This window comes from Embiotoca jacksoni, unplaced genomic scaffold (assembly GCF_022577435.1).
Source record: "Embiotoca jacksoni isolate LCO1_2020_lvr unplaced genomic scaffold, fEmbJac1.0.p SCAF_3, whole genome shotgun sequence".
NCBI classification, from domain to species: domain Eukaryota; kingdom Metazoa; phylum Chordata; class Actinopteri; family Embiotocidae; genus Embiotoca; species Embiotoca jacksoni.
The window spans coordinates 15,901,038-16,112,267 of NW_027185381.1; the positions used below are offsets into that span (position 1 = coordinate 15,901,038).

The window sequence follows — 211,230 nt, forward strand, 5'->3', positions numbered from 1 at the left end:
ATGTTTTGTCTGATTGCATGATCTTGTTGTGATATTCTATTCAGTGAGTGTAATTTGTTCTGAGGTTTCTGTTGTTCTTTTTTTTTTTTTTTCTTCTTTTTTTTTCAACAATTAAAGCGTAATTAGCCTCAGACATAAATGTCCAGAGGTCAAAAAGAGGGATTTCTTACATGTCATCTTAGAATGTGTCACAAAAACGAATTAAACAACATTTACTGCTCGTAAATATTTTTGCCATAAGATAGTGGATACCACAGTTCATATTTCTATACATCTCAAACAAAGGTTATGTCGAGCTCCTTCCTGCTAAGCACATCCCCCCCCCCCCCCCAAGCCCTCTCTCTGCCTCGGTCTCACCCTTCCTTCTGTACAGTATCTCTGGAACCTCAAGGTGAACTAGGCGGGGCCGGAACCTGATCTCTGTGTTGCTGCAGAAACCACATCCTAAGTTTCTAAATCAGGCAACATCATCTATACATAGACAATATGAGACAGTTCTGCAGCTACTGCCAGATGTACAGATGCATGCACGCACACGCGCACACACACACACACACACACACACACACACACACACACACAGAGCTGTCCATGCTGAATGTAAATGTCCTCTATTGCTGAACTCTCAGTATGCTAACGAGCTTTTAAAAAGCCATGTCACTACACTGATGAATATGCATCAGTGGCCTGGTGAGGGTGACCTGTAGGAGTGGGACAGAGGTCACAAGAGGTGGGGTGTCAGGAATAAGGACCGGGGCTCCCGTGAGACCTGAATGGACAGAAAATAACACATTCACACAAACACATAACACACACACACACACACACACACACACACACACACACACACACACACACACACACACACACACACACACACATAGAGGGAAGCAACACAAGATGACGGAGCTGCAATTTCACCAACTCCAACCCTATCTTGTCCAACCCACTCTCTCTCCTTCTCACTCGATCCAACTTTCACACACCTGCACTGCCATCCTTGATGTCCAAGACACCCCCCCCCCACACACACACACACACAGCGACGTGCTGATACTTACCTCACTGTTTCTCTCTGCCTCTGGTTCTGTGATCTTCTCCTCCTCCTCGACTTCTCTGTAAGGAAAAGGAATATTTGTGAGTCTGAAAACCACCACTGGGACAACTGAATACAGGTATGCCTCTGATTCCTATTATTTTTCATCGTTGTTTCATCAATCCAAATGACTATGATCTACTTATATCTCACCTGTGGTAGTAACTATGTCTAAACTCACGTAAGCACAGAAGATTACAAAAACTATTAATTAGATCTGAGCAGGTCATTTTATTTTTTGCCGGATAAAGACCTTGGTAGAACAACACCATTACAATGAATAATGTAGCTAATTTGTGATTTCATTTTAATAATTTTCTTTTGATTCCACAAAAGAATTAAGGTTGAGAACATTATCAGCGTCCAGCGTCCCCCCCCCCCACCTCCCTCCCATTAGTGTCTTAAACTTGAAATTTTAGCGACACAGAGTCTCCATCTCAGTGGTAGAATATGTTATACTGTATAATGTTATGTACTGGCAGCATTGTTGGATCAGGTGTGAAAAGAGTTGCAACTGCATTAACAGGAGAGACCGAGACCATATGGTGTGAATCCCGAATCATTCATTATATACTACGGTAGCAAAATTTTTACATTTAGGGCAATTTATATCATATATACGGTATATGCACGACATGACTATATAAAAAATGTGAATTATTTATGAATACTTTGACAAAAGTACATCAGAATCAGAGATATTTCTTAAAATACATAATGATCAGTATTAAAGCTGTTTGGCATCACTAACGGTTCCTCTGGATGTTCTTTAACTTATGTTTGCTTCTGCTACTGTTAGTGTATCAGTGGTGGTTTCTGTTTGTCTTTTCAGACAAAACCTGTGTATAACCCTGAAAATGCAGACATAAACTCAGATCAGTGTCTGCTTGGGTGTGATCCTATCTGCTGATTCAGCCCCAGATATTCAATAACTGTGATGCCCACGGAATAGAAAATAACATGACAAAACATTTTCGCACTCGGGGGTCACGTTTTTGGCAATGGGACTTTCCTCTCATTTAGTTTGTTTGCCTGGGCAAAGCATGACCTTGTCACGCGATTCTCACCTCTGGCGGCTCAATGTGGAGCAGCAGAGGTCCACGCATGACGCTTCAACCCACACCTCCGTGTCATCAGGTTTCAGATCCCGTGTTCAAGTGTTATTGCCAGGCCAGCAGAAACAGAAGTTATTTGACACTGATGGTCATACAGTGCGGCACATTATTGTTTCAAATATCTGCTCGACAGTAGTTATGGAAACTCTGCTCCAGCGTGTACGTGTGCTTATATTGTTTGTTTAGATGTTCTTCAGATTACGTTTTTTTCTTTCTGTAACTCTTTGTGTTTTGTTGGAGTGTAAAGTTCTTTAAATTTATGTTTCTCTGACAGTTAAATTCTGGATCCACTGTCACTACTCCGATAATGACTGGGAACCTTCGAGCTGCCCTGAGCACCTCATCTACGCCGACCCATTTGCCAAATGTAACAACCACACCAAGCCAAAAACAATCAGGGGTTCACAGTCCCAACAAGTTTGTGAATGAACTACGCAGCATCCACAGTGAGTTACACACCTGACTTAATCTTCGTAGTCGCAGATATAAGTCTTGACATGTATTTGGGACACAAGTCCAAGCACAATAAACAGTGAATAATTTAAGTATAATTAGGTAGATTTCTGGCACATGAGGGAGTTAAATGTTATGTCTACCACATGAGAAATGGAGGCAGAACTTCAGGATAGCTTTGTCGTGTTTACTGAATATGAATGGAATAACAACTTGGCAACTCGCTCACTGTCAAGACGTGCAAGTTTAATATTTCAAATCTCCAATATTTGAGTTTTAAATAATTCTTTATGGTAAAATGTTGAAAACACACACTAACATTCTAAATATCTAGAAGGGCACTCAAGAAGCATAAACCTCTGCCAAAGCCAACAGTCCACTCTTCTATTATAAGCACATCTGCAAACGCAACCACAATATATGTCTGGATATCCTTTGTGTGAAAATATTCCATTTAATGATTTCTATTTTTTTTGGTGGGGAGGGGTGAGGGGGGTAGCTAGTAGTTCAGACTACTTAGAGTTGTATATGCCACTGCTTGTAAATTAATGTACAGTTTATTGGAACATCAAAATTGCAAGTCATGAAAAATGTCATCACATCACACCCCTTGATAGCAAAGTCAGATATCACTTCAATGACACATTAGATCAAGCAGGATACAAGGACCTGATACCAGCGCAACACCAACCCAAAACATGGCCTTAAAATGACCACAGATAGCTTGAACTGCTCTGCATTTCCCAGCGTAACCGACTTTTTGTTCACTCTGTGTTGATATAATTCGAAGAGTTGTATTTTACTGTTAACCCTTAATTATGTCACAACACACTGATGATATAGAATTTGCCTATCCCCACATTAACTATATGTTAACAATTTAAGGTTAACACTATGTAAACACTAATTTCAAGTGGCTGACTGAAAAAGTGTGTAAAATATTTAAGTTTCATCAATATGTGTGTCTTGTGGATTTGCAGTGCCGCCATGGGCTGCTGCGGCCCTTTGGTTTGTGAGTTTGTGCATGGTGCTGTCGTGTGCTGTGTGTGTGTGGAAGAAGTGCTTGAAAAAGAAGGACAAGGACAGAGGAAAGGACAAGAAAAAGGGAAAAGAGAAGGGCAAGGGAGACTTTGACACCGAAATGGATGGAGGTTACAATGAGGTAAGCACACACACACACACACACACACACACACACACACACACACACACACACACACACACACACACACACACACACACACACACACACACACACACACACACAGCAGATGCATTGTCCTTGCAGTGTATCATAGTCCTGACATCCAGGTCGCCCAGGACTAGTAAAACTGTCAGTGCTTGTTAAGACTAATGGATGTTTTGTACATCCCTCATGTTGTGGTAAAAGTTGGGGTGAGGTGGGAGCTAACTTATTTTGGTGTGTTGGACTGTCTTTAAGGATGCATGTTACATTTAAACACACTGATGATACAGAATTTGCCTGTCCCCTTTAATCAACACACAAATCTTTGACAGTAACATTATCCTCAACTGTGTCTGGCAGCGGAGTGCCTCATAAAACTTTTACAGCCATGTTTTTTTCCTGCATGTGATGTGTGTCTGCGTGCGTGCAGCCCCTGAAAGACGAACTTCACAAAGAAACAGAGCTTTCCGATAATGAGCCCAAGGAGGACGAGAAGCTGGGCAGACTACATTTCACATTAGACTACAACTTCACAGATAATACGGTGAGTTGCTGCTAGCCAGAATGACATGTTTTGCTCACCATCTGCCAACTCTGAAATCTCCCTGTCAATTAGCCAACGTCTCTTTACTCTCTTCTACCATCCTCTGCTATCACACTGTAGCTGGTGGTGGGCATCGTGCAGGCTGCAGAACTGCCTGCGATGGATGTGGGAGGCAGCTCTGACCCTTATGTTAAACTCTATCTGCTCCCGGACAAAAAGAAAAAGTTTGAAACCAAAGTCCATAGAAAGACTCTGGAACCCAACTTCAATGAGACTTTCACATTTAAGGTACAGTTAACAAATTGATTTAAACAAAAATTAAAAAATTAAATAAAAAGGAGATACACGATACATTTCAAATTGTTGTTTCTATTTGTGTTTTTGTGTTGTTGCTGTAGGTACCGTACACTGAGCTTGGCGGGAAGACTCTGGTGATGACTGTGTACGACTTTGACCGCTTCTCAAAACACGATGCCATTGGAGCCGTGAAGATACCGATGAGCAGCATGGACTTCAGCCAGTCTCTGCAGGAGTGGAGGGATCTGCAGAAGGCAGAGAAGGAGGAGGTGGGAGCACACTGTGAGAGGGAAAGTTGAACTTGATAAAAGGCCCATAAAAGTCAAATACTTTGAAGCTGTTAATCAGTGGGAAACACAATCTTTTTTAAAATGTTTTCATAAGTGTTTCTTTATATTCAGGGAACAAGGTTTCTTAATGTTTCTTTGTTTGAGTAAAATCAAATGTTTTTTTCCCTTATATTTACATTTGATTGTAAAGCCAAGAATACTGTACATTTCTGAAGGATGCTGTCTCTGAGATAAATCACAGTCTCGTGAACATTTATTTTAAGTCATGATTAAAATAGTCAAGTTATTAGACATTTTTCCAACAATATAGTCTCTTTTTTTTGTGTATCAGAGCGAGCGGCTTGGAGACATATGCTTGTCCTTGAGGTATGTGCCTACTGCAGGGAAGCTGACAGTGGTGATTCTGGAGGCCAAAAACCTGAAGAAAATGGATGTGGGTGGATTATCTGGTGAGTTAAGCAGAAAAACATCTGGATTCACATAAGATTTAAGTTCCATGTCAAATTTATTGATACAAAAATGATGGGAGATTTTTTTTTTGTGTGCAAATATTTCTGTGCCAGTCCAGTTCAATAAGGTTTTTAAAATAAATTTAAACAGCTCTAGTAATAAAAAAAAAATGTAATAATATATTCGTATTCTTTGTGATATGACTAGGTGTACTCTAAATACCACAGACTTGCTGGCTCTAGCTGAGCATTAAGTTCTTATCATCACCTTTATAGTGGTGTGTCCACTTTCAAGCAGTTTCTATTTAAGGAAAATCAGGAACTACTACAATAGATGTTGTGTTCCACTGATGGAGTTACTGCCTCGGTGCCAGGCTGTTGGTCTGCTGCTCTGACATAAAACCTCCCTGTTCTCACTCCCAGACCCTTATGTGAAGATCCACTTAATGCAGAATGGGAAAAGACTCAAGAAAAAGAAAACAACGATAAAGAAGCACACTTTGAACCCTTACTACAACGAGTCTTTCAGCTTTGAAGTGCCATGTGAACAGATAGAGGTATACATATTTGTACATGCTCATGCTGCACATACACACAAATACAACCATGAGAAATGCATGTTTTTTGTGTGGTTTTTTTTGTTTCGTAGAAGGTGCAGGTAGCAGTGACGGTGTTGGACTATGATAAGATTGGGAAGAATGATGCCATCGGGAAGGTGCTGCTGGGTAGTAACAGTACTGGGACTGAGCAATGCCACTGGTCAGACATGCTGGCTAACCCCCGTCGGCCAATAGCCCAATGGCATAGCCTCAAAGCAGAGGATGAAGTCAACGTGCTTATTTCCAACAAGAAATAAAACTGTCACCCCAGTCGGCAATGAAACCCAGGACTTACCTCAGCTTCTTACAATTTATGTTCCTACCTCTCCCCTAATTGCCCTTTAAAAAAAAAAAAGTTAAGCTACTTAACTGGGTAAATCTACCCAGTGATACCCTGCTTTAGCCTTGACACTATCAGACTCACTATTACACACTGAAAGCTCTGATTCTCCAGTAATACCCTTCTACTGCTTCTACCCAAGATGTTCTTTTAAACACAGATGTATCACTATGTACAGTGCTATTAAACCAAATGAGATTTTTTTACTTGTGAGAGTCATCTGTTCTGCGTTGCTTGACATGCCAGCTAAACGGATATGACCAAGATTAACCTGCAGAGGGAGACAATCCAAAGCCCTGAAATGAAAAGAGATTCTCATATGACTGCTAGTATGTCTCTACTTTCAATATTACTTCAATAATTGCTTGTTATCATTTATTATGAATGTAAATGATCTACAATAAATTAAAATGTTATACCACTGCGACAAATTTCAACAAAAATAACACATATTGAAGCGAAGAAAGTGCACTAATTACGGTGTTGGCATTCAGCCTAGAATGAGAGAAAATCCAAGATAATGTCTTGGCATCATACTTTATAGACGGCCTATAAGCAGCATCACAGTGGACAGAGAACAAGCCAGAATCTCAGAGTTTTCTAGGTCTTGATCTTTAGTGAGCTTGCCATGAAAGCGCACTACATAAAAAGGACTTTGTATTAGTCAAGTGATCCAGCATGTGCAATACAAGCAATTAAACCCCCTAATATAAGTTGTGTCCAACGTAATGCTTTATTTAAAAATGTTAAATAGTGGAAGATAACGCTTGTAAATTAATCCTACTTCAGAAATAAGCAGTGGAGTAACTTACATCCTTTCTAATTTATCGGGAGACATGTGTCCTCACACCTCATGACATCTTATTCTGCTGCTTTGATAAACAAAATAGATGTGAAGAGCAAATGGACACATAACAGAAATGAGAACAAGATAAAGTTGTGCCCTCCCCTGTACATATGTTGAACAACAGGACTGCCTTCCCATCATATGGAGGCTGAGAGTTTATTCCTTTTTTTGACACATAGCACATGCAGTATAAGCGTCACAACAGTAGTTTTATTGGGGTACAATACACTGGGCTCTCCTAGCTATATTGTACAGCTTTTCTTGTGTCAGCACCATATATGTGGTTATACAAAATTTAGCAGTCACATCTGCTGAGGTACTGCACTTCAGGTATATGGAAGATGTTCTAAATTCAGACAAAACGGAAGTTATTGTACTTGGTCCTAAACACCTCAGAAACTCTTTCTGTGATCACTTAGTTACTCTAGGTAACGTTGTCTTGGCCTCCAGCAAAACTGTGAGGAACCTTGGAGTCATATTTGATGAGGATTTGTCCTTTAGACACCATATAAAGCAAATCTCCAGAACTGCCTTCTTTCATCTACGTAATATTAATAAAATCAGGAAAATCCTTCCTCAGCGTGAGGCAGAAAAACTCATTCATGCGTTTGTTACTTCTGGGCTTCTTCTTTCTTTTGCAGATGTCCCGTCATGGAGATGCATGTCTCTGCCCTGCGCTTGTCGTCTCCACCAACAGTTCTTCTCTTCTATCTCTATGCTGTCCTTTTCTCTCTCTGCTCTCCTCTCACCCCAACCGGTCGAGGCAGATGGCCGTCCACCTCTGAGCCTGGTTCTGTCAGAGGTTTCTTCCTGTTAAGAGGGAGTTTTTCCTTCCCTCTGTTGGAGGTTTTTCTCCCTTAAAGAGGTTGTTTGTTTTCCCCCTCCCAGCTTATGTGGGAATTGTTGGGTTTCTCTGCATAATATTGTAAAGTCTTGTTGTAAGGACTTTAATGTGTTAAGTGCCATGAAATAACCTATGTTGTGACTTGGCGCTATATAAATAAAGTTGAATTGAAGTTGAATTGAATCTCTCTAGCTCTAGCTTTGTAAACTGCCTGTCTACTCGTGTCTCCTAAAGCTCCCCACCCCATGTGCATGTGAGCAGCCAGAAATTTGACATATAACTTTTGAGGTGAAAACTTCCGTGATGGAGTGATATACCTGCGGGCTCACTCAGAGAAATCCCAGAGGCGAGTGGCTGAATTCTGTCTGCTTGGGTTGAGGATATTGGCGTGACGGAGAGCCGCGCAGGTTTACCTGCCCACAACAGGTGGAGGCGACTCGTCATCTGCTGAGGGGGGGCTGTCGACACCAGGTAGGTTTTCCAGGTACGAAGAGGCATCGTCCCGGTGCTACCAAACATCCTGAACCTTTTCCTCTCGGGACAGTGGAGATGCACCGTTAACGTTTCGGCGGGACTTCCTTTCGGACTCTGAGATGAACTTAAAGTGGACAGTGAAACGATTTCTTCTTATGTCGTTTTCAGTCTCCCACTTGCTGTTTCTTGAGGGTGAGTCACACCGTTTTACTTCCTCAGAATCCTACTATAACAGCCCTGTATTAAATTTTGCCGCTAAAATACGAGTGTTAACTTTAATGACATGGAAGTACATGAATTGATCTACCACAAGTCGTAGATATTCTTTACACAAACGAGTCACGACATCCATAAAGTATTTAAGAACATGTTCTTTTGAAATATGTTTTGGAATAACCTGCATTTTTCTGTTTATCAGTACTCCGTGCCACAGATAATTGACGTTTATAAATATCATAGAATATCAGACTGCTCCCTCTTCCTGCTGCCTCATATCCTCGTGTCCTACCATGGCATCTAGCTGTTAAATCATTACAAATAATACAGATGTGGATCAAAAAAAGGATTCTGACTGGACACCCCTGGATCCACCTTTTGCTGTAGATGATTTTACATTAGATAAGTAACCAATATCTATTTTGACAGGTTAAAAGTTGAGTGGTAACTGTATAACTTTGAATTTAGGAGCTCAGAGTCGACTTTCAGTGGCAGAAGGAAGACCACAGAGGTAAATATATATATATATATAAAAATGTCTTTGCTATCAATATCAGTCCAATGTTAATTAATGTTGTGTAAGAAGTATTCACTATGATTTTTCACAGGTTGCTCGCTGTTCGTTGACCATGCTAAATGCATTTATTTACACTTTCTGTTTCTGTCTACAGTGTGTGACAGAGACAGCATACATGAGTGTGTGTGTGTGTGTACTTGCACTTGTGTGTGTGAGGGTTCAGTAAAGAGTAGTTTGGAGTCTGAATTCAAGTGGTGTAAAGTGCACTTAAGTCTCCCCTCTGACTGTTTCTTCCCACTAATGTGCATGTTTGTGTGTGTGTGCAGAAGGGCTAATGCACTCCGGAGGAAACGGGATCTCCTCGGGGAGGAGGTTTGTACACTACACCTAAGAGAACCAGAGGAGGTCAGGGCACCCACATGCGCACAACACCCTAACCGGCACAAAGCTGTCTTTGTAAAGAATGAGACACACTCACCAACACATACACTTTCTCCCACTCAACCTGACGCAACATTTAACATACAGCAGCAGGTACACCAGTGTTACAGTACTCTGTCAGTGATGCTATTATAGCCTGAGAATTATTTCAGGAACTACTCTAAGTGTCTATTGTTAATTGTTTTCCAAGACATACAGACCACTGCTGTCGGAGGGTACTCTGTCACGCAGCATTTTGCACAACTACACTGCCAGAGATGTCTCTTCAGGTAAATAAGCTGCCTTTGAAGTGTTCCCAAATGCATTTACAGAAACTTAAAACTCGTTACCCGGGCAGACTGGGATGAGCGAACTTGACTTTGTTCGTGTCTTTCCCAGAATATTGCGGCTGCCTCAATGGTGGCTGGTGTCAGGAGGGCGGTGTGTGCGACTGTGCTCAGTTCCAGGCACTGGGAGACCGCTGCCAGATCAGTGAGTAATTCACACACATACTGTACATGTCTTCCTTTTGTGCCCACTCAGGATCATCTCATCCACATAACTGCCTTTCCTGGTATGCAACAGACCAGCTGGTTAGCATGGCTAATAACAATAACTTTTTAATAACAGAATACAGTTACGCACTCCATAATACAAGCATGAGGGTACGTACGAGACTCTTCAATCATTCAACAAACCTTAATTACGTGCACACACTGCAGCATTGATTATCAGATTTCCCCAGAACTCTCTCTGTCTCTCTTTGTTGATACAAATCCACCACCCGCCATCTCAATTAAAACCACACACACACACACACACATGTACACACATAGATATAGACCTTACTCCCTAGAGAAGCAGATATGAAGTCACTTGAACTAAAGTAATAGGGTAAGGGCTGAGTGATGGAGTTTCTGGTTTCTATATTTTCAACAGGCTCCTTATACAGTATATCAGGAGATCTGAGGTCACAGTAAAGAAATTTTTCATTTCAATGAATTAATTAAGTGTTGACATGCATGATAGAAACAATATAGTTGTGTGGAGCCCTGTGACTGAACTGAGACTTGAAATGAAATGCTGAAATACACCATTGAAAAGATAAAGAATACGCTTTTTGTAAAGATCTAACTCAAGGAAACAGATAGGATGAAAGTGGGTCATAATAGCAGGTTTCTTAAAAAGCTTAGCTGTAACACAGATTAATTAAAGATCAGGGCAACAGAGCTGATGCAACAGAGGACAAATATTGAATAGGAGTGGGAAATGATGTTAATTAAAACGGATATCTTGTAATTAAGATTTCTCAAATTTAAAAAAATTTCCCATTTCAGATTACCATCAGTAAGATAAGACTAATAAGATTAGATATGACTCACTATCACCGCCACCCACCTCCTTAGATTTTGGAAATGGTCTTGGGCAGCATCTTGGCAAAGCCAGCTACGGGGATTTCCTATAACAAAGGGCTTTTAGAAAATTCAAGTGTTCATTTTCTGTTGATAAGTTCAATGAAATAGAAGATGATGAAAGATGTAAAGATAATAAAAGAGATGGGATGTATGACTGGCCTTCTCAGTTCAGTAAAGTGTCCATTTCTGCTGAAATATATTCGTGTCACCACGTGAAAATTGAGCCACTTCATCATGACAAGAATCTTGTCTGGGTGAATTGCCTTTTTTCCTCTCAGTACCTAACCAGGGCCAGGATAGAGACGGGATCTGCAGGTCGTGGGGTCAGCACCACTACGAGACATTTGATGGAATCTACTTCTATTTCCCGGGAACCTGCTCCTACATCCTGGCCCAGGACTGCCACTCGTCTACACCACAGTACACCGTGTGGGTAAGGCCAGCATTCAGCCTTCATTTATACATGCTAGCGCTGCTTCCAAATACATTGCCATGTTTACTGTTGAACAACAATAAACAATAAAAGTTGTGTAAACAAACTGAAATGTAGCTGCATTTAACTGCTTATGCCAGCAAAAAAGAAACAAGAAATATGTGAGAATAGTAGGTTACATGCCAATCAGCAGTTATTGTCAATCTTCTATAAGCTGTAATTGGCATGTTATTTTGGTTATTTTTAAATTGTCTGTGCTGGGCTTGAATTAATTTGGAAACAGAGCACTTTGACCCATTTGAGTTCTCTCAATTATCTTAAATTGCATTTAAAATTCATATTAAACAGCAGATCTCTCTAGATTAAATTGAAAGAAAAACTCTGCTGGTACTTTTTTATCTTCTGCCAACCCCATGAAGACCGAAACTAACAATAAATCCATCCTGCTAACAAGTTTTGCCTGTTCAGCCAAAGCCTTATGGAACTTATTCTTCCATTTTTTTCAGAAAACGTTTGACATGTTGATGCGTTACCCATCAATATGGTCACTGTACTGTAGTTTATTTTTCACCCCTAATAAATGTATTATTTTCTTCCATTTGAGTAATATTTTATAATAACTACACCACAAATTAAATTAAACTAGATTTTTGTGTCCTATTTTTTAACAATTTACATCTTCAATTGAAACAAATAGGCTTTGGGCTGAGGGCCACCAAGAGGCTGGAAAATTCCAAGAGTTTCATTAGATGGATCAATGCTTCGTTAACACTTGTTATTTGTTGACAATGACAAAAACAAAGGGTATCCCTGCCTTGTTCTTTAAATGAACAAATAATGCTAATTGCAGTCACCCTTGACTTTTGTCATCTACTATATGATAGTAATAGTGTACCTATAGTAATTCGAGTTATTGCTGCAATTTAGTGGGCATACCACATCAGGTATTTGTGGCCATAGATGTCAGCATCATAATCAGACAGGTGACTGAGTGTTTTTTTTTTTTAAATTTATGCGAGCTCAGGTTACAGTCAGTGGCTAATACTTGTTTGTAAATTTCCGCACTTTTCCCTCTGTGACCCTTACTTTGATTCCTTACCATTGCCTTTCTTCTCAGGTTCACAACAGCAGAGTGTGTGAGGGGAGTGTGTATTCATGTCCAAGAGCTCTCAGTCTGTTCTTCCCAAATGAGGAGGAAATCCACATCTCTGGATATCGGGTCCACCAGGGAGGTCGCAGGTATGTGTGTGTGTGTGTGTGTGTGTTTCATCTGCAATGATGTAGAAACAAGAGAACATTTATATAATCTCCCCCCCCCCCAAAAAAAAATAAATACAAATAAAAATAATAAAAATAAATAAATGTTACGACACAAAATGTAAACTTAAAGTCACAATACAGAATTATGAGCATGATTTTCAAAGACTTCATCTCTCCCTATCTTGTTCTGCCTCTCTGAAATGTCAGGCTAAGTCTGCCTCAGACTGTAGGTGGTGTGTTTATCGAGCGACTGGCCGATTACCTGCTGGTGAAGAGTGTGTTTGGCTTCTCTTTGGCCTGGGATGGAGGCTCAGGTGTCTATCTGAAGATGAGTGAGGAGCACCAGGGTGCCCCCTGTGGCCTGTGTGGGAACTTCAACCACATTGCTGGTGATGACCTCACCACTGCTCGTGGTAAGACCGGCCTGACTGGCCCCTCATTCTCTTATCCCTTCTCTCAGCACCCACTCACTGCAATTATTGCTATTATACACTCAACACTGATTCTGTCCAATTATACCAGCGGTGGGACCTGGAGAGACCAGAGTAGAAGGATAGTGGGGGACTGGTAGTTTGGGTTTGAATAGCTGGAAGAAGCAAGACTCTTTCCTCAGATGACCAGTAACATGAACTATGTTCCCCTGCTTGTTTGGGCAGAGCGCTGTCCAGTGTACTGAGGATGAGCTCCGGGAAGGAGAGTAAACAAAAAAGGCTCTGGCTGTAAAGCTTCTGTGGACTAGTTTTTCACAGTGCATTTATGAACACATATATTTAATCTTAATGACCACTTTTATTTCATCAGACCTATTTATTTGTAATAATAAATAATAGTAATACATTTTATTTATATAGCTTTTTTCAAGATAGTCACAGACGTTTTACAGGTTAGAATGATCAACAAATTAAAAGCAGCTAATAACAGTTATCCACTTTTATCCTGTAGCTTTTGTGTGTGGATACTTGCTGGGTGTACGTGCATATAATGTACATGTGCAATGTCTTTTAGGCATTCGGACAGATGAGCCTGCGGTGTTTGCTAACAGCTGGGCAGTGGACCTGCCTCATGAGCGAGCCTGTCCCTCAGTAGATCTCGACTTCAACGGGCCCTGCCAGTCTGAGTCAGACATGGATGTAAGAACCACAGAAAATTTCTACTCACTGTTAACATTTGCGAAAGCAAATCAGGCCGCCAAGGTGCACCATATAAACAGTTTTACTGCTCATGTGATAACTTGCGGAAAAAAAAAAAAAAAGCATCTTGCTGAGGTTTTACCTCATGAAGAACCATCATGGTCCTTGTATGTTTAATGACAGTGTATGCTTTGTTGCGCCTCTCTGTTATAAATGTTGGGCTATATTGCTAACTATGTTATTTTTGTTGTGCAGGATGCAATAGAGAAATGCAGTGCGCTTCTCTTCTTCCCCTTTCTGTCCTGTCATGAAAACATTGACCCAAATCCCTTCGTTGCCAGCTGTGTCTCTGACCTCTGTGTGTAAGTAAAAAAAAACAAGCACATTGACGATTGGATAAACCTCCTTTTTCTTTCTCTCAAGTATAGATTTATTGTGTAGAAACCAAGTCCCCAAAATCATTTCCTCCTTTTATGTCAGTTCTGATGATGAGGAGACGTTTTGTCGAGCCTTGGTTGAGTACACCCGAGCCTGCTCACATGTCGGATATCCAGTAAGGGAGTGGAGAGACAGCTTCCCTTCTTGTAGTAAGTCACCACTGCAGCTCTACATTGTTAGTGAAAACACAGGTTCAGTCCATACGAAATGGTTTAGTGTAAACCTATACTCAGACAACTTTAATCCATGCTCAGGTTTTCTCCTTGCTGTTAAACTCGACTGTCTGTCTTTGTATGTAGATGACGGCTGTGAAGACAGCTTTGTGTACAGAGACTGTATCAGTTGCTGTCCACCCACCTGTACATTTGAGAAAGAGTGTCTGGGAACCAACCTGCATTGTCTGGATGGCTGCTACTGTCCTGATGGTATTTAACAAATTCCTCCTTACTTCACTTAAACCACAGTATGTGAAGGGTAATAAACTCCTCTCCTCTTTCCATGCAGGTCTTATCCTACAGAACGGAACATGTATCGCTGTTTCTCAGTGTCCATGTGTTTACCATGGAACATCATATGTACAAGGACACGTGCTTCAACAGGGCTGCAGTGTTTGGTGAGTGTGGGCCTGTATTTCCTCGTGAGCATACAGCGTGGCCAATGTGCTGCTGATTTACTTTGACTTTTCTTTTTTTAGTGTGTGCATGGGAGGAGTGTGGAACTGCACTGAGAATAACTGCACAGGTGAGAATCCCCTTTAAGAGCATTCAGAAAGCAAAGGGGAAGCACTGAACTCGGCCTCAAAACTTCTCCCCTTCCCCCTGTCTCGTCTTAGCGGAGTGTTCGGTGGTTGGGGATGTGTTCGTGACGACATTTGACGGTAGGATGTTTCTCCAGCCGGGGGCGTGTCAGTACGTCCTGGCAAAGAGCCGCAGCAGCAGCAGATTCACCATAACACTGCAGTATACCACCTGTTCAGAGGTAACACACACACAGTTACATGCGCACACACCTACCAATCCTGCAGTCTCGTTTCTTTGTAGATGTAACTGGCTCTCCTGTATTTGCGTGTGTGTTAACAGCAGCAGGTGTGTATTCAGTCAGTGACAGTGGTGTTGGATGAAGACGTGAGTCGTCAAATCACTTTGACAAAAGAGGGCGAGGTGATAATTGGTGTCAACCCAGCGCCTGCCCTGCCCTATGTTGATGGTAGGAATCACAAAAGCTGTGACTGATACATCACGGGTTTATATTACATGTTGACAGATCAAATTACAATAATCGTTTTTGCCTCAAATTTTAAACAATTGTGTGATTCTGTGACATTATGTTCCTGGATCTGTAGATGCCGTCGAGGTGCGGAAGCTGACATCTGTGTTCACACAGCTGAAGGCAGGGATTGGTTTGAAGCTGCATTACGATGGTCGAGGGGGGCGGGCCTACGTGCATCTGGACAGTCAGTGGCGTGGACAGACGTTGGGCCTCTGTGGAACCTTCAATGGAAATCTACGAGATGATTTTCTGTGAGCCATGACTTCCCTCTAACAGGTCAATGCTGAAAATGTCACTGTCGTTGACTATATTTGTGTGTCCAGGTCTCCAGCAGGCATGATAGAGGGCACTCCTCAGCTTCATGCCAATGCTTGGAAGGTGTCGTCTGCTTGTGTTGCTCCGGTTAACCTGCCCATTATAGACCCATGTGAGATGAACCAGCACAATGGTAATAATTTTGTATCCCTCTGGATATACTTGATCATTTTTTCCTAATCAAATAAATGATTTCATGTAGCGTGTAATTGTGCCATGCCTCACATGAGGGTAAACTTCATGGGTTTAAATGCTAGCTGCTCCTCAGTCTGTACTATACATTCTAACATTATTGATTTCTGTCTTGCACTGTGAGTTTTACCAGATTTAGCTGCAGGCTATCTTAGCTCGTTCAGATCAGAATTGCAAATGTGTTAAGTACTGTGTGTGTATTTATGTTGTAGTTTTCTACGCATCCTACTGCGATGTGCTTTTGGGGAGCGTGTTTGCTCCATGCCACAGCTACATCAGTCCAAACATCTACCAGCAGCAGTGCCGTTATCAGGCCTGTCGCTGCGGGAGCAGCTGTCTGTGCACGGCACTGGCTCACTACACTTACCTCTGTTCCAAACATGGAGTCAACATTAATTTCAGATCACATGTCTCAGACTGTGGTAAGTCTCTGTCTTCTGGGTTGCGTTTTTTAATATGAATTTTTGCCTCAATGCCCTTTAGACTCGTTGTATTTAAATGTGCATCACTCAAAATAGCCATAGATTAAAATCGTGGGGCTGTATGTGTAAACTGAACTACCTTTGCTGAAAAATATATTTTTATTATTTTCTGTGTGGGATTTACAGGAGTGGTGTGTCTCGGAGGTATGCTGTACCACTCGTGTGTGTCGTCCTGCGGCCGGTCCTGTCGTGCTCTGTCTAGCACTGAGACGTGTAACCCTGGTGACTGTGCCGAAGGGTGTGGCTGTGCCGAAGGCAATTACTATGATGATGTGCGCCAGCGCTGTGTGCAACTGTAAGACTTACCCACCTCGTACATCATTCTTACGATGGTCGTTATAGTTGCTTTTTGGCTGAAAAGACACGCACAAGCACACAGCACATCAACACCGGAAGCATCATCATTAATTCATGTAATCAAATTAATGTCACGAGTCTCTCCTCAGGTCACAGTGTCACTGTTACTCCATGGGTGGTGTGTCACAGCCAGGGGAGGTGACCTTCAGTGCCTCTGGCCCCTGGTGAGTCACAGCTGGTCTTAACCTGCACTGAGAACTGAACTCACTTTAGCTGCCCTCCCCAACTACACACAGAGTAACACACTTGCACACACTGTCTGATGCATTTGAGAAAGCAGTCAAAGCTTGAGTGGTTGTCAAATGAGACGTAGAGCACTTAAACTAACCTTGTGTTTGATAACAATATTCTCTTTCCCAAACACTCACCCCTTTTTCCTCTCCCTTCCTGTCCCCTCCATCAGCCTGTGCAGAAATGGGAAGATGGAGTGCGTGCCAGAGGAAAAAGGTAACCTCTCCGCACTCCCCCCTCCCTCCAGTTCCTTCTCTCGTTCGTTCCAACAACAAAGTGGTGTTTCAGGCTATGTCCCTCTTGCTGAAATCAAGAGCCTTATGTCTGTAGTTGTAGCTTGTTTCCCATGACTGGCTGTTGCCGTTGACGTTTAAGGCGACTGAGGCATTGATTTTCCTGTGTGCGTGTGTGTGTGTGTGTGTGTGTGTGTGCGCGCGCGCGCGCGTGTGTGTGTGTGTGTGCGTGTGTGTGTGTGCGTGTGCGTGTGCGCTTGCGTGTGCGTGTGCATTGTAGAGCCTGATAGTGTAGAAGTCGGGGAATGTCCAGAGGGGAAAGTGTACCACAGCTGCACTGAGCAGAGAGGAGGAGTCGCTTGTGCAACAACCTGCCGTAACCTCATGTTGAACCTCACCTGTCCACCCAACACACCGTGCATACCTGGCTGTGTCTGCCCTCCTGGGTAATATAAGCTCCTTGCTCCCTTACACTGTTGTGTATTGTTTTTAATAGACCATGAGATAATTTTTTTCAGACAATTTAGCAAAACATACCATGACATCATGAGGGAGGTCCCACCTTCGAGGCAGCCACGTCTTTCAGTTCATTAGATAATCCACTTGTGGATGCTCCAAAGAATTCAGGGGATTAGTGCTTTGTTTGGGTAAACATTTATTTTCCTGTAGTCTCTGCTTGCAACTGCTTTACCATTAGACGACTTAGGAAAGCTAAGTGTTCATTCTAATGAATCTTCCACTGTATATCAAAATAAAAAAAATCACATCTCTGCAAGTGGATTTTCATACTGTTGTGAAACCAACTTATCATTCTGGTATAGGGAGGGGGGGGCACTGGCTTGTTTGTATTTCTTTAAAACATTCACAGACATCTTGAGTGGTGCTAAACTGAGGATGCAGCAATGGTGCCCTTGCAAAATAGTGTTAAGGGGGGCTTGTCATGGTGGAGCATTTGCATGTGGGAGGCGAGCCCTGGCATAAAATGGCTAAAAATCCCCACTAAAGACTGAAAAAACAAGCAGGCTTGCCTAATTTTATGATCCAAATCACAAGTTACCATTTTTCAGGGCGTAGGTTGTTGTTGCAAAGGGGATTTTGAAAAAGTAGCACATAGACAGCAGAAAGGAAGGAAAAGGTCGACTGACATAGTCGGCCAATCACAGGTTTATACCAACATTCTTCATCTGGTGAGTCAGACTACTGGCATTTAGAAGGCATCAGCATATCTGTGTCTTCATTTAGGCCTTGTTATTTCAGCTTCCAAGAACGTCTTTTATTGAGTTTATAGCTAATAACCACAACATCAGATCACAGAAAAGATTAGCTTTGAAAGTTCCTCATACCAACTCCAACCTTGGGAAGACTGGTTTCCAGTGCTATGCACCTTAAACTAGAATGAGCTGCAACACAACTTGAAGTTAGAAACATTCCTCTGAGACTTCAAAGCTTTACTATCTTGTATTTCTAATAATATTTATGATTCTTTTAATTAGTGGGGTTATGTATGTGTGCATGCATGAATTATTGTTTTGTGGGAATGATTTAATTTTTTGAATCTTGTGTATATGTAATTTATTGTTAGGTCTCACAAAAAGATTTTTAATCTCACTGAGATTTCCTGAATTAATAAAGCTTAACTGACTATCTGACAGTGGCTGCCTGGAAGCTGGAGTGTTAGTCAGTTGTAATTAATGGGTAAAACCGCAGGTATGGTCTCAAGTCAAATGTTTGCATGCTCTGTACCTCCTACCTATGTTTTATCTATAAAGGCTGGTCCTACACCAGGGAGAGTGTTACTATCCAGAGAATTGTCCCTGTGCCTGGCTCGGACTTGAATACCTGCCTGGAGAAACTGTCGAAACACCATGCTACAAATGGTATATGCCTTGACTCAACTCACTATCTGTATTTTCCTATAGACTCAGTAGAAATACAATCATGTCTATCCATATAGGATTGTAATACATCTCTAATCAACTGAATCTGAAAGCAGCTATCGAAGTAAACTTATCATTAATATGTGTGGCATGAATTAGAAATTTTGTCTCATCTCTGTTCTCTCTTTGCTCCTGTCATGTGCTCCTGTCCATCCCCTCAGTCTGTGTCACCGTGGTTACTTTAACTGCAGCTACTCCCCATGTCCAGCTGTGTGTACCATTTACAGCGACAGACACTACCACACCTTTGACGGTCTCGAGTACGACTACCACTCTGACTGTCAGGTCTACCTGCTTAAAGTGAGTGGAGCCTGTCTGTATGGATCTGTTCAAGTACTTTCTGTTGTGCACAATGAAGTGCAAATAAAGGCGTAAAATGACATAATTGACTTTCAGTGACAAATGGATTTAGTTGTGGCACTGAAATGCTAATCAGGTTAGTGTCTTGAGAGCTTGTGCTAGACTGTGTCAGAAAGCTGCATGTGTGTGATTGATGGTATGCGTTTAAGGGCAAAGGAGGAGCATCCTCAACATTTCCTGGCCAACACTGATTTGGATCTGGGAAAGAAGATCCAAGCTCGTTTCTAATCTTGGAAGAGAGAGTGGGTTTTAATTAGAGCAGATTAAGGCGTGTATGTGTGTGTGCGCAGGTGGGTTTGCACCCCGGTAATGCTAGCAGACGTTGTGCAAAGCGGTGGCAACACAAAGAGACCAGTGTTCACTTCAAACCCCATGGCTCCTGCGCTCCCAGGGATATAGAATTAGAATTAGCAGAACAGACATTCTGATTCAGACCCAGCAGACTGCCGGCCACTGCGCAGACCTGAAAAGAATGGGGAAGCAGGTCAAAGCTGTCCTAATTGCCTAGATTTGCTTCCTCTTCTTGTCACCCTCTGATGTATCCAGAATGACAGTGTTTCCTGAACTGCTAGAATCATCTTTTCAATTTAAATCAGCCATGTGTTGTTCAGATATTACAGTTCTGACTGCTATGGATTTAGTAAAAGGAAAATTTTGAACAAACAAAACCATGTGTTTATTGGACAGAGATGAGAGGAGCTGATAAGACCTCCTCTCCTCACAACAGTAAAATTTTTGTCTTCCCCTTTCACCAGAGTGCAGGAGAAACCGAGGTGTCCATTGTTGCCCAAAACAAGGACTGCTATGAGAGCGGCATTGTCTGCATGAAAATACTGGTTATTCACGTGGGACTTACCAAGATCTACTTCACTGACAACTCTGGCAACCCTGTACAGGCTATAAACGCACAGTCACACTCTCTAAATACCAATCAAGCCATGTGCCTATGTCTGTTGCCCTTTGAAAATATATGAACTAAATCGATGTTGTTTTTCCTGTTTTAGAGCCCCTCCACTGTTGTGGGTCGAGGGTCTGAGTTTGAACTGTGGAAAGCGGGCTACTACATTGTGATCCACTTCCCCAATCAGGATCTGACCCTCCTCTGGGACCGCAAGACAACTGTACACATCAGAGCTGGACCTCAGTGGAAGGTCTGTATGAGATATACATATTAAAAGTGAATGAGTTATATTGAATGGAATCTAAAATTATTACTCACTGCCCATTGTTTTCCTGTAGGGCCTTCTCAGCGGGTTATGTGGAAATTTTGACAGCGTGACAGTGAACGACATGACCACCTCCAGCCACATGGAAGTCAATAACGCACAAAACTTTGGAGATAGCTGGGCCCTGGGACAGGTATGACTCAGCTCATCGCCTCTCCTCCATTGATTCTCCCTTTACCCTTTCCTCTTTCTGTCATTGTCTATCTCACTCACTCACTGCTCTCCTGTAATTTATGTGCTTTTCTCCCCCGAGTCCGCCGTGATATTTAAGAGTAATCAGACACTTGATCGCCTTCTGTGTGTGTGTTTTGTACATTTTAGTGTGAAAGTGACTATTTAGTTGAGCGACCGTGTGAAGGGGACTTGGGGAGACAGCCGTACGCCAAAAGGGAGTGTGCTCTCCTCTACAGCGATGTCTTTGCGCCCTGTCACAACGTGGTGAGTGCCAATGAACTGATGCTCACACACACACACACACACACACACACACACACACACACACACACACACACACACACACACACACACACACACACGTCCCTGCAGACTGAATGCAGCCGCAGAAAGGTTATCTTGCTTGGAACAGAGGAGGAAGGGTTGGTAAGGGGTCATGGGAACAACTCTCAATTGATCTCAGAAAATACAGTGTTTCTCTGAGATAAATACAAAATACCACAGTAGATTCTTGGTTGCTCAAATGCACAGATACACATCTCAATGTTTTATTACAGTATAGTGTTTATATCCACCAGTAGATGGAGCCAAATTTATATGTAGACAGTCTTTGGGACATCGACCTCCATAACATGTGGAGCGTGTGGACATGTGGTCATAATTTATTACATATAAATAACCGACAGGTTTTGTGGAGGTTATCTTCTTCATATTCCTCAAAGTGGCAACTGTACTGATCTTGCTCATTTTCAGACAGAGTTATTTTCTCTGGCTGCATCAATGAAGACAAGACGGTTTCACACAAATAAGCAAATCCAGGGCCTCAGTGTATCAGACGATGGTTAGAGGACACAAACAAAGTTTTTCTTTCTAATGACTAACAAGAAGCTTTGCTTTTTCTTATGCTTTCAGACAGTTTAAAAACAATAAAATATTAAACCCCCGGAAAGTTAGTCATATATTTCTATTATTGTAGTTTTCTCTACGTTCTAATCAGAGAGACAGAAATGAGATGGAATCCATCACTGTACATTTCCACTTTTAAAGCTCTCCTTCCTAAAGAAAAACAACTCTATTTATACTCAGATGTACTTGTCATTGTTCTGAAAATGCAAATTGTTGTCTAGTTAGTGCTTTGTACTGTCTGCACAGTACAGAGGGACAGCTTTGGAAGCCGGTGCCTGTTCTCAAACTCAGAGACATTGACGATAAACCGTTCAGACAGGTATTTGTAAGAGTGATACACTTACAGTAACTATTGCTTTTTTAGTAAAATATGTATAAGGAGGATACATATCATAGATTGATCTCATTTTACTTTCCTGATACTCTCCCCATCTCACAGGCTTCATCAACACATATTCTTTAGGGATTCATCATAACTAATAAAAGTTTGGCATAACTGAGTATTATTTTAGTAAAATGACTCTAATATTGAAATGCAACCCTGTTTCTCCAACCAAGATGCAGCATATTATTTAATCAATGTCTACTTGTCACATCTTCTGAAAGGATATTAATACAGATTGCAGGGATGAAGTTTACTGTTTCTGTGCATTGCAGTAGCCAGTGACAAAAAATGAAGACCCTGTTAGGCTTGCCTCTGGACAGAGCAACTCATTGCTGATGCATTTTGTGTGTTTGTCATAGAGCTAATCTGATACCCTCTGCTCCAGAGGTTGACCCACATTTCTTTGTCCTGAAATCTCCTCACTCCTTCCTGTCTGAATTATTGAGAACTGCTCACCCACTAAACAAGACCTAACTCAGTTACTCCCAGCGAGATTTGGCCTGGTTCACTTTATGATTATCTGTGTGTTTGTGTGTGCGTGTGCGTGTGCCTATATATATGTGTGTGTGTGTGTGTGTGTTTGTATGTGACCACGTATACGTGTTGTGTGTACCTTCCAGGTTGATGTGGCCTGGTTCTATAGGAACTGCCTGACAGACACTTGCAATTGTAACCGTGGGGGAGACTGTGAGTGTCTTTGTACATCCATCGCTGCATATGCTCACAAATGCTGTCAACAGGGAGTCACGATACACTGGAGATCACCCTCTGTCTGTCGTGAGTATGCACACACAGACAGATGCACACGTAAAGTACTCATAGTATGTTGATCTCCTCTGTTGGTCAGGCATGTAAACCCTGCTCACCTCTCTGACCCACTTTAATTCATGTCTGTTAGATATTGCATGTCATTTTTTTTGTGCAATTAAAATGCTTTAAACTTCTGATCTTTTTTTCAGCCTATGACTGTGAATATTATAATCAAGGTATGTATGAGTGAATATATTCTATGAACTATTTTTTGACCTGTTATTTGTGTATTTACAGACCTTACACCGATTTCCTGCAAGCTTGTCATCACACTCATTTCCTCTCTCACTTTCCCACAGAGCTTGGTGATGGCCCATTTTCCTTGGTGAGTGCTATCTATAATGACACCATGTTTGGAGTGAATCGCACCAGCAGCTCAGTGTTTCCACTGGTGAGAGAAAGACCAGGCCAGTTGCCTGCCCCCGGCCTACTGTTCAACTTCATGATCATAGCGGGCCTGCAGAAGGACAGAATATCTCGTGAGCATCCACATTCACACCCTTAGGCACTGGCACTCTTTGTTTTTGGCTAAATTAACCCAAACTTGCTTATTTTCCCAGGTGTCCCTGTGGTGTCACTGGAGTCTGCAGAGAGACCAAATTATTTCCTTGTAGTGTCAGGGCGCAGTCGCCTTCAGTTGGAGCTCTGGAGTCGAGGGGCCGAGTTCACTCGAAGAGCAACCTTTATCCAGCACCATGGGCTGTTTCTGCCAGGTCACACCTCATTCGAGCTCATCGGCCAACCTGGAATATTTCTGACCCTGACGCGCACTGCTGCAAGGGCTCAAAAATACGACACCTCAGAGAGCTTCAAAGCCAGCAGCAGCTTCACACTGGAGGGTCAGAGACACAAGCATGTACCCAACACACATACAATGGCACTAAGACGTATTTGAAAAATATAACTCAGCAAATGTTCATGAAGTTCATAGTGTTATTTCACAAAATGTTAGATAAACTGGTATATGATCCATAACAAAACATTTAGGACAATTCTAAGGATTTTTTTCCCCTGTAGATATATAAATAACACAACCCATTTAAATAGCACCAAACTGACCAAGTTCTCATTGTCTAACTATTGCTGTGTTTCAACTTGCGTACTTCCCTTTTTTACAATGACATGTAATACACTTGCATGTGGTGCACGTACTTGTGCAGTGCATGTATTTCGACAAAGTAGTGTTGTCTGAAATCACACACTACCACTCTGTCCTGACCAAAAATTATCGTAACATTTGAATGCATTTGTGCCTAGTGTTTCGCAAGCTCAATAAATATACTGATGGCTTCTGACCAACAGTGGTACTTAGCGATAAATAACCACTTTCGTGTGGACGTGTACAACTTGCTGCAACAGCAGCAGTTTCTTCAGCCACGGCAGTTTGAAAAGGTGGTCCTGTCCTTTCTGCTTCATAGCCATGATGGCGACCGTTAAAGTTGTTAAGTATCCAGCATTTCACGCTCAATTGATTGACTGTTTTGAGTACACTTTCCGGATACCCATAGTGCACTGCAATTTGCATAACTTGTCAGTGTGAGTACACTTAAGCATTCAAAATAGCAATTGTAAGTATGAGAGTTGAGACACAGCATTAATGAAGCGTGCCCATCGTTAATGTGATCAACTACAACTGTGGTTATTCCGCTGGGGCCACCTGTGAACTGAAGGGCAGTTTAATTTATACAGCCACTAAATTGCTAAAATACCTTGAAACTTGTTGTTGAAAAGCAGATGCAAAAACGTCAAGAAAAGGTCAGGCAGAATTTGTTTGTAAAAAGGACACTCTAAAAACCTGCTTCAATCCCTTACAGTTTGGTAAATAGTCGAACATTTAAAAATAGAGGACCTGTTAGGTGAGCAGAAGGTGCTCAGGCAGATACAGAAAGATATATATATATATATAATATCACTTTACCACAAAGTGCACAGGAAGATCAGACTATTACTTGTGCATATTTCATTAAATTAATGTATTATTAGATGTGTATGATGTGTATGAACGTTTTAGTCTTATCATTTCACCTGCAGCCCCGGAGGATTCAAATGGACTAAGGAGCAGATAAGAAATAAATATAAGATCATAATTCAAAGCGGTACGTAGGCTTACTGTCAGATCTTATAAGTAGGCAACAAGTGCAATGCTTTAGTGCATCAATCAGTCCCTGTTGTAGAATGATATCAGTAAAAAAAACCACTGAAATTAATCTATACCTCATAAAAATCACCGGGGAAGGACCCAGAGGTTTGTCGGTAACACTCTGCCTCCCCCAGAGGACTCTCACTCTGCGTACCAATTGGTGATGAAAATCAATTGACAATTGATTGGTCAGTAGGCGGTACTTTCCTACATTTTGATCCGGTATCTCCAACATAACCTGCTCCGGACAAGGTTAAGTTTGCAGCATAAGTAACCATGGTGATCTAGCCAGTTTAAATGAGAGACACCTTCGTGACACTGACAACCCTGGCTGATATGATTTAGTCTCAAAATACCTCGCTAAACCACTAACCTCGCTTCGTGGAGGTGCTGTCCCTCACAGCACCTCGTAATTTGTAATCTTGAGATAATGGCACTAAAACAAAGTTCTCAGCTTCCATACAAATACTTTTTGTGGACATTGTACACCTATACACGCACATTATACGCACAGTAGGTATGCACAGATGTTATCTAATCAGGTGTTTTTCCTCTCCTCCTGCAGAGAGTGCTTTTGTAATACCTTACCGCATGATGTGCGAGTGGCGCTACCAGGCCTGTGCAAGCCCTTGTGTCCACACATGCAGTGACCTAGATGCCACACGTTGCCAGTTCCTGCCTCCGTAAGAGACATGCCTAATTTACAACATTCAATATACAAACAACATAATCAATGCTCAACTCAATCACTGAAATAGTTTCGATATGTTACAGCGTGGAAGGCTGCTTCCCACGTTGTCCCAAGAACATGGTCCTCGATGAAGTCACTAGAAGGTGTGTCTACACAGAAGACTGTGAGTACAGTGAGGTTTTTTGTCTTAAAATGCTATGAAATATAATACTTAAATTATTTACTTTTTAAATCAATACAAAATATGTGCTTATAATATTAATCGTCTCTTGTAGGTGTGTCCCTTCCCCCAACTCCAACACCCTTTGCATATGTGACACGGTCCAACAGAACTACAACACCGCCACCACCAACTTCAACAACCACTACAACTACTACAACTGCCACACGGCCGACAACAACAACCGCCACGACCATTACCACCACCGCTAGAGCCACAACTACCTCCTCCACGACTGTCAGGCCCACAACAACCACAGCCACCACCACCACCACCACCACCACTCCCACTACTCCCAGCACAACATTAGCCACTGAGCGTGTCACCATGGTGCTCACTCCATCCACATCTCCTCCTCCTCTAACTACTACTGCTCCTACCACCGTCACTCCCTCAACCCCACCGGAGATGACCACTCTCAGCACAACTGAAATAATCCCCACTCAAACCACCGTAACCACAAAGGTCACAACACTGGTCACCTCAGCAACACTCTCCACTGCACCCACTGAGGCCACTGCAGTCCCGTCCACTTCTCCTCCACCGTCCCCTACTACTCTGGCTTCCGCCACCTCACCCTCGACTCCTACCCCGACCAGGGTTGCCGGACCGTCAACACCAGCGCCAACATCCGCTGTAACTTCCACCCCACCTCCTCTAACGTCCCCCACCATGCTGCCACCAAACACCACAGTCTTCACAACTGCCCCCACCTCTGTACCCGAAACCACAACCAAATCCATGAGCACTTCTCAACCTATACCAGCAGATACGACCGTCACCATGGAGGCCACCACCCCAACTGTAGCTGTGACCACCACATCACTGCTTCCTACAACCATCGAGCCCACGACTGAGTCTACAACTACAGAAGGAGTCACAAGCCCTGACACCTCTCCTGTAACAGAGGAAACATCAACCACACACCCATTCCTACTGCCAACTACTCCCTGCACAGTAAGTGTTGCTGTTATACAGTTCAATACACCGCCATAAACACACTGTTCATGAACACACTCGCGCACAAACACTTGGAATAAAAGATCTGAATTAAATTTGAGAAACTGAGACAGTTAGGTGTTCAATGTAATTGTCTACTTACATGACCGAATTCACTTACATTGGTTTGAAGTGTTTATTTCAGCAACAATAGGCCTTTTTATCAGCAGACATCATAGTAAGAAGTGCACAGGTGTTACTAATGACATTAATGATGCCTCTGTTGTATTCAAATGTCCCAATGAGCCGTGAAAGTATGACAGTGAGCCATCATGCATAATATCAAGAACTCTGAACCAAAACAGTTCAATGGCATTTTTATGAATAAAGCAAAACTTAGGAAATGTTTGAAGTACAACTTGTATAAAGACTGCAATGTATTTTTTAAATCATCAGTATGCTATCATTAGGTACTTTTGTAATTGTAGGTAATAATTGGGGAATACAGAGACTGGAAAAAGAGCAGATAAATCAGTGAATAAATAATTATTAGTTTAATTATAGTTTATTAATACAAAAAAAAGCTGCAGACAGTTGTGAGTTTTTTGGCTTGTAAAAATGCTTTTTAAAACAAAATGTGTATATTTGTGTCCACAGCCACCATTCTCTTATCGCATTGATGAATGTGCTGAGCTGATCTGTTTCAATGGCGAGCTGCTGCTTCACAACTCCTCTCTCCACTGTCGCTACAACACCATCCCACCCCAGTGCAGTCTGCTGGGCCTGCCTATCCTCATCAACACAGACGCCTGCTGCCCACAGTGGCAGTGCCCATGTAAGTTTCATTATGTGCATTAAAGAAAGACTTTACAAATGACTGAGTTATACTTTGCTTCAACAATCTGTTTGTTTTTGCCAGGTCGCTGCACTGTGATGTCAGACCTGCGTGTGATCACATTTGATGGTAATAACGTGGCCCTGTATGACAATGGTTCTTACATCTTGGTTAACCTGCCCAGAGAGACTATTATTGGCACTGTGGAGAAATGTCCAACCAGTCAGGTAACATACAAATTAAATAATGTGAACTGTATCTTAAAATGCCCCCCAAAAAATTGGTGGTTGCTTTCAGGGAAATGTTTTGTTTTCTTTGTAGAGTGTAAACTCCATCAGACGAACTGTGAGTACAGTCTCTTCTCTTTCCCGTCATTCACTATAGTTGTGTTTTTGTATAATGGTCAATAACTGTTGTATTCATTCAGTTAATTGCAGTCTCTAATGTCTGTTCCGTGCAGAGTCCTACAGGTGGAACATCTGGTCTTTGTTTTAAGAAGCTGAACATCACTACCTCCTCCTCCAGAATCATTATCCACCGACTTGATCGCAAGGTGACAGTCTTCCCCTTCTGTAATGTCGTACCAAATATTCAGCTTAACCCATGTAAGTAATGTGGTTCTTTTCTGTCTATGTGTCTCCAGGTGACGGTAAATTACAGACCTGCTAAACTTCCATTCTCACGTCACTCCCTTTATGTGGAAGACACAGGCAGCATGTATCTGATCCACACACCTGGTGGGGTCAGCATACAGTGGTATCATAGTACGGGCATCATGGTGCTGCAGTACATTGCTCCCAATAATTTGTCTGTACCCACTCGTGGTCTGTGTGGTAAGTACACACACACACACACACACACACACACACACACACACACACACACACAAGCTTTGACGACATCAGCACCAGTCTCATTTATCTAAGTGCCATCGTTCAGCACCTAAAGGCTTAATGTCTAAACTGCAGCTTCACTTTGACTTGAGTCATTATGGGATATGACAATTTGAGAGGTTGAGAACCATTTGGTTTAATTAGGCAGTTTTACACAGACATTATCCCACTCCACGTTTATATTGTTTACTGTTAATGCAGCAGTATAACTCGTGTATAGAGCTGCAAAAAAAAAAAAAAAAAAAAAAAAAACGTTTACCCATGATGCCAGGTTGTTGTGATGGGAACCCAGAAGATGACCTGAAGCTCCCCAACGGCACAGTGGTCAGAGAGGTGGGAGACATGATGCTCTTCCTGCAGGCGTGGAGAGTCCACACCACCGACGAGACCGAACACATGCGCAGGGTCGGCGACAACTGCACCACCGGGGACTGCACCACCTGCCTCTCTATGCTCCATCAAAGAGCCTTCACACCATGCCACAGCAAGGTACAGAAGGGTATTCACATAGCTTGATTGTAGTAAAACACAAGTGGATTAATGACCTAAAACAATAATCAGATTAACTGAATATAACAATAATCACTAGTTGAAGCTCTTCATGGCCTGGTTGTGTGTTTGCAGGTGCCTCCCGAGCAGTTCTGTGACATCATGTGGGCGGGGGATCTGCATTACAAGGACCACCAGTGTGACTTTCTGGCGGCGTATGTGGCGGTCTGCTACACACATCAGGTCTGCATCAGCTGGAGACGACACAATTTCTGCCGTAAGGAGACACAGGCAAAACAGTGACATACACGTAGGCAGATTAATGCACTCGCGTTCCCCGTTTGCTGATGCGTTGCTAAGAGACGTGTCATCTTGTAGCGTTGCGATGTCCCCCTGGTAAGGAGTATCAGCCATGTGTGAGCACCTGCACCAGCCGCACCTGTCTGAACCGAGAGTACTACGAGGAGGCCACCTGCTCCTTCATCCGGGAGGAGTGTGTGTGCCGTGGTGGAACCATCCTGCATCGTGCCGACTCCCCTTACTGTGTAACTGAGGACCGCTGCGGTGAGAGAACATTTCATGTTTTTGTTATGAACATTGTACTGTCTGAAATTCTGCATAGGTTTTTTGACTGTGCTTTATATTACTTTTCAACTCACATGTACCTGTATCAGTGTATTTACCTTTTTCTGGTGTACACAGTGTGCACAGATAATGATGGGAACCCCCGGGGCCCTGGCGAGGTGTGGAATGGCTCCGCTCGTGGCTGCTGTCTGTACAAGTGTATGGAGAATGGCTCTGTGGTGGCAGTCGAACCAGACTGCAACTCTGTCCCGACGCCACAGTGTGAGAGAGAGGGAGAGTATGTGCTGGATGTACTGGAGGAAGGAGTCTGCTGCCCAAAGAAGATCTGCGGTGAGGTTACAAGTTATCATCTTTGGAAAGAAAATCATTCGTCCCTAAAAGAAACCTCTGGAGACCGATTTCGTGAGATGGTGTTTAATCTTTTCTTCCCCTGTACTTTTTGTTTTTCACTTCTGGTCAGAGTGCAACATGACCATCTGCAACAGTGATGCTCCACCTTGTGATAATGGGAACAGGCTTGTGATTGGTTACAGCACTCTGTCCTGCTGTCCAGAGTACCGATGCGGTCAGAACAAACCTCTATTTTTCATTTCTTTGCTGCAGTTGCCAGACATTTTGTAAACTTTCAGGGAAATATGACATTTGGGTTGAAATTTAATGTACACTAAATGTTTTTTCCTCAGAGTGTGACCCCATGGCGTGCCCTCCTGTCTCTGCCCCTGACTGCAGGGAAGATCAGTTCCTTGTCGAGGTCAGGGGGCAGAAATCCTGCTGCTACTCTTACCTGTGTGGTAAGTTTTAACTGTCATTCACAGGTCAGTCTGAAACCATTTGTCTGTGGATTGAGGTTGGCCATCTGCTATGGCTCCTTCTTTCACACTTCCATCAATTACAGCAGTAAAATAGTCAATTTGTTTGTTTGTTTTCCGTCCGAGCAGTGTGTGAGTCATGCATTGAGCCCATTCCAACTTGCTCACATGGAGAAATTCTGGCTGTGGATCTTAACACCACCAACAGCTGCTGTCCGCAGTACTATTGTGGTAAGCTGTGTGTGTTGGTTTGCGCTGGTCTGTTTGTATCTTTGTCTTCAAAGTCATATTTGTACTCCTTTGTACTGTAGTGTGTGATGCCAATCTGTGCCCCGAATCATCTGTGAGCTGTGCACCTGGTCTCTCATTGGTTCAAACTGCTGTCCCAGGGCATTGCTGCCCCCAGCATCACTGTGGTACACATTCACATTCATTTTCACACACATATGCACACTCGTATATAGTATTTGTCACTCGAGTCAATTCACTGCTGTGTTGATGATTGCAGTCATCTCCAAAGTTGTTATGCCTGCCACATACTTCCATAAACTTCACTCTACCTCTCCATTTAACTTTCTGTCTGTCATGCCCAGAATGCCAATGTGAGGACAGCTCTCTCCCCATCTGTCAGGTGGTAAGTCAGCAAAAAGCTGCACCAGAAGTTACTGTCTAATCAGGTTTTTGCCAGAGGAAAGAGAAAGTAAGCAAATTAAGTTAAGTCAGCGCTCTGTTTTCTCTCAGGGGGAGGTGCTGGTTGAGGTTCCAGACAGCAGCACCAACTGTGGCTGTCCTCAGCACACATGCCGTATGTGTAATACATGCTTGAAAGCACACAGACACCTCATAATAGTGTAGACATTATTTATCTTCATACTACTGAATTTCCTCACTGCCTGATGCTTTCATAGTTACCATGAAAAAACGTTTTGACACGTAAATAGAATCATTTACTCCATGTCTATGTGTGTGCATGTGTAGAGAAGGCAGAGGTGTGTCTGTTCCAAGGGGTGACAGTGCTGGGCCCAGGCCATTCTCTGGTCCAGTATTTTGAGGGAGAACTGTGCTACACTGTGCAGTGCCTGCATCACAGAGATCCAGACTCTGGCTTCTATGCCATGGAAATCACCTCTGTTAACTGCTCCCAAAAATGTGGACCAGTAAGTATCCGTCACATTTCAATGGCTCACACATCAATGTGAGAAGCATTCTGGTGATTTTAATCTCAACTGAAGCTTTTATACCGCTTCCCCTTATATTTCCTCATGCATGCAGTTATTCCTTAACCTGTGCATTCACTTCATCTTTTTAGCACCAGATGTACGTATCATCCATGGACCCTCAGGTGTGCTGTGGCTCCTGCAAAAATATCTCCTGTACTTTCAGTAACGAAAACGGGACTACAGAGCTTTTCACCGTAAGAACAAGCCGATCTACATTCACATGTGCTCGATCCTTCCTCTTTCAAGCACTGCTAACTCTGCTTGTGTGTGCAGGCAGGGAGTTCCTGGGTGGAGAACTGTACGCGCTACGACTGCATAGAAACAGCAGTGGGAGCGATGATACTTGCCTCTGGGGTGGTTTGCCCACCTTTCAATGATACAGAATGTATTCAGGTCAGGACATCTGAATGAAAACACTTTTAATTTCAGTTATTCAGTCATTCAGGCAGTTGATAAATGTTTAATAACCTTTTTAACTTTCAAACTTGATCTCTCACCTCTGACTGGTGACTCATCGATTGGTACACCCACATGATGTATTAAACTGTTAGATTTGGACTTTTAGGTTACCTTTAAATTGTTTTTCCCTTTAACTGCTTCCTTATCTTGCTGTCCTCTTGCAGAATGGTGGTGTTGTTCAGAGCTACGTGGACGGTTGCTGCAGGACATGTGAGTCCTCAAATTTATTCGGGGCTTCTGTTAATGCTTTGAGCAGTTGATTAGAGGGGTGAGCGCCTTGTTGCCTGGCAGTGGCTGGGCTTATTGGCTGAATGGTTGGGGGTGTGGCCTTTTGTAGAGGGTGGAGATAAGTCCTGCTGGCCTATGACTACATTTTGAAATCCCTAGGTGTCCCCCAAATCTTCTGTTGACATATTCAAGAGCCAGCACAGCTCAAACAGAAGTCATATTTGGTGGAAATGTTAAGGAAATAAAAGATTAAATACAGTGATATACACTACATTTGTCATTTGATAGTGATCAGCTAACTTTCTGAACTTGTACTCTGTGGACTGTTCCTCATGACTGCTTCACGATATTGAGTGACTTTTTTAACTTGTGTGGATTAAACCCTTCGTAAACATGCAGTGGTGATATTCTCTCTCTCTTTGGATTCAGCATTGCACCCTTACCCGCTTGCCTGCTTTCGCGGTTTGGCCAATCAGGGTGTTCCACAGTGAGTGTTTTACCAATGAGGATGTGAGATGGTGCAGGGGTTAGAGATTTGCCCTGCTGAGCTTTATAGTACATCAAATGACTGCGTTCCTTGGCTGGCTGCCTGGACCGACCAAAAAGGAAGTGAAATCCATGTGCATGCCGGCTGCACTGATTCCGTTCTCTGTGTGTTTGTGTGTGACATGAAACTGTGTTTTCTGAACAAAACATAACCTTGTGTTCTCCCGACGTTCTTTGGACCGGACGGCTGTGGTCCCGACGATGCTCCCAGGTTCTGGAGTGGGTGTTTTACCATTTACCGTTAATCCTGTAACGCCCACTGGTAGTACTAACTGTGACACAGGTACCACCACCTTGCACTATTCCCACTTACAGTAATTATTTGGCATCCTGACTCTCAGTGACTCATTCACTTGCACTTTCAAACTGTGTGTGAGTGTGTACGATGTGTGAGGTCTATTTTTGTGTTTGCCTTTTCATCTCTTTTCTCCATTTTTGGTTAATCCTTTAAACACAGTTTTTATAACATAAAAAACAGGCTTGATCAAATCAAAATATTAGCCCTTGTGATACAATATGAGCTCCAGTGTGTAATTCACAGTCATTCAAGAAGCAGAGATCATCTACTCTTCATAGATTCCAGGCCTGCACTGAATTCATTTGACAAACTTGTCTGGTTTTAAAAAGAGGGTTACGTTTAGGTCAGTTGCCACTCGGTGGGTTTCTGCTGTGAGACCTGTGCCTCCCCCCTTCATCACCCAGCTGTCAATCAAAGCAAGCTCCTACTGCTGGGCAACAAAGAGCCCTGTTCAATAGCCATTTTAGGGTGTGTGAGGTCTCTGTGGTAAAATGATCCGCGTGTATTTGAGTGTGAACCAGTGTGTGCATGCACATTTCTTTGTGTATATTTGAACTTGTTAGAAGGTGTGGTGTGGTGTGTTAGTGATGCCATGTCATCACTCTGAGGGTCCAATATTTCCGGATATGTTTCTGAGTGTTATTCTGTGTGTGTATCTTATTTCTGGGTGAACATATGTGTAGGTAAAGAGGATGGCAAGACGTGTAAGCGTGTGGCAATTCGGACCACCATTAGAAAAGATGACTGCAGGAGCAATGCACCGGTGAGCGACAAAAGAGACAAACAAGTGTAAAATGAGGAGGCTTAGTTGATGGAAACAAAATTTGAAATATGTTTTAAAGAGTTACAATTATGTGTTGTCTAATATCTTCTATCATTACCCTGTTTCCTTCCTCTTACAGGTCACGGTGTATTCCTGCGATGGTAAATGTCCATCTGCCACCATATTCAACTTCAACATCAACAGTCACGCCAGGTTCTGTAAGTGCTGCCGTGAGAGTGGACTACAAACCCGCTCCGTCACACTCTACTGCTCTCGCAACGCCACAGTCGTGGAGTACAACTTCCAAGAGCCTCTGGACTGTTCCTGCCAGTGGAACTAAAAACAGGGTCCAGGTAGAAATTAGAATAAGAGTGTGACAAATGAAGAGAATGTATAAATATAGGAAAGGAAGGGTGGGGTGGGAAGAGCATCTGTATTTTACTGTACCTGAAAACCAGCCATGTTTCATTTTGTCGTAATAGTACCCTTTACAACACTGACTTGGAGTCATAGTTGTAACTAAGAGATATTGAAAATAACCGATGTAAGAAGGAGATTGTTTTCAAGTAGTTTTATTAGAAAATAGAAAATTTGTAGAAAATAAAGACTAAAGTGCAGACTTTAGTCTTTATTTTGTTCAAGACCTGCTGTGCCAACCCAGTCAGCTTTGTAGTGCTTTCAGCATTAGCCTTTTATCCTACTCTGTATGAATTATCAGTTGATACAGCAGTTGTTGCATTTTTTTTTTATAGCTGTTGTATTCAAACACAAACACATTTTGGTTTGTCTTAGGTGATCATTTCAGCCTTTGTGCTTTGTTTCTTTCGAAAAGTTTAATTGCTTTCTAAAGTGTGATTTTTGCTCTCTTTTTAGTTTTTTGAAGAAAAATAGCTTAATAAAATATTTAATAGTGTCATTGTCTAAATTATTACGAAACTGTCTGTGTCCCCATGACCTATAGTGTGCCCTTCTCACACACCCTTCCAATTACTCTTCCTCAAACCCTTATTTCACACACATACTGGTCCTGATGCAGCATCATTCGTGCTGACGTGTGTTTGTTTCACCTCTGAGTGGTTATTGCTGAGTGGGAGTCGACCCTTCCCACAACAGAACCCCTCAGTGGACTCAGCTCTTTGTCAGTCAATCATTTCTCCCTTTCACATTCCTGTCATTCCACATGGGCCAGTGCTTCCACCACACCCCTCTTCTGAGCCAAACCCTTCTCACCACTGAAATGCTCCAAACAATTTGAAGCACATGATTATTTTAGAGGTTAAATGAAGTCATGAAAACAAAACCTTGGACCTGTCTGCTGTGAGTGAGAGGCTGTCCATTGCTCACACAGAGCGTTGACCAGTGAGCACATCTCAATTGCCCCCCAAACTCCACCACATCCCTCATCCCTCTCTGCTTCCCCTCAGTGTGCCCCACATCTCCACCTCCCCACCTCTCCTCTCCTCAGGAGCCCAGAACTGGAGTGGCCATGTGCCCGTGGTTGTCATGGTGAACAAAGAGATAGAACAAATTGGGTTGAACTAATGCATGCATAATCTCTCTCTCTCTCTCTCTCTCTCTCTCTCTCTCTCTCTCTCTCTCTCTCTCGCTCTCTCTCTCCCCTCCCATGCACACAGGGAGCCTGCCTCCTCATAAGGCTTGCTTCTCAGGGGGGAAACAGCCATTAGACGTTGGACTTTGAGTTTGCGCTAAATTCAAAGTCCAGGCTCTGCGTGAAAGTCAAGTAAAACCTGGAAGAGATTTCCCCTCAACTTAAGAAAGCTTGTTGCTTGTAATTCACTTTTAAAACCTTTTAAATTCTTAAAAAAAAAAAAAAAAGGAAATGTAAGAGGTAAACATACTGTTAACTTTTGTTGATGTCCAGCTGTGCGTCAGCAACCCAAATAGCCCGGGACTTTCCACAACCAATGTTTACGCACAGCTGTTTTGGGTTTTCTTAGAAGGCTACGATTTGCTGAGCGCAGTTAGGATCTGTTGTTACTCTCCGTGGAAGTGACTGTGTATGCAGGTGGATCAGTAACAGCTGGATGTGCTTGACGGCATGGATTGACATTTCCAATGGGTGGAACAGAGCGTCTGTGGCTACTTGCTTGTTTATGTCAGGTAAGAGAGGCTTGTATCATTTTAATTCCTCTGTACAGCAGTTCATGTGCTGTGTCTTTTATACTCAGTGACTTCCCCTGTTGCATCAATACACTATTTAATGGGCATGAAACTTCATTTTGTAGTCACTTTGTACTAATAATTATGTTCAACAAAAAATTATCTTCCCCTTCCACAGGTGGTCTTGCTGACCTGTGACCAGCATTCACACCCTGTTGAGGTTGATGTTGTATTTCAGTCCTTCCCCTCCACTCACTATCCAGACAGCTACACAGTCACCTGCAGGCCTGCCAGTAACCATCTGGTAAGAACATGAGTAAAGGTGGGACATGGCAATCTTGTTCAGTTTTATCTGGTTTTGTGTAGGGTTTTCTTCTGAGAAGTAAACACTTCTCACTTTTTGTTCTAACGTCTCTGCAGGTGTATGTGAAGCATGTTAATCACTCAGCATGCTCTCCTGACTGCAAGATATCATTGCAAATGGTTGAGGACCAAAGAGGGTATAACATCACGCTGAGAGGCAGCAGGAGTTCCACCATACTTCAGGCAAAGACCTTTCATTTTTGTGAGTGCCTGCAAACTCTGATTGTGTATACTTTAGCAAGTTCTTGTGGTATTATTACATTTATGGTCGATAACGTAATCATCTCACCTCTTGTTCTGTCTCCTCAGTTCCAGTGTCCCTGTCCTCCTTTCATGTGTACAGCACAACCACTACTGTCCTCCTGACATGGAAACTTCACAGGCAGCAGAGCCTATCCAGCCTGACTTTATACAACACGCACACACAATCTGTCACACACTTCATCAGCATAAACTCCTCAGAAATAAAGTCCCAGTACAGAATGAAAGGTCTCCAGCCGGGCACACGCTTCAAGGCCGAAGTCGTCGTGGCTACATTCCTCAAACAGCTGCATGTGACCTTGAGGCACAGAGTTAGCGTTGTTATGGAAACAGGTATTGTACATATTTTTTGCAGCTTGATTATTAACCTCCAAACTGAGTGCAGGCAGGATTGTGTGGACTAAGTTGATAATTATGTTTCCAGCTCAGTGCCCACCTGGCTGGTTGGCCAATGAGAGAAGCTGCTACACTGTGAGAAGAAGAGGTTTGACCTGGAGTGATGCCAAGCACAGCTGCTCAGCCCTGGCAGCTGGAAGTCACCTGCCTGACCTGAAGACCCTGGAAGATCTGCAATTTGTTTCTTCTTACCTCCTGACCCACGACAACCTGCTGCTGCTATGGACTGGACTTAATGACCAGAAGGTACCTTTAGTACAGAAAAAATATATTTTTATCCTTTTCATCTTGTCAATAAGAGACTAAATTGACTGGAACTTTTTTTTTTAATCATGCATTTGATTCTTTTTTCCTTCTACATTATCAGAGTAGCTGATGTTTCTTTGTTTATATATTTAATGTTTTTTAAGGGTCACTGGAGAATTGTCATGAATAAATAAACATTTAGTAATTTAAAGAGTGATTTGTCAGAAAAACCTTTTGATAAAATATTTAAAACAAAGTAAATAACTTCTTTATTGTGTAGGGTTTGAGTAGTTCTGGAAAATGCACTGCAGGATGCTAAGAAGAACAATTCCTGCATTGTAATTAAACTTTCCTCAACAACAATCCCTGCAGGAAACTTTCAACACCACTCCTAAAGGATTTTTCTTAAGTGTGTACATCATAAAACAAATAAACATGTGAGAAAAAAGCTATGATTTTTCTTGTAGGGAAGTGTTTTTGGGAAAACAGTTTTTATATTTATAATGAAAAGGAGGTGCAAAATTATCCTTGTAGGATGTTTTTGAAAAAAAAAAGAAGCATTTGTTAAAATACGTTTAAGAGTTAACAGAGTTTTAATTGACTTTAGGCAGTGCTGAAGTAAAAAAGTCTAAGCTGTCACTGAAGTTCGGCTAAGCAGGACATAACTGGAAGAGGTTCTTCACAAAAAGGACTTTACTTTGTAAACCGAAAAATCTTCCTGCCAGCAGTTCCTCCTTAAAAAGGAGGTTTGTTTTTGATACTTTAATGACAGTGAGCTGGTGACGTCTGTCATGCAGTGGATAATGTCTCTCTTATCCTCACCCTACAGGAGGAGGGCCAACCTCTCTGGTCTGATGGCTCCTCATACAACCGAACAAACACAGAGATGTCTCTACTGCCAGCCAATCAGACGGACTGCTTTGCCTTTCAGAAGAATGCCACAGGATCAGGACACTTTCTTACTCCATTCTTCTGTAACATCGCCTTACCCTTCATCTGCCAATACCAGAGTAAATCACTCGTGCAATACACCTACATTGTGATACACTGAGATCATCTACTGCACAAAAATGATCATATAATAATGAGTTATGATTAAAAATCCCTTTTTAAAAGGATTAATAAATTATATGTTTTTTATCATTTGGAAGTGTGTCATTTTACAAATAATAGTGGTCAGTTTAAGGGCTTATAGCTTATGCAAAACCTCAAATGGGTCACCCAAACTATATAATTTATGAGCAATTCTGTCCATTATTTACTTTTCAAATTGCCAAGACATGAACCTATTTCTCCCTCTTTCACAGTCCCTTCAGCCCCTGCCTCCCTTGACCTGGTTCAGGTGACAGAGCAACAGGTAGCGCTTCGCTGGAGTGACCTCTCAACCTTTAACTCACATAATCTTTCATCTTTTGAGATATTCCTCCGGTACCAAGAGACAGAAAATGGAGAGTCGGGTCAAGGTGAAGAAGATAGAAGCAGGGAACCAGAGGACAAAAAGGGGACAAAGATCCAGCGTGGTATTAAAAAGATGGCCAGGGTCCCTATTTCTCTCTCCTCTAGAGGGGTAACTGTGGCGGGTTTATCTCCAGGGAGCATCTACTCTTTCACCCTTCAAGCCTCTCACCCTGCTGGCTTCACCTGGAGCTTGGGGCAAACGCGAACTGCGTATACCAGTGAGTCTGCTGACAAACTGTCACACACACAGGTTATACAAGCAATATCTTGACTTAAACCAGTAGATGCTGACTTAAATGTTTATGATGTCTTTTTTACAGGACCTCTTCCTGCTCAAAATATCACAGTTGGCGCCATTACAGACAGTCAGATTAGTGTCCACTGGATGCTGCCACACACACAGTATGGGACTGGATGGACATTTGTTGTACGCTATGAGGACATGTCTTTAAGACAGGACAGGGTAGTTGGAGTGACCAATGTCTCCGGGGTACCTGAGACTGGTGCTTGGCCGTTCTACACTGCTATGATTGGAGGGCTGGAGTCATACAGGAAATACAGGGTCGAAGTTCACACTGTCACCCCAGAGGGGCTAGTGAGCTGTGGACAGGAACCTCTGACTGTACTGACCGGTAAGCATGTTGTGATATTGTATATGTATCTTGTTTTATTTGAACAATTTATGTAGTTTATTTGTAATTGCTGAAAATGCTACAAAGGTTGGTTTTAAAAAATAAGGCAAAGTGAGACAATGCAAACATGATTTGATTATCAGTGGTCCTTGTGGATAATCTTATTTAGTGCCATCAGTAAATTTGCCTGATATGCCGGATTCTTGCTGTGAAGTTGAACACACTAAGCTGTGTGGTGCCAACGTGAAACATTCAACTAGATTACAATGTTGTTAAAACCATCTCAGTCACATGGTGCCAAAAGTGATGACGTAAACCCAAAGTATTTACTAGATGATCAACAAAACATTACAGCCAAGTGGGGCAGTTTGAGATCACTGTCAAGTTACCTGACAGTTTTGAATTGTTCTAATCTACTCACTGGTATGTAACATTGGAACATTTCCTGTTTCTGTCTCAGAGCACATTCCTGTTGGAAGTCACATGTTTAGAAACAAAAGCATTGTAAAAACTATTCCTTTAAAAACAACTTTATGAATGAAACAGTATGTATTTGTGTATGTAATTGTTTCTCAGTGCTTCTATTGTAAATAATGTAAGCAATAATGATGGGAATTTCTGATCTATTTTGCAAACCAAAATAATAGGTCATAAACATAGTCATAGATGTGGTTATAGATGAACTAAAATGGTTCTACTATATAATGCATGAGTAATTGCAGGTCATTCAGCTACTAAATAACACTTGTTTGAACCTCTTAGCGGTGAGGGCTCCTCATGGTCTGGTGGTGTTGAGCATGAAGGAGAACCTGACAGTCTGCTGGACTTATTCACCTGAAGATCATCCAGATGGTTATAATATCACATCCCACCCACCCAATCATCCCACTGCTTCTTCATTGTGGGTAAATGAGTCCAGCACTGGAGCACTCTGGGTAAATCAATCCATGTGTGTTTACTTGGGCACATTTACTCCTGGTCAGACATATGAAGTTGGAGTCGTCGCTTTGAGGGGAAATGACAGAAGCAAGAGGTCCAGCGTCATACACACCACAGGTAAGAGAAAACAAGAACACTGCCTCTGTAGATGTTTGTAATATCTCAGCCATTTTGGAGTTTATCTTTATCTCTTTTTGTCTTTGTGTGTGTGCAGCTCCGATGCCAGTGCAGGTAGCAGTCCCTCTTTCAGTAGGCACAGACCATGCCCAACTGTACATTCAGCATCCACGGCTGGGTCTGATTGATGGAGTCAAAGTGTGTGCATGTCCTGGAGTTTGTGACACTGTGTGTAAAGGATTATGCAGGTATACGTGTGACTGGCACTCCCTCCCTGCTGACGTTCATGTCGTAACCCTTAACAACCTCAGTCCGGGATCGCAGTACCAGCTCGGCGTGTACAGCACCAGCCGAGAGCAGACGGGACCACCATACTACACCCGCCCCATCAGAACAAGTGAGTTATCTCTGGTGGTACTAGCATGTAGCTACTAATGCATGTACTCGTCAGAGTGCCGGTGACGGCGAGCATATTTGAACTGTGTTGGCTTTGGAGGTGTCAGCACAAACATTAAGGTTCCCGGCCACCTTTGTGAATTCATAGCATAGCAGCACCATTTACAGCCACCCATTTGCTCATATCATCCGTAAATCCAGAATTTGTCTTTTTTTTATGTAACTAATAACACATACACTCCAAACAGTAACTATTTTACAGGTATGCATTTTTTGTAATTTAGCCAACACATTAAAATATAAATAAAAAATGAACTGCATTAAGCGCCAAGTCAAAGCTTTAATTTAAGTTTACATTAATATAAATAGAGCTGTGTGATATGTTCAAACTAATTGGAGACTTGGCTAATAACGTTTGATCCACATTAATTTACAAAAGAGTTCACGTGTTGCCTTATAAATTGAAGTGAAGTTGCCTGTCAATATGAGTAAAGAGACGACCATGCAAGTGAGGACAGAAGTAATAAGGATCAAACAAACATCTACCAGAGAGATATCAAATTGTGTTTATCCTAAAAACATACAGGACAACTAGAAAATGGCAAACAACATGGAGCACAAGTCTTTTGGATGAGCTAAAAATCATTTGCATGGTAAAGAAAAAAACCTTTATGACTGTGCAGCAAGTCAAGAACATTCTTCTTGATCCTTGTTAAGGATCAAGAAAAGAAACTTAAAAGATTTAACACTAGAGGCAAAGCCCTATCAAGTCTCTAAGAAAGAAAGGCCAGGGTGCAAAAACATATAAACAGAAACTGGTAGAGTTGTGGAACAAAGTTTCAGTATATGGACCGATGAAACAAAATCAACCTCCATGAAAATGATGGAAAAAGAAGTATGGAGGAAAAAGGGAACAGCTGCTGACTTCATCTGTCAAACATAGTTATGGTTTTGTTATAATTTGTGGGTTTATGAATGCCAATGAAATGCAGATTTATAAAGAAGCTACATTGGTGCTCATATTCAGTCAAATGCATCAAAACTCATTGGATGACATCTAATGATTCAGCAGAACAATACCCATAAACATACAACCAATGCATCCAAAAGGGGTGAAGAGGTATATATCCTCAAGTGGTCAGTCTATGTCCTGATCTTAATCCATTCGAGTTGCATTCCACTTGCTGAAGATCAGACTAAAGGCAGAGACTTCACAACAAGCAAGAACTGAAGTTGGTTGCAGTGAAGACTTGGGAGAGCCTGCAAAGCAAATTCCACAAAATATTAAATATAATTTAGTTTAGTATGTATATCTGTCCAATTTGAACCCCTATACTGTGAACACTGTGTGTTAAAAGCTTTTCATCTCTGAGTGCTTTCTATATTGGTGCAAACCTTAAGCTGAGACATGGCACTTTAATAAAGTATTTATTATTTCATGTCAAATTGAAGGTAAAGAAGCCCCGAGGCTTATTTGTCTTATTTGAAGTATCTAGCCTCTGTGACTGTGTGCAAGTCAAATAAATGGTTTGATATCATATTTTTGTTTGTATACAAAAGAATAAACCAGATGTAACATTGTCTGTTGTTTGAATTTGACTGACAGAACAGATTGAAATCAGCGAGCCAGAAATTCCTGATGTTGAAACGAGTATAATGTAGTTATGTGACTCTCAGCTGTGATGTATTCTCAAATTTAAATCTTCTAGCTTGTTTATTGTTTGTGCTTTACTGTAATCTAAAGAAGGCTAATCTTTTCTCCACACTGTACGCATCCTCATTTGGCTTCAGTTAAAAGTAGTTTTCACATCATCATCTCATGCAGATTACAGAAGTTAGATTTAAAATCCAATCCAACCGAATATTGGCACTTCTTCACTGCTTCTTCTTTTTGAAGATTTTTGGTGATAACTCTACATCTAGTGATCATAAAAATCTGCATCATTTAGGTCAATGCTCCAAACTTTAAGACTAATATTATTTTGTACAACAGATATTGTATCTTGTTATGAGCCAGTGTGCATCTTAAGGCATCACATCCCTTTCATGGTGTAACTGATGTGGCTGAGCTTCTTTTCTGTTCCTGAATTCAAAGACAAACTGCCTGGAGAGCTTAGATTTAGCTATCACTCATCTTGTATTACTATTACTTACTATAGTTTATGATAACTTTTAATGAATGTGATGTATGCACTCTTTTGTGAAATTACATTACATTAAATTACATTATCCCCAGCTCTTCATAATTGCCCCAACCAAAGATAATTTGTATTTTCAGTATGTTAGGGGAATAATTACAGTATAGGTATATGGTTTATGATTTTAGGTCTGGCTCCTCCGAGCAGAGTGAGGGAGAGTGTGGTGACGGATTCATCCATTGAGCTGCTTTGGGATCCAGCACGAGGACAGGCTAACGGCTACGAGGTCATCTGCCTCAACTGTGACCACTCTCTCAGGGTAAACAAGAACCCCACTTAAAAATACAGCACGTTTTCACCTGTTTAAGAAGCAGGTCTGCTGAGAGTCATACAAATAATAATTTTCAATATCTGGGTGAATAATTAAATGAGAAAAGTTCACACCCACTGAAATGACTGATGACTTGCCTTCAGCAAGGCTCTAATCAGCAGTTGAAGACTCATGATGACCAGAAGTTGGCGTGCTTTTTGTATGAAACATGAATGTATGCATGAGTGTAATCTCCCTTTGCCTCGAGTTAATGGTGTTGCTGCTGTATAATAAGGCTTTGCTTATTTGATTTGTGTGCTACAGGTGCAGAAGGTGTTCGGCCAGAGTGCAGTGTTTTCTAGTCTGACTCCAGGCGTGCTCTACCACTTTGCAGTGCGGACAGAGAAGGAGTCCTTTACCGACAGTTCGCCTGTCAGCATCAATGTCACTGCAGGTAAACACATACATTCTAGCACTTCTCCATCTTTCTTTTCGAATAATTATGTGTAATATTTGTTTATTTATGTGGCAGCTCCCAGCCCAGTGGAGGTCACTCTTGTCAATAAAACCACATCATCCATATGCATCAGTTGGAGTGTGGCCAGGGGATTGATGAGCACACTTATCCTGTCAATCAAAAACAGAACATCCATCCAAGAGCTGATCCTTTCTTATCAGGAGCCCAGGTCAGTCTCATTCCTGTCAGCTAGTGCACACATTATTACTGTTTAATGAGCTTGGAGTGACAATCGCCAGATCGAAGCTTGTGCTTCAAAACACTGACTTCTAGAGCTGTGTGTGTTCACAGACTGTACGGCTTCGAGGGCCTCGCTCCTGGAAGCCATTACACAATTGAAGTAATAACCACCAGCGGGGGAAGAAGAAGTCAACCTGCTACTATGATCCTCTATACGGGTAACTTAAGACATAGGCAGTACACTATGGTCATCAATACTGGTTGTATGGGTGCCCACGTGTGCATGTGTGCAGGAAAGAAAGAAAAACGACTTTGATTACAAAGTTAATGTAGCAGGAAGTATTATAGTCACAGGATAGCAGAAATATACAAATTCTACTTGTAAATATTATCAGAATAAGTATATGATAGTATATATATTTATGTGTATGTATGTGTATGTATATATATATATATATATATATATATATATATATATACATATATATATATATAGATATAGATATATATATATAGATATATATATATATATATATATACTCCTCGGAAACCATGAGACAAAAAGGAAATTATTTTTACCCGTACATGGTTTCACTCTTCTTTCAAGAGACTGATAACATATTATTTCAATATTGTGTTTGAGTGGGAGGGTGGTGTTAAATAAATTATTTTTAAAATAGAAATTAGAACACAATCTTTGAAGCGTAGACGGCACAGCCAAGCAAGGAAATTACTTTTGCTCTTACAGTGATAGGGCTGACTTTTTTAATTCAATTTAAATTTAATTTTACATGTAGAAATGTGATTTAAAAAATGATTTAAATGAAAGTAAAAAGCAAATAATGAAATTGTTTTGGTGAAATGAAACAAAATACTTCCACAATTTAGAGGGATATAATGTACTTTTTAATTGCACTACATTTGAGAGCTTTAGTTACCTCACAGATTAGAACTTTACATTTTTTTTTATTTTACAACAATACAGATGATCAATTTTTAAAAGATGCACTGTTATGGATTAAATTAGCAACCCTATATTTTATATAACAAATAGCTCCAACTTCAACAGATACACAAACATTAAAGCTTAAGTAATAATATTCCAATATTATGTCATATAATAATGTACCAGAAATACTCACAATCTCAACTCTCAATACTTCCTCCAACACAGTTCAGTTTGTATCTCAGTGCTTAGTCATTGCCACTATCTCTTCCTGTTCACTCAAAGTGAAATAATGACGCATAGAAAAAGTTAACTCTATGTCGTGACTGATGACAATCATTAGGTGTCTGCAGTTTCACATACTAATGAGCGCCTTGTCTCCAGTCCCAGAGGTGCCACAGGAAGTGGCTCTTTTGGAGCAGGTCGTGACGTCTGTGTTTGTCACCTGGAGACCACCACCAGGACAGGTGGAGGAGTACAAGGTGAATCATGCATACCACTGTCGGTTCCACTGAAATAGAGACAAGCCTGCCATCAAAACTTCCATTCCGATGTGCCAACTTGCGTTGGTTCTTGTCATTTGTCTTACAAACACATAACTCAAAAGGATGACAAAAGGATGTCACTTGTGTCAGGTTCTGCACTCACATGTTGGTTACTTAGCAACTGCTATTGGCACACCACAGATTCGATTACCAACCCTTTAAAGATATATGACCTCTGTAGAGCCATGGCCAGGAAGAATGCCCAAGCACATTACAGGCACGCACAACAAAAGTCCACATTTAGTTATCTTTATTTATTTATTTACAGTAGAAATAAATGAAAGACATTTGATTTGTATATAACAGTATATAAAGGAAAGGCCAAACTTAAATCTGTCACATTTACTGTCAAGATTTAGGATTTTGTTTTGTATTTCTCAGCTTCTTTTTGGCCTGCTTTCCATGGACAAGACGTCATGGATTGAGGTGCTTATACGGGGCACAAGTTATGAGATCAGGGATTTGATCCCGGGGTCAGACTACGGTATCAGCATTCAGAGTGTGCTGGGCTCAGACACCAGTCAGGCAGCCCACAGAGAGTTCAGCACATGTAAGAGATACAAATACATAGAATCTTCAACTGTAAGAAATAATAAAAATTTTGACTAAATTACAAAAGCTACACTTGTAAAATTGCAAACATTTTCTTCCAGGCCCTGCAGGGTTATGCGCCCTCCATTTAGTTAATGTGAACTCGTCATCTGTCTCTGTGAGCTGGGACAGCGCACCTGGGCAGTTTGACTTCCACAGAGTCACTGTGGCCAACACTTCGGTCACAAACACACTCACCATACCCAAAGAGGAGCGGGTTGCCGTGGTTACAGGGCTGCTGGACGGGTGCAGCTACAACGTGAGCGCTGAGAGAGTGAGAGGAGTGACAGCGGGAAACGCTGCCTTTCTGACTGTAACCACAGGTAGATTTTATTACAGGGGCTACACTGGTCAACACCACATTTTTATCACCTGCCCTGATCATGGCTTCTTTAAGTTACAGAAACTTTCTCCACCTCTCTGACTCAGTTTCTCCCTTTCCTGTCCTTCATGAGTGCCAGCCCGTGTACAGGGATTGCGTGTCGTGAAAGTATCTGCACGTGCATTCTCGCTACGTTGGGAGCAGGCGGCAGTGGGGTGTGTGGATCATTACCATGTGGACCTGCTACCAAACCAGGGAAAAATCACACTTCACCCTGCACGAGATGGATACATTCAGGTACACATTTAGTGAAACATAATGTTTATATAAAGTAACAACTTGGACAACATCACAGTACAGTTCACCTTAATAACATCAATGTTATCAGTGTGAGTGAAAGAGAAAAACTTAGAGCTATAGATTTATATTTGAGCTGTAATTCTGAAAATGTACAGCACACACACACACACACTTACAGGACATACATAGATGATCTCTCCTCCCATTCAACCAAATCCCGCCCCATAGCGGCTCTTCCCAGCTGCCAGGTGTCAGATACCCCCCAAAATGTAACCTTACACACCACACACTGCACGCACACATAAAGAGCACACAGAGCAGAGAGTTGAGTAATAGATCTCATTATTTATTAAGTTGCCCTCATGAGCTCTACCCTGAATCATTCATTTGCTTAAGCAGCTCTCCCAAGAGAGGCAGAGAGAGCAGAGGGAGAGCATTAGCTTCGGGCTAATGAAAGGACCCATTGCCCTCCTTTGCTAAGCACTAAAATTTTGGAATACCTCAAGACCAAGATCCGTTTCTATCCAACGCCTGGACGACTAACCGTGTAACCGTTGTGCATGCCACTAACCAGCTTACATACTTGGAGTCCCCCCTTGTTCAGCTCAGTGGATTACTTGTAGAGCAGTGCTTTTGGCTGTACAGTAATACTGGATACAACATTACTGGTGAGGCCTCTAGCCTTCTATAACTAAACCAAAGCTAACTCTGCTACCCAGCATGGCCTTCTTCTCAATCATCCTGCTGCTCACACTCTGCCAGGAACAGGTGCACTCACAGGTAAGAATTCAACACTGGATGTTACCATTCATACACGTAACATTAATACTCTAATCACTCGGACTTTTGTTGTATTTTAGCTGTATGAATAAGTGCACATAAAGCCTGATGAGCTGTTGAGGGCAAATGCAGGAAATGTGTTGCCAAATTCTTTGGCGTTAAGGTATGAGTGTGCCAGCATCCTGTCAACCAAAACACTGATGTCACAGGTGCTACTGTTGGCTGTAACATGCACCCATGTATTAACGCTGCAACACCGGAGACACTGCTCGGATCTGTCTCACAGACATAAAGATACAGACAACAGCAACCACAAGCTGTCATCCACTCACTACCACCCACTTTCATATTAATACAGATGGCTGAGCAGGGTTGTGCTAATTCTTTCATAGGCTACATAATGAAATAAAATAACAGAAGGCTGAGTGTCTTTAGGGTTATTGCAGAGGTAAATTGGATGTATTTATTCATTGAGATGGAGTGTTTGTATTTCTTTCTGCTGTAATTGAGGACATTATTGAATAAACTTGTTTGGAGAGAAAAGCAGTTGGACTGCATCACTGTAGGTTTTAGGAAATTATGATTTGGCAATTATCCATTCTTTTGTGCTCAACTAAACAAATGACTAATCCAGAAAATACTTTGTAGATCCCTTAAGAGTGAAAATGATTAGCTGCCGTCACAAATGTGAATGCTTTTACAAACTGCTGTGAAGCTTTTTACATTTTTTGTTTAAATTACACATGGCCGATTTAACACAACACACCTCCTACTAACATGTGCTACCATGTACTATGATTGAGAATTTATTTTCTCCACTCCAAACTTACTGAAACTTTCTGAAAGAAATTGACCAAAGACATTACTAGGGTTACAATGTCTTATAAAACAGTATATTCAAAAAAATATACATCACTGTCAAACCAAATCCATTTTAAAAGATACACATTTGGAAAATAATGGGTGGTGTTGATGAAGAGGAACTTCAGCTTATGAGCGTGCTGGTCTTGTGCATGTGTGTGTGTGTGTGTGTGTGTGTACAAGTGTATGTTGTCACCAGGTGTGTTTCTCTTTTTCCACAGGTCGATGTGGTGAATGTCAGTCCAGGGACAGAGTACACTGTAACAGTCACAGCTGCCTCCTCTTCCAACATCAGTCCTGGAGTCAGCCGCATGATCAATACTAATCAGAGTGGTGAGACGTGCACATACCCACACTGTTTGTTGATGTTTGTGTCCGTTTTGTTTTCGGGTGTTAAAGTACCGTCAAGCTCTCGTCTGCACTCCGCTCTGCTGTTTCAGTCACTGTACTGTAAACGAACAGTACACCACAGAGGAAAAGGAATTCGCACAGTAGGGGTGTGTGTGTGTGTGTGTGTGTGTGTGTGTGTGTGTGTGTGTGTGTGTGTGTGTGTGTGTGTACTTCCTCCCTCTGCTGTTTAATTCCTTTTAGGTAACTTAAGCCCGGGCTTTTGAACCACAGAATGAATGGGTCTGCAGTGAATGTCAGTGAAATGCCAGTGCTGTGTGAAGCCTTATTCATCAGGGTTCAGTTTAAAACACATTCACGCTGGCCCAACACACATACACTCACCCACACACACACGCGCGCGCACACGCACTCGCAGGCAGACAACAACACCCTTCTTCAAACGATACTGGTGCTGTGCTCGGTTAAGTTCTGATACAGTAGATATTGATTAAAAGATTTGTAGTGTGCTTAGTGATGGTTTTTTTGTGCAGTTGAAAGAAAATACTGGATTAGATCAAATGGGGGAAATATGCGTGAGCACACTGAGACACCAGTTGGCACAAGTACTAATGATTAACAATCAACTGTTTACACAGCTGTACAACATACAGCTAATTGGATAGAATTAGATGTTCTGGTTCATCACTTCTTCTCTCCTTTACACACTTCCCCTCTTTTTCTCCAGTTCCCAGCCGTCCTTCAGCCCTAGAGGGAGAAGCTGTCGGCTCTAATGGCATTCTGCTTTCCTGGTCCTCCCCAGTTGAGGGCAGTGATAATATTGATGCATACATCATCAGGTACTTCTTTGTCTTCTTGGAAAACTGTGACTCAGCATTTATTTTTGGTTTAAGTTGTGAGTCTTAGATTAAAGATTTTGTTTCAATCACCAATTAGAAACTAATTCATCATCAGATAATAAACATATCAAATATAGAAATATGAAATACTTAGTTGACGAATTGAAAAGTAAAATGGCAATAAATAGAGAAAGAATCTACTATGAAGATATAGATTTCAATGAAAGATATTTAACATGACAAACAAATATAGTGTGAAATTTAACTTTAGTGTTAAGTCTTTTTGGTAGGTTTCTGTGTACCCTGTATCTGCGTAATTATCATAGTAGACAAACTGAAATTGACTATTTTCAGTGGTGGACGAAGTATTCAGATCCTCTACTGTAGTTCTACAATTTACTCCATAAGTCATGCATTCAAATCTCACTATGTATGTATGAGTACACAAGTTTTATCAGCAAAATGTTCTTAAACAAGTTGTTATGCTATGTGGCTCCTCCAGTGTCATATAAAGAAATCACTGGATCATTATCAGTGATATGTGTACAGGTAGGTAGGGATTTTGGCTGAATCCAAATGTCTGAACTTCACTCCTGCAGACTCATGACTTTGCTGCCATGTTCCTGGAAAGTCTGCAAGTGCTGGGGTTGTCAAAAACCACTATTGATGCAGATTACAAATGGCCTGAGGTGGCCTCTGCAGTCTTTTAGAAAATCAATTTAGGGTGCATACTTTACCAGACTTCATTGATTTGATTATCCACGATTCAATGCCATGCAGCTGTGGTGGTATTTTCCTAACTGCTGACAAAAAAAAAAAGTTTTTATTTACACTGTAAAATGATCATGGAATATGGTTCCATACACTTTGAAATTGCAGTGAATAGAATAAGTGGCAACCACATTAAAATATTAGTGTCAAGGAAATGTTAAAAACAACATGCAGTAGAGGTATACAACTGCAGAGGGGGCGAAAGGAAAGCCTTACTAAGGGACTTAAGGACATTGTTTTACTTTAAGTCAATAAGACAATAGACAACCACTTGAAATTATCAATGACTAAATATCTATATCATATCAAAGTTAAAAAAATAAATAAATTAAAACATCATGCGTAGTGGCAAATGCCCGGGGAAAGTTTTAAGCTTATTCTTTAAAGTAGACAGGGTGTCTGCCTTCCTGATCCAAAGTAGGAGTTGGTTCCACAGTCCAGGAGCCTGACAGCTGAAGGCGTCTTCTCCCAGTCTACTTTAGGAAACCCTGGGAACCACAAATGTAGCACTCTGTTGGGATTTTAGGGTACAATACGATTTTTAAATGATGGAAGATAAGATGGAATTTGGTTATTCAGGACTTTGTTGGTAAGAAGGAGGATTTTAAATTATATTCTTAATTTTATAGAGAGCCAATGAAGGGAAGCTAAAATAGGAGAAATATGCTCTCTCTTGCTTACTCCTGTTAGTTATCTTGCTGCAGTAACTTTGACTCAACTGTAGGCATTTTAGAGAGTTATTGGGACATCTTGATGATAAAGAATAAGTACACCTTTAAGTTGTACTTAATAAAATAAATGTGAATTTCCACCACTGGTAGTTGTGCATGTGATCGTAATAGGATGTCAACTTTTTTTCTCCATCATTCAGGCCCATAATGGTCATAAATATGTAATGTGAGTTAGAATATGATGATCTTAAATATGTTTTTTTTTTTCTTATAGGTACAAGGAGGTGTGTCCTTACCCCGATCACTCTTTCACACAGGTGACCCAGTACCTGGATGCACCAGAGACTCTCCTCACTGTGTTCACTTCAGGTTCTACATACCACATTCAGGTCAGTATTCAAAACCATATAACCATATTACATATTTCAGTGCAATTTACAGGAATTTGTTTAGGTGAGATCACAAGGAAGTCCAAGGGCCATTTTCAATCAATAAAACCTTTATGAACAAAAAACAAAGTGGATAAATGGAACAAGCTGTCTCTTTGTTAGTTGCATGGTTTATTATTTTTGGGGGATTTGTTTCTCTTTGCTTGTAAAAAAAAAAAAAAAAAAAACTTTAATAAAATATTTAAGTATAACAACAAGCTGTCCTGTTGGGATTCTACACATACAAGACCAATACGATTAATACTTTGGGATATGGGTGTATATTAAGTTTATCTTACATATTTTAGATATATTTTATTTAGTTTATAGACAACCAAGCATCATTAGTCTTTGTTCAGCAAATTTATTCTTAGAAATTGTCCTCCCGTCACATCATGTGGATGTGTCTATGTGACAGAGATCCCACAGGACCAGACTATTCTCTTGATCTGGCTGAATACTGGTAATTGATCCTGATTGCATTATTAATCAGGTAAACAGATCTATGGATCAGCTGGGTCTCTTTCCATTGTCTGTTGTCACTGAGCTTGAATGTGATCATGGTTATTAGTTTTCAGAATTCATTAACCCACAATGACCTTTATACAAATGGACTTTGAGAGACTGACACACATACAGATTATACCTGCACAAACTGTATTTGTCTGTGCATGTGTGTGAGCATATATCATATTACTACATCTCACCTCTGAGTATGGTACACTAAACCATGCACACAGCTGCACACAGCTGAGCTCATGAGCAAATACGCTCTTATTTTTCGACCCATATATATCTGATATCTGACTGTGTTTCCGAACAGACTCAACAAATTTTACATGAGTCCGTTATTCACATCTTATTTTTTGATAAACAAAAATAAATATACAATTTATTATTCCTATTCATGAATGCTCTATAATCAAGTGTTGTATTCTTGAAAAAGGAGCTGAAGGCTTCATGTTCTGTCTTGTTTGAAGTCTCTATGAGGTCCAGAATTGCTCTTGTTTTAAATCCTGAAAGCATAATATGAGACAAAATTACTGTAGACTTATTTTTCATTGTTCCTTCATATTTGGTGATTTTCAAGGAATGGACAAAAATAATACCACTTATTCATGACAGTAGCCCACAAATAAACATTTCTGAGGCAGTGATAATGCTTGCTTTTTATTACTGCTGCTACCATCTATTTAACATTGGATTGTATTGCACACATGATGTATTCACTCCCTGTAAATGCTTCTTTGTAAGCTGACAAGTTACTAACCAAGAATTAATACCAATTTTAAACTTTATGAAAAAAACATTTAAGATAAAAACAACAAATTCTTGGTGGCTAAACTTCAACTTTTCACCTGTTGTACAAGAGACGAGGAAGGGGGAGCCAAGTGCAGACACAGACGGGCAGGAACAGTTTAGGAATCTATTAGAGAGCAAAATCAATCTTACACCTTGGCCAGCAGGAGACAGGAGAACAATGCTGGTGTGTTACATTAGGGCTGATTGGAGAATTGGAAACAGGTGAGGTGGGTGTAAGAGTCAGGTGACAGGGAGCAGGACAAAAGTCAGATGACATCTGGAAAAAAAAACATGACTCAGGCTGGGTCTGTGACAAAACAAAATTATTTTTTTCTTGTGTATGGTCTATAGTTTTTAAGATATAGTTTTGGAGGTGGTATCCATTATTGGCCATTTAAGTGAATTACTGAGTAGACTGATCATCAGCCTAAAATTGTCTTTTCATTTTCGCTTTATATTTCACTTCACACATAATTTATCTTTCATTCATTTTTATGCGTTCTATATAAATCTCAGGAAGAAAAAAAAAATCAAGGGTGTGGAAAGAAATTCAAATTAAGATGCTCACATGATCGTGTTGTGATCTGTTTACATACTGTTGACATGGAGGGAATACAATGTTGTGTCACAGTTGGTCATGTGTTACTGGGATCACTGAATCACCAATCAGTTGTGATCATTGCCTGAGATTATCAGTTTACTAGGATATGGTAACTGCTCTTTTGAAGGAACATGTATTAATCATTGTAAGTAATACCTACCATCTCTCTCTCTCTCTCTCTCTCTCTCTCTTTAGGTAGCAGCCGTATCTCAAGCCGGAATAGGAGCATTCAGCAAATCCCTATACATAAAGACAGCTGAGTCCCGTGGGTATTCATGCACATGCATAGACAGTTGCAATCTGACCCCAACGTGCAAAATAACACCAATGTGTGCACATTTGTATGAACTTGCATGTGTGTTTATTTCCTCCAGCCCCTGGCCTGGTGACCAATCTGACAGCAAACGCGCACAACCACTCCTTCGTCATGGTTACCTGGTTCTTGCCACACCGCATCAATGGACTCATCACAAAGTTTGCTGTAAAAGCAAAACTCGTTCGGACAGGGCAGACCGTCCGCATGCTGGAGGTCAATGCAGAGGACATCATGACTGGAGCACTGCCCCATTGCAATGTACTGCATTATTAAGTTATTAAGGACCCTCTGTCCTTTAAACTGTACTGTTAATATGAAATGTTCTGACTTTGTACTATTTTTCTGTCAGGATTATAGATGCTACCAAGGCACAAGGCAGACAGTCTATACAACATAAGGCTCGATGGTGCATTTTCTCCTAAATACCTTTCTTTCTGTTTATTTCCTATATGATTTTATGTGTCTAGGATGCAGCTGATATCCTGTCTCGTGCGACCCTTAGTCCCTTGGAGATAACAGCATCATCTCCATCCATCACCCTCTCTGCAGTGCCCCCTGCAGCCTCTTGGAGTGTGCCCATATCAGTAGGAGTTGATCAGCTACGACCTTACACTGCCTATCTATTTGAGGTGTCTGCCTTCACCTCTGATGGAGAGGGACAGATAGCCTCCACTATGGCCCGCTTGCCAGAATCAGGTGTGGAAAAAGAATCAAACAAGGCTGTAGCTTTTGTTTAATTTGTGTATTTGAAGGTGATCAACATTCATTATACCTACTATTTATTTTTTATTTATAATCATGCATAAAAAAAAAAAAAAAAAATTTTGTGTGTGTGCGTGTGTGTGTGTGTGTGTGTGTATTGCAGCTCCAGAAGACCCGCCACAAAACTTCAATGTATTGAATATGACGTCTAGATCAATCAGTGTGTCCTGGATGCCTCCCAGCATCACAACAGGAAAGTTCACCTACGTGCTCTACCTTTATGGACCTACAGGTTATTAAATATTGACTCAAGAACACACACTTATATGTGTACAGATAGTACACACAAAAAACACACATCATTTTCTGTACTTTTTTCCTTTTTTTCAGGTTTTTTGTATGACAACAGCACAGGAGACATGCGTTTTGCGTTTACTGGTTTGACCCCCTATACACTGTACACTGTAGCTGTCCGAGCGAAAGCAGCTGGAGAGGTGGGTCCAGCAGCGCAGGATGATGTGGTTACACCTGCCGAGGGTGAGGACACAAATCTGTTTGCATTTAAATGAATCACCTTGAATCCGCATCAAACTGTGAATTAACAAGTTTCACAAAAGTAGTCGTTTTTAAATTATTTTTGTTCATTTAACATTACGAGAAGAAGTATAATAAATCACGCACAACTACAGAAATGTCAAAAATAAGTCAAGCCTAATGTGTTCCTGTACGTCTCTGTGTAACTCTGTCTAGCTCTGTTTGTATGTGTGTTTTGTGTGATTAGCTCCCAGTGCTGTGCAGAATCTGATGGCAATAGCAGAGGATTCGGTTTCAATTCGTGTGAGTTGGAAAAGTCCCGCCCAGCCCAACGGTCCCATAACCCAGTACAGACTGCAAGTCTTGGTTCATGAGGCTCTGCTGCAGGACATCACACTCACTGCAGAAGTGGTAATCCAGATGTTATACAGCTTTATACAGTATAACCACCATAGAAATTGACATCACAGCTCAATACTGTTGAAAATGCAGTGTTAAACCAGAGCCGGTTCTATTGAAAATGTTGATTTTAAATTGTACTGTCATTCCTTTCTCAAACTTACTAGACACATTACACATAAGTGGTTAAAATATTATGACGACCCATAGAATCTAGTAGAATTGTCAAAAAATTACGAGGGGCTCTGTCATCAGACTTACATGTATGATGTAAACAGAAAAAACACCACTACAGCATAAATTTCAACAACTTAGACTGTGCTGCACGGGTACTGTAGTCACTCACCTTACATCTTGTCCTGTCAACTGACAAATTTCTACCATTGGGATTTCTATCATAAGGCCTATTATAAAAACATCTACAGTATATCTGCAACCTGTGAGCAGGGCTTAATTTGTAAATCAGGGCGTCCCTAGAGAGGGTGCCGCTCCGACAGGTCAGGGGGAGAGAAAAAGTCATGGAAAGAGTAAAATGGCAAAAACTCTGCAGTGCCTGGAGCACATTGAACAATTCCTAGGTGCTAGCACTTGAAAAAACTCTCATCACAAACAAAACAGCAGTTATTTACATTTCATAATGAGAACATTCAAGGTAACCAGTCAATATCAAGAGGGGGAGGTTTGTAGAGAGAGCTGTTCATGACTTGCAGCACTCTCTGACTGTCCCTTCACTTCCCTGTTGTTTCCCCTCTGTCTGTGGATTATTACAATGATGGTAAAATGGAATGAAATCTGAAACCTCTGTTTACAACCACGGAAAGCAAGCAAGTGACGTCTTTTGTCTATCTATTGATCTGCTTTCAGTACTATCACGAGACTCATCAAACAGCGCTGTCCATGGTTCTGAAACAGCAGCTTAGCCACAGTCGCACGAATCTTGGCCAATAATTTTGTTGTTATTGCTGTTTTTCTCTAGATACATAAAGCTCAAACAAAGGTGGCAAAAGTATCTGATGTAACAATCGAGCTCAGAGTATACTACATGTGCACACTTCGTGCTGCTATGCCATTGTTATCGCCACTGTGTTGAGGTGCGGAACTGACCTGGGCCTACTAAGGGTCCGACCGGTTTAAAGAATATCAATAGATTTCTTTGACTTTCGTACAGTTTGCCAGTTTCTTCCTTGTTGAAGTTCAAATCCCAGTAACATTAACCTGCATGACGTGCACATAAATCTTACAGTACAGGTTTCCCAGCATTAAATGTCTATTTTTTTCAGAATTTAATTGTATCCAAAATAGGCAAACAATTGATTTACAAGTAACTTCAATGGAAAATAAGATAATTACAGAACAGATAACAGATAATTTGAATATTACACAAAATTCATTTACAGATTTTGATAGTCATAAAGTAGGTGTCAGTCCCAGTCTGGGAAAACTAAGCCCTGCCTGTAATTCATGTCTGCTGTCAATTGGTGTCTACTGATTCAAGTATAAATTGTTTGAAAATGTTTTTTAAATTTCTTCAGAATACAACTGGTGTATATGAAGATGAAACACTTCCACCTGATATCCATGACAATCCGGGGCGACGTAAGAGAGCTGCTCATCTCAGTCTGGTTACATCTCCGCCGATTTTCACGGCCACTGTTTCTGATCGCACACTTCCCACTGATGGGACTGCTCCCAGCTTCACACGCTATGGACTTACAAACACTGAACACATCAGTAGCACCAATGCTCAACTAACTGCTGACCCCATGGCCTATGACAAGCCCAGCCTTAGTTATGTCACTGGTTCACAGTCTAACAGCGCAAACATTCAAACCACTGACTCTGCTGTCTTTGGGACTTCTGCGTTTTCACCTACCTCTGTGCCACCTGCTACGCCTCCACCCTGGCTGACAAAGCAATCACATGCTGGCGATATGATCTCAGACTCCTCCCCCCTGGCCCTGACCCCAGGCCAGCTCCGCTTGTCTACACGTGACGCTTCAGTTACAGGACACTTTTCAACACGCAGTGCATCAGTGTCTGGGACTACAGGTGGGAGAGCACTAACTGTAAACACTGCTGCTGTGCTTTTACAAGGATTCTTGAAAAATAATTCTTGACTGTTCATGACCTTGTATGTCATGTGTCTGCATTTGTCTGCATGAATGCTGCAGGGGTGACAGTGAGAGAGGAGGTGATGGACGTTTTGTCTGAGGAGTTGTCTTACCTGGTATTCGATCTGAATCCCTTCACTGAGTACATGTTCAGGGTCACTGCCTCCACCACTATAGGACAGGGCCCTGCTACAAATATCACTGAGAAGACCAGGGAGCAGGGTGGGTGGTCACATTACACTTTTAATAACCATAAACAACAAGAAAAACTGCATTTGTCTGTAATAGTGTCTGTTTCTGTCTTTTAGTCCCCAGCTCAGTGCTCGAAGTGTCCTATCAAAACATCAGCTCCACCTCTATACAAGTGAGATGGGTCCCGCCGCTCAATCCCAATGGACGGATCACACATTACACCGTTTATGGTCTCAAAATGCACAGTAATGAGGCCCTGAAGTGGATTACTGACAACACCAGCTTATTGATTACAGGTAGAGTGTCCATCCAATGTGCACAGATACACAGGCAGATTGACATTTTCTTAAGCCATGTTCTTAGTTTATAATAGTCCCTATAATAAAGCTTTGCTGATGAATATCATTTTCTCTCTTGTAATGTATAGATCTGGACAAGTACACTGGTTATAAGCTACGTGTCGCTGCATCTACAGCTGTGGGAGAGAGCTCTCTGTCTGAGGAAGATGATATTTTTGTTTTTACCCTCGAGGATGGTATGTGCTGGACACTGAATATACTGTACACATACACAAATACAAAGGTTAATACAATTGTGTGACTTTCACTGGTGGAAATAACAAAAATCCAAACACTGTATTTGCAAAACAATAGAAAATATCTTTACAATTGTCCTAAAAGGAAATGGGGTCGCCAATGTTGGAGTTGATGGGACGAAAAGGGCCAAAGAGTAATTTCCAAGCAAAAAAAACCCACTCGTGTCATTTCATCTCTCCTTCACATCATAACTCCTTACAACAAATACCTCAACATGGCTTAACCTTATCTTCCATTAAATCTCCCACCAACTCTAAATGACCATTTGCCTATATTAGCACAATTTAACAGTCTGTGGTGAATTATATCTGCTTAACTATGTAGTGTCAGCCACACACTGAAATAAATAGCCCACAGCAGTGCCGACCATCAGACCTACAAAGCTTGTAATGTTATTATTATCAACATTTTAATATCAGGGAATGAATGTCAAGCTTTTGAGTAAATGTATCAAAAACGTATATGGACAATTTTATTGTTAGATTATGTGCTAGTTAATCAATTGCAAAAGATCATTTATTTTCTTTGACTACTTTTAATAAATCATCTTAACTCCTGTTGGATTTTACTTTCCCTCTCCCTCCCAGAGCCTGACTCCCCGCCCGTGGACCTTTCTGTGGTTGACACCAGCCCGTCAACTGCCACATTGGCCTGGTCTGCACCGGAGAAAGCCAATGGGGTGATCCAGCATTACAAGGTCCTGTATGAGAATGAATCCTTCTCTGAATTGATGAACACATCCACCAACAGAGTCACTCTGATCAATCTGAAACCGTTCTCCTACTACAATGTGTCTGTGAGGGCATACACGCGATACGGCCACGGCAACCAAACGTCAGACACTCTGTACCTGCTGTCAGGAGAAGATGGTGTGTTGAAGGATGCACCCACTTGGACAAATACACACATATAAAAAAGTTTTTGAATCAATATCAACTGTATCAACCACATTTTCTGTTTTTTATTCCTTCTCCAGTCCCAGGCAGTCCTGCGTATGGCCTCACCTATGAGTCAGTCAGTCCCAGCGAGGTGAACGTAACCTGGCAGCCTCCTCTGCTGCCTAACGGCATTATTATTCACTACAGCCTGGAGCTCTGGAACTCCAGTCACTACCTGAACCTCACCTCTCTGAGCAACTACATCCACATCACGCATCTGAGGAAGTATGCACAGTACCGCGTCGTGGTTCAGGCACACACGCAAGTTGGGTCGGGAAACTACAGCAGCGAGCCACTCAACATCACCACACTTGAGGATGGTGAGAGGGACGGGGGAAGGGGAGAAAAGGGGAGGGTTTGTTTTCAGTTCCAGGACACTACACGATTACATCATGACTGGCTGACAAGTTCGAAGGGCATCTGATTACATCTGACTTTTTTCTAGTCTTTTCCTCCTCAGTTACTTCTCTCTGTTTCAGCTCATGCTAATGACGTTACATCACAGGTATCTGATCCTACGTGACATCTAGTCCTCCATCAGGACTAAGAAGCAGGAACAATGGATTCATTGCAACTAACCAGCTTTTCTTTTCAGGACAATATTCTGTTGTCTGGCATCTTCCTGGGGGCCTTCTGAATTGAGCACACTGCTAAATATTTTTGAAATTAACTCACCATCACGTATCAGTGCAAAGCTGATAAGTCTTATGCCTGTTTGTAGTATGTTACTGGAAAGTCTATCTCCTGCATCTTAGCTCCAGACACATCTCCTCAGTTCCTCCACACCAAGAAGTTGTCAGACTATGAGGTAGAGTTGTCATGGCAGCCACCACTCGAAGCCAATTCAGACATACTCTACTACATCGTCAGAATTTGGTGAGTTTCGGCATCTGCCTCTGTCTGCCTGTTTGACAGTAAGAGGTTTGAAAAAACAAAAAAACATAATGGGGCATGAACGTTTTGTCTCTTTGTCAGGAATGAAACGACCGACCTGTGGCAGAATGTGACAGAGACCTCAGTGGTTATTAATGTGGACTCGGAGAGTCAATACAATGCCTCTGTCTCCAGCTGGACCAGACTGGGAGATGGAGGGGTGCTGATCTACATCACCTTTACCACTTCTGATGCAGGTACTTGAGGAATGTTGTGTTTTTTTGTCAGGAATCTTAATACAATGTTTTGGAGGTTTTTCTAACTTCCTCAATTTTTGTCTGTGTCCTCTTGGTCTGTTCTGGATTTAAGAGCCATTTGACCCCCCGCAGAATGTGACTTTTGTAAATGTAACAGCCTCCTCTGTCACCTTGATGTGGCATCCACCCACTGAACCAAATGGGATTATTGTACACTACACCATTTACTACTCTGCTGACAACACTGTGACTGAGCAGGTGAGGCTCTTATACTCTATATACTGTAGAATATCCAAACATTTTCACTCATTAAAGCTAATTCAATCAATATTTTCATATAAAAATTTGTGAGATGACCCTGCGTAATTTGAAATGAGTATAATAACAGTGATAAACCAACTCTGCAGTTCCATTTTTCTATACTAATCATTTTAGCGTCTTTTAGCTGATTGTTTTTGTTTCCTGACCGCCAACTTTCCGATTTAGGTTAATTGTCATTAGTGTCATTAACCTCATTTTTGTAAGTAACTGCACAGTACAAAACGGCAAAATACCAATATTCAAAGTCAGTTACTATTTGGTGAAGTAGTTCAGCATGTAGCCGCCAAAGAACTAGATCTTTAGACTTAGGAAAATCTATTGACAGAAATGGACTACAATTTTCATATTAATGTTTTTATTAATGTATATTCACCCCAAGCTAAGAATCATTTTGTTTTTGTCATCTTAAAGGGCCCTTAATATTTACACAGAGCAGGTCCTATAGGGAGCATGCCATGGTGAACTGCCATATGTTCTACTGTAGTCCAGAAGGGACAAACAAAACGCTGGCTCCAGAGAGGGCCATGTTTTTTGCCATTTTCATGAGCAACGTAGGTTCTCTTACATGTTTGGAAGGAGAGGGTGAAGTGAGGGGTATTCAGATGGATTGCAACCTCAGAAAATCGGAATAAATGATGGTATAAACATGACAAATGTAGATTCTTCCTGGTGGCTGGTGGTTGACCATCCCTTTTCTTACCTACTTAATATTTTATTTTTCTTTCATTTGTTACTCATCAACGTATACAGCTCTTTTTGTTCTTGTTCAAATGCCTGTGTCAGTGTGTGAAAACAACCTTAATACTTTTTTTTTTTTTTTTTTTTAATCCATAGAGAGTTCCTGTTTCAGACTTACCTGTTCAAGCCTCTCCTGAGTCACCCTTCATCTACACTCTGACTCGACTGATTGGGGGCGATAACTACACCCTGTGGATGACGTCTAGCACTGTGCAGGGTGATGGAGGGGTCCAATCCAAGCCATTTACCCTGTTTTTACCAGAAGACGGTCAGTCAGACACACATACCTAAACACCAGCATACATATACCAATATAAATGAGATAAAGTGAATATACACACATAAAATACTACACATAATGCTAGATAATAATTGCATGCAATGATTCAGAGTCTCACTGGAGGGAAAGTCTGCACACTTTTTTCAAAACTCTTAACAAAAAATTACATACAAACGCTGTGATTGAAAATGTAACTTTCAGCCTGGTAGTGGAAGCAGATAAATGTCAGACTGGCAAACCGGCCGCCTGTGAGTCTGTTCTTTGAAGACAGCCAGTCTGTGCGTGATGAAAATTGTGAGGGATTAAAAAAAAAAACTAAGAGAAAAAGAGCACACAACCACTTACAATTTGATGACAGAGAAAAAAAACAAAGCCTGAAGCGCTTTGAGAAAATTCATATTAGTTCATACTAAAATTACATTGTTGCCATGTAATCTAAAATTTTCATACATGCACATACTATTTATTTCTATTTTTTTGTTATGTTCACAAATGAGAGGGTTTATAAAATGAATCTCTTTGTTTTTATGTGATTTTGTGAAAAATGGTGCAGACAGCCTTTACAGACTTTGTCACATATGTTGCATATTTGTTCGTAGCCATTTGTTTTTTTCTTGTCAACATTTTGCTTGTGAAGTAATCTCTGTCTCTGAATGATTGCTGCTCATACTGACTCTGTATTTCTGCCTGTGCTCTAGCTGCTCCACTCTCAGCCAAGCACCGGACCTCCAGGGCACCTTGTCTCTCCCGCACAGCCAAGCCCAGCAGGGTTTCACTCCCTGGGCTCAGACCCCCACTCACATCTGGCCACTCACATCCACTCATCCACCTCATGGATCTCTCAAGTTTTATCCCACCCTTTTCCCTTCATCTGCCCTTTTTTCTACTCTGTGTACCATGCATTATTTCCAGGAGAAGCTGAGACGATGAACAGGATGAGTATTTCTTTTCATCTTTCTACCTTTCGATCCCAGATTTCCAGTGCACAGACATCTCTCCTAAATGTCTCTGAACGTCTCCAAATTGTTATTGTCACTGTGTCTGTTTACGATATTGGTTTGCTGTGCTGTGTTTCTGTGTTAGTAAATTGATGTCATGCTGTATTATTCCACTTGATGTGATGTTGGATTTTGTTAATTATAACATTGCTGACAATAACCATGACTATGAAAGATGACGACGATGATGACGGCGATGACGACGATGATGATGATGATGATGATGATGATGATGATGAAGACTGGCGCACTGTTCATTTTCCCTGAAGTATCAGAGTGTGAATGGTTGATTGATGCCCTAATTTTATGGCTTACAGTTCAGTAGGCTCATATTATAAAAGGCTCACTGTTTCAACCAGTCTTGTCCCTGGTGGTTAATAATAGTAACACTCGTCTACCTGTCTCCTTCTTCAGTGCCAAGTGACTCGGTCCGAAACTTGACGGCTCAGATCTTCAGCTCCACAGTCGTCGTCGTGAGCTGGGAACCTCCGCTGGAGCCCAACGGTCGTCCCCACTACCTGCTTACCTTACAGGAGGCCGCCATTTCCCCAAACATGTCCAACCAAGGGACTCAAACTTTCAACAAGACCACCAAGCATACAACAACTGACAATGTCTTCCTATTCACCAATCTCAGGAAGTATTTCCCTTATGTGCTCACTGTTACCCCAGCAACCCGTGCTGGCCCCGCCTACAATTATACGAGCACAATGGACCTCAGAACAGCAGACGATAGTGAGTTTATCGACACATACAATTGTGAAGTATGGTTCGTGTATTATTGTGACACTGACGTGTGTGGGTGTGGGTGTTGTTTGTCTTTAGTTCCTAGTTCTGCTCCATTGCTGGTGTCCACCAGGAACCTGTCTTCGTCCTCCATCGCTGTGGTCTGGCAACGCCCTCTGGAGGCCAATGGGGAGATAACAAAGTACACCCTTACTCTGTTTGGCCCAGGGGGCTCCAACACAACACATACCCCCAACACCTCGTTCATCCTCACTAACCTACTTCCATACACAGCTTACAATCTCACCATTATGGCTGCAACACGCAAAGGCTCAGGCCCTAATCTACTGCTGCAGCTGCATACTGATGAAGGCGGTTAGTTTCAAACCAGGTTTTAAATGTCTTTAATATCCATAGATGGTATATATTGATTAATCTTATGTGTACTTATCTTCAATCTATTTCAGTCTATCCTCTTCTCTATCTGCCTAACTCTGTGTTTCAGGCCCTATGTCCCCTCCCCGTAACCTGACTATATACAACCACACAGCAGTCTCCGTGTGGCTGAGCTGGGAGCCTCCTCTGGAGCCCAATGGAGTGGTGATAAAGTACGGCTTCCGGATCCAAGACCTCATCACACACACCGTCACACATCGGGTACTGTTAATTTCACACGCTGAAAGCTCCTGCATGATAACAATAAAAGTCACACCTACACACACGCTGCACAGACCCACTCAGTAAGAGTTACACACAAGCAGTAGTTAATTTCACACTCCAGGTATCAATCAGCAGTAACAGTATACTTAGAAACATGTGCATATATGTGTGCTGATACACAGATATTATCCTCTCCAGTAATTAAGATGGGATGATTTAATCTCGTATGTATTTTTTATGTGTGTGTGTTTGTGGGAACAAATATAGAACTCCTCTGGTTCGTCGACCACAGAGTATCTCTCAGGCTACAGGCCTCATAGCTCCTATGAGATCAGTGTGTACAGTTACACCAGAGTGGGCCATGGGAATCAGTTCAGCAACCCTGTGACCTTCACAACAAATGAGTCAGGTATAGCACACACTGTTTACACACAAGGACATACAGTAACAGTTAGGTTTCTGCTCACAGTCTAGGGTACAGAAAGTTTGTATATTTAATTCAAATCAAAATACTCTGAAGGAAATCTCGGGGCAAGCAGGTTTGCAGACGTAGTATAAGAACACAGAGTAAGACACAAAGGTGGATGACAATGGCCGATCTGTAGACTTCCTGTGGTTGTGTAAGGGATTTCTGTGTTGCCAGTAATTTTAGAGCTGAGATTAATGACACCTTACAATTAGCACCTGCCCTTTAAATTAGGAGGAGTGTGAACCAGGAAATGAATTAAAAAGTTTCTACGCAAGAAGTATAAAACATCTTTCATTAAAGTTTAATTTATGCAGAGACACTGTGAGCCTTTTCCACAATGACACAGATATTATTATTTAAAAGGCTCAGCAGCACAGACTGAGACTATAGCAGCAACAGGCACAGTTTAATTTTCTCTCTGGAACGCTAGGTTGTGACAGTGGAGTTGCTGGCTTTGCTACAAAAAAATTAATGAAAGGTGGCAATGAATTTTAGTAAAAATGTCTTAAAAATTAGGTTAAGCCTGATTTGTTTTGTTTTTGCATAATATATCAACCAGGGTCATTCATACTGTAACAAATAGGTAAAGTGTGTCTGCGTACACACATGCAAATTGGTAGTTTTTTGTAATTCAGAGTCCTGTCCAAAGACTATGTGAGTGTGGCAGCCTTTTTTTCAGTGCAATGAAATACCCAACAGTATCTAATGTTGAAATTAACTTTTTTTTTTTTTTTTTTTTTAAAGGAATTTTATCTCCAGCTGAGGCTATAACCACATCATTATCTCATTTCTCCCCCTCTCTGTCTGCAGTGTCTGATTCTGTGGGGAACTTGTCTTGCTCAGGAGTGAGCTGGGACTCCGTTCAACTGTCTTGGGAACTTCCAGCCAGCCCTAATGGGCAGATCCTTTTTTATGAGATTCTAGTGGAGGTAGATCTGCAGTCCTACACCCAACGAGCCCACACATCAGAGTACACAGTGACAGGGCTGTCACCAGACCAGGAGTATGCACTCACTGTCACTGCAGTCAACTCTGCAGGACCAGGAGACAGAGTCAACTGTACAGCTTTCACCCTGTCTGAATCAGGTAGTCATATTGTCTTATTGTACCGTGTTAAGCATTTTGAACATTCAGGCACTGCTGATGATTTGGACTGTGACTTCAGTGAATTTTTTGTTTGATACAGAGTGAATTATTGATTTAATCCTCATTGTCTTTCAACAGTCCCAGCTGCCCCTCGCTTCCTCACCATCTCTCAGGTCACACCTAACAATGTGACACTTCAGTGGGCTCCACCACTCTCCATTCCAGGCCTGCTGAAAGAGTACCACATCGTTGCACAGCTGCTTTCAAATGCGTGCGAACCAAGCATACCAATTACTGCTCAGCCGACCCCAGAGGACGACCTGGCCTCAGACTGTGTGATACATAATGTCACACTATCAGTAAATGCTACAGATAGCACCAAAGAAAACAGCATCGCACTGGAGTCCCTGGCTAAATACAGATACTACCGCTTCAAAGTGGCTGCTGTGACCAATGCCGGGGCTGGAGAATACACACACTGGAATTATGAACGCACTCTGGCCGGAAGTAAGAGTATCACAGTGATGGCATGACCTTTTTGTGTTGCCAGAGGGCAGTTGGCAGTTAGTTAGGACCTCAGGAGTAATATTTGACAAATGAGTCAGTTATTTGTTTTCAGGTATACACCTTAACAAATTCTGTGATAGAAGTTAAAATACATACCAATGTTTAACAGGCTGCAGATTCATCTTCCTTCAATGGTCAACTAGGTGCTGACTGTCTATAGCAATACCACACAGCAAAGTAACAAGTAACGTCACCATAGGAGAGAAAATGGCCCAGTTATGCCACTACTTGACAACATCTAACAACAGTGAAACCATGGGCTAGGCATTCAAAGGGCCGTGGACCAAGAGATACCAGCTGATAACATAGATGCATCAAGTAACACAGGTGTAATAACACAGCAAAATGTATTATTAACTGTGAAGAAGCCACAAGATGACACATTAACGCCGTCATGTCCTGCATTAGCATTATAATTTTATTGTCTTATATGCACTGGCAAAATTCAATAACTGAACTCCCCTGGTAGTACTAATGCATGCCGAGAGGTCTTTAGTTTGGTGATTCAGTGTTTGGAAGAAAAATTCGGTCTATTTTGTTTTATTTTGTTAAGTCTTGTTGGATTAATGGATCAGCGAGACACAGACATAATTTGCACCTCTGCATTTCAGTTAATAGCACAAAACAGCGGTCTGTTTTTCTCGTCTCCTCCCTCAGAACCGGATGTTCCTCCCCGTGACCTAAAAGTAACTTTGACCTCCAGCAGCCTTCGCATTGCATGGGATGCCCCAGCTGTTCTGTCCGGGCCGACTTCATATCTTGTGCAGGTCACTTCATTGAGTTACATTAGTCACAAATATAAACACGTCACCAATGAACTGGAAAACACAGGTAGACATTCTTAGAGCAGATCAACGTGATGTTATGTTGGTCGGGGTTTTTTAAAATAGCAGTTAAGGGCAGGGTAACAGGGTCTATAAGATGCATCCAATAGGAAATCAAATAGTAATGTTTCCATGAACTCTCCTGTTATGTCAGGTGGATGGTCCTGGTGTGAACATCTCTACAGTGCGGGCTCCAGGAGAGTTGATGACTATCGTTGTGACAAACCTGACAGCTTTCACTCATTACTTTGTAACCATCACTGCCTTCACCGGTCCATTGGAGCATGCTGGCAGCGAGGGGAAAGCCATTGGGCCTATTGCCTTTCAAACACTGGAGGAGGGTAAGTTTACATATTGTCGTACCTACATCAGCTGCTGCCCACCTGTAAACATGACCAAATTATTTTCTTTTTCTTTTGTATCATTCCTACACTATGCCCAGAGCCTAAAGACCCTCCCAAGAATGTGAACGTCTCAGTTATCCCAGAGGAAGTGAACCGTGTGGCGGTGACCTTCAACCCGCCAGAGGAGCCCAATGGAAACATCACTGCCTACTTTGTCTATGTCTACGAGAAGGATCGTCTGGTCAAGAATATCAGCCTCAATATCTCCCAAGGAGAGCACAACACGCTGGCTGCTGTCATAGAGGGCCTAAAGGGAGGACACACGTACAGTATACAGGTGCAGAACACGCACATATCACCCAAACACAGACACACAGTCTTTGATCACACACCTGGAGCTACAACAGACAATAAATCAGTCCTTCTGGCCGTGTATGTTTTTGACCTTGTAAACATTTGTCATCTTCACTTCTTTAATTGTTTTCTGTGTGTCCTTTTTTTTTGCTGCTTTCTTCCACTTGTCTGTTTGTAGATTTCAGCTAGGAACGGGGCCGGCAGGGGTCCACCCAGCCCACATGTCCAGATAACTACAGGGATCAAAGGTACAAGCCCCTCTTTCTTGTCTTTGCTCTGCAATGCTGTACAGTGTTTCTTTTTTTTTCTTGTTGCAGCAGTGCAGCAAAAGTGTGAGACAGAGAATTGCCACTGCATAGTATTATTGCTTGGGATGCACTCTTGTTCTGACATAGAAAATGTAACTCAGCAATATTATTAGAGGGACAATTTTACTCAGAGCAGCAGCCTGTTTGTACTGATTTATGTGTAAATCACGTAACATCTTCACACACACTGTATTCACCTGACAACCTTTGTGTGTGTGTGTGTGTGTGTGTGTGTGTGTGTGTGTGTGTGTGTGTGTGTCCCCGTGTTTGTGTGTACTCCTCTGTGTGCACACGTGCGTGTGTTCCAGCCCCGTCCAAGCCAACCCAAAGACCCCAGGCAGTGCTGGGCCATGGAGGGGTTGCCATGGTAACCCACAGGAGTATCACCATCCGCATGCCTGCCTGTTTCTATAGTGACGACAATGGACCAATCACAAAAATTCAGGTCATCGTGGCCGAGTCAGGGGGTATGACTCTTAAAAAACATTGACAGCCATCACTTTTAGTTCGATATACTTGGGTACTGGTCTTTTTAGTCTTATAACCCTCCAGTAAAATCGTGTTTTACAGTATGTCACTTTGTCCCAAGCTCACAAAAGACAAAATGAAAGCTAAAGCTGAAGGGCTTCATCATAAGTATGACTCAGCTGCAATTCCTTTCTTCTCTAACCTCCATCCTGTCACAGTGAAAGACATGGAGAACCTGACCAACTGGAAGAATGCGTTCTGGGATCGTCCTGCGCCTTACCTGACTAACATGGGGTTCCTCAACCCGCCATGTTTTCTGTGGGACGAGGCATCACGTATGAATGCACATCTGAGAGGTGGTCGCATTGTGTCTAGAGACGGCCACTCACTGGTGAGGCAAAACCACACTACAGAAGAGACCTATGTGATCGGAAAGAGCAATTTCTGTATGGAGGAGAACAATACAGATATTTTCTGCAATGGACCTCTGAAGCCTAACACTGTCTATGTGTGAGTGCACTTTACACAATTCAAAAACTGTTGTTTTGTAAAAATATAATGCTGAGTCTGGACTCATTTGTTTTATCTTTACCAGGTTTAAATTCAGAGCCACGAACATCATTGGCCAATACACAGACTCTGAATTCTCAGAGCATGTCAAAACTGCAGGTATTAATACAGTGGATGACTGTGCAGCACTCTACATCAAATAATGGAAAACATAACCTGTACATTATATCCTCCTTTGATATCTTTATGTAATATTGACCATTCTGCCTCTCTTCCTCTATAGCAGATGGGCTGTTGACCAGAGAAGAGCAGATCATTCTGGGTGCTCTGCTGTCCTTCTTCTTGACTGTGTTACTCATCATCATCATCTGTGGCTCAGTCAAGTAAGATCATTCATTTGCCAACATTATAAATTAATATTCTGGGGGGTATTCAATGCCTTTATTTGATAGCATAAATAAAGGAAAAAAATAATCTACAGAAGTCAGAAACAATGTTTTTTTTTTTTTTTTAAAACAGGCAGAAACTTCAGTGCCCCCCTTTGTAATCAAGACAACTGTGCGAGGAGTTGTGGTTCAGATTGATAGAGCAGTGCTTCCAAAGTGGTTGTCAGACATATTACTTAAGTTGCAGACCCAACTGACACCGTGCGATCTCCAGTAGATTTAAGGTTGGGGGGATACATTCACATCCCAACCACTCTACCAGGTTATTGTGTCCACTGGACACAGAGGAGACGGCATCGATAGACGGCATCGATAGACAGGAAATGGGAAAGAGATTGGGGCAGTGACTTGCAGCAAAGGTCCAAACAGAGTGAACAGTGTGTGCCATGTGATATGAGCTATAACCACTCAGCTACTGAGTCCCCCACAACATCAGTACATTTCCCAAAATTTGCAAATTTCTGTATAAATATGGCTCATTGCGCATTTGAAATATGTAAAATTGAAAAAAAAAAATGTATTGACTTTACAGGATCCATCAACGCAAGAAGGAGGGAGGGACTTATTCACCCAGAGAGGCAGAGATCATAGAAACCAAGTGTAAGCTGGATCAGCTGATCGCTGTGGCAGATCTGGAGCTGAAACAAGAGAAACTCAACCGGTGAGTCTGTGTTAGTCTCAGTCTAAAAGCATCACTTTGCTAAATATAACGCACATTTTTGGCAGCTGAAGCGTAGTGCACACTACATGACTTCAAGCTTGATTTAGCTGCTCCAGACAAGGTTTTAAGTCTAAGTCAACAAGACAAAAATGTCTTTGCTGCAGCCAACTTGATGTGCGCTCCTTTCCGCACACAATCTTCTAGTGTTGTAGAGTTTGTTCAGAAAATAGAAGCAGCAGCACTATGACAGAACACGGCACCATTGTGGCTTCATCATTTATCTTCAGTTCTCTTGCAGAACAGACAAGTCATCCTGTCTGCTTTTCTCCAACAATCCTCTCCTACAAATTTAGCATCTAGCTTTTCTTTTCTTTTTTTTTGTTTGGCACAAACAAGTGCTTCAAGCTGCTCTCCCTTCACAAGCTACAATTTTGCATCAGGTAAGAAACAAAAGTCAAGTTTAGTGTTGCTGATGATTCAGGAAACCATCAGGAAAGAGCAGTTTCATTATGAGCGGTCCAATGATTTACATAATCAAATATAAACAGTACGTAGAGAAGGTTGTCCACTGATCACAGACCATGTGTCATATGTCCTTAGGAAAAACCCCAAACCCCAAATTGCTCCTGATGATCAGGCGAACATATTCAACGGTAGCTAGCTGACATTGATGTATGTGTAAGTGCAAATAGATGAATGAGAAGCAAAAAGTAAAGTAGTTTGAATAAATCCTCCATATGGATGCAACTATTCACCTTTTATAAATAGACGATGGCATTGAAACAACCAGTAAGTAAGGAATACTGTCACCCACATAATGACAAAACAAGAAGAGGAACCAAAAATAGAGGGGTCCATGTGGGTGGAAAATGTGGCTGTCTTCGAGAGGACTTGAATAAAGAGGAACATTAAAAACATAAAACCCACATGATAAAAGATTAATAAATAAAACTTATTCCATCTGGAAGATAACTGTCCTTTATCTCTTATATATAAAAGTAACGTAACTAACCGACTCGTCTGCCTAATTAAACTGTCAGTGTGATATTCCTTCATATGCAGTGACTGTTCACTCATGTCCAATAAAAGAAGCCGTTCCTGAGGACAATTTTCTGTCCACTCCTTTTAGCACTCGAGCACTTCAGAGAAGAAAGATGTGAACTAAAATAGACATGTCTTCCAAGTTGAAAGTGTCATCATTAGGGAAGAATCTCTTGTCCTTTTGTGCTTTTTGTTGTTACCAGAATCTCCAAAATGAGATTTGTGTAGGTGCTACCTTTCTCACAGTTTATGTTAAAATAACACACATTTCTTTGTCACTTGACAACTTGCCTTGCACGCAGACACTTGCATTTACCTGCTTGGGCTGTTTTTTTTCTCTCACTGAGCACTTTTCTCCCAGCAGGTATTCTTCCTTCTTCTTTAGACGGAAGGAGATTTATGTCATCCAGTAAGTTGGGCTTCTAGTTTCTAGTGTGGCACATGTTGTTGTGTTGTTCTGTTTGCATGTTGCACTGCGCTTGTTGTTCAATCACACCATATGTGTGTGTCATCATCTTGTTACACATCAAGGCTTGCATTAAACCATCAATCTGCTGTTTATTAAACCTTCAGTGAAGGGTGACAGTTGAATGAATCACAGACATCAACATTTTACCTGCAGCCTGTTCCTTTTTCCTCCCTCGCTGGCAGGCATTGCAGAGCTTTGCTGATACCCCTCTGCTTAAGACCATTTTAATTTGTTTACCAACTCACTATCTCAAAATTGCTTGAAAGGCTTTGCTGTCTTAGAGGACACAAACGGTAGGCTTTATCGATAGCTGAGGATCTGCGTAGCTACAAGTCACAGTACTGCAGAGAAACACCTTCCACAGGGGAATAGCCACATTTAATCTCTACTGATGTTCACATGTTCCTTCAGAATGAAACATCAAAGCCTGTGTCAATGTTTTATCAAATTCGATTTGATTACAAAATGTTGAATCCTCCTTTGCTTAAACACACATCGCCATGTACTTTCTGCTGTGAAGATCAGCTCAGCTGTCACAGACAGAAATATCACAGTGTGGGCTGTGATTATTGAGTTAATTTGTTTATTTTTGCTTGATTTTTCTGTCTATTTTTGTCCAGGCTTCTCAGCTACAGGAAATCACTCAAGTAAGTCATCCTGTATAAATAACATGAATATGCACACAGAAGCTGCAGCATAAATCAGCGTGTTCTGTGCTGCTCAGTGCTGCTCGTAACCTAGAATAAGTTTACAGAAAATAGCATAACATATTATTGTCGAGTTTTTGTACGTCTCTGTTTCTCACATTAGTGCATTTCTCTCCTACCTTCACTGTCAGGCCTGTCAACAAGAAGTCTTTTCTGCAGCACGTAGAGGATCTGTGTGCCAGTGACAATGCCAAGTTCCAAGAGGAGTTTTCTGTAAGTTTTTGCCTCAAACCTAAACCTATGTTTATCAAACCCATAAAGTATAAGTATATAAATAGAGATAAAAAAGCAGGACGTTGTTGAGAATTTAGAAATAAACTGGAGCATGAAGGATAGTTTGCTGTTGGTAGACAGAATCAAAGCCAGCTATGTTCTTTGTTTCTGCACCTCTTATAAATGCAAAAGTAAGAGGTATGAAATCTTATCAAATATTTAGAGAGGAAACATTTGGGAGATAAAATCTTACAAGGCAGCTGCAGCTGCAAATGTTAATGTAAAACACATATTACTTCGTTTATTGTTCGTAAGGACCAATAATATATAGTCATACAAAACACGTCAGAAGCTGTGTGCTCACCTCTGCCATTATACTGCAGCCAGACAGGTCACTATTAACCAGTTTAGAAATCTCAAGATCCCTATTAAATTAAAAATCAAAAGAAATGTGATAAAGGTATTTTTTTATTTAAGTTTGGTATTTAATTTAACTTTTACCATTTGTAAATAGTGGCTTTGACCTTGAATCTCATGTATTGTATGTGTGTTTATGGATATACGAATGCATCGAATGTTATCCCTCCAGGAGCTACCAAAGCTGCTGCAGGACCTGGCCACCTCAGACGCTGACCTGCCCTGGAACAAATCCAAGAATCGCTTCCCCAACATCAAACCTTGTATGTGGTCAGACTGAAGATGAGATTTGCAGGGCTAAAATGCTTACAGTGTGCCAATAGTGTTTCTGTTATGAACCATATATGGATTTCACCATAACGTGGTTTCATTGCAGCTGCACTTGATTCGTTCAAATTGAATACCACTTCTCTCATTGTATTGTGTCCAGACAATAACAACCGAGTGAAGCTGCTGTCGGAACCAGGCACTGCGGGCTCAGACTACATCAACGCCAGCTTTGTTTCAGTGAGTACCAGCCTCCAAAACAGAGTTATGTAGTCAGGGTTCTATAAACTAGACATAAATATATACAGGCAGATAGTTTTCAGATAAGCTTCCCCTTCTTTCTTTTTCTGTCTCTGTAGGGCTACTTGTGTCCCAACGAGTTCATCGCCACTCAGGGTCCTCTGCCCGGGACTGTGGCTGACTTTTGGAGGATGATCTGGGAGACGGGGACCCGCACCATCGCCATGCTCACGCAGTGTTATGAGAAAGGCAGAGTGCGTCATGAGCGCTTTGAGGCTGTTATGAAACACCACTAGTATCAACATTCACAGTACATGTGCTGTTTTGGGCTTCGTTCCCAGGACGGTTACATCTACTATGGAGATCTAATGTGTGTGTGTGTGTGTGTGTGTGTGTGTGTGTGTGTGTGTGTGTGTGTGTGTGTGTGTGTGTGTGTGTGTGTGTGTGTGTGTGTGCGCGCGTGTGCGTGTGTGTGTGTGTGTGTGTGTGACATTTCAGATTCGGTGTCACAAGTACTGGCCTGAAGACAATAAGCCAATGTCAGTGTTTAGTGACATTCTCATCTCCAAAGTGTCAGAGGACGTCCTTCCTGACTGGACTGTCAGAACCCTGAAAGTAGAAAAGGTACTGAGCTAATAACCACTCACACATTCACAGAGTAAACAGAACATACATATGCAAACTGTGAACTCTTAAACACCAGAAAAACAGGCAACTAACAACTGTATTTGTTTCTAATTTGTCAATAAGTAATATACAAATAACTATATTTACTAATTCATATGCATTTTAAAAAGCATTTTAATTTAATGGGCCATCCCTTTTTTTTTTTTTTTTTTTACAGGTAAACCACTTAAAGGGGAAGACTGATGCTATTCTATGTTTTTTTTTTTTTACTGTAAAAAAAACTAATAAACAAAAGCATTTAGTCGATCTCTTCATAGTTCCCCAATTCTTCAGCCCAGCCATTGGACAAATATAATCTTAGTAATGATGTGAATTCCAAAAATGCACAACAAAATAATTCATGGTTCTGCCCCAAAATTCTGACCTGCTCCAAAATGTATTGGGTTTTTTTTTTGCCCATGTATGCCACACTCTTCCACCAAGTTTTATGAAAATCGGGCCAGTAGTTTTTCCTGAATCCTGCTGACAAACAAACAAACAAACAAACCGAAAACATAACCTCCTTGACGGAAGTCAGTCACATTTTGAGCTATAACAGCTGTTATGCTGTGAGTATAGATACGAAACTTGACTTTCTGTCATGTGTATTAAACATGTTCCTCTCTGCAGCACGGGCACTACATTATGGTCCGCCACTTCAACTACACATCGTGGCCTGAGCACGGTGTTCCAGAGTCCTGCAGCACACTGATCAAGTTTGTCAAAGCTGTCCGAGGTCACAGGCACGACAACACCACCATAGCGGTCCACTGCAGGTACAGTGTGACCTTAGTAATGGGATACTAACACTGCTTAGATTCAGTTTTTGGCTGTTAAATGGGTTTTAATATCAATAAAGTCCATCCATAAGTGGCATAACTGTCGATGATGTCCACTTCTGTAGCTTTTGTGCTTAACCCACAAATAAGACATAAACAAGTACATCATTTTGTGTGGCGTAAAGGTGCAGCAGACAGTATAATGGTGATTGTCCTCTCACTGTCTCCATAGTGCTGGCGTGGGAAGGACGGGTGTGTTTATTGCTCTCGATCACCTTATTCAGCACGTCAGAGACCACGACTTTGTTGATATTTACGGGCTGGTGGCCGAGCTGCGCAGCGAGCGGATGTGTATGATACAGAATCTGGTGAGTTCACATGAAATAAAGCAGTATGTTTTATTTTTGTGTTTAAATTCCATAATCTAGAGAGAATAAACAAGGAGACATTTTTTTTATTTCATCTTAAATTGTTCCAATACACTTAAAAATCATCAAAGACTCACGAATGGCAGTGCAGTTGTCCTACTTTTTACTTCATGCTCTGCTGTGATCCCATCCCCATCAGAAAATATTTGGAAAATGTTCGTACTGACAAACTGAATGATCTGGCTGTGGATTAAAGTCAAATTCTGAGCAGGATTCCCCCTATTGAAACAGCATGAACCTATCCTAAAATTACCCCGATGATTACTTATGGACCGCTCATGTGTGTCTCAGTGCCTGCTGGGACCCTTTGCCTCGTGCCTGTGCTTCTTCTCAGTAACATTGTTTCATTATTTCCTGATGTACTACACATTTTTAGTATCTATGTTTTTGGCATTGGGGTTCGAGCCTGCAGTGTCTGCAGCTACTGCATGACTCTTTGAGACTGCAGTGCTCGGTGTCCCAGGCCAGCTATCATTCAGATCAGTTATTTCATAAACTCGCAAATATCATTGCTGAGATACTGGAGGAGAGTGCCTTTTTTTACAAGCCAATATTTGCACCACATTATCGAAACCACTTATGTGTTCGTGACAACAAAAGGCAATGTTGAAGTTCTTATAAATGTCCATCAGATCTCGCAGAGGTACTTAGTTCCAGTTTCCTCTGTTTCCCTCAGTGCTCTTGTAAGGTTTTACGATAGAACGGCAATGAATTATAACTAGCACTTTAGGTGGGCTCACTCATGTTTTTACTTCCACAGAAAACAATTCCCAGATCAGTAGTTCCCAAACTGTGGTAAATGTGCCACTGGTGGTACAAAAGAGCCTTGCTGCAAGTGCCACATGTTCAAAAATCATTTAATCTAATTTTATTACAGACAACAACTCTTAAACAATAAAACATAGGGTGACATCATGTCACATTTGACTTAGCATAATACTAACCTGAAGCAGTCAGATTTAGACTCTTCAGTGGTTCTACACACCTCCCCTGGCTGTTTTTGAGTTATTTTTGTGAGTACTCTGATTATGAAAAAAAAAAAAATTCAATTTTGAAACAGTAGCCTTATTATGTCTGCTATTTAGCCTTTCTGATGCCTAGCATGGTTAAATAAGTGAATTTTATTTTGTAAAAACAAAGGGGACGTGGTCTGAACATTTTGGGAACCTCTGTTCTCGATAATTAAATTAAATTAGGGCTATATTAAACCCTGTCTTGCAGTCTGACTGCTCCTGTTGGTTGCCGCATTGAACTGCAAAAATTGTATCTCCACATCCTCAGATGATGCAATAAACAGTTGAGGAAATGAATCAAATACAGGGCAGGCACATTAAGGCAGGTTACACATACACTTCATTAGCTTTAAATTCAGCTTTAGTAGGCAACAAATGTGTCATATGTCACAGGTCAGATCAATGAATTATTTATCATTCATGTCCAAGATTGGTCAGCCAGGGAAGGACTCTAATGAGCATGCTGCATGGACTTCAAAAACGCAGGAGCGTGAGGAAGTCTGAAAAAAACAACTAGTTTGGGGTATTCACAAGTGGAGCAAAATTATTGAATTAGTGAGGTAACATCTTAGGCGACATGTGTCCATAACTTTGGCAGTTGTAGCTTTTAGATATATACAGCATGTTTAAAATGTAATTCAGTTAACATTTGACTCAAATGTTAGTGTTGTCAGAGTACAGTATAAGAAAATTTGCAAATCAGCTCTGGTAGATTTGTGTCCTGATAAACAAATCAAGCGGCATCATCTAAATCAAGTAAACATGATTCATACTTTATATGCTTTTTCCACTGTTTGTTAAGGGAATATGTTTATTCATATCAACATCTTTTCAGTGTGACTTTGGTCTTAATAATGAAATTGTACCAATATCTGGCTCTCTCTCTCTCTCTCTCGCTGTGTGTGTGTGTGTGTGTGTGTGTGTGTGTGTGTGTGTGTGTGTGTGTGTGTGTGTGTGTGTGTGTGTGTGCGCGCGTGTGTGTGCGCTGTGCATGCTGTCAGGCCCAGTACATCTTCCTGCACCAAAGTACGCTGGAACTCCTAAACAACAAAGGCAACAGCCAATCTATCTGGTTTGTTAGCTATTCTGCGCTGGAGAAGATGGACTCCCTGGACGCCATGGAAGGTAAACTACATACAAACGCACACACTCTAAGAAACACACAACTCATAGCACAGTGCTCACCCCACATATTCGTATTTATCTTCAGGAGATGTTGAACTGGAATGGGAGGAAACCACGATGTAAACGTCTGACTGAGGAACGCCTGTGCCTGTGAGTATTTTTTGGGGTCGTTGCCACATTGACTTGTGCACAGACCCTGGAGAGGACCGCCTCCACCGAGCGAAGCCGGAGGATGAGGGCGGAGGAACAGGAGCAGAACATTTCAGTCTGAAACTAATGGTCTGTCTTCTGACTAAGACTTTGTCGCTCCACTTGAAACCCTATTCTCAGCATAGTCCTCTCTTTAATGAAACTCTTGTCCAGTTGTTTCCAAAGACAGTGAGAGAAACAAACATTGAGGGGCAGGGACAAAGAATTTTGCAAAACAACAGGCTTAAAAGAGAAACGGTGAGCTGACTGTGAGAACTCCATCACATCTGTAAGCTTACAGGTACTTTGCACAACATTACTTCACTGTGTATTGTAATGACTTTATTATGTTGATATTATCTATGTTTTTGTAAGATAATTTATTCAGCCAAAATGGTATTGTTGTGTTTTTTTGAGTCTCTTTGTAACTCTGTCTGAGTCGAGGCGTTGTTTATCCTTTCTAAAGAGTGATCTGCAAAAATAAAAGTAACTTGAATTTTTTTCTGCCCTTGATGCTTAACGTTAAAACACATTTAAGACCTTACCCATTAGATAGCCTGGGGTTTCCAGACCTAAATTCACTGCGTATATGGGTCTGGGCACGCCGCATTTAGGATCGTCCCCATTTGACTACCATATACTGTATGTTGTGCAACAAAATTCAACAATGTTGGAACTATGCTTAAATGTCATCACACCCCCAATGGTTGCTGATTGGTCCACCCTTCAGAGTGACAGAGCATCTGACTCGATCTGATTGAAAACCCACCCATGTCCCACCCACTGATAGCCATAACCTGACTGCACCACAGGCCCGTCAAACAAATAGACATGCTCCCAAAAATATGGCTTTTTGAAGCCTATTTTCAAATAAAAAAATTTGATTATTTTCAGATGAACCACCAGAAAACTAATAAGAAGATGGGATTTTGGCTAAAAACACCATAAGAACTTATTGAAACAATGTATTGACTTTGTATGTCGTGAGAGAAGTTAAATGGGAGTCTATGGAGGTGGAAGTTTTTTGGAACCAACTCCTAGCAGGCCTGGGTGGTATTGCACTTTATGACACTTCTGCATTGTCCTAATTTTTCAGACCCAGAAGCTACATCCACTTTTATATACAGTCTATGGTTAAGACGCATACAACATAACAGCATCATCCACTGTTGTTATGTACCCCGCTTGTACCCCGTACACTTCCTGTCTCTATTGTAGCTATCAAATCAAGGCCCAGAGAAATGCCAAAAATAAAAGAGCCAACAGAATATGGAATAAGACTCCCAGTGAAAACGATGTGCTTAAAATCATGCATGCACACACGCATGCAAATTCATTACCCCACACATTCAGACAGGGTAAATCCAGTACTGCTTCAGGGTTGACCTCGTCCACTAATGAATGAGTTCAGACCCGGTGTGCTGGGATGACAGAGGAACACCGGCGCAGACTGATTTCCCATAAGCTCCTTCATTCCACCATCCTCCTTGCACACCTGGTGTGAATTCATTCATTAGAAAGGCAGAGTGCCACAGACACAGACCGTGTGGAGACGATGCCGTCGCACACAGAGGCACAGTCCAAGACTGAGAGTAAAAACTACTTTATTCTTTCATTCTCTTTGAACAGAAAAAATTAGAAATTCCATTAGTAAATATGTTGATCTTTAAGAAATCTCCTTTTTAGAAATATCGTGAGGGTGCAAAGATTAATGACAGTGCTCCACAGTGAGGATGCAGATTGGTGTGTCTCCATGACAACCACGGAGAAGGCAGGGGGTAAAAGGGCAGAGAGGAGGGAGGAAGAAGAGAGGGAGGAGAAAATGACATCAATCAACCCAACATGCCCTGACAATAATGATACAAACATAGAATCAAAATCCTCCCGTGTGCTGTAAATGAAAGATAAACAACAACAAAACAAAAACCAAAAAATATCATGCGGTATAGTACAAGTCAGTCAGAGTTTACAGTAAACAAAGTGGGAATGCTGACTTGAGAAATCAAGCAGTTTCAAAGGTAAATTTAAGCTGATTTGTTGATTTGTTGTTGCTTTGGCAGCTGTGTGTGTGTGTGTGTGTGTGTGTGTGTGTGTGTGTGTGTGATTCACTGTCCGTATATTCACCAATACAGCATAGCCCTTTACACACCTTAACAGGTGACACAGCCATCTCTTAATAATCCTGTAATAACATGATATGGTAATTCAATGATGAATGTAGATCTGTAATAATGTCAGTGTTTGTTACCATGGTAACTGGAGTGTATGCTATAAAAGCTGCCTGTTTTCCATCTCTTCTTATAGCAGTAGCATTTAGGACACCCCCTGATGTTAAACGTGAATATTAATAATAACTATAATATCCTTTTTTCTTTTTAAACTAGATTTTCTCTGTACAAATACATACGTAGATACACACACTGGGCAAACCAATTACTTTTTCAGAATAAATCTATATTATCTATTTACAATATATCCAATATATTCTGTGGTGCAAAAGGTACAAGACGTGTTTGGTATGTCTCAGTTGGATGTTTCGTGAAGTGCTGTACAAACTGGCTCGAGCTCGAAACCATCGACACTGGACAACAACACGGTGATGAAGTCAATAATAAGTCCATGGACATCTTCCATTTCCCCCCTGATTTCACATTCAGTACTGAAATACATCTCTGCTTATATATTATTTTCATAGTGTAAGGAAAATATAACAAGTGAGAGGGGAGTAATGTTTTTTTGAGGTGACCTTGGTCTACCCTGTGTACAGTAAATTCCTTTTTAACTAAAGCTTCTTTTTTTTTTTTTTTTTAAAGAAAAAAACAAAACAGTTTCTGGGCGGAGATATTGTCTAAATCCAAAGGTAACATCAATATTCACACTGGGTAATCTATTGGGAGTAAATGTACAGGAAGTGAAAGGATTCATATGCCTGTTTCAGCCATGTTTTGGTTGAATTACCAGCCCGACTCCCTGTTGCCCTTGAGTAAGCAGACTGAACACACGGTACACAAGTACTCCACTCTCAGTGCAACGCAGAGATTCAGATACAGTATTACATGTTTGCAGTGCAGCAGACTCATTCCTCCAGAATCACAGAGTCGGGAAAGTGACAAACAACTGTGAAGATATCTGCCAACACAAGTTTCGCAAAATCCATAACTATGAAGCACTCAAATATGATTGTCATCAGGATATCGTTTTTTTTTTAGGTTTGTTTAGAGTAGCGACATCCTCACTCACTCCTCCATACTGTACATGACATGGTAGAGATGATAGAGCCTTTGACCATTTTCTTCACCTTCCTCTTCACACATATTGATTATCTGTTCTCCAGAAAATGAGGGAACTAATAAACTGGTACTGTTGTTTCCTCACATTATGGAGAGGTGAGAAAAATGATTACAGTGTAGAGGAGCTAGATTATGTGTGCTGAAATGATTCCTTGCTGAGTGTGGTGTCTAATACTGAAAACCTGGACCAATGACAGGCGTGAACATCAATATCCTGAAAAAAAACACAGAATTTTGTCCTTTGTATTTAAAGCCATCTCGTGTCCTTTCAGAGCTGCTTTTCTGACATCGTCTCTCGGTTTCAGGGTCAAAGCTCACGGATACTTTTGTTGGTTGCAGATGACATTTAAAAATGCAATGTCACCATATCCCTTAAAGAATATGAAATCTAGATAGAAAACAACATTGGCTACCGGGTGACATGTTGGAGACAAAAGAAAGAAGAAAAGTTGTCTTTCAGAGATGCCATCAAAGCTACTTCATGTTCAAAAGCAACACAGCTCAGTCAGGACTATGAATAGTCTCCTTTGCCTTTCACGCCGCGATTCAAAGTGAGCTGACTTTTGCTCCAGCATGTTTGTGTTGTTGCATGTGAATGTGAGGGTCATGTCCGGCCCCCAGGGTTCGTAAAGTAGCTGATGAGTCAAACGATGCTGCGGGAGCCGCTGGAGTTGCGCCTGCGGGTGAGAGGAAGGGTGTGGTGAAGGGGCATGGGTGAGTCAGGCGGACAGAATTGGTGGGGGTGGTTGTAAGGTGGAGGGGGAGGCGGCAGGGGAGGTTGGGGGCCGTCCCCCTCTCTGACGTGCACAGGTGTGGACAGGGCCGATTGGATGAGCTGATGGGTGGCCGGGCCTTGGCTGAGGAAGGCCTCCATGCGCCCTCGCCCGCTCTGGTCCACAACAATCACCTTGACGATCTGCTGGCATTGGATGAGTGTTTCTGGGCGGAGCTCTCCGGCCTGGATGGGGCTGAGCAAGGCGGGTGGCGCAGCCAGGGCCAGAGACGTGGACTCAATGCTGGGCTGGCTCAGCTGATAGGTCTGCAGCCTGTTGTGAATTGACACCTAGTTTAGGAACAGTCAGAGAACGCACGAGGAGTTACCAGCCTGAACGCAGCCTCTACGCAGCCCTCTGGTGTGTTACGCACATGGGCATGCGGGCATGCAGGCATGCAGGTAGGCAGTATGCGGAGCGAGCGCATGCAAAATAAACACACACACCAACATGCTCTTATTTTCTCTCAACCATTTCTTTACATGATTTACACTTGATCTCAATCATGTTTTTACACACACCAGCCCAGGAAGAGAAAAGGGTTGCAGGGTAAGAGGAGATTTTAGTCAAAAGTTATGGTGGGAACACTTTGGATTTTATGTGTGTGAGTGTGCGAACATGGTCAATGAGTGGCAGAATGAGAAGCTGAAAGATAAAGGAGTGTCAGGAGAGGAGAGAGGTGACACCGAGGGCGTGGTGTCTCCCTACCACAATTATGTACAACTCTAAGGGACTGACTGAGAGGCAGGAGAGAGAGGAGAGAATGGGCAAAGGAATAAAACAGAGAAAACTTGGAAAGGAGAGAACAGCTTCTATCAGTATGCCTAGTTAATGGAAGGGCTTGTTTTACAGACACACACACACACACACACACACACACACACCAAACTGTTAACAGTACCAAGCTTATCTGGCTTTGTCGATGGTATTCTACGAGCCAGCCAGGCTTATAGCAGCTTGCAATGGCTTACACAGTAAGGCTGGCAAGCAGCAGCTGATGAAAGAAGGGATGTTGTATAGCGAGTGGCTGCTGATCTACTCTTGAGGCACAGAGAGAGGCTGTTTGTAGCGCCACTACAGCAGACTCCTGTCAGCGGCCTTTGTATCCTTGGCTGCATAGTGGGGATGTGCCTCAGGCGGAACTCTTTTAAAGCCAAGCATGAAGCATACTTTCTTTTCAGGATGAGGCATGGCCCATTTCTAACCCCACACCCCACACACACACACACACTCATACAAAACCACACCTGCAGAACTGGAGACGCAGATACTTACCTGAGGGAGACAAGAGTAGCTTTGGCACTCACCTCTACTGTGTTGTTGTTTCCGGTTTTATCGTACACATCCTGTGGGCCTGTGAGGAGAAATGGGTCATTTTGTAAGTCAACAGCTTCATACAGAAAGTCAAACATGTCAGAAACTGACTCTCGTACAGGGGATTGTCATTTCGGTAAAGGAATCGTTTCAGGAATACTGTTTGTTAGCCTCTTTACAGGAGAAGATCTCTTGTGCTGTCAATAGAGTACAGAATTTACAAAAGCTATGACCGACAGTAGTCCTGCAGATGGTGAAAACTAAATTTGGTTTTGTTTGTCAACCAATTATACAATATATAATGTGTTAGTTAATGAGCTTTAGAGATGTTGCCATATCTTCAGTGAGACAGTTAAGCTGGCCCTTTAGACAAAGCCAAGGCTGCAAGTGTTTACCTCGTATTTTCTACAGTGGTGTCAATCCTCTCATGTAACTCTCTGCAAGAAAGCAAGTGCATGTTCTAAAATTTAAAACTATTCCCATATAGACGGAGTTGGAGACTGTATAGTGCATTGTAACTTGTTGATGTAATCTGTCCACAAGGTAAAAAATATGGTAAATATATAGGTAAAATATGTTTTCAGTCATGTTGGAAACTGCACGGGAACTACTTCTTTCTTTCATATTTTAAACGTGACGGAGACCGGAAAGGTGACAGTTGACGCCCTCTCACTATCATCTGCTGTTATTTCTTACTGTCCTTTTCAGTGTGTGCTTTTTCATCCACCTGTCTTTCATGAAGTCGTCCTATTTTCTATAATTCAGTGATGTATGCTTTAGCAAAACCAGCACCTGAGGGAGATCCATGTCCTGTGTGTGTCTCCACTTGACCACCATTGGTGTGTAAGCCGTGTGGCTGGACGCCTTGTTGCCTCTCCAATTCCCCTACAACACAAGAAAGAGGGGTTACAACCAGGCATGCACAGGATGGTGCGTGTTTGTTTGCATTTGGAGAAGTCGAGGATAGCATGCTTTTTTTTTTCTTACACTGGATGTGAATCTGCTCCATCTCGTTGACCTCTGTGATCGCCTCTCTGAGCTCTTCGGCAAACTTCCGGAGCTCCTCTCCGCTCGGAGAGCAGAAACTCACCAGCTGCTTCTTCTCTGAGGTAAACGGGCTCAGCATGGTGACACCATGGGCGTAGTCTGATGAGTGGCCCCAACAAAGAGAAAAAGGAAGTGCTTTGATATTGAACACTTGAGCTTTGTTTGAGTTCCTACTTCATAAAAGGATGCCCTGAGGATGACCTGCAAAAACTCATACTTCACTGGACTAATGGTAAAAATGTGTTCATCTGCAGCACGTGGCTTCTTGAAGACTAAAGCTAAAGGGTAAAGGAGATCAGTGAGGCAAACCTTTTATTTCTTTACTCTGATGATACCAAAGTAAAGTAAACAGGGAACTCATAGTTTGTTTTGATAGAAATATCATTTATTCTTCAAAATCTACATCTAAAGTGAATCTATAATTCCATAAATTATACACCGAGATGTCTGAAATTTAATCTCAAACTGCACTATTGATCCAGTCCATATTATGGGGTCATGAGTTGTGTTACTTTCCACCCCCGTCTTGTCACTCTCTATCCATTCACCAGATGTCTTCAGGCTTTCTTTCTTACATCTCTTCAGCGTCCCGCCCACTCACACACCTGTACCCAGTTTCCTTATTATCTCAGCCTTATCATATATTCCAGCCCTTTTTCTACCTTCATTTATCAGGTTGTTGTATCATTCATGCTTTATGACTGCTATATTACTGTTGTACCTGCTTACCACTAAGGCATCATTCTCACCATCTAATGAATTAAGGAATTAAACTGTACCTGCCTGCCTGTTCCTCAGATCATGAAGTCCTCAGAGCTTCATCACCAAAGGTTTATGGTTAAGGTTTTATGAATGTTTCCTGATGAAGGTATAAAGACTGAAACCTTGTTTGTGAAGGGAGGACAAGTGATTGATAGTGTGTGGGATCTCTTCATCCTCTCGTTTTTTTTACTGCACTAAAATCTACAAGTGATCAGTCGTGTTTTGAAGGTTTGTACAGTTTGATCAATTGAGGATCTCAGATTTTGAATATTTCTACCTCAAACTGGCAGCACAAATCAAATTGTTGGCTCTACTTTATAGCCTGAAGCATAAAATTGAATGAGGATGTGGAAAACAACATTCACGTTAATGCAGTAAACCTACAGATACAGTACAAGCATACAAGGTCCTCCACATTTGTAAGCTCCACCCATGTTCTTTTGAAGCTTGAAGAATGAATCTATACAATAATATTTATTTTAAAAGATACACTTAAATCTGTGACAACAAGCAACTTTCCGGAAAGATATCTACTGTAACTTGACAACAGTGTATTAATTTTGTTTTACTGGAGACCCCTTGGCAATTCCTTAAAGTCTGGGTCGTGACACTGGCTTGACAGACAACATTGCTGTGGATGGGTCTGACAGTTAGCTCAGCAATTTTCCAGCACAAGAGTGGAGCTGTTCTGGGAATAAATTGCTGCAGAGTGAAAGAGCATCTTACATTCATTGCTGAAGAGGTGAAACTGCATTCCCAGGAGACCCATAGCTTTACAGAAGGTGTAGGAGGCAGAGCTTTTCTTCTTGGGGCACAGCTTCAGGATCTAGAGGCACACAACACACAAACTTTGTTCAAGTGCATTGGGCCACATGCTGCTTATCTGATTGTATGTCCAGTATTTGATGCATTTATTGATGCTCAATGGTGAATGTTTTTAGGGAGAAATCCTTACCAACAGCAGGTCGTTGAAGAGGAAGACTTCTCTCTGGAGCTGGGACAGTTTCTGTTTGTGAGGTTTGTTGGCGTCAGGCACCTCAAACAGACGACAGCAGCACACCAGACGTCTGTGGGGCACGGCAAGGATCTGCAGAGATGAGGTTAAAGAGATGGAGATGACAGCCAGTAAAGCAGAGGACACACTGCAGCAAAATAATTTGTGTCACAAGAGAGAGGAGACTGCACAAATAGGTACAGACAGCTCACGGAAATGTGGAAAAAATGTATAAAGACTTGCAGACAATCTGGGATCTTACTTACAGTTTTCAGGCCCAGGATAGACTGCTCCACACGGCTCACGTAGGTGACATGGTCTTCGTTTGAGCGCAGCTCTCTCTGTTGGATCCTTTCATAAATACCTGCAACCATCTCTCTGGGGATGTCTGCTCCATCATCCACACCTGGGAGAATGCAAGGGTTGATATGATGCAGTAGTGGTGACTTTACACACAGCTAAGGGTCTATGGGCCTCCACCCTCAGCCCCACCCTTACTCTTAGCCCAGACCCATCCAATCACAGAACTTAAAAGACAGCATCAAATTGGATTAATAACTATTTGTAAATGTTTGTTAGATATGTAATAACTTCAAATATCTGTCCTCTTCTGTTGTTCATAAATGTGTAATATGATGTTACATGTAAGAAGTTGATATCTGACAAATATTCCACTGCAAAGGTTGGTGTTAAAGATTCACTGTACTACTATTGAGCAATGTTTTCATTAGTGGCACCCTTTTTAGCTTTAAAAAGGAAGTCTCACCTAAAACACAATCTGCATTGTGCTGTACAATTTCAATTCAGACACTCTTTATTCTGAATACTAAATAATGTAAACTTGAAAATCATATTATTATCATTTGACACATTTTGGAGTTGGTCCATTGATAGTGTTAATTATTCACAGTTTTTGATTGTGAATCATTTGACTGTGCAGATTCCTGGAAAGATTGGCAACAGTCACAGCGGGAGCTGACTGGGATCTTAACTACAAACTAACTAATCTAAATTTGTAACTGACTGTGCGCTCATATCAATCGTTATCTAAGGTATAACGGCCAAATTCATTTTATTTCTTTGTAGAGCTTGCATCCGTGAAACCGAAAATGTTCCTTTATCTCAGCATGCATTGTGTCTTTGTAGTTGCTCCATTATCAGTATGGAGCTGCACGCAGAGTTGTGGAATATTATGAGAAAAGATAATGACTGATGAAATTAGTTTAATTTGCGGTGGATTTTTCTGTTAACTGAAGGTACAGATGAAAGTGACGCTGCTCTTCTTTAGGCCCTGGCTGCAGTAAATGTATGTATCTGTTGAACCTCTGGGCGGTGACGGCGTTGAGAGCTTTGGGGAGCTCAGCGCAGGTGATGAGATGCTTCCGGAAACCCAAGCTTGTATCTTTAAATTTGACGCTAAGTGAGCCTCAGTTAAATGGGCTGACGCCACGGTCTCTGGGGCAGAGCTTTGAGTAGAGGATATCAGGAATGTCTTCCTGCATTGCTGATGGTTTCTTGATGGTAGCAAACGGAGGCAGGCAGCCTCTTTGAGTAATTTACTTAAGTTTAAGAGGCTGCCACTCAAAAGCCAAGTTGATAAGAGAGTGCTTGTTGTAAAACTTTGACTTCACCTGCCTTCTGCTCTCTCTTTCGTCTTCCTCATCATTCATTCTGTCATTATTAATCTGATGCATCTCCTCATGCTCTGCAGTGGAGGGTTTGAGCTGTGCAAGTATGTACATGTGGTTACTATTTATAACCGCTGTTCAAACTCTGCTCATGACCACTTGTCATAAATGTTGAAACATGTCTGCAACTCATTACACCAGCTCTGTCCACGGGGACAGTTCACCCTCCCTGAACTGACACATGCATAGTGTACAGCCTGTAAACACACGCTCTCTATCTCTTTTATACATACGGTAAATATGCACACACTAACCTCTCAGATTGCGGATGAAGTCATCGAGGCCCATTTTGCGCTGCGGTTTGATGTTGGGAGAGTACATGTCAGTGTTGAGGAGGACCACAGCGAAGGCCAGGATGAAGATGGTGTCTGGGTTGTGAAACTGCTGCACCACATCTGGATTACACATACAGTACCTCTGACTGTGGAGGACAAATAGGACAACAGAGATGTACATCAGGATTGTGGTCAAACATTTCTCTCTCACTTCTTAAACCAGTAACATAGGCTCTCTGGATTTTCAGCCACTGGAACACATTTTGCTGAAAGTAAGACACAACAAAGAACGAACAGCAACAGTGAAATCCCGGTGATCATTCAAACAACATCCTGAAGAGGATTATTGCTTTTGATAACATATATGTACTGCTGAAATGTTTTCTCTGGTGTAACAAACTTGGGATGCAAAGACATAAAACAGAGCACAAACAAAATAATATTGCACATTTTTTGCTAGGTAACACCTATAATAACAAAAAATATATAGCTATTTAATGGACATCCAGGACAAATCATATTGTTTGGCTTTATCCTTGTATTGTATTGTATACAACATTCATTGGACCATTCAAAACAAATCACAGCAATAAATCCAACCAGATTAAGCGATTACCCGGTGTTTGGTGAGAACCCTGCTAATCAAATACAGATAAGTGTCAAACAATTTCCTAGCAACGGAAATATAAACAACCCACCAGAGAAAATAAATTAAATGCCAAACAAGATTTAGGATACTGCAGCGCTTTACTGCTTGTTTAGTGTGAAGTTTATCAGTTACGTCGAGCTAAAACAAATAGTTTAACACAACAGTCCAAAAAATCCTGCCTTTATGAAGATGTGTTGCCACATACATTTTCTTAATGTTTTGTCTACCTCATTTATAATCAAAGAGATTGAATATTAGAAACACTTCTTCACAACCTTGCATCTTTATCTATGAACCAGAAGCTAACACCCTGATATTAAGCCCAGTTGCACCGACAAGTCCACAAATTGCCTTTGACTGGAGCCTGAACTGCTTTAAAATATCAACAGTGAACTGGGGAGGATTCTTGGGATTTGAAGATTGCAATCGGGCGCAATAACAAAATTAGGAAAAGCGTCACGAAGAGAGATCAGTACAAACTGTTCAAGTTATAGAGGTAAGATGGAGAACGCTTTTTATTCCTGCTGTGAGCTGGGGAATTCAGATTGATTTTAAGGCAGAAACCTCCCATACCAGCTACACTACTTTATGATTTGACTGATTGAAGCTTCTACTCAGATTTGAGGAGCAGTCATTGTACTATAACTGAGACTGACAGGACAGAGGAGACATTTGACAGTGCAAAATAGTTCTGCCGTAGGTAAGGCAACACTGCCCAATCTACTTTGCAGCCAGAGATGCTACATTTGGACTTGCTTTGCCCCGTTGCTGCCCACAGGCTTCACAAATTCTCACTTCCACCCTCCCCTCCTCCACCCACAGCTCCCTCCCTATCTTCCTTACTGTCACTTACACTTACACAGTGGGCCATTTTAGTAGTGGGAGGCTTTTATCTTTGCAGCCAGGCAGGATGCAGACATGGAGAGGGCTGCTCTGCTCCAAAGGAGTATGTACTTGTCAGAGCATATGGAAGCGAGAGACCACATCTGAGACCTCTGCAACCAGAGAGCCATTTCCTGCACCCCACACAAGATCTAAGGACAAAGAACTCACAGGGTATCAATCGACCAGCTCAGTTCAGTAGAAATGCTTTTGTCTGAGGGAGACTAGATCCTGGTTGGCACAAACACCCCACAGATATAGCAAGGCACATGCTGTACATACGATCCTGATTTGCCAACTTGATGTAATTCTGCGGCAAATTCATCAAAGACTGAGTGCAAAGCAAGATGTTCTGTATGCGTGTGTATGCATGCAAATGGAAATGTGCACGGATGTGTAAGTGCATATGTGTGCATGATTATACAATGAGTGAGCAAACAGTTGAAGGAATAAATAAAGCGGTGGGCATGTGCATGTATTTGTGTTTCATTCACACATTTCCAAGCAAGGATCTCCATCTTATGTAACCAGTTTATTTAAACACTTGCTCCCGATCTCTTATCGTCATATCTGCATGAAAGTTGCATGCCAGCTGGCACAAATACCACTTCGTATAAAAGAAGTACTCTCAACAAGAGTACAACACGCTTGAAACAGATGACATAACAACTGTTACGTAACATAGATGGCATCGGATGTGTGGCTGTCCTGATAAAGCCCACTCCTTTCTGACCTGCACTCAAAGCTCCAGTGACAGAGTGTGGTCTTAGACTGCTGATGACTTCATAATCTGCACCCAGGGGCTCAGCACGTATGATTGAGTATGATGTGATTAACTGATGACACCAGTGGGTGTTCTGATTGGCCCCCAAATCAGGCTCAGACAGAGAAAGTGTCATGGCTGCTCCTCTGCCTCTCTTTTCTCACCACCTCTTGCTTGGAAGAACACACTTCCCTCAATGGATAGCGTGGTAAAAGTCTGTATATTCTGCATTGTTTACAATCGATGAAAAGACTAAAACCATCAAGGAATTTATTCTTCTAACAGGTACTGTCAGTAAGCTATTGCCAAAACCTCACAAATGTCTCTGCGCAAGACCTGCATTGTTGCCCTAAACATATTACCGAGCCACTTCTTTGCACTGGCTTACGCTTCCTTCATTGAAATAACATGGGCATTATGTTTATTGAAATTACTAAATCCCAAGTCCACAGTTCTGGTGCTGTAAATACTCACTCGAACATGAAATATGTATCAACCCACAAATGGAAATAATCCCAAATAAAACCACTATTACCTTCTGTTTGAAATATGTTTACTAAAAACTACAGTACCCAGCTGTTTAAGCAAATGTTTAAAAACAAGATACTGTACAACAAAACTGAGTACACCCATAGGTGAAATTATTCAAATATTAAATTATTTAAAATCCTAAAATGATTCTATTATTTTTAAGACAAAGTGTAGAGTATTTGTTCTGATGGAAACAACTTAAATGTACTACATTGAAAATACAGCTACCAAAGTCCAACTTCAATGCTACAAAAATGAGTTAAACTCTGACTGCTACAACAAAAAGATTTTACAAACATGGTTATAAAATGATCTGCTAAGACCACAGCTTTCTCTGTTTGGCCTAATGCTTCGTGTCAAATAAAAAAACAAGCCGGATGAAAAGTGGCAAAACATTCTTTGGTCAGATAAAACAAAAGTCAACAAGCAAATTGGTTTGGATCAGATGGGGTCCAACATGTTTAGCACGGATCTGGACACAATTACCACAAGAGGTGATATCGAACTGCAAGAGTGCAGACGGTGTGGGGAGAAATTGCATTTATAAATGGCACTGTGTGTATATATTTGGATACCCAAATGCTGAATGAACAAATTACATCCAGTCTCAAGAAGCTGGGCAAAAGAGGAATTTTCCAACATGACAATTATTCAAAACTAGCTGCAACAATGACACAGAAGATTTTAAAGAAGAAAAAAGTGACTACAGATACAGAATATCCCTAAAATTGAATCCAACAGAACACCTTTGGAGTCTTTTAAAGTGGAAGGGGGAGCAATAAAATCCCCCCAGCAAAGAGCGGCTGAACAGAATCATCTGTGACAAATGGCAGAACATCTCTTCACAGATTTGTGACAGACCGGTATCCTCCTTCCCCAGGAGGATCAAATCTGTCATCACAAATCAAGGTAAAATGAAACAAAGGAATGCAATCTCACAAATGAAGGATGTACTCACGTTTTGCTGCATTGAAATACAGTTTCTTTAAATACTGTATTTCTGATCTGTTTTTATTAGCTATGGTAGCAGTAGCATGGATCAACCAACAATAGCTCAACAACTTTCAGAGAATTTCTATGACACCGGTACACACATTCAACCTCAAAGGCAGACAGGTGATCCTCTGACTTTTCATCTCGTGTCATCAGCCAAATTCATGCAGTTTTTTGGTTTATACCCAAATACCTGCAAAGCAAATGACACTGGTACCATCTGTATTCCTATCTGTTGTTTGTATTATGTGCAAATTAGCAGTGCAAACTAAGATGATAAACGTGGCAAACATTACCTGCTTAACATCCTGCTACCATTGTTATTTTTAACACATTTTTGCCTGCGGATGTCAGCATTGAGCTCAAAGCAGCATGGCTGTAGAGTCTTAAAGGTTTATGTCCTCAGTGTGACTGACTGGACAGTTGGAGAGTACAGAAAAACACACCAACACATTGTTGGTTTTTGTCTTATCAAGGGATTTGTTGAAGACCACAAAAAAACTAATACAATGTCAATTAATCAGACAAGCTAGGACCACATAATGTGGATGCAGACAGGCATTGGCAGTCCACTAGGCAGTACATTTGTTATGGTGATCACACACACCCATGTAGAGAAAAATGACATCTTGATTAATGAGTTCAAAGGGGCAGCGACTCAAGTCATGTCAGGCTGGTGACATTGTTGGTACTCCTGAGGGAAAAGAGCACCACATTTGGCAGAGGGACATTAAATGTACACAGAAATGCGAGCAATTACTCTGAAATAGAAAACAATGATGGGCATTTTTATTGCATTTTCAGTCCTGAGGGCAATCTTTGGCTATCAGCAGGACACTTCAAGGACAGTGGCAGCCAGGGGACGATGTACCAATTGCAGCTCCTATTTGTCTGAGTGCTCCTGTCTGTTTTTGCCTCAAATAATTTTCAGTCAAAAGGTAACAGCATCATAAAACAAACTGTTTTCATCCAGGAGTTTGTTGGAAGCTAGACAGTCCACAGAAAGGCATAAAGAGAGTGTGCATTGGGCCTACATTGGGCCACTCAAGGTTGTCTTGGTATTTAAATGAGTCTCCTTCAGCAGATCTGCTCATACACTTTAGTGACTGCAGGGTGGGAGAGTCGGCACTGATGAAACAAACAGAAAATCAACTCAGGTTAAATCTTTGTCAGTAACAAACATGAACTTATATTCATGTGTAATTTTTTTGGATGGAAATTGACATGTGACTACCCACCACATACAAACAGACTAAAAAGAATACGTTTTGACCAGTAAGTGTCATCCAGGGAAGAAAGTTGTGAAATAGAGCGTCTACTTTTGTCCTGCTGGAACGCACACTGATTGCCTGCAGCTCAGGCCTCTGTTGTGATTGGGTGACAATCAAACACTGCTGAGTTTTAGTCAAAGGTTACAGGCAATCAGTGTAATTTGCTAATGATACAGGGCTTTGGTGTCATCAGAGCCTGCCGCAGCGAGCTAGAAAAAACAGTCAAACACTTGTATTTCTATACAGTCGGCCTATTAGTATGCCGGTCTTGATGTGTCTTCTACCCTAAGGCTGTGAGATCAGAAAACACTTTGTTTCTTCTATTTTATTGCAAAATATGTGAGCTTAGTTACGTGTCATTGTTTTTCTGTTTTGCATAGGTGGCCACAGGCAAAAAGTCTATTCATTTTTAAAAGTTCAGAGCCCTGCTCAGTCATGTGATGAACTGTTGTTGTGTTGAATTGTATCAAAAAGAAAAAGCCAGAGCCTGTTAGTCAGTGAGGCCTGGTTGTGAGCGAGCTGACAGTCTCACCTAAAGGCTTCGATGAGTCTCTCCACTTTCTGTGCTTCTCCCTGAACACGGACGTGAGCCTGGAACTTTCTCAGGGCTTCGTCAAGCTCCATGCCTGAGAAATCCATCTCATCCACAACACAGCTATAAAGAGACAGACAGAGAGAGAGGGGGGAAAAAGAGAAAGCCAGAGAGAAAGGAGAGTGAGACTTTATTTGTAGTATGTCACTATAATGACAAGGCGAGTGAATGAGTGTGTAGAAATGTGTATGCGTGTGAATGTGCAACAAACTACGTGCATCCAAGTGCTGATGGCAAATCTCAGTCATACTTCAATTACAGAGCCACTGACCTGGAAGACACCCATAGAGACAACATGCTTGCATACACATACACATGCAAACACACACACACACACACACACACACACACACACACACACACACACACACACACACACACACACACACACACACACCGTGCAAACATTAATGGAGAAGAAAGGGTCTGGCGACAGTCAGGAGATAAGAGGGAAGGGAAAAGAGGGACGAGAGGGCAAGTTAATGAAAAGCAAAGAATGAGGGGGCCAGAGAGCGCTACATGAAATGCTAAGCACAGGCTGCGGCAATGGGAAAAATACATACGCACAATTGTTCATGTGCATTTATGTGCATATTTGTGTCCACGAAAGTGTGTAGTAAAATAAAATGAGGGTGTGTGCAGTGTATTCAGTGCAGTGACCTATTTCTACAGTCTCTACAACAACCTCTGCAAAAAGCCTCTCTGTCTACACTGGTTGGATGCAAAAAGGGTGACTGTGAAAGCATTAGATAAATATGTTTTCATGGATTTGTTGCACTTATGCATGCAAGTGTCAAGTAAGTTTGTGTGTGTGTGTGTGTGTGTGTGTGTGTGTGTGTGTGTGTGTGTGTGTGTGTGCATGCGTGCGTGCGTGCGTGCGTGCGTGCGTGCGTGCGTGCGTGCGTGCGTGTGTGTGTCACGTGGATATGTGGGCATGAATTTCAATGGCCGGTTCTATTCAAGATATTTTAGAATACCTGGATTCATCAAAGTCTAAGTCTAAATAATCTAAATAAATGTCTGTTAAATCAATATATATTAGTGAAGGAGGTAACACATTGGCGCCTGAGCCTGTGGCCCACTGATGAAATCCTTTGCATTCGTAGTTTGACACACTGAACGAGCTGGGTGTCTATATCAAAATGCCCGGGAAAATTCCCAAGCAGCGGGCAGATTCTGACGTGTTTCCCATCACCCAGCAGTGGTTAGTCTGCCAGAGAAGGTAGGTGGAGCAAACACGACAGCCTTGCTCTTCAACTGCCAACTGACTTATTTCACACAGGCGACACTAATTGGATCTCTGGGATGTGAAGTACAAATACACAGCTGCAATTACCTCTTATTGCCAGAGGTATCACCAAAATGAGCAAAACAGAGAACTTCAAGATTGTAACTTTAATTTCTAAATGGTAGCAATTAAGTAATCTGGTGATGAGGATCATGACATGCGGTTGGGAGCTCCAGAATGGACCTTGAGGTGAGGTTGTTAAATCAAATCCAGGGAGTCGTTAAGTTAGGTGGCTAATAAAGTTTCTCACTTTGTAATTAGGAAAGAAAAAAACTCTGCAGTTATAATTGATAGCTTAACAATGTATACATAAATGTATTATAGTCCAGATGCTCTGTCGCCCTTTTACAAGGTAAAGGCTCCAAAGGGGCAATAGAGAGGTCTTGATGATGAACTAAAGGACTGAACTGTAGTTAAGATAGAGAAAAAGCTTGTGAGTGGATTCTAAGTTAACCATCTAGGGTTTGAGGGCATTTTCTCAAATTTCCTATATCTGAAACATGCCTATTAAATGCACTTGCATATATCATAATACCCATGTGTTTCATATCAAAATTTTCAGAATAATCTTAGTTATCGCTATAATTAAGAGATCATTTGGCCCTAATGCTGAGAAATTGAAGTCTGATTTTAGAAAGTTAACAAATCTCTCAAAAAAGCGTACATTTATTCGTGTTGATTAAATGTTTTGGTGCTTGAAATAAGTTTACAAAAGTCTTAGGTTTACAAAAGCAGTTAAATATATGAAAAGAATAGTAACATGATATCTTATTAAATTAAATTCTGTGAAATCGGTTTTGTAGAAGTGTTGTCTTTCACTCTACTTTCAACAAATCTAAGAGGGGCAGAGAGGGTTAATATTAGTATCTTAAACTCAAATACATTCAATGAGAAATTAAAATTTAACAGGCAGATTTGTTAATAGACTTTGATTTTTTTAAATCCTTTCAAATGTGTGTGTGTGTGTGTGTGTGTGTGTGTGTGTGTGTGTGTGTGTGTGTGTGTGTGTGTGTGTGTGTGTGTGTGTGTGTGTGTGTGTGTGTGTGTATCTGTGTGATGCAGAGATGTCGGCATATGTAAATAACGAGAACTCACTCAAGGACATCTCTGTTAAATTGCAGCTTGCTGTTCCCCAAGAACTCTCCAATCATCTGTCGGCTCAGGCCCTTCCTCTGCAGCAGGAAGTGAGCCACTCCGATGGCCGTGTCTGGGACGAAACCACGCGTGATCAGGAAGTGGATGCCTCTTTCCGGGTTCCTGTCCACACACAAAAAAAAAAAAAACGCAGAAAAGCAGAGTGTTTAAAATCACATTCTGTGATGTTTTTGTGCATGAACAGAATGCAGTGTGGGAAACCGTGAGAAAGAAATGTGTTACACCGTATTTAAGAGAAAGGGTGTTTAATGTGTGTATGTGTCTGAAGACGGAAGCGTAAGTGTGTGTGTGTGTGTGTGTGTGTGTGTGTGTGTAAGATGAAGCACAAAGAGAAAGTGGGAAAAGAAGAGTGCTTTCATGCGCAAAAGCTGTTAGCTCTGGACTTCAGCATCAGACCCACTGTCACTGATGCATATGAGTTAATTTACTTCATTTGTATAAACTAATGATAAGTGCGGGCCAACCGTGGATTCTATTTATAGGAATTGAGTGGCTCTCACATTGTTCATGACCTCCTTGACTGCCTCTCCTGTCCCACTGCATTCACCCTCTTTATCTCCTCCCCCACTATCCTCTCTAAGTCTATTTTTTTTCACGGACATCGCACCATTACAAGATGGCACTGAACCGGCAGCTCCTCCCAACAATCACAAACACTAATGAGCAGCTGCTTAGAGCAGTTTTGCAGGGCTGTTGGAAATTTGTTAGACACAAACAGTAATAAGTGTACTTTGAACCTTGAGCCAGAGGGTGAAGAAATATTTAATATGTTTTCTCTGACAGTGCGCATGTGTGTGTTGTCGGGCCACTCACACATTGAAGAGGTTGAGTCCTATACGGTAGAGGCGTTTGCGGTGGGTATCAGTGGACAGGGTTGGCGAGCGACAAGATGCTGGATCCTGGCAGCGGTCCCGAGGCAGAGAGACCACTAAGGCCTGCAGTGCCTCAGGGCTCGGCCCCGCAGGGATCTGCTGAGGGTGAGTATAGTGATACTGCTGGAACTGGGTGTAGATCTGGGCAGGCTGCTGGTTAGGCTGGACTGAGGTGGAGATGGAAGTGGAAGTAGAGGTAGAAGTGGAGGTGCTCTCTCCTTCCATACCGCCTCCTCCTAGAGTCGGCACAGCTGAACCCCTCCTGGATCCTGGATCTGCCATTTCCAGCTCCTCACTGGGTGGAGGTGCAGGAAACTCTGGCTCCTCTGCTGATTCTCCTCCCCCAGCCATCCCGCTCACAGACGTCTTCCTGCTGCCCAGCTCTCCTCCGCCTGAGTTGCCCATAGAGGTGGTCGTTGTGGTGGCGGAGGAGATGGTGTAGGAGCTATTGCTGTCGATGTGAACAGTAACATCCCTGAAGGCCATGAGCAGCGAGCTGGCGCTACGGGGCAGACAAGCGCTCTCAGCAGCTGCACGAAGGGCCCCGGGGTCCATCAGTAGTCCCTTCCCCTCTCCACTCTCAGACAAGCTCCAACCACGAAGGGCATCATCAATTGACTGTGCCAAGGAGTGTAGCTGCAAATATGGTGATAATAAATGCGCATTAGAACCAGTGATTTAATAAGGTCAGGGGACATTATTCATGTGTTGAAAGGTTTGAGAGTAGCAGGGTTGCTAATTAGTGGCTATTTGTAAGATTAGTAGAACAAAACTAATAGTAACGCTGGCTGGACACTGAGCAGTCCATGGCATTCAGATTAAACAGTCTATTAAGCCACTGGGGCCCAGTCAATGTAGTTTAGCTTAAGAAGAATAAATTGTAGTTATAAGGCCGGTCATTGAGGGTCTGCTCTTTTCTTGGGTATAAGGGCAATATTCAAAGACATTTTAAAGTTCAAGTTAGGGTCAGAGAATTGGGTCAAAAGTCAGAGGGATCAGGGGATTTATGATGGCATATTCTGACACTGATTGTCTGGTCTATTGTTTGAGTCAAAATGTAATTTACAAATTGTGGTGGGCTTCCATATGAATGCTCACCCACCTAGTACAGTTTGTCATGTGAAAAGATAAAGTATGATATTAATGGAACATTTGCCATGGTGGCATGCAAACATTTAAAATGATCATTAAAACGTAAATCAGAAACTGATAGGAATGTCATTAGGTTTGCAGATGTTTGGTCATAAACCAAAGTATTAGAGAAATTTCAATCTTGATCTGAAAACTCAGAGAATGACCATTGTTATGATTCATCCTGAAGAGAATATGAGAGGCTGCACCAGATTTTGTGCTAATCCATTTAAGGAATTTAAGGGAATGTCCAGATATTTCCTCTGACTCTTGTGGTTTTGTTGCAAATTTCATAGCAAATCCATCAAGTAGTTGTCAAAACATTAACCAAAATGTAAGAAAGGTCAGAAGGTCATCAAAGTCAGTGGGATTCATTCACAGGGAACCATGATTGTCTGTACAAAATTTCATGACAATCAATCCAGTGGTTGTTGAGATATTTCAGTCTGGAACCACCATCACAACTCACTTGTTCGGAGAAGCAGTCCTCCAGCTGTGTGAGTGTGGATCCAGGGGTTTGAGGTGGTGCTGGGCCTGGGGTAGGAGAGGGTGTGGGTGCTGGGGCCATTGCAGGAGACGGGGGCAGAGAAGTGGAGCGACATGGGGGCGGAGGAGGAGTTTTGGAGCGTAGGGGTATTTGTCCTCCTCCTGGATGCAGAGAATAACTGTGTCTCTGGGCTGCATTCCGGTTTCGGCCTGTAGGGCTGGGATGGCGCAGGGAAATCCGACGAGGCAGCTTACTCTCCGACAGTGAGTTGCGGATCTTCTGGAAGTTTTTGCTGAGCTGATACTGACGGAAGGCTGTCTGGATTCTACGGGCTGCCCGCCTTGCTATGAGATGGCCTCCGTACTTCTGCTCCAACTCATCTATCTGGGGACAGAAAGAGGGTGAGCGAGAGTGAGTATCACTCAAGACGCTGCAAGCATGATATTGCAAACAACACAGCCTCCACTCAAAGATATTTATACATCCATCAGCAAGCAAACATGGTGCCTATTTGTGCCCATGTCTGCAAAAGATCAAAAGTGTTTAGCATTGCCTGAGTCATGAAATTCATACTCAAACTCTTCTTCCTTCTTACTTTTCTGTCTGCCCTTTTAAAACAGGTATTAGAGCCAAAGTAAACATCATCTATCATCATTCAAGTGCTAATACTGGCTGAAGGACCATGGGAAAGAGGATAGATGGGCACTGACAAAGGTGCCGTTGAGAAAATAAGTAGAAAAGCAAACACCTGCACAAGCCTATTTCAGTTCCGTTAGCGGGCATAGCAGCGCAACCCAAACTCTCACATCTTCCAGAAATTTGCCCTCATATATTTTCAGTAAGAGGGAGATGAAGGAGGAGGAGGAGGAGGAGTGGGAGGCAGGGGAAGAAGAGACAGAGAGGGAGAAAAAGGAGGACAACCACACAAGGGACTGGGTTTGTGTCTGCTTACACAAAAAGTGCATGTACACACACACACACACACACACACTCATGTACGCACACTCGCGCTGCAGCAGCAAGAGCAGGAGCAACAGCAGACCCTTCAGCAGTTTGCTATGAGGAATAAAGACATCTCCAGCCACCAGAAGCAGTTATTAGCTGTTACCATGACAACACAGCATCTTTCGCGTTCTTGTCGGTGTGGCAGTGGTATCCTGGGTGCTCTTTTTTACATCAGCTGAGACAGAAATAGATCTGAATGGGAATAATTTTTGTCACGCAAAGACACAATGTCAAATGATCACACACCTCCTCACACTAAACCAGGTGGAGCAGCCAGCTTTCACTCCATCCCACCGGGTGCTCATGGGCCCACATACACTTGAATAAATGTATATACCTGTTTGTTTTTATTCTCCAGGGAGATCTCATACTCGCTGGGTCCCTCCCTCTTGGTCCCCTCCGCTTCCTGTCCACCACCAGAGGAAGTTACGTCCTCTAGGCTCAGCATCTGTCCACTGCCAAAAAAATAAGAAGATAAAAATGTCAGTCCTCTCTGCTGACCGAAACTCTGCTGTTTTCGCACTAGCCGGTAACCCACTCTGAAGAGTGTGAAGATGTTCAGGAGGGAAGCATGCGGACAGTGATGTGTGGCTGTAGTGGCCCGGGGTGAGGATGACTGACTTTCTGTGTCCAGTCCTATTTCATCAAATTTGTGGCTCCACTGCACAAGTGACTCTGGATATATGACCAGGGTGAATACAAAAAAATTGACAAATTTGTGTCCAAACTCACTCCCCCCTTCACTCATTTACTCTTTCCTACATATTAACACAATAATTTACTCTATTGTAGAGCTGTAACCTACAATTTCACCATATTTTGTTAATCAGCTGGAATAATAGATAAAAATCACAATTATTCAAAGCCCAAGCTTACTAATTAAACAACTTGTTTTGATGAAAAGATATTCAATATCAGGACAATGATACAAAACAGAGAAAATTAGCAAATCCTCAGTTCTGAGAAGCAAACAGTGAATGTTTAGCTTTTTTTTCCATTAACAACCAAAACAACCAATCGATTCTATTAATTGTATTTTTTTAGGTTTTAATCATTACCTAGTGTTTATTCTATTTTTTTCACTTTTATTGATTTTTACTGAGGTAACTTTTAGCCCTAAATTTTCTTTTGTTGTTTTTATTTTTCTATGTAAGCATGTTGGGCTGCAGACTTGTATGAAAGGTGCTGTATAAATAAGGCAGAGTTTAGTTAATCAACTGATCCAGAGGTTCCCAAAGTTTTTTTGCGATATGAATCATTATCTCCGTATGCTCCCTCGTCACAGGATGCATGCATAAATTGTGTGTGTGCAGTTCAGTCCAAGAGTGATTCTTCCCTGAGTGTCTTATTGGAATACTAATCAGGCCAGAAGAGGTAAACATGAATAGTATTAGATGGGTAATGCTGAGCTTGTGACCCCTGAGATTAATCTTGTGACTTCTTTGACCCCCACGTTGGCAGCCACTGAACTATTCAATTTATCAACAACTTGTTTCAACCCTCCAGTAAATGAAGACTTCAGACTTCAGTTATAAATAATCATCATTTTGTGCTTCACTGACAAGCGCGCTACCGTGTAAGTAGAGTCTCACGGTAGTTCAGGAAGGCATGGAATTAATTTTACAGTCATATTTTCCACACAGCCTCCAGTTATGTTTGTTCACTAATAGGTGGTACATATAATAATTTGAACAAATTTAGTTTGCATTTAACAACGCTGCGCTCTACTCGCCACTAAACATCTGCCTGCTTTCAAAAATTTAATTCCCTCCACCTCTCCTGGCTCCTCCTGTATTTAGCTGGATGAGAAGTTTGAATGTTTCGTTTCATGTGTTGATGTTCATTAACTGTCTTGTATTTTGGGGCTCGAGCAGGAGGGTTTAAGAGCTCGGTGACAGTCTGTTTCAAGTTTGCTCAGATTTGTTCTAAAGCATCACATGAGCAGAGCCACACCAGCAAACAAAAATTCACATTGCTGCAATAAGTGGTTAAAACTTTAAGCTTTTTTTTTTTCACTCAATATTTTGACGTCAAAGAGATCTCTTTCAGACACTGTACACTTCACAGCTTAAGAGCACAACAAGCAATACACTCAAGGTGGTTGTAATCTCCATAATTAAGAGTCAGTCTGCTCCCACACTGAACCAACTGCGGTGAATAACACTGTCGGATTTTACAGAGTTTGGACAATCTGTTATTCTCCCCTGCAGCAAAATTAGACTTATTTTGGACACAGCCTTAGAGCCGAAAGAATGATTTGGATCACCACTCTTGCATTGTTGGCACACCATCAAATGATCCGCTAGATGGTTTGCTATGGAAATAAATGCAGATTCTGTATGCGAGACTCCGAAAGCTACTGTGTTTCCATGGCAATGACATCATTTGGATAAAAAATTTCAGTGATGATGACGATGAAATGTATAACAATCTGAGTATGCTGTACAGGAAAAAAAAGATTGCTGGCATGGCACGGCAGAAGATGTCCTTTTGTATCAAAGATTTCAGTTCCTACTGATTCAACTTTCCTCATCATTGTCGGCTTCTCTGACATCTCAATACTATTAAAACACCAACATTCAGCACTTTTATACAACCAATCTGCAAAGACGGAAGCATAGACGTATGATCACAACCTAAGAGGTTTTATAATGGTGTGCAATTATGAGTGTGTGTGTGTGTGTGTGTGTGTGTGTGTGTGTGTGTGTGTGTGTGTGTGTGTGTGTGTGTGTGTGTGTGTGTGTGTGTGTGTGTGTGTGTGCGTGATGTTGTGTGCTTGTGCAATCTTTCTTCTACCCAGATAATGCTTACTCTAATAATTTTTACACAAAGGGGACCAGTGCTAAACAGGACTGGGGAGAATAAAAAGCCTGCTCATGGTTAAATAATGAGTGCATCACTAAAGTTCCTCTTTGTTTTCTTTGATTGCTGTGAAAGCAACTCTTCTGTGTCCCCAGCCAGAGAAGCTTGGTTATATCTTCAAATTCGATAAAGTTAGAGAAAATAAAGGGGGGGGGGAAGGAATAGGGGGGAAGAGAGTGGAACCAGAGGAGAGAATGCGATAGGAACAGAGAGAGGAAACAGGAAGATAGAGGGAGTATGTTGGTGTGTGCATGCTGGAGGCTGTCTCTATCAAAAACTCTATTAAAACACTGCCATTCCCCAGCACAGCATCAGAATACATTAGAGTACATTAGAATACATTAGAGGATTTAAAAGCACGAGTTGAGCTATTAATGCATCTGGACAGCAAAAGCCTTCATAATGATATGGGCACTATACACTCTCTCTTTCTCTCTCTCTCTCTCTCTCTCTCTCTCTCTCTCTCTCTCTCTCTCTCTCTCTCTCTCTGTCTCTCTCTCGCTCTCTTTCTCTCTCATACAGTATATACTCACATATAGCAGCAACCAACACACTAAGCACACACTCCTGCCGCGCTGCATGTGTGACATCATGGTTGAAGAAAAATTAACATCTGTCAAATCGCATTGCTCAAAGGCCAACAGAGAACGACAGTACTGTACAGCCAAGGGAGAACATGCACACACAAAGGCTGCAGAGAAAAGGCATGGCAGGTTAGGCTGGAGGCAGATATCATGGCATCTCTAGGGAGGTGTGTGTGCAATGATGGATTCAGCGGATGACAGTGTGTGAACGCGGTGCAGTGTTGCAGCCACCAGGAGCATACAACTTCATGTGATGATGATAATAATGAGCTACGGTGTTTTCACATCTCTGCTACAGCTCATCATCTCAGCTGGCCGTCCAATCAGGACAATGTGGGTGTAGGAGTTAAGTCACCAGATCAGAGAGAAGAGAGGGACTCCAGACAGACAGATGGTGATATTAATAAGCAGAATGAGAGAGACATTTGATAGGGACGGATGACATAGAAATAATTGCGGGGAGATGATCAGAAAAGACATGGTCTTTCTCACAGACACAAATAATGAGAATGAAAAATCAACAACGCAAGGGGAAAGACATTGCAGCAGATGAAAAGACAGAATAAATAGACATGACTGGAGAAGACTGGATTTAGAAAGACAGGATTAAAAAGATGTGAGGCTGAACTGTAATCATTGAGTAACATGACAAAATCAGCTTTTTAAATTTCAATAGGTCTGCTCATTCAAACATCCAAGTGAAATGTCACGTATTCACAAACACACACACATACACACACACACTATATATATATATACAAACAACTTCTACCACAAACAGACAATCCTGCCCACGCAGAACCAAGGCAGCAAAAGTGGCTACAGAGGATCCTCCAGTTACTATGGCAGTGGTAGCCGTTGCGTCATTACAGGGTTGCCATGGGCGCCTTTACAGCAGCAATATCAGTTCATACATCATCCCCCCCCGTCCCCATCTTTGTCTATCTATATGTAAGTTACCCTTGAGGCTGTCAGAGATATACAGTAGGCTTGTTAGAGAACATTTAACTGTTTTACTGTGACTCCAGGCTCCATAAATACACCAATTCACAATCACATTTACTTCAGTATGAAAGGCATGGGTGTTCACATGACTCAGTTAAAGTATATGAAACAAATATAGAACAGTGTGTACAGAGACGGAAAGTTGTAGATTGTTGAAAGAGCACGTTGTAAGAGTGGTAGGGTGGGGGGACAGTCTTAAGTCTTACCCGGATGAGCCAGAGGTGTCAGCTTCTGGATTTTCAGGGGCGGGGCAGCAAAACTGATGCAGCACGGTCTCGCTCCTGCAGAAGGACAGAGCAGAGACAGGGAGGTAAGCAAAGGGAGGAGGGAGGCGGCAGATTTGGAAGGACAACATGTCATTCAGTCGTTATTGGCTGCTGATCGTCGTTTGCCTTGTCTCCATGTTTGTTCCCAACATCCCATAAGATCCTGAAGAGGCTCTTCTTAGACTGTGGATTATTGTATCATTATATTACACAATTTGTCACTGATCCCAGCGTAAATACCCTATGTAGGTCATTTCAAGGCTGAGAAAGCTTAGAATGAGTGTGAGTATTTATATTTTTGTGTGTCCAGATGCGCTTGTTTATGCTTCCCCCCTCCAATCCATCAGATCAGTAGTGATTTAGCAGAATTCCCCAAACCCAATCTGGACAGATGGTAATTCCAGCTTTGCTTCCTGCTTCCTCTTCTTAAGTTCGCCTCTCTCATTTCTCCTTCATGCATTTTGCATTTACATTCATATTTTAGGCATTTTGCTGGTGCTCTTATCTGGAGCAATTTACGAGTGACGAGAACAAAAAAAAAAACAGCCAAGACACATCACGTGTTAGCTGTTGCACAGATCGACCTTTTCACCCTCTGGATGCTGCACACCGTCCACAAGTAGAAAAAAAAATCTGCATCATTATCAACATCTCAGCTAGGTTTTTGGGAGATGTTGGTGTAAGCACGGGTCACATCAGGTCCTTCTATGCTGAGCTAAAAGCATTCAGTCGACAGTGAGTTTCTTAGCTTCGCCACAGAAAGTCTTCTGACCTGGGCACAGCATATTGTTCGTGACACAGACCCACAGTGACAGGCAGTCAGAGTCAGTGCACGACTAGGAGTGACAGTCCGAGCTATAAAAAGCCATCTTTTCACAGTAACTTCCACAGATATAAAGGCACATTGGATTGTTTTCTAAATATCTCCAGTCAACATTCTTTACATTCAGAATAATACTCCTTCACCTGAAAGCACACCGCTGACAGTCTTCACACCGAAATGCACACAAAGAATGGCTTTATGCTACCTTTATGGACTTGACTCATTGATATATTAGGATTCATTTTCATGAGAAATTGTTTTGCAGTACATCCTTCAATTGACAAGCAATTGCGTTTTGTTAAGACCTTGTTCCCAGGAGCTTCAGAAATCTCAAAAACTATTATGTTACCTTTCAATATTCATTTTTCAGCACAGTAGTTTTCTTTGTTTTTCTGTTCCCCTCTTTGCCTTAAACATTATAAAAAATATATATAAAATAAACAAAAAAGTTCAGAACACTTCCTGCAATCAGTCAAGCGGATAACATGGATTTGTCCTTTCTCATGCATCCAAAATTTAGAATTTTTGACACGCGCTTGCCACCACAGTATGTTTTACTTTTAATATGCACAGGCAGATGTACAATAAACAATGAGTCAGGAGCCAAATCTCTGAGACATGTTACTCATCAGTAATTGATGGAAAACATCTTTAAAGGAATAGTTTGACATTTTGGAAAATAAACTCAGCCTCTTTCTTGAGAGTTAGAGGAGAAAATTGGTGTGTGCACAGTATATGAAGCTACAACCAGCAACCGGTTAACTTAGTTTGGCAATAAAGACTGAAACAAAGTGTAAAAAGGACAGGTTAGGATTGGATTGTGTGGGGGTTTCGTGTCAGAGTATTTCTTGTCTCAGTCCAGTTGCTGCAAAACCACCACAATGTCCAGTAACTGGTTAGCGGGCGAGTAGCACCAGTCTTCTTGTCTACTGTAACTCATCAAGAAAGAAAGCACGTTGTTGGGAGATACGAAACAGCCTGAGTAATTTTTTACAGGTTGGGGAGAATAATCAGATAACAAACCTGAGGCCAAAATATAAAAGCACTCAACGACTAAAATCTCTTCCTGTTCGCCACCAGCACGAGGGCTGGGCTATTTTGTCAGGTTGATATAAGACAGTTCAGCCCTGCTCAGGTTTGTTTGGTCATACAGTGAAGAACACACACACACACACACACACACACACACTCACAAACACACACTCAGCGGGCCCATCTGTCTGTACAAGGCACACACGTAACGGCCATTCGCTTCCAACAACACTTACAAAGAGAACAGGTGAATATTTCAACAGTACATGCTTCCTGCTGTTCTCTCTCTCTCTCTCTCTCTCTCTCTCTCTCTCTCTCTCTCTCTCTCTCTCTCCTGTCCTTCCCTAGCCATCCCTCTCCTCTTCCCTGTTTTGTAAGAGTACTTTAAACGCAATACTTCTACATCAGCCAGCATCCAGTAGAGAGAGTAAGGAAAGCGGAGAGAAGGGGGAGGGTTGACGTGCAACAAGATCAGCGCCATTTGGACTCAAAAACGCCATCAGTAGGTACATTGTACACACCTTCCACTTTTCACAGGATGTCACTGCCTCTGTTAACAACAAAACATAAATAGACTGAGAAAAGAACTACCCCAAATGCACCCTTTTAAAAAAAAAAAAAAAAAAAAAAAAAAAAAAAAAAAAAAAAAATCTCTCTTCTCTGTGTTTTGGTCTCTCCTGTAAACTGTCTCACTCTCTGTGTACTGTGCTCCCCTCCTCCTCTTTTATTCTCTTTTTTCCCCATCTCTCATCTCTCAGCTTCCTTCCTCTTTCACTCGTCCACTCCAACGTCAGCCTCGAGCTCCTTCCTCTAGACACCTCTAAGCGCTCCATCAAAGACAACGACTGAGCGTGCATCTCTCCTCTTCTTCTTTCTATCTCTCTGCCTTTCTCTCTCCTGAGAATGGCTGATTACTGTTCGCTCCATGGGCTAAGTGGGGCACATAGAAGGCTCAGCTGGAGAGAGAGAGACTGAGGATGAGCGGAGGAGAGGATCCTGTCCCCCCCCCCCATAGGCATGTCCACGTGCACTGGCAACACTGACAACAATGCAGAGCGCACAAACACACTCGCAGCCAACCCGAAGCGGCGCACTGGTCCACATGTCATTTATTTGTAGGGCAGACAGGCTCAGTTCTACACAGAGGTAGAACAACAATCAAATAAATGGATACAGTATGTATACACAGGATGTGTGAAAGAAAGCGATGTGCACAAAAGCACACACTCATTTATAGGTTGTGGGAGAAACATGCTGAGATAAACAGGAATAATAGGGCAGATCTGATTTCCAGTCTGCAGCGGGCTGTGATAGCTGAAAGCCTCAACTCTCTGTCACCTCTTTGGCCTGCAAGAGGCAAAAGGACACGAGGTGTCAAGCTACTGGACTCATTGAGAAAGATTTAAAATCTCCGAGCAGGTGGGGATGTAACGTTGCATTCAAGGACACACATTAGCAACCACAGGAGCAGGAAGGCCATTTAATACAACACTGCTGCCTGGTCTTCTGGCGACTGCTTTTTGTTAATTTTCACACTCCAGCTTTTATGACAATTCATTTATTGTAATTTTTTACTCATCAGTAAAACTAACACTGATTAACTGTCAGAGAGCAACAAATATTCATTGCAGGGTAAAATCTTAAAAGGTTACTCAGGTTCCAGGCAGGGCTGCAGAAGGGAGCAACAGGCACTCTACACACACACACACACACACACACACACACACACACACACACACACACACACACAGCAGGAAATGTAAGATGTAGCAGGTGTAGCATTTGCTATAAGATTAATATCAACAGCTGATTATTTTATATACATGTATCCCCTCCTGCACTCCCCTGCTCCTCTCCACTCCTCTTTATTCTGTGCTGGTACCCTCGGTGGGGGTGGAGTCCCAGAGAGACCAATCAGGGCTCCTGCTGGGATACAATTTATGAACAGAACACACACAGAAAAAGAGAGAAACATGGGTTTTCTCTCATTAGGTGATGTGCTGGTGTGCTATGAAGCACTGGTGCCAAGCAGCAGGAGGGGGTGGTGTGTGTGTGTGTGTGTGTGTGTGTGTGTGTGTGTGTGTGTGTGTGTGTGTGTGTGTGTCTTTGGGTATGGCCGTGTGCACGTGTGTCTCATCTAGCACAGGAACATCAGAGGCCTGGAGATCCCGTGAGAGTTCCCAGATCCCGTGCAGTAATTAATAAAGAAACCAGCAGTACCGTGGACAGCGACTACTCGAGGTGTCTCATTTTTACACGTGAGACTGCTCTTGTCTTGAACTGACACTGGCCGCTGTGCTGAGGATGTTTCTTGCACACACATATACACACGCGCGCGTGCACGCACGCACACACATGTATAGGCCTCCAGCTGTTTGTTATGTAATGATTCAGTGATCGTGATCCAGTTTCTCATTTAAATAATCCACCTCTTCCTCTTCTGACAGTCCTTAGCCGACACACACTGCTGAAAATTGGAAATTTGCAGTGGCTTTCTTCATTAATTAAACGCCTCTCAATCTGCGGGACACACACGCGCTCGTGCTCGCTTCTAATTACACAGTTGAAGATGGATGCTGCATAAATATTATGAAGGGTTCAAACCGGACTGTCCAAGGAAGGTAATTTATTTAGCCTATTGGTTGATACTGCAGAAAAATTCGGGGCCACAAGAGGTTTTAAAAATGTATAAATAGTACTTCTTAAAAACGACTATATATATTCCCCATTGTACTATTTTAGGTCACAAACATTCAAACAATCATAGGCCATAAACTACTCACTCGGATTTCCTCGCGAGGGCCAGGGATCGGCAAAGGGTTGTTGGGGTCATCGGAACCAAAGAGCGGCAGCTGGCGCAACTTCCACCGTTTTCTGACTCACTTTCAACCGGGGAAATCGTGGACGGGTCCGCTGGGACCAGCTGCATGTCCCCCGGGTCCATAGCTGGGGGAGGCGAGGGCTGGACGACCCCCGGAGCTACCTCGACCTGTGCTGGTGCAGCCGCATGGTCTGTCGGAGACCCCCCACTGTGCTGGGGGTCCTGCGGGTGGTGGTGATGATGCAGGCAGCTGGGGTCGGGGTGAGGGTGAGGATGATGGTGAAGGTGGTGAAGGTAGGGAAGCTGCTGTTGTACCCTGACGTCCTGCAAGTGCCTGTTCTCGCCGATGAGCTCGTCCACCCGCCGGTCCAGCTCCTCTATCCGTGAGCGCTGGGTCTGGATGAGACTCTGCTGGTTCTGGACGATGGTGGTGAGCTCCCGCAGGTACAGAATCGCCTGCACCGGGTTTTCTAGCAGGCTGGCGCTCATCATAGGCTACCCAAGGCAAGAAGAGGGAAGAAAAAGAGAGAGAAAAAAAAAGAAGCTGGACTGACGGATGGAGGACACAAGAGATGCAAAATATCCGTGCGGATGAGAAGGTGGGATGTCCTTCCGCTCTCCTCTCCTTGATACTGCTCGGTTGTGGATGAGGCTGCACCGACCGAGCTCTCTACTTCTCCGGTCGTTTCCCTCCCTCCCTCCCTCCCTCACTTTCTCTCTCTCTCTCTCTCTCTCTCCCTCCCACTGCGCTGAGTGGTGCTGATGAGAGGAGCCAGATCCAGATGTGACAGGAGGGAGGATGGGAGGGAAGGGAGGGGAGGCGCTGCAGGACGGATGCGTCATTACGCACAGACACGAGAAAAGGACAGAGCAAGCACGCACCCTATAGATAGCCTTCAAGGAGTTGTTGCTGTGTAGTTTGAGTTGCTCAGTATCTGAATCATCTTATGTGACTGTGTTACCACTTATAGGCCTACAAATATTGCAATATTAGCTAAGCTACATGTAGCCCTTCATTGAAAATAGGCTACCAATAGACTAATAGGCCTATCACGCGAATCAGATGGAGCTACTCAGTTGTTATCGGCGGTAACTGACAAATTACGTCTAGGCTACAATTTCATTGTAGACACATACGCAGTCGAATAAAATAAGATACCCAACGAACACATGTATTATTGTGGTACGATTTGGTTTTAAGGTTGTTTTCCCGATCCTTACAACTAACGTTAACTAACACTTCAGTCATTCCGGTTCAAGGCGCGTTCAGGCAGAGAGCAGACATTTCCGAAATAACTTGAAGGCAACACTGTCGTTTCTTTACGGTCACGTGCCACATGGATGCGGAAGTACGGCGGAAGTTTTGTTTTGCTAAACAATTAGCTGTGTAGCGGTCACCAGGCGGACCTCTTCCTTTTTGATATATCTTTGAATGACGGTTTACAAGTAAACAACACTCATGGTCAGGTAAGACTGTCATTTCCAGAATAACATGTCATAAAACGGGTATGTTTTCTGCTCACGGATATTCTCTGTGTAAGCAAAATCAGGCTTTTTTTTTATTTCAACGGGGAGTTATTGCGTTTTGTTTGTGTTACTGGTAAATAGCTCGAGTGTGGGTTTATCTGCCGTAAACTGTTAATTTGAGCAAATTACAAGGACGGGGTTCAACTTCAGCTGATTCACACAGTGAAACCGAAAAGACTTCACTTTGCATCACAGTTATAAGGTATGCATGTTCCAGCGGCGTCACGTGAGAGTCAGACGAGGTCGAGAGCGTCAGCATGTCGCATTAAAAACGTCAGATCGGTTTGATTTCTTGAGTTGATATTGTTATGCGACGCGCACTGACCCACGTTGAAGATCAAGATCAGAGTTGGTCTTTGCGACATCCAGCTTCGGTCTCGATTCAAGCGTTGTTGTGCTGCTGTTTTGCAGGATGACCCAGAAACACTGCCTGGAGGGCCAGGTGTACTCGGTGCCTCTCATCCAGCCAGACCTGAGGAGAGAGGAGGCTGTTCATCAGATAGCAGATGCGTTACTGTACTTGGAGACCATTTCTACAGACATTTTCAGAAGGCAAGTGAAGCGCACACACACACACACACACACACACACACACACACACACACTCACTCACTCACTCTGAAGCTACAAAGATAACTTTTGCTCCTGGAACACTTGTGCAGAGTTTGCCACTGGTGGATTTGCTTAAAAAAAAAAGTTTCATACAAGAAAATATCAATCGATAGTCTGGTTTCTCAAAGTTTGGATTTAGATTGTAAAGTGATTCATTTTGGGCTCTGGTAACTTTTGATAGATACAACATTTGTGTTTATTTTTTTACCTTTTGGCAAGTGCAAACATATTGATCTGTACGGTAATAATAAAATTAATAGTAGAAGCATAGCTGTTTTAACAAATCTTTTTTTAATCTTCCTATTCTCTTTACTGTATAGCCTGTTCAGGGAGGCAGTGTGGCATAGGTATGGAGGAAACATGCAATACAGCAGAGTGCCGTGATATTTTGTAAAGCAACATTCGATACACGGGCTCCAAGCAATGATGTTTTTTTTACTATTTAAACAAATTTATCGAGGTGCATGCAACATTTGTGGCAGGTTTTTATGATCGTGTTTGTCAGTCTGTCTGCTTGACAGAGCAGATATAGACAAAGGGGAACATCATTTGCAGTTGAAAAAAGGTAATAAATTGCAATATATTGCAATGTATGTTATCACAAAGCTCAACTTATCGCAAAATGTGGAACATGTAAATATTGTTGTATTGTTGGGCCTCTGGTGACTCCCACATTGAGATTGTGAGACATATTGAGCAGGTCTCAAGTCTGTCACTGGGCATTTCCAGTTCGTTTTCAAGTCTTCTCATTAAATTTTCACTTATCAAATATCCAAAACAGGAAATGTTTTAAAACAATAGAGAAAGGGTATTGTTTTTACTACAAGGTTGTGGGTTGTTCACTTGTATTGTTTGCATTAGCTTAGTCAAATAAGGCCAGTTAGCAAAAACTTTTTGATCACAACAGCAGCAATCAAAAAGGTATTAATAATCCACCAAACTGATTTGTTGCTGATGTCTCAGCATCTGTTGCAAGGATGCTGTCATGGTGCAAAAAAACGTTGTCATATTTAATGGATCACAGTTAACAAACAACAGCTGTTTTAGGAGAGATGGTTCTGTTAGACACCCTGAACATGGAAGAACATCCATTTAAAGTGTCTGAATGCAACTGGATTTATTTTGTGCTCTTTATTTTTTATTTTTGTTGTTGGTTTTTTTGCTTTCTGGTGCGCAGATTTGTTCTTTTATCTCAATTGTTCGCTTTGCACTGTACATTTTTGTATGTATTGTACTGTTCTGGTTTTGTTGTTTTGTTGCACTTTATACTTTTGTATATAGGAAACTGATCGTTTGTATTTTTCCTACTGAAAGAAAAAACACGGAAGTTTCGTGTAACTGCTTGGAAACAGTGACATTTATGGACAGCAGTTTTGTCAAAATTACCTTTGGAAACATAATGTGTTAGTATTGGATGATTGATAATTAATTATTGTTAGAATGCTGCTGCCAAAACAGCTGTGTAATACTTGGACATCATATATTAAATGCACAAATCTACAATTACACGGTGCATAGGGTTTCTCAATTTGCTCCTCCATATTGGATTGTTCTTTATCCCAGACTTATTCATCTGTGTATGTGTGTATGCCTATATTCATGTTGGTGTTGCTTCTAGGGTCTCTGAGAGTGTCGAGAAGAACCGCCATCAGCTGCAGAGTGTCACTGACCGGATCAGATTAGCTCAGGCCCGTGTTGACAAGATTAAAGGCAGTAAGAAGGCCACCAAGGTAACACAGCGCCTTTATTTTGGAAGGCAGATTTCAATGTTTTATGTCTGATAAGTAAAATAGACAAAATAAGGTGAAAACATTTTGTGTATGTTCATAGGTTTTCTCTAGTGCCAAGTACCCAGCCCCAGATCGTCTTCGGGACTACTCCTCGATTTTCACTGGGGCTGCAGACCCATCTTCACAAACCCGCCCCCGACACAGGATACAGAATAAACTGCGACCGTTTGATGAGAAGGCCTTACAGGTGAGATAAACACATTAAAATGCTGAGCAATGACTTGCGTCATGCAATGTCTCCAGATATGAAACAATAAACAATGTGACATGTTAAAAGCCAGTTTCACAAAGTGCCCTACAACTAATGTCTTGAAGCTCATTAGCCGAAGTACTAGAGCTGATATAAAGCAGGGGATTGTGTGCTGACTAAAACTAAAACTGCAGGTATAAAACCAGGATAACTACAGACACCATTAATTCCATTTACATGACATTTATCTTGCTGCTGGTGTTTTTTTTATGCAGCTCTTGTTGTGGTCACATGAGGACAGAAGCGCTTCGGAATGAAATCTTTACTTCTCATATTTATGCAGACAGTATGAGACAGACTCTCATGACCCCACCAGCATTTATGCCGTTGTGAGCTGTTCAACTATTTATTACTATCCGGCACTGTGACATATGATTCCCTAGGGAGGATGAGTAGCGTGGCACCTTGATGATTTATTCTCCAGTCCCCTTATCTGTACTGATGGGAACCACCTCATTGTTTCCAACATCTACTGTCACTGTGGCATCCAAGGTGTTGTGGGTATTAGCTGAGCCTGAAGGCAAAGCACTCAATATACATCCAAACCCTCACCAGAAATCCAAAGCTCTAAGTAATGACTGAAAGAAGAAAATCATTGGGACAGGAAGCCCATGTTAACTTGCCTTGCAAGGGTTTGCCTTTAGAGTCTGAGTGAAGAGCTTAGATATCCAAGGAGCTGGAAGTGCTCTGCCTCACATTGGCAAGAAGCCAGTTGAGGTAATGGGACTATCTGGTATCTCCTCGATGCCACACTGGAGATGTAATATGTATCCTGTCCTGGCATCACCTCAGGATTCACCGGGAAGGGTGGGATGAGGTGTGATGATCCAGTTCTGGATCAGCAGCACAGCATGGATGATGACTCTTTTTATTCTTTTAAGCAAAGATTTATCTTAAACTGCACAGAATTCACACACATGCTTTGAGAGGCAGGCAGGCCTGGTCAAATTTCATGATAGCTACGAAAGCATCCCTATTGAAATCTCAGGCTGACTACTTCAAGAAGTATTACAGATAATTATTTGACTTGGTCTGTATATAATAAACTCTTTACAATAATAAAAATTCCTATATAAAAAAAATGTGTTTTTACTATGCACTGTTCTGACATATTTCCTGTTTTTGCTAAGTAAACATTTTCAGGCCAGAGCAGGTTCATTTACAGGTTAAAAGATATTGCAAAGCAGAGAGCACGTCAGCTTAAAAAAAAAATCATACTCGCATAGGAAAGTAAAAAAAAAAAGACATGTCGATAGATGCAGATTTGACTATGCATCAAATTCACAGTTGAATTTATTAGACTGTACGTGCAGTATGTAGAACATCAGAAGCTGTGTGTATGTATGTCACTGGACAGTGAAAATAGACTGCAGTGGTTAGCAGTCGCCCCACAGTGAAAAGGTTCTGAGTTCGATCCCAGGCCTTTCTGTGTGGAGTTTGCATGTTCTCCCTGTGCCTGCGTGGGTTCTCTCCGGGTACTCTGGCTTCCTCCCACCGTCCAAGGACCTGCTTGTCAGGTTAATTGGTGATTCTACAAATTGTTCTTAGGTGTGAATGAGAGCGTGAATGGTCCTTGTTTCCGTCTGTCTCTGTGTTGGCCCTGTGATGGACTGGCGACCTGTCCAGGGTGAACCCTGCCTTCGCCCCCCCCGACCCTGTTCGGGATAAAACGGGTATAGATAATGGATGTGTGTGTGTGTGTGTGTGTGTGTCTCTGTCTCTCAGCACAATCTCCTGCATTATTTATAGCAAGCCACGGTTTTTCCTTCACTATCACATATTTTCTGCTGCGTGTCTGTGTGAAGTGGGAGAAAAAAAAAAGGAAACACTGCCGGCAATTTTCTCTGGTAAATAAATGCATCATTCAATATCTCCCAGAAGCGATGTCGCTGACCATATAATTCAATATTACAGTGTTTGCATCAGCTCGCCACAGCACTTTGGTGGCATTTGTGATTTGCGTTATTCCATATTGACTTTTTACAGATCTGCCTCTCACTCTGTGCCTGGGTTTCTTTCTTTCAGGAGAAGTTAATGTATTTCCCAGTGTGTGTGAACAATAAGAAGAGGTCCGAGGATGAGACAGAAGAAGGATTGGGCAGTCTGCCGCGGAACATCTCATCTGTCAGCTCTCTGCTGCTTTTCAACACTACAGAGAATCTGTGAGTCCGCAAACACACAAACAAACAGACACGGATGCTTAACGTAAACACTTAACGACATTCAAATCTTTCCTCATTACATTTCATTTGTTCTTAAAAGATATAAGAAGTATGTGTTCCTTGATCCTCTGGCGGGAGCAGTGACAAAAACACACACAACACTAGAGACTGAAAAAGAAGAGAAACCGTTCGATGCTCCTTTGTCCATCACTAAGAGAGAGCAGCTGGAGAGACAGGTACCTTCCAACTCAAACACACTTAATGTGACTTTTTAAATACTGGCAATATCACATTTAATGGTTAATCCTAAACACTTTTTCTCTTTAACAGACAGCAGAGAGTTATTTCTACGTGCCAGACCTGGGTCAGGTGCCCGAGATCGACGTGCCGTCCTACCTGCCTGACCTGCCGGGTATCGCAGACGACCTGTCATACAGCGCGGACCTCGGCCCGGGATTCGCCCCGTCAGGATCTACACACATCCCTGAGCTGCCTTCCTTCTCTGAGGAGAGCAACGCATCAGGTGCACAACTACACCGTAAACACCTGTTTAGATGTGCCTTTGATCCGGTTTTTTTTTTTTATTTCTATCTCCATTTGAATCATTACTTTTATATTCTGTCTCCATATTTTATGCCTTTTCTTGCCTTTGTCTTTTGATCTTGAAAGATGCCGAATAAATATACACACACTATTTTCACTAATGTGTTTGTTATTGTTGTTGTTAGAGACTTTTCATCTGTTTTTAGGGACTCCACTTCAACCTAATGCTCCACCTCCTCCTCCACCTCCGCCTCCTCCCCCCGAGCCTGCCCTCGCTCCTGCTACTCCTATTGGCGCTCCCCCTCCTCCGCCTCCACCACCACCTCCTCCTCCCGCAGTGAGCTCTACAGAGGTCTCTCACGCGCCAAGTTCAGGTTTGTTACATCGACACAATTCAGGAATCTTGCACAGGCTACACATTACTGACATGGAGGAATATTAAAGACCTGCTCCTCACTTACACTTACACTATTTACTCTTTTAAACTCATAAAAAACGCAAAAGCTCTCATGTTTGGCTTGGATTGTTCTATCATGGCACTGCCATTATAAAAACATGGCAGCCTGGACTAGGACCTGCTCTCTGTATAGATATTAAGGACTCATTCTACAGCCACGAAAACACAAGATTTCTGTCAATAGATTCTTCCAAATCCTACACGCTGAATCTCTGAATTAGATGGACCTGATTGACACGAATGACCGTGAACCCAAACTACACTGACTGACTGACTCCTTCTACTGCAGGCCCTGTGTCCGGTGCTCCCAGCGAGGTGGTCCAGCCGTCAGACAGCCGTGCCAGCCTGCTGGAGTCAATCCGCAACGCGGGCGGGATCGGCAAAGCCAAGTTACGCAACATCAAAGAACGCAAGATGGAGAAGAAGAAACAAAAGGAGCAAGAGCAAGGTGTCGGATTGTTCGAGTGGGGATGCAGCTGTGTTCTGTGTTTTAGTAACGGCTAAACAACGCAGCTTTAACCATGACAAGACAGTCATGCAATCAAAGCAGAGCGTGACCAATCCCTTGATCGCGTTCAGCCATGGGTTTTTTACCTTGTGCCAAACTGCATGTTAGGATGAGAGGGTTTGCATTCGTCTCAGGCTTATTATCACAATCCAAGGCTTTGTGACCTTTGCTATATTCCAACCTCATTAAAAGGTTGACTTGGTTACAGTTGGTTTTTTTTTTTTTTTTTAAATTGGCTGACCCAATATTAGACGGCGTATCTTTGCCCTCATTTCTGGTTGGCTGGCCAGGTCACAACCTAACATTTTCTTTTTGAAGAAAGCTGCTTTGAACCAATAACTAGATAAAAAAAAAAAAAAAAAAAAGTCTTGTTGTAATTATGTGCTCCACTTTGAAGTGCAGCACTGGGGAATGAGTGAAACCATTCAGTGCTCCAGTTCCAAATTTAAAAAAAAAAATACTGATTGCATGATTATTTAGTAACTCTCTGTCTTTGTTTCTCAGCAGTCGGAGTGGCATCTAGTGGCGGAGACTTTATGTCGGATCTCTTCAATAAACTCGCCATGCGAAGAAAAGGTGAGAAATCTCTTGTGTCAAATGAGTTTAAGACTAAGGATATTAGTGATTGTATTTGCATAATATCCTCTGTCCTCTATCAAGGCATATCTGGAAAGGGTCCAGCAGGTGGGGAGTCGAGTGATGCTCCAACTGGTACTGGTGGCGCATTCGCCAGGATGTCAGATGTCATCCCGCCACTTCCTGCCCCACAGTCAGCAACAGATGATGACGACTGGGAAGCATAACGTGACAGACAATGAACACTTTGTGGCACTGATAATGAAAGTACTCGATAGCCTTTGATAATTTTGTGTACTTCTGATGACTTTAAAAAAAAAAATCCTATAACAAGTGATAAAATCTCTGCAAATGGAATCTTTAAGTATAAAAAGGGTAGAAACCGGCCTCAAAATGTCACTAGAAATGTGCAGTAGTTTGTCTGGACAGCTAAACAAAACATCACCGACATGCAAGTGATAAAAAAAACATTTTAATATCGTATTTTTCGTGAAAATGTTTTCATGAAATTAAACAAGCATATTATTAGATACAAAATATTATTAGAACACTCATTGAGATGGAACTAATCCGCAAGCAAGCTTTGCATTACATAACACTCTTAAGTTTTAAATATTTAAAGAATTCAATCTAAACCGTAAATCGGCCAGCGCTGTGCCCGAGATCTGTGTTGTTGCTGTTTCAGTAATGCATTTCAAACATACTGAATTTTTATAAATGATGACAACCTATTTTCTTTAACATCCAGACTGGTAAAACTGATAAATGTCCCTGTAGCCTTTGTCTGCAATGTGCCATCGAATACTTGGATTACTTATTCTTTAATTCATCTGATATGTCACAAGGCCAAAACAGGATATAGAAAGAAGGCAAAATGGTAAATAAGGCAACTATAATAGCCTTCCTGGTTGATAGTTGAAATCACTAGGGTGCAAAAAGTTCAAGAATGTAAACATAATGCAGCAAAAAAGGGCTGTGATTGTGAACGTTTTACATATTTTGCAGTATTTTTTCTTTTTATTAGAACACATTAAATCTCTATGCTGTTGCACTTCAATTTCCCCAAAATCCTCCTTACTCGAGTCTCATTGGACTTTTAGGTTTAATGTTGAGCCTTTTTGGAGAGAAACTACATGTGCTTCTGCTTCTTCTGCAGGAAGAACTAGGAAAGAAGAATATACAGACAAAATTTGAATACATTTGAAGTGTTTGACATGATGCAGTGTTTCGAGTGTGGATACATAATTGTACTTTTGTCTCACCTTCCGTAGGGCACCAAAAGCAGGGCCAAAAGTTGTGTGTGTGCTAGTGCGATCTTTGATCCATGTGGGAAGTTTAGAGAGCGTGGCAGATCGAGAGTAACGTCTGTCACACAGCACGATGGAGGAATAGTCGCCACGGTGACGGATAGCTCTTCCTTTAGGCAGAGAAAGTCACTTAAATATTAGTAATTATTATATTATCTCACCACCTTCAAATGAATTATTGCGAATTATTTTTTTATTGTATCTGCTGTCATGAATTTTGCATCATTATCATTACCGATAGACTGATTGACAGCCTTCATGCAGAGGTTTTCTATCAGTGCTTGTCCAGGTCTCCTCCCTTGACTGTGAGGCTAAAACAGAAAAAGGTGAGATTTGACGATGAGATGCATCTTACTCTTACATTTCCAGGATTTGTCTTCCTATATTTGTGACATCACAGTAAAGGAAAGAGTCTGACCAGGTGTTTGTCCAGATAAGACATCTTTTCCTGCAGCTCTGGGGATTTGATATTGGGATACGGCATTCCCACCATCACTACACACCTGTTATCACATGCATAAATACAGACGGTAACTTTTAGTGTTAATTTCTTTTAGCAGTGTACAACTGCTGGTTGCTGATGTGCTCTTGAATTACACAAACCTGCCCAAGTCATCAGAGAAATTGATCCCCTCACTCATCTTTCCTCCAACCACAGAGAACAATAACGCTCCTGTGAGTCCGCCGCTGTCCAGAGCACACCTCTGAAAGGAAAAGAGACAACCAGCGCCTATCAGTGATAAAAACCCAACGCCAATGACTACGTCATAAATGTCCAGTTATAAGATCTGATGTGTCAGCAGTGCCAGTTTTACCTGGATACAGCGGGAAAACTCACTCAGCACCTGCTCTACCTGGTTGGCCTTCTTTGGCTCCTGGAAGATCTGAGGAGGTGTTTGCGATCGTTTTTGAATATTGTAGGGAAAACGCTGATTTTCTCAAACACGACACCACGCTTGACTTAAGGTAGAAATATGACTTTCTACGGTCAAATTTTTAAAAGAGACAACCATTTAAATTTTTTCTCATTTAATAAGACGTGGGTGACGTACCTTCTTCTTATTAGCCAATCGGGTAAGAGCACCGCTGGCCTCCCAGTGAGAAATGATCTGCCTCGAGTATTCGTAAGAAGGAAAGAAGCACACAACCCCGCCAGGAACCACGTTACAAATGTTGGATAGAATTCGCCCCGTCTCATCCATCTGTAAACAAACAGAGACAAATATGCATTTAAGTTTGGGCAAACAATTCAGCTGCAGTCAACGAAATTACATGTGTGTATTTGCTATTACCATGCGAGGAGAGTCTCTGTTTTGGAAAGTAAAATCCAGCTCCTGACCAGAGGGGCCGCAACACAAGACGAGCGGAAGAACGTTCTCAGGAGGAATTACATGGCCTACAGACACGTTACCAGGCAACATCGAAGGTAATTAATTCATTATCTTAAATACAACAACACAAATATTTCAATTATTTCATTTGATCAAATAAGAACATTAAGACCAAACAATATTACACAAAACCGTGTCTGTCTGCAACACAGCTATAACTGTCTTGTGTTTGAATAGTGAGCTGAGATCATCTGAGTTATGCTCAAATGTCAAGCAGTTCTTGTTAGTCTCAGAGAACGGCAATAGCACTGTGTTTTATATGTAGGACTTTTAGTTTTGTATGTAGGACTTTAGCTGTAACAATTTTTAATCATCATATTGGTCAGCTTTCACTTGTACCTGGTAAGAGTTCAGGACATGATTCCTGTGTCTAATCAATCTGCATGAGAGAGTGAGTAGTCACACTCAAAATCTATCATTACTTGAGTCAAGCATGAATCAGAAATTCCCACAAGCAGAAATATAGATAACACATCACTAAGTGACAGTGGATTAGAAAAACACAAAAGGTGTATAAAATCGGCCACTCACCACAGGAAAACTCAGTGATGCGCTCCTCTGTCACTCCGGCAGAAAACAGCAGCTCTTGTTTGAAGTCTGAAACCTACATGTAACACCTTTTAATATGATAAAAACTTACACAGCAACAGCTCGGTGTATTTTCGGTAAGTTTGACGTAACTCACAGGCTGCATGGTTCCTCCTGCAATGACGACTGCTCTGCACTCCTTCAACACCTGCGCGAAGTGGACTGCTGGATTCAGCAACAGGAACTTGACACTGCTCTGTGACAAAGTGCCTGAACAATAAAGAAATGGGGTGTTTTACACTCTTTATACTTCATTATTTTCCTTTATTTGTGAGTTGTGGTTTGAAACGGTACCTTGTCTGTGCACCACAACTCTACCATCAGCGTTGCTGTTGGTGAGAGCCATGAAGAAAGCCTCCACCTGCATCATGGGAGAAGCGGAGAGCACTCTGTGTGCCTCGACAGGCTCCTGCTGGTCTGCTGAAGGAACTGCACACAGGGGAGCGGACCAGAGAAAAGAAATAGTACATTGTCTGCTGTCTGATGATTAGGTTAATGCCAAAGTGTGACTCATGGCTGGATGTGAGAGATGCGATTGAAAATAAACAATAAAGTATGCACATGCAGCTCAAGTACAATGTAACAAAGAACACTGCAGCTGGACATTTACTAAATATTGTCTTTTTAGAAAAAGGCAAACTTTTCAGCTTGATAAAAACAAACATGCTTTATTATCCTTGGATTGTACATTTGATAGACAAGCACACGTGGGACTGTAGATTTTGATAAGGTTAACTTGCTTGTGTTGTCTCCAATTGTACTTAGTCCAAAGATGTCAGGCAAAGTTGCAGCGCATTTTATGATGTACTGGGATAACTCTTGGTTTTACTTATGTATGTATGCTGAGTTGTTCTCTTTACTGAATATGATTTCAGTTTGTTTCCGTGCATCTGCAACGAGGATGTCATTCACCAAAATATGCTTTCTGTGGGTGGCAGAAACAAAGGGACATCTGACCTGCAGCAGAGCTCTGGTTGCTCTGTAGGGTCTGCAGGTAGCGGTTTAAGCCCTCGGTGCGTCGGTTCTCCTTGTTGGAGCTGCTCGGGGTGTGCAGAGTCACACCTGAGCCTGCGTACGTCTCCACAAAGCCACCCAGCTGCAGAGTGAAGACATCGATGGATTACGTTTCATTTTGCAGTAGAAATAATTTTTAAAAAAAAGATCTGTATGGTATAAATCAGGCATACATCTTAAACACCTACCTTCCTGCTGATCATGCTCTTCTCAAAGTATCTTTGTAACTAAAGTGAGAATGACAATCACACTGAACCATGAGAGTTTGTAGTTTATATATTACGTGCATATTTTTTAACCTAATTGTAACACAAACTACCTTAAACAAGTTGATATTGTCGATCTGAGCCTTGAAGAGGAAATTGTTAATGGTGAGCATATCTGTTCCTAGAAGAAGAAAAAAATAGAGCTGTTAAATATTTCTGCTTTGATGTTTATTAGTGTGTTTGTGTGCATTTATTATTGACTGACCTGCTTGTGTAGTCTGGCTCTGTGGATTCTGTCCCACCTTACCTGCAGGGTAAAACAGTGAGCAAATACCAACATCAGAAATGTCACAACAGCTGATGACACTGTCCAGTATTGCTAAACTTGTTGCACATTGGCAATAATCAACAATCGAAGACACTCACCTCCGAGCACCCGAACAAGACCCTCAATCACAAACAGAATCTGTTTGATGTACATCAGGTTCTTTGCCTTCAGTCTGCTCCTGATGTTGGAAACATATTATGAACTATGAAGGTAAGTCAACATTTTAAACTGTGAATAAGTGCATTGTGGGAGACTCACTTGTAGCGGTCAGAGTACTGGGTGAGCTGGGATTGAGCGCAGCAAAGCTGCAGAGAATTCACATTTTAGAATAACACAGGAAACACTCATAAATAACAATATAATATAATGTAAGTGTTTACCTGTCCTCCAGTGAGCTCTGTGCTGTGTATACAGGAGAGGGTGTCACTAAGATTGTGAGCTTCGTCTATGATCACCACCTGTAAAAACAAATTTAACATTACTGGTGTGTTTCCAACACTTTTTTTTTATTTTCACAACAAAAGTTTAAATTGCTGAGCAGACAAATTTGTGATGTTAAAAAATAACATGTAATTGCACCTGTCCTTTCAGCTGGACTCCTGCTGCCTTTCTTGTAGCTTCATGAAGCACCATCTGATATGGCAACACCACCAGCTACATCAACCCAAACAACACAGACCGTACAGGTAACAGTCAAACTTAAATATACTGGAAGGAAATAAATATTCTAAGAAAGAGGATTTTTTTTTTCTCCCCCCCACAGATCAACCTTCAGAACATTTGAAAAACATTTATAGATGCAATGACACATGGGGCTAAATGAATGGAGTACAAAGGAGACTGGGTTACCTGCGCGGGGGGAACAGCGAGGCGTGTGGCATAGTAAGGGCACGAATGTGCTTCCTTGCCCAGCTTCAGCAGCTGCTCTATGTCATGGACAGTCCCCAGGACTTCATTCCTCATCTGCTGCAGTGCTGAGGCTTTATTATAGGGACACACAGTCTTTGCTGGGCCTCGTTTACGTTTTACGCCCTCTTCCTGATGCTGCTTATCTACAAAATGGAAGAACAGATAAAAGCTGCTATCACGAGAAAATCGCTTTAGATCTCCAAAAGTTAGAATCTATTTCTGTAAATATTTATGAGGCTAAATGTCCCTCACCGTGCTTGTTTTTCTGCATCTCCAGGCAGCGGTCATTAATGTGCTGGATGCTGCCCAGGCGTCGCACCTCTTCATTAATGCACAAGTTCTGCCAAGTACAGACTTTTATGACAACAGTGTCAGACATCACAGTCAACAATAATGTTTTACCTATTGAACACACAAAAAAACTCATTCCTCTGCTATACCAAGTATGTTTCTGAATGTGGAAAGCAAATGAATGTAGATCTAATTTACTGTATTTGAACACACTGTAGTTCATGGTTTTAATTCAAATCTGTAGCCATATAATGACATCTTTGAGATTACACTTAAAAAAAACAAAAACAAAAAACAGCAAAGGTATACCTGCCATACGTATGTAATGTCTGTTAATTGAAATAACGTGCTTCCACATGGCTAGACTGTTCCAGACCATTCAAAGTGTCTGTGGCTGAGGACATGGAATAAATCTGTCTTGTAGCTGTTGCACAAGCTTCATTTTCTTAAACCAGTGGTGTCGTCCATATGCAGGTGCAGGCCACATACCCACTGAAAAAGATCCTGGATTTCCCACTTAAAAATGTGCAAGGATAAGTAACACTGTAGTTTTGTGACAGAAATTTCCCTTCAGTGATTGTTTTGTAAATGCGGGCAGAGTCGCCAACCACCACGCTTTTTGGCGAGACATTTGTTTCAGTCTCTCACGCTGCCTGAACTAATCACACCAAATAATAGGAAGCCTCAAAGCGCCTTCTTTAGGAGAAAAAGAACAATTATGAAAATGTCAAACAGGATATTTTTGGTACCCTGAGCATCAGGCTTTTCCCATATTTTAGCACGAATACGAGTGCACAAACATCACAGGGCGCGTTAAAGTCATAGTTAGCATGCCTTCATGGAGGCGCACACACAAACGTCTCCAAAATGACTAAATGTTGCTCTACTATTTCACATCTCTTCTAAAGTGAAATTTCAGTGAAAACACAACTTTACTGCAATAAAGAAAAATGTCACAGGTTTGAATCACTAATACTGAATATAATCCAGATTTAGACAAAATGTTAACAGAAGCTGAAGTTCAGTTTGTTTTTTCCAGCTGTTTGTGGAGTCTTTCCTCTGAGTGTATTAAGTACCTGAAGCTTCAAAGCAAAAGGATCCATAAATTTGACTTTTCTGAACTGACAGAGAAAAGTCAAAATTACTCTGAGTTGCTCAACACCAAGCCCTGTGCGCATTTACACACATGCTAAAACAGCAGTAACTTTATTAATTCTTTATAATAAATTATCCCAGACACAGAGACAGAATCTTTAAGGATCCAACAGCAAATGACAATGTGTAGCTCACTTTTGTTCACCTCAGATAGTTGAGCTGTCTCACATTTTAGGAACTACAGGTAAATTATTGTGACACAGCATTTGTCCTCCGGTTGAGGCTGAGTATATAGAGCTCCATCATAACTGTCGCAGTATTTCTAAATCACTTTAAATATGCATTTTTCTATTTCACTGTCTCACAGTAGGATATTTGCATCAGTGACATTATTGTGCATAGGTACAGATTTGTTCCAGTAGAGTAACTACATATAACACATGACCCCTCTAATGTATAGTTGCTGTAGTTAAATGATCATTACACATTGACAGGATTGTCATTGTTGAAGCAATCCTAAATAAACAAAGAAAAATATGTTATTAGCTACACAGAAGATTTGACCTGATTAAGATATATTTATTAGACCCATTAATGTGTCATTGGACCTCAGGGGTTAACTTTTTTTCCCCTTCAAATACATCACAGAATGTCTTCTACCTTGCCATTTAAAAGTTAAATTCACCAAAAATAAACTACTATTAAATAAAAGGACTATTAAAAACTTAAATTAGTGTTAAGAACTTCCTTTATATGTAGTCTTTGATTTTGAAACAGTGGACTTTTCTGTGGTTGTGGCATGGTTAAATTATTGAATTATATTTTATGGAAAAAAAATGGTGGCATCTGCAGCTGACAGCGGTACTTAGGAAATCTGGTCTGGTACATAGTGGCACATGGTCTGAACAATTTGGGAACCTCTTGGGATCATTCTAGGTGCTTGTAGCAAAGACAATACTGCAAATGTTTCATATATCATATAGGATCTAATTGAATCTATAACCTGTTTTACAACCCAATCATTTTTGGCATATCTTGATAATTAGTACTCAGAAAAACATTTAAGTTTTTGATCGAGTGCTTTATCAGCAAGTGTTACTGTTATATGTCAGTTCAGGACAGAGAAAGTCAAGCTATCAGTTACTCTGGGGAATGAAAGATCGTATTACAAGGAAGTAGACAGAAAGTTCTCAGGCATTCTGGCAGCGTAAGGGACAGTGAGTGGGAGGAGAACATAGAGTGTATATCACCTAAAAAAAGCAAGCCTTTCGTAAAACGTATGCTATAATTAACAAGTGTGCTCCATAACGAGTTTGTAATGACGCCTACAGGAGCACACTATAAAACTCCAGCTTGCAAAACAAAAAGAAGAAAGCTCAGATTCTTAAATAATGTCTATAAGAGGAATGGGAAGCACATTGATCTCTATTTTGAGCATTTATCTATATCTATTTTTGTACTGTGATGTCTGGAATGTTGCTGTCCTCGCTTGCCATGAACTGCTCCATGAGTGACAAATAAAGTTTTGGATTGACTGGCATTTGAGAAAAACACAGCATACCGCATGTTGACTCTTAAAGAACTGAATGAAGGCAATCATGCAAAAATACTATTTTCTTGTACTGCTTGTATTCCTTACATTCAAATCTGTATGTAGATATTTGCAAATGATTTAAACAAATATATTCAAATCTACTACTACCCCTTTTACTGGTTGCCTTTGGGTTTGTATATGTCTGTGTGTGTGTGTGTGTGTGTGTGTGTGTGTGTGTGTGTGTGTGTGTGTGTGTGTGTGTGTGTGTGTGTGTGTGTGTGTGTACACACATACCTGCCTTGAGCCCAGTGTGACCAGACTGATGTCCTTACTGAAGGGGCTCTTTTGAACCTCATGGACAAACTGGGCCAGCTGGGAGTGAGTGCGGCTGCAGTAGTAAATCTGCAAACATGAGCATGTACACCGTCTCACATCAGGGTCACGTGTGACACTCGTTATTATACAACATGTTAGACACACAGTCTTAAAGCTACGAAGTAAAATTTCTCACACACCTTTGTAACGTGTTCTTCAACTAGTTCGTCATCTTCGTCATCCTCCGCTCCAAGGAACCTGAGAGTATTCGAGTAAAAACTCTGCTGTCATTGTCTTTCCATTTCAGGTTATTATTGTGACGATTACATTTCAGGCAGTGGGCACCCATTAATGGCCGCCCTCACCTGCTTTTGCTCTTTGACTCGTCGTCACTCTCATATTCTGCAAGGATAAGCTCCTCGTCTTCTTGATCTACAGGTTCCTTAACCTGTTCCTCTTTACTGAGCTGAAGCAACTTGTATGCCTCGTCCTCTTCACAGTTCTAAAGACAGATAACGTTCTTCATTCAGTTGTTTTCAGCGACGTACAGTAATTGTAAGTTTTTTTTAGTGAATTCTGTCTTCTATGTTCTTTAAGATGCAAATGTGCAACATGGCTTACCTTTCTTTTAATTGCATACTTTAGTTGAACGTTATTTCTTATCATTTCTAATCGTTCTTCCCTCTTCTTCCTTTTCAGATCTTCCTCCTGACAAAAATAAACATTTGATCATAATCAAAAGCTGAGCGGGTGAAGAGACAAAAATCCCCAGACATCCATGCCAAGGTCACGTGAAAATGTCCTCTCTGTGCACGCTCACCTTCAACTTTGACACCAAATCACGTTCAGCCTTTTTCTGAACAAAGTCGGTGATCCAGTCCGGCTCGGCCGAGGAGCTAGCAGTGGAGGACTGAGTAGCAGAAGTGGAAAGAGCTGCTTCTCCTTCCTGCAACAGAGCAGCTGTCTCCTGCCTCTTCCTGTCCTCATAATCTGTGAGCCAGCTCAGTGCTCCACATATCAGACTCAGTGACTTACCCTATAATATAACAAACAAACAAACAAAAAAAAGTTATACATGAAGTATATGCACTGATTTCTCTCTCATGGTACAAATGCGCACCGTTCCAGTGGGACTCTCAAAGATGCCAACTTTGCCTTGGTCCAGTACGTTGTACAGGGATCGCATGAACTGCTCCTGGATGTTATAGGGTTGGTACGGGAATGGAAACTGGGTCCTGCCGTTTTCCATGCTCGTCAACCCTCCTGGAAAGATAACAGAAAGGTTAGAGCAAACATACGAGTCCAGATATCGAGGAATCTCACAGTGTGTTTAGACTGGTCTGTATTGACTCCTGATAGTGACCGTGTTGTGTCTAACACTTGAAGCACACACACCGCGAGGCGACTATTTCCAGACGAATTACAGTTTCAGTTTGCTTTTTTTTTTTTTTTTTACTACATTAATAAAATCGTCGTTGAACTGAAAAGATGTCCGATTCATCTTGTGTGAGACGGCAAAACATGAAGGCTGTCACTGTATAGCTGTCTGGAAAAATCAACTTTAACGCCAGCTAAAGTCATAGGTAGCTACCTACTTTACAACTAGTCGCTTTATTATACGACATCTTTTACCTATTATCGATCATAATCTTCACATATATCATCGCTATATACTTACCGTAGATGTCCTGTAAAGGGACTTTTTTTTTTTAGTTGGGTGTTGTTTTACTCAAAAACCCGGCTATTCGACAACCGCGCCAACAAACAGAAGTGGCCGCGGAATCTGGCCAATGGGGAGCAAGATACAACGAGGAGTACCTTGTTTTATATCACAGGCACGCCTTGCGTGGACGGGGCTATGTAAGTTTGTCCCACGCTTTGTCTTTTTTTTTTCAAGATGATGTGATTATTACATCCTATTATAACTAATCGTGATATTATTTATCTAATTACCGGCATAAAAATTGTTTTTCTAAATACGCATTTGCTCTTCCCTGCGCGTGCACCGCCTTGTCGGTAGATGCTTATACGGTATATGCAGCGCCGCCAACGCGGGCTCAGCCCCCTGGTTCCTCCTCGGTTGTCTGGAAAGTTCTCCGTCCTTCTTTAAGCGCTCGTCAGACGCCAGACTGCCGGACAACGTGGACTCGGAAGCAGCCCTGCTTCAAAACCACGCACTATTATTCTCCTCCTGGTACAAAGTGTTGACTGTTGCGTAGCCATTGAAACTACCCGAAAGCTATAACGAGTATTTGTTTTATTTACAGTCGCCTTCACGAGAAAGTATTAACCGACGACTTGTTAGCTTGCTAGTGTCGACGTCAGTCGGGGTTTGTTTGTTTGTTTGTTCGCTTCACTTCGGCGTGTTTTTGAGAAGTAGTTCGCTTTATCCAGCGTCGGTGTATTTTAGCCACTGTAGTTTGGATTGTGGTGTAAGGAGGAGTAGGAGGAGGAGGAGGGCAAACCTGCTTCATGACGATGACTGCGGAGGAGCAGACGAGTGAAGGACAACACGCCATCCCGATGGAGGGAGAGGACATCACGCCAAAGAGGGACGGGGGTGTTTTAAAGGTAAGTGATCACCACGTGTCGGGGTTTCTAAATCCAAAGCAAAGTGTCGAGCGGTTTAATTTAAGCTTTGGCTGCTCGTTTTCACGTATTGAGCTAGGCTAACGGTAGCTGTCGATAGCTGGGGTGCTATCGCGTGCACTGTCAATAAAATTAAAAAAAAAACAACAGCTAGCGCGAGCTAACTGCAATGTTGACAACAACGTGATGTCAATTTATCTCTTTTCGCGTCGGTGGTTTCATTTGCTAACTTATTGCGAGAGTCTCAAAAAAAAAAAACCGTTTGATAATTAGTCATTTAATTGTCTGCGTTTGTAAAAGGGTGTGAAACACCGGAGACCCAAACTATTACTGGTCAATGGCTCAAACGCGCGCGCACGGCTCGTGAATGAGATGTCACAGCTCGCGTTCATTTCACGCTGAATAATTTGGCGGCTCCACCTCTCAATGATGCAAAGTGCCAGACTGCGGGGTGTGTGAGGCCGACTTTACGTGCGCTTTTGAAGGGATAACTTGTTTGTTTCTAAATAATTCCCAATTGATTTTTTTTTTTTTTTGGATCAATTCCCTTCTTGTGTGTTTTTTATTGTTGTTGTTTTTTGTTTTTTTTTACAGGTGGTCAAATTGGAAGGCACTGGCACAGAGCTGCCCATGACTGGTGACAAAGTGTTTGTCCATTATGTGGGCACGCTTCTGGACGGGACTCTTTTTGACTCGAGTAGGGACAGAGGAGAGCAGTTTTCCTTTGAGTTGGGCAAAGGTTGGTTTCGCGTCTTAACAGACGAATGGCCATTCACCTGTCACGGCTGCACAGCCAGTGTGATTGAATCACCCCCTCTCTGATTTTAGGACAAGTAATAAAAGCGTGGGACATCGGTGTGGCCACAATGAAAGTGGGGGAGTTGTGCCAGCTCATCTGTAAGCCAGAGTATGCTTACGGGACTGCAGGCAGCCCACCCAAGATACCACCCAATGCTACTTTGGTTTTTGAGGTAAACATCGGTGACATCAGGTCGTTCTGACTGTCCCATTTTACACTTTGCACCTTATTCCTGCGCTTGTAGTATGACAAGCTCCTAAGAGCTTCACTTACGTGTCTACGAACTTGTAGGTTGAACTGTTTGAATTTCGAGGGGAGGACATTACTGCTGATGAGGATGGAGGAATCATCCGACGCATTATCACTAAAGGGCAGGGATATTCCAAGCCTAACGAAGGAGCTGCTGTTGAAGGTAACGCATCCAGACGCAGCTATTTCTTTGCCAATATTGAAGACATTGACCAAGATGCAATTTTTCACTTTAGGTTCCTTTAATAAGTAAAAAAATATAGCAACCTCAACATCACCAGAAATCATTCAGATGAAGTAGGAAAAAATGTAGTGCATTTCATTTTAAGTTTAGTTTAATTTTGTCCTTGGAAAGTAGTCCGTGTTTTAGAGTACTTTTAGAAAGAGCAATGCTCGGCTAAGTAATCATGATACAGTTACAACAATGGTGATCTACTTTACTAAATGAGTTTCAACTATCACGTTGGGTAACAACCTATTCAATGTCTGCCGATGCATTTGTAAAGAGGTTTTTGTGATCTTTAAAAGAATGGTTTGCATTTTTTGAAGTGGGCTTGTTTGAGGTACTTCTCCAAAAAAGGGGTCAGCTCATCCCCAGTTTGGAAAAGCTTAGCAATGTACTGCTGTGGACAGGGTCGGCAACAAAACACATTTCAACCATGTAAAAAAACTAAAACATCACCTTATGCGTACGCTATATTTAGAATATATTCACAGCTTTACTTTGCAGTCAAACGGCCCTTTGTGATGACAACCTGAAGCAGTTATATCACTCCCTTCAAAGCCACCAGACTCCTTTAACCAAATCAGTCATTTTACCTTGCAGAACACAGGAGTTGTTGGGCCCCCACTGCCCCATTCGCTTCGTTTGATTGTCTTATGGCATGACTGTGGTGTTTAAACACATTAGTTCAGATCCAAACTGAGGTGTCAAAGCCAATCGAGACAGCGGTAGGCCGGCAGCTCCTGAGTTCTGCGAGGTAAAATAATTATTTTTTTTTTATCAAAGATGGATGGATATAACCCTTTCAGTTCCTTAATCAGAAAAGTCTATCTCACAGCAAGGTCACGGCAAGTATAGTTGTCGCAGAAATACAGTGAAATATAGTGATATTATTTTACCACTTCTAGTAGGAGCATCTAATGGAACAGTTTTTATATTTTTTTTAATTAGCAGCAGTATCAGATTGTGAGATTACAGTAGTTTATTTTACCATCCATCCATTATCTATACCCGCCTTATCCTGAACAGGGTCACGGGGAGGCTGGAGCCTAGCCCAGCTCACTTTGGGCGGAGGCAGCGTTCACCCTGAACAGATCGCCAGTCCATCACAGGGCCACTTCTTTTACCGTGCATGCAAATTCTAAATTAGCTGCAGTGGTTAATTTATATCCTTAAAAAAATAATAATAATAATTCTCTGACAGTTTGGAAATGGCTTTACTTGTCTTCAGTTGCCCGTTTTCCACAACTACTGTACCGTTGTACGTCTGATTTGTGGCACTCGCTTACCCCACATCTTCTCACCCCCTTTCAGTAACTGTGGAGGGCACCTGTGATGGGAACGTATTTGACGAGAGAGAATTAAAGTTTGAGATTGGAGATGGCGAGAGTCTCGGCTTGCCAGCCGGAGTGGAGAAAGCTATCACGGCTATGGAGCAGGGAGAGGAGGCACTCTTCAACGTTAAGCCTAAGTATGATCACATGAACCAAGGAAACTTACCTACTTACTATTTCATTGCGGTGAAGTCCTGTCAAAGTCAGGGGTTTTATAAATGTTATGTTTAGGTGTTTTTAAACATCTCTCAAGCAACTGTTTACAGATTATTTCCACAGTTTAATGAAGCTTTACTGGGATATGTAAATAACTTAATCCTGCATGCTTTAAAGTGTATTGAATTAAACTGGGTAAAAAAAAAGGAATGAAATATGGTCAACACAGAACATGACAAAAACTAAAATAGCTATAGAATTATCTGTTCCACGTTACTATACAATATGTAGTGTTTTAAGTTGCACTGCAACAGATTTTGTTATGTCCCTATGACCAGTGATATTTATCTTTGATTTGTAGATACGGTTTTGGGAATGCAGGAAATGCGAAGTATAACATTCCTGGTGGAGCAACACTGCAGTACAAAATCAAGTTGACGGCCTTTGAGAAGGTAAGCAGATGCTGGCACTGTTCAATTACATGTCATTGTTTTTCCCTCAATAATGTCATTCATGCCTTTTATTTCTCTTTAGGCAAAGGAATCATGGGAAATGAACACAGTAGAAAAACTGGAGCAGAGCAACATTGTCAAAGAGAAGGGAACACAGTATTTTAAGGTCTGTTTTTAAGAAGCATTAAGTCATGTCTCACATTTTAAGACAGATTGATACATTGACATGTTGTGTAATACAGTGATTTGAATATGCTCCAGGAGGGGAAATACAAGCAGGCGTCTGTGCAGTACAAAAGGATTGTGTCATGGCTGGAACATGAATCGGGTTTGTCAACGGAGGATGAGAAGAAGGCAAAATCACTGCAGCTGGCTGCTCATCTGAATATGGCCATGTGCTTCCTTAAACTACATGAGCCAAACCAAGCCCTAGAAAACTGTAATAAGGTATCTATCGCTTATCTTCAAGCTGGACACAATTTAATAACCATTTGTCGACAATTTATTTAGTATTTAGCATGAGACATGCTGTAACTCTGTTATATTGAGCGTTGATTGTTCAGATGTCTTGAGTTTTTTTTTTCTTTTCTTTTCTTTTTTTTACTATAACAGCTACTTATTTATTTGTTTAAAATACTGAAACCTCTAATTATTCTCTGTTCATGATTGAAGGCTCTGGAGTTGGATGCATCCAATGAGAAGGCTTTGTTCCGAAAGGGAGAGGCACTATTTGGTATGAAGGAGTTTGACAGGGCAAGAGACGATTTCCAGCAAGTTGTTCAGCTGTATCCTGCCAACAAGGCTGCCAAGAGCCAGGTAAACCACCATGTGTCTTAAAGGGTCCTTTCAGCAACTTTCAACCCAGGTTGTTGTTTTTTTTTTTGTGGACATTTTTCTGTCATGACAATTGTGTTTGTTAAAAATCCAGAAAAGGTCCATCAAGTTATATTGATGTGTCTTTTTATACAGTTAAGACATGATGTGGTTATGTAATGTTCACACCAAACCAAAGGGGCCAATGTTTCACTAATTTATTTATCATAGCAGCTCATTTGTCAGACAGTTTCTTCTCCGTTTATGTCGCAGTCAAGCAGGATGTGTGGAAAAATGTGAATCATTTTCTGTGAAGGTTGGAAATATTTGCGCTCATCCTTTAGCTCATATCAGATTCCTCATGGACCAATGATACATACTGTATTTCCAGAAAAAGTGCTATCAAAATTTGAAGACATTCATTGTGTTATATTGTTTCTTATGAATACTGTACAGCAGTAATTTGAGTCATTTCTAAAAAAAAAAAAAAAAAAAAAAAAAAAAATACAGCATGCTGAGATCTTCATTGTTTCCTGCCAGGTGGTCTTTTGTCAGAAACGTATAAAGGAGCAACACGAGAAGGACAAACGCATCTATGCCAACATGTTCCAGAAGTTTGCGGAGAGGGATTCAAAGGTGAAGGATTGCCTTTTCCACAACAGCCACAAGAGGGGGGGATGAGCATGCGTTTAGATTATCAGAGACCGAATGAAAAAAGGTGCCGATTTGATTTGTTTCCGTCTCTCCTCACAAACAGAAACAAGAAGAGAAGGTGAAGAGTGGGGGCAAGGAGAACGGCGACAACGCCATGGACATCGAGAACGGAGAAAAGGAAGTTGCGTGCGAAGCGAAACCGTAGATAAAGATATGCCTATAAAATGGATCATCTGTACTTAAAAGTTTTGTAACTTCGGCCATTTGTGTTTAAGGTGTGATTGTGAGTACATGAAATGTATGTGTGTGTGTGAGAACGTCAATGAGAGCACTGACCTTTGGCGCGTCTTCGCTGGCTTTCTTTGTGTTCGGGCTTTTCGCTGTGGCAGCTAGCTGACTGGGCTGGGCTTTCCCAGCTGATGACAGGGTGGTATGGGGATTTAAGAAATGAGTTGTGTGCCGCAGCCCTGCGCCCCCCCCCCCCTCCCCCCTTTTCAACCCACAGCTTTGAACTGTGCATGTGTTTTCACAGCGATTTTAGGGTAGGAAAAATGTGCATCCCAAGTGTTAAGTGCAGAATTTCAGAACCCCTCACCCGTTAAGGGCTAGACCATTCACCTTGCACTACCCTCTCTCCTACAGCCCTCCTCATACTTTTGCTATCCATCCAAGCCTCTTCTCATGGGCCTTCTGATCAATTCTTGGAGTTGTGATGGCTGTGTGCATAGATCAGATGTGTTTTGAATGTTAATGCCTGTGTCCCAAAGTATGTATGTAGCAGCACTGTGGATAGGTGGAGTAATAAGACGTTAGCCTGGAATAGACTTTGAGCTTCTCTCTCAATCTTAAGATGGAGCTCCCGTACAACCCTTAGGGTACAGGACTGTTCACTTTTGCTTTGGAAATATTGACTTTGTACCTTTTTCCTTTTTTTTTTTTTTTCCTAGTGTTGTGCTTGTGATTTCTGTATTGTTCTTAAAATGATGAATACAACCGATTAATTAACTGGAATATGTGCGTTTTAAAGCAGCTACAGTAGTATGGACATGAATTACCTTCTCCTGGACACACTCAACTAAGACACAGTTAAGTCTTAATTTACTGTAAGAAGTACATGTTTGAACATGTGCATATGCAGATGGTCAGTCAGGTTGTTAAGACTGTACACCAGAGAAAGACGTGAGCCCTGTTCCTTTTAGTCAGCAGTGCCTGCAAGAGAGGTGCAGAGACTAAATTAGAGGGTTGAGTTTATCTTTGTGGGCAAAAGTCACCGCTTGGTCTGTCCCGACAGAAAAATATAATAAACGGTAGCTACAACTTGAATGTGTGTGATATTCTTGACTTGTATATCTATTCTTCATAGTTTCCAGTCACCATGGAATACTTTTTCTGTCTGCCTGCCTTATAAACCAAATGAGGTGAGGAAAAAAATGTTTGTTCATTTATATAAAGAACTGTCAGAACCTGTGGAACACTGTGTGCACTCAGCTGACTGCATGTCACAGGATGTGGATTTGTTGCTACATGATAATCATCTGTGTTTGTATTTGCGCACCGTTCAAAATATACAGTGACAAAATGTTTTGCAACAGCCAAGTAAAAGGCAGAATTCAATAAAACGGCAAAAGCAATAGCACATGAAGAACTATTAAATTAATAAAATAGGTTACTTGACATCCACAGCAAGGACTTGAGTAAAGAATATTTTAAAATGGTGTATTGCTACACCGACATAAACCTGCCCAGTAACAAGTCCGACAAGGAATTAAGTTCCTTTAAAGCAAGAATGACAAAGTGAAGATTTGCTGAGGATTCTTTGTATTCATTAGATAAATTTGACAAACTAAAGAGATGTAGAAATATAGAGAGCTTGCATGGTTTTGTGATGTCAATTTTATGTTGCATTTTATTCAAACAAAAGTTAAATTGAGAAAACAAAAGTTGGCAGATTGTAAATGGGCGTTAGATGCAGAGCTGTCTTTAGAGGAAGAATATTTAACCAGCTGTCTAAAAATAACTTGATTAAATGGCTTCCTCATGTTTGGCGTACTTTGAAAATGATCAAGGTTGTTATCAGGAGGTCAGAGTCCTTTATTTCCTGAGGGAGAGCATGATCTGAGATGATCTTCCAGCTCTCTCACAGAGACACTGGTATCAGCTTACGGATGTTCTCTTTCTCCCTCTGATGTGGTTTTGGCCAAGAACTGCTTGTTCTCCACAGGTTAATAACAAAACCGAGTGGAGGAACTTCTAAATATTTGCTCCCAGCGATGGATTCATTTTATTCTCGATGTTGACTTTGTTCTGAGAATATTTCCTCTTTGGTGTGTTTTTGCAAAAACTGTTATTCAGAACTAAGTTCCATAAATGCAGACAGGTGTAGGGACAGCATTCAGCTGGGAGAGTGATTTCATCCTTCTTTGTTTACTGAGCAGCAGGAGCCAACATGATCTCTTTGTTCTTTATTTGCTGGCTGGACAATGAACAAATGCACCATATAAGCATGAACAATGTTCATGATCATTATTAAGGACATAACAACATAAAGGATTCCTATTAAGGCACCAAACCTCACACAGTTACATTATTTTACACAAATAATTATTTAATACTGTTTTCATGTTAAGCAAATGTAATTGAACCATCATTGCTCAGTGATCCTTTGTGTGAAAATGCTGGGATGTTATAGCACCAGGCTAAGCATTCTTTCATTTTGTTCACATAATACAGTACAGTTCAATCAATGTTTTTAATTCCAATCTCCTTTTATCACTTAACAAATCACAAAACCCTGTAAACATCCTGAATGAAAGACATTCTTTCCATGTTTTTATAATGAAATGTTACATAAATCAGGCTAAGAAACCTCCAGACTTATAGATAAGAATACAACTGGAAAGTTTGGTGTATGTGAGTGCTTCTGAAGTGGGAAAAAAAAAACTCATTTTGAGAAACCAGCCTTTAAAGATATGTAAAGTAAAATGTAATTATTTCATACTTTTTTTTTTTTTTTTTTTTTTACTAAAATCCACTATTTACAGACATAAATAATATCTAATCAAATCCACAGAAACATGAATAGCCTTTAGAATATATACTTTTTTTTTAATTATTTTTTTTTGATAGTATAACAAACAAAATAGCGACAAATTATGAACTGCTGCTAGTACATGAAATGACAATGTGTTTGCCTGGAGCGTCTTGCCTTAAAGTGTTAAAAGAAGTAGCCATACCTGTTACAGGTAAATCCCAAGGTAAGGGCACTGCCCATGTTTACTCCTCCCTCTAATCTCACACCAAGTGTCGAGCTAGCTATAAACAGAGAAGTGTTCCCGGCTTGTCATTTCAAAATTAGTCCCCCACTAACAAGCTTGGGAATGTTTACTGGAGCGTACCAACTTAAAAGATGAATTATGTATTTTATCGCTGATAAAAACTAATACTCTAAACACATATCACCTCTGCTGTACATGTATGAACTCAGCGCTGCGTATTTGTCGTGACTGTGACATGTCCTTTCTTTTACTTTGAAGGCGAGCCCGTCCCTTTTCCGGTTGCATTTTTTTTTGTGTTGCTTTCTGTCCGTCTTCGTTAAATTGCGTGCAGAGTGAAACCGGTGTGAAATTTCACCATTCACTCCACTCTTTGTGCTGCTGCTGCGTCGTGTGCGCCGAATGCGGGGCGAGGTGGAGCAGAGGTCAGGACACCGGCGGAGCGCAATGCGTGAGAAGGAGCAACAGGAAACCTCCCGAAAGTTTTAAATGATCGAGTGCCCGAGTGTATGTTACCGGCTCGCAGCTCAGGTCAGTGTGGGATTTTTCGCGGGATGAGAGCCACCAGGGGACCCGCGCAACGGGAATATCCAGTGTGCGGGTAGTGCGCACCTACGGGGAGCAGCGGTGGGTGGCACGCAGGCGGGCGGGCGGACAGGTTCAAGGTCCCCCTCCTGCTGACAAAACGGGCGATTCGACAGATGAGTAGCTCGGGAGCAAGTCTCGCCCGGGAGCCAAGATGATCGCGGCGTTTTTCCCCTTGAAGAAACTGCGACGAAATGTTAAATATCTTCTGCTTGGGGCGATTCTGCTGGTCGGAGCTGTGGCCGTGTACCATGAGATGGTTGCTGCAAAAGCAGGGAGCAACGACATCGGTAAGTCCGTGGTTGACAGCTCCGTACACTGTTACTCAACAAGTGTTTGTCACTTTGTAGAAGTGATGCACCATTTAGACTGAGCCTCGGTCTACAAACAACTTGCAACAATATGAGGAAAAGCAAGAACTAAATTTACACAAAGATTGGGCTGCAATCAAATGGAAGGGTAAAAAGAAGTTACTAGAAAAGCAGTAACTTAAGATGTTTTAATTGTTTTTAATTTGGAGTACTTCCATTTGATGCTACTTTATATTTCAACTCTTGTGTTCGACTCCACTATATTTGTTTGACGGCTTCAGTTACATTTAAGATGAAGATTTGACACAGCGGATAATATAACAAGCTTGTAAAATAACACGCATTGGTGAAGACGAAACTTGTGCTTTGCTACCTTTTTGTTCTCTGTCGTTTTACTAAAAACAGCATCAGATGTCTGAATTGTTAACAGTTCCGCCAAATAGGGATTATTTTCTTTACACTTCTCACATGGTTTTCAAAAAAAAGTCCATAAACTCAGAACAGATGTGTGTATCAGAACTTTGTTTTTTCTTATTTCCTATCCCAGTGACTGGGATATCTTATGTTTTTCCTTTGTGTGTTTTGTTCATAATCTTTATGTTGCATGAACTGGAATGACAGTCTGCATTTTCTTCTCTATTTTTCTTTTTCTTTTTTTGTATTACTGTCACTGGACCCCAAACCCACCCACAATATCCCTCCCCAGAGTGACCCTTCAGATTTATCTGCTGTCTGTATATGAAACTGTATATAAAGTAAACTTGCTCCACCTGCAGCAGCTACAACAGTAATATGCCGCTTCGCTGTTGGTAAACCAGGAGAATTTTCTCAACCCATAAAGGAACACATAATCCTTAAATTTATCATAAAAAAATTTAAAAAAAAATCTAATTCCTAATTAGCAAATCTGGAGATGTGTGGTTTTCACTGGACAGGATGGACATGAACAATTGTAATCTGAAAAGTAACTAAAAACTGTCAGTCACATGTAGTGGACAAAAGGTACAATATTTGCCTCAGAAATATTGTGGAGTAGATATATAAAGTTGCATAAAAGGGAAATACTCAAGTAAGTTATGTGTACTACTTGAGTAAATGTACTTTGTTAGGTTCCACCGCTGTTGGATTGGATTACATCTTGCAGAGGTTTTCTGGTCATTCAGTGCAAAATCACATAATGGAATACGTTTAAATAACTGGAAATGCATAATCCTTTAAAGCCTCTATTTGAGCATGAATATATCAACCTTTACTTTTCTTTAATGATGTAAGGCCCATTTGCTTAGGAAGCCTCAGCCAACAGCAGGTGAAACAACAGGTTGATTTAAATATGTGGAGCAATGTGTGTGTGCGTTTTAAAGTAAGAGAGCCAGTAAGAGGGGGGATGGGGGAGGTCAGATCGCAGGTTGACACTCCGAAGGAAGTCTCGTCTCACACTGGGTAACCAAGCTCCCTGCCCTTTACCTTATTTACACCTCTGCTTGCCATCTGTTGCATTGCACTCACACTCAAGTCTAACACAAGGATGTCACCACTCCAGAGTGGATGGAGGTGACAATAGTGAAGTTGGTGTCCACCCACAAGAGAGGAGTAACAACACGTGACTTTGAACAAAGCCTCGGCGTGTAAACACACGCCTCAGACCTACATTACAGGGCTTGCCTATATGTACTCGCATTCCTGTGCTGTAGCCCCGTCATCACAGTGGGGCTTCAGACAGAGCAGAAGGAACAATATTAAGATCTAAATGTGTAAGAATGACAGGTGGGCATTTAGACACACAAATTGTCAGCATTGTTCTTGGATTGTGTGGTGTTTGCGGTGAAAGCTAGCTTGGTGTTCCGGTTACTTAGTTTAATTATGCTTTTCAATAAGAAAACAAACTCGTATTTTGAAAAGTTATCGATCAACTATCATGGCATGTAGTCTTAAGCATGCTGTTTGTTTTAAACTGCCTTGAGTGAAATTAAAGTTTTATGGGACACATGCGGTAAATAAACATGTCAGACAGACATTTGAGGTAAGTCCAGGTAAAAACAACGAGTTATGTCAATAAATCTCTCATTAAATTATGACCACTAAAGTAAATACATTTTATCATTATAAAATAGTTTTTAAATGCTTTGAGACAGCTGAAAACTGACTTAATTCAATCTAAATCCATACAAGGAAGCTGTGCATAATAATGCACTCATGTGGCTCCTATTGTAAGCTCTTATTGTAATTAGTGATTCACATCTTAAGTAATTTGCATGGTTCACCAAAAACAAATATTAAATATTCTTACCTATACGAAGTTTCCTCATGACGCAACATTAAGTGAAGATTTGGAGTTCGTTCATTCATTCATTCGTTCATTTAACTAATAAAACTCATCTCTGTTCATCTAAATGACATATTTAGAAGTTTTTTTTCAAGATAAAATAATCCCCTAATGCCTTTAGAGTGGCTTAGATGGTAAGTCAACACCTCTGCCTTCATTCAGTACTTGCAGAGCCATGAATATGCAAACAGTCCCTGCCAAAATGTCCACCCACCCCTCCACTGGTTGTTTGCAGCTCATACTGGCAGCATGATGATAATGAAAAGTGCCACCCTGCAAGTTGATAGGATGGGTTCCTTACTTATGTGACACATGAAACCCTGGCTGACTGAATTTGTTTTTGAGACTGTTGGTGGTCAATGCAGTTCAAAGTGGAAATGCTCAGCGTTGGCTTTTATTTATTTTTTTTTACTCATGATTCTTCTTCTCTACAAGGATAATAACTTGATTGTCATTGGAGTGGGTATTTAAGATTTATTTTTATAGAGACAAGTACATTGCATGGATAAGTGCCACATATTGTAGCTTCTAGAGCTGTTAATCCATTCACAAATACACTGGGCATGATGGGTGTGTCATATCATATTGTTCACATAAACATTTATATAATCTTTAGTATGACAAAAGAATTCATATCATGACTAATGTCAGTATTCTTGGCATCATGACATCATATTTTACATGCATAAGTTATGCACACCAACAATAAGCATGGCTGAAAGCGGCTCCACAGTGGATGAGTTTGCTCCAAACAGCGGCGTGACGTCAGTCGTGTGGAAGTGAAGTGGTTACAAAAGATCACGTGTACAACATTAAGATCAACAATGAATTTTTTTTTTTTTTTAATATTTTGTCATATTGTTAAGAATAGCGTAATTGCAGAAATACCCTGAAATATCATGATATTATTTTAGTGCCCACCCCTACTTGGCATTAAGCATTACATTTCATAAATGTTATCACCTTTAATGCCGGTTTTACTGCTCACTATATAAACATAAATCTGATTCTATGATCTTGCGCACATATACTAATATCATCCAATGAGAATATAGATGGAGAGCTAAAGGAAATGCATAATAAAACAAAGAGGGCTTTCGCACCATTCGGTGCTCGGGCCTTAGCTAAACTATAGATCCCATCAAAGGGTCTAATATTATGAAATAGAGCCTATTGCCTTCTTTTGGTTCTTCATCACTGTAAACTTCAGCTAGGTGAATGATGTGAGACTGGCAGCACAGGTTGCTGCAGGAATGCTTAAAAGCTCAAGGCTTGAGATGTGGGTCTTTTAAGGGAAGGCTTGTTTTTCCCACATGCAGGCCACATGGGTACTTAACAACATAGATAACGTATGAAGTGACTTGGTTAATAAATGTCCCGATGGAGAAATGACTGCCAGGGTGGTCAGGTGATTTTTATGTGGTGATTCTCTGTACTGGGCCTGTACCTCATTTTGGACTAATCCTTTGGGAAAAGTTACAAAGCTTTAGTTGCGTTCATGATAATAACTCTTACAGTTTTGGTATTTTTCATTGGAAAACATTTCGGCATTACCCAGTCTGCAGTGTGGTACTGACCCATGATCGTTTACTATGCAGTTCAAAATGTAAGTAAGTTTCACAGTTATACAGAGCCTTTGTTCTAATTACTCCTGTTATAGTATTTGTGCTTTGGCACATTCAATTTGAAATAAAATAATGGCTGCTGTGTTGAAGTGCCAAATCTCAGCTTTAATTTAAATAGGCTTACACCTGTGTGATGCAGCTACGGCTCTTTTAACACACAGCGGCCAAAGTTTTGGTCTTCAAAAATGTTTGGACAGATACACATGGTGTTGAACAAAATCATTATGTTTGTGGAAAATCCTTCGCAGTGAAAGACTGTGTGAGGTCTTTGACCCACAGACGGCTCCAGACACTCTCTATCTTCTCTGGTGACACCATCTTTAGATTTTGCTCGTTCTGGGGTCTCTGCTTTTAGTCTGGTCTTCAGCAAGTGCACTACAAACTCAGTGTGATTGAGTTGAGGTGATAGACTCAGCCAGTTGAGGATATTCCACCTCTTCATCTTGAGAAGCATTTTTGTTGATTTGTTTGTATGTTTAGGATCATTGTTGATTTGGTCGTATGTTTGGGATCATTGTTTTGCTGAATGATGATATATTTGGCTCAATCTGACCACAAAAATGGTCCTCAATACTTCTGCATTCACCCTGTTGATTCTGTCAGCAGGGAAGTCATCAATAAATGCCAGTTCAACTGGTACCAAACATGCCCAAGCCAAACAAAAGTATTACTATGTTTGAAAGATAAGGTGGTGTAAGATTTTGGTCATAAGGTGTTTCTTTCTACTTTCCTCTTTTTATGTTTTTGGTACAGGTTGATTTGTTTTTGGTTATTTCAGTCCATATGACTTCACTCCTTTCTTTTTGTACGTTTGTTTACTTTTTGAAGTTTATCAGGGTTTTCCTCTTTTGGTAAATCCGCTGAGGTTCTGGTTTTGAAGTTTTCTCTTATTTGTTGACGAGGAAACAGGCACAACACCTGGGGAAGAAAACATGTAACTGTCCTAATACATGCACTTTGGACTGTTCGTCATCATCCGATGTAAATTGCATGTTTGACTGTCCTTTGTTCTGCTGGCTTCCACATAGCCTCTCCCCTCAAATCCACATATAAGTGCAGTCCAAACAAATTGTACAGTAGGGACATTTTATGGCTGTTTCAGGGGAGATCTGCGCTAAAGCTGGAATAGAGCATCCAAACTGGACAAAATAAACCAAAACATTGAACAGACACATAGAATAGCCACTTGAAAAGTCTTTTAGTTGTTTTGATTTACTTTTTGTGCCCCTATGTGAAGACAGAAAGCAACTGAAAACATTTCAGCTCTGCTCAGTGAATTTGACCAAAGTTATGAATATTGTGGAAAAAAAGGCAACAGAAATGGTTGGTAGGGAAGCTGAATGAGAGCAGATGGAGATAAAAATACTCCTTTCTTAACCAACACTCTAGAATTACTTGTGTTGCCAAAATTGGCCCCCGTCTCTCAAGGGTGTGTGTGTGTGTGTGTGTGTGTGCGGGGGGAGATCCCCACCCTGGTGATAATGACAGACCTTCACAAGCACTGTAACCCTAGCTCACTCACAGATACCACAAGCTCATAAAGACAAACAAACACTGAGGTCCTGTTTTAAAATACACGCAGCCCTATAATTCGGAAGATGACGGAGGAGGTTGGGAGGACTAATATTTCTGCATCTGCTCTGCCAGAGTGCCAGGGATTTTTGCCAACACAGGAGTGCCATGGCTGTTTGGAGGCTGCGACTGATAGGCGTTACATTCTGTGGTCATCAGCAGTGAATTGGAACAGGGAGTGGGTGACACTCCCCTAGGACACTGGGCTTCATTGTTTGTGTAACATAAGCCTGCAAGAAATGGAGTCTTTTATAGGAAAGACTGGAAATCTGGTTTCACGCATATGTGACCTACTATCAACCATCAAACAAGTTAGAGTAATTACACTCGGTCTAGGGGTGTGCTGTTTGCAGGAATTGGCATTGTACCAGAATGATTTGAGATTCATCATAATTAGCACTAGAGTTGTCGTTTATAGCTCTCCAAACATCATCGCAGCTAAATCTGATTCAACTGATTTTATTTTATGTCGCCAGTCATAACAAGCAGGTAAAGCCACATGCTTTTTCAGGATTAGAATATGTTTTGTTTGAAAGTAAAGTCAGTAAAAAGCCAGTGCGAGGGTAACAACTTGTTCCACCTCCTGGGGAAATCACAAATCCCTTTCAAATCAATAGAAGAGACCACATGACAGTGTTGCCCATCTGTTAGTCTGACTGAATATTGGTATAATTCAGTCAACACTATTCTTTTCTACTGCTATCTTTGCATTACCATTTTCAACATCCGTGTTGCAACAGGAAGTAACAACAACTGACATGCTGAAAATGTTTAACAAAGATGTGGATTATGCAATAAGGCAGGCCTTCTTTGCCTCCCCCTGTGCAAATGCCCCCCCTATATAATGATATTAATAATAATAATAATAATAATATTAACACTATTTTTGCAAGGGCACCATCGCTGCATCCTGGACTTAGTGCCGCCCAAGAGGATTGTGATTGTTTACAACCAAGACAACTGTTTTTTTTGTTTGTTTTTTTTGCCTGTGTCCTAGAATAACATGCGTATGGGTGCCGTTAGGCTGTTCTCCAGCGCTGGCACAGCACGGTGGTTTGGCTATGCGAGACTACCTATCTGTCAACAGTTTTTGTATATTTACCTGTCCGCCATGCAATGCCCTCAATGTTTTCACCCATTTCCTCAGGTATGAATCCCGAGGCTGACGGCAGCAGCTGGAGAAGAGCCATATCTGATGAAAGGGTAAGGATAGCGCATGGAGAAAGAAGCACTAACAGAAAAAAATTAAGTTTTTTTTGCAGAGAGGGGTGAAGGAAACTGTGCTAAAGTTAAACCAAACTTAATATGTGTTTTCCAGGTGAGAAGGGACCATCGACCACAGCCTGTGGAGGATGCAACTGCTTGGATCTCCAGTTATACTCCACAAACCTGGAAACCAGAGGTGTGTGCATGTGTGCATACTACGTATCACCTCCTTCGAACTCTGAATAGCCTGCCTGGGCTTGCTCAATTCCCTCTCACGTCAGTGCATTTGCTTCTGTTTTCAGTGTCTTCCCTGCTGCAGATTCTGCTACAGCAGCTTCCATTGCTTTAGGGTCCTCGTATTTCCACTATATTAAGCAGGGCTGTGGTTTGGCCAGTTGCTCGCACCTCATGTTTCATGTCCAAGGGAAGCTGTTGCTGTGCCTGGCTTTCCAGGCCAATGTAACCCAACTTCACATTAACATTGTAATAGTCCCAGTGATCATGTTTGTGTGTGTGCCAAGAGGTCTTTTTCTGGATCTGGTCCACACTCCAAGAGTATTACTAGGTAATAAGGACAATCAAGTATCACAAAACTTTTGACCACATACCTCGATATCAATATTGTAATATATCGGTGCTTTCACAAAATATTTTCACAATGAGATTTTATAAATCATCAGTCATGTGAATATAATGACTTAGTGGGTAAGAGCATATAATAGAAGAGCTAGAGTAGTCTGGTAAGTTCAGAAAACGAAATCACTCCACTATAATGCAGCCTTAAAACAAGGAATAGAAAACATGTATGCCAAATCAATATGCTACAATATCCAAAATTTAAGACTATATCTAGTTTCATGTCACAATATCGATATATTTTCAATGTATTTCCCAGCCCTAATATACATGCCCCAGAAGATTTTACCCATATTGCCCACTTCTATAACCAAACATTTCTTAAGTTATGTCTGAGGGTGTTGAAGGTTTATTTACATGAGTAATTATTTTAAATTCTGCAGTAAATCATAATCTTTCAGTTTTTCTAACAGTTTGAGTTCCATCAGCAGAAGATGAAGTCCAGCTGAGGTCTCTCAACATGTTGACAGCACAGAACTTTATTAATGTCACAGCAGATTTAGGACACTGCTGATTGGAAGGGAAGTTTAAAAAAATTGCAACAAAACAATCATTTAAATACAATAAAATTTAGCTCTACAGCAAATAATGTCCGACTCCTAGACTCAAGTGTCCTTTGATCATGGACCTACTACAAAATTCTTGTTAAATAATTACAAGCAATAACCATACAGCCTTTTGTCTGAACATCAGAGTCAGGGTCATGCTGATATTTAACTAAAGATTAGATTTAAATGATTATAGATGTGCTAATGACAGCAGAACGCTTAGCTGGATAAAATCTGAAGAACTATTGGACTAGTTTTGGCACTGTCCTGCAGTATTCTGTCCCTGTGCTACAATCAACACACACATGCACACACACAGACAGATCAGATAACATGGCCTATTTGGCAGATGTCACATAGGTGTCCGTTTACAGTACACCTGGGCTCCTACTGAAATGCGACTGCCTCGCCATTTACATGTACGTGTTTCCATGTTTCCTACTGACTTTCACTGAGGTAGTTTGAAATGTGACTTCCATTGTCACCCACTTCCTGTGGTCCTTCCTGTTACCCATGTTGACAGTAAACACTGTTTACATAAAGGGTCAACTTTTCCAGATTACACAGAAAACATTTGCTCACTAAGCTCTGCTGGTATCTACTCATTAAGATAGCTTTGGTTTTATTAGTATTATTTTGAAATAAACCAAAACTATCCACATGGCTCCTTACTATTTAACATAAGAGAGAATGTATGTTGTCTTGTGGTTTGGGTGAACAGACTTGCTTAGACATGTTTACATATAGGAAGAGGTGTGGATTATAGGAATTGGGTGGTTGTTGAAAGCAGCAATTTTGTCACTGTATTGTTGTACAAGTGGTGTTTAAGGAAGTGTGTATTTGTTGGTTTTAGTTTGCCAAGTACTGAGGCCAGATGGTCAATTGTCCCCTCTGCTGAATGACTGCAGCACAAACACTGGTGTGTTCCTAACACCGTCACCTCTCTCGTCTCTTTTCCTGCAGTATAAGGGACAGGCCAATCTGCATGTCTTTGAGGACTGGTGTGGCAGTTCCACAGATGACATCCGCAAGAACCTGCACTACCCGTTGTATCCTCATGTGAGTCAGACTCTGAAATCTTCTCACTTTGCTCAGTTATTCAGAAATTATGTTTCACTAATAATTTACAATTTTAGTCCTTCGGGCAGGTCAAGTCACAGGTTTATGACCAAATACCTGCAAAACAAAAGACATTCCCGTCAGCCTCAGCTGTACTTTGGCCAGCGAAATGCAGTGACTGTGTTTATCCGTTCCAAATTTAAAGCCTTTGTTTCACACAAAAAAATCCACTAGCTTTTTATACACTCCCCAGCAATATACTACGGGCCTGTTTTTCATGAAACCTGGTGGAAAGGTGTAGAATGGGCAAAGAAGGAACCCATGCAGTTTTGGAACAGATCTGAATTACAGGGTGGATGCACAATTTTTTTTCATTAACATTGTGAAATAGGGCATTTGGCCTACTAAATGACATACATATTTAAATCCAGTAGACGGTAATTAAGTGCAGTAGTGACAAAATGGCTAGTTCCGAAATACGATGACTCCATATCACAATCCACATGCTCAGGAATACACATGCTGTTGCTTAAACTTAATACAACTTGCAGTCATTATGGAGCACTGTGGGACAAGAGTTTCTTAGGGGAAAACTGGAACCGGTTTGTAGCATCAGCACAGTTGTAAATATATGCAGAAATAGTAGTTATGGTTGCAGATTCCCATGTTATAGAAGATTGGGCTTCTGGCCTTGGCAGAGTGCCCTTCTAGTTGATATCGGTGATGGGTGTTGGATTTTGGTCAGAAACTTTTTTTTCTAGTTTTACACCAGACCACAACATCACCAGGATTATTTTGTCACACACAGTTCCATATCACTCACTGGTTGTGTAATTGTTCAGCTGACAGAAGTGCAACAGAGTGTTTTATGTGGCAAAGAAGACATTCCTGCACACACTCTGACACAACCGTAGGCAAATACACTCACACATTTGTTTCACTCAGAGGTGCATTCTACATCCACGTGCAAGATCCTCATGCCCCTGGACTCGAAATGTAGTCTCACTTTGAGTCAACATCATGGCTGATCCTCAGTGTTTCCCTTTCATCGCTCTTTTAGTCCAGGACTACAGTGCAGAAGCTGGCTGTCTCTCCTCAGTGGACCAACTATGGGCTCAGGATATTTGGTTATCTACATCCATATACTAATGGTACATCTTTTACTTTTTCATTTAGTTGCTGCCTGTTACCTCACAGTACATACGTGTCATACTGTACGCCCTCTGTCAGTCTCTTTATATCTTTGTCTCCTTTTTTCTTCTCTTCTCTCAGGAGAGTTTTTGTTTGCGTTGAGCTCTGATGACAACTCTGAATTGTGGCTCAGCACAGATGACTCTCCCCTGAACTTGCAGTTGCTGGCATGGGTTGGAAAGGTATGCCTACTTGTCATCTCCTCAAATGTCGACTTGTCATTTTTCTCACACTTGTATCTGTAATATTTGTATGCGTGATGGTTTTTGTTTTCTAGACTGGCACAGAGTGGACAGCCCCGGGCGAATTTGAGAAGTATGCCAGTCAGACCTCCACACCAGTTAGGTGAGTTGAACCCAAACTAGATTTTGTAGTGTCAGATCAATAGCTGTGCTCAACAATATGTGTAAATTCAAATTCTGTGCTGTGTGTGCGCAGACTGTGTAAAAATACTCTTCCATATTCGCTGAGAATTATTCAGTTATTATTTGAAGACCCTCCGCTGCATGTACACAGACAAACACACTTAGAAAGAGAAACTAACTCGCACTGTGGCTCTGGCTCAAGTACCATCAAACATGTAAACCTTAAACCCTCGTCTTGACAAAGCTGAGAAGCATGTCTTTAGCTCCATCTTTGAGATCAGGGCCATTGTTTGCTCTCCAAATCCAACATCAAACTTACTTTGTCCGGTGAAAAAGCTAGCCATTGATTGTTGATCTGCAGATGGCCTGTCTGCTAGGTGCTATGATATGTTAGTGTGACCCGGCAGAATTTACACTACACCTAATTTTTGTGTTATTTGTTCTACATAAAGAATTCTGACAGTATTAGTCTTTGCATATTTCTGCTGTTTTTAGCATCTAATCTCAGAGCACTGCACATGTTTTATCAGGGTTTGACATCTATATGTTCTTCCTTCCCCCCTGTTTGCTGTTTATTAGCAGTTAGAAAACAGCTTTTATTTTGTATTACCCCCACCTTCTTGCAGTAGTAATGTATTACTACCAGGAGCCAGTAAAAACAACGGAAATTCAGACGACGGTTGCATGAACAATGAATTTTTTTAATTGTTTAATGAAAAAATGAAAAATCATTACCCATCCCTAATACAGACATACACAAATAATTACCTTGGGCATTATTTGTTATGACTCAAACTCTGACAATGTGCTTTCTCTGAATTGTGTAGTTTTAATTAATAGTGGCATCTCCCTCGGGCAGTAAAAAGCCACCCCCCAACTGTAACCAAAAACTGGTTTAAGTATTGTTGAGATCCTGATTGCTACAGCAATATAAAGTAGGTTGTGTTGCCTTTTTCTAGCTGAGATTCTTCCATCTCAAACCAATAAGAAAAGCACATGCAAAATAACACTGACAAATTGCAGGAGTGTCCCTTTAAGCACATCAAACCAATGCTTAACTGTAAGTACCTCAAACCTAGCAGCCCAAGTACAAGCATTTCATTGTAAAAATGTGTATGCTTCTGTTTCTATGGTAAAACCACATCATTATGATGTAGGTGCTGGAAAAAAAATTACACAACCATGTCTAACTTTGAGACACCATTATTGCCTGCATGCTGGAAAGCCTTGTCACACAGCGTGGGCGTGGTTTACTATTAACTGGGTAGGAAAGTTTGTAGGCTGTAGACCAGTTTGGTGAGCTGACACCAACAACAGAAAATGCAAGTGCATGTGCAGTTGATTTGATTTCAAAAAGTATGTTGCATGTATGTGGGTATAAAGTGTAAATGTTTATGTTTGAAGATATAAAATCATAAGTGAACCTAATATTAACAAGTTATATTATATTTATTTTTTTACATGCACAGAGAAATTTGACAAATGTATCAACGCACCCAATAACAATGTTATACAGCAAAAGTAAACAAAAATCCTCCCAGGAGAATCCAAATTAGATAATAATGTTTGGGGATTATCTAAGTTTGTTACCAGTTTGTTACTGGCTTCCAGTACTTTTTCAGGATTCAGTTGAAAATATTTTTTGTGTTTGTTTTGAAATTATTACAAGGCCTAACTCCCCTCTCATAGTTCTGATATGATTCATATTCACTGTTTCCCCAGGCAGCTGAGATCTTTTCACAACCTCACTGTGTTTAAAGAGCACGACTAAGGGCTAAGCGCTCTGTCAGTCTACATGCCGAACCTTTTGAAGAGTCTGTCAGTTGATAGCAGATCTTCTCCATCTCTTAGTGGTTCTAAGTCTAAAGTTAAAACCCACAGCCAAGTTAGCAAGAAAAGGTCTGCCTGTATTACCTTATTGGGAATTTTAGATACGCTGTTTTATTGTTTCATCCTGGATTGTACAGAACTTTGGTCGATCATATGTTGTTTTGAAGGTGCTTTATAAATAACATGCATACATTCATACTGGTATCTGTTTCAACACTAATAGGAGCCAAAATTTTAAAAATAATAATTATAACGAAGACAAAACAAAGGGTCCAATAGACTATTTTTAGACATATAAAAGACAAGTAATATCTGCTTTATCATCCTCCATCATCTGGAGGGCAGAGAGGGAATGAGTGATTTTTATAAAAACTGTAAGAGCAGCTGTAGCCCCTCTGAAGAGTCAGGACCTTCACGCTTAAAACTTTGAGATCATATTTCTTTGGGTTAACAATTTCTGTTTTATGTTTGATGTGGCTTTAACGTAGTACTGAATACGAACCTTTACTGTCTGACAGGCTCTTTGCTCAGAGGAGATACTTTTTTGAAGTTATCCACAAGCAAAACAACAGAGGGACTGACCATGTGGAGGTGGCAGTAAGTATCCCAGAAAATGTTCTCTCCCTCTTTTCTCATCTTGTTTCATTGGTTCCAAATCTTTTGCCAAGTCTGTGTTAATTTTTTAGGTTTAATGTGAGTAATAAAGTAGACTGACATACAGCTCTTTGCTTGTTTTCACACAGTGGCAGCTATTGGACCAGGGCTTTAGGTTTATGGTGATTGAATCCAAGCACCTCTCCCTCTATATTAGTAAGTACACACATCATTCCTGCTACCTAAAAAGACATCAATCACAGTGGATCTGTATCTGTCTGAAGGTCAGCTAAAACTCCATCACACAGTGTCTCATAATCTATAAATGTTTTCCTTTATTATTCTGCAAGGGAGCTCAAAACTGTAAGTTAGTGGCTTTGTTGTGCAATAAGTACAAAGCACGTATTTCATTCTACTGTCTCATTCCACAGATGAGTCTTCCTTGTTACTGAGTGAAGTTGGCCACATACCACAGACGGCTGCAAGTCACCAACACACCCCCACGAAACACCAGAGTGCTGCAGCAGACATGCTACGTGAAGACCGCCGAGACTCATTCTACCAAGGTGAGTGTTTGTCGCTCAGTTGAGTCATCACTTCTCCATTTCCTATCATAGCGGATGCAAGCATTGTGCAAGTTATTTTCTCCTTCTAAATGCACAAAGTAATCTTACGTTAAAAACTGCTTCTTCTTTTTTTTGTAGTGCCTCTGATAAACAGCAAGTTCCTACAAGGTGTTCTGCCTGACTGCTCGTACAAACCAAGCTACATCATCAAAAACTTTCCCCTGCGCCGTTACCAAGGACTGCAGTTTGTATGTATTTACTTTACATAGTTTATTTATTTCACTGTAATTTGTGCTGGTTCTGCTCCAAATTACTTTGCTCTTCATTATTCAAGGGCCACAATAGAGTATTGGAATTAGAGAACCATGTTTTTGCAAAATATAGAAAGCACTGAGGAAATTGTGTGCCACAGTGATATGAGACACTTTTTCCATCTTTAATACTCCTCTCGTGCCTTGTTTTTAAATGAGTTCCTGTTGTGCTGAGTTGTGTCTTCTATTTGAGGAATCTAAATTGCATCTGTTTATTTTACATTTCCTGGGGATCAATTAAAGAGAGTTAAGATATACTGCCCCCATTAGGAACAAAAAAAAAATCCCTGATAAATTGTGCAACTACTACTAAAGTCTCTGCTGGTTGCCTGGCAACGTCTTGATGACAACAAGACTCAAGGATGTCCCGGCTTTATCCCCGTAGCACCACAGCATTTAATTTTCACACTTCAGTTCTGAATGGATTAAACAAATTAGAAAGACTGTGTTAATGTGCTTTAAACAAAGCCAGGCTAGCTGTTCTAGTCTTTATGCTAAGCTACGCTAACTAGCCTTTTTTCTCATTAAATTAGGGCAAATTATTGTTTTGAGAATTTTTTAAACTTGAACTTTACCTCTCATCTCTTCTGAAATCTGGTATATAGTCAAAAAACACATTAGTATGTTGTTCTTATCTCTGCACCCATCTGCTCCATGTGACCTATATTATACAAGATAGCATGACTCACCTCTTTTTTGTACCAAACAATAAACTCGTGTCGTCTCATTTCATCTCCCCAGGTCCACATGTCCTTCATCTACCCAAACGACTACACTCGACTCACACACATGGAGTCAGAGAACAGCTGCTTCTACCATGAGAGCACTTACTACATGAAGATGTGAGACCTCTGAGGAAAAAACAAACATAGATCCATGAGTAGTAAAACTTGCTGGAATATTCTGTACTAAATGAAACTATATAGAAATAGTTTTACAGTGTCACCAACAGAGGGTGCTATGCCATTCAATCTATGGGAAACTTTTCTTGTTCTTTGAAAGCTGCATGTAAAAGTAGTGATTTGTGACTTTAACGTGACGTCATTTTGTGTTTTGTCCTTGGGATCCAGATACGGTTTCTCTAGATACATGAAACTAGACCGTCCAGGTACACAAGAAAAAGGAAACACGGAAAGAGGTATTTCATACTTCTTTACAAACAAACTAAACTTAAAACGAAGTTTCTTGTATTGTCAGTCCATTTCACTCTCGTTTTCTATCTCTGCTTCTGGTGAATGTTAGATTTCGGTTTCCAGATGAGGAATTCATTTCTGGATGAGGAAGACGAGTTTGGCAACGAGGTCTATGAAAAAGAGAGGGAACCCCAGGCGGACCAGATAGATAACGCCCTTTTTCCAGATTATGGGGATGATTATGATGATTACGCTCAAAAACGCAGGCGCAAAATCTTCTCCTTCGTCATCCAAGAAACTAACAAGACACTAGAGAACTCTTCTGATACAAGATTGCACATGGAGGAGTTGCAAAGGAGGCAAGGGAAAGACTCTGCTGAGCGGCTGCAGTCAGTGCCAACACAAGCCTCAAAACAAAGCTGGATACAGTTTAAACAAGAGAGCCCAGTTAAAAAAGTCAAACGGATAAATCCAAAACGAAAGTTACGACCAGCAAAGAGACAAAAGGTCAAATTAGCTGAGAGACCAGGAGAGATTAATCCACAGATACTGGCTGACACAGAGCAGCTTAAAGCAAAGCAACAACTACTTATTCCATCTAAACAAATCGGCTCTGATCAGCATCAGATCCAGAGTTTTCATAAAATGAACCAGACCGAGATCCAGAGGCTCAAAGACTCGCGGCTACAAAACATAGAGAGGGATGCTCCTCTGCCTGAAGAACCCACCGTGGCCAATCAGTGGCGGTTTGTAACCAGAGAGAAGGAGCTCCAGCCAGACAACACCAAGCGTTTTGCCACTCCGATGAGAGACATCAACCGCCATTTAGTCAGGTCAAATCAAAGGGACATAGATACCAGAAAAAACCTCAGGAAAAGAGAGATAGAGATTAATATGCCTCTACAACAAGGTGTAAAAAACGGCATCTATAGAGCTAAGACTCGAGGGAAAATGGACAAAAAGTGGTCGGATATGAAAGGAGAGGGCGACCAAGTTGGGAACGAAGACGAGGTTCACAACAGGGTTAAGAGCAGGAGAGACAACAGGGAGGGTGAGAGAGACTCTCTATGGGGACCAGAAGAGGAGTTTGAAGGTACTGATGATGAGGATCTTACGCCTGCACCAGTGTTTGACACTCAGGTCAAATGGAACCAAACCTTCCAGGTCAACCACCTGGACCTCCAGGCTCAGCGCTCAGATTGGATCGACCTGCGCTGCAACATCTCTGGAAACCTGCTGCTCCACTCCAGCGATGCTTTGCCCATGGTCAAAGCTTTCATGGACCAACTGAATGAAAAGCACAATGGGTAAGTGTGTGTGTGTGTGTGTGTGTGTGTGTGTGTGTGTGTGCGCGTGCGCGCGCGCCATCTTGTCCTTTTTAAAAAGCGTGTGACCATTCTGCAAAAAACAAAATTTAAGATGAAATGACTTAAGTACCCTCCAACTGTAATGTGTAAATGATGCTTTCACAGTAATGCATCACTAATACACACCGTAGTATACAATAATTTTACACGGACAGGATACACTTTATTTTTTCATTTTTACTAATGTTTACATACCTTTACTCGTTTTACTTATGTTGTACTTTGGGGCCTGTATTTCATCAATATTTTGCAGTATTTGCAATATTTATTTTCAAGTATACATAAGATTTAATACCTTTCCTTTCAACAGGAAAATACTACAGTTACTGTAAGATGGTACAGTTTTAAATAATTCAACTTTTGAGTGATATTACACAGCGGTGTTCTCAGTTTTGTTGTACTCTGTGTACAATATAGTCGCCGTTTTTAAATCAGTTTTTGCAGTATTTATTGAGCGTGTTGCATCTTTTAATTAAACACGTGTCTGATATAATTAAATACCTAATGAAATAATGTGGAAAACATTCTGTAATTGATGTACACTACATTTCACTATGTTTTCCTGGCTCTGATTGACCTTACAGGCACTTTACACTGGTGCGTGTGGTTAACGTGGTGAAACGTGTTGACGGGGTCCACGGTAGCCGCTACCTTCTGGAGCTGGAGCTGAAAGATGCGAATGGACAACTGCTGCGTCTGTCACACTACATCTATGCTCTCATTCGCCACGACAGGGACTTCCGCTTCCAACAGTCCAAACCTCAGCTGGCGCTGTGCAACCCAGTGGGCTTCCACTGGAATCCTCTCGCCACCGTCCACCTCATTGTGCCCGGTACTGCTTTAGCCTCGGTCATTGCAGTTCAGTCCAAGATTCAAATTTAGCATTTACCAAATCACTCTTTTACCTTTTGCTGTTTACAGAAACGTTCATCATCAAGGTCCTCAGGAATATTTTAGCTTATTTACCAACAGTTTAGATATAAAAACGTGAAAGATATTTTCAAATTACACAAAATTAACCTCAAAATCTCAGTTCGGATTTCAGAGACATTTGAGCTGCTGTTGTAAATGCAACGTTGACCTTAATAGTCATATCCTAAACACTGTGTTAATATTTCATTACTCAAAGAAAGAAAGGCCTGTGTTATCTGCTTTGTGTTAGGCCACCAGTGTCAGATTCAAAAGATTCAGACTTCCTGCACGGGAACAAGGATAATATCCCTGGGATGAGATCTTAACAGTAAAATGTTAGCCACACTGGAGACTGTGATGACAGGACTACTGAATTCAATCTAATACAACAATGATGTGTCTTTGACACGTCTACATAGTAGTACATAAAGCACATAATAGAGTTCTGATGTGAGATTGATTTATTGAGTGTTACATTGCATGTTGTTCTTCACTGTGCGTGTTTTTTTTGTTTTGTTTTTTACCAAAATGTTGTCACTTGCCATGCCAAGGTGTATCTTTCATCTACATAACTTCTAATACTGCTACAGTACTCTTACCATGTAAAGATGTGTGCCTCTTGAGAGTGAATGGCCTTAATGGATAGTAAAGGTCAAAACATATAATAACTGATAAAAGAGCTGATAATGATTGTGGTTAAATATATATATATATATATATATATATATATATATATAATGATTGTGGTTAAATATATATATATATATATATATATATATATATATATATATATATATATATATATATTTAACCACAATCATTATCAGCTCTTTTATCAGTTATTATATGTTTTGACCTTTACTATATATATATATATATATATATATATATATATATATATATAATTTAGAGCACATATATCTATGCAGGTTTTCTATATGCATGCACTCATGTAATCTGTCCGATCACCCAGTGAGAGGAACCTATAGCCTATTCTATAATATTATAATTATAATCTTATAATTTTTTATTTGTCTGGCAGTGAAAAACCAGGCTCGGTGGGTGCAGCAGCTGATTGCTGACATGGAGAAACTGTTCAGACAAACTGGAGACGCTAACTTCAATCTCATCATCACTGACTACAGCAGCACTGACATGGATGTGAGGAAGGCTCTTCAGAAATCCTCACTCCCCAGGCATGTCTTTGAGTCACTTATAAACTGAATACAAACTTGCATTGAGGTATACATATTATGGATGTGCTGTGATTGTGCTTGTGGAATTTATTAGGTACCAGTACGTGAAGCTGAGTGGGAACTTTGAGCGCTCCGCTGGTCTGCAAGCAGGTGTTGACTTGATAAATGTGAGCACTGCAACATCACTCAGCAAAAAGCATTAAGGCTGCATCCACACTAATATGTTTATAATTTTAAAACAGAATTTTAAAACCACTGTGTCGAACCAAATGTCACCAGGTTATGATACCAAATCTTTGGATATTAATGTTTCCCTCCTCTATCTCTCAGGATGATCACAGCATTGTGTTTCTTTGTGACCTCCACATCCACTTCCCGCCCTCAATCATCGATACCATCCGGAAGCACTGCGTGGAGGGATACATGGCCTTTGCTCCCATAGTCCTGAGACTTGACTGTGGTACTATGCCGTTAGAGGCCAGAGGTGGGCACAGATACATATTTGTAAATTTGAAAAACATCAACATGATGATGATGTCTAACTCTAAACCGTTTCATACTTGACTGCTAAATATATTTAGAGTTCTTTCATGTGGCCAAGAAAATGTTAAAAGTCAGTGAGAAATTCTTGAATCTGTTTCCCAGTTTGAATGTAGGAAACTTGGCAGATGTACAGCAAAGAGGGAAAACAGACAATAACTACAGTAATTGCCATTTTAAGCCTTTTATGTTCTTGCCTTTACCTGCCTGTATTTGGGACATATCGAACTGCTTATTGTACATTTTTCTCTTTTCTGCATCAAGATTTCTCTCCTCTTACATCTAGTTTGTCAGTTTAGGGATTCACTATAAAACATACAGTATACGTAGTCTAAAATGTTGTCTTCCTCAGCTTGTTGCCTATGGCAACACACCCAGATAAATAATCCTTACTGGCTATATCTGCTTTAGTGAATTGTAGCATCTTGTTTTGCCAGGCTGTAAATTAAAAGGTTTTGCTTACAAGATCCAAACGGGAAAAAAAGATGTAGAATTAAATTAGTTAAAAAAAAATAGATAAATGTGACCACTAATATTTTTTTCAGAATAGTTCTGTATATAGTCTACATCAATTATTAATTAATATGTGACTGTACTCTGTATTTCAGGTTCCTGGGAGGTCAATGGCTTTGGCTTGCTGGGAATCTATAAGTCCGATCTGGACGCAATAGGTGGGATGAACACCAGGGAATTCACAAACCGCTGGGGAGGAGAAGACTGGGAGCTCCTCGACAGGTGAGTTCCTCAACTCCTCGTGTTTCCTAATGTGTACATATTGTCTGTTACTTTTTTGAGTCCATTTCCCCTGTTAACGTTTTAAAACCATTTTAACTCTGTTTGGTTTGCCTTTTTTTTTTTTTTTTTTGGACACCAGAAGTAAAAGGAGCATTTTAATTTGCATTAATGATTTCAGAGTCAGTGACAAAGGACAGCTTCAGGCACAAATCTGTCATTTTAAAGAGGATGGTACACATTTCTGCACCAACAGTAGACAAGTAAACACATTTAGAAGGAGAGGTTGGACTCAAATTTGGGGAAAAACTCAATATGCTCCTTTCACTGATAATTAAAAGGGTATCTCTACTTGTTCCTTGTAGAGACAAAAGTAATTCTAGTTATTATTGACAGTAGCAAATAGAGAATACTGGCAGACACTGAACATGACAGGCTGTTTTTACATAACGGTGTAAAAGACTTGGATTGTTTTCCATTTTCTTAAAGTTCCCACAGTGAGTGCCTCATTTAGGTGACTGTCAGTTTTGAATAACCTTTCACCACATCAAACATCAAGGTGACAATAACAAGCATTTATAAATTGTGCTATCAAACACATCAAAACTGAAAAAATAAGCAACAAATGCTAAAATCCACCTAATAAAAGTTCTGTAAATGACATAGAAAACTACACAAAATCATGACCTGAATCTGTAGCTCCACTCTGCTTTACAGAGCTGTTCCAATGAATTTCAGCTTATTGTTTAGCGTTCCGGCCTCCAATAATACTTTCTTGATTGATCCCAACTGCTCTCACAGTGTTGTCTTTGACTGTAGCAGGCAGCTGCTTTCAACACAAATGATGAGCAGATTTAACAGCTACAAGAGCCAGATATTTCTCCCCAGGAGAAGGTAGAAACCAAACACAAACTTACATTCACTAGGCAGCCAGTAACGGAGCCCAAATTAATGATATTGCTCCATAACTGCTGGATGTGCACGCAAGTGTTTGCAAAGAAGTTTGCCATCTATAAAGATGATATGTAGATGTTTCCGCTGCTCCCAAGAGGCCAAAATTGAAAAAGAGATTTTTAATCTCAATAGGACTCTCCTGGTTAAATAATGGTTAAATAATTGTTGTTGTTGTTGTTGGTTTTTTTTTTTTTAAATCCGTTATTACAGATATAAATTGATTTCAGTTTTGAACAGAACAAAAGAAAAACATTCAACCGGGTGAAATATTTAGTTTGTATTAAATGATAAGAAATGTGAAAAACATAAAACAGCTACCATCTGTTTATTTTACTATTTCACTGTTTATCCACATAGTAAACATACTTAAAAAGTTTGAGAACCACCTTACGTAAAATCTCCCCTCTGTTCTCGCCTGCAGGATCTTCCAGGCAGGACTAGAAGTGGAGAGGATCTACTTGAGGAACTTTTCCCACCACTATCACTCCAAACGTGGCATGTGGAACCGGCAGATGTCAGCAAGCCGCAGGTGACCTTGCTTGCTGCTGCACCACCACGTCGCCACGATTACAGCCATGGCAACCAGAGCACTTTAAGGTGGAAGTGTGATACCTGCTATGTCATCGTAATGACATCCTGACCGTCAGAGAGTGTGGCACAGGATCGGGACCGTCTTCATTCACTCAGGCTTTGTGAAGCAGGTAGCAGCTCTGAAGGTCGTTGCTAAGGAGATACTTACTAAATGATATGCTCAGAGTTTATTTCACTGGATATACTGTTGACTACTAAAAGGGTACAAACTAATGACTTTGATTCTAAATATGAAGATAGTGGTGGGAACAATGTCACTGACTGAGACCGTGATCTGCAGTTTACTGGCTACAAGGACATTATCTGATCCAAAGACAAACCTGGAGGCTGAAATTGCAATGCACTCTCCAAGGATGTATACACACAAGTGTCCTAAATCACAAAGACCAGTCTTGCACGAGTCTTAACTGTAGAAAAGTGTTTTTTTCATCATGACAAAAATGAAATATATATATGTGACTAGATTATTTTTCATGTTGTAAATTACAGAAAGCTTTATATTTATTAAATCAATGTTTGTAGGCTTTTGTTTTGTTTTTTTTGCATTTGTGTCTAATGTTATTTCTAGGGATAGACATGTACCTCAGTTTACCTTTTGATTGCCCTCCCCTGTTTGTTCTCATTTATATTAAATGTGTATTCTGCTCTGCTGTAATGCTTATTCAGGTACTCAGTGGTGTTTTTACAGACAAGTCAGGAAAAGCCTTAAACTGTAAAATTGGAAATATTGAAGTGATTTATAATGGTGTCATTTTGATATTTATTTTAATTTTTTTAAGGACTGTTAATTCAAAAAGTTACTTTGAGTCGGACAGAGTCACAGGCTGCCTGCTACACTGCCACTGACTGCAACTAGAAGTTGAGTAGGTGGAGGGACTCGAGAGTCAAAAAGTAGTTTGGCAATAGTCAGGCAAGTCTGTTTGAAAACAACATTAAGGTCCAGTCAACAACTAATGTTAAATGTATGTAATGTCTACACAGCCAGTTAATGACCTTTTTACTGATCTTCCTGCTGTATTTTAATGTTTCTTTATCAGAAGAGTTAAAACACTGTGACGCTAAAGCTCCTATGAAATACTGTTGTTGTTTTTTTTTAACTGTCAATGCATTAAGTTCATATACAAAAATGCAGTTTGTGAAACATGATCTTGTGTATTTATGATATTGTTATTTAAAACTTGACCAATAACAGCGTTTTCTTGTCGTTCACATTCCTGTTCAATGAAATTGTTGTGCCTTTTTTTTGTGGTTTTTTTTTATCAGTCATTCAAAACTGATACATGTTGAACAGTTTCACTTGTTATTTAGGGCGACAAAGACACTGCACAGTTCTGGTCTGATGCCAGACTTTGATGTTGGTTTTGATTTGTAACACTGCTAAAACTGGTGTGAAGTTTTTTTGGGGCTTTTTTTTCTGTGACCACAGCATTGATTCTTTTGAAATTTAGCTTTTGATTTTGAATGTGTGATACTTTCCCCTTTCCTTTTCCTCCTGAACCACTCCATACCTTTTTTTTTTTTTTTTTTCTTTAAACCCTCTCTATTCTGTTATATATATATATATATATATATATATATATATATATATATATATATATATATATATATATATATATATACCTCGTCCCGTTCTTCCTGCAGGGAATTAGCCTTTGCCTTATTGTACAGTTTTGAAGTCTCTTCACTCAGGGACAGATTTTTCTATATTTACACGGCCTTGACAAATCCAATGAATAAATTTATCCCAAAAACTTTTCTATTGCATCCTTTCTATTACATACTACTTTTTAATAGCTGTCATATGGTATGTAAATAGTCTATTGAGAAATATTCAAAGAAAACTGAGGTATTCTGGCTATAGTTTGAAAACTGAAACAAGCTTTAGCAATGCATTATGCCTGCTGGTCTGCAACACATGCGCCGTCTTGTCCTCTTCTGTACGAATGTTTGTATATCGCCCTTGTTGGGTTTAAAACTTGCATTTGATCATTTTCATTTTCTATCTTAAGGTAACTGATCTTACTAGACTGACTGCACACAGCTCGGATCAAGGTCCGTGCAGATGTAGTCCCTCAACAATGTTTAAGAAAGGTGTGGCACTGTGATTTGGCATCTGGTGAGTAATCCCAAACATTGACATTTATCCTCCTTATGTGAAGGTTTCTAACAGATTTTTTTTTGTCCAACTTGACAAAAATTGAAAACACAAGCACTAAATTACTAGATCTTTCCAAAATGTGGTCTAATTGCTGCAAATAGTAAGAATACAGATTAGTTTCTGCCATGTTGGAACAGGCCAGAAAAAGTAGCTCTGCTGATGGTTTCAGAGCCTGTAAAGAGAGAAGTTTTTGTAACTGTTGTGCATTCACATACTGTATAGACTTAGATGCTCCAGCACTCTTAAATTCCTTTAAGTCTGCGGACACCATCCCATCACCCTCCATCATTCAACTGCCAGCTTACTGAAATTCTTTGAAGTCAGTCCAAGGACATCTGCTGGTGTGTGTGTGTGTGTGTGTGTGTGTGTGTGGCGATGTTTACCATTTATTACTGGGGAGGAATTAATTCCAGTCAAGAGGAAAGGCTAAGTATATCCTCGCTCTGACAGAAAATATCTCTGGTGGCACTGTAAGTCAATGGCATAGCTTAGCGAAGACTCTCCATGTGAAAAACAGCTGTGACACCTTCTTAAAGGACAATGTCAAATCTGTTGCACTTACAAATGAAACTCAATGTTATACCGCCGTAACATAATGTCTCTCATCTGACCAATCAAACTGTTCAAAACAACTGTTCAGTGCACCGGTATGAGACAAGAGGTTATATTACTGTATGTTACAGATTTGCTTTAAATCTATTGTCAGTATGTACATAACACAAATTATGAGGTAATATTGACAAATTTATTATATTTTTATATGCGACAGAATTATTAGGCAGTACTTTATTGCATATTCACATGGCTATTTTACAAATGAATAACATGGTGACAAAAAAAAAACTTCCAACATACTTACATTTCCATTCCTGCAAAAAGTGCGCCGGTCTTAATATCATGGACAAAGACTATTTGAGAAGCAAACTAATGTGACTGCTGTTGCCCATTTTATCAAAGTTTTTCAATTTTCTTTCTTTATATCTTTGATATTTTTATTTTATTACTTTGATTTTGTAATGATTCTATTTTTCTACATTTTATCAAGTTACTTCAGTTCTGATATAAATTATTCAATCACATCTTACTTTGTAACATTATGCAGTGTTAGCCCACTAAAAGAAATTCTATTGGACGCCACCAGCAAACATCTTCTTCCTGCCCTCCATTCCAGACACGGCCTCCACGTTCTTACGCCAGTCACCCACCTCCATTGTCAGCTCCTTCATTATCAAAACGCACATTGAGATCATTAGTTTTTTGCAGTTTCATTAAGTTTGTTATCTCTAAAATGGCTGGATAACTAATATATGTATTGGTGCAGCTGTACCTTCTCTTGTTTGATGTTCTCTTTCTTCACAGACTTGAGGTTGGACCTCAGATCCACTGACTCCTTAGTTCTGGTTCCAAACAAAGCACTCATCATCTCATCCGCTGACACTCGCACCTTCCTTAGAGCGGGTTTCTTGAACTTTCCTCCAAGGTCCAGCACCTTTAGCTTCAACTCATTGATCTAGAGATGGTCAAACACTTTTCTGGTAAGTTTCTGTTTAATAAACTAGCTTTTCAACGTATTTCATTTAAATCTGTTGTGTGATGATGCTTGTGGAAATCATACATCTCTGTTGTTCTTGTAGACTTTGGCCTCACAGTCATACCGCTCCTCATCCGCCACATCGATCTTAGCATGCAAATGCTGACAGAGTTTCCACAAAAAACACAAATATCAGCACTGTGTTTAAAAATATGAACAAGACCCTTATATTTGTTTTAACATTATCAACCCTGTATAGTTTGTCTTTGGGCCATAACCTTCTCTGCTTACGTGTGACTCTCACCTGCAGGTCATCTATGTTTAAACTACTGAGTTGCAGTGGAGGAATCTTCTCTCCCAGGTAGTGGACCTTCTTTTCCTCGCTTGCAGCCTTCTCTGCCTCGAGTTCCTCCATCGCACGAGTCAGCAGAAGAATCTGAACAAGTCAAAAGTGAAATTTATAGAAATATCAGATCTGATTTGATGCACAATCAGCACTTTTGTAGTTGGTTGTTGCATGAAAAATCTTTTCTGATTTTGACAATTTTATGTATTGTTCATTAACTAATATGCAAAGTCATGCATATTTTACACATTACCATGAAGTATTTACCTTCAGGGACAGCTTGCGTGAGGCTGAAATCTTGCATTTGGGCTGTAAATGATACCAAACATGTCAAATTACACCAGACTTTAAACATCGTTCTCTTCAGTTCTGCCTGTGTCACTTGGTATCTCTCTGTAAGAAGACGGCACCAAGCCCAGTATTTATTGTACAGCACAAACACAGCAACAAATATTATTACTTTCTCTGGAATATTTGATTTTGATGCTAAGATTTAATAAGTAAGAAAGTTGTTTTGTCCATGGTCCATACACCCTTTAATTGAAACTGTGTGTTATGTTGATATCTTAATTATAGGTCTCACTGTACCTCTGTTTGATGTACAGACCTTTGTGAGGAGTAAAATTGAAAAGCAAATGGGCCATATAATGATAGGATAGGATCCGGGGTTTGAAAAGATACAATTTGTTTAAAGGTACTTCATCATTTTAAATACTATTGACATACATGCACTTAAATCTATCGTAATGACATTGAAATAATTAGTTTTCAGAGGGAAAAAAGTCATGCAAATATGGAAAAAAAAACTCTTGACAGGTTGGCATAAGTGGACTGTTGGTTCATAAATAAATTATCAGCTGAAGTGTCACTGCCTTTGTCGCTGCCTTAGGGGCCACTGGTGATTTGTACTGAAGAGAAAGAAACAGTTATTAAAGACACTCTTCATGGCTGACTGAAGTTAGAAAGCAAGATGAGACATGCAGGCTGTAACTTACATCACTGTGATGGCCATGTGGAATATGTTGAATCAGAGAAACAAAAGCAAACAAGAGACACTGCCATTATTCTGAGATAAAATATTTCAGGGGACAATTAACAAACTGAAGGAATCAGCTTATACTATGAGATGACAGAACTTACTCAGACATCGTCGCACCACTGAAAAAGAAACAATAAGGATGCAGATGAATTTGAAAAAAAAAGAAAAAAAAAATCCAGTGATCAGCAGAAAAAGACACCTACAGCATTAAAAACGCTTCACTTTCCAAGAGTGAGACATCAGAGTGGTATTTAGCAGCAGCTGTCTTTTATAGTTAGACTTATAGATCGAAGATTGTCTATGATGATGATGAATCACTACCCTAAATCTTCTGGTTTAAAAACCGTGAAAGATGACCTCCAGGAGGTCAGATGGACTATCATTTTCAGATCTCCTACTTCCTTATTAACCACTTCACAGTGAAGGCAACACTGCTTTGATGATTGTCTGTGTGGTACTTGGAAACAAGCACAAAGTGAGATCTCTTCTTGTTTCCTGTTACTCTAACAGCTGGGCTTGTGACACCCAGCTCTCAGTCACAGATTATTGACCTGTCACCAGGATTAACAGAAAAGCTCCGCTTGTTAACTTGAAAACTCTTTACTGCCAGATATTGTTACCACCTCGATCAAGGAATGTCCAACCAACAAAAAAAAAGGATCCCAGTATGACACTAAATTAAAGTGTCTGCCGTCTTTTTTGTCATTCGAATCCTGCACTGTCTCATCTAAATTACAGAAAACACATTAAATATTATGCAATATTCTTCAGAGTTTAAACATGCATTCTACAGAGCTGTAAATTTCTGGTCATGTTTGAACTCTTCAGGGTAAACAATCATTAGTCCCTATACAGGCCTAACAAATCATTTTTGGAAAAAATAATTGTGCACACTTTGTGTCTGACAAAAACAACAAACGTGATTGCGCTTTCTGTTTGTGCTGCTCAACAGCAGATGTCACGTTGTTATATTAAATAACCTTTCTAGTGCATGTCTGCCATCCAAACAATGTGGTGCACCCACTCAGCCATTATTAAACACATGGCCAGATTAACCTTTTAGAGGCCCTGGGGGCAAAAAAAAAATAGTCCCATCAAGAACAAAGCACTCAGGGCTCTTGTTTTAAAATCCTGCTCGGCTAGAAACCATTTTTATGAGGAACATACACCATGTGAGCTCAATATGAGCTTAATACAATAATTAAGGTCTAAAATTATATTTTGGAACAGGGCTCCTGCACGAGGTAGAAATGTTGACAACTTTCACTACTTCATGGTGGCATTTGAGGAAAATTCAGAATCACCAAAGTGAGTGGGATTTATCATCATGAATATCAGTCGACCAACAAACCAGCGCTGCCATTAGTAAACACGATTAAAGAGAGAAATTCACATTATGGGTAGATAATTTACGTGAACCTGTTGGCTGGTGCTCTGGGGTAGTTTATCAGTTTGCCTGATTAGGATTCAAGCATTTGTTTGAATATGTTTAACATAATGAATAAAACAATTATCATTTTTGGACATTGTTCGACAACATTTCACTTGTATCCTTATGGGTGTTTACAAAAATGGATCTTTCTTTAGTATCAGCATTTATCCATTGTTTGTCAGCCTGCGACATTCATCCATACTTCATACCTGTACAATTGTTTTTTCAGGTTTGCAGACAAGTTGGAGTTCCAGCATGCACTGTGGAGGGCAATGTTCATGCTCACTGGACTTGTATGAAGTTGGACTGGAAGTTGAACACACAAACACCACAGCTGAGATTCAAACAAAGGACTTTTCTTTGATGTGAGGTGACAGTTTTGACCACACTTTCTGACTTGATTAAAATTTGTATAATGTGATGCAGAGAGTTAATATTTAATCTTTTATTGATCTTTATCTTCTCTTCTTCATGACACATAGCTGTTAACATCCTTTAAATGTTATTGACCTTGTTGCTGTCAGCCTCCTCTGACATGCTTTCATTTCTGTAAGAGTGATGATATGTTTTGTGGGCCTATGTGAACAACAGCATGTTGTGTTTTATACATAGTAAGGTTCAGTGTACTGCCAACTGCACAAGACAGCACATAACGCAGCTTTGGCATTGCATCTATTTTAGGATCAGCGCCCCCTTTGTTCAAGTCGTCTCTCTTCCTCTCTGTATCTAATGAATAAAGTGCTAAACAGATTTCTGCCTTTTCAGAAAAATGTTTAACTTTATTTGGGTTCAAGTGAGACAAGGTCATTGTATTAACACATGTATGGCCGTACAGGTGTAACCTAATATATCTTAGTGCTAGACAGAGGTGACAAGCTGTGAGTTCAATGATTTCATTCAGACAAATTCACCTTGTACAGAGAGTTAGTACTGACATGACAAACCGGCCTCAGCCAGCACCTTTTCAAAAGCTACTGAAAGAAGTACACTCAATGTAGGATGACTGTTTTGAGTGGTATAACAACTAGTAATACATACAAAGACACACATGGTTTCACTCATACACACACAGAGGGTCCCATCTGCAGGCTCATTGACTATATTGATGCTTTAATTCATTAAAACACAAAAGCGTGTCATTTATACCAGACATTAATTAAACTTGAGTAAATGGAGAATTTTCTGGGGACTATCTCAGCCATGGATTTAGTGCAATAGTGAGTATTTATGGCAGCAGAATAATTTATGTGAGATCAGCTCAAAATAAACATGATTTACCATGAACAACATCATTAAAGAAGGTGTTAGTCAGTACAACAAAGTGGCTCATTGATGTGTTTTTAATAGTTTTTCGACAACAGGGGTGGGGGGTTAAGATTAAGTCATTTTAGGAGACTAAAACCTTTAAAATGAAATAAATAGAAGTTAAAAGTTGTCTGACAACGCCACCAGGTTTAAGGAGTCTAAGTCTCCATTTGAAACACAGGCTCTTATAAAATCAGGGGAGAGCGGCAGGGATCACCAAGACATAATTAAGGAATGGTAAAAGTGTTTATTTAAAATCTAAAACCCATAAAATTAGTATAAAATAACTGCTCAATTAAAAGAGGTTAAAAGACTAAAAGTCCAGTGTCATGTCAATAAAACAAGTAAAAAATAGGTAAAAAGTCCAGTTTAAAAATAACTTGGTTATGGAATTGACGGTTACACAATACACTAATACAGCAAACAGCCACCAATCAAACAATGTCAAAACATAATTATGGGGAATTACCGACAATGAACAAATGAAAATGTTTTTTTTTTTTTTTTTTTGATGAACACGGCACTATGTACAATTAGTAATCATGGTAAAGTTTTAATTTTATTACAAAAAGATTAAAAAAAAATGTATACAAGACGTAAAATTATTAGTAACTTTCATTTAGTTTTCTTAAATTAGACACCAGAATGAGTGCTGAGTGTAGAAACATTTACAGTACAGAAAGATAAGACTGCATAACAATAGAAGTGAAATGTGGCTCTTGTATTTTTACAGTACAGTAAATTATGAACCTTCATCTTCAACCATGAGGCGAAGAGGAAAAGGTGCATTTTCGACTTAAAAATATATTTTTTTTACAACTGCATAGACCAAATGCAATTACGAACACACTGTCTGTTCGACATGTCAAAATTGAGCAGTTCCACTGTTGATAACATTATTATTGATGTATTAATTGGTCTATAACGAAACCAGAGAGTAAAAGCCAAGCACAGTGAAACATTGGACAGCTTGAGCTCACACAGACTTTGAGTTTGCGTCCTTCTTACTAGAGTCACCTGGATGAACCGGATTTTAACATTGCGCATGCCCACACCAACCTCAATGCTGCCTTTCAGGAATGTGGTTTTAACCGCAACGATGAAACGTAAAACGCAGCGAAACGGATAAAAGTGTACTCTTTGTATTGATTTAAAAATATCTATATATTTATCTTTTCAGCGGGGACAGTTTGCAATACGCCTAATGTGTTTTTTTCCCCCCTAAACCGGAGCAACATCCGTGTACCGTTTGCAAGGTAAAGTAAAACGTTACGCGGGGTCCTTGAACGCAGCACACGGTAACGCCTGGAAACTCATTCATCGTGGGCTTTTCAAGCTAGCCGTTGTCTTTACGCGCTCACCTTGTTCGTGTAATAACTACATAAATGCGTCGTAACGTCAGTCGTACACCTGCGGCGGTCTATAAGTAGTGTGCAACCCTTAAAAAAAAAGAAAAAAAAAAAGGGAATATTTCTGACTTTGAACGACGCTTTCCTGCCTGCCGGACGGGACCGGCAACGTGTCGTGTTATGGGAGAGACACGGAGGTCAGACGAGCGGTCGGCTGTCAACAACAATGTCCGAGTAAAACCAGCGTCATGCCGCTCTGACAGCTGTCCGTCCACCCCGCGGCCCTGGTGAGGATGAGAAGTGTCTTGCACCACGAAGCAGGACGCTTACTTTTGGTTATTTACACAGCGAGGTAGGTGGCTTTTTGCGGCGTGATTGTGGGAAAAACATGGCCGATCAGGTAAAAAAAAAAACAACAACAACACACCAGCGCTGAGGAGATTTGTCACCGCAATGCAGTTAAGTGGCTTTCCGTGCTAGCCTAGCTTTGCTGACATAATCTAGCTCACTGATGGTCGCCGTCGTGTTTGCTTGCAGTTCAAAGAGGCATTTAAAAAAAAAAAAAAAAAAAAAACTTCACACCGAGTCGATAAGCTATTTAGAGTTAAGCTAGTTTAGCTGAGGGGGAGGTAGCTTATTTTCCGGTGAGCTTGTTGAGAGAGTTAAGGGGCTCTTTACGCTGTCACCAACATATGACCTCCTCCTCCTCCTCCTCCTCAGCAGGCGTTGATTACGGTACTCGTCAGCCGGAAAGCCACTTTAGCTTCAATGTTGTCGTTCGTATTTGTTCACAGATCGACTTGAGACTGAATCATGCCTGGGAAACTGAAGGCCAAAATTGTGGCGGGGCGCCACTTGCCTGTGATGGACAGAGCCAGTGACCTGACTGATGCCTTTGTAGAGGTAAGCGAATTGAGCCTCCGCTTAGGAAGACATTCACACCTGTAACAACATATATGTTGGAAGAAGAAGAAAAAATGATTCAGAGGCTGGGTTCAAAACCAAACATGTCGGACATTTATCCTCGCAAGAAGGAGCAAAATACATGTACACTCAAAAGAGAGGTGTCCAGCATTGCTCAACGTCACTCCTCCGTAGGGCAGCTTTTATACTGTGTGACTAAACAGTTGACAGTCACGCCCCCCCCCCCCATCCCCTTTGTATCTGCTTTGTATGGTAATACTGAGTTGGTTGCAGGTCACAGGATAAGGACACAGGGGACTTGTCAATTAGATGCGGAAAGTAAAACAAAAGGAACTTTCCAGGAGTCACTTGATGAGAAACTTTCCAGGAGTCACTTGCAAATAAGATGACCACATAGAAACTTTCCGGGAGTCACTTGCAAAATAAGAGTAAAACAAAAGAAACCTTTCGGAGCCACTTGATGAGAAACTTTCCGGGAGTCACTTGCAAATAAGATGACCACATAGAAACTTTCCGGGAGTCACATGCAGACAGGAAGAAACAATTTTTTTTTTCTTTCCATCAATATAATATCAATATGTGCATTATAATTAGAGCTTCAACTATTAATCGACTAGTTGATCTCCGTAAAAACAATCCCCAACTTTTTGGATAATTGATTAATTGGTTCAAGTCATTTTTTTTTTAATGTTTGTTTTTTTTTATGAAATGTTAAAATTCTCTGATTCCAGCTGAATGTCAATATTTTAAGGTTTCTTTAATCCTCAATGAAAATAAACTGTATATCTTTTGGTTGTGGACTGTTGGTCGTGACAAAACAACACATTTTAGGCTGCACGTTGGGAAATACTGATAGACCATCATTCATATATATATATATATATATATTTTTTTTTTTTTTTCCACATTTAAAGAAAAACAGCTAATGGATTAATGGTGAAAAATAATCAACTGATTAACTGATAATCAAAAATAAAAGTTAGTTGCAGCCCTACATGATATGTTTTTAAAGGTAAATTTCGCATTTGAAATATATATTTTACCTTTTATTTTACAGGTGAAGTTTGGAAACACAACCTTCAAAACAGATGTTTGTCCCAAATCCCTCAATCCACAGTGGAACTCAGAGTGGTTCAAGTTTGAGGTAAAATGCCTGTGAGCTCTTCTTAAACATGACAGGCAGTGGTGGTATTATTGAATGCATTACAGTGTTTCTAACCACACCTTATGCAAGTGTTTTATCTCTGCTCCCTTTTCTCTTCTGTCCCTCTTATTCTCTTGCTGCACAGGTTGATGATGAAGACTTGCAGGACGAGCCACTGCAGATCACAGTATTGGACCACGACACTTACAGTGCTAACGATGCCATAGGGAAAGTTTACATTGACATTGACCCGCTGCTGTGCACTGAGGCTGCTTCTGTCATCTCTGGCTGGTTTCCCATATATGATACCATCCACGGTACAAAAATCATAATCTCACTACGATAATCACAACTTTTACATATACGTTTCTTATTGCATTTTCTTTCCATTATTTGTCATTAGGTATCCGCGGGGAGATCAATATCCTTGTCAAAGTGGAACTCTTCAACGACCTGAACCGCTTCAGACAGTCGTCGTGCGGGGTCAAGTTTTTCTGCAGTATGTCTGGCTTGACTTTTGGGTCACAATACTTCATAATTAATTCATTATCACAATTAAGCGCGGCAGTTTCTCGCTAAGAAATGCGTAAAAGGTCTTTGATTTGGTGACATTGTAATTGTAGTGTTTTAGGGATTAAATTTATGTTCTTATGATGAGCGCACCAAAGGAAAATGTGTGACTTCCATGATCAGCAAAATTAAAAGCTGTGTCTAATTTTGTACGTCAGCCACATCCATTCCACGGTGCTACCGAGCAGCGATGGTGCATGGCTTTGTGGAGGAACTCGTGGTGAATGAAGATCCAGAGTACCAGTGGATCGACCGTATTAGAACTCCCCGGGCCTCCAACGAGGCTCGTCAGAGGCTCATCTCTCTCATGTCGGGTAAGAAAATTCACAGTAATTGTCAGAGGAAGACGAATTTGGTTCTCCCTCTCTCTTGTTAACACCTCTGCGTGTTACCCCCTATTCAGGAGAGCTGCAGAGGAAAATAGGGCTAAAGGTACTGGAGATGGGTGGGAATGCAGTGGTGGGCTACTTGCAGTGTTTCGACCTGGAGGGAGAGTCGGGCCTGGTGGTCCGGGCCATCGGCACCGCCTGCACACTGGACAAACTCAGCTCGGGAAGTGCCCCCAACACCAACACACACATGCACCCAAACACAGCCCCCGCTTCCAATGCCTGCAATTCCCCCTCGAAGGATGGAAAGGAGTGAGTATGAACCAGCAACACAAGCATGGACAATACCTCTTTTTATGCGCAAGTTTCACTGCAAACCGACTTTGTGAGAATGGCGAAAGATGATTGGTGTGTGCATGAGAGGGGGAGAGTGTGTAGACGAAATGTGCTGTATATTGGTTTGTGTAGAGTCTAGCACTTCCCCCTTGTGTGTGTGTGTCTCAGTATTTATGATTCCCCTTTGTCGTTTGCGTGTCTGTTTTGTCACGTGTAATGCATCACGAAACTAACAGCACACGACATAACCTGAGACACACACATGTACAGGACACACACACAGCCATCCTCAACCCCCCTCCTCCTCTGTCTGCTCTCTTAGACCGCTCTTGCATGGCTTTCCGCTCTGCCTCTGCATGTTCTAGCGCTGCGTCTTGTAGTGGATATCTAGCACACGTGTTCTGCTCAGTATCTAACAGCGCGTTTCCTCACTTTGTTCTGCTGTCCCCACCCTAAGTGGTTGTTGTTTTTTTTATCCAGTTAATGTAAGCATAACTACAGTTGAGTGCATGTTTGCCTTTGATTTTCATTTATACTTCATATTTGAGTGTATGTGTATAGATTGTGTGTACCAGGGATGTAAACACATGTTGGTAATGAATTTAATGAAATGTGCAAATATAGGTATAAAGGTATAGGTATAAAAGGAAATCCCAGTACAATAATACAATTTATTTGGCCCATTATTTATTTTGTTATTTTAACTTGTTTACAATTCCATTATTCACACACAATAAATATGTTGTTACTATTAAGGCTACTCTTGCTTAACTACTACATTTGATTATTTAACTGTTTTGTCAGTTTTGCCATTATTATTTTTATTTTTCAAATTTGTGGATTCATTGATTTGTTTATGTTTGTGCTTTTGGCCTTATTTTAGTATTGTTATTTGTTTCAATTGTTTTTGTCTGTAGCCATTTACACTGCAGTCTTTGCCAGATCTCTTTTTTTGACCTCAACAGACTTACTTGGCTTGATAAAGGGTAAATTACAAGGAGAAAAAAAAAGGAAGAAAAGGGCTGAATAATAACTAGAAAATGGCGACACACACCAATCACACATTCCCAGAGATGAAAACAAAGTCTTCAATTCAGATCACTTGTCAAAAAGCCAAAGATCAGACATTTTAAAATAGTGTAAAACAAGAGGCTTTGTTTATATAAATAATCAATCAAAATGATTGCTGTTTGAATTTCTGTCCCTGGTTATTGCTTCGATTGTAATTGGGACTTTTCACAGGAGTCTATTTTTCTAATTTCTTTCCAGGCTACCCTGTCTGAATACTCAGAGTACCTATAAGCCTGTTGGGCCTTTGCCACCTTTTCTGTTGTGTTTGCATCCCTGCTCTGCACATCTGAGACTGAGATCTAAAGCTGAGAGCTATGCATGGGTTTCCTGTTGCTTTCACATGACTTATAAATAGAATAACAAGGCAAAAAGTGGGAGTAAAAATAAGCCCTCTTTTTGCTGTTCTTTTCCTTTTTGTCTCCTTTTTCACTACTGCAATGTTGTGTTGGTTTTTGTGTGCGTCTCTCTCTTCCTCTCTGCCTACATTCGGACCGGGACGTTTCTCACTGCTTGTGTCCAAATCGGTTCTGCGTCCTCCTCTCTTCTGTCTGTGTGCTGATTGGCCCAGGTCTCCCCTTGCCCATGGATGCCGCTCCACCCACAACAGCCCAGTGCATTCGGCCTGCAGCTCCCAGAGACTGTCCCAGAACTTCTCTGTCTCTGTTCCCACACTCATCTTCACTGGTACGCAGAGGCAGGGAAGGAAAATAGGTGCAGGAGAAAGATGGGCAATACAAAGAGATGATGGTGATGTTTTTATGGAAGGAGGGTAGTCTGGATAGTTTGATAGACATGTAGTAGCAGTAAAGCTGTTGTGTAGACAGAGGCATCAAGACAAAAAAAACAGAAGGCAGACCGTCATGTTGCTTAAGCTTTAAATCCGTCCACTTATCTTTTTCCGCTTATTACGGGTCGGGCCGTCAGGTTCCCAACTGCAGTCACCTAAGCTTCGCTTCACTCTACTGGGGACACATGCTTCAAATCGTCATCCGCTGTTGTATCCTACCTTTTTGTGTTTTGCCGTGTTGCTGTCTTTAGTTTAATTTGTGTGTGTGTGTGTGTGTGTGTGTGTGTGGGCGCTTTCCTTTGTGTTTAATTTTTGCTTTTCACGCTTGCTTTTTCGTTCTCCAGCCATCCGTAGCACCTCAAACACACCTCACCCACAGCAAACAAATCACACATTGAAAAATCACCTTCCCATTGATAACATTGACCCTCTCTCACATGTACACACACACACACACACACAAGTGCCCAGAGGGTGAGGTGGTGACTGACATGTCTGTGTGTGTGTGTGTGTGTGTGTGTCATGTTCTCCTGGCAGCCCGGTATTTGGTGAGGATCTGCCCTCGTCATCCGGCCCGCCCACCCCTTTCAGAGCCCTCCCCACTTCCTCCTCCTCTCCTCCCCCCTTCTCTCCCTCCAAGCCATGCAGCCGCCAGTCCTCATCATCAGACACAGACCTCAGTTTGACGCCCAAGACGGGTAAGAATACTTGGCCCCGCCCCCCCATTCTCATCCCTCCCTTCTCCTGCACTTCATTGTGGTGCTACTGTGGTGGTTTTTCAACTTTTTTGTTTATTCATTTCTGTATTTTAAATTTTTTTTCATATTTGAGTTTAACATTATTTTATTGTAAATGGTATTCTAAATATATTTTTGGGCCTTGCCCCGTCCTCCACCTGTCCTCAGTGGCCTGATGTGTCTTCTTGTTTCACACTATTGAAAGAAAAAAAAAAACACAATTTGGCTAAAAACATTTTCTTCACCCTGTGAGGACACACCAGATCTCTGGATTTGTTTTGTGCCCCTGAAGTTGTTGTCATAGAAGCACTGTGTCTCAAGCGGGTTGTTGTTGATCTAAGGTCACATCTTCATCAGCAGCCGTTATGGTTAATCATTGAGGAAGCGGTAAGTTTGGTCAAACTCTGCCCAGAGGTTCAGCATTTTATCACAGTCCAGCAATAAATGCCACATAACCTGAAGAACTTTTCTACCCCGACACTCATGACTGGACCAGCAGTCCCCCCAACCCACACCCTCCTCCTCTGTTTCCGTCTCTTTTCTGTTTCGTGTTTCCTCTACTCTTCTGATCTTGCCTCTCCTAGTCTCCCATTCTGCTCCTTCTCCATCTCATTACTTCTATATCCTTCATTTCATTTCTAACTTATAGTTTCATTTATGTTAACATTCTTTCTGCTTCTTTTCCTTTAGAGTTGGAGTGATTCACATTTTACTCTCCTCACTACCAACACGTTAGCCTACAGTATCCGATGATGTTGAGTACCAACTTATTAGAATACCTCATTAAAAGAATGCATTGGAATCACTTTTATGTAAAGTAATTGGAGGCCGTGGATTCTGTGACACTAAAAACGGAGTTGTCTGTCTGCAGTTAATAAATTGGTACAATTAACAGAAAACAAAAGAAGTTGATAAAACTGTATTTCGTAGTTGATACATAACCTGCTTATTAAGGTCGGTATTGGCAACTCCAACCCTGGCCAGTGTCCCTTCTTCACATACTTCATTTCTCTATGAGAGAGGATCAGAAAGTTCAGAGACTGCTCCTGTTGGGCGCAAACAGAGCAGGAGGAAGCTAAAGCCCCGGCGAGTGAGTACTCCCAAGTTTCTTTGTCTTGGACATGGCTGTTCTGCCCCTGTTGAAATGAGGACGTCACGCTCAACACCTTGACCAGCTCAGTGCTTAATTGCATTAGATCTTCTGAAGCATTTCAACGGTCTCTGTTGCCTACGTACTTATGAGTTTGCCATAAAATTTGATGTGTGTTCTCTCCTCAATTCTTTGAAGACATTGCAAATGTACACGTTCCACTGCTCCCAAAAACGTGTGTAACTCAGGTGTTGATTTTGATCAACACCTAAGGTGACGGTGACGTAACTTGGAATACTTACTCTCAAAGCTTATAGTTTGTGCGCAACACTGACAGAGAGACGGAGCAGTCTCTGAACCTCTTGATTGCCCCTTGTATGCTTGTGTCCACTTTTTCTTCATCCCACTCTTCTCTTCTGCCTCGGGTTGTTCTGCCCACTATCTCATTGCGCTCTGCCTGTCCATTGTCAATATGTCTGTTTTTCTCTGTGCACCCTCCATCTGTTTCTCTGCTGGATAGAGGCGCCCCAGTCAGTGAGACGCAGGCCCGGGATCTTCCTCTGCCCCAGCTCCCCCACCCTCTTCACCGACACTCTGTCTCTTCCTGGTTGTGGCCCAGTGGGCTGTGTTCACAACTCTGCTCCCAGAGCAAGCACCCCGCCCCCTCCCTCCTCCGTCCACTCAGACACTACCTTGCTGAGAAAGAGTGTGTCCTTCACTGAGGACCTGCTGCTGGCAGCCTCCGGTATAGTAGGACTGCTGTGTGTCATCAAGCATCTTGTATATTGGGTCAACAGCAGAAATGCTCACACCCAGATCGTCTTGACCACTGTTTTAACTCAGCATGTGTTGTATAACTGCCCTGAGCTCACTGTGAGACAACACTACTCACCGAGTCCTGCTCTGGATTTTTTTTCACCCCGGCAAGTGGTTTGATGTGTTTGCCAGTGCTCCTACAAAAAGAACTAGAGTAAGCTAGTCGAAGGATGAGGACAGAGCAGATTTAATTTATTTACTCTTAAGGTGTTGTGTGCAGGTCTGGCGGTTGCTTTCACTTGATTTGTCACAATAACATTAATGCTGCAGTGTAATAATCAACAGTCTATTGACGTGTATCTGAAAAGTGACAAAACTGAAGCCACACTCTTCTCCTATGATCAGGAATGGGCAGCGGGGGCAGCACCGGGAAGGAGGCGGGGCCCCTGAAGACCCTGCTTAGACAGCAGACGCAGACTGCTCTGGAGCAGAGGGTACGGTGACACTCAACGCTCACACTTGCTCATACATGTATTTACTGGCTCACCCTGTGTGCAGACATTTGAGACTGGAAATCGCAGCAAGCTAAAGCATGGCATCTTTTGTGCTTAGTGCTTTAGTGCTTTAACATGCAATTTGTGTTGCATATCAGCCTCAGATGTCCGCACCCGGGGCCGCACGCTGCTCTTCATACAGCTGCATTCTTTGTGAAACATTTCTAATTTACACTGGTGAGGTGTCATTGTTTAACGGGGCTGGGTCTGTTTAAGACCAAGTAATATTCCCTCTCTTTGTCCTCTCGACCGCTTGTGCTACTCAGGGAGCGTCTTCTTCTGGGTTATTGTTAAACGCCAGGGTATGTCCCATCAGTGTGACTCTCTCACTCTCCACCTTTCCCGTAACACCCTGAACAAGCTGATGGCCACCACGCAGTCTGAGTCAACTCCTAACCCGACCCTCCTCAAGTGTTTGTAGATCTCAGAGAGGTAGTTGCCGGGTTGAGCAACATGGCAGCTGGTCCTTGTTAGACCCTGTTTGTGTGCTTGCTCAGCATCCTGCGCACCTTAAAAGATTTACAGTCATGTTAGCTTGGAGGGCCGGAGGCTCGGAGTTGTGCTCCCTTCATGTCTGAAGGGATGTGTGTGACTGTGTGTGTGTCTCTGGATTCCTCCCTCCTCTTTGACTTCTTTCCCCGAGTCTGATTTTGATTTCCTGTGTCAACAACGGGAATGAGCACACTCACCTCATCACCTCATTCTTGCCTCCTGGCTCCGAGTGGGAGGAGCTGTCTGAAATTAGTTGCCATCTTCCTTTTGCTTTTGTTTTTTGAGTAATGGACAAGAAAGAAAATCGTGGTAGTCTCGCCTGATTTCTGCCCACTAAAGCCATCCATCACGTACCAGTCCTGCATGGTTGGAAATCACAGCATCCCCATAGGTTTTTCTGTAAAGGTGGTCATCACTTCAGCTTAGAACAAATTTCAGAGATGCCAAAATGCCATCCCAAGTATTTCCAGCTTCTCTTGTCAGTGAATGCATGGATTTGCGTCATATTATTTGACTGGAGACAGAGGAACAGCTGGATAGAGAGGCGCATGTAAAACATGGTACTGATCCTCAGCCACTAACTACGTTGTTTGTGTGTGTGTGTGTGTGTGTCTTTCACTGTCAACTCCAAACCTAATTAATGCATGTTTGTAGATTTGAAAGGATTGAATTGATCACTAAATTATTGATGAAGAAATCAAGGCCTCGTTTACAAAATACTTCCTCAATCACTTCCAGATCTATTTGAAATGCTCTTGAGTTTTGTGTCTATGAGTTTCAACTTGAATGGAGCATTTGGGAAATCCGTGAGGGGAAATCCTGCATGAGGGAATTCATCACACTCGACCCTTGTTGCATGTTGACACTTATCCAAACACTGTTGTCACTGCATTCTACAAATAACAGCTAGTACATAGTATTTGGGACTTTTTCTTGCAATATGCCTAGGGTGACAACAAAATTGTGAGTTTGATGTCTGGTCCTGACTATTTTTTGAATATCTTTAGTTTTGTGATTAAAGCTACTGTTAAAAATTTAGATTTAGATGTTTGTGCATATAATTATTTTTATAGTGTTTCTGTTGAAAGCCCTTAAAAACAATGTTTCAAGAATATGAATTTCATTTTAATGATTGTATTACAACACAAAGGTCTTAAATGTCGGTGTTATATCCTTTAACAAAATATATAAAAGTAATATTTGTACCTACCTAGCCAAAACAGAACATGGAAGATTTGAAGAGGTACAAAAGGAAACATTTGAACTCAGACACTAACATTATAGACCTTTTAATTATGAAAAATACCATCAAATTTGGAGCCATAGAACTATTAAAGCAATAAAATAATGTCTGTGTCCCTATATATGATAAGTAATACTGAAAAAGGCCAGAGTGTTTTTTCCCCCTATATAAGTGATGCAGCTGTTTTTTATCTGCAGGAGTTCCCCTTCTTCACCTTGACGTCTTTCCCACCTGGTTTTCTGGTTCATGTTGGTGGAGTGGTCAGCGCTCGCTCCGTCAAATTACTGGACCGCATACACAACCCTGGTGAGTTTAGCACGCACAAACACGTGAGGTCCAAATGTAGCTCGTCCATTGTCCCGTGAAATGATATAAGTGAGCTCCTCCATTGACCCACAGTGTCACGTGAGTGTCTGGTCTTGCTGCAACTGGCCGTTAGTCAATGCTGCCCATTATCCTCTTGTGTTGCAGTTTTCCTGTGCATGGTCAGAGTTCCAATCTAATTGGTTGTTCAGAATAAATTGATATTGAAAGACTTGAGTTGTGTTGAAGTCCTGAAGCAGGTGAAAGCTGTTCCTGGTCACACTGATAGGCTGCAGCTGTAATGCTTGCAGGACACACATGGAAATAAACATTAGGATAGGCCATCATCACCTGCGTAAAACAGTTCTATGGATAGGGGCAACTTTCACCTCGTGGTTTGACTGACTGGGTTTGTGTATTTGTCTGTACTGGTCGTGTGTGTGTGTGTGTGTGTGTGTGTGTGTGTGTGTGAGAGAGAACTCTGGTCACTGTATTGTTGTGTGTTGTGGTGCTGCCCCCTGGGGGTGAAGTGTAGTACAGTGGTGCATGGCTCCAGTCTGTTGCCTGCTACTTCTGTTGTGTGGTTGTTAGCTGCACGGCTCAATATGGTGAGCTACTGTGGTGTCATATATACAGTATGCTCTGCCACCTTGAGCTTTTAGATATATCTGTGTTGAACACTGATGTGTTCTTTTGTTTTATTTATATATATATATATATATATACACATACCTCCTAATGAGATTTATGTTGATGAGAGTCACACGTTACCTCTCCAGGCGACCACCTGCCTGTTCACAGTGTTGGACTAGCTGAGTATGTAGCTCAGTCTAATGGTCCGTGACCTCTCTGAATCAAGTATGTCAGAGTATTTAGGGGAATGGGAGTGCTGATGAATGTTGGCTGGGTTAGGATTAGCAGGGCTCTTTTCTGAAGTGGACAGGGGAACCAAAACAGACTAGCCAAAACAATCTTTAAAAGGATAAAGGAATGCAGTAATTTAGTTTATTCTTATCTAAAAGAGTGCAAATGAAATCATTTTCCCTGATCCAAACCACAGGTTTCACTTTGAAACCAATCTGGAAAGAGCCCTGCTCACTGTTGCTATGCCGTTCAACCACAGAGCAACATCAAAGGTACCCTGTGGAGTTTTTGACCACAAGTAGCACCAGGAACAATGTTTCTACTGGTGCGCCACTGCTTTGTTGGCATTGTTTACACACATGCAGGTGATGTAACATAGACTTTATTAATGCTATTCCGCTGATCTACAGTGAGTGGCGGTATCAAGCACTGATTTAAATTGGTAAAACATCAGATTTTATGTTTAAAGATGAACGTTTGTTAAACCCCTGAAGATGCAACACGTTACATTCCTTTGCATAGTGCATCTTAATATAAACATGTTTGCTTACAAGAAAACTTCACAGGGCACCCAAAGTTGCGAGCGTATACTATAGTTAGTGCTACTGCATGCTCCTCTTTGTATTATATAGCTTCTCTTCTCCTTAAATCTTTTTAAACAATTTTAGCCTGAAAGCTTTTACTCATCTCTGTTCTCCTGTTTTCCTCATCAATCTTCTTCTTCTTTGAGATTGTTTTAGTAGGCCTGAATTTAGTTTGTCTTTGCATAGTGACTGTGAAGTGCTGTCTGTCTTTGCATAGTGACTGTGGAGTGCTGCTGTTGTGCTGTGCTTGTTTGTTAGACTGTCTCTTCTTTTCTTTTTCTCTCTTTTCTGTACTAACGGTGTGTTCTGGCCCAGCCTTGGGTAACACGCGCTCATACAAACTGCTAGACTGGAATAATGTCACTGCAGGTATTTCCCCCCTTTTACTGCTCTCACCCACGGGAGTGATGGCAGCTCAGTGAAGTTAAGCTTGTGTCCTCTTACCCAGCACTGAAATTGAACCACTTTAGAGCAGCTAGCCTAAATATCAACAAATAAATTAAAGCGAGTAGCGTAGCGCTGAAAACTGATGAATTCAGTGAGCTGCCACCCTCCTTTCTCTAATCTGTGTGTGAGTGTCTGCTGAGCTGAGTTAAGCATGCCCTGTGTCCCCCACCCCACCACATCCAGCCTGGCCTGGCTACCCCCCACACCCAGCTCATCCCGCTGCACAGAAGAGCTGCAGCTCTTCCCTAACGTTGTCCCAACGCTGTTTCTAATGCTTCCTGAATCGGCATTGTGTCAAACCTGTCTAGACCAGAGGAGGTTTAGGAGGTTTATACTCTGTGACAAAGAGCCACTGACCGGGCATGTGCCTCCCTAACCCACCGGGCCGTATTCATACTGCGAGAGAGAGAGCGAGAAGGAGTGATGGATGGATGGATGCATGGAAGGTAGAGTTGATTGGGTGGGTGCCAGTTGAGGAAAAATTAAAACCGGATCTGGGTTGTATGATGGGGATGGAGGGGGAGGAGGTGAGCTGTAAGGAAGTAAAATTCTCACAATTCTCGAACTTAAAAACTCGACTAGATTTGATGGACTCTGGTGAATGAATATGGCCCTTCTCTGCCCATGAGCGCGCACATGGTCATGAGCGTGCACGTTGGTGAGCCTGTGCCTGTATGACATGCTGCTTCTGGTTTAAAGGAACCCACCTGATGCCTGACCATCAGTCATCATTATTCTTCTCTTCAGTTTCATTGCTCTTTCTTTTCCCCTCATTCACTCCTCTCCCCTGTCTCACACACCAGTTGAGTTTCTCTCTCTTTCTGGGGCTCCGTCAGCATGTTGTCCTCCCAGGGAGTCATGGGGTGCGGCTCAATACTCTAATGTAGCTTTCTTCGTGTCCTCTTTGTTCAGCAATCTACAATTACCAGATTAGTGAGCTATAAACTCTCAGCTTTCACGATTAGGCTCTTCTGAACAATGCCAATAACACAGAGGTGTTTAGAGCAAAGCCTCATAAGACTATTGAAACACACCCATGGTTTAGCCCAAAGTATGATGAAGGCTCAATCCCTTTGAATAGGGAATCATTTTTACGCCTCGGGCACAGTATCATCTGCTATACCAGCTTACAAGATTTTCTTTCTGAACCACCACAGCCAAAATACTTAACGGGTAGTGGCTGTGTTTCTGTCCTGTATCCTTTCTGTTAGTGCAGCTGACTGAAAGGAGACTATAAGATGAGAGACAGTCAGGTTTTAGATAATTAGTCCCTCCAGGAAATCATGATCTTGGGATCGCAATAATTAATACCAATTCAACCAATCTCTGCAATATTTGTGGCAGCTTGCACTTTCACAAAATCCCCGTAATTCTTCCCCCTTCAGTGTTACATGGCTTTTATACAGCCTCGCAGCTGTTTATTACACACAATATGAGGTGAATTTATATTATTTAAAAAGCATGTAAAGCATGTATTTTTACAGAAGACGTAGCATTTGAGATTTATATAGCAGCCAGAGACTGACTGTTTTGTTAAACTACATCACTTTTATGCCTAAGAACATTTTTTTTTTAACTATTAGCCCACAAAAAATAAAGACAAATCTGCAAAATCCTGGAGGGACTGGAAAATATGGTCTTAAGGAATGCTAGTAAAAACACACAACTAATATAACCACTGACTTTGCCTTCATCATCATCCTCAACTTCTCAACTGCCATTCTCAGTGTCACTTTGTTTTACAAAATGATGGTTGGTTTTGGCTTGCTTTGATAAACCATTTAACCCATACGTCACAAGAAAATACAAACTGTACTGTTGGCTGTGTGTGTCTTTTCTGGTCAATTAAAGCAATCAGATTAGAAATCGACTTTGTCTCATTTCCTGTTCGTGTGGTTGAATTTGTGAGGGCAATCTTTTTTTCTTTATGTTTAGTGTTTACTCATTAATATCTAGACTTAAATGTTCAGTGAGGTTTTTCTACATAATACAGTGAATTCAGAAATGTTTTGTGAAAGCTGTTTTACTCACAGTTTGTTTTGTTTTGCAGATGAGCCAGAGACTCGCGATGCCTGGTGGGAGGAGATTCGCCAGGAGATCAAATCTCATGCCAAAGCTCTTGGTTGCCATGCTGTTGTAGGGTACAGTGAGCGCACAAGCATCTGGTATGTAGCACATATACATACATAAATGGAAAAAATACTGCCCTTTTGTCCTCTTGTCTATCTTTGGTATGAAACAGGTTGCTAGTTGTCTTAAACAAACACATTTTCTTGTCCTGTTCTCATTCCCTTCTATTGTTTCTCTTCTGATTTCGCCACCTCTCTTCAACACAGTGAGGAGGTGTGTATTCTGTCCGCATCAGGCACAGCAGCAATCCTGAACCCTCGGTACATGCGTGAGGGATGCCTAGACATCGGAAGCACCGACCACAGGTTGTTTTTGTGTGTCACTTTGTATGTGTTTGAGTCGAAGACTGGGCAATCTCAGTGTAAATTCTTGTACTGTGTGGGTACAGTTTGTTATAGTACAGCTTGGACTGAGTTATGGACACCGATAACATGTGGTCCGTGTTGTTTGGCAGGTTCGAAGAGCCGTCTCCCCCGAGCTGTGGCTTCTGTCACATCCCGTATGATGAGCTCAACATGCCATTTCCTGCCCAGCTCACCTATTGTTACCACTGCAGGCGGCAGAAGGTCTCTAATACCGTACATTTCTTGTTTACCTAAATCAAAGTGCCCTACATGTTAGAGACATGTTTGTTTTTCTAGTATATAAATGAAGCTCGGTGGAAAAAGAAACTGAATTATTTTTAACATTTTATTTTCAAGGTTCCTGATGTGCTATTCACAACAATTGACTTGCCACCAGAAGCAGCTGTCACGGGGAAGGGCTGCCTCATCCAGGCCAGGTAAAACGCCTCACAAACCCACACATTTTGAAAGCCTCCCTTTTAGAATTATTTCTTAACACTGAGAGGAAACACACCAAATTAGCTCAAAAGCTCAGTATGTTCCATCTTGTATACTCAGTCCCTTGTGGCAATTGATGACTTTAATCACGAATATTTCAAGTAACTGTATCACAATTCATACAGTGTAATTATACCAGCAAGATTTAATGCAGTGAACTGTATGTAAATCTAAAAAGACACGAGTGCACCCATGTTTTCTGTTAACATTCCCCAGCAGCAGCATGTAGCCTGAACAACATGCCTCCTCAAGATGGACCCTTATTTGAAAGACATTGATCACAATGAGTTATTCAGTTATTCAATAGTAGCAGTATAGAGCTGTTTTTCTGTGAGTGGGTCCCTGTTTTGTTTTGTGCGTATGACCACAAGACAAACATAGATTCAGGCATGCGGGTGGTGCAATGCACAGTCCTACCAATGATCTACAGGTGGCAGTAATATGCCAACAAAGACAAGGAAGAAGAAGACGACAAGCTAATAAACATGGACGCACAATGCTGGATTTAAAATTCTACTAAAAGTACTAAGAAATTGCCAATTTTGTATGAGGAGGGAAATAAACAAAGCATTTCGGGGAGTAACACTGAATGTAGACATAACTTTTGTTCACAAAGAATCTCCACAGGACACCATTGATGCCAATACTCCCTTTCTTCCAGATTGTGTCGTCTGAAAAAGAAAGCCCAGGGAGAAGTGAATGCGACGGCCATCTCCAACCTGCTGCCTTTCATGGAATATGAGCTTCACACTCAGCTGATGAATAAGATGAAGCTGCGGAGCATGAATGCACTGTTTGGCCTACACATACAGATCAGTGTTGGGGAGAACATGCTCCTGGGTCTAGCTGTAGGTTAACATTTTAAGCTAACAACTTAGTAAACCATGCATCTGTTTGATGTAACTCAATACATTAAGTGTGTGTGTGTGTGTGTGTGTGTGTGTGTGTGTGTGTGTGTGTCCAGTCTGCTACAGGAGTGTACCTGACAGCTCTCCCTGCACCAGGGGGTATCCAGATCGCAGGAAAGACTCCTGGCGACCTGAGCAACGAGCATCACATCTTGACCATCCAGAAAAGGATCAATGACACCATAACCAAGAACAAAGAGCTCTATCAAATAAACCCTCCGGTGAGATTGTTTGTACAATTAATCTATGGGAGGTGAGCTTTGTGATTAAGTTTGCAAACTCGACCCCGGTAGGCCAGTTTTCATTGAAATGGGGGTTTCTTAGCACAGCGGTAGCCGTTTAGGAAATTGTGACTCCTGTTAGCCCCCAGACCACGACAGAGTCAACGTGAAACCCTTCAACACAAAAGTAAATCCTGTAAATAGAAGGCCTCGGTAATTTGTTTCCACCAAAACCTAAAAACAGTTTTTCAGGTTTTCCAGGGGGCAAATCAAGAATATTCTCTAGCATGTATGCGTACTGTACATGACTCCAACAATCCGGGGAAGACTTCCTGATAGACTTCCTCAACAGAAAGGCGAGGTTGCAGTTAAAAACAAAAATACAAAACGAAACCACAAATTTGAGCAATAAAGTTGTGTTGACTAATGAAACGAAAGTCAACCTCTGTCTATACGTATAGAGGAAAGTGACGAAAAAAGGAAAAGGTCATAATCCAAAGCATACCACCTAATCTGTAAAACACGGCGATGCATGTTTGGACATGGACCTATGGCTGCCAATGCAAACAGCACACTTCATGTCTATCTGTCCAATTGCCCGTAAGAGTTGAATGGACCATATCATTGATGTAATCCTTCTCAAATTAAATCTGAGACTTGCCACTTTAATGCGGTATCCATTCATTTATTTTAAACTGTATGTGCTGAAGCACGGAGCCTGAAGACCAGGAAATGTTTAACTGTCCAAATACCTACACTCTGGACTGTATAATCTGTTCTCTGTCAGTTGTGATAAACTTACCCCTCTTGTCTCTCTCTGATCATTAAAGAAATTATTTGCCCTGGACCCTGAGGTGTTCTGCGGCATAAACATGGTACTGAGCATGCCAACTTTTAGCTGTGAGACACAGCAAAGCATGACACATATTTCACTCTATTAATTGCAATACTGCATCACCTTTACTGTAACTGTATAACAGCTCATAACTGGGGACTTTTGGGAGCAGGACGATGAGTAACCAATACCAGAGTCGCCTCTGGGGGCAACTCACGGTAGACTCATTTTAACTGTATTAATGTATTTGAATTATGACCATCTATAATGCCCAATCACACTCACAAGGGTATTTTCATGGTGTGTGTGCGTGCGTGTGCGTGCGTGCGTGCGAGATTGTGTGTGTGTGGGGAGGGAGGTGTGTTTGCACCACTCTTTACATCTCCAGATTCACACTCAAATTAACACCAGCCCTGTGTGTTTATCAGTAAAGCTGACTGGGTGAGTGTGAGCATGTGGAGTGTCACTAACATAGTCATTCTACTAGCTGTGCGGCCTGGACAGATGTCTGATGCAGATGTGGGCTGCTGTGGTGGTCTGGTGTTCACCTTGACGTACCGTCCGCTCAGATGTTGTGTCTCTTTGCCGGCAGGAGCTGACGGAGGAAGGGGGCGGCTCTCCGATCCCCGAGCCGAGGCAACGATCCAGACTTTTTCGCTCCCACTCAGAAAGCTCAGACGAACTGTCAGAACTGGATCTGTCCCATGGCAAAAAGGACGCCTTCGTCCTGGAGGTGTGTATCTACGCAAATCGACGCACCTACAAGCAAATATCTCTACAGAAAATAGTAACTGCTTGCAATCTTTCCCATAGATTGATGACACCGATGCTGTGGAGGACATCCACTCCCTCCTCACCGACGCATCTCCTCCCGCAGGTATGTGCTTTACACCGAGTCCGCAGCAGTTACAACACATCGTTATGCACTTCACATGCTCAGCAAGTTATCTCCTGATTATTTCTGCTTCTGCTTTTATGTCTTCAGGTTTCTACAGCTGCAACACTGAGATCATGCCTGGGATTTATAACTGGACTGCTGGAATACAGGTGCAACTACAATTCCCAACATATTTATAGCACCCCTTTATGTTTTTTTGGTAACTTAATGCTTTGTCATTCATTACCTGTGTCACAGATGTTTACATCGGTGAGGGTCTTCAGGTTGAACAATGTCAATCTTACTAACCAAGGCTTAAACAAGATCTTCACTGACCTATGTGAAAATCTGCTCAAGGTAAGAAACCTTTATTAATCTGTTAGAGGTGCCATGTTTATCAATTGAACTGGGCATGTGACGCACCGCTCCTCCCTTTGGAATAGTGCCTGCTGTGTTTGTGTTTGGACTGAGGCGTTACAAGTCTCCTCTAATTCATCATGTTTTGTTTCAGAGTTTTTACTTCAAGCTGCGCTCCATGATCCCCTGCTGCATCTGTCATCTCAACTTCACCGTAGCCGTGCCAGAAGAAGAACTCATACAGGTGCGACGTTTCAGACCATCTCTGATACTGATAGTACAATTTATTTACTTTTTTTTTTTTTCTCATATGCACCACTATTCCTCTCTCTCTGTCTCCCTGCTAGGTCGCAGTGACAGCCGTTGCCATGACGTTTGACCAAGACCAGACTCAGGAGAAGCCACCGGAGAAGCCCATCACCAAAGGTCTGTCTGGACAGAGAATTTTATTTATTTCTATAAATACAATTTTTGCCCAAATTGTCACCGAAAGTCATGAGTATCTTTATGCGCGTGCATGCAGTTCACCATAGCTCAGCTTAGTTTCTGGGTGGCTATGGGATAAAAAAAAAAAAATTGCCGCTCCGCTTCGATGAAGGCTCCCTGTTTTAATACACAGTACTCATTAGTCAAGCATTAACAGATTTTTTTGAAAGGAAGATTTTCCCATATATAAGAGAAATACTAGTAACTGCATTATAGCTTGAAACTGGATCTGTATCTCTAGAAAATGTTTCAGCGTTATCTCTGTGGAGCTGCTACTTGACTCCAGAGTCATGCAGTATCTGATCTAAGATGGGCTAATATCAATATTGTGCAAGCAATGACACTGTATGCAGAGCCATTTAAAAAGGCTTTTCGAAGTTAGTTTCAGTAGCAGTGAAGTAGGAAAACACAGTTTGGCCCATGTTGCTATAAACAGGGTAACCCATTTCGTGATCATCCCTTTTGTTGTGTTTTTTGGTTTGAAATCTAGGCAATGAGACTGAAGAGCAGCTGCAGTTTCCCCTGGAGTTGTGCGCAGACTCGTCCTCTGCCAACACGCAGCCGTCCTCCAAAATCTCAGGTATCATTTATTCACTTCTTTAAGTTCCTCCCTGACCTCCTCCTCTGCACTGCTTCACTAACAGGCATTGCCCGTCTCCTCCACTAACACCTCAGGCACAGTGTCTTTATTCACCCCAGCTGCAAAACTCTGCCAAAATCAGCTGGTTATGGTTCGTTCACCAGGTAAATAAATAGCAATATGCTGTAGCCCAGTGTGTTTGGTCTTGCAGTGGACTTAGATGACATGTGTGACTTTGGCTAGATGAGACATCGTGCTCATGAAGCAGCATGACTTACCCTTCACTCACATTAAATGAACACAAGATCACAGCACAGACTATAGATGGAGACTTTGGATGTACAGAACATTTAGACTTGGGATGATGGTTAAATGCTGGCTTAGCCTCGAGCAAGGGATTGATGCCGAGTTCTCCTGGTTTTCTCCCAAGTACAGAGGTAAATTATGATGTTTGTGTGTGTGTGTGTGTGTGTGTGTGTGTGTATGCGTGTATGCGTGACAGGTGTCCCAGAGAGTACCAACGTCTCATCCAGAGGTAAGCCCCCCATCTCGTCCACGATCCCTCCCCGACACACCTCCCCGCTACCAAAACTACTACACTGCCCTGTTTTGAGTTTTCATCCTTTTGTCTCGGACAGAGATATCCTGCACCGCTCCAAACCTCATCCAGTTTTGTTCTTTTCTGTTCTTCTTCTGTTTGTTTGTTTTTTGTCTTGTTTTGTTATGTTGTTTTTTTTTGTTTTGTTTGTTTTCTTTTCTTGTTGTTGTTGCAATTGTGTATGTTCGGGTGTGGGCTGTGTGCGCGCGCGTTTGTGTGTGTTTTGTGTGTTCTCTCCAGCTGCCTCGGTTGATTACGGTTCCTTTGCAGACAGATGCAGTACCTGGCTAGAGCTGCTTAGGCTGAAAGCTCACACCATAAGACGAGGATCAGTTAAGACAAGTAGGAGGACACAGTCTCTAGCACACTCTGGTGATCATACCCACAAATACAGAACACGGTTTCACAAGCAATCACACATACGCACGTGGCTCACATACGCTCACACACCCCTCCATGCATGCCGCTGGGGGGCGGAGCATTGCAAATCAAGCACCGGCTTTTTAGCTAGAGTGTGAAAGTTGACGCCCCGCCCCTCAGAGGGATCCGCAATCGGCAGCTTGGCTTTAAAAAAAAAGAAGCCTGTAGCCACGTAAACTGTGATGACAAATAAGGGGGAATTTTAAATTCAGTGTGTAGCATTTTTCCTCTTGCCGCTTGCTCACATCCGTATGGGTTGCAGCAATTTGTTGACAACTTCAGGAGTAATTGCTTTAATTTTTCTCTGCATTTGCATCAGTGAATCGACTGAAGCTGAGAAAACGTGACATGATTTTAAGGATATACTGTGTGAATGCTGAAACATTTCCTGTCTGTTCTTGAATACCATGTGCTAATATGGTGGAGGGGGGGGGGGCAATGCTTTTCTGCAAAAATGAGTACGATTTTCAGTCCTGTACACAGTAAGTGTAACGCGTGGCTCTGGTTCCTGCTTTAATGGATGTAAGCCACATCAGGTAAATTTGCAGTAAGATAATGGAGCATCTTTCACACTCTGGCTTGTGCACTCGTGCCCAATTCAGCTTATAGCTGTCTCTGTCCGTCTCCATGTCTTCAGCCTCTTTTGCCAGTGTCAACAGATAGAGATCTTCTCTCATGTACTTTGCTGTAAACACTGTATTGACACGTGTAAACGTCATCAGCTGTGCCCAGGTCTGTCTGTCTGCAGACATCGTGTAACTGTCTATGTTTGCCTTGAATGCATGGCATGCATGGCAGCGCGACGCTTTCCAAGTGATTGTTTTGTCACTGCACTTAACACACCACTGGATGTTGATTCACATGTATATATAACACACACGCACACATACACAGCTGACTTATGGACATATTAAATACCAAAGTTACTCTTGCTGTGCGTACGCTGACAGAATTGCATTTTTGCACGCACATTCCACATTGACATCTCTTTCTGCTTCAAACTTCATATCTGCTTTTAATTTTTTTCACTATTTTTTGAGTGCTTTCTGCTATCTCCATTCCTTTTTTTTTTTTTTGTCTTTTTTTTTTGTCTCTTTTTTTTTTTTTTTCCTTCCTCCCTCCCTCTCCTCTTGTTTTCTTTTCACGCCTCCCCTCTTGCGCCTCTGCCTGCTCTCTCTGAACCTGCAGTCTCATCATTGGAGCGCAGCAGTCCGCTGCCCGAGGGACGTTCCCGCTCTTTGCGCTCCAGTCGCTCGTTTGGGGGAAGCTCGGTGACCGTGGTGAAGATGACGCCGCTCTCCTTCCTACCTGGGACACGCATCATTAAATACCTTGGGATCATCAACATGTTTTTTATCAGAGAGACAACATCATTGCGGGAGGTATGATCATCCTGAGTGCAGAAAAGATGCTGTGTATTTTTGGCCCCGGGATCATGTTCGAAACATGTGCGTGTCCTCTGCAGGAGGGCGGTGTCAGTGGCTTCCTCCATACCTTCATAGCGGAGGTGTTTGCCATGGTTCGAGCCCATGTAGCAGCCCTGGGTGGCAATGCAGTTGTGTCCTACAGCATGAAAGAGTGCGTGTTAATGGAAAATCCAAACAAGAACCAGGTACCTGCACGTTATTGAGTCACAAGTATTTAAGTTCATACGAAGAGTTTCTGACTTAACAGTTATTAGTGTCCTTGTGGTTTAATCTTGTGTGTATTTTTTTTTTTTTCTCCTCTAGGCTCAATGTCTCATTAATGTGAGTGGTGATGCAGTTATCTGCGTCAGGGAAACAGACCAGGAACCCACGGCCTCAACTACAAGTATCGGACAGACCTGTAGTAGCGCAACTGACGGAGCTACATGACAGTGAAACACAATCTGAGTGAAGCCACTCTCTTTGAGTCTAGCCGTCCAAATCTTGAGTGATTTATGTTCGCCTTAAAACTCTGTAAAAGATCCAAAGGTTTGGACACGGGTAATAAAGAGCAGTTACTCATGCACTCTGAAACATTCAGTCTGTATTAAAATAGGAGTGATTAAAAACCAGCCAAAGGACCCCTGTGTATCTCACTTTTCCCTCAGTGTTTCAGCCGTCCTTAATGGGGTCACCCACAGCTAGAGTATATTCGCCATCCCTTTGTGTGTGGACGTGAGTGAATTTTTGAGGCAGCTATGACTAATTTGTCCATCCACAGATCAGAGACGTCATTGCAGTTCCATGCCAAAAGGGACACATTTGTATACAATCGAACGATTTGAATGCAGTCAAATTCATGCTCAGTGCTCGACTGTTTCGGCCAACTTGCAAATTTAATGTCCATCTGATTAAATCTGAGTGACCAGATTGTGTCATGGCAAGTATTTGAATTTCAACAGGCTGGTGCTCGTCCTCAAAATAGAAAATTCAGCAAGGAATGGATATTTTTGAAGCCAGATTTCAAACAATCGACGCAAGTCTGTGATCCATTTTTAACAGTTATGATGTCTCTTTTATGTTCATATTGATTTTGTTTGAGTGATATTAATTACACAGTATTGCTCACAGAGTAACCTACCAGAAAGTCAAAAAAATTGTTCAGCAAGTGTCAAATAATATGATTCTTGTTTTTATTTCTGGTAGTGACTCAAGTTACATGCATCTATGAAAAACAGACCAAGATTACTAATATGCACATATTTTTGTAGCTTCCGAATTTTACGTTTAGAGCATCTAATACCATGTGTTCCAATGACTATTGTATAAATTACAATTACTGGATTTTATTGCTGTATCTTTGGATGGGTAAAATAAAGTGACATAATAGGTTTACTTTTTATTCACTTTCATGTGGAGTGAATGGGCAAATGGTGATGGGTATAATATCAAATGGATATAAATGAAACCGATAAGTCATCTAAAGCGACTCTTTGAGGTCCAACATCATTGTTATTTCATAGGATAAATTCTCTGAGATCAATTTTACTTAATCTAACTTTGAGCTGTGTGTAGCGAAGCAACTGCAGCTTCACTTTCAGCTCAAGGGTCACTTCCTCTTCTTGATACATCTTGCCTTCTGTGACAGATTTCACATACCTTTGCCAAGCTTCATCGCTGTTGCTGTGGCACTCGTGCTCGTGTTCAAAGTCTTTCTGCTGATCTGTCCACATTCATGTCCAGCACTGGCAAAAGCATCTTCTAGTGTCGGTGCCACCTGAAAAATAACTGTAAATGTTCCCTAAAATTGAGATTTTAAGTATTTTTGTAAAACAAAATTTATGAGTCCTTCTGCTCACTTCGCTCATGCAATGAATTCATGTCAGAGAATTAGTGGTACTACAATCTTTTTGTGTGATCAGCAGCTTGTGATCAGTTTCCTATATTTATGTTTAAAACTTGAATGTACATATTTGGATGCTTTGGCTTTTTGACTAGCAGCATGCAGACCCACTTTTTATTGCCATGAATCTGTATGCTTGCCTGGTAAGTCTTGCACAATAAACTCGAGTCAAATGGAGATGCATCTGGTTCTCATCCTTAATAAAATCTGACAACACAATCTTTTCTTGATAATAGTCAACATTTATAAGAAATGTTAGATCCTTGCTACTCTATAAAATGGGTTGATAGTGGGATTGCCGCTAAAGGACTTAGTGAATCTAACGGTTGATGGTTGTTTTTCAAGTTATTCAGAAATGATTGACAGTAAATATCCAGAACGTAATTAAAGGAGGTCTTCAGATGGCCAATTTTCTCCACGGTCAAACCTACCAGTCAAAACCTCAATGATAATCAATTTACAAAGACAAAACAGAAAAGGCCTGAAATTCTCTTTATTTGAAAAGCTGGGATCCTGATGTTTTACATTATTTGTCAATTTAGTGATTAATCGTTTATTGTAATTGTTCATTTTCTGTCTCTGACAGCACATTAATATGTAATTTAAATGTCAGTAATGTATTTTTTTTTTTTTTAATTTGTGCAGCAGAACTAAATTGCTCAGGTAATCACGATGTCTTGGGGAACCCTTAATCTACATTGCTTTTATAATATTTTAAAAGTTGAATTTTTAGTAAAGTAAACATTTGTTGCTTTTTTTGTATTCTTCTGTTAAAACAGTTTTTTAATTTACATTTATTAACAGTTATTTGTCATGACGTGTTCATGTAACACAAGGAAAACTGCAATTGCCACTTTCCATCCTCAAAATAATAGAGATGTTGGAAATGTGAAATAGTTTTTAAGAAATCAAATAGGGCGGCATGACATTACTGTTTGTAAAAATCAAACGTTAGATTTTTCTGTAAATTAAGATTTCAGATTCATGTATGATTTACTCAAAAAAAACAAAAAAAAACGGTGGAGAGTAACGATCTGAGGTAACGCTCTGTTGTCCCATGTACCGTGAAGGCAACATAACATTCAAAGCAGCTGCAGCGACCTCTTGAGGGCGCTTCGGTGAATCAACTGCCGGTCCGCTACGTGTCCCCCGGACGTGAATTTCATTTTCTTTGGACCGCGAAGCAACGAGCCGCCCGACCCTGGCCTCCGATTGGTTGCGTTCGTTGGTTCGGTTGGTTGGGTTTCAGGCGGGCCCGGGCATGAGGAGCGATGATTGGTTGAACTCGGGGTGACAAAGTCAATATAAGCCAATCAGAGGCAGAAGATCATAATGTCACATTCCTAGGGAAAAAAAAAAAAAAAAAAATCTCTGATCACAGCTTCCACTGGAAGGCGGCGGCGAGTGAGACCAGAGATGGGGGAGATCGTCCTGCCACGGCGTATGTTCCTCTGGTGCATGGCGGTCATTTACATGGCTGCTTTTGTTTCCCTCTACGTGCAGATTCCAGGTGAGACTCTTAACTGCAGCCCGGGCTTGAAGCTAAACAGCTCACTTAAGTTAAGGCGTGTGTTAGCTTGTTAGCCGGGGATTTAGGTTAGGTAGTATATACAGTATATACAGTATATACAGTACAATATATATATATGTATATATATATAGATATAGATATAGATATAGATATATATATATAAACAACCAAGAAACACAGACAACGGTGTTATTGTTTGCCAGAGGTGAGTTATTGTACAGTCTTATTGCAGTGGGCAGGGATCCTGTATCTGTCCTTGTGACAGCAGAGCTGGACGAGTCTTTTGGAGACCGTCCTCCTCTGTCCCTGCAGCAGGTGGTGGAGAGGGTGGTCAGGATGATCCAATATGGATAACAGTTTGTTCAGCGTCCTCCTCTCCACCACCTTTTCCAGACTGTCCAGTTTGTAGCCGATGATGGAGCCGGCCTTCTTCACCAGTTTGTTAAGTCTGTTGGTGTCTCCGGCTCCAATGCTGCTCCCCCTCTCTCTCCCTCCCTCCCCCTCCTCCCCCTCCTCTCCCCCAGCAGACCACAGCGAAGTACAGTTCACTGGCCACAAACAGACTGGTAGAACATTTCCAACATCTCGCTGCACGCATTGAACGATCGAAGTTCCCTCAAGAAAAAGAGTCGACTCATCCCCTTCTTGTAGACAGCGTTGATGTTGGTCTTCCAGTTCAGTCTGTTGTCATGGAGACACCCAGGTACTTGTACTCCTCCACCACGTCCACCTCCTCTCCCAGAGCTCTCAGCGGTTGTGGAGTCTTCCTCCTGAAGTCGACCACCATCTCTCTGGTCTTGGCCACGTTCAGGAGCAAGTGATTTCTTCCCGCCCGCTCCACAAAGTCCTCCACTACTGCCCCGTACTCGTCCTCCCGTCCATCCCTCATACACCCGACCACTGCAGAGTCATCAGAGAACTTCTGCAGATGGCAGGACTCTGAGTTGTACTGGAAGTCAGTGGTGTACAAGGTGAACAGGAAGGGGGACAGAACAGTTCCCTGAGGAGCTCCAGTACCACTGACCACCGTATCAGACAGCACACCGCCCAGACGGACAAACTGTGGTCTGCCTGTCAGGTAGTCAGTGATCCAGGAGACGGTGGACGCGTCCACCCCCACCACCCGCAGCTTCTCACTCAGCAGCAGTGGTTGGATGGTGTTGAATGCACTGGAGAAATCAAAGAAAGTGATTCTCACAGAGTCACCGGTTCCGTCCAGGTGAGACTGAGCTCGTTGCAGCAGGTAGATGATGGCGTCGTCCACTCCCACATGAGGCTGGTACGCAAATTGCAGAGGGTCCAGTGAAGATTTCACCAGCGGCCTGAGGTGGGCCAAGACCAGCCTCTCCAGCACCTTCATCACGTGAGATGTGAGGGCAACCGGTCGGTAGTCGTTGAGGCCGGATGGAGTCGTCTTCTTAGGGACTGTAACCAGGCAGGACGTCTTCCACAGCACCGGGACTTCCCCCTGCTTCAGGCTCAGGTTGAAGAGGTGTTGTAGGACCTCAGGAGAGGGGGGAGAGGGGGAGGCAGCAGAGGTGTTTGGGAGGTGTGCGGTGTGGAGGAGACAGATGAGGGCGGTGAACTGAACCTGTTGAAGAAACAGTTTAACTCATCGTTCCTCTCCAGGTTCCCCCTGGTTGTCTCTCTCTCCCTTTGAACCCAGTCATCTCCTTCATCCCGGTCCACACCTCCCTCACGTTGTTCTGCTGGAGTTTGTCCTCCAGCTTCCTCCTGTAGGAGTCCTTGCACTCCCTCATCTTCTCCTTCAGGTGGCGCTGCACTCTCCTGAGCTTCCTCCCTGTCCCCGGACCTGAAGGCTGCTTTCTTCTGATGAAGAAGCACCTTCAGGTCACCGGTGATCCACGGCTCGTTGTTGGGGAAGCGGCGTACAGTCCGGGATGGTACGGTGGTGTGTTCACAGAACTTGATGTGTTCTGTGATACAGTCCGTCATGCTGTTGATGTCCTCCCCATGTGGCCCACACAGCACATCCCAGTCCGTGGACTCAAAGCAGTCCTGCAGGGCGTCTTTAGCCTCCCGTGTCCACCTCCTCACAGTCCTGGTGGTTACAGGCTGCCTCTGCCCTCAGTCGAGCTACCAGCTCTGCGACCCCGACGTCTTCTCCGAAGTTCGTCCGGGGGTCCTCGGGCCTCGCTCCGGGCAGCAGCAGTAGAGCAGAGGCCTGCTCGGCGCGATCAGCTGATCACGAGAGTAAACGATGGCCCCAGTCCGCTGTGCGTAGCTCTCCGTTACGAAGAAGGAAAAAAAAGTAGAAGAGGAGCCACCAGAAAAGTGGAAAAGTTCCGGTCCGCTGTCTGACCGTCACTTAACGCGCGTGAAGAAGAAAAAGAAAAAAAACTCTGAAGAGAGAAGAAAGAAAGAAAAATACTTAAAACAAATCACACTCGGCCGCTGGCACGGCGCCACCGTAGTTCATAGCCCAGCCTTCCCGTGTTTGTCCGCTTTTGACGCCGAGAACCGCCGGGAGGTCTCTGCTTTCCTGCCACAGGAAACCTTAGTCCTGTTAGTCCGAGCTAACATCTGCTGGGAGAAAACCAATCTTTTGTAAACGGGTTCAAATGTCAACAACGTGCTGTAGCGCAGAATTTTATTTTTGTAGCCCAGCAGAAGTCCACGAGACGTCGCCCACGTCTTCTGTTGAAGGAAATCTGTTTGGACCACCAACTTGCATTGGTGGAAAGTTGTCTAGTGCATTTACTCAAATACTGTGCTTAAGTACAATTTTTTTTTGAGGTACTAGTTTACACTTCCACTCCTACATTTCAGAGGATCTTCTCGCATTTAGGTTTTTTTTGTATAAAACGTTTCTATAAAACTGGATAATTAGTAGTTCAAACCGACTCCACCAGACCCAGCGACAGCAGTAACCTGCTGCTATTAATATTTTAATTATGTTATATATAATAATATATTAGTCAGACAGACCAAACCAGTACTTAAACTTTATTACTTAAACAAAATGTTGCTGCTTATACTTCTGTACTTTTTACATCAGTCGGATTCGTCATACAGGACTTTCGCTTTTATTTTCACATCCCTTTTATTTTCACCGCTTTTATTTTCACATCGCTTTTATTTTCACCGCTTTTATTTTCACATCCCTTTTATTTTCACATCGCTGACACAATTTTAAAATTGACAGAATTTAAGAGGCTGTTCAATTAAATAATTCCAATTATATGGTATTGCACACATGTTGAAATGTATCACAATTATTATGTATGTCAAGTATTGTTCTTTGTATGGAGCTGCTCAACTACTGGCATTTTAACTGGTCTGTGATTTATAAAGAGAAACGCATTTAAAGGCGTAACATGACGAACTTCTCGCGACCAACACGTCAAAAACGCAGTCGGTGTCATTGTGTGTTTCCAGGTCTTTATGGTAATGAGGGGCTGCTGCCTGCCCGTTGGCAACTGCGATACAGCGGGAAGCCTCTGCTGGAACAGCTGCTGTCCTTTCCCTCCCTCTTGTGGCTGGGGCCTCAGCTCGGCCTGGACACGCACACCGCCATGGAGCTCCTGTGTCTCATCGGGGCCGCGCTGAGCCTCGCCGCCGTGCTGGTGGAGGCTCTCCGGGACGGTGCGGTGTTTTTCTGCCTCTGGGTCCTGTACTTGTCCCTGGACCAGGTGAGTTTGCGGTAGCTGTACCCGTTTCTCTGTCACAGTATTTTCTGCTTCGTCTTGCTCTTCCTCACGAAGCGTCTTTTGTCCGTCGCAGGTGGGCCAAGTTTTCCTCTACTTCCAGTGGTGAGTGTTACGGACGGCATGATGGCAAGAGATCGTTTATTTTTTTATTTTTTTTTCATTAACACACTACTTCTAGAAACAACAGCTACCTGCCAAAATCATTTGTTTGTATCGTCACGCCGCCGTGCGACAACACTGCAGCCGTCCCGCTTGACTAATTACAGCTCCGGTTCCCGTGTCTCCCACTCTTTCTGCTTTTACCGCTTCCTGTTTCTGCTCAATACTGTTCAGGGACAATTTGCTTCTGGAGACGGGGTTCCTCTGTGTCCTTGTGGCTCCACTGACGATAATCAGGGGGTCGCGAGGGGTCAGGGAGCACGATCGTGTGACCTTCTGGCTGGTTCGCTGGCTGCTCTTCAGACTGATGTTTGCCTCCGGAGTGGTGAAACTCACATCACGTTGTCCCACGTGGTGGGGCCTTACAGGTGTGTCCCATTCATTCTGTCTTTACACTACAACACAATACTGTCATTTGTAAGCGAGGATCCAAAATGGTCGCACGTGTTTTTGTTTTTTATGACGGATATCCTCAGTTTTCCCTCTTCTAATTCCATTTCTTTTTCACCGTGTTAATCAGCCCTGACCTATCACTACGAGACTCAGTGTATCCCGACTCCTCTGGCCTGGTTTGCCCACCAGTTGCCGGTGTGGTGGCAGAAGCTGAGTGTGGTGGGAACCTTCGTCATAGAGATTGTTGTTCCTGTGCTGTTCTTCAGTCCACTGCGTAGGCTCCGACTCTGGGCTTTTTACCTGCAGGTGAGTAGAAATTCAAGTTCTGCCTTCCCCGTTACCTCTAATATCACAACTAGATTTGGTTCGTCATTAGTGTGATTTCTGAAATGAAGGGTTAACTTGGTTTCACGTTGGTTAGTTCTTAGATGGGAAGTTGCTTTACTAAATTTGAGTCTTTAAAATCAGCAAGTCATTTTTTTTTTTTTTTTTTTTTTTAATATATATAAAAGTTTTGTTAATCAAATACTTTTCTTCCATTAAGTAGGTGCTGCTTCAAGTTCTCATCCTTCTGTCTGGCAACTACAACTTCTTCAACCTGCTGACGTTGGCCCTCTGCGTGTCTCTTCTGGACGACCAGCATGTGCATTTCTGGCTGCGCAAGGCTTACAAGAACAATGGTGTGATACAGTCAGTACTTTTTGTCTATGCAACATCGCTTCTCAAATCTTCCAAAAACAAAATTATCCTACGGCGGTCTTTTTAAAGTCTTTTAACAGCCCCCATACACACCCATCATACATTCATCTGGAGCCCCGGTATTGTTATTTGTCCTGATGAATTTGTTTTGGCACACCTCATAACTGTCCTCCCAGCATTTTAAACATCACCAATACCTGCAAAATCACCTAATATTATGCGACGTGAAAAATGTATAATAAAAGATATGCGCGCGTACTCTCATTCAAAGCGGCCATGTTTGTTCACTCTGCTCAGACTCGCAGACGTGGCTGTGGCCGTGTTACCTGCTGGAGCTCGCGGTCTGGGCTCTCACCGTGTTTGGAACGATCGTCTGCTTTGACCTGCAGCAGGATACCAATAAGTACAGCATCTCGTCACGGACAGGTGTGTATCCTTGATTGTGTACATAAACACTTGCATTTTTTTTTTTTATTTATTTATTTATTTTTTTATGTACGTGTTCTTGTTTTTGCAGCGTTTACATACCACCAGTTCAACCAGTTTCTGAAGACAGTCACTATCCCCTCTATCTGGATCGGTGTCCTCTCCCTCACCTGGGAGATGGTCACATCTATGTTCAGGTAGGCATTTATGTAAATGGTTGATTTAATGATGTGATCTGTTGCACTTTTGCTTTGATTGTCCTTCGAGGTACCTTTTTTTTTTTTATAGTCCGTTTATATGTCGGTCTACATCTCGCGTGTATTTCCAGGTGTGCGTGTGTCTCCGGCTTCCTGAGGAGGTTTTGGGGAATGGTCCAGTGGACTGTAATTGCTGCCGCTGCAGCTTCGATGTTTGCTATTAGTCTGGTAGGTGCCGCTTGAAATGCAGTAACGATTATTGTGCAGTTAAACCTCACATCACAACTGATCGCCCGCGTATCCCCGAACCTGGTCGTTCTTTCTTTTTTCAGGTGCCCTTCACCTACATAGAATCCGACTCTCATGCCAGGTTGTGGCCAGGAGTGCGTCGGGCCCACGAGCTGGTGGATCGCTACAAGCTGGTCGACTCGTACGGCCTGTTCAGAAGGATGACGGGGGTCGGTGGTCGGCCGGAGGTTGTCATCGAGGGAAGCAATGACAAAGTCACGTGGACGGTGAGAGGACAAACGTTATCGTGGATGATGATTTGAACGGGATCTCCGTTTGTCCGACATAACGCCGTGCATGTTTCATAATTAACTGAACCGTGCAGTAAGATCTTCACGTCAGCATGTTTCTTGTGGTTTCTTCTAGGAGATTGAGTTCATGTATAAGCCAGGGAACCTAAGTGCATCTCCTCCTGTGGTGACACCCCATCAACCCAGGCTGGACTGGCAAATGTGGTTTGCCGCTCTTGGGTCTCACACGCAGGCTCCGTGGTTCAGCAGCTTGATTTACAGACTGCTGCAAGGCAAACAAGACGGTGCGTGCCCTGTGAACAGTCTGAGTACAAGGAATGTTTGGCTAACTATTTACAATAATGGTCCTTTCAGCTCTAAATAAAACGGGGGAGAAAACTGGAATTGAACTACTTGGTTGTGTTTGTTGAAACTTTTAACTGATCCGATTTTTTTTTGTTGAAAATATCTAATTGGGTTGTGATTTTTAAAAAAGGGCATCTTAACTGTGCCTCACACTTTACGCCCCATTAGGAACACCTTAAATAGATGATATTTTTGGGTTTGTACTAAAAAAAAACACCTTTTGTGTATGCAAGTCACTGATTAAATCATCTTTTTAGGAGTTAGCAAATGTCTCTCTTAAAATTTGTTTTGCGTTCTGCAGTGATTGATCTGATCCAGACGGATGTATCCCAATATCCATTTCACCGGCAGCCTCCTGCCTACCTCCGAGCTCACCGCTACAGATACTGGTTTACTAAACCAAAGGCTGACGGGTCAGTGCTTCTCTTTTTGTGTCTCTGTCTCTACTTGCGCTGAAGAAATCAAATTAATCTGACCTTTTGTCATGCAACAAATTTACTGCCAAACTTAAGGTCGTTCAACCGCCTGATTTCTGATTTATTACATTTTTTGACTATTTCAAAACTATTTAAAACAAGTGAGTGTTGGCATGAATGGCGGTTTTTCCTGCACAAACAAGGTGTTGCTAGATATTGTTTTTCCAGGACTGATACAGATTATTAAACCAGTACTTGATCATTTACATTTGCAATAATGAGACCGTCTCATCCACTGTGTGGGCGACGGTAGCTGCTCAGGGAGGTGGCTGCCCGCCGGTGCATCGGTGGTCACAGAGCTCACTTTTCAATTTAAAACTGAACAGTATTGTCTTAAAAACTTTAGTTAAAAATGTTAAAGTATGCTTTATATTATGTGTTTGGCATTTGACTGTTTAAGTCGATGAATTGTTCCACACTTTCCGCAACCTTCTTGCTTGCCCTTTCCTTTTCAAATCGGGATAAGAAAATGTTTATCTTAAGGGCTCTTGTAAGTATCTTCACACAAAAACAAACAGGATTTTTACCGTTTGGATCTTTTTATGGCAGCTCGTACCCGCAGCGTTGGTGGAAGAGGGTCTACGATGAGGAATTCTATCCCATTGTGCAACTTGGCGACACCTTCCTGGAGAGCATGCTCAACCAGCATGGACTCAAGGTAAAGCTATCCTAAAAAAAAATTAGATGGTAATTTACAAAAAGGTTTTAACTCTTTTCATAAAGATGTAATCGAAAAACATTGGAAGAAGGATGTGGGGTATTGATTAATATTGATCTTCATTTGTAGGACAAATCGCCTCCACGTATACCCAACAACACTGTTGCCCAGGCGACGAGATGGGTGCGTGCTCAGGTCAAGGGTGTTCCTGCCCACACTCTAATCTGGACCCTCATTGCCTGCAGTGCCACCTTCTGTCTGCTGCAGGGACTGCGAAACCGAAACAAACCCACAGAGAGAACCCCACTTGCTCAGAAGGCCGCTGTGACTGTGAGCGATCACGCAGAAAATGTAGCTGATGACTCCTCAGACCTTTGCGGGATGTCAGATGAACAGCAGGCGGAGGAGGAAGACAATGGAGCGAACAGTGAAGACGAGGTGGAAGAGGGCGAAGGAGAGGAGATGGACGCTGTTAGCGACGACAAAGAGGACGAGGAGGGAGACGAGATGGAAAAAGAGGAGATCCCTAAAAAGAGAAAGTTTTGAAAAAGAAGCGGGTAATCCTTCTCGCAGACGGTCATCACCACTGTCCTTTATAAAATGTCACCAAAATAACCAAAGAAGTTGTTTTGTGCGTATTCACATGTCCTCGTCAGCCATTTATTGAAAAAAAAATAAGTGTATTTGCCTTCTTTCAATGTTGTCTACAGCAGAAACCAAGAACTTAAAATCATGTGGGAGCAGTTTAAATAACCTTTTAAATCCTTCCCGGTTGATTCTGACGCATGCTGAGAACTTAAATCTAGTCAGAAGAATTCTGTTGAATGAAACCAGAAAGAAACACGGGTGAGCTTTGGTTTCCTCATCAAGTGTTGTTGCTGTGCCACTCTTTGTGACGCGTATTTGCACTTGTACATGAATACAAGTGTGTGATTCTGGCTGTATGTACAGACAAATAAGCACTTTCTCTTTCTTTTCTTTTTTTCACAAATGTATCTTATTTGTTTATGTCACCTGTTAAAATAAAATGGGATTGTTTATCTGTACAATCATTATCATATACAATGGGTATTAATTATGAAAAGTAAGTATTGTTTTAGTAACTACAGTTGTTAGAAAGCACAAGTTAAGATTCACAGCTACCCAGCATATATTTTGAAACTTGGATCGAAATAAGCAATATGTGTATACAGGAGCAACTAAGTGCACCTATAGCGTTACGTTAAAACGATACAAACAAATATAATCATGCTGTCAGACAACGTGACGTCACTGTTGAATCCATTTCACCACTGCAGTATTCCAGGGCAGTACTTGTTGATGAGGGACTGGTAGTACGGCTTCAGTTTGTCGACGTCGGGCATATCAGTGGTCTTTGTGTACAGGTCAAATTTGCTGCAGAAAGAGTTGGAGGTTAACCCTGGGTCAAAGCTTCGACTAGGATTAGGTGTGTGTGTATACATATATACATGTATATATATATATATATATAGATTTTTTTTTTTTAATGTGTATATATATTCAATATATATATTTTTATATATATGTAAACAATATATATATATATAAAATATATATAAAAATATATATATATATTAAAAAAAAATTATATGTATATATATATATATGGGAGAAGAAGATGCTCACTTGAACTCTTGGACCCAAGGCAGCATACGCATGTCTTTGTCATTACACAGGTGCATGTAGTCTCCATGGGAGTGCCATGGGTAGAAAGAATGGAAGCGAATCATGTACAACCCCTGAAGAGAGGCAGAACATGACTACATTTATAACAAAGTCTGTAATAATTACACGTGACACGTATTACTCGTGACCACTCAAGACCTTTGATGTGCGTACGACAACTCTCACTCTAGTCTGTGTGCCGACTATGAAGTTAATTGCCCAAATGTGCATTTAACAACCATTTACTGAAACAATTTACCCACCTCCTCGGGGATGGAGCACTTGTTGAATTTCATAACTCTGTTGAGATATTCTGAAGACAAAAACACGGAAGTTCAGGCACAGATTATTAAGAAAAAGGCACTTTTCATATTTGAAAAGTTGTAGCTGTGGCGTTGGGGTGCAGCTGAATAAGACCGCTCCTCTTACCGTCATGGCCCCAGGACATGAGAATGTTGTCGAGGCCACAGTTTGGTTCATAGATCCCATATTCAGTGCTAAAGAGGAGAAAATAAAATGGCTTAAACTCCCTGTACGTTAAACAACTGAGCTGTAGGTCGCTGAAATCAACGAGGAGAATAGAGCAGATTACATTGAATGGCATTGCACATTGATTAAAACTGATTATAATCCGCAGGTGCTGGGAGGATGACTTGACGAAATGTTTCCAAAAAAGTACAAAATTCAAATGTCTTTTTACATTTGCATTGAAGCAACTTTGTAATTTCTGCTTTTTCTTATCTGTAATTACCAAAGTAATCAGAACACGCCGTGTTTTCCTGTGTACATCCTTACAGGGTAAGACTGCAGCGCTGATTTCATTTTCAAAGACGTGACTGGCTCACTCCAGTGGGTTGCGTATACATGCACTAACAAATTCATTCACGGCTTCATTCACGTACAACTTTGGTAATTGAACATGGGAATACCAACTTGTGTTTAGGATTTTTTTCATCTGGGTTGTCCAGGAAGGTGTTGTCTCTGAACACAATGGAGTTCTGAAATTTGCAGCCCACAGGGAAGGTGTCCCCCACTACGGCCCACTGCAGAACACACACACACACACACAGAGTTGACTTACACTGCTATTATATTTGTGTTACATACTATGTCAAATTACAATTATTAGGGATTATATTTTTATAACTATAAATACAAAGTTCTAAAACGTCTCATGTGGTGCAAAGTTACAGAAACGTTGAAAGAGAGGTCATGAAATAGCTTTGAAAATATTCAGAAACCCCCCCAAAACAAAGCTGAAAGTAGAGTAGCAGCCTTGGTTTGAAGTCTGAACAAGTGACACGAAGGCAGGAACTGAACTGATATTCTTATATGAGGCTATTCAGGCTTGATGAAGCATGAGTCCCAGTTCCCCCTGTGTTGAACCCGTCTCTTACCTGGGGTTCATCATAAAGAGCCATGATTTTCCCAACGTCATGGATCAGACCCACCAGCTGGAACCAGTCTGGGGACGGTCAGTGAATATGAGATGTTTATCATCTCATATGTCTCTACGTCCATGTACGCAGCCTCGGCGTATCTCCGTCTCTCTCTCTCTCTCTCTCTCTCCCTGTACGGTACCTTTGTCTGGGTGTGCTTGGCGGATGCCTTCAGCAGTCTGGAAGGCGTGGAAGGAGTTGGGGAAGTCTACGTCAGGATCAGACTCGTCCACCAGCTGGTCCAGAGACATGATGGTGTCCATCATCCCCATCCGAGTGTGGTTGCAGGCGGTCCATTCGGAGTGCTGCAGAAAGGTAGGAGAGTCACAGCATTACCGGAGAGGGTTTACGTTGTTTGTAAAGCCTCTGACCATCCTTAAAAAAAAAAAAAAGTTAAGGAATACTAACCCCTTATGAGTTTTCAGGCCATAGAAGGATCAGGTTTGCACTCGATTTGGAAATGACCTCGTGTTTGCCCCCAAATGAGCCTTACTGGCTGTATGTTTTGTGTGAGTAAACAAATGCGTCCATTGAACGTAAACAAGAAGTGATACTATAGCAAATCACTAGTCAACACCAATATTCTGTTACACTATACTAAAAGTGCATCCCCCTTTTTAAATATGAACATTCACCAGTGTACCGCAGAGGCCTGAAAACAGACACAGAGAAGTTGACCACAGAGTTGAAAAGGGCAAAATGTCTCTAGGTAACCTTTGTGAGGAGGGAAAATCCAGTTAAATAAACAACGTTTAGTCCACCACAGAACATCCCTTGGCTCTTTGCCTTTGGCTTTCATTTGAGAGGATTAGATAACATGTGTTTGCTCAGCGTAACAAGATTCCTGGGTCATCCAGTCCAAAGCAGGAATACACTAATTCAGTGTGTAGTGAAAGATACGTTACATAAAATAGCATCGCAGCTTGCTGACGCAGAGAAAAAGAAGAAATATGACATTGCATCGTGAGATTTATTTTAATGATAGCATGTGGCTTCTTGTCTCATTTATGCTTGTGAACAGGTTTGTGCTCAGAATGTCCCTTCTGCTTTTGCTCCTGATTTGCTCACCTTTCGCTTTACGAACTCCAACGTTTGGTTGGCGTGCATCAGGCTGTAAGTGTTGAAGACACGGTCGAATAGACTTCCGCTCTGAAAAACACATGTAGAATGCTCACTAATACAATTACAGTGCTGTTATGAGACCAGAAGTAACACAGAAATTACATATTTTATGTTTGACTGTCTGTCAGACTTCTGCAATTTCTGCATCAGTGTCGAAACTTAATAGGAGGTGTTTTAAGATGACATGACGTTCTGGTATGTTTAAATACTGTGGAGCAGAGATGGTTATTCACAACATGTCGGAGAGAAGTGGTAAAGCTTTACATCCATGTTCTGGTCTTCATTGGATTGGGAGAAATATTCACAGATCACCTTTGATTTGTAGTGTTTTTTGGGATGTTTATATATATATATGCTGAATTGCATTAGAAGTCAGATCCTTCTCTCCGTAACAGAAAATGAACTGTTAAATTGCCCCGTCAGTCAGAGACTGTAGTCTGTAGTCCACCTTCAACCAGTTTTCTTAAACTAAAGGTCAAAAAGTGATCCTCTTTTTAAATATAACAGTTCCATAACAGTAATAATTGTGTATTTCTCACCTCTGAATTTGCCAATCTGTTTATTAATTAATTAAGTATTAAATAAGAGTTATTGGCTGAAGAGAAATTTTGATGTACCTCAAAGTTTCTGTAGTCCTCCTTCTCTTTGGTTTCACTCTTCCCTGAATTTGGCCGATATACCAGAGATGGGTCCGGACCCTGAATTTAAAATAACAGCACAGCAAACATTTTTCAGGCTTTACAAAGTTGACATATACTGTATGCTTTCAAGAAGTAGACACACCCTTTATTTTTTGTTATTGATTTTTCTATTAGGTTTTTGTTTTGTACTGTTGTTGACCTTTGGTTTGTATGACTGCGTTGTAAACACGAAACCGTGTGGCTTACCCTTGAGAGGGACTTGCTCTCCGTGAACCGTGTGTAATAGTGTAATACCTGAGCGGGTCTCGAACCCGTGTTTTCATGACGTCGTTTACTGGTCGCATTTGAATGAATATTTGTGGACGGTGGAGTTACAGGTTGCAGCGAGCCAAAGATTTGTCCCAATGCAGAGTATCTCCTCAGCAAGAAGTATAGCGAGCCATTTGGCCACGTCCACTCGCGACTCCACTTAAATATGACCTTTTTTTTTTCAGCGGGAGAGACGCGTGTACGAACTTTCATGAGTTTTTGAATATGATAAAAGCCTCCAAAAAAAAAAAGGCAGTTGTCTACGGACGAATAATAATAATAACGCGGAATAATAATTCCACGAAGAACAATACGGCTTTCGCGCCATCGGTGCTCGGGCCTTAATTAAGTTTGCAAACTTTCTCTAGGCACTGTTAGTTAATCATTAGCAGTGCTGACGCCAGAGTTGAACACGTAAGTGGGGTGAGCTACTTAATCTTAATAATTCGACAATGTCGAAGAGAGAGAGAGAGAAAAAAAAAGAAGTCTACTTGTGACATTTAACATGGGCACGGTTTAAATGTGTTGCTTTCACTGCTGAACCTACTGTCGGGCTCCAACTATAAGACAGCTATCTTTTCGACTGCAGCCTGCTTTAAGAAATGAGTGAGTGTGTGGTCGAGCGAGAGAGATAGAGAGAGAGAGACGGAGAGAGGGAGAGAGAGAGAGAGAGAGTTCAATACCGCTGCAAACTACGAACTCAATAATAAACACTTTATTAAAGTAATATCTTTCTGACAGTGTAAAACAAAACCTACATTATTATCTTTGTAAAGAAAAATAATTGCCAAATTACAAATTACAAATGACAACAATTTCATGTCCCGGCCTAAACGTAAATGCTTAAGCACTTTTGAAATGTCTGGATTCTGACTTTCTTTTTCCTCCACAGCTGGACAGATATGAAGGCCAGTGACGAGCATGAGAGAAGCCTTAACTTATACCAGTTTTTTACAAAAGATGCAGGAACTGCACTGAACTGAACACAGGCCGAAGACCCTAGATTGAGGAATATTATGGGTGTGATGTCTGACTGCAAATGATGTCGGGGTCGAGCATTCGAGCATGCTTGTATTGAAATGCTGATTTATACAAAAAACCCTGCTAGTGTTGAATTAAATTGTTTGACGAAGAAAACTGAATTGTATTTGATGTGTTCAAGACCCTTGATTTCTGCTGAATTAAGAGAGTCCTTTTGTAACCTTTGTTAAATAAAAAGATCAACTCCTGTGTCTGACATTTGTTTTTTAAGTAAATCTTACCTTTTCTGAATAGCTAATGTTTAATTAGTCATATTGATTTATTATTGATAATATATAAAGAGTTTATATTACTCCCTTTTTTTAAGTAGTCAGTCGTGCAATGTATTGAGAAATATTAAATAGACTTTATCTAATTTCTTTTAGTGTGTCATAGCTGTTAAATGTAGTTTTTTTTTTTTACTCAAAATAGCTGGTGAAATCGATCTATCTCTCAAACAGGTGCAAATTGTTATCACTTTTATTGAGTAGAGTAGGTTTCTTTTTACAGTGTGCAAATGACTAAAAATTATACTTACCACTCTGATGACCCTCATGGCTGACAGATGAAGTATTTAGCAGCTGGTGTGCTGGTCCTCTGGAGCTGACTGCCTGCTTCCCAGCACATATATATCCTCCCAGCCAAAACTGTAATGCTTTGTAACCTGTAGTGTAGGCCCACATGAAGCATAAACCAATGTCCAGTCACACTTTAACCAAACCTCACCTCATAAGGGTGCCCTGTGTTGAACGTTAACCTTGTGTGTGTGTATCTGTTTTTTTTGTATGTGTGTGTGTGTGTTTTTGTATGTGTGTGTGTGTGTGTGTGTGTGTGTGTGTGTGTGTGTGTGTGTGCGTGCGTGTGCGTGTCCATCCCAGGAGGAGTTTTTAAATAATCAGCAGATTACCTGTTTTGACCTACGTAGGATGACTCAGTAGTTCTTGGATCCACAGTTTATTTTATTTTATTATGATTACTGATGAAACAGATTTACACAGATGAAGTCTATTTTTAATACTTGTCCTACACATATACAGTAGATCTATGCAATATATCTTTCTGTAACATTCCAGTACGGTGACAATTCTGTCAATATTGAAACGCTCGATGTTAAACCTGAGGAAACATTTGTAAAGGTAAAAGTACCCCCCTCCCGCCATGTTACTTATAACAGGCGTCAGACTTAATTTAGCTCTTTATTTGGTGCCCGTCCAGTAGGATACTCATTTATACTACATGAATATGTATGCTGCAGGATTACATATTTTAAGACTTTTCAGATTTATCGCCCAGTTTAAAACATTTGTTAGAAAAGTCATTAAAATGTGAAATGTAATAAATTGCATAACTTTGATGAAGTAAATGATATAGTGACATCACTTATTACACTTCAACAGGATAACTAGTAGTCTGTAACCTATTTATTTTAAAAGTAGTCTTTCCAACACTGACTTGCACACGTTCAAATAAAATTACATTCAAATACAATAAAACCAGTTCTTTTGAATATAATTTCCGTGTATTGACACCAGTATTGCAGAGAAATCAATCAGTCAAAGCCTATTGATTTCGAAGTATCAAACTATGAGATTTGATTCTCAGTGCCAGTAGGTACAAACGCATGCACACAAACGGATATTTACTCTTGTTAGACTTTTATGTAACTGATGAGGAGAAATCCTGTTTGTTTGACTAGAACATTCAAACAGGCGTCAGTCAATGACCGAGCTTCCACAATTTGTTGTGGATTCCTGCCAGTCGTGACAAGCCGTCGTTCTGTTCAGCATCAGTCCCAGCAGATCATCAAGCATCCTGCTCACACACTTTGGACCGAATGTGTTAAAAGATGAGGGAACTTGTTATTTTTTATCTGCTCTATTTTATATCTGTTGAGCACAGTAAATATTAAGATAGATAGTTACTTTATTAATCCCACAAGGGGAAATTTTTTTATTTAACATGATGTCATATTTGATCTTGGCTTACGTGTCCTGTTTGAGAGGTCAGTGCTTAGATAATCACACGTACAAACAACAACAGATATTTTAATGGGCTGGACATTTTGTGGCATTCTGCCCCTGTTAATGGTGTTATATAAAATTTAAAAAAAATAAAGATAAATAGCATGACATGTTTACATTTCTGTTGGACACTACCTGTGTTTACACACACCAGATAAATGGTCTGAAAATATCACAAAATTGAAACTAGTTGTACTTTTGTTTAAGACGTGGGTGTGTTTGGTCAGGGGGTGGCACAGACTTTGTCCAACTCTGAAATCGTATTGGCTGGCCAGACGCCACCCCAAAATGTCACAAATAATCTTATCACATTTTTCACTGAAAAAGCTGCATGGAGCCTTTTGTGGCTCCAGAGGGAGCTGTTTGAAGTCTGATAGAGTCTCACCGTTTGAGGCTAACGGCTCAAGGCTTCATCAGCCACTTCCACGACTGAATCAAAGTGTATTATGGCAAAGGCGGACACTGGTTGTTGGATATATGATTGGATATATCATATCTGCTGCTTCTTTTCTTTTGAAATAAGAGCTTTTAATTTCTCTTGGCTTGGAGAGGCGGCAGCAGTCATAAGGTTGCTGTACCGAACTGTAGTGGTGAAGAGGGAGCTAAACTGTTTTATTTAGTGGTCCGTCTACATCCTTACTCTTACCAATAGTCATCAACTCTGGGTTACGGCCAAGAGAATCAGATGGCAGGGCAGCTGGAACAATCAGCGACCAGTGAGGGTGGCTAGTTAGTGTGATAAAATTGAAGTAATTCCAATAATAGCAGCATTGAGCTTCGAGGTTGCAGCTTGCAACCAAATAAACATGGCTCCCCTCATAGTTTCCTTTGAAGCATGTCAACGAATCTACGGTGGCCATGAAACCTGGGAACCCTCTGTAGAGCCAATGTTTGGTTGTTTGTTTGTTCTTTCTGGGTTACTTTAGAAACATGGCAATGCAACATAGTGCGCCCCGTGGTAGAGGACCAGCTCCCGCTGTGGATATGAGGGGCTCATTCTAAGGTGACAAAAACACAATGATTCTTAGTGTCAGGTGATCATACACCAATGAAAAGATAATTATGACTATAATATTTAATTTCTGCTAATAGAGTGCCCTAAATCCTAAACACTAAACGTTTAAAACATACAGCCACAAAGCAAAGCACAAATATTTAACATTGAGCTGACTGGTGGTGACTTCAGACAGTGGTTTGGATTTTTCACTTTGCTTATTCTTAACACGGTGAGAGACAAACTTTTGTGTATATTAGTATAAAAAAAAAAGCTCACATTACTCGCATCTCAGACTGCTCCTGACATAAAATACATGCAAAGCTTTTATTACAAAGTGGTGTAAAAACAACATATAAGCAGAAAAAAGCAAAGATGGTTTACAAAAGGATACTTTCACTTTGCAGGGGCGCACACATTACCATGAAGATTTAGTAAAGTGGGATATTTACAGCAAAATGGACTCATTCATTTATAGTTAAATAACACACTTTTATAATTCAAATCATACTGAATGTAAAGAACAATAAAGTGCTTTCATGCATTCCTATTAACATCTGACCTGTGAGAACTATGAAACTGTAGTTTTGCTGAACAGAGAGACCCTGAAAAGCAGAAGAGTCAGCATTTACTGTGATGTTTGATTTGGACAGGTGAAACGCAAAGTAAGGCCATACAAATGATTAAACCAACCAAATAAGGCTCAAAAACAGACAGTGGCAAAGTATATCTGTCCTC

At 41.4% G+C, this 211,230-nt stretch overlaps 12 protein-coding genes across 30 annotated transcripts; 8 read left to right on the plus strand and 4 right to left on the minus strand.

The window, feature by feature from the left end:
* Positions 1-998: 998 nt before the first annotated feature.
* syt1b (synaptotagmin Ib) lies at positions 999-6,565 on the plus strand. The gene is made up of 9 exons (XM_069162607.1): positions 999-1,175; positions 2,486-2,657; positions 3,645-3,826; positions 4,281-4,394; positions 4,515-4,682; positions 4,793-4,960; positions 5,313-5,430; positions 5,854-5,987; positions 6,080-6,565. Exons 2-9 carry the CDS (start codon positions 2,519-2,521, stop codon positions 6,284-6,286), a joined length of 1,230 nt encoding a protein of 409 aa, XP_069018708.1. The 5' UTR covers positions 999-1,175; positions 2,486-2,518; the 3' UTR covers positions 6,287-6,565.
* A 2,081-nt stretch (positions 6,566-8,646) lies between these two features.
* otogl (otogelin-like) lies at positions 8,647-35,159 on the plus strand. Its single transcript, XM_069162605.1, has 57 exons — positions 8,647-8,726; positions 9,219-9,261; positions 9,594-9,639; positions 9,899-9,977; positions 10,087-10,179; positions 11,381-11,535; positions 12,653-12,774; positions 13,003-13,208; positions 13,801-13,925; positions 14,181-14,287; positions 14,406-14,512; positions 14,663-14,788; positions 14,868-14,976; positions 15,058-15,104; positions 15,196-15,341; positions 15,443-15,569; positions 15,706-15,883; positions 15,956-16,080; positions 16,352-16,561; positions 16,748-16,916; positions 17,068-17,142; positions 17,382-17,425; positions 17,723-17,888; positions 19,212-19,319; positions 19,541-19,679; positions 20,495-20,629; positions 20,744-20,890; positions 20,979-21,098; positions 21,287-21,403; positions 23,051-23,207; positions 23,390-23,416; positions 23,540-23,719; positions 23,801-24,079; positions 25,946-26,063; positions 26,155-26,234; positions 26,347-27,248; positions 27,888-28,065; positions 28,150-28,292; positions 28,387-28,410; positions 28,526-28,618; positions 28,709-28,898; positions 29,230-29,447; positions 29,583-29,724; positions 29,826-30,011; positions 30,150-30,362; positions 30,493-30,597; positions 30,716-30,823; positions 30,971-31,072; positions 31,153-31,257; positions 31,435-31,475; positions 31,583-31,646; positions 31,820-31,998; positions 32,151-32,255; positions 32,335-32,454; positions 32,685-32,730; positions 34,276-34,355; positions 34,495-35,159. The coding sequence occupies exons 1-57, from the start codon at positions 8,654-8,656 to the stop codon at positions 34,693-34,695; spliced, it is 7,830 nt and encodes a 2,609-aa protein (XP_069018706.1). The 5' UTR covers positions 8,647-8,653; the 3' UTR covers positions 34,696-35,159.
* Positions 35,160-36,193: 1,034 nt separating this feature from the next.
* ptprq (protein tyrosine phosphatase receptor type Q) lies at positions 36,194-78,466 on the plus strand. Its single transcript, XM_069163107.1, has 59 exons — positions 36,194-36,476; positions 36,655-36,780; positions 36,897-37,041; positions 37,149-37,433; positions 37,525-37,742; positions 38,572-38,752; positions 39,050-39,418; positions 39,521-39,832; positions 40,595-40,888; positions 40,986-41,285; positions 43,611-43,741; positions 44,057-44,186; positions 44,265-44,418; positions 44,541-44,647; positions 45,760-45,857; positions 46,302-46,470; positions 46,574-46,834; positions 46,967-47,130; positions 48,996-49,107; positions 49,850-49,961; positions 51,678-51,792; positions 53,930-53,999; positions 54,109-54,308; positions 54,518-54,746; positions 54,916-55,044; positions 55,143-55,289; positions 55,534-55,697; positions 57,218-57,734; positions 57,857-58,018; positions 58,105-58,284; positions 58,416-58,523; positions 59,172-59,453; positions 59,561-59,842; positions 63,404-63,724; positions 63,815-64,090; positions 64,221-64,372; positions 64,643-64,784; positions 65,655-65,930; positions 66,069-66,437; positions 67,155-67,264; positions 67,476-67,662; positions 67,764-68,002; positions 68,198-68,267; positions 68,636-68,794; positions 69,014-69,305; positions 69,391-69,464; positions 69,589-69,688; positions 70,284-70,412; positions 71,818-71,862; positions 72,543-72,569; positions 72,761-72,842; positions 73,432-73,522; positions 73,690-73,766; positions 73,886-74,020; positions 74,265-74,390; positions 75,063-75,208; positions 75,444-75,579; positions 77,654-77,777; positions 77,863-78,466. The coding sequence occupies exons 1-59, from the start codon at positions 36,432-36,434 to the stop codon at positions 77,898-77,900; spliced, it is 10,221 nt and encodes a 3,406-aa protein (XP_069019208.1). The 5' UTR covers positions 36,194-36,431; the 3' UTR covers positions 77,901-78,466.
* Positions 78,467-79,553: 1,087 nt separating this feature from the next.
* iqsec3b (IQ motif and Sec7 domain ArfGEF 3b) lies at positions 79,554-109,796 on the minus strand. 2 transcript variants are annotated; one of them, XM_069163108.1, is made up of 15 exons: positions 109,084-109,796; positions 104,386-104,460; positions 100,066-100,183; positions 98,706-99,107; positions 97,047-97,741; positions 96,174-96,335; positions 93,731-93,853; positions 88,089-88,255; positions 86,413-86,552; positions 86,108-86,239; positions 85,879-85,978; positions 84,331-84,489; positions 84,136-84,228; positions 83,337-83,383; positions 79,554-82,319 (listed from the first exon to the last, which is right to left on the minus strand). In XM_069163108.1, exons 1-15 carry the CDS (start codon positions 109,611-109,613, stop codon positions 81,900-81,902), a joined length of 3,363 nt encoding a protein of 1,120 aa, XP_069019209.1. In that variant the 5' UTR covers positions 109,614-109,796; the 3' UTR covers positions 79,554-81,899. The 2 variants fall into 2 exon arrangements, with proteins under 2 accessions (XP_069019209.1, XP_069019210.1); XM_069163109.1 differs by having other exon boundaries at positions 82,170-82,302.
* Positions 109,677-118,614, plus strand: wash1 (WAS protein family homolog 1). 5 transcript variants are annotated; one of them, XM_069163113.1, is made up of 11 exons: positions 109,677-109,720; positions 111,060-111,200; positions 112,879-112,990; positions 113,091-113,237; positions 115,326-115,462; positions 115,563-115,698; positions 115,793-115,985; positions 116,191-116,379; positions 116,752-116,910; positions 117,475-117,546; positions 117,631-118,614. In XM_069163113.1, the coding sequence occupies exons 1-11, from the start codon at positions 109,713-109,715 to the stop codon at positions 117,771-117,773; spliced, it is 1,437 nt and encodes a 478-aa protein (XP_069019214.1). In that variant the 5' UTR covers positions 109,677-109,712; the 3' UTR covers positions 117,774-118,614. The 5 variants fall into 5 exon arrangements, with proteins under 5 accessions (XP_069019214.1, XP_069019213.1, XP_069019215.1 ...); XM_069163112.1 differs by lacking the exon at positions 109,677-109,720 and adding an exon at positions 110,480-110,588; XM_069163114.1 differs by lacking the exon at positions 109,677-109,720 and adding an exon at positions 110,480-110,588 and having other exon boundaries at positions 117,478-117,546.
* Positions 118,003-128,207, minus strand: ddx11 (DEAD/H (Asp-Glu-Ala-Asp/His) box helicase 11). The gene is made up of 28 exons (XM_069163110.1): positions 128,203-128,207; positions 127,645-127,787; positions 127,345-127,560; positions 127,146-127,232; positions 126,890-127,026; positions 126,725-126,782; positions 126,504-126,611; positions 123,542-123,629; positions 123,230-123,432; positions 122,960-123,034; positions 122,761-122,838; positions 122,639-122,685; positions 122,479-122,558; positions 122,318-122,359; positions 122,166-122,233; positions 122,035-122,073; positions 121,790-121,928; positions 121,127-121,261; positions 120,930-121,042; positions 120,776-120,848; positions 120,146-120,249; positions 119,906-120,055; positions 119,669-119,737; positions 119,457-119,557; positions 119,272-119,356; positions 119,089-119,164; positions 118,809-118,963; positions 118,003-118,708 (listed from the first exon to the last, which is right to left on the minus strand). The coding sequence occupies exons 2-28, from the start codon at positions 127,771-127,773 to the stop codon at positions 118,676-118,678; spliced, it is 2,688 nt and encodes an 895-aa protein (XP_069019211.1). The 5' UTR covers positions 127,774-127,787; positions 128,203-128,207; the 3' UTR covers positions 118,003-118,675.
* Positions 128,208-128,630: 423 nt separating this feature from the next.
* fkbp4 (FKBP prolyl isomerase 4) lies at positions 128,631-135,116 on the plus strand. Its single transcript, XM_069162770.1, has 11 exons — positions 128,631-129,095; positions 129,708-129,852; positions 129,942-130,084; positions 130,204-130,324; positions 131,699-131,855; positions 132,236-132,326; positions 132,409-132,492; positions 132,588-132,773; positions 132,999-133,142; positions 133,680-133,775; positions 133,897-135,116. Exons 1-11 carry the CDS (start codon positions 128,997-128,999, stop codon positions 133,996-133,998), a joined length of 1,368 nt encoding a protein of 455 aa, XP_069018871.1. The 5' UTR covers positions 128,631-128,996; the 3' UTR covers positions 133,999-135,116.
* A 2,688-nt stretch (positions 135,117-137,804) lies between these two features.
* b4galnt3b (beta-1,4-N-acetyl-galactosaminyl transferase 3b) lies at positions 137,805-160,775 on the plus strand. Its single transcript, XM_069163335.1, has 20 exons — positions 137,805-137,940; positions 144,629-144,684; positions 144,800-144,883; positions 146,835-146,930; positions 147,991-148,081; positions 148,203-148,303; positions 148,399-148,466; positions 150,835-150,913; positions 151,060-151,126; positions 151,342-151,476; positions 151,615-151,724; positions 152,529-152,629; positions 152,858-152,925; positions 153,030-154,227; positions 154,872-155,119; positions 156,242-156,395; positions 156,490-156,562; positions 156,726-156,879; positions 157,544-157,670; positions 159,043-160,775. Exons 1-20 carry the CDS (start codon positions 137,805-137,807, stop codon positions 159,152-159,154), a joined length of 3,258 nt encoding a protein of 1,085 aa, XP_069019436.1. The 3' UTR covers positions 159,155-160,775.
* Positions 160,776-162,144: 1,369 nt separating this feature from the next.
* tnni1c (troponin I, skeletal, slow c) lies at positions 162,145-163,592 on the minus strand. Its single transcript, XM_069163337.1, has 5 exons — positions 163,515-163,592; positions 163,206-163,337; positions 162,986-163,063; positions 162,698-162,880; positions 162,145-162,590 (listed from the first exon to the last, which is right to left on the minus strand). The coding sequence occupies exons 2-5, from the start codon at positions 163,314-163,316 to the stop codon at positions 162,495-162,497; spliced, it is 468 nt and encodes a 155-aa protein (XP_069019438.1). The 5' UTR covers positions 163,317-163,337; positions 163,515-163,592; the 3' UTR covers positions 162,145-162,494.
* Positions 163,593-168,119: 4,527 nt separating this feature from the next.
* On the plus strand, positions 168,120-192,343 carry c2cd5 (C2 calcium dependent domain containing 5). Of its 14 annotated transcripts, none has more exons than XM_069163561.1 (32): positions 168,120-168,724; positions 169,167-169,275; positions 170,354-170,440; positions 170,586-170,757; positions 170,844-170,939; positions 171,169-171,324; positions 171,414-171,651; positions 174,071-174,231; positions 175,881-176,105; positions 176,522-176,610; positions 176,937-176,972; positions 178,603-178,711; positions 180,472-180,525; positions 182,654-182,768; positions 182,940-183,038; positions 183,188-183,299; positions 183,435-183,514; positions 184,237-184,423; positions 184,540-184,704; positions 185,535-185,579; positions 186,132-186,272; positions 186,353-186,416; positions 186,525-186,586; positions 186,675-186,773; positions 186,928-187,017; positions 187,121-187,199; positions 187,750-187,839; positions 188,342-188,374; positions 188,678-188,779; positions 190,046-190,239; positions 190,323-190,469; positions 190,588-192,343. In XM_069163561.1, exons 2-32 carry the CDS (start codon positions 169,186-169,188, stop codon positions 190,711-190,713), a joined length of 3,543 nt encoding a protein of 1,180 aa, XP_069019662.1. In that variant the 5' UTR covers positions 168,120-168,724; positions 169,167-169,185; the 3' UTR covers positions 190,714-192,343. The 14 variants fall into 14 exon arrangements, with proteins under 14 accessions (XP_069019662.1, XP_069019664.1, XP_069019665.1 ...); XM_069163563.1 differs by having other exon boundaries at positions 188,708-188,779; XM_069163564.1 differs by lacking the exon at positions 188,678-188,779 and having other exon boundaries at positions 168,121-168,724.
* Positions 192,344-193,367: 1,024 nt separating this feature from the next.
* On the plus strand, positions 193,368-202,309 carry lmf2a (lipase maturation factor 2a). Its single transcript, XM_069162956.1, has 14 exons — positions 193,368-193,676; positions 197,097-197,350; positions 197,442-197,470; positions 197,702-197,895; positions 198,048-198,226; positions 198,468-198,600; positions 198,917-199,045; positions 199,137-199,242; positions 199,374-199,470; positions 199,575-199,757; positions 199,897-200,065; positions 200,428-200,539; positions 201,152-201,260; positions 201,390-202,309. Exons 1-14 carry the CDS (start codon positions 193,583-193,585, stop codon positions 201,804-201,806), a joined length of 2,205 nt encoding a protein of 734 aa, XP_069019057.1. The 5' UTR covers positions 193,368-193,582; the 3' UTR covers positions 201,807-202,309.
* On the minus strand, positions 201,907-208,179 carry miox (myo-inositol oxygenase). Its single transcript, XM_069162957.1, has 10 exons — positions 208,016-208,179; positions 206,125-206,205; positions 205,454-205,534; positions 204,528-204,690; positions 204,344-204,411; positions 203,880-203,989; positions 203,376-203,443; positions 203,210-203,259; positions 202,908-203,020; positions 201,907-202,655 (listed from the first exon to the last, which is right to left on the minus strand). The coding sequence occupies exons 1-10, from the start codon at positions 208,031-208,033 to the stop codon at positions 202,547-202,549; spliced, it is 861 nt and encodes a 286-aa protein (XP_069019058.1). The 5' UTR covers positions 208,034-208,179; the 3' UTR covers positions 201,907-202,546.
* Between the last annotated feature and the right edge of the window lie 3,051 nt (positions 208,180-211,230).

Coding starts and splice junctions, on each gene's coding strand:
- syt1b (XM_069162607.1), top strand. CDS start 2,519: ATGACTGGGAACCTTCGAGCTGCCCTGAGCACCTCATCTACGCCGACC. Junction 4,683..4,792: donor ATGAGACTTTCACATTTAAG/GTACAGTTAACA, acceptor TTGTTGCTGTAG/GTACCGTACACTGAGCTTGG. Junction 5,988..6,079: donor TGCCATGTGAACAGATAGAG/GTATACATATTT, acceptor TTTGTTTCGTAG/AAGGTGCAGGTAGCAGTGAC.
- otogl (XM_069162605.1), top strand. CDS start 8,654: ATGAACTTAAAGTGGACAGTGAAACGATTTCTTCTTATGTCGTTTTCA. Junction 14,288..14,405: donor TGTGTCTCTGACCTCTGTGT/GTAAGTAAAAAA, acceptor CTTTTATGTCAG/TTCTGATGATGAGGAGACGT. Junction 21,404..23,050: donor TTGCGCCCTGTCACAACGTG/GTGAGTGCCAAT, acceptor TGTACCTTCCAG/GTTGATGTGGCCTGGTTCTA.
- ptprq (XM_069163107.1), top strand. CDS start 36,432: ATGGGTGGAACAGAGCGTCTGTGGCTACTTGCTTGTTTATGTCAG. Junction 43,742..44,056: donor ACTGTGACCACTCTCTCAGG/GTAAACAAGAAC, acceptor TGTGTGCTACAG/GTGCAGAAGGTGTTCGGCCA. Junction 67,663..67,763: donor CTTTCAAACACTGGAGGAGG/GTAAGTTTACAT, acceptor CACTATGCCCAG/AGCCTAAAGACCCTCCCAAG.
- iqsec3b (XM_069163108.1), bottom strand. CDS start 109,613: ATGATGAGCGCCAGCCTGCTAGAAAACCCGGTGCAGGCGATTCTGTAC. Junction 104,461..109,083: donor GCCCTCGCGAGGAAATCCGA/GTGAGTAGTTTA, acceptor GTCCTTCTGCAG/GAGCGAGACCGTGCTGCATC. Junction 100,184..104,385: donor GACACCTCTGGCTCATCCGG/GTAAGACTTAAG, acceptor TTTTTTTGGCAG/TGGACAGATGCTGAGCCTAG.
- wash1 (XM_069163113.1), top strand. Junction 116,911..117,474: donor ACAAAAGGAGCAAGAGCAAG/GTGTCGGATTGT, acceptor TTTGTTTCTCAG/CAGTCGGAGTGGCATCTAGT. Junction 117,547..117,630: donor ACTCGCCATGCGAAGAAAAG/GTGAGAAATCTC, acceptor TCCTCTATCAAG/GCATATCTGGAAAGGGTCCA.
- ddx11 (XM_069163110.1), bottom strand. CDS start 127,773: ATGGAAAACGGCAGGACCCAGTTTCCATTCCCGTACCAACCCTATAAC. Junction 127,561..127,644: donor TTGAGAGTCCCACTGGAACG/GTGCGCATTTGT, acceptor GTTATATTATAG/GGTAAGTCACTGAGTCTGAT. Junction 120,056..120,145: donor ACAGAGACTCTCCTCGCATG/GTAATAGCAAAT, acceptor GTTTGTTTACAG/ATGGATGAGACGGGGCGAAT.
- fkbp4 (XM_069162770.1), top strand. CDS start 128,997: ATGACGATGACTGCGGAGGAGCAGACGAGTGAAGGACAACACGCCATC. Junction 132,493..132,587: donor AGGGAACACAGTATTTTAAG/GTCTGTTTTTAA, acceptor AATATGCTCCAG/GAGGGGAAATACAAGCAGGC. Junction 133,776..133,896: donor TTGCGGAGAGGGATTCAAAG/GTGAAGGATTGC, acceptor CCTCACAAACAG/AAACAAGAAGAGAAGGTGAA.
- b4galnt3b (XM_069163335.1), top strand. CDS start 137,805: ATGATCGCGGCGTTTTTCCCCTTGAAGAAACTGCGACGAAATGTTAAA. Junction 151,477..151,614: donor CCGAGACTCATTCTACCAAG/GTGAGTGTTTGT, acceptor TTTTTTTTGTAG/TGCCTCTGATAAACAGCAAG. Junction 152,630..152,857: donor AGCACTTACTACATGAAGAT/GTGAGACCTCTG, acceptor CTTGGGATCCAG/ATACGGTTTCTCTAGATACA.
- tnni1c (XM_069163337.1), bottom strand. CDS start 163,316: ATGGAGGAACTCGAGGCAGAGAAGGCTGCAAGCGAGGAAAAGAAGGTC. Junction 163,064..163,205: donor TAAACATAGATGACCTGCAG/GTGAGAGTCACA, acceptor AAACTCTGTCAG/CATTTGCATGCTAAGATCGA. Junction 162,881..162,985: donor TCTACAAGAACAACAGAGAT/GTATGATTTCCA, acceptor GACCATCTCTAG/ATCAATGAGTTGAAGCTAAA.
- c2cd5 (XM_069163561.1), top strand. CDS start 169,186: ATGCCTGGGAAACTGAAGGCCAAAATTGTGGCGGGGCGCCACTTGCCT. Junction 176,611..176,936: donor AGACTGCTCTGGAGCAGAGG/GTACGGTGACAC, acceptor TGTGCTACTCAG/GGAGCGTCTTCTTCTGGGTT. Junction 187,840..188,341: donor GCCGTCCTCCAAAATCTCAG/GTATCATTTATT, acceptor TATGCGTGACAG/GTGTCCCAGAGAGTACCAAC.
- lmf2a (XM_069162956.1), top strand. CDS start 193,583: ATGGGGGAGATCGTCCTGCCACGGCGTATGTTCCTCTGGTGCATGGCG. Junction 197,896..198,047: donor CACGTGGTGGGGCCTTACAG/GTGTGTCCCATT, acceptor CGTGTTAATCAG/CCCTGACCTATCACTACGAG. Junction 199,046..199,136: donor CAGCATCTCGTCACGGACAG/GTGTGTATCCTT, acceptor TTGTTTTTGCAG/CGTTTACATACCACCAGTTC.
- miox (XM_069162957.1), bottom strand. Junction 204,412..204,527: donor CCAAGCACACCCAGACAAAG/GTACCGTACAGG, acceptor GACCGTCCCCAG/ACTGGTTCCAGCTGGTGGGT. Junction 203,990..204,343: donor CTCTTTATGATGAACCCCAG/GTAAGAGACGGG, acceptor TGTGTTCTGCAG/TGGGCCGTAGTGGGGGACAC.